General features: G+C 41.6%; 4 protein-coding genes and 1 pseudogene across 12 annotated transcripts; 1 reads left to right on the top strand and 4 right to left on the bottom strand.

Moving 5' to 3' along the window:
* The first annotated feature begins 54,882 nt into the window (after positions 1-54,882).
* On the top strand, positions 54,883-89,387 carry LOC137284277 (lysosomal alpha-mannosidase-like). Of its 2 annotated transcripts, none has more exons than XM_067816030.1 (26): positions 54,883-54,915; positions 55,239-55,474; positions 58,107-58,227; positions 67,411-67,587; positions 68,100-68,293; positions 71,542-71,650; positions 72,297-72,385; positions 72,963-73,007; positions 73,734-73,850; positions 75,151-75,351; positions 77,313-77,376; positions 78,480-78,519; positions 79,499-79,568; positions 80,356-80,589; positions 80,755-80,881; positions 82,723-82,781; positions 83,079-83,285; positions 83,958-84,079; positions 84,472-84,573; positions 85,838-85,925; positions 86,574-86,660; positions 87,035-87,125; positions 87,499-87,647; positions 88,116-88,274; positions 88,668-88,791; positions 89,172-89,387. In XM_067816030.1, the coding sequence occupies exons 2-26, from the start codon at positions 55,295-55,297 to the stop codon at positions 89,303-89,305; spliced, it is 3,090 nt and encodes a 1,029-aa protein (XP_067672131.1). In that variant the 5' UTR covers positions 54,883-54,915; positions 55,239-55,294; the 3' UTR covers positions 89,306-89,387. The 2 variants fall into 2 exon arrangements, with proteins under 2 accessions (XP_067672131.1, XP_067672130.1); XM_067816029.1 differs by having other exon boundaries at positions 54,885-54,930.
* Positions 89,388-90,755: 1,368 nt separating this feature from the next.
* LOC137285279 (lysosomal alpha-mannosidase-like) lies at positions 90,756-116,294 on the bottom strand. 3 transcript variants are annotated; one of them, XM_067817605.1, is made up of 27 exons: positions 116,199-116,294; positions 114,632-114,947; positions 114,181-114,298; positions 113,347-113,523; positions 112,684-112,877; positions 112,437-112,545; positions 111,837-111,922; positions 109,997-110,050; positions 107,144-107,260; positions 105,331-105,534; positions 104,827-104,890; positions 104,223-104,262; positions 103,898-103,967; positions 102,535-102,654; positions 101,981-102,097; positions 101,356-101,485; positions 101,072-101,133; positions 100,615-100,881; positions 100,090-100,208; positions 98,722-98,823; positions 98,412-98,499; positions 97,537-97,623; positions 93,728-93,818; positions 93,329-93,465; positions 92,739-92,894; positions 92,031-92,157; positions 90,756-90,935 (listed from the first exon to the last, which is right to left on the bottom strand). In XM_067817605.1, the coding sequence occupies exons 2-27, from the start codon at positions 114,902-114,904 to the stop codon at positions 90,811-90,813; spliced, it is 3,234 nt and encodes a 1,077-aa protein (XP_067673706.1). In that variant the 5' UTR covers positions 114,905-114,947; positions 116,199-116,294; the 3' UTR covers positions 90,756-90,810. The 3 variants fall into 3 exon arrangements, with proteins under 3 accessions (XP_067673706.1, XP_067673704.1, XP_067673705.1); XM_067817603.1 differs by having other exon boundaries at positions 114,632-114,929; positions 116,199-116,263; XM_067817604.1 differs by having other exon boundaries at positions 114,632-114,973; positions 116,199-116,258.
* A 3,209-nt stretch (positions 116,295-119,503) lies between these two features.
* LOC137285278 (lysosomal alpha-mannosidase-like) lies at positions 119,504-144,185 on the bottom strand. Of its 3 annotated transcripts, none has more exons than XM_067817600.1 (27): positions 144,116-144,185; positions 138,846-139,288; positions 138,319-138,436; positions 137,773-137,949; positions 137,190-137,383; positions 136,348-136,456; positions 136,078-136,154; positions 135,186-135,239; positions 131,296-131,412; positions 130,002-130,205; positions 129,414-129,477; positions 128,551-128,590; positions 127,977-128,046; positions 127,414-127,521; positions 126,913-127,029; positions 125,540-125,669; positions 125,274-125,338; positions 124,175-124,447; positions 123,575-123,693; positions 123,238-123,339; positions 122,909-122,996; positions 122,346-122,432; positions 121,885-121,975; positions 121,265-121,395; positions 120,939-121,085; positions 120,517-120,640; positions 119,504-120,178 (listed from the first exon to the last, which is right to left on the bottom strand). In XM_067817600.1, coding segments are annotated over exons 1-27 (3,345 nt in total). In that variant the 5' UTR covers positions 144,117-144,185; the 3' UTR covers positions 119,504-120,083. The 3 variants fall into 3 exon arrangements, with proteins under 3 accessions (XP_067673701.1, XP_067673703.1, XP_067673702.1); XM_067817602.1 differs by lacking the exon at positions 144,116-144,185 and adding an exon at positions 142,579-142,676; XM_067817601.1 differs by lacking the exon at positions 144,116-144,185 and adding an exon at positions 141,650-141,758.
* A 5,063-nt stretch (positions 144,186-149,248) lies between these two features.
* Positions 149,249-217,838, bottom strand: LOC137285281 (lysosomal alpha-mannosidase-like). Of its 4 annotated transcripts, none has more exons than XM_067817606.1 (27): positions 217,587-217,838; positions 188,322-188,517; positions 182,413-182,530; positions 180,527-180,703; positions 178,272-178,465; positions 177,018-177,126; positions 176,156-176,250; positions 173,583-173,636; positions 169,108-169,224; positions 168,312-168,515; positions 168,013-168,076; positions 167,612-167,651; positions 167,353-167,422; positions 163,859-163,972; positions 163,367-163,477; positions 159,935-160,064; positions 159,573-159,634; positions 156,759-157,025; positions 155,974-156,092; positions 155,700-155,801; positions 154,527-154,614; positions 153,437-153,523; positions 152,384-152,474; positions 151,660-151,796; positions 150,310-150,465; positions 149,804-149,930; positions 149,249-149,427 (listed from the first exon to the last, which is right to left on the bottom strand). In XM_067817606.1, exons 2-27 carry the CDS (start codon positions 188,484-188,486, stop codon positions 149,312-149,314), a joined length of 3,114 nt encoding a protein of 1,037 aa, XP_067673707.1. In that variant the 5' UTR covers positions 188,487-188,517; positions 217,587-217,838; the 3' UTR covers positions 149,249-149,311. The 4 variants fall into 4 exon arrangements, with proteins under 4 accessions (XP_067673707.1, XP_067673709.1, XP_067673708.1 ...); XM_067817608.1 differs by lacking the exon at positions 217,587-217,838 and adding an exon at positions 208,387-208,713; XM_067817607.1 differs by lacking the exon at positions 217,587-217,838 and adding an exon at positions 208,260-208,712.
* Positions 217,839-241,259: 23,421 nt separating this feature from the next.
* On the bottom strand, positions 241,260-264,793 carry LOC137284032 (uncharacterized; annotated as a pseudogene).
* Between the last annotated feature and the right edge of the window lie 4,621 nt (positions 264,794-269,414).

Genomic DNA, 269,414 nt, shown 5'->3' with positions numbered 1-269,414 from the left:
CTCACTCACTCACTCACTCACTCACTCACTCACTCACACACTCACTCACTCACTCACTCACTCACTCACTCACTCACTCACTCACTCACTCACTCACTCACTCACTCACTCACTCACTCACTCACTGTATAAGGCACGCACCCGCTCACTCAAATAGTAAAAGACATCCCATGCTTAACAATTAATTTGAAATCATGTATTCGCAAATCTATTTTTCTTTTTGCAAAGGCAGCATGTTTATTGTTTATTTATGTTTTGTTTGTATGAATATTGAAAGGAAGGGGAAGCGGGCTAAATGATAAGAAACAGAGGGAAGATATGCGCGTACATGAAACCCCCCGAAGCGATGGAGTAGCCTAGGTAGTGACGAAAACGTCTTATTGTCTGACTGATACCCGGGTCGACTCCTCTCATGGTTACTATATGTGAAGCCCATGTCTGGTGTCCCCTGTCTAACTCACTCACACTAACCTCAGAGAAACCAGCCTTGTGTAAGAGGTCCCACACTCACTGTGTTTGCTGGATCATACCACAAGTCGAAGAGTAGCTGTTTAACACCACCGCGTAAGGAACATTATGTAAACGTTATTCCATTACTCCTGTACTTCAAACAGCCCGATACTCCCGTAGTATTGATCTTAAATGGTCTGGAAATAGATACAAACAGACCAGGCACAGAACAATAACATTAGGCGACAGATCTCAGGCCATGGGCGATGATTCATTGAATCAATGGAGGTACCATCACTAGCATCATGGCACACGGAATGTGTCATACATAATACAAATAAACGTGCTAGAAAGACAGAGTGCCAAATGTCCATAATTAAATTAGTTTATGAAATATAAAATGCATGCATGTATATTGGTAACAACATTCTGTGATACGGCTATATAACTTTTCGGTGTCATAATTCATTATATCACGAGACAGTTGTTGATGCAGCTGGTCTGAGCCAGGTCTCTGACCATGATGAACGTACATTGTAAAGAGACAAGTCTGACATAGGTCATCGTGATCAAAGAAGTTGTATATCTCTCGAGCACGATTACTGATTCCAGTGAAACCAATGTTTCTATTTGTTTTCGTTGTACTTTTAAGCTTGCCACGCAGTGTTTGTAGCACAAGAAAACACTAAACATACGAGACTTATTACTCTCTTATTAACGTCGTCATTAGGTTGACATGCTGTTTCACGTGACCGGTACACTCACTAACACCGTAATGACAATCAAGTTCAACAACATCTGTACACTCGCCTGCCTGTTATCCCTCTAAGCCCGTCCCACCCTTGGTTGTGGGGACATCACTGGCCAGTGATACTCTCTGCCCAGTCAACTGGAAGGACATGAGAAAAATGACACCCAATACACCGGTTGCTACCGCTCCCAGTGAAGGAGTACACTGATGGCGGATGAACCATTTGTACACAAATATGTCTAGATAAAGAGTGAGTGAGTTTAGTTTTATGCCGTCTTTATCATTATTCCTGTAATATCGCGGAACACCAGAAATACACTATACCCATATGTGGAATGGAACCCGGGTCTTCTTCAAGAGCGAAAGTTTTTACCACTATTTTACCCCACAGGCCTTATAGATACATATTGTCTAGTGGACATTGCCACAGCCAGGTTAGCGTTTGGATCCTCGTCAAGTAGAATAACGTTATAGTAGATGGAACTTGTTGTTATCCTGCCTGATTTGGGCATTAAGGGGAAAACACAAGAACTGAATGCGCAGTGAGTATATTGTTTCTGTGCATCGATGTTAGACTTGAATATTGTATGTTAGTGGACTAACTCTATGAAAACTACAACTCTCCACCTATCCTCATGCGCGGCACTGTAATCATCAGGTGAAAACCTCATTCACATCAGCACCATTAAGAAGTGTTACAACATCCGGGAGACTTATGTTTCCAGTAAGTCCAGACAATCCCAGTCTGTATCACAGGTCAAAACACTGATTACAGAACATTCTTGTTTCCTGTTTACTGGGTCCCGTCCTTTTGCGCAACTTAGTGCGATAACCAGTCGTGGAAATGTTTAGACTTAATCATCTAACTGGATACATGAATATTAATCACTATGTTCTGATACGTCTGAGCCGTTATATACTGCAGTACATGTATTACGCTCCTTCTAATCCTTGAAAACACGTGGTACAGCGTGCTTTGTCGTAGACTGGTACTCTCGCTATGCTACGCTCAGCAAGCTGGCTACACAAAGGACAGGTCAGGGGTGCTGAGTTCACTCGTTCCATTGGACGCGGCGGTAGTCTAAATATAGCACCGGATGGTATATCCCAATGAGAAGGAACATATTAATATCACCATATCGCAGTAATAAAGCAGATATATTCTTATCCTTACCACGTGAAGAACCAACACGTCGTTTTTCCATAGGAAAGAGTCCGCAAGCGCAACACAGTTCTGAATATTTACGTGGAGTAACGGACTGGACAGCCGCCATTTATACACTGACGTCATAAAACTACCGGGAGGAATCTCCACCGAAAATGGCGGGCCTGACCTGTCCTTGTGCAGCGATAGCGCAGCGCGGAATAGGGCAGGGGAACCAGTCTAGCTTTGTCGTACAGCGAGCTCTGACAAACGGAAGCCCGAAAATAGTGGAAATCTGAAAACGAGGCTCTGACGCTAGAAAACTTTAGCGGTCTGGTACGGAACTCAACTAAATAAGCGCGAAAAAAGCAACAACAACAAAAAAAAAAAAAAAATAAATAAACAAAAAAAAACACTTAACAGGCGTTACCAGAGAGCCAAATGCATTGTGAATCATAAAAGAAGCAAAATCTGTGATTTCATAGCTATGATATGCTGCTTGAATCTCGACATAAAATATAGAAATGCGGTGTTATTAAAGTTACAATTATAAATCATATGTAAATATCACTTTCTTACAAGACAAGGCATTGGAATTCAGTGTACATGGAGTTGTTTGTGGTGTCTATTTTCACTTTCACACGAGAAAATTCGGATCGGCTGAAAAGTAGGTCATTGTCTGAATAGGTTAATGAGACTCCTGTTTCGGTATGGGTGTCCTGTATCACGATTCTAATACAGCAATGTAACTTTATATAGAGGTGGGTTCCTCCGTTGTCCGGATAGGGGGGTTCCGTCTAACGGAAGTTTTACTGTATGTATCAAGCTATGAAATTAGAACAAGATAAGGAAAATTGCATTCATCTGAAGAAGGAGCAAGAATTAGATCTAAGACGTCGTGTAAAGAATGAAAAGAAGTTCTTATGCATGAAACTTGTCACATGTTCATGCTCGTCCAACTTCTTAATGCCTGTCAAGAACTTTATGGAAAATGATGCATTTATAACTGTAAGCGCGGGAATTGTAATTGTAATTTAAATTCTTGCTTATTACACAGCTGTGAACCGTGACGCATGTTTGAGAGAAATTTGTCTGGGGTCCTGACTGTATCTGTGTGTGATACATACACGTGTCCGTAGTCCCCCTCCGTCCAGCCAACACGCATTTCATATTAATCATATGAAATATGATTCGTCTAGCAACAGTCACAAAGTTGTTCTGTGGGCAATCTTGGCAGTGAATATTTTGTCCTAATTCAATCCATGTGTTTTATTGAACACGCTCGAGAACCCGGCGAAGACGCCTAACTGCTTGAAGGCCAGAAATCAGACATTTGAAAATCGATGGAGTGATTTGATTGGTCAGTTTGTCAGTGTTGGGCCCTCATCGTTGTATTGAGTTTGCAACAACGGTTCTATCTCGTTTCATGTCAACTCTCACATTTCAAACTTTGCAATTTGGATGACTTACAGCCATATCGAGCAAATGTGTCATTCGTGGGCAAGAAATACTCATTGGGGCTGATTTAAACAACGTCTGTCACAACTTGTTGATTTTTTGTGTCAAATTACCCTTTCCTGGCTCCACAAACACAATCTGACTAAATATGATATCACCGAAATACAAAACACGAAAATCGCACAATTGGGGGACGTCTACAAGATGACTGTACATTGCAAGGTCACGTGACTCATCATATCATTAACTGATGAGGTTGTGGCCAGTCATAAGAAAAGAGCCATTTTTTAACTAGAGATAGTATCAGGAAATATGAAAACATCACGTCTTATATTGCAGCCGGCCAAAATCAATTCTGAATGTGCAAACAACGAACACCGACTGACGTTTTAATACGTTAGATATCCAGGCGAAGGGCAGAAGATGGCAGGAAATCTCGAAAATGTTAAATGAAATCCAAATGGCGCTACTAAAAGTAGTAATTGAATGGAAAAACGACTCCGACCAAATCCCTAGATCGCCACTTGTTTGAGGGAACAGTCTTTAAAGTCATTGTAAACCCGTTCGTTACCCTTGACGCAACCTCTGGGAAGTCCGTCAGCGAGTCTGTGCATGTGAGTCATTCTGGCTGAAAGACAATCAGTTTCCTGTGGTGTTGTATAATGTGTGTGTATAAGCAATTAATATATTTAATCTTTTATAGGATAAATTGAAATTAATTTGTTTCACATTTCATATGTTTTGCGCATTATGGTTGAAGTTGTAATTGAAAAACAGATTAGGAAACCTGCTTCGCCATTAAATACACTAGATGAAAGAGTATCGAACAGGCCACACCACAAAGGGACACGTTATTCACCATTTTGAGATGACGGTTATCATAAGAGGGATGTATATCAAATCATAACAATGATCAAAGTAGCGGACAGGGAAACATGTCGTATAAGCAGGGTGCACCAGGAAATTGAATAAATCTATCATGTTTAAGTTTTTCCTAGAACATAGACCTAGCGAGACACATGATACTGGAATGAATACTATAACTTGCTGCTGCCCATCCGTCACTAACTCAGTGGAGGACGGTAGTTTGAGGCCGGTCCACATCCACGTGCCTGTATAATGTAAAGTGGATAGCTGAAGTAAAAGTAAAAGGGTGGTGAGCTGCAGGACGGCCTGGCGTGTTCGGACTGATTCTGGTACCACGAAATGATAACATGCACAGCCTGGTTTCCCTGGGCGTTCCTCACACTCAGCTGGGTGAGCACAAAAGTTGCCAGAAAAAGTGTCATACCTACACACTGAACCATTCTAAACTTTCAGTGATACGAACTCTGCACAGCAGTGCCTCCTGGTGGCAGAACATGGAAGATGGTCACCTGGAAGTGATAATAACATCATTGTATAGTCCAGTTGAATGTTTATTCATTTACACTTCCGATTATACTTCATGCCTGGTGTCCCTCCCAGTGATATTGTTGGAATATTCCTAATCGAAGCGTAAAACTCACTCACTCCACTTGTACTGGTCAGTTATCGGGACATAATCTTCAAAAGATGTCCATTTCTACACTTTTTCGCAGTACTTACCATTTCTCAGTGCTTACTCTGTTAATCAACTGTTACATGCCTACAGAGACCAGATTCCAACCGAATTCATTCTTACAATGATCAGTGGATCATGGAAATGCTAAGCAATTGAACAAAGGTGAGTGTTGTGAAGAAACGTTCACGGCTGGCTGTAATGTATTTCTAATTCGTGTTTAATTCTACATACATCAGATTATCGTCTATGATGTATTTCTATGTATGGTATTTCTGTGAATCTCCTGCTGTTCAGTGTTCACGGCAACGTGTGGTTACCACGAGTACCTACTCACTGGAACCAACCAATACCTTCCACCAGACAGGAACTGAAGCACCCGTAACCACATAGTCTGATACACCTGAAAGCACACAATCTGGTGCACTTGAAAACACACAATCAGAAGCACCTGAAAATATATAATCTGATGCACCAGAAAGCACACAATCTGATGCATCTGAAAGCACACAATCAGAAGCACCTGAAAGCACACAATCTGTAGCTCTGTAAAGCACACAATCAGAAGCACATGAAAACACACATTCTGAAGTACCCTTGTGAGATCAGCAGAAGAGAGTGTTTGAATCATTAGATGTAAATATCGACATGTATCTTTAAGAAAGTTTCACTAATAATTTGATCTCATTAACCCAACACCTATACAGTGCAACTGTACACGCCTAATCTCCTCATTGGTCACTTGCACTAATATGACCCTCCTGAAATTAAACGCTCACTATTTTGTCATTGAAACAATCACAAATGCCTTGTGTTCCCAAGAGCTGACAGCCTGATGGGTACAGATGGACAAGTCTTAGTTGGAAGGCTATGCTTATATGCATCATCAGGTCACGCGGAAGCGATTATGCATACATGGAATGTTGGGAGGTTTCAGTAATATGGCACAGAAACTTCATTCTTCGGGTTGAAATAAAACGATCAGAAATTGGGCGTGTGTCATAAAGTAGCATTAAGTGAAGTATTAATAGAAATATTTCTTGAAGTAACTTGACTACTAATGCTGCAGGTGCTGCTGTTGCTGCTGCTACTACTACTGCTACTACTGCTACTGCTACTACTACTACTGCTACTACTGCTGCTACTGCTAATGCTACTGCTACTGCTACTGCTACTGCTGCTACTGCTACTGCTGCTACTGCTACTGCTACTGCTACTGCTACTGCTACTACTGCTACTGCTACTACTACTGCTACTACTGCTGCTACTGCTAATGCTACTGCTACTGCTACTGCTACTACTGCTACTTCTGCTACTGCTACTGCTACTGCTACTACTACTGCTACTACTGCTGCTGCTACTGCTACTACTGCTACTTCTGCTACTGCTACTACTACTGCTACTGCTAATGCTAATGCTACTGCTACTACTGCTGCTGCTCCTACCGCTACTACTGCTACTACTACTACTGCTGCTACTGCTAATGCTAATGCTACTGCTACTGCTACTGTTACTACTGCTACTACTGCTACTGCTGCTACTGCTAATGCTAATGCTACTGCTACTGCTGCTACTACTACTGCTACTACTGCTACTGCTGCTACTACTACTGCTACTACTACTACTACTGCTACTTCTGCTACTTCTGCTACTGCTACTGCTACTACTGCTACTACTGCTGCTACTGCTAATGCTACTGCTACTGCTACTGCTGCTACTACTTCTGCTACTGCTACTGCTACTACTGCTAATGCTAATGCTAATGCTAATGCTAATGCTAATGCTAATGCTACTGCTACTGCTACTACTGCTACTGCTACTACTGCTACTACTGCTACTACTGCTACTGCTACTACTGCTACTACTGCTACTACTGCTACTGCTACTACTGCTACTACTGCTGCTACTGCTACTACTACTGCTGCTACTACTGCTAATGCTACTGCTACTACTGCTACTGCTACTGCTACTGCTACCACTGTTACTACTACTACTACTGCTGCTACTGCTACTACTGCTACTTCTGCTACTGCTACTACTACTACTACTGCTAATGCTAATGCTACCGCTACTGCTGCTACTACTACTACAGCTGCTACTGCTACTACTACTGCTACTGCTACTACTACTACTACTGCTACTGCTACTTGAAGAGTCTATAGCTAGGTCCACAACAAGCACCTAACCCATCGCTTGCTATATATCGACCATTAAAAAAACACAACCTTCATACATAGATGGTCATGCACATATTATTCATATGCATAGAAGGAGGTTTATACATCTCAAACACGCTAAAGCGCAATGGCCAGTGCATATTTCATAAGCATCAATTGATGACTTCGTTTAGTATACAGCGAGAGTCCATGATTCGAACCAAGACATTTCTCAACAACAGCGAACGTCGCACAGTTCAGTGAGCAGGGTGAGTACTACGAACCTATCTATTTCCAATTTATTCACTTGAAACTTCCGGACCATGGAGTTGAATATGGGCGTTAAATCTGTGATTGCTGGTGCGCATTTGATTTAACCCCTCGAAGTCAAGTCCAAGAATTCTTTCTTTTGTCCTCTGAGAAGTTTGTTCTAGGTTAGCGAGTGCGAATGCATGCTAGCTTCTCTTACAACCGACTAGCAACATCGCCTGCGACGGTTTTCACACTCAATTCCCCAGACTAAATGTACCTGGTCTTCGCCTTGACGAGCAATCGCCAGGGCACCAGTATATTCTTGCTGTGGTGGACCCATCACCTCCTTCTACTTCCCCTTCCTTCAAAATCAAAACCGAGATACCTTTCTCTGAATTATTGGAGTTGTCAGGCCTTACAGGATCATTTTGCCTTCAACTGATCAGCTACCGTGAATTATTTAAGCTTGCTATTTCTTAAGTTGATTCAACATTTGCATGTTAACCATATCACCCGCAGTGAACTGTCATTTAGTTGCGGAAATTATCTACTGCAAAATTGGGTGGAAATAATGTAATCACACGACTGAATACAAAGCATTTAAAACACGCACGTAAGGCAGAGAGGAGAAACTAAGGCAGAAATAGTTATCTCCACATCAAGTGTTCCACTTAAAAAATCAATTATGAGTAACAGCAATTTTACCCCAAATGGAGACGCTGCCCAGCCATTCTATGGGTCGAACCAGTTCCGTGTGATAGGGATGGTAATGGGCTGGTCACTCGTCTGGGACTAGGCGTGAACGGGTCTGTGCATGTGCCCTAGGAAACCGATGATGCACCTGGTATCAGATCTAGTATATAAATGGGACACTGACAATAGATGGCAATAAAATCAGTGCCATCACCAACTAACGACAACACTGATACTACCAATAACAACCTCAACACCATTCAAAGTCAGCGCCAACAGCAACACACAGATAGTAATAAAAAAGGAGCAATGACGACCCCAATCACTAGTACGACAGTATTGTTTGATTGTATTAGTCTCAATGGTACCATGTGCAGTTTTTCAAATGTGAAGTTATTGCATATTCAGGCAATGTTTTCATAATATTGATTGACTAAACACAATAACCATCGTTTCGCTGCACTGTGACGGTATAGGTGATCCACTGACGTATCGATGAAATACAGAGATGGAATGACGTAGAGAAAAGATGCAACGCATGCGATGCGATAGACCAATGGCGCTCGGTAGTATATCGATAACTTTATGTGATAGATCGATAGTCCAATACACTTATGGATCAATAACCTTATGTGATAGATCGATAGTCCAATGCAGTTATGAATCAATATTTGCCTTGTATGACAGCAGGATAGTCCAATATAGCAATGATCTATGACGCTGTGTGATAGATCGATAGTGCGATATAGCGATAGATCGAGGAGGCTAAGACACTGCAGCAATGACCTGTAGCGATGCTGCGATGGCACAATGACATAGCACACCAGAGCTAATGTGTTGTTGCGATGACACTATGGCATAGCACACAAGAGCTAATGTGTTGTTGCGATGACACTATGAGCATAGCACACCAGAGCTAATGTATTGTTGCGATGACACTATGGCATAGCACACAAGAGCTAATGTATTGTTGCGATGACACTATGACATAGCACACCAGAGCTAATGTGTTGTTGCGATGACACTATGAGCATAGCACACCAGAGCTAATGTATTGTTGCGATGACACTATGTCATAGCACACAAGAGCTAATGTATTGTTGCGATGACACTATGACATAGCACACCAGAGCTAATGTGTTGTTGCGATGACACTACGGCATAGCACACCAGAGCTAATGTATTGTTGCGATGACACTATGACATAGCACACCAGAGCTAATGTGTTGTTGCGATGACACTACGGCATAGCACACCAGAGCTAATGTATTGTTGCGATGACACAATGACATAGCACACCAGAGCTAATGTATTGTTGCGATGACACAATGACATAGCACACAAGAGCTAATGTATTGTTGCGATGACACTATGACATAGCACACCAGAGCTAATGTGTTGTTGCGATGACACTACGGCATAGCACACCAGAGCTAATGTATTGTTGCGATGACACAATGACATAGCACACCAGAGCTAATGTGTTGTTGCGATGACACTGTAACGTAGCACACCAGAGCTAATGTATTGTTGCGATGACACAATGACATAGCACACCAGAGCTAATGTGTTGTTGCGATGACACTATGGCATAGCACACCAGAGCTATTGTATTGTCGCGATGACACTATGACATAGCACACCAGAGCTAATGTATTGTTGCGATGACGCTTCGGAGCAATTAAGCAGTCTAGCGGAATGAAGACTGCCCAAGCAGTTTATATACACGAAGTAAGTACTGCAAGTTAAAACTACTTCATTTGCCATCTGAGGTTTCCCCTCAAGATATTTGGAATCTTAATGAATGTTGTTTTGTTGGCAAACAGACATGGTCAAGTATCGTAAGACGCAATCGTTGTATACACCAAGACTGACACATCTGCAGCCACGAATGAACTTACACACCTTCATTTAGTTCTAGATATGACTAACAACGACTTCGTAATTGTTTAAATTCGGTACATACGTTTGTTCGCAATAGCCGTTCAGTTTGCTGTCGTACTGCATTAACGTAACTAAAATTGGTTTGACTGCAATGTATAACATTTGTCCAGCTGGACAGCTCATTTGGCCATGCTTCACCAACTTATCGATGGGGCCAGTTGTTTAAACTTACTCATCAGATGTTATTAACAAAACAAAACAGAAAAATGCAAAACTTTTCTCGTAAATCAATATACAACCATATATATATATATCAGTCTCGGTATACGTTTTCAAAAGTGAACAGATTGGGTTTCACAGACCGTTGTACTGTTACATGAGTTAAAGATGGTATATATCATACGCTTTTTGTTGCTTTTTCGTTCTTTTTCGTGTTTGTTTAACTCCTCACTATTTGACTGCTGCCTGGAAACCATCGTTTCTGCATCAGACAATCCAGTGATTGACATGAGCATCAGTCTACATACTTGGTAATTATGCAGTGCGTCAACCACTTGTGCAGGATCACTCGATCTCTTGGTGGACACTTACGACGAGGGAACTATTGTTGAAGATTTGTTTTAAGTCGGGCGCGCACATGCAAAGTGATACTTTATCAGCATTCAGCAATGAGAGTAGAGATAATGACCAAATTGAGAATGAGAATGTTAAGATTATTATATTTTACGCCATAAGTCAACATAAAGCAAGTAGTGATGAAGAACATTCGCTAAATCTGACAAGAGTAGTTGTGCACTGCATGTACCCGTAATCAAGTCACACTGTGAACTGTGACGTTGACAATGCAGCAAATCTCACTCGTCTGTCACTGTAACAAGAATTATAATAAATGCAAATTTTATAGCCCTTATTAAGCCCTTATTAGGATTTCCATTAGGTCTCATGTCGTTAACGCGTGACGGACAATGATAACTTGGGAAATACAACTAAAATATATATGCGTTGAAGCGCAGTTGATACTTGTAACCTGAATTACTTACAAATATTTAATAATGCCCAAGTATCATCTTTCGGCAGGTCAGTTGTTTGGAACCACGGGTAGTTAATGTGATTTGCGTGAATAATTCGAGTCTGGTTTTCATTTTCACTCTTTAAACACACTAGTTAATCTATCATAAAATGTCAACAATTTCAACGTTAACAATTTACACTTTTAATATTCAATTAATTTTGTATCTCCAAAACTGGAGAACTTAAATAAACTTACCTACTGTCCGTTACTTCTAAGTAAGTATAACTAAGTAACCTGATAGAATAATAACTGAGGTGGAATATTAGTCCTACAGCCAGCAGTTGTCTAGGTTCACAACAACAACAACTGGGTTCATACGTGAGTCTATCAGTACATCCAACCGACCACCTGGCTCTTTCAGTTTAACCCCTGACCATCTTCTACGTGAGTCTACCAGTACATCCAACTGACCACCTCCTATTGCTAACCCGAGCCTGGAGACCTTCACTGTGTGTAATTGCTGTTATCAGTAACCAATACCCAACTATGGTCACATTCTTTCCAACATGTTGTATACATGCACTACATGCTACGACACCAAGAAAAGGCACTGCACTATACAACGTCGCTACAACTCCAATAGCATATAATTCCCATCTAACTGATGATATGGGTATTTGTCTGCTCTATCTACAACACTACACATCGCATTCCGCCGGCTGCCTTCAAAAAACGTCATGTGGATGCAATATACACAGTTATTCAACATTTAAACATGAGTTACCTGTTTATGTAAAACTAAACTACGCAATACAGGCATATAATATGCAGAATAATTAAGTATAAAATGTACTATATAAGTAAGTATACAATATACACTGTAATCAAGTATGAACTATATATTACTATTACTTATAAATATACAATAAAATCAAATATAAACTATACAATATAATTAGCTTAACTCCAAACACCAGCTGTGTCTACTAAACTTGGCGTACATGGAAACTTACACGAAGCATAGCCGTTGTTTACGTTACATGTTCTTTCTGTGTACACTCTGCGGATTGGGCTATAATATATGTTCCTTTTTCAGGTGCCCCAGATCTATGTTGTATTACATGTTGATTCCCAAGCTAAATCTAAAAAGTCAGTCTGTAAAAGAACTAAATGTGAAACTGACATGCAACAAAGAAAATATAACGACTTTATTCTACAACTAAGAAAACAGAAAAATACAATGTGTAGCATTTACTGCCGATACACCCCAATCTACCCGCAGCCAAGAACCGATCACAGCATACTATCGCACAACTTGGCATAGATTTATCAATGCATACCGAGAATGGTCTTAATGCTGCCTGTACGCAAACTCATGGCCTATTGGACTTTGCTGTCTTACGTGGCATGGCAGTAAAATCTTAATGATGCAACTGGTAGCCTAAGACAGCTGTACTTACTAGCACTAGCACAAATCTATACTTCCAACACTTGGGTTTCTAAAATGGATAAGTTCAGATGTTTTCTTTAGTGACTGGAAGCAGAAATATGTCCGTTTAGGTCACAAATGGTGCCTCTCTTCAAAATAGTCTCTTGTCATAATGGTCTCTCGTCAAAATGGTCTCTCGTCAAAATGGTGCCTCAAAGGAATCGTATGATGACAGTACGTCATGACAGACTGCACTTCATATCACATACCTCTGCAGTAAACATGACTACTCAGAGAGAGGTAGCAGATAAGTATCAATGTTATTTGTATACGTGTTATTTGTTGCTTTTATACTTGCATGCTCAGCAGAAAGGAATGACACAAACGAACAAAAGCTATTCAGTTTGAAAAACAAGGTGTATATATTTTTATACATCAACTGATCTCAACAGCTTGATAGCCACGATAAGGTACAAGGGTACCCACCCAATTGTAGCCATTAATCGTATATTCAGCTGTGATCGATGCAAGCATACATTGGAAACAACTGCCTCCTCTCAGACATATGTACGAAATTTGAGACGCTGACTTATTGGAATCTGACAGTGTGGTGTGATGAAAGAAATCACCTCAACCAGAGGACCCGCTGTTCATTCCAGGATCTGCATGGTGTCTCGGTAAATAATGGAACAATGGCAAGACGTGACACTATAATCATTGATTATTAACATATGCTCTTATGGCAAACTGATTGATGGCAACCCTGGCCGCAGGTGATATCATACGGTATTTAACTAACGTGATATCCTTCTAGATATGTGCAATTTACCTAATGATAAGCATATATAAATAGGACATTGACAGAGCCTCATCATGCACGATAATTACAGACAAGATGGATATTCTAAGGCTTCACGGTTTGTGCAGAGCTTTGTGTTTCCATCTCAAGTAAAAGCCTATCGGTGTAACTTTCCAACGGAATGAATGTAGTCGGCAAGCGTAAAAGTTTCGTTCCAGCACATTCGAAAACCATGTTTTTCTTTTTGTTATAAATGACGCAGGATGTAGGGGCACTTCTATCAAAAAGCTAGATGAGGTTTGAACAAGCACATTAAGGAAAACGCAAAATGTTTTGTAGTGCACTGGATTGAACGTGTCCCCTTATCATCATATGTATACGATCCTCAGCTGACACAGATTTCAACACCTCTTACTGCATCAGCGAGAGCTTCTTTTGGTGGACCAAACTGTACGAGCTTTAATGGATTCTTCTTATTTACCCACCACCTGTTCTCGGTGGACAAATCACTGGTGCGGAATAGTTATCTTGACGATAGATGTCTCTGAAATTTGTGAACCCGTAACTGACCTACTGCATCTAGTCTACTGCTCTTTATCACGTGACAATATCCGACAGAATGAGAGTCGATGGCAACAGGTCAACAACATACGTCAGTGATGGTCAGGACTTGGATGACACTTATACTATCGATCACATGTTGTTTCACAAGGCATCAGAGAAATGGCGTAACGAGTATGAGCGGTTCCCACAGTGACGAACTATATCAGATCCCTCGTGAAGAAAGTATACTAGTGGGCAAAAGAAAGTGAACACCCTTATTAATGATCGATAAAATCAAAGCAAAACATACAATTATTATGGAACATTGTGAATCGACTTCGTCCATAAAAACCACTCGCTGCCAATGTCGTACCACGGAGCACCGTAAGTTATTGCCCACTGTAACCAACAACGGCGATGTTCGTGGGTCACCACGATGTTCCTGGTTTCCACGCACGGGACATCGAACTCTGATACCTGCTGCATGTATACGTCGAGGAAGGATGCGTTGACTGATGACATATCATAGAGCTGTTGCCGTGATGACCCGGTTTCGCAGATGGAGAGTACGCAGGTGGCGGTCCTCCTGTGTTGTCGTCACACATGGTCTGCCTGAATGTGGCCTGTCTTGGGTGCTGCCAGTCTGCCTGTAATGTTGGAGCAGCCTGACGACGGTACCACGTTTAGTTTAGGACCCTTGCAATATGGCCCTTGTCATAACAAACATCCAGGCAACTTGTCTTCAAAAAATGGTGCCCGAATATAACAGTAAATGGTTCAATAAACAACAATGTATATCGAATAATCGATGTGAATGAGGCAAATTAGCTATTTTCCTCCTAAACATGATGACATTTGCATGACCTATTGATTGATCTTCATCACAGCACAACATAAAATTGCTGAGTACGGCGTAAAATTAAGCTCACTAACAATAAATGATGTTAAAGGACAATCAGTATATGGCATATTGTTAAACAAAATGCATTAACGTCATTGCAGAAGAATAACAAGTCTTGACATCCTCAGAAACAAAGTCCAAATGAAGAAACTGAGTGTACAAGAAAACATAACTGTGAAACATATACGGTTCGAAATAGCTTTTCGAAAAAGGGTAGCGTGCCAAAGTGTGTTACATATGACCGATAGAAGAAAGGTGTACCGTGTAGCTCAGAGCAGACATAACGAATTAACTGTTGACATCAATGTTAGCATTTGTAAATATTGTTTTAATGCATCCATATTTTCCAGGAATCAATGACATCCCTTCACTAATGTAGAGACATGTAGAGGGACGGGGATAAATATAGACATTGTTCGACACACTGCCATTGATAGGTTTAAAATAGACACCTTGGTATTATGGATCTGTTCAGTTTAGCTGTATCAATCTGGTGAATTATAAAGCAGTGAAATAAGTACATAGGTGCCATCTCTTTAATCTAAGACTCGTTATCGATTCCCATACACTTCCGTGCCTGCGGTATCTAGGTGACTCGGAGCACAGTAACCAGCCATCGCTTATGTCCTGGCTAATACTCACTTTCTGACGTCACAGAAGTACTATGTAAAGTCATGGAGGCATTCGCGTTATTCAGTGACACATGTGTCAGTTAGGGGCTTCTGGCAAAACACTAGGAACATGAAGGATGTATAAACACTATACAGCCAAGGATCGGTCGTTAGGGGGTACATTCGTATGTTCTTGAAATAAGCATTGGGAGTATAGGTATGAAACAGGTAGGTAAAACTATACTCAAAGGCGAAGGGTATTGTGGCACTGAAACATCATAACTGGCGCTAATGAAATGTTACGTGGAAGCGATGAGCGTTTGGCGCAGCTACACCTCGGTTGTCAGATATGTTACGGGTTGTAAGGGTTTGTGGCAGGAACCGGTGCGTGATTGGTTGAGGTGCGTGATTCGAATCCATCGGTATTGGCGTGAGATCGTGGCCACTACAGTGACGGTTTAATAGCTTGCCTGCTTTGCTGCAGACGTCGCAATGAGTGCTAAAACGGTGTTTCTGTAACACGTTACGCTGGGAAGTATCAAACAGAGGCATACCTGTAGTTCTTTAGTCGTCATTTTCCAGAGCCATATCGAACGTGTTCCAGAACGACGAATAGATCTGTTTTCCTGATTTCTCCACTTCCTTAGACTGCACTGAGTCTTGCTAGTCGTCTGGTCTTTTACAGTGAGCACTGCTAAACAGTCTTTCTAGAAAATGTAATGCTTCTTGCACATGTCGAGCAAGTGTGGCTGTGTCATGTATGATGATGGTCTATAACTGGACATAGTGTAGCTTCACATATTGTATCAATGAAACGGTTGGGGATACATTCGGTTCGAACTGCTTGGGTGAGCTGTTGCGATCATTCTAACGCAGTTCTGATGTTGTTGAGATCCAAACTATTCACACGACTGCCAATGAGGAAATTTTCTATCACAACTACTTTTGCCTTTGTGTATATTTCAAAGATGGCATAATGGTGACAAAGGTGGAGAGTCGAACCACGCTCCAACAGTTGACCGGTCGTTGAACACCGGGTATTTGATAAATTTGATAAGTTAAGCCAGACCTGAGTCTTAGTACATCTGTGATGGATGGATATCGTCTTGTCTCTCAACACCCGTCTTCATTCGATGAAAAGATGTAAACCTTTCCATTACATTCTCACACACAACCACCCGCGCACATTGCACCGATGGGTTATTATCAGTCTGATACAACCCCCCCCCCCTCCTCCCGCCCCCAGTTCACATAGAAATTGACCATATCAACAGTTTTCCAGATTAATTAACAGTAGCTATGAATATTGTTTCTTTTCCAAAGACAGCAGAGTACAAATGGGGTCCATTCTCGAGTGTTTACTTCCCATTCCCGTTTTCTCAATAGTTTTACGCATACTTCATATAGACTTGGATGTCTGCATGTAGGAATCCCCTATTGATCGATTGGACGTGTTGTCTTCCAACTGAACAGGTTTTGCTGTACAATGTAATTTATTTTGCAGTTGGACTTTAACAAGTACTGAGTCTAATATTCCAGATTGGCCTTGGCATTATGATACTTAATAAGCTGAAGAGCTTGTAATCAGACCCCCTCACAGACAGCGGTGTTGCCGTTATATTAACCAAAGTAAATATTGAGGCCATTAGTGAGCGTTAAGGTGTCTAACGGTCTTGAAGATATGGGTTGAGGATGGAGAGACCTCACTTGGAAACGGTTAGCCTACGTGTGTGCGATCAACTCCGGGTAATCACAGATGCATTGCTGACCCGAAATAGAACATAGTTATGATAGTTGGCATTTAGACTTAGGACGGAATAGTTCCAGGATTTCGCTCAACATAAACCTCACAAAGCACATGTGTATAAACTATGGGTTTCAGCATGTGTGGGCATCCAGTGCAATCTGCGGCTTCATCTCTTGAGGAGCTCATACACCCTGCCGTACCATGTTGTCGGGGGGAACCATGCTTTCGGGGTATTTCTTTACTCCGTAATTTCTTGCGTACAGTGAGATGGCAGCACCACCTGTTAACACCATCTCGTGTGCAGAAGCTTCCGTCGCTATCGGAACAGAATGTTTGAAATGCTCAGCTTTCATGGTACTGTGGCTTAATTTAAAAGTTCTACGCTATAACGTAATGCACTTTGAAAACCTTCGTCAATGTAATCATAACTTTTGAAATAACGCTCGCAACTTTTCAAGCTGACCATCGTCTGCTCAAGTGAAAATCGACACATAAACATCACGTGACTCGAATGGTCGAATGGAATGTTGCCGACATAACAAAAAAAACATTGAACATCGAATTGGTCATCTCTTACACATTTTGTTTTCGTACTGCAGAATTCGTACCAGGCCTGTGACCCATGGGTTCATTTAAAACACTACTGCGATGATACTATACTGCGCAGACATGACACCTTTCATGTCCCTGACATGGCGGGCCATGCAGATAAAAAGAATGAATGTGTAAATGATTGAATAACTTACCAGTAAATATGTTTACAACAAATTAACAAATTCCACACCGAAAAAACCATTCAAATAATAATAATAATAATAATAATAATAATAATAATAATAAGACGACGACTTTGACTCTGAGGTCCATCCATGGTACGACCCTGAACATGTTCAGGGCGTCCTGGAAAATGATGCTTTTAAACTTCTCTGGAATAGGCCAATATACAGCCTGAGACGAATTCCAGCCAACAAACCTGATCTTGTCCTTTTTGATAAAGCCAATGAAATTATTTATATCATAGAATTTTCTGTCCCTTTTGACAGCAATGTGATTGGCAAGATTCAGGAAAAGCATGATAAATATGCGGACCTCGCCTTTGAAATGTCTCGCTTGCATCCCAAGTACACTGTCGTCAGGCTCCCCATTGTTCTCGGTGCCCTTGGTTTGGTACCTCCTGATCTCTTGGCGCAGATCAGGAGAGTGCCCGGGTTCTCCACCGGGAGCACAGCCCTTCTGACAATCTGGGTAATGCAGAAGGCTGCAGTGTTGGGGAGCCTCCATATTCTCCGGAAAGTTCTTGGTGGGTTCGACTAGGCAGTGTTTCCTGGGAGAAGTCCCATTCGCTGTCTGGGCTGCGTGTAGAGGGGGTGAGGGCCCTGAGCTGATGATGAGCTTGACCAGTCTGACTGTGCCAGGATCACCCAAACCCTCTCTGCTGCATTTCTATCTCAATCTGTAAAAAAAATAAAATAATAATAAACCCAATTCGTCTGGCAATTAATTAAAATGATAATTGTATTTGTTGATTTCTATGGAGAAGACTGCACTTCCATACAAGGGCGTGACCCCGCGCAATAGCGAGTAATCTATAAACACGGTAGCTTCTAGCGCACGTGCTTGCTGACAGGCAAATGAATAAATAAACGATGCATTGGAAACCAGCGGACGACAGAACATTCTAAGAATACATTTATGAAAGGTGAGGTGATATTTATATACGGAATTACGGTTTTGATAATCTACTGATACGCAGTGATGTTCATAATCATCTTTTGCGTTATTACCCCGAAACCACGTGACACCATGGTAGTACAATAACCATGTACAAACCGACAGCGGTTAGTTTTGCCTGTGACAAAAAATGCATATCTATCAGCCTTGTTACATGATGACCAGTTGTACAGAGTGACGCCCCTTGGACATCTATGCGCGAGGGGTCGAAACCCTCTTCACACTGTCTCAGTTTCGAGCTTGCCAGACCCATACCCGCATTTGTGAGTTACATGAAAGTAGTTATCAATTGTCCCCCGAATCACCTGTCTCCTCACCTGGAGATAATTGTAATGCTGCTCAAGGTGGCGTTAGTCGCTTCAGCTCACTGTTTCGAGGAACGCTAAAGGGATTTTAGTTCTTCAACACTTTATATATAGAATGGCACAATGACTGACTGTTGTCAATATTACATGAGTGTACTGAACGCCCGTGTCATTACACTTGTCGTGGTGGATCACGTATCACAATATTTGCCTACTAATTACTTAGATTCGTTCAGTGAATGCACCAAAGCATACTTTTGCTGTACGGCATATAAAACACAAAGTCCCCAGTGACCCCTTAAACAAACTAAAACAGTGAAGGTAACGCATCAAAGCTTAAACAAAAACCTGAGTCCACAGCGCTAAGCTACGTTTGCTAGTCACAGGTCCGTGCAGGCTTAGTATGGGAATCCGGTTTGGAGACTTGTTCGGTGGTAATTAAGATGTTCTCTAGTGTGTGGACTGAACGGGTGTTGGTTGGTTGGTTGTTGTAACCAGTGGCTCCTCAAAGTGACCAAGTTCACAGGTGGTCGGAAAGTAACAAAAGAATAGATATTGTGGAGTCTGCAGCGTACATATCGTGAGGACCCTTGCCGTCCATTCCTACGGCTAACATAAATCGGTGTATGTGTTGAGGAGGACGAACCTGAAACATGTGATTATTCAGATGATAATTCCAGAGGTTGCAGGATCTTTAACACGGCTGAGACTAGTAAGATAGCATTAAGGGAGGAAAAGGGTCATGTTAACATGAGTTAGTCTGGCCATGTACTGAGGTGTGTACAGAATATTTGTTTAGAGCCTTCATGCAGTATCTTAGCGACAACATGGCTATTCCACCACTAGAATAAAAGGAGGTGATATTCTACCAATCATAGACTGATCACACTATGGGTGAACCCCAACCCTCATTAGTCCAATACCAATATGTCGATGACAATTATAATATGGATAGTAAACACAGGTACTATGGTAGCATTGACGGACTTGATATGATTCGTATTTACCAGTTGGACTGTTTCACCACACACCGTGCTTAAGAAATATTCTAGTACTAGGCGCTGATCTCCTACATCCCATCATGTCTTGTCGTCAGTTATCCAATACTTACTCAAGGGAGTGCGCACAGGTAGCAGGTTTGCCAATTCTGTCAGTGTTGGCAGACATTCAGTCATGTGCTGTTATCACCATGACGGGACTGCAATCATCGTGATGGAATTACAAGACAAACCCTAAAACGGATTTTTCTAGTAAGGTCAAAGGCTAAAAACCCATAAACATATCGGACGTATCATATACAAACAGTGGAATTAAACGGTTGTCAAGTGTATGACTCAAGTGACAGACTATGGGACGTGAAAAGTCTTTACCACAATGCCCAGCATTATTTCCCAAGGCACTTGGTAGTGATCACACCGTCACTCTAGCAGGTAATAGTTGTATAATGTATACTATATATCGGTCGTATCTATATAGTTCTTTAAAAGTGTTCCATTAGTTGAAGGGCCAATTCAGTATGTGGGCTGTAAGGCCACATAAAAATATTCTCGTTTCTTGCCACTTTTTTTTAAAAAGGAAAATATGGGTATGTCGGGAGGCTTTTACTTTCACGGTTTATTTTATGTTATGTCCAAAACCCCTTACTTTCTGTGGGAATGTACACCGTTTATCCGATAGAAAATCAAACGTTACATGTGTAAAAAGTCATGCACATTTTAAGATAGAGTGTTTCATTTTCTCCAGTGTAAACAAATTAAAAATCTCAGGATTGTTTTGGGAAGTTTTGGGTTGGGCAGTAATGAGAAGCAGGTACAACTCACTATCTCCCCACTATCTTCTCACTAATTATAACCAAGGGTCGGGTAGATTCTGCAGAGCCAGTGTTGACGAACTTGCTTTGAAGGTCGTAAAACACATGCACTTTTTTGTCTTTACTGGAAATAATCTCTTTCTACACTGAACGGATAATGTGTACGTCACCAGTCCTACTCGTAACATACACAACTGTTCTTTTCAAATAATCACTGCGACTGGCAGTTATCGAATGTTCCACGTATGCTATTGGTGTGTAATATCTATTAGTGCGGCCGTCCTAAATGTCTCCCTCAAGTTTCCAGCATACCTCGTCGTCGTCTCCCACACACGTTCACCACCACGGGCACGTCGTGCATTCCCACAAGTCATGACGGCGCTTGTCACGCACACACAGACTAACCTGTTGACATTAACACATGGGGTATCAGGACACCTTTACCTTTGATGCAGAAAACATGGACATGCCATGACGATCCTGTAGCGAAGGGTTAGGTCTTCATTTGTATCCCGCCGTTCTCATGGGCGTGTGAAAAATGAACTTTAGTTTGGATAATGGGCTTTCTCGTGTCTTTCACCATGCTTGGTGTTCCGTTATATGGGGTTTTGCAAAGTCCCACCATAAAACGTTCCAATTTGCAAACCAATCCTTTTCGTCTGAAATGTTGGTGTGGATTCGTATAGTTCTACAACCTTCACATGTTTCGAGTACACCTGATGTCAGTGAAAGTCACATAATTCTCTCTCTCCATGATCACCCATTGTCAGTCATGACCACATCCTTCTCGCACTTGATGATTACCTGGTGTCAGTCATGGCCACGTACTTCTCTCAATCCATGTTTACCTGGTGTCAGTCATGGCCACATCTTTCTCTCACTTCATGACCACCTGGTGTCAGTCATGGCCACATCTTTCTCACGCTCCATGACCCACAGGGGTTAGTCATGGCCAGATCCTTCTGTCTCTTCATGACCACCTGGTGTCAGTCACGGCTACATTCTTCTCTCACGTCATGTTCACCCGATGCCAGACATGCTCACATACCTTTCTCGCACCACCTGGTGTCAGTCCAAGCCACATCCACCTGTCTGTCCAAGAACAACTGGGTGACACATAGTCAAACATGTGGAAACCTGTAAACATGACACAACGTAAGACTCAAACGTGGAAAACTGAAAACATTAAACAATGTATCACGCAAACGTGTGTACACTTGTAAATATGAGATAACATGACATGTAGAGATGCTTTAAATGACGTTGACGAAAGATAATTTTTAATTGTGAATTTAATGTTATTAAAGTATTGACTACTGGTCGGAATTCCCGTACTAGATAATAATTGTATGGCTGTTTGGGTAAGCATACAAACGTGTCATTTTGATTTGAGTACACCTACCTTCATATTTGAAAGCCAAATATAAAACAAGAACAGAACTACTTCACGGTGGCATCTTTAAACAATATTAATTTTAATAAGTTAACAGTGCATGCACACTGTCCCTACCAGCAGACATCTGCAGGTATTTCTGGGCGTCTCAGGTGTTAAACGTTTGGCAAGCAATTTGTCATATACAATATACAGATGCAATTTATGATACACATAAGTTTCTCGTAACGTTAAATACCGCCTGGCGGGGCTAAGGTGTAAACTTATTAGTTATACTAGGTGGTGGGTCACAGGTCTAAGTTGTTAACATATCAACTATACAGGCTGGTGAGTCACAGATCTAAGGTGTTAACATATCAACTATACAAGCTGGTGGGTCACGGGACTAAGGTGTTAACATATCATCTATACAAGCTGGTGGGTCATAGGTCTAAGGTGTTAACATATCAACTATACAAGCTGGTGGGTCATAGGTCTAAGGTGTTAACATATCAACTATACAAGCTGGTGGGTCATAGGTCTAAGGTGTTAACGTATAAACTGTACTAGCTGGTGAGTCACGGGTCTAAGGCGTTACCATATCAACTATACAAGCTGGTAGGTCACGGGCGTAAGGTGTTAACGTGTTAACGACGAGGTGGTTAACGTATAACCCACGTATTACCCCCACTGTTTGACGGTTTTACCTACCATCGAGTGTGTCAAAGATTGCTCGACGAAACGAGTAGATGGATTATACTGTGATGACCGACCGTTTGTTTTCCACATTGACTGTGGAAAACACTTTAAACTTCTCCACTCCATTTACGGGATTGACACTTTCCTCGGCGTCCTCGTTTCCACCTACAATACGAATGTATAACAATATCCCCACAGAAATAAGACAAATAGATTCTTTAACACGTTTTAAATTAAAAATTCAAAGTAGAATAACTGTAGCCCCATCTTTCTTTTCGTCTGGCGCAAGGAAACTGAACATTCTCCACACAAAACTAAGGTACACTACAAGTTCGCTTAATTACGATTTTTTCAGAATTTATTTACGATCAGATGCTTCTTGTTCTTGTGGTTGCACTTGTGAAAACACATGGCACTGCCTTTTTGAATGTTCTTTATATACAACGCGGAGTAAAGATTTGTTTGTAAATGTAAATACTGTCGTTAAACATTGCATACCCATTAATTTAGATTTGATGTTGTTTGGTCACGCTACTCTGTCACTTCATGAAAACGAATTATTATTTGAACATGTAAATAGATATATCAAGCTAACTGAAGGATTTTTGTAGTTTATTCTTGTATATATTTTTGCCACAAATCCCTGTTGTCAATGTTTTTATATTGTAGATATGACATATGCAAATTCTTGGAGAGGGCGTTCCTAATTTGGATAACTTGTGCCCAATCCATTTCATTTCCGAATAAAATATGTTAAAAACAAACATTTACTGTGTGTCCACACTGGATTGACTTGCACCGTGAGGACCCGTTATGCACATTGGATTTACTTACCACGTGAAAGCATACGGTATAATGGGTTTTGCATGCAAAACGACATAGTTTACGTATTTCAATTGTTTTCTTTGAGACTATCAACTGCTACTCGTATCTATTTAACGTGTCGGTGAGCGCAAGCTGTACAAGGCCGGTCTTACTTACAGCTGATGTGTGCATATGTGGTTTCGTTATCTAAAGAGTGCTACATTTACATAACACGCAAAATAACATAAATCATGTTAAATTAAGGGTAAGCTGACAAAAAGTGACATTAATTTACTTAATTCAGTCAGTAGCCTGCGACAGTTAGTACAGATTAAGCGTCCTCATGCCTCACAACAGCCCTGCCCAAACATTCACCACCAGCTAATAATCCCGTGGAGATGTATTCGGCCTTGTCCCGGTGTTGTCTCATGTCCTAATTAAAGAATTAACAATGGACGTTTTAGTCAGTTTTCATATTTGGTCGGAAAACAAAAAGTAACAAACCCGATGTTAACACAATCACTTCAACAATCACCGCTGACAACAGCGGGGCGTCACTTATCGGATAACACTCTCACTGTTAAGACCGAGTTTCCCTCGCCAGCACATTGGCACGATGCGCTCTCTCATAGGACAGCAACTCGAGCGAATGAGATATGTCTGAGTCCGTGTCGACCTGACGTACTTGCATGTGGATCTATTGATCTGAGAAGGAACGAGTACAGTCATCTGTGACGTGATTGTCGATCAGCCAGGGATATCCCGCTGCGGCCACACACAGACATACATCATAACGCATAGTAGCGAGACTTTGACCAGGTAAGTTCCACAAGTCTTTTCGGAAAGTCAATAGGATGCCGTACTTTCATTGTCACTTTCTTTTTATTAACAGCTACATCTTTAAGTAGCGCTTTGTCAAAGACTGGTGTCTTAAAGGTATTGTCTACAATATGTGATGTGAAACATGTATCAGTGTCTAAAAAATGTGATGTGAAACATGTATCAATGAATGTGATGTCGATAATGTTATATTGTAATTAGTTGGTTCTTGTAACAAATACGGATTCGCTACTTGTAAATTACCTTTTAATGGTGGACTCTATTGATGAAGCGCTATGTTCCCCGCACTGAACGGTCTACAGTGAACTGGAAATTGAAATGTCAAATATGATTACGGCGCTATATAGCGCACGAAGTGTCGTGTTGACGTACTCGTGTCAATATTTTCTGTGTCAGGGCCTCATGGCTTACCCCACGCGCCCTTATTCAGTATGTTTAACCTGAGAAGACGTTTGAACATGATCATCATAACTAGAGCAGCATTATTAATAAGTACAGAACGATATCATGATCTACCTGAACATAAAAGTATAATATCAAATCTCGAGATGTCTGAAACAAGTAACTACCCAGGCGTTTTATGTCTCAACGTCACCGTAGGCGTGTTGTGGAAACGTCACGTGACTCACACTAAACAAACACCGTGATTATGACTGACGAGGGCATAAAACAGATATTGATAAAACGAATTTTGAATCATATAACCTCCATGGAGCTCAAATCCGTAGTTTCGTGAAATATAAGAGATCCGTAATTCTGTGAATCTTTGAGACAATTTCCGGGGTCCAGCACTTCTGTTGATTTCAAAAGTGTCTGTAATTGTACTGCTGCACCGCCTAATGAATCATATCTGTTGAGGTCATTGACATCGTCCGTCAGTACCCATTGATATGGCAGCAAAAACCAGTATCACTGGCTGCGATTTGTGAAGGAGGGCATAAAGAGATGACAAGCGCTTATTAGCTACATTATCTATTTCTTTGATGCTGCTTGTTTGAAGAATGTGAGAACATAGCTGCATGGTTGGTTGTCTAGAGGGATAACCCAAGACACTTGTATATTTGTGTTAACAAGAAGCCACCTGGCTACCACTATTCCCGCTGTTTAGTTCCTACTAGGGACACATTTCGCAACACAGATTTGGAGGGCTGACGTTCAGACTACCTCAATAATGTCAACGATCACAGTGACATCGTCCAAAGTCCCCGTATTCCTGATTACTGGCAGAGCGTAATATTTATGGTGCTTACCGTATGTGTATATGAACGGCCCTTACATTATGTGAATTTGGACGTTCCTTACATTATGTGTATGTGGATGGTGCTTACATTATGTGAATATTGGCAGTCCTTGCATTATATGTGTTCTGAATGAGGAGTGTCCGTGTTTCCCCGTATGGACATAGAAGTGTTTGTACGTGACGCACAGTGATGAAGGAACACGTCTCAGTAGCTGATGACGCCCTGTCTAACGTACAGCTGTATACTAAAACCCCGTTAATACGGACACTGCTACTCCGAACACGATGATTCACCCCACGGAAGTCGATATACCCCGTGACTGTACTCGTCAGAGCTGAATAACCAGGCTCACTTGATCGGTTGATGCCAGCCCATTGCACGATCTGTGGTCTATACGGTCTTGTGTTGTTCAGTCTCGATAACAAACAGAGCACCACTGAAAACATTGAGCCGAGGGAAGAGCTCGTGTACGTCCGGTTCGACATACAGTTAATGCTCGGACTAGCATATGTATACTATTTACGTATTTCCTGAACGGAAAACAGGACGTAATACATGTCCGGCTACATCAGTCAGACTGCAAGGTTAGATGGTAATAAAGAATGACTAAGTTATACTTTCCTCGTCGCTTGTCAAGACCGATAGATCGGTAAAGTTTAGCGTGAAGTGTTTTATAAAGGACAAATACAAGCAATATGAAGGCAAGAAATGTCTAAGATACATGAATACCTAGAGGTGTTTGTTGAGTGTCAATACATGGACGTGACTGACTGATAGAGCCCGGACTACAAGCTGGCGACACACTGAACTACGGAGTAATAGCAGTCATGGTGACAGTGGCAGATAGGTCGTTGTATGCATGCTAGTAATTTAAACTAATCATTTCCGGATTAGTGAACTATTGAACTATGCAACTACTGGAGAGCGCAATTGACATTATCAAAGCGGCATTAACTGAATAGAATTATTGTCGATCTCGGTTGTTCTACATAGTTTTTGCGTTAATGGTTGATATCGTGGAGTTATTGGCAGTATAAACCAGTCATAACCGTTAACATTTAACTGATGAGAGGGAGAGTTCGGCTGGGGAGACAGGGAATGGATTTGGCCGGAGCTCGTTGTCTCACTAGCCCATTCAAGATAGTGATGACCCGCGAAGGGATCAATTCCCCAATCTCATCATACAGAAAACGAAACTCCTTTGCAGGGAATCTTGCACGTACACGGATTGCTCTCGGAATGCAATTCAAGGACAGGACCTATCAATAAGCAGCGTCTCCCGGACTCGATTCACAGAGGAAATTGTACGATTTCAATTGTTTTGGTTAGTTTAATTCATTCCGACGGCACAATTAAACGTACGCCGCATTTACATGCAACCGCGTAATTCAGGCTATGGGTAACACGCCTCATGGGGTGTAGTCTGTAGGCGAAGACGAAGAGAGAATAGCATGTCATGAGTAGTTTGTGTCATGATAACGGGGCCGGGGGACAGGGTGTATTGGGCGGGACTGTGAGGTAGGGAGGGGCATAAATGGGGATGTTACTATCATCTTGGGATATAAACAATCTCAGGATTTCCCGAGACAATATTCGCTGATTCTCATCTTCGAAGAGTACTAACTGATGTTTCTTTTAGATGATGGCATCCTGACAATGTGTATGGTTATTGAAGAATATGGTAGACAAGTAGGTACACACACACACACACACACACACACAAACACACACACACATTCCTATTTAGATGAAATGCATTTACAGAAAGTATTACATTGTCCAATTTTCGATCACGAAGAAATGAACCGGTAACAGTGATTTGATATCAAACTAAAAAGGATTTTTAAAAATGCTGCTTTGAGACAAATATATACCATTTGTCAAGCACTAGAACAATAAACAAACTGTTGTGGAGTGTGTAAAACTGAAAGAATGATCCAATCTTATGATTTCAGTCTTGTAAAATATTATCTTGTGATTTTCGTTAGCGAAATCAAATACAACGTCTCTGAAAAAGTGTTTAGGAACAATAAAACATTAGTTTTGCTAACATTTTTCCTTGCAATGTACCATTTTTCTGTTTTCTGTTTACACACAGCAATCTCAATCGCCAAAATGTATCAATATCCAGGCAGCATTTGCATGAATTCCTCGTGTAGAATGTTTCTGTGAGGTATAAAGAGAGACTAGAATGACTGGTATGATACACAAGTACTAGAAATAGGCTACGATTAACTGCTAAAGTGAGAGAAGGAGCTATTCGTATGGTGCAGATGTTGTTGACGTACAATACTGTTGCCAACGACCTCGTGTGCCACCGTATCACGGTTATAAGACTTAAGCGACGCCATAGAGAGACTGGGGCCTCAGGAGACGGCCCAAGAATGGACGTCCACGCACCACAACGATGGTTGAAGATAACACAACATATGTCATGTTTGGGATGTCACTTTCTTAGTAATGCACAAATTCAACTACTGTTTGGTTGAGTTAAGTACCCCCGGTCATTATGGAAGGAGGTGTGCTGTACACACGCTGCTGTTCAAGGATACATATATGGCGATTCTGATTCAGTGATGAATCACAATTTCTTCTTTACCGGCGAGATGGAAGATAGCGTGTTTATCGTCGGAGAAATGAACATATTACCCCTAAGTGCGTTCGATATATGGACAGACTTAGTGTCATGATGTGGGGTGGGATATCCAGCACATAAAGACCTGATTTAGTGTCATGGTTTGGAGTGGGATATCCAATACATAAAGATCTGACTTAGTGTCATGGTGTTGAGTGGGATATCCAACACACAAAGATCTGATTTAGTGTCATGGTGTGGGGTGGGATATCCAATACATAAAGACCTGATTTAGTGTCATGGTGTGGGGTGGGATATCCAATACATAAAGACCTGATTTAGTGTCATGGTGTGAGGTGGGATATCCAACACACAAAGATCTGTTTTAGTGTCATGGTGTGGGGTGGGATATCCAGCACACAAAGATCTGATTTAGTGTCATGGTGTGGGGTGGGATATCCAATACATAAAGACCTGATTTAGTGTCATGGTGTGAGGTGGGATATCCACCACACAAAGATCTGATTTAGTGTCGTGGTGTGGAGTGGGATATCCAACACACAAAGATCTGATTTAGTGTCATGGTGTGGGGTGGGATATCCAACACACAAAGATCTGATTTAGTGTCATGGTGTGGGGTGGGATATCCAACACATAAAGACCTGATTTAGTATCATGGTGTGGAGTGGGATATCCAATACATAAAGATCTGACTTAGTGTTGTGGTGTGGAGTGGGATATCCAATACATAAAGATCTGATTTAGTGTCATGGTGTGGAGTGGGATATCCAACACACAAAGATCTGATTTAGTGTCATGGTGTGGGGTGGGATATCCAACACATAAAGACCTGATTTAGTGTCATGGTGTGGAGTGGGATATCCAACACACAAAAATCTGATTTAGTGTCGTGGTGTGGAGTGGGATATCCAATACATAAAGACCTGATTTAGTGTCATGGTGTGGAGTGGGATATCCAGTACATAAAGATCTGACTTAGTGTTGTGGTGTGGAGTGGGATATCCAATACATAAAGATCTCATTTAGTGTCATGGTGTGGAGTGGGATATCCAACACACAAAGATCTGATTTAGTGGCATGGTGTGGGGTGGGATATCCAACACATAAAGACCTGATTAAGTGTCATGGTTTGGAGTGGGATATCCAATACATAAAGATCTGACTTAGTGTTGTGGTGTGGAGTGGGATATCCACCACACAAAGATCTGATTTAGTGTCATGGTGTGGGGTGGGATATCCAACACATAAAGACCTGATTTAGTGTCATGGTGTGAGGTGGGATATCCAACACACAAAAATCTGATTTAGTGTCGTGGTGTGGAGTGGGATATCCAACACACAAAGATCTGATTTAGTGTCATGGTGTGGGGTGGGATATCCAATACATAAAGACCTGATTTAGTGTCATGGTGTGGAGTGGGATATCCAGCAGACAAAGATCTGACTTAGTGTCGTGGTGTGGGGAGGGATATCCAGCACACAAAGATCTGATTTAGTGTCGTGGTGTGTGATGGGATATATCCACCACACAAAGACCTGACTTAGTGTCCTGGTGTGGAGTGGGATATCCAACACACAAAGATCTGATTTAGTGTCATGATGTGAGATGAGATATCCACCACACAAAGATCTGATCTAGTGTCATGGTGTGGGGTGCGATATCCACCACACAAAGACATGACTTAGTGTCATGGTGTGGGGTGGGATATCCACCACACAAAGATCTGATTTAGTGTCATGGTGTGGGGTGAGAGATCCAGCACACAAAGACCTGATTTAGTGTCATGATGTGGGGTGAGATATCCAGCACACAAAGATCTGATCTAGTGTCATGGTGTGGGGTGAGATATCCACCACACAAAGACCTGACTTAGTGTCATGGTGTGGGGTGAGATATCCACCACACAAAGACCTGACTTAGTGTCATGGTGTGGGGTGAGATATCCACCACACAAAGACCTGACTTAGTGTCATGGTGTGGGGTGGGATATCCAACACACAAAGATCTGATTTAGTGTCATGGTGTGGGGTGGGATATCTACCACACAAAGACCTGACTTAGTGTCATGGTGTGGGGTGGGATATCCACCACACAAAGATCTGATTTAGTGTCATGGTGTGTGTGTGTGGGGGGGGAGATATCCACCACACAAAGACCTGACTTAGTGTCATGGTGTGGGGTGGGATATCCACCACACAAAGATCTGATTTCGTGTCATGGTGTGGGGTGAGATATCCACCACACAAAGACCTGACTTAGTGTCATGGTGTGGGGTGGGATATCCAACACACAAAGACCTGACTTAGTGTCATGGTGTGGGGTGGGATATCCACCACACAAAGATCTGATTTAGTGTCATGATGTGGGGTGAGATATCCACCACACAAAGACCTGACTTAGTGTCATGGTGTGGGGTGGGATATCCACCACACAAAGATCTGATTTTGTGTCATGGTGTGGGGTGAGATATCCACCACACAAAGATCTGATTTAGTGTCATGGTGTGGGGTGGGATATCCACCACACAAAGATCTGATTTAGTGTCATGATGTGGGGTGAGATATCCACCACACAAAGACCTGACTTAGTGTCATGGTGTGGGTTGAGATATCCACCACACAAAGACCTGACTTAGTGTCATGGTGTGGGGTGGGATATCCACCACACAAAGATCTGATTTAGTGTCATGGTGTGGGGTGGGATATCCACCACACAAAGATCTGATTTAGTGTCATGGTGTGGGGTGGGATATCCACCACACAAAGATCTGATTTAGTGTCATGGTGTGGGGTGAGATATCCACCACACAAAGACCTGACTTAGTGTCATGGTGTGGGGTGAGATATCCACCACACAAAGACCTGACTTAGTGTCATGGTGTGGGGTGGGATATCCACCACACAAAGATCTGATTTAGTGTCATGGTGTGGGGTGGGATATCCACCACAGAAAGATCTGATTTAGTGTCATGGTGTGGGGTGGGATATCCACCACACAAAGATCTGATTTAGTGTCATGGTGTGGGGTGGGATATCCACCACACAAAGATCTGATTTAGTGGTGGTTCAGGGAAATGTGGCAGTAAATCGTTCCATCAACGAAATCCTTTCACGTCACATACCCCCGAATATTGGCTGACAGAGGGAGTTGTTTCAGCGCGTCAGTGCTACTTTACATACAGCACGACTCAAGGCCCACCATCCTACCAATGCTAACAGCAAAGTCTTGGCATGGCCTTCTCGAACACCAGATCCAGAGCCAGCAGAACACCTGTGGGATGTGGGATGTGCGTCAACGTCAAAACACATCTTAGACACTTCCACAGCTACCCATGGCATTGCTGGAGGAGTAGGAAGAATTCCGCAAAAGCGACCCCGTCGACATATCCAGTCTGTGGCGAGACGATGCCGAACAGTGGGTTGTCTGCCAATGGTGGCCAGACAATGGTGGCCAGACAAAGTACACGTACTGACTTTGATGCCATCATGTGAATTCAACTAAACAAAACAAGAAAAGGACTGCAGTTGTCTTGAGGAACGTTTTACCAATGATATTACATGATATGGTTCCTCTTTACATTCTTCTAAAAATGGCTTCAGCAATTCTGTTTTGAAGAGGGGTATATGGCAGTAGGATACCAAAACATGATTCGTAGATTCGTGTTAAGGTTTGTTTATCCAACTAGAAACATTTCAAATGTTTTGAAGTAGGCAAGTCCCGTTGAATGATCATTTTTCTGTTTTCCATAATATGCCTAGTTTGTTCAGTCTATAAGTGAACATTTGCCTGACTTACACACGTTCAACGATCGTTACAATGAAGGTGCGTCGTATCTACACATGTGGTAGTTAGGTTGCGATTTAAGTAGCCGATATCCAGCCACAAATTTAGCCATTAGATTGCCAAAAAAAAGAGAAAGAACAAAACGACAAAGAAGAGAAAAAAGAATGTTTTACAAAATGCCCACTCTGTAAACAGGGAAGTCCCAATTTACACTGATGGCTGTCTCTGTCTAGGAAAGCCTCCTCCCGGGGTGGCCCTGTGCAACCACTTGTTTCTTTCTGTTCACCAACACGTCATGTAGAAGAACCCTCCCATCCCATTCACGCATAATCCCGCACCTGTCCTCTCATGTTGAGTTCACAAACTTCTATGTTGTATTACTCATTACGCAATTACGTCTTTGTTTAACACGGGTCAAGCTCAACTGCTTGGTGTAGGTTTAAGGATGCTTTGTGTGCCTTCTAAACGGGAGGAGAGACGATCGGGGGTAATGAAGATCAGTTCGTGTCACAGGTAATTATCAACTAACACCTGGACACATTGTACATAGACAGCGGGGTCTAGAATAGGTACGGGACGGTGGGATAGCCTAGTGGTTAAAGCGGTCGCTCGTCACGCCGAAGACCCGGGTCCGATTCCCCACATGGGTACAATGTGTGAAGTCCATTTTCCGGTGTCCCCGTGATATCACTGGAATATTGCCAAAAGCGGCGTAAAACCAAACTCACTCACTCACTCACTAGCATAGGTACAGCTTTCCTTTCATCAGATAAAGTTTTCTTTCTTACTTACTCACCTGCTGTCGCCTGTACACCAGTAGGGATTCTATCATTTTAGGTATAAACACAACAGAAGAAACAGCTTATATATTTTCCTGAATTGCTCAAGTGAGCAGTAGAGGCCGCTAAAAGACATGAACAATAGCAGTTGATGGTGTCTTCCTTATGGACTGACTATCAACGAACTGTTAACTCTCAACTAACCCATACTTCATCAATCAACTGTCAACTCTCAACTATCTCATGCCTCATCAACCAGCTGTCATCTCTTATCTATCCCATGCCTCATCAACCAACTGTCAACCTTCAACTATCAAATGCCTCATCAACCAACTGTCAACCTTCAACTATCAAATGCCTCATCAACCAACTGTCATCTCTTATCTATTCCATGCCTCATCAACCAACTGTCAACCCTCAACTATTCCATGCCTCATCAACCAACTGTCAACCCTCAACTATCAAATGCCTCATCAATCAACTGTCATCACTTATCTATCCCATGCCTCATCAACCAACTGTCAACCCTCAACTATTCCATGCATCATCAACCAACTGTCAACCCTTAACTATCAAATGCCTCATCAACCAACTGTCAACCCTCAACTATTCCATGCCTCATCAATCAACTGTCAACCCTCAACTATTCCATGCCTCATCAACCAACTGTCAACTCTCAACTATTCCATGCCTCATCAACCAACTGTCAACTCTCAACTATTCCATGCCTCATCAACCGTCAACACTCAACTATTCCATGCCTCATCAACCAACTGTCACCCCTCAACTATCAAATGCCTCATCAACCAACTGTCATCTTTCAACTATCAAATGCCTCATCAACCAACTGTCAACCCTCAACTATTCCATGCCTCATCAACCAACTGTCATCTCTCAACTATCAAATGTCTCATCAACCAACTGTCATCTTTCAACTATCAAATGCCTCATCTACCAACTGTCATCTCTTATCTATCCCATGCCTCATCAACCAACTGTCAACTCTCAACTATTCCATGCCTCATCAACCAACTGTCATCTTTCAACTATCAAATGCCTCATCAACCAACTGTCAACCCTCAACTATTCCATGCCTCATCAACCAACTGTCATCTCTCAACTATCAAGTGTCTCATCAACCAACTGTCATCTTTCAACTATCAAATGCCTCATCAACCAACTGTCATCTCTCATCTATCCCATGCCTCATCAACCAACTGTCAACTCTCAACTATTACATGCCTCATCAACCAACTGTCATCTTTCAACTATCAAATGCCTCATCAACCAACTGTCAACTCTCAACTATTCCATGCCTCATCAATCAACTGTCAACCCTCAACTATCAAATGCCTCATCAACCAACTGTCAACCCTCAACTATTCCATGCCTCATCAACCAACTGTCAACCCTCAACTACCAAATGCCCCATCAACCAACTGTCATCTTTCAATTATCAAATGCCTCATCAACCAACTGTCATCTCTCATCTACCCCATGCCTCATCAACCAACTGTCAACCCTCAACCATCTCATGCCTCATTAACCAACTGTCAACCCTCAGCTATCTCATGCCTCATTAATCAACTGTCAGACAGACTCTACTTACGATGTGTGAGTATTGAACATGCTCTTTGTAGTGTAATGTTATACAAATAGAGATATTTGTATTATAACCCAGCACACATGGACTTAATTTCACTTTAAGCACTATGTTACGATACCGCCGCACCCTTTTGCGAAGGTCAACAGCATTTGTTCAAAACACGTAATCCAGATCCTCTTTATACTGAGACTGACTCGGCAAACAGTTTCGTCCAGTGGGAACGCTCAGGACAAACACTTAAGTGTTCATGGAATTGTTGAAATTAATTATTCCGTGACACGCAGGTTGAAAGAAGAAGCCCGTGATGTGACGGCACGACACGTTTCACCAGATGCATGCAGTAATGGGGAACGTCGTCTTCAACAGCGTTCACATGAATTCCAGAACATCATTAGCAGATCACTTGTTGGAGTAGCATTTTAGAGGTTGAGACCTACGACATAGAGCAAATTTTGTTATTATTTTTTGAGTGCAATGTTTCGATACAGACTGTATGCTGGGGGTAAGTGACATCCCACTGATTTATACAGGTATAACGGGTTGGTTCCCGACAATATAATAATAAAATATTATGAAACGCAAACACAGAGACGTTATTCATACACTTGATTTACACATTGTAAACTTGCATTAGCTTTCTTGGATAAGTTTATGTCCCGGTCTACGTGACAGACTACATGTCCATGTAAACATTCATTAAACGCTCATAAAGTTGGTCAATTGTTGCATACTAATAAAAAATGTTGGTCAACTTTGTACTTTTCTTAACACTGTTATGTCCAGGTACATGTCATTTGGGAACGTGAGGCATAAAGTCACTTGAAATCGGTGATATGTATGTGAACAGATGCAAGTTCTCCGACTGAAAGGACTACGTACTACTGTTTATTATCTGTATGTTATTATTTAGACTACCAGCCCTGTCACCAAAATGTATATAATCATCTGATTATGCGTTGTCTTACTGCTTGAAAAGCAATAAAGTTCTTCTCCCCGATCTTCACTCAAATTTCAAACTGAGTTTGACAACTTGAAACCGCTGAAGTTTTAACTCCACTTTTTAAAATAGAAAATGCCGAAACATCTCAAACTGTCTACTATTTCTGAGTTTAGTACCGATTTCAGTACATTCTGAGAAATGTATTTTCCCAAATTTGAGTAAAATCTCGAACTTAAGTCAAAACTCAGACTTAGGTTTGTTTCGAGAAATCGGGGCCTGGTCTTTAAAGATTGTCTCTCAGTGGAAGTATCGGCTTTTACATTACTTTAAAACCATCATATTTTCTTCGACCATCGATCTCGGTGTGTAAGGTGTTTTTCCTTTACCGACATTGTTGCGAAGTATAAAGTGTTGCTACACTGTCATGTGCAATTATGTCACTCTTGATATGTACTATACTATTAAATAATCAATGTTTAGGTAAAAGTGACATCCCTGGTTCTAATAGCCGAGTACAAGATCGATAAGCGGACTCATCTGTGTCTTGGAAAACCATATTTCTTTAGCTGGGCCAACGTCTCCACTTATATGCTCTGAAAACCTTGCAGAGTTTTGGTGAGAGTGACAAAATCAGTTTTCACAGCCGTTCCTCAAGTTGGTAGTTAAGCATTAATTTTTTACCGTTGCTCGTCTAATCCCAAAACAAGCGCAAAAGTGTGAAAAAGGAAAAAACCCAAGAATGTCTGTCCGTGTGTATAAGAACACACTGACACCAAGCAGTGCATATTTTATTCCGTATATGTGGCACTTAAAAATGCACTTAAAAAGATGTCTTAATTCATCATAGTTAAACGTTATAAAAACGTGGGTTCACTTAAATAATTAAAAATGTGTGTTTTCATTGTCTCAGGGGGTATTGAGATTCACATTTCTGTCTCACGGTAAAGTGGGAAAATGTGCTTGCGACATTTTCAAAGACCACCACACCAGAATAATCACTGTAAACATCGATGACTCGTGGACTGAAGTATGTCCCAATAGCATACTCAAATACACTACCCCGTCAAGCCCAGGGTTAAAATTGGTTGTCAGCAACCCATGCTTGTCGGAAGAGGCGATTAAGGGGATCGGATGGTCAGGTTCGCTGACGTGGCTTATACATGTCAACCTATCTCATTTTTGTAGAACGATGTTGATACTGTTGATCACTGGATTGCCAGGTCCACAATAATTTATTTACAGGCCTCAGTCATGTAGCTAGACTATGACTGAGTGCGGCCTTAAACAATCAGCCAAACGTTACTCTCCATACAGTTTTAAAAGTAATATGAAGAACATCATTATATTCTCTTTAACTGTGGCAAGGAGCTGTGGCCTTGAGCTCAGGCTGTCTATAAATAAAAGTAAAGCAATACCAGAAAACAAGGTAAAGGTTGCCAGCTTTATGATGAACATCTAGCAGTCTAAGCAATCTAACTGATCAAAGCCCCAACCGTCCCTGCCATTGACCAACGATAAGAAAACCAAGAGAACATATACAAAGCTGTGAGCAACGTCATAACTGCTAATGGCAGACAGCTGATATCTCTCTCCAACAAGAGAGTTGACAATAGACAACCAGCTATCTCCTGGGAGTAAAATATAGTTTCGACTACAGTTATACTGTTGTTTCCTATACAAACAAAGCTCACCCAGGAGGCTTTTGATATCAAATGCGTCAAGAAGAGTTGATTTAGGTTACACATATATTTATGTTAATCAACTCGTCTTGATATATTTGATATCAGAAGACACGAAGACGGGATTCCATTTGTCATTCGTAATCATTATTCATCAGTTTTCAATAAAAGAATGAATTTATATGAACAACCTTAAAAAATGAAAATAGGTTTTTTGAACAGTGATCGCAGTGACGTCGGGAGTTTTATGACATCATAGCATTTTGATGTAATCAACTTTGTGACGTCATAACATTGCCAGCCTAGTGATGTCAAAGCACTGTGATGTCATTGACTGATGATGTAAGACATTTATGACAGTTCAAGAGGCAGTGTCATCTGCAGTATTTGAGGGACGGTAGGGTAGCCTAATGGTTATTAAACCTCCTGTTCGTTACGCTGAATACCTTGGTTGATTCCCAACATGAACACAGCGTATGAAACCTCTTTCCGGAGTCCCCCGCCCGGATATTGCTGGAATATTACCATATTCACTCACCTACTCACTCACCGGATTATTCCACGAAGCCTGAATCATATGAGTAAAAGCAAAGCACACAAATCACCATTGTTCATAACAATAATTGGCAAGATTCTTGAAAAGTATTCCAAGTATGCGGACTTTGAAATGTCTCGCTTTCATCCCAAGTACACTCTTATCAGACTCTCCATTGTTCTCGCTACCCTTGCTTTGGTACCTCCTGAACTCTTGGCACAGATCAGGAGTACATTTCATGTACAACACAACTGACTCAAATCGAAAGTAAATGGGTCACAAATATAACGTCAGCTCACCGAAGTCTTGGTGGGAGAGTGAGATACAGCCGTGCAGAATGTAACACAGAGGGTGGTCTGACAGCGATTATGCGGATCAAGCATTGATGGAGATTGGCAGATATCTACTCCAGTTAATCTGTATCCGTGTCGACAATACGGCAACTAGCCTTTATGTATAAAGTCATTCACTCTGGAACTTTCGAGCACTTACAACCATCGTCATCACGGTAGAATCTTCTCGGCTAGCCTCCCGGAAGTCAAAAGTTAATCAAAACACAAGGTCAAGGGAAGGTAACTCTAAAACACTTCCTGAAAGCTTGCTGCCAAAATACTAAAAGTAGCGACCGTTTATCATACGAAATGTAATTATTATTCAAAACAACAAACTTTGCGACCCAATAATAATTTTTACTTGATTTATGATACAATTTACAGACAATACAGTCTTGTAGCACTTTCAGACCTGATTGTGGTACGATCACCCGGATCTGCTACGTTTTCATTCTAATCAGTAAAACATAAGACTTGTAATAATACTGAAAAATCATATAGCGCTGAATCTAACCACTAAGTGGGTACTAACTGTACGTACAGTTATTCTGTACGTACGTATAGGTTACAGATGTGTACTTAGGAACTGATTGATTTATAAGATAAATTCACTGTTGTATATGATCCCTTATTGAAACAAACCGTTTTCATTGTGCAATGATTATTTCTTCATCCTAGAAATAATGGCGTTTCACTTTGGCCATTTACATTTGTAAAACCTCCAGGTGTGAAACCATTGGTAAGTGGCGATCTGTTGAAATCTGTGAAATTGATCAATACAACACCAATAAAAACACAAATAGACGCTACCATCAGATACCTGCACATCCACACTGCGTACACGTTGTTGTAAGTAGTATAACCACATTACCTTCACAGACTGGACAAATCCCAAGCCAATGATCAGATTCACATAATTAGTCTAGTAAAGCCGCCTTGTCCGAGATTGGCTGGTTGTTTGAAATGAGTAACTCGATTTCCCAATAGAACGGTCAGTCGTGTCCACTGTAAAAGAACTCCCATGGGTGTGTGTGGACGGCGTGGGTGACCTCATGGCATTAGTCGTGAAGACAAAAGTTTGTCGCGTATGCTCGCTTAAGTGCCCTTTCAACGCGTGAAGAAGTCTAGTTACCTTCATTGGAGTTACTGGTGAGTACTTTCATTACAGACAGACAGACAGACAGACAGACAGACAGATATTTTATTAATGTCTCTCCTCGTATTTAAGATATAAAACAATAGACAGGTTATTAAAAACATTAATCAGCCACCCACTGAGGGTTATGTGAGACTCTATGTACAATGTAAAATACACTTCAAACAAGTACATGGTACTAATAGCAATAATGATTAAATGTACAATGCACATTTTTAAAAAAAAACAAAAAACATCACGATATAAAGTACTGTGCCGTTTTCCAATAAACGTTTGCAGGTTTTGGCTGCTAAGAACAACATCTCGGCTTCGGACATGATAAAACTAGCACACTACAACAGCGCCATGCGAAATTGTTTGTACTTCGGCGTGTCCGCTGAAACCGTTTATCAGTTATCGTTATTACTTGTCCTTACTTGTCGAGTAGAGAGGTGGAAACATAAGATCCTAGTTTCCAATGTATGACATTCAAACACAAAGTTTCCTAACACGAAACTTGTCCATTTGACCCAAACGTTTACCTGTCTTTGATCTCCGTATAAGTCGTCCTTGTCCACCACAACAGACATGTTGACATGACAACAGATAATTTGCAGTTACTCAGAACAATCCTGGTTTTCTTTAACCTGTCCAACAAAATGATCGATAGCCTGAATATGAATTTATTTTTGTGTTTGTTTTTGTCTTATCCAAACCTCATAAATGGGCAACTTTGCCCCTTCGATCTATCAAAACTTCAACAGAAGGCTTTTCTCGTTTGTAAAATCATGAACAGGAGGGACGTATGGAAAAATGGATTTGAATTTGAATCTCATGGGTAAGGCCAAATTTGGATTCGGTGGATGAGGGGGAACAATCAGCCACAAGCATACCTCGGAGCAGAAATCTACAGGCTCTGCTAGCACCGGAACCTAGCACCAGCTTACAGAGGCAGAAAAACAGATGTGTTTAATGGCTTCAACAGAAATAGGAAAGTTTTTTCTTGAATGACGAAAATTCACGCAAATACCACGCATGTATCATTTGGTGTATTTCACACAAGTCAAGTGTTGTCAGTAAAACGGTGTATCATGCATTAACGGCATCTGCTATACCGTTTACATGTATATACGGGGAAATGTAATGAAGGAAAGTGTAAAGATATAAACATATAAACACTGGCGCTGTCGACATCTACGGGTTAAGTAGTCAGACACGCACAGCACACAAACTGTTTTCATTCACACTCCTCAGTCAATGGAAGTTTCAGAAGAACCTGCTCCCAGTCGGGCGATCATATTCTCAGCCACATGCTGAGCTTTACACACAGCATACGTATGTTGTATCTTATCTTACCTCATACATATTTTTTTCTGATTGGCTCTATAATTATTTCCAATGTACCCCGCTTAAAAGCGAGCCACATTTCTTTGTACCCGACTGGAAATGCCGAATTCATTTGGTACGTCGGGGTAGTGATTCTTTATCTCGAATAACATTCAATCACATCTGACATGAGGAAATTACCCATTTTTATGAATGATCGATGGAAGGGAGAAAACAAACTCGAACTCTGTGTTCTTGTCGTCTGCAAAATTTAGCGATGACTACAAAACGGTTTGTACTCGTGTTTCAAAAAGTTCAAAATTGACATTGAGGCGTTCGGTAGATAAATACTTTGTTCAATGATCCCTCGACTTCGGAGTCAATGGGTTGATGTATCCTCGGTGTTTATTTATGTTTCCCTCGCCCGACAACCCATGTCCTTCCTACCACACCCCATCCCTCACTCCCACCTCTCGTGATCAGTGATCAGTGAACACATAATAGTATTTCCCCCATGACGATCTATGTGTCTTGTTAGGAAAGAAAGAATGTGTCACTGTTGTAACAGTTTAATGTTTGGTGACGTTGCCTTTTTGGGCTGCTTGGACAGGTTTTGATGACAGGAGAATGAATAGCCTCCATTCTCTGCTGATGATACTAATATTACTGTTGATGCTAATAGTGTCAACAATACCACTTCTGTGTCCAATGTGCCCTGTTACAGTATATATCTGCCGCTCCAAATCTCTAGCAATCTTTGAAACTCGCAGAATTGGTCTTTGATGTTCCCGAGTTTCACGACCCTCTCATTAATAGTTGAGCACGTCCATTGGGTTACCATCTCCAACGGGACCGTTCGGTGTCAGTCTTTCCAGTTCTCATGAAAACTGAAATTACACGTATGTTTGAATGATCAACTGTCCGGCCATATTATATGCTTACAGGGCTCTCCCCTGTGGACGTTGGTTATATCACTTTATTTGAAGGCATAAGACACATATTTCCACTCAAATGTAGATACGCGGTCACACTGAGTGGACACCCCCTAGCCCTGCCAAATAAGGCTGATCCGCCCAGAACGCATGGGTTAGCAGCTCTAAATGGAATCGTTTAGGCTGACTGACTCACTCTTCAGTACCACCATATCTTCTCTGATCAATATTTGTAACACTCAGGGGGGCAGAAACTAGAAAAGGGAGACCAGTCCCGTTTTAACCCCTGTAAAATGTTTTACGGTAATTAAGAGATAAATATTTTATAAATTCATAGTCCCTAATGATTTTTAACACCAAACTATGAATATAATCCCGTAATGGATTGACCATATTTTTTTCTGGTAAACTTGGGATTTGGCATTTCTGTGATGGGTTTTTAATGGATTTCACAGTATCGATTGCTACCAGAACCACTGCGTCAGCGGACTAGGGATGCCGATTATACCATAATTGTTCGGCGACAGTTATGTTCTGCTTGAAAGATTCAATTGCGATAAATGATCACAGCGCAATCACCTCTATCGCGATGAGCTAAGACCTGCATAGACACTAGAAACACAAATTCTCCACACCGCCTGCACTGTTACACCATGCTATGTCTCACGTAACAGAAGTGTCTTTTTGTGCCCGACTCTCGTTAAGCATTTTAACGATGCGGTAATCTGTCACTAGGATTGACGTCAACTGTGAACGGGCAACATTATTTAGATTTCGTGTTCTACATGGGACGTGTTGAAGGAGGGACCTATCGAAAGGAAAACATTCTGACCTATGTAGAGACCATCGTGACATAACTGTACACATATACTAAACGACTTTCAACCATTCGCTACAAAATAAAAGCATGAGACGAAACAGAAAGTTTCTTTAAAAAATGACTTTAAAAAGAATTAAGCTGAAAATTATATAAGCTAGAGAACTAGGTCTCAATTTTTTCCAGACAATGTTTTTTTTTCGTAGAAATCCTATTCCCTGTTGCAAATGATGTAATTTAATTAAGAATTCGCTTCCACAAAACATAATTAGATTGCAGCTTATTTTGATGAAATGAAGAAAGTTTCAACTGGATGTGTTCATTCTTTTAGAAAGAAACTCAACGCATCTGGTAGCATTTGGCCATTTGCCAAACGACTTGTTTGGAGGCCAATTTCAATAATATTAACGCAAAAAACGAATCGTTATTGTCATTATCGGCATTTGCATCTTGATTAATCACATCAGTAGATTAACTAGGAGCATAATTACACATACATGGCATGTAGAGCCAGCACTATGGTATAATTAGAACCCACAGTGGAATGACATCTCTAATTTCATGTAAATATGCATCCCTGCAAACCCCACCATCTCGTTACATATCTATAACAGATTTCACCACAGAACCGCGTGCCCACGACATCTCCAGTATAGAACCACGTCCTCACTTTGGAGACAAACTGTTCAGGAAATACCACTATTGCTCCAAATTCCTCTACCAGCCTCACTATTGAACAGCAAGGCTGCATCTATGTCAGAAGGAAACATCCAATGCCCTTGTTATCCTCTAGACTGACTCAGTAGGATTGTGTCTGTCAGAAGGAAACGTCCAATGCCATTGTTATCCTCTAGACTGACTCAGTAGGATTGTGTCTGTCAGAAGGAAACATCCAATGCCATTGTTATCCTCTCGACTGACTCAGTAGGATTGTGTCTGTCAGAAGGAAACATCCAATGCCCTTGTTATCCTCTCGACTGACTCAGTAGGATTGTGTCTGTCAGAAGGAAACATCCAATGCCCTTGTTATCCTACTGACTCAGTAGGATTGTGTCTGTCAGAAGGAAACATCCAATGCCCTTGTTATCCTCTTGACTGACTCAGTAGGATTGTGTCTGTCAGAGGGAAACATCCAATGCCCTTGTTATCCTCTAGACTGACTCAGTAGGATTGTGTCTGTGAGAGGGAAACATCCAATGCCCTTGTTATCCTCTAGACTGACTCAGTAGGATTGTGTCTGTGAGAAGGAAAACATCCGATGTCCTTTTTATCCTGTAGACTGACTCAGTAGGATTGTGTCTGTCAGAAGGAACCACCCAATGCCCTTGTTATCCTCTAGACTGACTCAGTAGGATTATGTCTGTCAGAAGGAAACATCCAATGCCATTGTTATCCTCTCGACTGACTCAGTAGGATTGTGTCTGTCAGAAGGAAACATCCAATGCCATTGTTATCCTCTCGACTGACTCAGTAGGATTATGTCTGTCAGAAGGAAACATCCGATGTCCATGTCATCCTCTAGACTAACTCAGCGGTGACTTCTTTGAAAGGCATGTTAGAAGCTGTAGCGATGAACAAAAAACAAATTCTATGGATCGTCAACTTCTTTATTCACTTATCATCACTTGATTGATAACGGTGTTAGCACATATATCGAAACGTAGCCCTCATTGCAGTGCAAAAGTTGACCATCAGTAGAACTTGGTTTTCCTTTAACTCGGCAGTAGTGTAACTATGTCACAAGGAAACATCCAATGTCCTTGTTATCCTTTAGACTAACTCAGCAATAGTGTAACTATGGCATAAGGAAACATTCGATGTACATGTTATCCTCTCGGTTGACTCAGTTGGATTGTGTCTGTGTCACAAGGAAACATACAGCTGATGTCCTTGTTACTCTCATCTTTTGAATTCAGTATGACTTTATCTATGTCAGAAGGAAACATCCAATGTCCTTGTTATCCTCTAGACTAACTCAGTAGGATTGTATCTATGTCAGGAGGAGACGTCCGATGTCCTTGTTATCCACAAGAGTAAGGCAGTAGGAATGTATCTATATCATAAGGAAACATCCAATGCTCTTGTTATCCTCTAGACGGACCCAGTTGGATTGTGTCTGTGTCACAAGGAAACATACATCCGATGTCCTTGTTACCTTCATCTTTTGAACCCAATATGAAACTCGGTCTGAAGTGCGATGGACATACACCTTACCGACTAAGCTACACAGCTGGTCCGCGGTGGCATGTCATGGGTTTGTAAGTGAATAAACACGATTTGATGACATAACTAGCAGCTGATGAGAGTGTGCTTTATCGAACACTTCTATGTATGCATGTATGATGGGTGAATAAACTCGCAGTGCCGCTATGATATTCCCACGGTGGGAATACACGTCCACAATGAGTGAATTGATTCATGTGATTCACACTAGACGAGAAGCAGTTTCTCCAACAATCCATTTCCCTATACCATCTGTTTCCATTACGGTCTGATGACCTGTGGCAATGTATATATACATCAATATATAATGATAGTTGTTGTTTCGTGATGACGGAAAATTGGCAGTAATGTTCAGATCTACACTGATGTACATAACCACTCATGCTGATGGTAATCTGAAGACCGTAGGCTCCTTAAAGGTGCTGAACACGTCTCACTCCAAGGTCAGATAATGTATCTTTAAAAAAGACGATAGGAGATTTGTCTCTGCAGTCGTCAGTTAGTTAGCTCCATTAATATTCACTTGGCTGTGGGAAAGAATTTCATGTCTTCAGTCTCTCCATATGTATTCATCATTTTAGGGTGTTTTCTTAAATGTAATTCTAATGGAGTGAGTAGCAGATTATGTCAGTTGTGTCTGATGGAGTGAGTATCAGGTCATGCCATTTAGTTGTGTCTGATAGAGAGAGTACGTATCAGGTCATGTTACTTGTGTTCGATGAAGTGAGCATCAGGTCCCACAGGGAGTTGAGTCTGATTTAGTGAGTATCGGGTCATGTCAGTTAGTTGTACCCGATGGAGTATCAAGTCATGTCAGTTGTGTCTGGTGAAGAAAGTATCCAGTCATGTCAGTTGTGTCTGGTGGAGAGTATCGGGTCATGTCAGTCAGTTTTGTCTGGTGGCGAGAGCATCAGGCCATATCAGTTAGTTTTGTCTGGTGGAGAGAGCATCAGGTCCTATCAGTTTTGTCTGGTGGAGAGTATCAGGTCATATCAGTTTTGTCTGGTTGAGAGGGTATCAGGACATATACGTTAGTTGTCTCTGGTGGAGAGAGCATCAGGTCCTATCAGTTTTGTCTGGTGGAGAGAGCAACAGGATTACTTTTTACCAGTGTATTGTGTCTGAAGGAGTATGCAATAGTGAGAACAAAGTACCTCAAAGTGTTTGACGTGTTTGTTCGTCATGAAATATGTAACCGCCTGCCTGCACCCGTCAGAGATGAAGGAATCCCATCCCCGTCCTACACGTGGCACGTCACGCATGGCAGTCGGTCCATTAGCAGCAACAATCAATGCATTCCGTGGCGTGGGAAAGTCGATACGGATGAACAATTAGCACTCTTTGTCCTCTCGAATGCTATATCCTTGCCCTTGCTTTTCTTGTTTCAATCGTGCATGGCAGTTGCAAATCAAAACGAAAAAAAAAAGAAAAAAAGTGCAACACGTTACTGTGAAACGCCGCTACCACGCACCGGGTATATCCTTGCACTCCACGTGGTCCTTAATCATGGTGGTCCAGTCCATGGATTTTCATCATACCAATGTGGTTTAAACAATATTTATGTTTATGGTATGAAGGTCAGCAGGCATTTACAAACCTACGTTAAGACCTCTCCCTTACACAATCCAAATGATGAAGAAGTTTGGGTTTTTTTCCGAATGGAGATAATGTTCAATATGTTTCCAGCTATACCTCATTCGACACACACAAGCGGAGCAACTAATGTTGTTATAGAAAATCTTCAGTTTCTTTACTGGAACAGGTGCAGGAAACCATAAAGGTGGCACGTGATAGCCAAGTTGTTAATGCTTTGGTCGGTCCCGGCACAGACCCTGGATTGAATCCGTGCATGGACGTGTCCTGATGTCACGCCGTATTACGTCTATGCTCGTGTGTAGGAAAAACCCCATTTCACACAAACTCAGTGATCTATCGCGCATCTCTGAATGGGAATGAATTTCGACAGACAACCATATCAACAGTTGAATGATATTTCTTTACATTCGATTGTTTTGGACAGAATATTACCAGGGTAAGTGGAAAATAGTCACGAGGAATTCTGGCTATCAGCATTGTGTAACATGCTAGGTTTATGGCAGTTTGGACGCAGATGAGGTTTTTGTATTCGTATTGACAGGAGAGCGTCTGACTGGCTGTGCGGTGTGGAGGCGGTGCGTCAACCGTAGTGATGTCGCACTGATGCCACGTTCACTTGCGGCCCAGCGTTTCTTACTTCACTGAAATACACAGACGTCTCCGTGGATGACAAGCTGTTTCCGCAGCCTACTTCCACATAAAGAACGAGGTTCCATTCCGAGCAAAACTGACGGTCATCATCTTTCAAAGCTTAAAAATACTGAATCACAATTAAACTTTTCTGACAAATACCAATTTCATTGCGCTACCTAAGTTTCACCCTTTGTCTTTTACCCGCTGTGAAGGGAGAGTGTTTTCTTTTAGATTTAATGTCAACAACTATTTAATGAACCATATTGAAATTAGTTTCAGCTCTTATCGGATTGAATTTGTGATGTTGCATGAACGAAGTTGGACGTGAGGTATACGGTTCTCCTTGATGTAAACCAGATCGTGAGTATATAAGAGGGACTGGATGTGTAGAAACCTATGTCATAATCCGATGTCAGTGTGTACAGTGGCGGAATTCAACACCTCCCTGAACACAGTCGCACGTAGTATGGTGATGAGTGAGGAAAAGCCGAATAAATGCTGAGGTTTAGATGTTCCCTACGCCGGTGACACCCACAAGACGGGAAAATGGTGCTGATAAGTGTTGACACTTATTCAGGCCAAACAGGGATTAGAACCATTAGTCTTGGAACAAACCCATGGGGCACTTTTGCTGATGCCAATGGGCTGCTGGGTCGTTGGAAACGGTTTAGACGTTGTTCAACCACTTATGAAGGGTGTCACATGACCGAATCTGTCTATATTCTTGAGTATGTTTGGTGCAGTATTATTCTCCCTATCTTCATGGAAAGGTCTGTGTGCATCTAATCAACTATCGATTCCATGATTCCCATATATGTTGGTGAAGGATATCACGGATGGCCATTCATTCACCAGATTCTTTGAATTCTTTGAATGTAGAATGCAAGAAATGCTCTTGGTATTGAGACGTTTACGTCACAGAAACTGCAATTCAGGAGTCAAATGCTTGAAATTTAGTTACACATAACGGACGTCGACCTCCCGCACAGAGGACGTATTGATGAGTCATTCACTATTCATAGTGCATTCATGCTTTTCAAATGATTAGTTAAAATCGTCGTGGGTGAAAAGAAAACTAAGGCATATCACGCATGAATAGTTTACAGACTGGTGTGGTTTGTGTTGTGGAGTTGGTTTCGAGACGGGTTATTGATGTGGCGTCTACTGATGTCCATACTCAAAGGGACTCTGGATATTCCCAAAGTGTGTTACAGAATATCAGGGTCACATACAACACATCCCTCGACCATGATGCCACTGAAGGAGAATAACTGAAAAAAAAATGGTCGCCGTGAAGCTTTGGTATTTGAATGTTGATGTTGAAATATTTCTTTTCAGAACGTTGTTCTTTGCGAAGTCGCTACAGATTGAAGATATCCTGGTAACCCATGCTTCATCCAAACTATGATAGTCATCATGTTGAGTCGATTCTACAGCTGCGTGCCCTAAAGATGCTTGTTGATGTTTCTGCTATGAACCATGTGTTTCCTCCTGCACGTGTATTGGTACATAGCTGTGATACAGTGCCACTATAGATGTGATACAGCTGTGATATGGCTGTGATATAGCTGTAAAATAGCTGCATGCTGGCCACGGTGGTTTAAACAAAATCCATTCATATATCTCCCGAGTCGATATCCGACTAAGCTAAGATTCACAGTAATCTGTGCGTAAGCTTTTCAAAAGAGGAACATTCCGTTCGAGCTATGAAACACTGATTATGCATTTCATTCAATCATTTCACTTCACCGTCATATAATAGAAAAGTTGCAGACACACAACAAGGAACTGTTAACAAACGTCAATGTCTAGGTGTTCTGAATGCCGGTATCATGGAGAGAACAGCTGTGAACAGACCCAATAGACGCTGTAGGCGACTGGCTGAACACGTCGTCAAACGTTGGTCCATGGCCTGCATTATTCACACAGTCACTACGTGGCATATATATCAGCTGTAGTCCATGGAGACGTGTGTATCGGTGATGTTGCTGATCTTGCTGTGGGTTTGCTGGTTGTGGCTGCATATCCCAGATTCGGTTGATGAACATCCTTGGCTTGTCTGAAGTTCTATGACCGGTGTGGCATTTTACCTACATCAAGCAACTTTGAATATGTCAATCATACAGATGATTAACGTCATTATCTTGGCCATAACACAGCAGCATGGATGTCAGGCTGAAACAGAAAATCAGTAAAATAATGAGCATCTATCTACGGATGTACTATGGTATGCACCAACCAGTTCACACAGACGCAATATCCAGTCTCGTTTGCCGCCCTTACAACAAGCAGGGACCCCCGGGTTGTCAGTGAAGCTTGACAGTGAGATGAATGAGTGTGACATCATGGGATACCCCACTGCCTGCATGCAGAGATATGTCATTATACAACAGATAAATGCGCACTAGTAAAGTAAAAGATAAACAGTTCCGATACTAACATCACATGGCGTTATATATTCGTGTTATAATGAAATATGCACGATACAGTACACACCAGTCTGCTACTGCAGTCCCTTACAGTTCTGAATGAGCAAGCCAACTACCGTCAACCATTATAGCAGAAGAAATACGTCCAGATGGAGCAAGGCCGAAATGGTCCAGTTGTCAGCCTGAAGCAACTTACCCCAGCACGCTGAGCAGGATACTGGTTGACTCCAAAGCAGTGAACCGATGCAACTTTGACATTGTTACTGATCTCTGATCAGACGTATAACGACATCAAAACGGACATGTCTAGTGGTGTAAGGTTTAAGGGGCTACACGGGACGAGGAGTAAGACGATTTTCTGATCCTGGAAAATGTCAATTATTTGTGAAGTTTGTGGGGGCCTATTCGACAAAACTCGTCTTTGGTGTCAGCGGGGACAGCCCTGTTGCTTGATGAGAGTGTTCATGCGATACTTCAGCCTGCTTTTCTGGATGTGTGAGACATGTTGCGCGAACACCCACCCGCCTCCAGTCAGATAAGCCATTGGATGCACACACACGGCTTTCATCATGCATTGGGCGCGCGACCACACATACTCGTACACACACATACACTATTCATTAGATCGATGAGACGCAAGCCTCATGATGCTAAATGTGCTGCTCCAGAGTTTCAGTACATGACAGTTGTATTAGCAATGATTAGTGTCCGTCTACACAGAGGTACGAGTGACAGACAGTTAAAATGGGGAGTCACGAAATGAGGTTCTGTTATTTAAGTCACGATGTTGATGTACAGGAAGGTATTCGGTGATGCAATGGCCTAACGTAGCCCCTACTTCCGCACCCCCTACCCCCACACACCCCACCCCCGTCACACACAAAACCACACATCATTCACTACACACACTATTCCTTCGATATGCCGAAACTCTGCCATCGTTTAATTCCGACTTGGCGGAACAATTAGTGCCACTGTTGGTAATCATTTTGATATTTCAGCCGAAAATGCCGTTTCGTGTCACAACAATTTATGTAATTTATTAATATGATTTTAATGCTATTTCCCCGCTGTGTACGGAATCCTGCTACAGGACATTGTCGCATTCTCATGATTTTTTACTTTAAGGCTGATTACTTTAACAAATCGATGTCCACGATATCCAGATGTGGAAATCTCGTGAGAATACCGGAGGGTATTTTGTTTCATACAGTATCCTATAGCTGTGGCCAGGGCTCTCACTCGTGTGTTCCATTTCGGAAAATACTGAAACTCTCATAAGTTTTATTTACAGGCCAAGGTCGCTGTGACATCTTCAGTTTCAAAAGCCAAAACACTGAGTTACCGAACGGAACCGCTTTGATCTCGACATCATTGAATCCATCCGAGTCGATCACGATGACGTGCCTCCAGAAGCAAGATAACAGACTAAATAATTTTGTTCACAAAATGCATGTCAGGAAGGTGTGAGTAACTTTTCTTTTGAGAAAAAGATAGAGCCGTGGCACCCGTTGAGTGACCTCGAGTTTGACATCACTCAGCTAGTACTGAACAAAGGCCTGGTGCGTGTAAAGCTAGCAATGTAACCATGGGGCACGGCCGGGGGTGTGGTCGATGGGTGGATGTGTTGTGTTGTGTAATGTGTTCTTTACGCTACGCGCAATGACAATAATAGGACACCATAGTTGTGTGTCGCATATGCCCGACCTCAGTACTTCCAACCACTATCAGGAGAGGATGGAGGACACAACAGTCACGAACTATGTGGTGTAGACACATCATTCACCGCCATGCGGAAGTCTCACAGGGTAAAGATGAAGAAGGTTTGAAATGCACTTTTGTGAAAACAAAACCCACTGCAACAAAACAAAGGAAAGTGAAGTGAACTGAAGTGCCCTCAGTGAAATTAAGAGACGTGAAGTATTCGGAGCAAAACGAATAAAACAGTAAGAAGTATACAGTAAGCTAAGGTCATGTCGGCAGATGTTTGTTATCAAATCTGTACTAAAGATAAATCCAAACATTGTTGCATGAATAAGCTCATACTCACATATGAATTCAACTTATATCTTAAGATATCACAGACTCATGTACACAAATAACGGAACATTATTTCACAGCATCTTGTTTTACTAGATCATCAGAATATGCGGCATTATTGTAATAAATAATGGCTTCACAATGTTGCCGAATTATCGCATTGCCTTCCACGTGTATGTAGTACAATGATTCCCAATTCACAAGTAACCTGTACACTAAACACGGATATAACAACCCTTTACCAGCGCGTAATTACTCAGTGCACCTGTGCATATTTCTTAAACCACTTCTATGAAAACCAAACGCCATCGTATGTTATTTTTTGTAATATTTCGTCAGACCGAAATTAATGTGTAGTGTGATCTCTATCCGGGAAACGAGACGCCTTGTGCAATCACTCATCTGATGAAACAAGCATCGATCGACATGTAATAATCGTAAAGTTTCGTCTCAATCATGTGACAATGGTTTAAACTAATTATGAAAGTTGATATGATTTAATACCAGAGAGACCACTATCCGCCTTCCTCATTATGCTTGAAATGGTTTGGCAGCGGAAGTAATCAGATACAACAGGATATAGACACATGATTCGGATGTTTGGTGTCGTAGTGCTCGATACATCAGTCTCGGCTTTACTGAACTAGATGGTAGTCTATCCAGCGTCATGAACCAGTTTAAGGGAAGCTGCCGTGCATTGCCACATGAACAGAAACACATATGAAATTGTTTATTGTGTAGTGTATGAGTGTCGCATGCGTCATTGTTTCGTCGTCAGAGCAAATTGTTTACATATGTCGCATCTCATTGAGCCGTGAATGACGACTGTCATCTCGTGATCAGAACCTAGAGAAAAATGAATTCAATATGTCGGATACAAATGAGATGCAGTTGTTAAACCCTGTTCAAAGATGACTTAAAAGTTTGAAGAGCAAATGATGTTGTAATGTGTTGTGATTGGCGTTGCCGTTGCTAAAGTAACATTCCTCCACCTACCATCTGTCGTCACAACTACCTTGCAGGCAATAATTCCAGAAAACACATCGTTTGAGCAAATATAGTTTTTCGTATATTCGCCTGTCATTAAAACAATATTGCTTCTATCCTATTAGTGAACGCTGCCTTCACCGACACAGTCCTCATCATGGGAAGGAGCATATCGAGGAATACTCTGTTCTAGTGGTTGTCAGATCTGTGGTGGTAGTGGTCGACATCACTGACATTTGATGCAATCAGACTAATATCATGTTGTTGCATTCCCCACAGAGAAAAACAAATGTTATATTCCCTCCGTCTTCCTTCCCAGTGGGAATAGAACATACAGCCGTCAAACAGCGACCAGGCTGCGTGCATAACACGTGCAGACATGAATGCATAAAAGCCGCACATTTCCCAGAGTAGGTGAGTTTGACAAATAATATGCCAAGTCTAGACAGTATTGATATGTTTGTTAACATGTATGTGTTATTTCGTCTGCACTGTGGGTCATGGAGGGACAGAATGCACTTGTTTTTGTTTTCAAATAATAGAACACATCGTAAGTTTTTTGGCAAATTTTGCAACAAATGATTGGCATTTTGAGTCCCTTGTATCCAGACAAGCTCCTCCACTAACGAACTTACCGAAGCTTCTGTATGGGTTAACGGTTCTGAGACGTCTTCATTAAAGACGATTTCTTATGTCATGTGGCAAGGCTTGTGATATCCCAACTGAAGGTTACTTTGTGGACACCATACGAGGGGTCACTACATGTCCGAATTTCCGGCTGTAACCTAGGTCACCGTGTGCTGTTGCCAATCTGGCCAGATATACAAACGCACGATTGAAACATGACGACAGGTCGCTGTATGATCTACGTTTGTATTCGTCATTTGTAAAACAATTCCTCGCCATTCATCTTTTAGTAAACCGTATTTTCAATAGCCCAGTAAATAGAGTTGTCAAACTGTTTCAACTCCTTAAAGGGAGTCCGTAATTGCCAAGGCAGTTCCCAGAACCCTCCTAAGGAGGGATGCGGTTACAATATGTAAATACTACTACCCGAGACAGAAGCCTGACATATGAGTGACGTTGTAAATAGCAATGTGAGGAGAACTGTCAATTTCACTGTTTCGTATTGCATGCGATCCGCAGTCTGTTATGTAGTCTTGCTAATCACGACAACCCACACAGTGTATCCTATCTCCATAATCATAGCTTCGGTCACTTTGAGTTTAGTTTCTCTTCTGTTCATAGCGCCGAATATGTCCTGAGTTCGTTTTGTATTCCGGTGTCATATGCACCAAGTTCCGCACTGCCAATACAAATAAATATTCAATTCGTTCGCCCTAAGCACAGTCCTTCAAACTCACAGCTTTCAAGTTCATCTTTACGAATAAAACTCATTGGATTATGTGTAACCTATCATTAAAACTGTGACTCAGAATGATGCGAAATTTGATAAAATGAAATATATGCAAGCAAGGATATTCTAAATGTAAAAAATCGAATAATACATACAGACAGTCAAACTTCAAAGACCGTTATTGGCTTTAAAAATAGTCGTGGTGATTCTAGAAAGTTTGTTACCGTATCTTTCATCGTGAATTCATGAATAATAATAAATGCATTGAACACAGGAACACCCGTTCCGAGAGATCAGCTCACTAGACACAGGAACAGCGTTCTTGGGGGTTATGAAGTTACGTACATACGAATAACTGGTGGTTCGTCAATTACACACGGCTATCCCCGCCGTGTCGCGACGGCCCTCATTTACGAGTCGACTTCAAAAAGCTCAACAAATTCCCAAATTTCTTCAACTTTCATACATTCCTGCTGTTAGACTTCTGTTGAAAATATTTGCATGGAGTGGCTATGACTCTGTGTAATGTTTATACAGCCCGGTTCTTCACCGGGTCACACATCAGGTATATTATATAAGCAGTTGTTGCACAAGCATCATACACAGTCGCTAGCTGATTTTTTTCCAAACTTTCACAGAAATCTTTACGACTTTGTTCGAGGTCTGCTAGCGACACATCTTTTCCCGCTAACTTGAAATAATTCACTCGAGTTAGAAACATTTCAGTCAATTCCAATGACACAGCTGTGCATTAATTGAAATGTGCGGCCAGATACTAGAGGCATGCATAATTGTCCACCAAAGTGTCCATTTGTGGATATTAATGAATCGTTTACACAATAGAGTGTGGCATGACAGCTGTGTTTTTATTAGCGAGAAAAAGAGAACGTTCCCATCTAATGAACTTGATATAATAAGGTACGAGAATATAGTTCCATCGATACTCACCATATTCAAATATTATTCTGCACATAGAGCAGGCTTGTCGAGCTGAGGGTATTTCTGGATGTCGTATTGGTATAATTTTGAATGGTTATTATCTTATTAGCAGGTATTGAATTGTCGAATCATTATACTAGATTAACACACAGTACACCAGGCAGGGGAAAGATTACTGCTGGATGACTAGTGGATCGTAGTTGTAACCGGTTCAATGTAGGCCAATTAAGCGGGCAATAGGTTTTATGTGATGGGGCTATATAACCAGCAGTCGGGGAGAATTAGGGCGGTAAGCTGCAAGGGAAAGCTGTATTGTGCTGTTGACAAAACCCCCTCGCCAACATGCAGCTTAACCAAGCACCATCCACGTTGTGTTTAAGCTTATAGGCGGTTGTTGGTAGTTTCAGTGTGGAGTCAAGGAACAACTGAAGAGCTGGGTGTCGATGGCGAGTGCAGGATGCGTCTACACATACGTCGATGTTTGTGGGCAGCGGTATTGGTCGTCGCTTTACAAGTTGTCATCATGTACTGGGGTGCCAGAGGGCGATCTGGACGGAAATCCTATATTCTTCTGAAACATTTACAAAGTCGAGATTTGCGGGAAAAACAAGAGTTAACCGGAACGTGCAATCCTGATGTAAGTATATGCTTATCGATCGATGATGTTGACATTCCTTAACCGATTGAAGATAGCCCTGTCGTCGGATAATGTGTTACTGAAGCGTTAATGGTTTTATAATGACATTATGTTAGACAACTACTTTACATGGTGGAATGTGCAATATACACACACCAGAGGCTCGCGTGGCCCTGGGGTCATTAGTGTCCCTCACAAACCCCCTAAATTTCCTTGTGACAGAAGATCTCAGGCGGTACGGTGAAAAAGTTCAATTTATGAGGCTTGGTATAGGCCAGATAATACTGAAAAAAAGATTCAAAGCCAGAAACTACTAAGAGTCATCATAGATTTGATGTATAAATACAGCCTTTGTCATGAATGCCTGCATGCTAGGTCGTCAGTGTTCGCGTGCTTTTATGTGATGGATATCTATTCTGTCGCCGATTGTTATGCCGTCTGCATGAGTTTGGAATATATGTAGCGATACAGCAAACTGAATGCTGTCTGTATGATCTATTTAGGAATCCTGTAAGAATTGTGCACGAAAATATCTCCGCTACACTGCAGAATACGTAGAACAAGTTCATATAGTTCTTGCACTGTCACATGCCATTAAACTTTTGCAAAGTACGTGACTATTTCTACAATATCCAAATGTTAACACACTTTTGTAAAGTAATGGCATATGACAATGCAGGAACTATCAGAAAGTTATTTATTCTGCTTGGGAAGTGTCAGGAGTTTCATCAGTAAATTATATAAGCGCTGATTTAAATTGTTGTTCTGCCAAGTTGATACAACATAGCTCATACCCCTATCGTACTCCCCACCCCTCCCCAACACCCCACACACCACCAAATATTACAACACTCCTCCACGCGTCCCTATCCCCGGAGATGGTGTTAATGTAAGCTGTAACTGTATCGTCCGCAGCGATTTCCGCTCGCAGTACTTTCAGCGCCTATAATGGTATAATTGTTCCTCATTGGTGGATCATTAAGGAAATGGCTTCTCCAGTAGCTGTCTCTCACGGGGTGATATGATTAATCTTTATTAATCATATGACGTTCACATTATTTCAGTTATGACTATTAGCGTTGCTTTATGAATGCGACAGTTTTAATAATATGAAGTCGTAATTGTATTGATTGAGGGAAAGGGAAAACTGAGCTTTATTCAAACATTGTTTGTTGAAGATTAACTGTACATGTCGACAGTCACGACATGCCAGCATGTTAAAAGCCTAGCCACAGAAACAACCGTGGGGTGAAAAGCCGCTGTGCTTATGGTGCGGCAAATACTCATACCTTCTAGACGCGTATTTACTCATTCATGCAGTTTCAGAGCTGATTTCATCAAGCAGAAAAAAAAAATACATGTATAGAAAACAAACGTGCATGAAAATAAGGAAGTTTCGGTAACTATTTAAAAAGAATGCAGTATGAAATTGGACATTTCTTAAACTGCCCGCTATAAATACAACAGTATCGCCTTTTGGACGGCATATGTATCTGTGGCGTATTGACGTGTCACATACGGCAAGTAAAATGACACGTTTCGACTAGTATGTGCGGATCATACTTTTTCGTAGTGGTCGCCAAGAAAAGATAACTCACTTTTTGAGGGCAGCACCACCCACAAGTAGTAACCATTACTGTTTCTAATATTCGAAGAAAACTTGTCCCCGAAGTGCCAAATATAATATATATGGTGTCCTTGAACTGCCAAATATAGTATATAGTGGCAATGAATAACCAAGTGTAGTATATAGGGTGTCCGTGAATTGCCACACATAGTAAATAAGGTGTCCATGAATTGCCAAATAATGTTGTATAAGGTGTCCGTGAATTGCCAAATATAGTATATAATGTGTCCATGAACATAATAGATATAGTATTTACTGAGGCCCTGAATTTTCACATGTAGTTATACACGCTGTCCTGAATTTTACATATAGTAAATAGTGAGCCCATGAATGTTCAAATGTAGTGTATCGGGCGTACTTGTGGCTTGATTATTTGGTACTACAGAACTGTATACGGTAGCAGTCTTTTTTATCTTGATGTAATGTGACGATGTGACATGAACAAACAAGCACATAATACAGTTTGAATCACCGCTAAATTCAGTTAGCGCACTCACACCTGCCGATTACATATTTTCATAAGATCAATCACTTTGGTTCCAATGCATTTTACCTGAATATAGACTTAACGTGACAAGCGGGGCAATTAAGACGTACAGGAGTCACGTTCTAATCTGCAGAAGGGTCGTCTCAAATGGCTCTAGATGTTCCTTGCTGTGCTCACTCCATTAACAATATAACGTTTCATTTATATGCCAGACATCTTGATGAGAAAGCTAAAATTGTTTTAGTTGAACTGAATATAGACATTAAGCCTAAATGGCAGCCATGTGTCTCGGTGCCAACTAAGTGTTCCCTGGTGTCTGCGACTGTCTTCTGTGTCCATATCACACCAGTCTCGGGGGATGCTGCTGTGTAGACAACGCTTCAAGTGACCAGCGAATAGGACCACTGAAAATATATACATATATATATGAGTGATTGTGTACTACAATCCTAATAATGCGAATAAATAATTATGTATCAGCATGTGTCATCATTAGTCCTGCACCTGTCTACTTCCAGTTGTGTAATCCAGTACGCGAGGACATGCTGAACGTGCATATCGTCGCCCACTCCCACGACGATGTCGGCTGGTTGAAGACAATGGATCAATACTACACAGGGGAGAAGAGTGTAGGGTCGGGTAGGTGGTTTTGTCAATGCGTCACGTAAAACAATGATGAGAGAGTACATTCACTGAGCTGTATCGCGTTATCATTAAGCATACAGGTGTGCCATACCTTTTAGAAAATACAATTATATACAGTTCACCACTATTACCTAGTAACTTATACTCACTAATACAGCTATTTTCTAATTACCCAATGACTCATTACGTATATTGTCTTCCGTACATCACTGACAAGGCGTGACCACTAGTAATTCCTAAGAAACCCCAGTAGGTACTCGCTGAAACGACGGAGCGGTGGGGTAGCCTTGTGGTTAAACCATTCGTTCGTCACGTCGAAGATAGGGTTTGATTCTCCACGTGGGTACAATGTGTGAAGCGAATGTTCTGGTGTTCCCCGCTGTGCTACTGTTGGAATATTGCGGAAAGCGGCTCACTCATTCACTCACTCATTCACTCACTCACTCACTCACTCACTCACTCTGAATCAACGGTATCATTGATCACAGTGAAAAGACATTGTATGGCTAAGAGACACTTTTAAATGGTTATTTATACCGTCTGCAAGTGCTATATGCCAGCCCCACTCATGGGCAACAAGAATATATAATATGCTAGTTATAATCATGCAGATCATCTGGCTCCTGCCCAGACATAAACATGTAAGTTACAACACAAGTATGTAAGACGATGTCAACCAGTAGATGGACCTAATCAAGTCTCATGAGTTTAGAAACCGACTGATCATCTATCGGGATAGTAATGATAATATCTTGTAGACAGGGTTCTCTTATCATAGCGAATAGTTATTAGTTTAACTATAATATCTTATCATGCATCGTAATCTCTAGTTACCTGTTCCTACTGTATTACCAATTATTATAGTCTCTTAACCCTTAACGTGATGAACACTTTGTTGTTTGGCACATTATTCCCTTGCCTTATCCGTTTACGTAATGAAATCTTATCAGCACAGCCTTGGGTTAATGAAAGTAAATCTTTTTGCTGGTGCCTTTTATCTCTTAATGTAACTAACCAGTTAACCAGAATAGTTGTGGTCTCTAATACCTTAATCACATTTTTAATGGTAAGATACTAGTATTGCTTTAGTCTCTGATCCTTTAATCACATTTTCAGTGTCAAGATGCTAGTATTGATGTAGTCTCTAGTCCTTTAATCACATTTTCAATGTCAAGATGCTAGTATTGATGTAGTCTCTGATCCTTTAATCACATTTTCAATGTCAAGATGTTAGTATTGATGTAGTCTCTAGTCCTTTAATCACATTTTCAATGTCAAGATGCTAGTATTGATGTAGTCTCTGATCCTTTAATCACATTTTCAATGTCAAGATGTTAGTATTGATGTAGTCTCTGATCCTTTAATCACATTTTCAATGTCAAGATGCTAGTATTGATGTAGTCTCTGATCCTTTAATCACATTTTCAATGTCAATATGCTAGTATTGATGTAGTCTCTAGTCCTTTAATCACATTTTCAATGTCAATATGCTAGTATTGATGTAGTCTCTAGTCCTTTAATCACATTTTCAATGTCAAGATGTTAGTATTGATGTAGTCTCTAGTCCTTTAATCACATTTTCAATGTCAAGATGCTAGTATTGATGTAGTCTCTGATCCTTTAATCACATTTTCAGTGTCAAGATACTAGTATTGATGTAATCTATAATCCCTTAATCACTTTGCCAATGATCAGTTACTAGCATAATTGTAGTCTCTGATCCTTTAATCACACTGTCAATGACCAGATGCTACTATTGCTAAAGCCTCTAATCCTTAAATGTAAATACGAGTAATTCCACCGTATCTGTAATCTCTAATTGTCCATTCACAATGCCCAGAAGCTAATATTAGTATCTTTGCTATTACCGCATCTTCATCAAAGCCCATCTGTCGATTTCACGTCACTGTGCAAAATTTGAGTTTGTTGAGATTAGATGAGAACTTCATCGCTTTCAAATGAAATCAACTGGGCTGTAGAATGTTACGTTCTTCACCCTTATGTGGATATGCTGAATAGTGTTTCAAATATCCCCTGAGTAACACTGCCCGATCGGAGGACATCGTAAATATCCCCTGAGTAACACTGCCCGATCGGAAGACATCGTAAATATCCCCTGAGTAACACACTGCGATCAGAGGCCTTGTTAAAAATGTAATGATTCACAGTGCCCGTTCTGCGGACATCGAATACGTCTCGAGTAAAACTGCTCGAACACGTAGGATATCGTAAATATCCTCTGAGTTACACTCTCGGATCAGAGGGAATTTTACACATACAGTGAGTAACACTGTGCTATCTAAGGACATCGAGATTAGAACTCTCGGATCTGCATCCCCGTGAAATCCTCTCTCTTTGGGTGCCGTTTGGCCCGTCTCACAGTCCCTGGGCCACATTATTTTCCCAACCTTCACAACTTGCTGGGTACCACTTTAGAAACTGAATGCGTGAGTAAGTGAGTGAGTTTAATTGTACGCCACCTGTAGTAATCTTCCAGCCCATATCACAACGGAAGATACCACCAATGCTTCACACATCGTACCCACAAGGCGAATCGAACCCGGCACCCGACATGACTAACGAACACTTTAACACCAAAGCTACCGATCCACCAATCTTCAGCACTGGAATACCCACTGGGCCATCTTATTGGAAGATGATAGGCAGTGACAAAACGGAAACTATGTGGCGTTAATTCCACGCTGTTGGTGTTGTGATCAATCACCACACATGCAAACATTAGAACAGTTCATGGAAATGTAGAACGATGGATGCCCCGTGCAGATCGTAATATAAAAAAGTACCGAAGTGGATGAAGCACTTAAGCGAAAGACCTGACAAAAACATCCTCACGCGAATACGTCTTGGTCACGCCGAACAAAACCATCAAAGACTGTGCCTCAAAAACGTCGTCAACATGCAGCGTTGTTTTCCCAAGACTGTGAGGTGTTATTTAATTAAATGCTAGAAACACAACATATTTCTTAAAACTTTCCAGTTTCTCTTTTATTTGCCATTGATTTTAACCAGGGCCGAACCATTGTTGAAATGGGGTTTCCTGAAACGTATGTCAAGTGTCATTTGTTTGTTAAATGATTAACGCCAAAGTTCAGAGAGAAGACTCGGCCACGGCTGGCAAGGTTGTAAAGCAGGGTCGGCTTGGTACGGCCATGATCATGAAGCAATCGCCTTTTGGTAAAACTGTTCAGTAAATAGTCATTCGTAAATTATATTTTGACTCATATTATGACATCCTACATTCTGTGACAAAATGGTTTATTAATTTGATATATTCAATTTACTTTCCGAAACCACAAATATTACTGTCAGTTTAGGGAGCGTGGCGCTGAACTCCAAAGTTAATACAAACAGGCTTTGTATCTTCCTGACTGACCAGTGACTTCCTTTCCAATGTTAATCTTAATGGGGTTTTCACTCCTCGTCTTGAGAGTGTGAGGCTAATGTGAGTGAGGTAGGAATAAATTCATCATACGTGTAATTGGCAACGTTTACCCTCGGGCTATGTGCAGTTAACACTTCATCGCACTCCTTGAAACATGAAGCAAATGGGTTTATACCCTGTTTAGTGGGAAACGACCATTACTGCGTCATGTACTTGTATTGTAAGGGATACAGGATGCCATACTGCATCTGTGAGCGATGTTCTCACACTACCACTACCATTCGTTTCTTCTCCTTCGACTTAGCCTTCTGTCACTGCTAGTTCTGCTACTACTTGCTTGTCGCAAGAGGCTGCTAATGGGATCGGGTGATCAGGATTGCTCTCTTGGTTGACACCTCGTCGGTTCCCATTCGGGCAGACCGATGCCCATACTGTTGATCACTGCATTCATAGACCGCCGCCATATTACTGGAACATTGCTGAGTGCGACGTAAACCTACAATCACTCACTACTACTACTACTACTACTACTACTACTACTACTACTACTACTACTACTACTACTACTACTACTACTACTACTACTACTACTACTACTACTACTACTACTACTACTACTAACTACTGCTGCTGCTACTGCTATTGCTGCTGCCTCTACTAGTGCTGTTTTACGTTCCATCTAACGTGTGTGCCTATATTGATACCAGTATTTCAGGTACCGTAAACATTTCCTGTTAGGTTCGCGCTACCACTATCACAAGTCTCAGTACACCTCCTTTTGTACTACTTCTAAACACAAACACAGTACCAGCTACACCTTCCACCTCTACCACAGTACCAGCTACACCTTCCACCTCTACCTCAGTACCAGTTACACCTTCCACCTCTACCACAGTACCAGCTACACCTTCCACCTCTACCACAGTATCAGCTACACCTTCCACCTCTACCACAGTACCAGCTACACCTTCCACCTCCACCACAGTACCAGCTACACCTTCCACCTCTACCACAGTACCAGCTACACCTTCCACCTCTACCACAGTACCAGCTACACCTTCCACCTCTACCACAGTACCAGCTACACCTTCCACCTTTACCACAGTACCAGCTACACCTTCTACCTCTACCACAGTACCAGTTGCACCTTCCACCTTTACCACAGTACCAGCTACACCTTCCACCTCTACCACAGTACCAGCTACACCTTCCACCTCTACCACAGTACCAGTTACACCTTCCACCTCTACCCCAGTACCAGCTACACCTTCCACCTCTACCACAGTACCAGTTACACCTTCCACCTCTACCACAGTACCAGTTACACCTTCCACCTCTACCACAGTACCAGTTACACCTTCCACCTTTACCACAGTACCAGTTACACCTTCCACCTCTACCACAGTACCAGCTACACCTTACACCTTTACCACAGTACCAGCTACACCTTCCACCTCTACCACAGTACCAGTTACACCTTCCACCTCTACCTCAGTACCAGCTACACCTTCCACCTTTACCACAGTACCAGCTACACCTTCAACCTCTACCACAGTACCAGCTACACCTTCCACCTTTACCACAGTACCAGCTACACCTTCCACCTCTACCACAGTACCAGCTACACCTTCCACCTCTACCACAGTATCAGCTACATCTTCCACCTCTACCACAGTATCAGCTACACCTTCCACCTCTACCACAGTACCAGTTACACGTTCCACCTTTACCACAGTATCAGCTACACCTTCCACCTCTACCACAGTACCAGTTACACCTTCCACCTTTACCACAGTATCAGCTACACCTTCCACCTTTACCACAGTATCAGCTACACCTTCCACCTCTACCACAGTACCAGTTACACCTTCCACCTCTACCACAGTACCAGTTACACCTTCCACCTCTACCACAGTACCAGCTACACCTTCCACCTCTACCACAGTACCAGCTACACCTTCCACCTCTACCACAGTACCAGCTACACCTTCCACCTTTACCACAGTACCAGTTACACCTTCCACCTCTACCACAGTACCAGCTACACCTTCCACCTCTACCACAGTACCAGCTACACCTTCCACCTTTACCACAGTATCAGCTACACCTTCCACCTCTACCACAGTATCAGCTACACCTTCCACCTCTACCACAGTACCAGTTACACCTTCCACCTCTACCACAGTACCAGCTACACCTTCCACCTCTACCACAGTACCAGCTACACCTTTCACCTCTACCACAGTACCAGTTACACCTTCCACCTCTACCACAGTATCAGCTACACCTTCCACCTCTACCTCAGTACCAGCTACACCTTCCACCTTTACCACAGTATCAGCTACACCTTCCACCTCTACCACAGTACCAGCTACACCTTCCACCTTTACCACAGTACCAGCTACACCTTCCACCTTTACCACAGTACCAGCTACACCTTCCACCTCTACCACAGTACCAGTTACACCTTCCACCTCTACCACAGTACCAGCTACACCTTCCACCTTTACCACAGTATCAGCTACACCTTCCACCTCTACCTCAGTACCAGCTACACCTTCCACCTTTACCACAGTACCAGCTACACCTTCCACCTTTACCACAGTACCAGCTACACCTTCTACCTCTACCACAGTACCAGTTACACCTTCCACCTCTACCACAGTACCAGCTACACCTTCCACCTTTACCACAGTATCAGCTACACCTTCCACCTCTACCTCAGTACCAGCTACACCTTCCACCTCTACCACAGTACCAGTTACACCTTCCACCTCTACCACAGTACCAGCTACACCTTCCACCTTTACCACAGTATCAGCTACACCTTCCACCTCTACCTCAGTACCAGTTACACCTTCCACCTCTACCACAGTACCAGTTACACCTTCCACCTCTACAACAGTATCAGCTACACCTTCCACCTCTACCACAGTATCAGCTACACCTTCCACCTCTACCACAGTACCAGTTACACCTTCCACCTCTACCACAGTATCAGCTACACCTTCCACCTCTACCACAGTACCAGCTACACCTTCCACCTCTACCACAGTACCAGTTACACCTTCCACCTCTACCACAGTATCAGTTACACCTTCCACCTCTACCACAGTACCAGCTACACCTTCCACCTCTACCACAGTACCAGCTACACATTCCACCTCTACCACAGTACCAGCTACACCTTCTACCTCTACCACAGTACCAGTTACACCTTCCACCTCTACCACAGTATCAGCTACACCTTCCACCTCTACCACAGTATCAGCTACACCTTCCACCTCTACCACAGTACCAGCTACATCTTCCACCTCTACCACAGTACCAGTTACACCTTCCACCTCTACCACAGTACCAGCTACACCTTCCACCTCTACCACAGTACCAGCTACACCTTCCACCTTTACCACAGTACCAGTTACACCTTCCACCTCTACCACAGTACCAGCTACACCTTCCACCTCTACCACAGTACCAGCTACACCTTCCACCTTTACCACAGTATCAGCTACACCTTCCACCTCTACCACAGTATCAGCTACACCTTCCACCTCTACCACAGTACCAGTTACACCTTCCACCTCTACCACAGTACCAGCTACACCTTCCACCTTTACCACAGTATCAGCTACACCTTCCACCTCTACCACAGTACCAGCTACACCTTCCACCTCTACCACAGTACCAGTTACACCTTCCACCTCTACCACAGTACCAGCTACACCTTCCACCTCTACCACAGTATCAGCTACACCTTCCACCTCTACCTCAGTACCAGTTACACCTTCCACCTCTACCACAGTACCAGCTACACCTTCCACCTCTACCAGAGTATCAGTTACACCTTCCACCTCTACCACAGTACCAGTTACATCTTCCACCTCTACCACAGTATCAGCTACACCTTCCACCTCTACCACAGTACCAGCTACACCTTCCACCTCTACCACAGTACCAGTTGCACCTTCCACCTCTACCACAGTATCAGCTACACCTTCCACCTCTACCACAGTACCAGCTACACCTTCCACCTCTACCACAGTATCAGCTACACCTTCCACCTCTACCACAGTATCAGCTACACCTTCCACCTCTACCACAGTACCAGTTACACCTTCCACCTCTACCACAGTACCAGCTACACCTTCCACCTCTACCACAGTACCAGCTACACCTTTCACCTCTACCACAGTACCAGTTACACCTTCCACCTCTACCACAGTATCAGCTACACCTTCCACCTCTACCTCAGTACCAGTTGCACCTTCCACCTCTACCACAATACCAGCTACACCTTCCACCTCTACCACAGTACCAGCTACACCTTCCACCTTTACCACAGTACCAGCTACACCTTCCACCTTTACCACAGTACCAGCTACACCTTCCACCTCTACCACAGTACCAGTTACACCTTCCACCTCTACCACAGTACCAGCTACACCTTCCACCTTTACCACAGTATCAGCTACACCTTCCACCTCTACCTCAGTACCAGCTACACCTTCCACCTCTACCACAGTACCAGCTACACCTTCCACCTCTACCACAGTACCAGCTACACCTTCCACCTTTACCACAGTATCAGCTACACCTTCCACCTCTACCTCAGTACCAGTTACACCTTCCACCTCTACCACAGTACCAGCTACACCTTCCACCTCTACCCCAGTACCAGCTACACCTTCCACCTCTACCACAGTACCAGTTACGCCTTCCACCTCTACCACAGTATCAGCTACACCTTCCACCTCTACCACAGTATCAGCTACACCTTCCACCTCTACCACAGTACCAGTTACACCTTCCACCTTTACCACAGTATCAGCTACACCTTCCACCTCTACCACAGTACCAGCTACACCTTCCACCTCTACCACAGTACCAGTTACACCTTCCACCTCTACCACAGTATCAGTTACACCTTCCACCTCTACCACAGTACCAGCTACACCTTCCACCTCTACCACAGTACCAGCTACACATTCCACCTCTACCACAGTACCAGCTACACCTTCTACCTCTACCACAGTACCAGTTACACCTTCCACCTCTACCACAGTATCAGCTACACCTTCCACCTCTACCACAGTACCAGTTACACCTTCCACCTCTACCACAGTACCAGCTACATCTTCCACCTCTACCACAGTACCAGTTACACCTTCCACCTTTACCACAGTACCAGCTACACCTTCCACCTCTACCACAGTACCAGTTACACCTTCCACCTCTACCACAGTACCAGCTACACCTTCCACCTCTACCACAGTATCAGCTACACCTTCCACCTTTACCACAGTACCAGTTACACCTTCCACCTCTACCACAGTATCAGCTACACCTTCCACCTCTACCACAGTATCAGCTACACCTTCCACCTCTACCACAGTATCAGCTACACCTTCCACCTCTACCACAGTACCAGCTACATCTTCCACCTTTACCACAGTGTCAGTTACACCTTCCACCTCTACCTCAGTACCAGTTACACCTTCCACCTCTACCACAGTACCAGTTACAACTTCCACCTCTACCTCAGTACCAGCTACATCTTCCACCTTTACCACAGTATCAGCTACACCTTCCACCTCTACCTCAGTACCAGTTACACCTTCCACCTCTACCACAGTACCAGTTACAACTTCCACCTCTACCTCAGTACCAGCTACACCTTCCACCTTTACCACAGTATCAGGTATTCGGGGTTCATTTCAGTTTGCCCTTTTATAACCAGTAATATTTGTATACCGATGTTTGTTTTCTTCCAGGGTATTCCCACCACTTTGGCCATGAGTGTGTTCGCTGTGTCCTCAATAGTACCATTCCTGAACTTTTGGAAAACCCCAAACGAAAGTTCATTTTTATCGAGATGGCCTTCTTTTCCATGTGGTGGAATGAAATTGATCAGCAGACTCAAGCCACTGTCAAGGAACTCATCAAACAAAGTAGGTCAACTTCACGTTGTAATAAAAAGTGGGGTGTTTGGTTTCAGGCTATTGCAGAATCGAGAGTTATGTCCCTTAGATGGTTTTTGAACCATTGTGGATTCAAATCCCAGCCTGAACCTTGCTTATACTCGCTGAATGCCTGAAAGCAGAGTCCCAAGAACTGGTGGTCCCATGATGTACTAGTAATTGTAATGGCTCTCACAGTCGACTTCAGTTTGTGTTCGGTCCCGCTTTATGCTAATTGTGTTTTATTGACGCACATACAAGAGAAAACCGTCCTCACTGTAGACAGTCAGTACTTGCACATGATTAGGTGGGCAATCAAAGCCCAAGTCGGTCATAACTACTGACTTACTAGATCATACTTATGTTATCAAGGTATTGACCCATCGATGGCCTGTGGACAACGCCAACTACCTCTAGAGACTGATTAGATACTAGTGTGTTAGTGTAGGCCTTTCCTGTCATTGGTATCACAGATCATTAGCAGCTTGTTAATCTCTCCCAAGGGCGCCTGGAAATTGTCATAGGAGGATGGTGTATGAGCGACGCAGCGACAACATTCTACAACGACATCATCGACCAACACACGTTGGGTTTTGATTTTATTGACAATAATTTTGGACCCTGCGCCCAGTCGAAGGTAGCCTGGCATGTCGACCAGTTCGGACATTCTAGAGAACATTCGTCAATATTTGCACAGGTAGGTCATTACATAGAACACCACCTTGACAACCTTTCCTGAAGATTACAACAACCTGTTACTCATGCTATTGTTTGGTATACTGCAACAGTATTGGTAAATTGAGGTGATGTTTTGTCAAAATAGTTGACATTTCACAACATATGATGCTGATGAACGGGGTGTTAATGGAAGGGACACCGGGAACATGTTTTCAAACATTGCATAGGATATTTATATAGCGCACATATCCATGCACTAGTGCATGCTCAAGGCGCTGATATTTTCCCCTCGATCACAGGATGTCAATCTCAACAGCACATCGTATTTCAATCTTAACTCCCTGGGGAGTATACAACTCTTGCTGCCACTAGGCGCACCGAGTTTATTGCGTCTCTCTCATCCTAACGAGGTACCCAATTCACAGCTGGGTGGACTGGGACACGTAGTCACAGTACTTTGTCCACGTGTACTGCGCGTTGCTGTACCGGCAACTAGGTGTATGCACGTGTTCATGTGGCCACCATCTGGTCAAATACCAACGGATTCGTGGGTTCTTTTAAGTGCACAGGGTTGTGTACTGTACACTCAGATCCTTGAGCATGCACTAGTCCGTGGATATGTGCGCTATCTATCTATCTATCTTTCTATCTATCTATCTATCTATCTATCCATCTATCTATCTATCAGAAGGATGCAATTTCCTCTTTTCTTACAAGCATTGCCCAAATAAATCAAAATTCTTTTACAGTACCACGTACACTGTCATGGAACCGTGTCTATGCGTATTTAGGTGGATATATAGATATATATATATATGGATCACTATTATGTTTACAGGTATTTGCACAATTGTAAGTAATGGTATATTAACAGGTATGTGTACAGGTATATGAACTGATAAATTAACGGGTCGATGCATGGATGTACGCAAAGGTAAGTCAACAAGTTAATGTACTGGTGTATGCACAGGTAAATTAACAGGTCCATGTACAAGTGTACGTACAGGTAAATTAGCAGATCGATGTACAGGTGTATGTATAGGTAAGATAACAGGTCGATGTACAGGTGTGTGTACTGGTAAATTAACAGGCCGATGGACAGGTATATGTACAGGTAAATTATCAGGCCGATGGACATGTGTACGTACAGGTAAAGTAACAGATCGATGCTCAGGTATATGTACAGGTAAATTAACACTTCGATGTACGGTTGTTCGTACAGATAAATTAATAGGTCGACGTACAGGTGTGTGTCCTGGTAATTTAACAGATGGAAGTGGCTTCACTCTCACTTAGCCAGAGTCTCACCAAAAAGGTCTCTTTAAAACAACATTGCACTATGGCAAGGTGAGAGATGCGAGCCAGCTAATTAGCATTAGCCACTGAAGCGTGAGCCTTTGTTTAAGGGCTATAGTCTATATCTACATTGCGACACGATTGAAGATGTACGCCAGTGTGTGCACGTTTGTTTGTAATATTAATATTCGGTTTAAACATATTTGTTTCTGATTTATTGTTCACAAACTGGATCGGCAAGAAGCTTATTTGAGTGCCTATCCAGACAAAATAACATTTAAAGGACCTCATTCAAAACATGATTACAAAAGTACAGAACATCATAAATAACACGACGGATGCAGTATACATGAATAAAAACATTCACTCAGCAAACAAACATGCTGCAAAACGCCAGATGAAAACGAAAGATTTATTACCTCTTCTTGAAGTGGTAATAAAGTTATGCACTGATTTGATAATATCATGATTTATAGATCTGGGTAATTCTAGGTTACCATACAGAACAACATATATGTTACACCCATGTTTGAAATAAAATAAAATCTTTGTGCAGGGAATAATAATTATTTTGGCATAAATAATCTTGTCATTGATATCACTAATTTTGATTTCCTGAGATCCTCAAAATGAGAGACCATATAATCTATTATATGGTCTCTGACCCTATTAATTCAAATAGTATTATATCAATGTTACACACTTTGATACACATGCCACTAATGGCACCATTTGAGCATTTCCTCAAACCCTCCCCAAAAATTCAAATCATAACATATCAATGTACATGTATCCCACTTCAATACAAATTTGACCAATCTCACTTACTGAGGACTGTTGGTACAGACTATAGCTCATCTGGACTAAGTGTTATGAAAATACGAACCCTAGTCAACCCAAACCCTATCTGGCTATGTGAGCGACTTGGTTTAACAGAATCTGGCTAAGTGAGAGGACGTCGGTGTGTGTCCAGGAAAATCTACCGCAAGTAAAGCTAGTTAAAGGTGTATGTACTTGAAATCTAATGAATTTATGTAGGTAAATGTGCGGGTACGGAAGCATACGCAAGTATGGGTGAACGTTCACGTGTTTGAAAACGTACACCTGCATACATGTGCACATGCAAATCTAGGTAGAAAAAAACCTCAGAGAATTATAGAGCCCTGCCAATCCCTGAACAGCGAGCTCTAGATATTAGCTGAAAATAGAACGAAAGTTGAAATGCCGTCTAGAGCTCTCTTTAACGTCTTTGCTACTTTTGTTCTCAAATTACAAAAACCAAAACTTATATCGTCACATTTGTGAGATGTTGAAGATGACCAGCCGCTCTAATGTCTTGTGTCGTCAAAGGCTAGGTTGATAGTATTGTTGCCATAACAGGTAATTACTATAGAAACATATATGTACTCGAGACCAGCAGCATCTGTACAAAATGTGGAAGGTTTGCAAGGGATGACGGTCTAGCATTTTCCATCGAGACTTCTTAAAAATGTATTTCCTCTCAAGCTATGCTGGATTAAAAGTAAAGGTCACGCTACATGTGGTCTACCTTGCTGTACCAAGGAGTACTAATCTCCAACGCTGGCCATGGAGATTGTGTGTAAGCCGCATCCAGCAAGGGCGACTGGGTTTGTTGTCTCGAGACAGGTTTTGCCGATGCTTAACTCCGCTTTGAAAGTAAATGCAGTGATCGTGCCTCACTGACCAGCCAGAACAAGAAAAGCATCTGTAATTTTGAAAACAAGTACATATTTAGTTCTTTATAGTCAGATCAGAATAATATAGTGCATTTGCTGCAATTCTGAAATGTAAACCAAATGCGCCTGGCGTCTCCTCGCACGTGGACAAGCAACCCACAGCTTTTGAGATAAATTTTGAGATAACAGTATACTTACTTTTATACCCATTTATGAAGAGCGTCCAGAAGATACAGTTTATCTTGACTGACTCGTGAGTGCTCATGTGTTACAGATGGGTTTCGACGCTATTGTACTTGGTCGCATTGACTATCAGGACATTGCTGCAAGGACGAAAAGTAAAACACGAGAATTGGTTTGGCAAAGCAGTCCTGATAACCTCGGTAAGATGCCACGTCCACCGCCTTCTGTGATCCACATTTCCCTACCTTTATGTTTTGAATGTGATACGCCTTAAACCTTCTGACGTCGCCCCCTGCCCAGAAACCACTGAAGATTATACTGAACGTGTTTGTTGTCCCCACCATTGATAACACCCAATGTGTTCCCGAACTTATCCATAGTATGAACTACTATAGGATGGAATGCACACGGAATAAAAGACGGAATAAAAGGTTTATAGTTTATTTAGGGAAAAGATACAAAACTATATTTTAGGATATTTTTGTGTGTATATGATATCCGTGTATATATATAAATAGAAAATCAGTTACCTCAGACAGCTTTTATGAACAAAATCTGTATAAACAAACTCTTTTTTAGTGGGATCAATTATTCTGCTGTTTTAACATGAACGAAATAATATAACTGAATATTCATGTCATCAGGTGATATCATCTCATCAGGTGATATCATGTCATCAGGTGAGTGGATGTTCATGATATCAGCCACTGAAATGTTTGGCCTAGAAGGGGGTTCCGGCATCTTCCTGTCAAACAGTACCAGTAGAAACCTTAAGCTACTTCTGTAGTGCATAGACGATGGTTCTGTGTTGTGTATTGTGATGTAATGTTGGCTTGTCAAATTCAGGTGACAAAGCGTCTCTCTTCACGCACATCTCAGGGGGATACTATGCGCCTAAAGGTTACGTCATGGACGACTGGAAGGAAGACAGAATGGTGAGGTGGAAATGTTTTTGAGCAAGTTGTTGTTGCTGCTGCTGTTACGTGGGTCGACAGAAGACCTGTTTGCATCGAATTCATTGTCGTTTCCTAAGACTAATCGCAAATGAGCAACAACAAAAACACCAAAACAAACAACAACAACAACTACAACCACACCAACATGAGATCTTATAAATAAGATAAAAGAAACGTCCTAAGATTATGCTAAATGATCTGTGATCTCGTTCCTATGTGTACCAATATATCCTATAACACAAATAACATGGCATGCAATGTTAAGATATGTATCAAATTTCGTCATCACATCTGCGCATCAGGCTACAAGGGCGTCTACAGATTCAGTTTGCTGCTATGGACTCTGCAAATATATTTTGTGGTTGTGCTCCTCTACTACTTCTGGATATTACGAACCAACATGGTTTATGACGATTAAAGGGCTTCCAGATGCCACTAGATATGCTTCTACTAAAGACATGTTACGTGGAATACTCTGTGAGATGTGTGTCACATCTCCTGCACTCACTCACTCCTCACATGACCTACATTCACTCATTATTGTGCTCCATTCCAGGACAATATGGATCTGCAAAAATTCCTCGACGAGATAGAAAATCAGGTAACTCTGACAGCTTTTATAAACAAAATCTGTATAAACAAACTCTTTTTTAGTGGGATCAGTTATTCTGCTGCTTTAACACGAACGAAATAATATAACTGGATATTCTCTGACAAATTATCAACAGAAATGTTCCCGTCCCACGCGCGAGGCTTTAGGCTATACTGTAGCTTGTGTTCATTGTGGTTTCATTCTAAAAACCAAGTTGATTACCATTAATTTATCAGTCGGCATCGGGATATTAATGAGAGAGGAATTCCAAGCATTGATGACACCACTGGATGATACTATGCATTGTGGCTAAATACCAGCATTAACATACAGTAACTGTTACTTAACGACAAAGCTAACTGAAGATTAAGTTGCTCGGATTACTTCCTTCTGCTAGCGGTAGTTCATGGTCAATGACATTGTTATATGACCATGTGGCAGCGTACAAAGGCGAGTACATAGATGGTAGCCTATTCTTCATAAACCTTGTGTGTGTTGTACGAGAAATGAGATACCATCCATATACTCGGCTTATACATTCACCGACTCCTTAATGAGTCTCAAGACTCTCATCTGATAGAGCTTAGACTTGTTGCTATAGTCGTGTCCTACTGTCTGGTGAAGTCTTTGTCTGCCAACCTCCCAAGATCGTAAACTAATCTTTGTCTTTGTAATAATAGTGCTGATTCTCCAATGATTGATGCATTATGAAAAATCTTTCATCTTCTGTTGCAGAGAATTTCGTTTAAAACAAACCACGTGATGATCCCCATGGGTAGCGACTTTGGTTTCAGGAAAGCTGGCCAATGGTTTGAGAATTTGGACAAACTGATTGAAAGGATAAATGCCAGGGTAAATATCCGCTAATGATGTGCTTAGTTCACGAACACGGACTCTTTCAGTACGAGTGCATACGAGGTATATATGCACAACTGGAAATCATTCAATGACCAGGGTTTGTTTAAACGCAAATCTGTTAATTTCACAAGTTCTGCACAAGTGTAATGGATTTCTGGTTAGATTACATTTACATGAGTAATTGTTACATTACATTTACATGAGTAATTGTTACATTACATTTACATGGGTAATTGTTACATTACATTTACATGGGTAATTGTTACATTACATTTACATGGGTAATTGTTACATTACATTTACATGGGTAATTATGTTTCACGGTCTTACATCGTCTTACAAAGCGAAATGACCTTTACTGTACTTATACTAACATGGGAACCGGATTTACAGTTGTAGAATAGAATGCTAAACGTAAGAGGATAGCATGGTTATACAGTTTATTCCAGGAGGGTAACATGATTTACTGTTATACAATTGGTTACTTATTCTAGGAGGGTAACATGATTTACTGTTACACAATTGGTTACTTGTTCTAGGAGGGTGACATGGTTTACTGTTATACAATTGTTTACCTATTCTAGGAGGGTAACGTGTTTTACTGCTATAGAATTGGTTGCTTATTCTAGGAGGGTGACATGGTTTACTGTTATACAATTGTTTACCTATTCTAGGAGGGTAACATGGTTTACAGGTAGACAGTATGTTACGTAATCTAACAGAGCAACGTGAGTTACTACAGATTACACATTCTCACAGGGTGACTGGGCTTTACCGTGGATAGCAAAGTTTAAGGAGGTGAGAGGTTCAACTTGTCACTGTACAATACAGCAAGGCAAACTGAGTTGCACCCCAAGCCGCCATACTGTTTAGACGCCGGCCTGGGATTAAAATGATGTCGTGTTGGGTTTTATCTTTGTTCTTAAACTCTGGTGGTAAATTACAAGGAAAGTAAATGAAAAAAAGAACATCATGATCGTCAGTGTCAAATTCAACAGCAAAGATGTGTCATTAGTCTGAAAGCACTGTTGATTTCCGGACAGTTAATGGGATGAATTAACGTGTTTTCAGTAATTGCAGCTACGACCCAAAACGCTTCATTGAGTTAGCCAGTGACCTGGGTGGCAGAGCTCTGTCACTACGACCGAGTTCACTTATGAAGTGAATCTGTTTTCTAAGATTCAGAGCACCACTTTATAGCTTTAACCGAACGCCCATCCCAGTTAATGACTTCATGAAGCACAATAAACCAATCATCTTACTGGATACTAAATGGAACTGTAACCTGTTCCAGCAACAACAAGGAAGTAAAATCAACCTGCTCTACTCCACACCATCTTGCTACATCAACAGCGTCAACAAGGCGAAGGTAACGTGGACCAATAAGACAGATGATTTCTTTCCTTACGCCATTGACAACGGCTACTGGACGGGCTACTTCACGAGCAAGGCGGGCCTGAAACTACACGTGAAGAAGGCAGGGGCATTACTGCAGGTACTACTACTACTACTACTACTACTGCTGCTGCTGCTGCTGCTGCTGCTTATACTCCTACTTTGGTTACTACTATTACTACTACAACGTTTACTTGTAATACTATTGTAACTACTGTTACTATTGGTATTAGTATTAGTAGCAGGACCAGTAATAGCATGACACGTAATAACCCCAAGCTATTCAGTATGGTTTGCGTTTATTTCCACTGTCAGAAAAAGAATTGTGACAACTGAGAACAGTTGAGCCTTGTGAAAGTTCACACTGAGAATGTCTTTGAGAATTGGTATCATGAGACGCTGTGGAAAAAGGTTGTAAAGGTTTAGCAAATTGAGTTGAAATGTGTAAGCATTTGACAGAGAACTGAGAACGTTTGATATGATTATAATTTGGGACTGAGAGGTGAAGTTATGAAGACCAGTTCAACACTTGAGTTGTATTGAGTTGTTGTGGGTTACATCGCAAAGTAGATTAAGATTTGTTGATTATCATTTGGGTTTTAAATGTAAGCAAATTGAAATCCTTCCTTTGATTATATGTAAATATAGGACGATAACAGAGGTATAGCCTTTCTTCACAAATAATGGAACAACGTCCATGACTTCATCAACCGACCCGACCGAATACTTCGCCTGAACCTCCTGGTGGAAAAGAAATATCAAGCTGCCAGTGCCAGCCAATTTGTTATACCCAGTCACTAGTTTGAAATGTGTAGTAATTATGTGCTTTGAGACTTTTCGTGGACAGTGTTATGTCAGCACAAAATCCCCCAAACAGCACTAGACACAACCTCATTTATATGTGATGTCAATATTTTATGCATGGGGTGTCACAATGGTGACTGCCATTATGTTGCTGAATAATTTAACTGCAACATAATAACTAACGAATAGAGACGAATAGAGAGGTATCACGTAATGCTTGCTACTCCACACAGGTGAATAGTTGATGGACGTGGAACGATCTCATCTCGCATCGATGATTGACAATGGCCTAGTTTAAATAAGCCACTATGTTCTACTGCGACTGGAGGTGAATGCAGAGTGTGCACGGTACTGTCTGTCTTTGAAAGAGTCTACATTAGTGTCGAGTTATTTCAAAACTGAAGGCATGATATGCGCGCTGGGCATGTTCAGCATGTCTGCCGAAGCAACATGGTCACCTGAATGTATCATGCCATATTAACAGTGAGTGAGTTCAGTTTTACACCGCACTCAGCAATGTTGACATCAATGATAACCCCATTATAAAGCAAAATCACCGATATACGTAATATGTTCAAAATATTTCAAATCTGTCCGAGGACCGAAGCTATCCATATTTCATGTCGTGTAGTGTGTTACCCTCTAATGCCAGTATGGTTATAACTGCTTCTTCCACAATCCGAGTATGTTGACAGGATACGGTCTTGAATGTCGCTGTATGGACATGAGGTAACGGCGATTTAGTATGACTAGAACATTTGTTCTGTGAATTCAAGAATGTACAAGCCATACACAGACACGCCTGACGTCATGTGACAACAATATCACGGTTGTGTTGGCGTGGCTGTTTATCCTCAGTCCTACTCCGAAACTGAAACCTTGTTAATATAGTGAGATGGAGGACATATTGGGTCTACTTAATTTCTTGTGTGTACGGCATGAATGCCATCTGTGACACTTTATTAGTTATCTGATATCTGGCCAGAGACCCTGATCCTGACTGATGACGACTGAGGCCAGAATTTCCAATCTCATTGTCCTGACCATATACTGGACACTGGGGTGGCCGCGGAACTGAAACATGTATTTCTTTTGTGTATTTTAGCATCATAGTTTACTGGTTGTAATTATATATCATCTACATTGCTTGGTTTGAAATTCGAGCGTTGACGTGAAATGAGGGAGACTCATTAGAACTCATTCAGTGCACGCCTGTAAGTCACATCCATCAGTTTTCATATTGTGTTTTTATTTCAGGCATGCAAACAGTTAAGCGTCTTTTCCGGTTTGTCGGACGTATTCCGAAGAGTGCATGTTTTAAGTAAGTTGGTAACAATTGCATGCGCAGAAAGTGTTCATAGAATACCTTGATAGGACGAACGTTGTCCAGTAGTCCAGTTTTTCTCTCATGCACATGTCAGTAGCCCATATGTTCAAAGCCATGTCCTTTTGGCGCGTGAGGAACCTTCGCTGTGTTTGTTACTTCATCATCGTTCTTCACGTGCTCAGAGAACTTTTACGTAGATTCGAAAGAGTACCGAGTAGCAACGTCTACGGGAAACAAACTAGTGGGCCAAAGAAAGTGAACACCCTTATTAATGATCAGTCAGATCAAAACAAAACGTACAGTCATTATGGAAGATTGTGAGTCGACTCTGTAAAAACCACTCGCTACCAATGTCGTAACCCTCAGTAACGTACAATCTATGCCCAATGTAACCTACGACGACTACCGACGACGTCCCTGGGTCACCACGATGTCCCTGGTTTCCACGAAGGGGGAGATCTGATAGCTGCTGCAAGTAGACGTCGTAGCACGGTACATCGCCGTTACCGTGATGAACCGTTTGCGCTTCGTTGGTTTTCTGTGAGCTGGGATGTGTGGCCACCGATTCCTTGCATCATTTCGGCGATTTCTTTAGGCCAAATAATTTTGCAAAATCTCCGAGATGCACGTTTTGTAGTTTTTCGCAACTTCACGTGTTTCATCACAACCAATATGCTGCGTTTGGGAGAGTGATTAGTGTATAGGCGGTCTGTTTGGGCCTAAAAGTATTTTACTAACTAGGACAACTTTGCCAAAAGTACAACATAAAAAGTGTTCACATTCTATTGCCGATGAGTTTAGTACTACATATACATATTCCGTATCTTGTAGTCATTCGTTTACCTGTTACCTTCTGACCATTTTGTATGTTGTTTCGTGTAAAGTAGCACAAGGTTATATGATCTACCATATTAATTAGTGTAACATCTACACAGTCACTCTGTATATAGGAGTACGAGGATTTGACAGGAAATAATAATTAGCACAAAGTTAAACGGCAGTAGCTGAAATGCAAAGCTACAAACCAATTCAGAAAATGAACAAACAAATAATTTGAGCCAGTATTTCCCAACCGTATTTTTGCACTCATTTCACAGAGGCGGCCATGGGCGTGCTTCAACATCACGATGCCATCACGTAAGTATACCCAGTATATCATATCTAGTGTCATATCTATCTATAGGCTAACGTTTTAGCAGAACATAAACAAAACGCTGAAATGAGAAAAAGATCGGCAAAGTATGAGGCATGTGTCAGGCATACCCCTGGTGACTTACAGTGTAGTTGTAGATTCATTCCCGCGGTGATGCCTACTCTGTGTTAGTACGAATAGAAAGCTTCGGAAAACGGGACACAGATTCTAGAATAACAGATCTAGACAAACGCGCTGTATAAATTGACAGGAAGCAATTGTAATGCCAAGGACTAAAGGTGATGGTGACAGGAAGACTACCCAAGGAGATATATTGATCACCTTATTGACTGACCTGGTTTTGGAGCTTCCATTAAGTGTACATTTTACTTGTTTTAGCATTTCCTTACAGAATGTATAGTCTGATTGAAATCAGTTCCACGCGACCACAGGTAGTGATGGAAAGTGGATAAGAGCAGGATTTATCTGTCTATGTTGCTGGTGATTCATCATTCTCCTGGTCGTGCCGTCCAGTCCATATGTCGGTAACAAGCCGTGCCCAAGAGAACATGCGGTGTGCACTTTCACTCTCACCCGGGTCTGTGGAAGCCGCATGTCTACGCTGTCCAGTCTATGGTTTTAACACGGAGAAGCTTTGTGTCATCGGCACTTGCATACACGTGTGCATTAAGATGAGGACAATTTGATAGTCAGGGAGAGGTGTACGCCCACAAGGGTCAATTACCATGGTCTCAGACTGTTGCAATGTAATGGGTACAGCGTTTGCAATAATATCACAGTCTAAGCACCGATAATTACCATCTTCCTACTGTCTACATGACTAACGGATAAATACCCATCCTTTGAGGTAGGACAGGGAATATCAAGGATCACTGAGGATTCGTCAGAAAAATACTGGGTAGTCAAACTAAGCTTCCTGGGGCATATTTGAAAAAATGTACAACGTTTGTTATTTACTTCCAGGGGTACAGAGAAACACCACGTTGTACAGGACTACAACAGGATGCTAAGTGAGGGCATCCATCAGTGCCAGGTACATACCAGCGACAATAGTCTGAAAGTGTATAGCATACACCGACATTATAGTGTTACCATTCAGTGATGTTGGAGACTCAGTTTGCCTATGGCGTCGCTGTCTATAACAGCTAATGACTGCGAGCACTGGGTAATTCAATGAGAAAAACTCTCAATATCCTAATAGTTGATGTTTGAGGCACAGGAAAAGTGGTAATCTGTCACAAGATTTGTTAAGGACACCCATTCATCGTGTCACAATATCTGTGTGATATTCTTACACATCTGTGAGCTAGCTCAACATTGGAATTATGTAGACAGTTTAGTGGGTGCACAGAGTAGTGGATAGACAGGATAGTTGGGGCCACGTTTGCGGTTAGACAGTCTCATGTATGCACAGGTTAGTGGGTACGTTTAGAGCAATTTTTAGCGGGTGCACAGATTATTGGTTAGACAGATTATAAGGTTTAACTGATCATAAGCACCTGGGCGTTTTTAGTGTCTCATTGAAACCTAGACTATGGTCCATCCAATAGACGGGCACCCGACAGGATGAGATGTCAGTGTTGGTTTACAATTTCTACTCACGCAAAATATTCAGCTAGGGTTTTTCACACCTCATGGCGTTGAGAGTTCTAAACATCGGGATGGTGCGTGATATAATACCATGGACCAAGTGCACATTCCATTAGCATAAAGCATTCCGTTAGCGTTCACATTATATAGCATGACTTGATAATTGACATATATTGACAACCATTAGTATCAACCTTCTATACTAATGCGTGGCTGTTTGCTTGGTTCAGACCGTAATCGACGAGTCCTACCAGTATTTGACCAGCGATCACCCAGACCATTCCATGCACCAGCACTTCTGCCCGGAGATGAATATCACGATGTGCCCAGTGATCGAGTCAAGTCACCAACTGGCCCTCTTCATCTACAATCCCCTGTCACGATCGATCACATCCTGGGTTAGACTCCCGGTCACACATGCGCGTTACGTTATCACTGGTCCCAATGGAGAAGTACCCGTTCAGGTGAAACAAGAGTACTTTTGTAAATGGAAAACAAAAAAACAAAACAAATGCGACAAAATAAAAAGTATGAAGTAAAACGTCTTACATTCGAGTGATAATTTTTCAGTCATGACCTGTTCGCAGTCGTGTTGACCACAGTGTGTATTTGATGGTCCTTTGTTCCAGATGACTCCCATTTCAGAGTCAACTTCCGCTATCTCAGACCGGAGGTCCGATGCGCAAATCGAGGCTGTGTTCAAGGCGGAGCTTCCAGCAATGGGGATGGCAAGCTTTGTTCTCCAAGGGGAACCAGGTAGGTTCTCAAACACGTCAACATGGCTCCTAACATAACGCTCTGAGTTTGTGTGCGTAGAGGATGTTTTTTTCTATTCACCGTAAACAATATTCACTCTGTTTCACACACCAGCACGTTGTTTGTGATGATGGTTCGTATTCCACTGTAAGCAATGTTCGCTCTATTTCCCCACTATTATAACACCAGCACCCTGTTTCTGAAACTGTGTAACGATGCTGGTGGTGTTAAGAATAGTTCCAACAGACTGTTCCATGGTGATGTATGTGTTTTATTTGTCAACTGGCTGGCTACCCATGCACGTAGTTGTCTGTATGTTTTCACTCCGGTTGGATATATTGCAATGTTATAGGGAAGGGATAGCCCACTGACCGGTCACAGCTGTTTAGAGACGCCGATCCGTTAACGACTCAAATCCCTTCAAGACCCTTATTGGTTGACACCCAAATTCACAGGTTTTCTGTAATCATTACCAGTTTAAATAGGGTTTTGTAAGGAGGGGCCGAAATTTCTGATTTCTTCACATGTGTACATCAGAACCTCGTCCTTGTCGATATTATTACCGGATAAAGCAATCAAAATGCCTATTGGGTAATTTGGTATATGTCTTCGTTGTCCAACGTTCTTGAGAACCTCTGTACGTGTAATCTCGGGGTCAGATCTTACTGCCTTCTTCTCGATTGTGACGGGACAGACAGTAGCTGTCATTGTCCAAGTGTGTATGTCAAGGCCAAACGCCTGCATGGTGTTTAGCGTCTGTCCAGGGCACAGATGGTCGGGAGTTCGATCCTCAGGTACATGTTGATACTTAACCTAACGCCCTAGTGGTCTGCGCGGAGTCTGCATACTCCTATCCACAGACTTATGCACTCGTGTTACGGATGGGGTGGCTGCTGGTCCCAAAGAACGTATGCATGGGATCAGTGAAACAAGAACGGCACATTGTTTGTAATGCATCTCAAAGTGTGTTTCACACAATAAACTGCAAAAAAGACATGTATTTTATTGTTGGCTCTACGCTGTGCCGCTATGCGCTGTGCCGCTCTGCGCTGTCAGCAGCACGCGACTTATTACTGCGCAATTGTCAGGCCGTTACACAAAAGAACAGTCGTGTCCATGATGAATGCTTGATAGACGCCGAACGACAGTTTATTTCTATTCCCTAATGGACAAAAACAAACAAAATATTTGCTGTCACTTATGAGTAAGAAACAGCCTTTCATTTCGAGCTGTGATAGCGTGATATTGCATTTGTCCACAGAGAACATTACGACCAATAGAGTAAGTGATCTGTGAATGTCGTAGAACTAGGAGGTTTTTTTCAAAAAGAAAAAAAACAAAAACAAACCCAGAGCCCCGGGGAGTATAACAGAAGTAACATCTACTTTGTTCAGAAATAATAACGCTACACAACGACAATGTATATATAGGCCGAGGCAATGACGCCATGAAGTTCCATTAGGTTCTTTACAGTTGCAGTTGTTTGATGGAATGGAGCCTGTTTAAATTGGCGACGTTTCTAACCAATTTCAATCTGTTGTTACATCTACAACTGGTTCTGTGTCAACTTTGTCTTAACACCGTCACCTCGCTCAAAATGGCTTAAGCAAATCACCCACCCACTCGTGTCAGTGCTCCAGGGATAATCTGACGTTCCACAGAATAAATAAAGTTTGTAAGTTTATTCATAAATTTAATGAATTGGATGAAATTTAATACGTAAGCAAAAAGCCTTGTAAACGAAACTGTCAAATGTCTCAGACCATCGTTCCGATGTTACGCGAGTATGTATATCAAGGTCTTTCAAACATGTCTGAGAAATGTTGACTATGTGTTTCTAGGTGACACTGGTCGGGTCGTTGCCACCAGTCCGCAGCTGCCTATGGTTATTGACAATAAGGTCAGTATGTCTTTTGACTTAATTCTATGTTTAATACGACCTTGATAGTTTATTCAAGAAGGGTCAGAATAAATGATGTAGGTAGACAAACCGTGGTTTATAATCGGCGTCATATAAAAACAACTATAGATTTTATATAATTCCAGCCAAGCCCAGATAATAAAGTCACTCGTAAATGTAAAATTATGCGAACGCTGTAATCGCGAGATTTGTTGACCTTTGGTTTTACTGTGTATATCTGTTATATTGAATGTAACGTTTTCAAACATGCTTTTTCCACATCATTTCCTCTTACAGCACCTCAAAGTGACCATCGATCATGACGGCCTCATATCACAGATAAAAAACCTTGATCTTGACATTGATCTCGAACTCAAACAGGAATATGGTTATTATGAGAGTCGAGTTGCTCCACGTGCTTCCGGGGCCTATATTTTTGCTCCAAGGTCTAATGACGTCAAACCCATTGTGACGGAGCAGCCAGTTGTCGTAAAGATTTTCAAGGTAGGTGCAAACACTGTGTACAAGACCGGGCACGTACAGAGATAAGTAGGATGGGAACGGGGATCAAATCATAAGCGTGGGAGAGAACACATAGAGGTGGAGTGGGTCCCAAAAGACACACGTCCTCGTTCATAGACAGTGTTTGACACTTGTTCATAACGATTGTCGTCTGTGAATCTCGTAACTTAAACACATCTTGACATAGATCCGATAGTCGGTAATCAGCATCGATTTACTCCCCCCAATGCCACACCTACCCACCCATCTACCTCCCACTCACCCCTTTTTCCTTTTCCCTATATATTCCGGCCCCACACAGATTACTCAAAGGTGTCAGTGCATAAAAGTTGGTGTGTGAATGGTGTTGGTAGAATACAACACAGGGATACATGTGAACAATGCCGCTGTTTGCATAGAATTCACAGCACAGTTGTAAATCTATAGATTGAAGTTATTGGACATTTCACAACACTAAAGGTTCGATTACATGATGCATTTATGAGGAAAAGGATATTTCGGCTTTCAAAGTGGTATGATGTGAATCTCTCTGTGATATCGATTCTTGCACGAAAACCAATGTTTGACCAATTATCATGATTAGCGTTTGACTCTGCCATGCGCATTGCTTATATGTTAACATTAAACCCTTTATGGTGTACCTTCTGACCCCAGGGTTCCGAGTCGGTAGAGGTTCACCAAAGGTTCAACGAGTATGTGTCACAAGTGGTCCGACTTTACAACGATGCGGACTACTTGACGTTGGAGTGGACTGTCGGCCCTATCCCCGTTGAGATGTACGTCAGATGTGGGGCACTCATTCAGGTGTTACCCAGTACTAGTAACACAGCTGCAGCCATTAATCTTTGTAAATGCTAAGAACAGAAGTTATACTGATGGCAAAAATTAGATCATTTCACATTTGTTGAACAAACCTTTCTGTTTGAATAGTATCATGTCTTTTATGAAATCGTTCGAAAATTTTGATGTAGTTTCTAGTTTTTACACTTACATGAACAGAATGAGCGAAATGATGTCTATTTCGAGTAGTAACACAAAACGTCATTTACACATCCATAAACAAATCGTGTAGCCAACCATCTCAGACAGTATTCTTTTTACGTCCAGTGTACAGTAGTACAGATTGGGTTAATTACAAACCAGAATGATTTCATCTGTTTGATTCCAGGGACCATGTGGGGAAAGAAGTAGTATCTCTCTTCAAGACAAATTTACAAACAAATGGAGAATTCTACACCGACTCGAATGGTCGCGAAAACCTCAAGAGAAAGTAAGTTTGGGTGTGTTGCTGTATAAACACTTTCAGGTCATTGATTGAGGCTGCTTTGTTATTGTGTCGCACTCGCTTGTTTCATTGTCAGATAAGCCGTGCTCATACTGCAGGACTGGGACGCACATTTTACATTGACCTGAATCACTGTTAGAGTGAGTGAGTGAGTTAATATTTAACGTCACATCGGCAATATCTCAGCCATATTGTGACGAGAACATTTAACAAAGAAAAGGAAAATCACTGTTAGAATCTGGTGCAATCAGTATAGTACAATATCTATGTTAAAGAAAATAATCCTGCACGGTTTACTGTAATTATTTTCAGGGATACTAGCATTTAAAGCCTTATAACAGATAACCACGGTGCATACTAAAGGTTATAGGGCTTCATTCTTCAGTCTTCTTCAAATTGACATACTTCTGCAGATGGCTCTACACATGGTGAAATAGCAATATTACATAGACGACGTGCGTATTGTGGCACACCAGGCCCGGTCGCTGACGCATCACAATCCGGCCTTAGGCAGCCAGAAATCTCTGATCCTGGGAGCGACTGCCGGTGTGCCCTGGGCATGTTTCTAGGTGTACACACATCATTCCCTTGCTCGTGTGTTTCCCACGATGAGATTATACCTAGAATACTGCTCACTTGTTTTTAGTTATTCACATCTGTTTGAAAGTACTTCCTTACACGAAATCGGGATACGACAACGCTACATTACATTTGATAGTCACATCATTTTGCTGTCTTCAAATGCCGTCTAACTAAACGCGGTACAGTGACATGGATTGACTTAATTGACGCACTGAATGTGCGTGTGTGGTGTGCGGGAAAGGTTTGGGATTTAAATGACAATTCTGTCTCTTACGACCTTGTCATACGACACATCAGGGTTTGAAGAAATCACTTAACGTGTCAATTCACAAATGAGGGGAGGTAACTGCTACCTTCAGCAAGCTATAATTTTCCTGTGCATGAACGGTCGTGGGAAGTGGCAGAAATTGTGGTGTAAAAATACATTTCTTTTACTGCGTTTTGACAACCTGACAACCACAATAGCATCCTTATGCTATTACACACATACTACTTTCCTGATGAACTGAATAAAGAGTATGGGGAGAGGAAGGGGTTGATGATCTCCCGTCATCTTCGGGGTATGCAATACGTGTTGAGTTTAATGCAAGCAGCTGTAAGTTCAACCCCATCCGTATACAGTGTATACGTAGCTCTAAGACTAATATACTACTTTCCTGTTGCCTAGACGTGACTACCGGGAAACATGGAACCTGGACGTGAAGGACCGAGTAGCTGGGAACTACTACCCAGTAACAAGCAGGATGTTTATAAAGGTACACCCTGTTCTGCCTGTAGATGATTTCTGGCCAGATAGAATGGACTATAGTTCGACTTTTCAATCTCAAATTGACTTATGGGACTGAGACAAAACTGTTCACACTGTGTATCCATGTCGGAGCAGGAGCCGATGGCCGTGGGTTCCAGTATACTGGGGCCTACTTCATCACCAAGCAGCCAGTGAATACTTTCGCGGATGGGACAGGTTAAAGCGATAAACTTGGTGTCACCATTCAGACGACTCTCCAACACGGGCGTTATTGCCCCAGACTCTGGTGTCTAACGTGCCTGCCATATTACCTGTTTGAACGGAACGTGGTATAATTCAGTCAGCTACTGGGTCAGAATTTGGTCCGCAGATGTCATTAGGCACCTTCGATATCGGACGACTGGACTCGACGACTGTGGAATAGTCTTGACGGCCACACAAGTTAAAAGTTTTGCTTTATGGAACTATCCAACTACTGGCCAATGGAAATGGATTAGATCCAACAAGATCGCTTTGGTATTGTTGTGCTTCAAGCCTAGAGACATATTGTAGATGGTGTACTTATGTTGGCCTTAATAGGGCCTTAGTGTTACCTTAGTAGTAGTGTCCTTAGCAGTGCACGTGGAGAGCTGCAATATATTCCTTTCTGCCGCAGGACGCTGACCATGACATCCAGGTGACGTTGCTGACAGACCGGTGTCAAGGCGGTGGCAGCATCCACGACGGGGAGATGGAGTTGATGGTGAGTGTTGTCACTGTACAATTGAGACAACGTGTCAAGAGGGCTCTGGTAGTTACAGTATTGCTGTGCAGAGCAGAGTTACGCCTCTTTGGGTCGGCTCATCGTCGTTTCCCAGATCCGTTATAATGTGTAATGTGACAGACCCTTCAAAGCCGTGTAAAACTACCTCACCGAAATGCTGGTACTGCATGGGAGATATGTTTATGCTATTTTACTTTCCTGATCACATAATCGACATTTGAAGGTGTACGCAAAGCTAGTGTAGGTAAACACACTAGAGACTATGGCTACATGCGTATTCACCCTTCAGGAGGTATGAAGATATGGGATTCATCTGAAAGAATCTTTATTCAAATTGGTTGGTCATGTTGTAGGTACATCGCCGGACGCTGTTTGACGACGGCCTTGGGGTCGGGGAGCCCCTAAATGAGAGAGGGAGGAATCGTCAGGGGCTCATATACAGGGGTGAGTTTAAACAGTTGACAAGAGTCCAATGTAGTTCAGTATTACCACTGACGAAATAAAGAGTGAGTTTCGTGTCTGAAGTGTAAGCCACCAGGCAACAATGCACTTTCCACGCATTCCCTTTGTCACCACATGTTATGGGTCATGACTGGTTCCTTTTCGACCAGTATGTATTTTACCATTGTATTTTCCGAACATGTAACCACTCACGTAGTTGTTACACTGCACATTGCATAATAATTATTAATATCCACGCCCCATGACTTATACTACAGGTCGTGTAGTGAGTGCTATTACCCTGATAGGGAGATATCGCTTGTTGCGATAAGTATGACCATTTTCTTAACATTAACATAACTTGTGACTTTTTCAGGGACTCATTATTTGTATGTTGGCACGAAGACAAGTTCTGCTAAATTCCAAAGAGAAAAAGCTCAAGAAATCCACTTCAAACCGACACTGTCTTTTATACCGCTAGATTCTAATAACCAAAACAGATGGGATACGGCACAGACTACGGCCGTAAGTGTTTCCATGGATTGTTCGTGCGATTGTATGATCTCAAAGACAATTTCAATTTGTAAAAGCAATATTTTCAGAAGAGTGAGTGAGTGAGTGAGTTGAGTTTTACGAGGCACTCAGCAATATTACAGCTATATGGCGGCGGTCTGTAAATAATCGAGTCTGGACCAGACAATCCAGTGATCAACAACATGAGCATCGATCTGCGCAATTGGGAACCGATGACATGCGTCAACCAAGTCAGCGAGCCTGCCCACCCGATCCCGTTAGTCGCCTCTTACGACAAGCTGAGTCGCCTTTTAATTTTTAGAAGAAACAGTCGAAACAGGTTTGTAGTGACGGGGCGTCTTCCAGAAAGTGACTGTCAGAGAATCACAAATAGGACTTAGTTGCCGTCTCAATTTACATGATCATGGAACCTGCTTACAAACGTGAAAATTAAAATAATAGCGTCCTTTTCCCGTCCAGTGGTCAGGACTGAAGTCCAGTCTCCCCGCCAACGTGCACGTGCTAACTCTGGACTATGTAGAAGATAACAACACAGACGTACTTCTACTGAGACTGGAACACTTCTATGAGAAGGGGGAACATCCTGAGCTGTCCCGCCCCGCCACAGTTGACCTAGAGGTAGGTGGATCTACAGATACTGGTGACCCGGAGTTGGGTGCATCTTTGCGGTCAGTCCCATAGTGTTGACGAGGAGGTGGTAGGAGCTTTGCGGTCAGTCCCATAGTGTTGATGACCTGGATGTGGGTGGATCTTTGCGGTCAGTGTCATAGTGTTGACCTGGAGGTTGGTGAATCTTTGCGGTCATCCCCGTACTGATTTTCGCAGCGAGTCATATACTGTAGACCGATAAGTAGGTGGACTTGTATATGCTACGAACACATATGCATTCTGTGAATGAGGACCTAGAGCAGTTTTGTATCAGTTACGTGAATGAATTCGTTACTCTGACCTTTGTGTAGACGATGAAACAGTGATACTGTGCATGTATAACTGTCCTCATGTTTGTTACAGAATCTCTTTGGTGCCTTTCAAGTAGTAGCGATAGAGGAACTAAGTCTTGGTGCTAACTTTATGGCTTCACACGTGAAGAGGCTGAGGTGGAGAACAGAATCTGGACTCACGCCAGAGAAAATAGGTAAAAGTGAGACGGGTCGGTATTTGTCACCATGGTTACTGTCGTATCAGTCCCTGATAACAGTGAATTTATGTAATAAATCCTTCAGCGGATACCGAGAGAAAATTCCCATACGTCCCATACTTGACAGTAGTGGCACGGTTTATACTCCTATTTGTCAAAGACATAGTTATAGTCTGCTTAGGAAATGTTAAATATTTATCTAGATGTTAATATACGTCATCCATATACATCATCCAGATACGTCATCCACTTTCTGTCTGTCGTCTAATGGTTTTGTGTGTGGGTGTGCGTGTGCGTGTGCGTGTGCGTGTGCGTGTGCGTGTGCGTGTGCGTGTGCGTTTGTGCAGATTTTATTTGTGAATAATTCGTACTTGCAGGTGCTGCTGTTAAACTGCAATGGGCCTTCCCCTTCCACGTGACGCTGAACCCGATGGAGATCAGAACATTTCACATAGAAGTTGATGATCAAATGAAACATTCCAAGTCATTTTTCAAAAGTATTTTCAGGTAGCAAATGTTGCTCAATGTGTAATATTTATTTTTTATTTACTGTGATATAATATACATACATAAATAAATATATTTATTTTATACCTACTTATTCTTCATCAGTTTTTGTAAGGGGTACACTGATTTACCGCCGCCTTGGAGAGTATTTCAGACAGGACCCCTGGAATCAGTCTAGTGTAGAACCAATAGTGCCGAAGATGCAGTAGACATGTATCTAGTATAGAAAGACGGAATGTGATAGTTTTACGCCGCTGGTGGAAATACTCCATCCAAAGCAAGTGTACATATAAGAAAGGGGTTTTGCATACATTGGACACACATGTTGGAATTGAGGATAGACTTCCGGGTGACACTCGACCGCCTTTCACGCCAGACAAACCCACCTCAACCCCGCACATCTTATATATTTATAGGTTGGTGTTTTAACGCACCTTGAACAGCACTCCAGGTAAACAAAACCTTAACCTTGAGTGGCGAGTGAAAGATGACTATCAGAAAAGTAAATGATGCATGCCTAAGACACTCCTCGGCCTGGTGGTGAGCCTAGTAACATCATGGAGGACATGGGCCTAAGAAAGTGACGCTCTGGCCTCCCAAGGAAATGTAACCATGTACAGGAAATTGCAGCTCCTTCTCATGCTCCTTCTCATGCTCCATGTCGTGACCGATTTTAAGGGTCCCTTGTTCATCACGTGAGCAGAGTGGTTAAGCGTCAAGTGGGACGAGCACATCCAAGATTTATGGCAACAACGTTTGTAAAGACTCATTGCTTGTGTTTTACATTGGGGAACTTGGTGGGTCGTTTTACTGATTTCGATAGCGTTGCTCTGCAAACGGTGATGGTGGGGTCAAGCGTTGTTATGATAATGTGACTAAGGATATAAGTGACTGGCAGCATGGGCACCGATCAACAGTTATGCACAAGGTCACTCATTTAGTCCGAGAGAACATACATGGTAATTACCCTGCCAATGTGCCCCCTGGAATATCACAAATGGGATAATAGGACATACTATTTGAAAGCAGTGCCGTAATATCCGACGTTTGGAAACTTGATGTTCGTTTAGGAGCAAGCTCTCTGATTGGATGCTACATTTACCGCTATAGAAACCCCCATTGTCCTGTCTATCGGTGCCAAGAATGGCTATGTCGGGGGTACTGTCGCGCAGCTTCAAACATCTCACCCCTGCTGGTCAGCAACTGTAATAATACAGGTCATCAGAGTGTAAAATAAAACAATTAAAATGAAACTTTAGTCTGGATCTACCGTGCAGAGGTCGGTGGCACTAGATACGCCGCTCTACGTTCCTTCTCGCACTAAACTACATCCCTATCCAGTCACTCGGTTATTATTGCAATCGACTGTCTGTGGGTGAAAGGGGACCTGTTCCACGACGGTATCGTCACAAAGAGACGCACACTACACCCAGTGTGAATTGATGAACCAGAGGTTTTCTCGGTAAAGTTTATTTACAAAATACATCGTTAACACCTGCACACAAACAGTTATACGTCGTTGTCGGAGTATGGTTTCGCACTGGGGCCCGTGGTCACTCTGAATGTCCGTATCTCCATTGGTCGGAGAAGGATGGAAAACGGAGGGGAATGGACGTCACGGGAATCGGCTGATGCTACAATATAACGTAATGTAGTTGTCTTGGAGACAGAGACACAAGTTTTCTTTACATAACGGATGTTATACGGCAGTCTTATAGATTGTACAACAATGTTTCACTTGTTATACGTAGTACCCGTACCTGAGGCAGTGTTGTATTACAACCTTGAAGGGATATCTACTGACTGTTGAGAACAATGTAGAATGATTTGTAACGGTTCAGAAAGAACTTACTCCACCATCTGCCCGAGAGGGGTGTATAAGGGGAGTTAACTCAGCATTGCTCTATTTACAAGTTGGGTTACTTTTACGGAGAGGCGAATATTATAACCGCTGAAGTTCTTATTGGTATAATGACTGCTCATCTATATGACTGTATCTGACTAAATACTGGCACAAAATATTGTACTGTCATACTCAGACCTTTGTATGTATTTGTGACCTTAATAAATTTTAAAATACAATACAATTGTTTTTGACAGTAGATGTGTTTGTTGTCTTCACATCGGGTTCTTTCACCGACTGTTTCCCGGTCAACGTTTAATTGTCAGCTTAATAATGCATCCGTCACACCAGTTACACTTGCTGCAGGGTGACGAAGTTGACATTTTCTTCATCTCCAGCGACACGGAGTTTAATATACGGATTGTCCTTAGAATGTATAAAGAACCGCGAGCCTTCCAGCGATACCGGCGATTATTGATTCGAGTACAGTGAGTGTTTTTATGTGCACATTACACTTCTTTTTAACGCTTATATCAGCATTGACATGTTTGCCGAGGGTGTTTTCAGTGGTGGTAATGACAGTTGTCTCTAGCCCAAACCGCCTCGCTCAGATTATATGATACCTGAAACCCGAAACATCGCACCCTATCCCTACCTCTAATCGTACTTAGTCGGCGTATTCACTCTGCACCCTACCCACAACCTTCAAGTTATAGTATCATCAGTTTTGATCCACACATCTCACCCTGGCGATGCCACCTATCCACCCGGGCAAGCCCATTGCCTTAATCCACACAGACCGACGTATCCGGGTGATGTGTCATATCAAATGGACCAACATACTACACAACCTAAAACCAAACAAGCCTTGAACTGTGTGGCTCACCGAGAGTGCCTCTTGTGGTGGTACCGTCAGTCGTGTTCCACATAAGCCGCCTCACCCTCGTTATGTTGTGGTTGCCACCTAGACTTAGTTCTCGCACTGTAGTGATGTCAAACTTGCTGAACAGGAACTGAAATCAAGCAGATCACCACACGTCTGTTGTGTTTCCCTTATAAAGCCGAAAAACCGAACACTTCTAAAATCAAAATCCGGTCTTCCTACAAGAACTGGTTGATTTATTCTAGCAGGTCGGATGCAGAATTACTGTTAACTCTTCCCAGCCTCGGCTCCTTACAGCCACGAGTACTCCTGGTAGATAGTACGGCATGCTAGACTATCACATCACACTGAACATAGTGCATGACAGCTCCTTACAACACGAGTACTCATGGTAGATAGTAGGGCATGCTAGACTATCACATCACACTGAACATAGTGCATGACAGCTCCTTACAACACGAGTCCCCTAATGTATGTACGGTGTAAATCCGTCCTTTAATTCACGATGGCACATTTGCTGGATACGTTCTGAAAGTGTGACATAGTCTAGGCATATAGGCTGGATGAATGCTGGCCGGCATACAGGTGCAGTCTGCCTCCGACGGTGGCAGACTGGGTCAATCATAGGTTCCAATATGAAACGTAAAATTTATGTCATAATAACAAAACAGTGTCTGCAGCAATCCAATCGTGGGTATTTTCTTCACCGACCTGTAGAGTTACGGTCGCCTCTTCCTCATCTTCACCTGCTTCACCGACCTCCATGAAGTTTTCCAATCTCAGTATGAGGGTGTCGGGGTCGCCTGGGGTTTGGTCAAGGGTCAGTAGGTGAACGTTGAAAGGCAGAGGGTTACGGAGGCCTGAAAACTGACAACACAGACAATCCAGTGATCAATAGTATGAGCATCTATAATCGCACTTGAAAACCGATGACATGTGTCAACCAAGTCATCCAGCCTGACCACCCGATCCCGTGTGTCACCTCTTACGACGAGCATAGTCGTCTTTTATGGCAAGCATGGATGGGTTGCTGAAGACCTATTCGACGTCTGATCTTCAAGAAACACAATGGAAGGAGATATGACGTTTCTGGGTATGGTCAGTTGAACACCACAGTAAGTATTTCAGGTATTGCAACAGCTTTGGGATGGCCCAAAGAAATGCATAGCACTACTAAATATCATTATAATGATATACGTATCTACTTTCAAACGTCCGAATGCAGGATCCAGGTACATAAGGACTCGCCAAGAACTAAGGTCCGTGATCTGTGAAGTGTTTGTTAATCGTGAGATGTTTACCGAGGTGACGAGATGGTTGGTGGTGGGTGGGTCCGGCTGCATGAAGGACACAGTGGGAGGGTGGTGGATTTGGAGACCAAGGGCACGGTACTCTCGGGCAGCCTTGTCTATTGTGCTGAGGAACACGTAGTGCTTACCTGGGGTGAGAATTGGGGAGCAGTAACGGTGAGGTGACATTCGGTTCAGCATATATTTCAGCAATATTTCAAGTATATTTGAAGGATACAGAGAAATGCATCAATAGCATGGGCCTTTCTTATGTACACTTCACTGTGGCGGGGTGGGTGATTTTAGCATTTTAATACGTGATGCAGATGACAAATGTACGCCGGGGCGATCAGAGTATAAACTGAAATGGACAGTTTGATTTTGAGTTTCCAGCACCATAACCTCTCTGACCTCGTAATACAAGTCCCCTTCCGTCCTCCCCGCGTTCATTCAGGGGCTCCTCTACGCCAAGGTCATCATCTTTGAACGTCCGCCGATGAACCTTGTCCAAAGGAAGAAAAAGCACCTCATTAGGCAATGGTCTATAGCACATCGGCTGAGTGCTTCCGAATCAAACCCTGGTAAATGGACTAATATTGAAAACTTAAGACGTTTGAAAATGAAGCTACATATGTTCACATGTTGCTACAGTGCACCATGTTCCTGGACACAGGACTTGATGTGCTTGACAGAGAAAGTTCAGTATTACACCATGGCGGGCAATAAACACAGACTGGTCTGCTCTCAGGTTCTCAGATCTAAGGTTGTACATAATGTCCTTGTCACGTATTGACTACAATACCGTCCATGCTTTCAGGATTGTTAGAACCAAATACACAAGCAGGCAAATTTCTTCGACGAACATCACATCAACGAGGTATTCTCTATTGATGCAAAAGGACATCTGACCAAAGCACTGTCACCAAGCACCCAACGAACTCCAATTGCCATCCAGGTGAACATACTGGTAGCTTCAAGGGATGATGTTTTGATCAAAGATAAGGAAGACTTGCAGCTGTCACCACAAAGGAAATGTAGGACACAAAGTCTGACACTCTAAAAGTCACCTAACTACTACAGCTACTGTAGGTAGTTGCGGCAAACGATAACAGTGAACTAGGCATAACAAAGAATACAGAGCACTAGCTAGGTTCCCCGTTGCCTCACCTTACTTCATTCTAAAACAACTGATTGCGTGGAGGGATTTGTGACCATGGCTAGTTTCATTGGTTTACCCCTCTCAGTCAGAGACTGATCAGTCACAGGACTGGGCAAATAGTAGCCCACACTCCTTGGAAGAGCTGACAAGGATCCTACAGGATTCCAACAGAAAGACTACTGAATAATCATATCATCAGTATTCACTACGACACTATCCTGCAACATAGCTGCATGGGGACATCAAGACCAAACGTCGTGACATATTTACTGTAGGTGTGTTGTTCCACCAGTACAGTGCATTCATTTACAAGTCCACCCTCGATAACATCCAGGGTATACTTTCCGGTAAATCGTCACTAGTATCCTGATGCATCTACGGCTCGCCCCGATAACTGTATTACCTCCATTTGCTGTTTTTTTTTATCCAACTTGGTGTCTTCGGTTGGAAGTCGAGCCTACCAATCACATGGCGTCTACCATAATTCATTTTCGCTTCTACTGCCTAATCGAATACACTTGGCGAAACAATTGTTGCAGAGGTACTCTGAAAGATGTAGAAGACGTTCTTGCAGATATATCTTTTTGAGGTTGCAGACCTAGCGATTCGGATGTATCATTTTGTCCCTAAATTTGAGAGGCACAGTGTGCAAACCTTCGCGGCCGTTATTTTCGTTGACTCTGGAAAACTCTGTTGTAACGGCTTATCTGATTGGATAATCTGAGAAGGTGGCTCCAGTAATGGGAATTGATGCAGTTATAGGGTCGAGCCGTAGATGCATCCAAGGTATTTAGTGGAGAGTTATCGCGAAACGCATACCTTGGAGATTACCCAGTATGGAATAAGTTTGTCGTAATGGCTTTCACTGAAACATTCCATATTTGTCACCGTCAGATTGCCACCTGTCGTGACACTTGAAGAAAGTGCTCCTGTTATCATGTACTACGGAGACTGATTTATTATGGTAGTGAGTGTCAGCAACCTAGATGTGAACAGATTGTTTAGAAATGATGAATACCTACAGTTGTAAAGTAATCGGTGTTCCTTCATGTATTCCGTCATGATATAATCTTCCGCAATTAGTCCAGCTTTCTAATTAACACCTTCCCTGGGAATTAATGGTTGAAGCATATTTGAGTGGCATTATAGAAGTTGGGAATCACAATACAGACAACACGTATGGTCATGACAGACCAGTCTATCGCATCAAATCTAACCCCAATCACCAAATAGACTGGTCTGATATAACTATCAATCACACGGACCCAACGCGAACTCACTGAAGGCATTCACGTCAAATGCCTATAGCTCACCATCAACCGAGACAGAGGATACTGCATTCCACCCGCTTATTATGTACTCTTCAACCACTCTCAAACCTCTGTACAAACAGTCATATTATTTGTCTACTGTATAAAACATAGCTAAAGACCTCAAGCATACTATCGTACTTGCATTCAACGTGGGTTTAATACGTCACACACAAGTTAGATGACTGGGCGCGAGGTGTGTGGTTGCTGATGAATGTATGCTGTTGGTGAACATCTAGTGTCATTCGCTTTTTGGGTCGCTCTGGTTGACTTTACGACGTGTGCGAACAACAGCTACGTCATTACAAGCAATGGGATTCCTCTATCGGTTTGGATAATGCCACCCAAATGTCAGATGGTCAAGTTACTAAGAGCAATAAAATTCCTGGGTCCGTTTGAATGAGGTCTGTCATATATGAGACATTAGCTGTAAAATAATCCACATAATTACCCAGTTTATAGGTCTAAACAACTTTCGCTTGTCACGTACTGAATAGTCACATAATCACTACATCTGGTATGCTGACAGTACTGGTAATGTCCACCCACCCATCGAAGTCAATCCATGCTGAACACACAAGCTGAAAAGATCAGAAACGGGTTCGTGGAAATTCAAACATCGGAAAGTTCTGAACGAACATGCCATTGCTAACAATAAGCATGCCAAGCTTCGACTGTGACACATACAACCCACGAACCACAACCCACATGTGCCTACCACACGTTAGTGTATGTGAGGTGAGCTAAAAACCAGTCTACTTGGACTCAGTGGAAGACGCAGTAGGGGGAAAGCACTTGCAGACACTGATTAACGTTAGCTCTGAAATAGGAGACAAAGCGATAGATGACAGTTATTTTCAGAAGAAAATGATATCATTTGCTGACGACAGTCTCGTTGGTCACGACAAACGAAGGGGGATAACTCTTTTTGGCATGATGCGTGACAGCAGTTGGAATCATGCATGTTGGCTTGTGGTACGGTTTAGAACGGGCACCGTCACGTTTGCACATACACTTGCTGGAACGAAAGGCATTTATAGACATAATTGTCACGTTAGAAGATGTTTGATTTGTTTTGTTTTCACAGGGTCTCAACAGCAGCCTTGTGTCCCACGGTGTAATGGCTGTACCGTTTCCCTCCCATATAACTAATAATTGTCTATTTTCCGTCACCATTTGGGAACGTCCTACGGTCGTCAGTTTTAAAAGCCTATATCCATTGTCAGAGAATTTCTAACCAGTAAATCCACTTCTCTAGATGTATGACCGTATACTTGTTTCATGTATATGTAATTGACGTATGTTTGCTCCCTTTTTCACGTTTTGTTGACCATATTTTTGTGACCTTGATTTTCACATATTAGTAAATCTAGGTAGTGTCCATGTAGTTATGGTTATGTTTGTATCAATAACTGTAACATCAGTAATACACGGTGGTGCTACTGGCTCACAGCTTATAGTCAGCGTTTGATGCTTACAGCTTCCGAACGCGTGTGACAGTCATTTTGCTAGACGGGTTTTCCTAATATTAAGAAAAGATTTCATTACCAGACCGTTGCGCTCCACGGGTGTCTTCTACAAAGTTGTCGCACACAAACTAAAACCCTTGTCAAAAGCCTTAAGCCACCGCGAAGACGATTGTAAGCCTTCGAGCCAAATTTACTGATATTATTCGAAACTCGGGATTTGTTAGCAAGTGTTTTGGGGCGCTTTCTGTCTGAAACCGACCTCAACCTACAGAATGTACTCACCATCAACTCCATCTGCCCGTCAGACAGACTAGACCCACCCTGACATCTGTCTGTTAGCACCGTCAGTTGAATATTCCTTTCTTCGTCCTGTGGGAAAAAAAACAAACCTTGAAACAGCGGGTATGTCCATCATTTAGGAGTACATACAAAGTATGGCTAATCATACAGCAATGGTGAGGTCGTATATCAATGAGGATGTCGCAACGTCGTGCAACAATGGGTTAGACCGTATATCAATGAGGTCGTACATCAGTGGTAAAGTTATACGTCAGTGGGAAAGTCATACGTCAGACGTCAAAGGGAAAGACATACGTCAGTGGGAAGATCATACGTCAGTGGTGAGGTCGTACGTCAGTGGGAAAGTCGTACGTCCGTGGGGAGGTAGTACGTCCGTGGAAAAGTCATACATCAGTGGGAAAGTATTAGGTCAGCGGGGAGGTCGTACATCAGTGGGAAAGTCATACATAAGTGGAGAGGTAGTACATCAGAGGGAAAGTCATACGTAAGTGGAGAGGTAGTACATCAGCGGGGTAGGTCGCAGCAGTGGGAAGGTAGTACGTGAGTGGGGAGGTCTTACATCAGTGGGAAAGTCATACGGTTGTTAGCAGTACTACAATCTAGCGGTTGTTAGCAGTACTGTAGACTAGAAATGTTAGCAGTACTATATGCTAAGGGGTGTTACCGTCTGGGAATTGTCTCCCTGCCTTTAGCGTTAGTGTAAAACATTCCATTCGTACTGAGATCGGTTGTGAATCTTGATATGGATAATTAGGGAGAAAATACCGTTTTACTCCATTTTAGCGAACGGTAACAGAGTCTTTGTCTGTAGGTGTTGCGTATACCACTTGTACATACTACAAGTTCTCTAATCTTACCCGAAGGAACATCCTCGCTGTGACAGGGTAGTAGTTACCAGACACGGGACTCGTGACGTTCAGTGACCACGTCTCTCGGTAGTTCCTCCTGTTATGCATACACAGCGTGTGGTTATCCTACAGTGTGTGGTTATCCTACAGTGTGTGGTTATCCTAAACTACCACCACCATCACATGTTAGCAGTACTATAACCTAGCGGTTGTCAGCAGTATTATAATCTAGCGGTTGTTAGCAGTAGTGCAATCTAGCGGTTGTTAGCAGGACTATAGACTAGAAATGTTAGCAGTACTATAGGCTAGTGGATGTTACCGTCTGGGAATTGTCTCCCTGCCGTTAGAGTCAGTGTAAAACATTCCATTCGTACTGAGATCGGTTGTGAATCTTGATATGACCTCCTTCGTTCCTTGCATGCTGTTACAAAGAAATTGATCAAAAGGATTACAAAGGCAGACGTATGTGTGTCACATCACTTTGCTAAATGAAACCTCTTTAATGTTGCCGGCTACACATTTGACATATGACAATGACACATAAAAATGATATATATGACAATGACACATATAACAATGCCGCAAAACAATGACACACAAGACAATGGCACAGAAAATAATTGCAATGACAATATATCAATAACAATATAATAATCGCATTCACACATAAAAACAACACATATGAAACAATATCAATGACATGTACACATATAACAATAGCAATGATACATACACGTATGTCACACAATCACACGTATTACAATGACACACACAGCAATCACACGTGTTACAATGACGCGTACAACAAGAACAATGACAATTTTAACAACGACACATATAACAGTAACAATGACAGTATAACAGTGTTAATGACACATAACAATGACAACGACACATATAGAAATAACAATGACATGTACAACAATGAAAATACAACTATGACACATATAATTTTGACATCATATTGCAATAGTAATGACACGCACACAAATGACACGTGTAACAATGACAAATTAACAATAAAAATGACACGTATAACAATGACACATGTAACATTAATGACAGTACAACAATGACGCATATTATATTTACACATATAACAATAACAATGACATACCTATGACACATAAAACAATGACTTCTGTAGCAAGAAAGTTTAGTTTTACGCCACACTCAGTAATATTTCATTTACATGGCGGCGGTCTGTAAAATAATCGAGTCTGGACCAGACAATCCAGTGATCAACAGTATGAGCATCCATCTCCACAAGTGGGAACCGATGGCATGTGTCAGCCAAGTCAGCGAACTTGACCACCCGATCCCATTAGCCGCCTCTTACAACAAGCATGGGTTACTCAAGGCCAATACTCTAACCGGACCTTCACAATGACTTTTATAACAATGGCTTTTATAACAATGACACATTATAACGATGACGCATATAACTATGACACATATAATGATAGACATAACAATGACATATGTAACAATGACAAACATAACGTTGACAGATATAACATTAATAACAACGACACATTAACCAGGAATCAAGGAAACAGATACTTGTTGGACAACGAGTGGAACAGTTCTACCATAACCCTGATAAGTGATATGGGAGCCTTGAACCTACATCTTTTTGTCTCTGTCGGACAGCTTGTTATCACGAGGATATAACAGTACGATTTACTTTTCTGGTATAGGTCCAACAGTCCACTCCAATTCCAGATACGGTGCGCCATTATACAATCTGATCACCTGACTGATCCATGGGCTGAACTCCTGGCGTATCTCCTGGACATTGGGGCCCTGGAAAGGTAAACCCAGGCCATGATACTGCGAGGTGTTCCTGTTCGCTTATGCGACGACCGTGTCGTGTTTCAGTTTTGTGAAAGATGACTGTTCATTGGAAAATTGTGGGCATGTGCGTGCCTGTATTTGGGTGCTGAGCTAAATGTGGCCTGATGTAACCTGTTTGCATTTAAATGACATGGAGTAAGTAATCTAAATGAGTGAGCAGATCTTCTTGAACGGCACCAAACATGTACTTTTGTACACATTCGGAGAAACATTCATATAACACAAGGATGGTTTAACACAGTACAGTATTCAAAATGCGAACTGATTTTGACCGGCATCACATGACAAGTAGCATGTGGTCTTTCGCTCGGCTCCAAGGACAGTAGCCACGTTCCTAGTTTGAGGAAGAACTTACCTTATACGCATGAATTTTAACACCTGTGGAATTAGGCCCCTTGAGCGGGACTGGCCTTGAAAACTCTTTGGGCACAAATGCATATGCTCCTGAGGTCCTCTTGTGGGATCCCAGTACTCCACCAGTGCGGCCTTCGGGGTCCCTCGTCTGGCCCACACTGGACAGGTAATACAGGTACCTTTGTTCCATTTTGATGTCCACGCCGATCTCTTTATTCCTCAGTGTCTGCGTCACACCCGTGCGGGGGTCAACAGTCAGGGACAAATACTGGAAGGATGAGATCGGACGTTGATGACTACTTATGACTTCTAACCAACGTTACACCCGCTGGGGAATCGAAGCTAGGATTGTTTGAGATTTGTAGCGACTTTGTTACCCTACTTAAGGCAGATATGAGTCTTTCATTTGAAAGAATATGACTTCGTGATTTGAATGGAGACAATCCAAATACGTTTACCTGGTTAGTGACGTAGTAACGGCCAGTGCCAATCTCCTCCTTCGGTGGTATCAGGGTAGCGTCTGTGGGCAGATCAAATACAACATGAAGTAGACGTCCGAAATTACTTTTACACCGTTGAACCATACGCGCACGTTTAATGGTATATCAGTCATATGATTTGTTGACATGATTACGTTCAAATATGTTGTAAATGTTAAGGACTGTTTAAAACATGAATCCTTCCAAGATCTTTTCTTTCAGAATCATAGTGTTTTATGTTGGCATTGATAAACACGTCATACCATCATCAGTTTCAAGCGTGTACACTGCGAATCCAAAAGGTGGAAGTTTGGCTTCAAAAACAACGTCGACACGGGGTTTCTTTATACCTCGTTCTGGGATTCTGAGAGTGGATTCCGTTAACGGCACAATCTGTAGACGATGGGATATACAACTAGATGGCATGTAGAACTTTGTGAGTGTAGTTTCTACCGCAGTCAGTGATATTCTAACCATATGATAGAGACCTGTAAGAGGCCGAGACACAACGACCATCCGCAAACTCTCACCAAGCAGTATCCATCTCTTTGGCCCATTTAACAGGATTAGACATAGAAGAAACATACACAATTCTGTTCCAGATCACTTTCCTGAGCCGGATAGCGAATTTCCATTACCAACAGCACACTATACAAACTACCCAACAGCGAACACGCTAAACAGCAATTGTTTTCCAGTTAATGACCAAGCAACTAACTTCATAATGCGGATATCACGTGTGGCCGTTCTCAATATGTACGTGTCCATGATTGGTTCGTGGTAGTGAAGAGAATGGAGACAATGGCAGTTGAATCAACATATACACATACAGTGCATACTTAGGCAATGTGATGGAACACACAAGTTAATAGTCCCCCATGTGTGTACCTGCGCCTCTGTAGCCTGTGATTTGGGCCCTGTGATGATGAAGTGATGCACTGTCACGGGAAGACGTATCCATTGGGAAGCAGACTGCCCCAGAGGATTGAACACGGTGACAAACACCTGTAACAGGCAGCAACCTTCCATACCAGCGTTGTCAAAGCAATAAGGAATAACTTTGGACGACCATCGTTAATCACAGGTTTAGAGTAATGTGCAACATTGAGTGAATGATGTTTAAAGTCCACAATATTCCAGATATATACGACTGGCCTGTAATTAGCTTGGACCAGGCCGGTTAACAGGGAAACGAGCAGAAATAGGCGCTGTCGGGACTCTGACCCTTTCTCAGTCAGGCAGGTGTGTTTCCAACACGATATCCACTCGTAGACATTTTCCAGACCTTCTCCTGGGGTTCCAGACTTACTTATCAGAAATTCGCATCGTCTGAACACCAGTCTACCGTACATTCATCAACCATATACTCATCTACCGTACACCCATCTACAGTACACCAATGTACAGTACACCTATCTACTGGAGATCTGCCGCACACATACCTTGTCGGCCGTCTCCGTCATGTGGCAAACGCTGATGTTGAGGTGGTTGCAGAAATGCTGCGTTGGAAGATTTCTGGTTTTCTGTGTGAGTAGCTTCCGGTAGGCTGTGCTAATAACGTACTGCAACAAAGACTGGCTGGCTAACTAACCATGTGCAGTATCCATGTGCAGCATGGTATGCAGGTGATGTGAAACGGGGTTTAACGTCGTACTAATGGATATTTGGCTCATATGGCGACGTCCATGTGTAGCTGCTGCTACTAGCCCATGCCTAAGTTTGTTTTATTGTGCTAACTCACCCAAATACTTGGACACAGTTAAGCATGAATACCCCATTCAGAAACATTACACTCCGAGCCGCCCAGTTCTTGATGTACTTACTAATGCCGACCGTTAGGCAAGGACCATATTTTAACGTCTTGAAGTATGACGCGGCCGTAGATCGAACCCTCTACCTTATCCCTGTCGACCACATACACATAGGCGTACAGTAACGTATACACATAGGCGTACAGTAACGTATACACATAGGCGTACAGTAACGTATACACATAGGCGTACAGTAACGTATACACATAGGCGTACAGTAACGTATACACATAGGCGTACAGTAACGTATACACATAGGCGTACAGTAACGTATACACATAGGCGTACAGTAACGTATACACATAGGCGCACAGTAACGTATACACATAGGCGTACAGTAACGTATACACATAGGCGTACAGTAACGTATACACATATGTGCCATGCACGTTCATAGGAATGCGGTCATTGGTTAATATACAGTAACGTACGTTTAGATACTGTTAGCATAATGCTGAGATGGTGTGGCCATTAGAAGGTTTTTCAGATATACAGTGTCAGGAACGAAATGAGAATTACCACTTGTTCAGGATTAATGCACTAGGACAACGATAGCGTAGGTGCTCATTTCTGTGTCTGGATATACTGGTCCGAACTGATAATTATGTCTGGGAAGTCCGGATGCAGTTTAATATACACATGCTGACAAACGCAGTATACTAACTCCCCGATGGAGAGTTAGGATACCGAGTGTCAACCTTTAACATTTCCAGATCGTGTACAGTATATGGGGACAAACTGTTGATGATACACACCGTAACCCTAACATCCCCCCACCCCACAAAAAAAGCTTAGAGGACAGACAGACATATATCACCTATTGCGTGTAGTGCATTGTTGTGGATACACACTGTGATCCCCAAAACTAAGACACAGACTGCCATATATCGCCCGGTCTTCCGATGGCGTGCAGTACATTGTAGTGGTGACTTGTTGCACATCAAGGGTGCAAGGCTGAAACGAATCGTGGGATGAGGACCGACACAGGACTGACCTGACAGGCTCTCTCCCCCTCGCTCAGCATCCTGTTGTAGTCATCAGTGACGTGCTGCTTCTCCGTGCCCCTGAAACACACAAGGACAAAATCACCTGTAAACCACGAACTGTTCATTTTCTGCTGTGAAATCAGTAAAATAATGCAGCAATGTATTCATTCGCACCGACTCTTTCAAAATCTACATATACATCTTTTTCAGCTACGTCGCACGCAGTGTATATCCATGGAACATATCAACTTCTAACTGTGGTGTACAGAGGGTGCACGTGTGTTAAGGAGGCAATATGTACGATATGGCGTAATGGTGCCTCAGGATACGTACGTAATGGCGTCATGGTGCTGCAACAGGGAAACAGCTTTCTCTGAAAGGAAATAAACTGCCATGCGTAAGACGAGTAACTGTCTTCATCATGCCTTTATATTTTGATTTAACAAAATAAATAGGATGGAAGATTGTGGATCGCAAACAATCTGAGGCTGATAGCACTAGAGACAGACTTATGGTGATATGTACTGGAGTGTACATATAAATAGCTCCGGATTCTTGTTTTGAGGAAACTGTCTGACTCGTTGATTGAAAAGTCGCGACGAGAAACAAATAAAAGTGATCGAGTATTGTTAATGGTTTCAATATTACAGGTCGTTATCCCAGAAGTAGTTCCAATATACCTATGCCAATGCAAAATATCGAATCCTGAGAATCGACTTGATGAGCGACACGCATCGTCGCCTTTTATGGCAAGCTTGGGCTGCTGAAGGCCTGTTCTACCTTGGGACCTTCACGGGTGAGTAAAATGAAAGACTAACGGCAACATTGCAATGAACGGACAATGTTGAGTTTCCATTTTGGTTCAAACAACGAAAAAATAGGACAGGTGTTTTTTCTACACTATGGACAAACATGTCCTGCCAATACAGATACCTACTCAACAGTGTAACGTCCCGACCTACTCGAGTCAGCCGTGCAAGTACAGCCAGCATTTCGCACGTCTGGAATGAGAAATTGTGCTCTTGACTTTGATTACGGGTAATCGGATATTGTCTTGAACCTAAAGAAATATTCTACATTCATCATATTCTCACAGCTATTACCTCACGTAACTCAGAAATTACATTTACTACTCTTATCACCAAGCCGTTACACACAGTGTACACACTACTTGTACACTAGATTGTGAACAGAGAAACTACATTTACTCCTGTAAGTATATTTGAAGTAAACATATTCTTACTTTGTCTCTGGAGTATGTGTAAATGTCCCCAGGACAACAAACAGTTACATGAGTTCATTCGCTTTGTGACGTTTATATGGTCAATTTACTTATCATTAGTTTTACTTAAATAAGCAATATATTCCTTAAGAATGTGTGCATGCAAAACCGGCTTTAGGAGAGTGTCATAATTTCGTCAATTAAAATATTTTCACCCACCTGTAGTAAGCTGCTGGCCACTTTCACATGGCGCTTGAGTCCGGGTCTGCTGGTGAAGAAGCCGGTCCAGAAGGTGTTGGGGATGGTGGAGTAGGGGAGGAAGTCGGTCGACATCGTACTGAACTTGACGCTCTCCTTGTTCACGCTGTTGATATAGCAGCTAGGGGTGGAGTACAGAGCGTGCACAACGCTGCCAAACTTTTGCTGGAGTTAATATAGCAAAATAAATAATATAGTGAGCTTGGTCGTGTATGTGTGTTCGTGTATGTGTACGTGTGAGTTCCTGTGTACCGTGTATATAGTGGTTAGGTAGTACAGTGCCAGCCGAACTAAGTCGTCATGCCGCACTATAACACGAATATCCCACTAAGGAAAGTATACTGACTCAGAGGCAATCAACACGTTTTATTTCCCAAGTGCTGAGCCCCAGGCACGGCAGGACAAACACCATGTTGTCAGTTTATTCAGGTGGAAATGACGTGCCATTGCCTATCGTGCCAATAAACTGATTGTCGAGTACGTGAACTTAGATCAATGTATTGTGTGACAATACAGTCATCAGTAGTCACACATTCCAACCTCCAGATTTAATTTATTCAAACAGAAAACGATGCAATGTGTAACTGTACAACCCTGTAGTGAGTCGAGGTGAGGTGACGTGACTGAGTGAGCTTTTAGCAATAATCCAGCAATATCACGGTGGATGACACCAGAAATGGGCTTCACAAATTGTACCCATGTAGGGAATCGAACCCTGGCCTTCGGCGTGAGGTGCAAACGCTTCAAGTATTTTGGTGAGGTGAGTTTGGATTGAATATTTTTGGTGAAGTGCGTGCTTGTGTCTTCTTATATGTGCTTAAGGCTGCTACAGTAAACCCTTCATCAAGTCGAGTCCTAGTCAATGCCGAGCACCAGACAGGGCAAGAACAAACTCTTCCCTGTGTCCATTTTTAGGTGTGACAGACGCCCTGTGCAGAAGGCGGGGGTAATTGCCACAAATTTATATGACGCCATTAGGCGTATAACGTTGTGCCATCTTTCAGTATCTTGTCTCAAACATAAATGTCGTTTTCTGACTGGCTGAGCTCTGTTATTTTCAATGTACCCAGTTTACACGCGAGGTACAGTGCACCATACCCAGCGGCCAAGAGCAATTCATTCGGTACTTCGTGGTAGTTACTTTTTGTATCTCGAATAACATCAAATGACGCATGATGCACGGAAATTACCGATGTTTTGCGACTGGAAATCGATGGAAGGGAGATAGCCCTAAATGTGTTTTTCTTGTTTCCACCGAAAAACCTAGCGATGACTACAAAGACATTTGACTCTCTTTCCAATAAATAAATTTTGACAAAACGTTCAAATGTAGTCCGTGTTAATATTAAGCAGGGGAATTACATCGTGGTGAATTTACTGGGACAATACATGCAGGAAAGAAACCCCAGCAAGATGCAAGATTTGAATCGTTTGATTAACACAGGTTGGCTGAAGTGTACGGTCCGATAACCATGCTTCAAACAGTTCAAAATTAACATTGAGGTGTTCGGTAAGATAAATGCTTTGTGTATTGGTCCCTCGGGGACCATGAGTTGAGGTACCCTCGAACATAAACAAACATCAAGGATACCTCACAACCCATGCCCCGGCCTGACCGGTGAACAACTTATAATATCATGCTTGTGCTGCCGTAAGCTGACAGGCATCTGGCTTTCTGACAACATCCCTAAACAGTGTGCGAGGCAACACGTTCGCCAGCTGATCCCAACTCAAATAATAAAGACTATGTTTTAGCCTGTTGACCTGGACTTACCTCGGCGTTGACCGTGGCTATCAGTCGGTCCAGGGCCTCGTACCAGTAGCGGGCAGAGCGGAAGGCGAAGTCCCCACCCACGGGAATCAGGACGTGACTAGACTTGTATGACTCTGCCTGCAGAACACCACACAAAACACAGGTTTCAAACTGCCATAGCAGCGAAAGTCTTTACAAAATGTCACTGTGCGTGTTGGAGTTTGATTTCAATCCATTTTAGCACTCACCTAAATGTTTACCACCTCATGACCCAGGATATGAACATATCGGTCCCACTGAGAGTCTGGGTCAGTATCATAGTTACCATTGAGTCATAATTGAATTCTAAATTGGTCGTTGATCGAACACTCATTTCAACGCGGTACGTAATAAAAACATAAGACCAACCCTGCCCAAAAAGTTTTTTTAATCCCATGGATGCCGAGCTTTGTTCAGACGCACATTTATATGAGGGTTGAAAAGTGAACGTTTTGAGAGAATTGCGCTCGCGAGGTCCTGGATCTGCGTACGGCTACATAATTATACAGAAATGTAGAATATTAAATTTCCTATCCGTTGGTGTAAATATAAGTGCAAATACCTCAGCGGTTTGAGAAATAGACGCTGCTAAATGTTGTTCAAAATTTTCTATGCGTAAAAAAATGTCAGTTATTCAGTTATTCCGTTTTATATGGTGCACCAATAAAAACTCTCTGCTCCGATTTTTTTTTTTTTTTGGGTGGGGGGGGGGGGGGGGGGGGAGAAAATACAGCTTGATATCTGAACAACATAAGTGTATATGAAATGGTTTTATGTGCTAATACATGGCGTCATACGCACAAAACCAACAATGACCCGCAATAAATGTCAAAAATCTATTTTCTTCCATGACATCAAACGTCGACAGAAGCCATGCTCGTACAAGGGGGCATAACTCGAGGCCAATGTAACTCAGATCCCATGGAGAGAATTGGTTTTGTATAGGGACACTATATTTTCGTTGAAGATGAACCAAACTATTCCAGTGCCAAGTTCCCCAATGTGAGCCGATACGTTTTGGTAGTTTCGCAATTTATCAGAAAAGATGTCAAGGTATTACATGATAAAGTAGGTAATGGGGATTTGGATGGCCCTATCCGATACATGAATGAGTTCTTAGATTTTCATATTCTCCTGTTAGTGTAGATGTATTTTGACTAATTATTGAACGTCATTATTAACGGAGTAACAGTCACATCTCCAAATGTAATGACATTACTGAAAATAAAACATTTTAGTTCACGTCATGGCATGTTTTGTGCATTTTGTGAATTATTTTGACGATAGTTGTAAAACTATCAACTTTGTTTTGATTTTCTAAGTGAGGTATTACGAGGATAAAGTAGAAGACAAGAGTAGTATTCCTGTAGAAACACCTTCAACGGTGGGAAGCACGTGCAGCCTTGGATGTCCACAATTAGGGGTTGTATCAAAACTATTGCTGACCGGAATCATTTTTTGTTACTTGGTTCTGTAGCGGAGCCATCTACTAACTGTGTGCTTGCAGTGTGATTGGTGTTCGCACGTTTCATCCACAAAACACTGTTTAGAATCCTTCTTGGCGATTTTGTCTGATAATGCGTTAGTACATGTTGCGTAATCGCACGTCATCAGCTCTTTCACATAACACCCGCCTGTTTTTCTCATTTACATTTTTGTAACGAAACTCAAATATAATAATATTATGCAAAAGTTTCTGTAACTAATAGTTGGATATAGTCAACGAATAAACGAATCTTCTGTATCCATGTACAAGGAAAGGAATTTAATTTTCAAATTTGACGATTTTCAAAGATGGAGATTTTGATATCACCCCTCAGTCGTGCCTGACTCGATGTCATGTTGTAAGTATAGTTTTCAGTTGTCGTTGAGAGAGCACAACAGTACATGCACTGCGCTTAACACATTTAGACTGGGCCTGTTTAAGACAACACCTTCTACGTTCGCCTTTGAAAATTCTTCATTTTGAAAATAATGGAATTCATGCCTTTGATGAATTTCATTGTATCATGCACCGTGTCAATAAATCGATTGGCTATGCTTGATGTGACGTCACATCGTCCTTGGGGCTTCTCGTCCTTCGGGCTGTTCCTGCCACAGTACTGCGGATACTTTCCCCTCGTAAAACTTTAATCGGAAAATGAAAATAAAAAGGTGATAGTTTGTTAAGCAACCTTTTTACCAGAGGTGGTCTGATTATTTTACTACACTCCGCACTGAAATGAATGTTGGCTCATAGACCGATTTGGAGTTAGATAATGATTCATTGGTATCATTTTGATCCAGGAAGACTGTAATACCTGCGTGCATCCACTGTGTCCAAAGGTCAGTCGGTCCAGTATCTGGTCAGTTATTGATTCACTGAGGGAATATATTCATAGGGGGCACAGTTATATAGAGTGCGTGAGTGAGTGAGTTGAGTTTTACGCCACACTCAGCAATATTCTAGCTATATGCCGGAGGTCTGTAAAGAATCGAGTCTGGACCAGACAATCCAGTGATCACCAGCATGAGCATCGATCTGCGCAGTTGGGAACCGAATGACATGTGTCAACCAAGTCAGCGAGCCTGACCACTCGATCCCGTTAGTCGCCTCTTACGACAAGCTGAGTCGCCTTTTACGGCAAGCATGGGTTGCTGAAGGCCTATTCTAACCCGGACCTTCACGGGTCCAGTTATACAGAAGCGAATTTGGACACTTCATATATTATCATATTAGTATACTCTTTACTTGTCATTCTAGACAGGCTAAGAATACGGTAGAAGGCCCAGCTGCTGCTAACTCTCTTTACACGACCGAGGACAAAGCGATGCTGCCCACACAATCGTACATACCCACTTCACTGCAAGGTTAATCAAAGCTTTAGCCTCAATCTTTTGTATCCGTTTCTGAAACACAAATACGTTGCATCACACAGCAAAAACACATAATACAATAATAGTATTGTACGCGTATGTTCTATCATGGACCACATGGGTTCTTTAAGAAGATTCGAAATAAATAAACGCTCAATAATTCATAAACTGACGGGCACAAACTCTTCTGATCTTGTGGTAAAATGGGCCTCTGGCCTCACACAAAGTACCATGTGTCAACGTATTATAGTGTTGAAGAGCCCAGGGATCCGACCTTCCACTTCGTGGTCATTCGCTGTATCGAACATAGCTCAAGTCTAGCTCAAGAACATAGCTCCGTCCGTCATTTATTAACACAAAAACTTATGTAATTGTATGAGTAAAACTGATATTTTATACTTATCCTGACTCATGCTTATATTGCTTGCCTCCTCCTTCTATACGAATGACAGTGGAATACTTGATATCTCACGTAGTTCCCTTGAAGGGGACATAAAAGTACACTTACCCACGAGTTGCCTCCCTTGCATACTTTCCCGCCCAAACAATTACATGACCAACCATGCTTGTCACCGTCTCTAAATGTACCCTACACTTGAATCTACGGTGAAATCCGAAGCGCCGTCTAGTGGGAGGGTGGGAGGGCTTGACGTCAGGATAAGTAAATCTATGAAATCGAGCAGTTTCCATGTACAGCCATTGTAGCCGCCAAGGTTTTGACTTCATGTGGATTGGATTGGATGCTCGTGGAGGTGGTAGTCCGGATACTTTGTAAACCCTCAGTATAACGGCTCTCATCAATACTGATATTGTCGTTCTGGAGACTTCTGTCGATACAGGTAAATCTTCAATGCTCTGACTGGTCACAAGAATAAGTCTTGAGAATCCTCTGGGGATAGGATCGTGAAAGAGCTGGGACGTGGAATTGTTTATTTGGTTGACTAGGTGGTTGATTCTTTGCAACAAAATCCCATGTAAGTCTTGGACGTGCTGCTGCATAATGCCACGTGTCGAACCGTATTCGTCCGTAATCCAGAGCATGTATCTCTGATATCCGGGCTGCCGTGGCTAGTGCGAGAAGAAACAACGTCTGTGTAAGTAGCCCGAAGGTCGCTGATGGACGAGCAGGTTCGGCCAGTCTGGTAGTCTGTTGCCCACGCTTGTGGATCCAGTACCAGTGAGACGAAAGTCTGTATCTGTTTATTGAATCTTCTGGCAATCAGGTCCACGAGTTGAAATCCTTGCGTCTGAAGGATGAGTCGAAATGCCTCTGGATGTAGCATCCATTCTGTCACGGACGGTTGCTGTGGATGTAACTGTTGTAGTGTTTGCAACTGTAGTCTCCCTCCGTTAGTCAAATCCCGATGCGAGTAGACCCAGTAGACACTGCCATGTTCGTAGCTTTAGCGGAAAGATGGCTGATTGCGGGATCATAGATTGTATCTTGACCCAGCAATCTTCTGGGACCATAATGCGATTCTCTGTACTGATGAATCTTATCCCCAGGAATAATTCGTTTGCGAACGCTCTATCTTCGAGAACGGCTCTCTGTAGGACGGTGATGCTGGTCTACGCCTGTGAGATCTGCGGGGCTCTGATGTGGAGCAACTGTGCCTTCACGGTGATCCCCTTCTGTCATGTAACTGTTTTGGCGGGAAAGTATGCAAGGCAGGCCGGTGTAATTTTACGTCCTCTTCCAGTGTGCTGCAAGGGATTTCAAATGTTCCATTGTCATTCACATCGGAGGCGGCGGCAAACATTACAAGCATGAAAATTCGTTTCAGTTATGATGAGATCAGTCTGTGGAATGACGACGTACTGATGCAGATGGTGACCGCCTCTCCCAGGCGAGGTTGGCTGGACTGAAGTATCCATCATACAGAATACTGGTAAACAGGCTGTTTCCTGAAACATCAATTAGATGCTCGAATCCAAATAATCATTTCCAGTAAAACACCTCGAGTCTAAAGAAATGTACAAAATATCCGAATCGTGAGTGAGAGTGTAATATGTAAGAGTGGAGTTTTACATTGCTTTTTAGGGATGGGATTTATCATGTACAAGAACAATCAACCGGCGAGTAACCTCTCATATTGGTAGCTATACATTTTGCTCTATATGTATCTGACGGAACCTTTGACCGGGACATGGGTCAAACTAACACGGATAACAGGCAGATAACGAGAAACCGTTGTGCCACGGAACTACATGTGCACATCGGTCCGGTACATCAAATACTGCCATCTTGAGCATCGAACCACGCAATGTGTGCTGACGTTATACCTAGCATATTTTGGTTTGGAGACCAATGGTAAAGTCCGAGGTAAAGACATGGGACGACACAGGATCACAACAAAACGCATTCACACCTTCAAGCATTCAGGAAAATACCACCAAATAGTTCTGAAGCATAACGTACCAAGATTTCGTGGACTGGTCATCCACACTGTCTCCATGTCCCGAGACTGGATCCTTCTTGCGTGGTCCTGGAAGTCTATTCGCCCAAGAAAGATGGCGTCAAACCCCATCTACAGAAATACGAGTGAACTGAGCCTATATGTACGACACATATCCAGATCCATACTTATATTCTTCGCTTCTATTAATACGTGTGTGGTCGTCGAGACAAGGACAAGGACACTGATGAATTCAAGACAGTCCAGTACCTGAGCGAACAAAGACGAATGTTCCCGAGAATGACCGAACTGGTCTATGTGCCAGCCGATGTTGGACATGGCACATTCTCCTAACTCCTTTTGTATCCATTGGAAACCAAGAGTGTGTTGGTTGATGATGTCGTCATAGTAGGTTGTGGCAGAGTCGCTCACGCTCCAGCCACCAGTCACAAACTGGAGACGCCCTACAAACAAATTGGTTAACGCAATAGGCAATCCTAACCAAGCATAAAGTCATCTATGTTTAGGCTGAGCTAAGCACCCATCTGCACCTTACAGCTAAGTGATGTGCATCAGTAATCTTGCTGAGGAACAGCGTAGGGGATATTCGCCTGGAGTTGTGTTCAAGAAGAACTCCTTAATATGGCAATGTTTGTCGTTTTTAAATAACCATGATCAATGTCGGTTAATACTGACAGCAGCTAGACCTCTCAGGTACCATGCTCAAGCTGACATGCATACCTCTCTCAGAAGAATGTATATTGACTCCAAGTAAAGCAGTTGTTTTGCTTATCTTCTAACTTAACAAGTTCCATCTTCCATAAACATTAGATATGACGCGATTGGGGATCGAACCGCCAACCTGGTGCTCTCGATACAGGCGCTCTGTCAACTAAAGTGTAATTAATAAAACCTGAATGTGTTCGTACCTACCCTGTGCCACAAGTTTCCTCACGGCTCTTCGTGTTGTCAGGTCTTGTTCGTTAAACCAACGGGAGAAGAAAGCCATCTCCACGTAGATGAAGCGCCTGGCAGGATCCTTCAGCAGCTGCGGGATAACGTTGTCAAGGATGCAGTGGCTGCACTCAGCCCCGTCATAGAACGATGCAGCTGCAGTATAGCAGTGAATGAATGTTGTTTAGGCTCAGTTAACATTATACAACTCAGACCAGAAGAAACAATGGTGAGCATCATGAGTATTAATCCACAGCGGGGGAGTTTACATATTAGTATCATGCATTGCATACCATACTGTTGTGTGATAGCATGGTTAACAAGAAGACATGGTCATGTCATTAATATTATATGTCCTTTTCTTATTTTCACAACTTTTCATTCTTCCTACAAATTATATATAACTCTTCAAAGAGAACATCTGTCCCCTTTGGAAATACCGTGAACTACGTCAAGAAACGCATGACAAGGGCAACTCTATAACAAATTGCAATACGTCTTCTGTTTTCGATCTAGACATTCATGTCCTGAAAACAAGTACCAAATTTTGTTTCTCTGTATGTGACAGATTTTGAGAAAATCTGTCCCCATAATGTCGGACGTCCAAACCTATATCCTCCTACCACGTCGTGGCTGGGTGTGATACCTGAAACATAATGACATTGGCACACGAACTGGACACTCGGTTCCTCTGCCGGTAATAACAGTTGCCTGTATGTGTGTTTCACTGGAATGGGGTACATCTCGTCTTATGAAAACAGTACAAAATGCTTTGAAACAAGTCACTATAGTTCAGAATGAAGATGTTGTTACCGTTGCCGCCACCTCTTCCAGTGTAATACTGGTCTGCCGTCTTCTTCCAACCAACATCATTGTGTGAATGAGGGACTATGTGTACGTTGAACATCCCCGATCTTGTGGGATTACATTTCTAGAACATTGAAGATATATTCGACCATACTGTCCAAAGCAACTATTTGAAGAACGTCTACACTACCAAATGTACACTTAGAAAGACATAGCAATACATCATGCGGTTCTGAAAGCTGTTGTCTCGTGTTAGGGCATGTGATGATCAATATTATATAACCATCTTATATTGAGGCTTCAACAGTAGCTACAAAAACACATACGCCCACATGTACGTACGCACACTCGAGCGATGAGGTTAATTAAAAATTTAATGCGATAGGAAACCGACAGGAATGAGACAACACAATACTTAAAATATAACATTTTATGATTTCAGAGTATCTGAACTCACTCTGTCATTGCGGCAGGTAACTGATAGTGGTTCCGGCTCCATCATGTCGGGTTCTGCTTTCTCATCTTCCACACGTTTTTCCTCAAGGATAGATTCATCAACGCCAACAGGACGGTCGTCGCCGACTATCATCACTTTTGGACTTAATTCAGAGTGATCTCCCTTGAGGAAGTTCAAGCCAACGTTGAGAGAATCCAGAAAGAAAATGGCGAATGGAATGGCCGTTATCACAGCTACTGAGCAGACTAGGCGCTTCGTCCGGGCTCGGAACATGGCTCAGCGGGTAAGTTGATGCACACTGTGAGACGCATATACACTGGAGAGGAACTATCAATGAGGCAACTGTCAAAGGAATGTTAGGCTAACTTTTACACTAGATTTAAACAGCTGAATATAATCAAAGCATTTGCTTCTGATTTCCAAAATCCCATTGTTGTTAATCGAGAGCAGCCGCCATATTATCTAAATATACCGTACCTCTTAACTACCTACTATCCCACCGAGGGTTGCTATATAGCCTTGTGGTTAAAGCGTTTAGGCTGAAACATCATTCGTTTCCTGTCAAGTAATAAATGTATGAGTCACTTGCTATTGTGTTTGTGAGGTCTAATATTGCTGGAATATGGCCAAGAGCAGCGTAAAGCCATGCTTATTCACTTACTGGCTCCTGTATGCCTTTTTCAAATCCCTCCCTTAAGTCAGTAACGTTTCAGGCTCTCATGGCAAGAGATAAAACGTGGGTGTTAAAATGGAAGAACGTAGAGGATGATACTATGAGCAAATGTCTCCGGGGTTACGATGGAACACATCCACGGCTGTTATCAGGGTGACTGATCAAGTGATGAAGATACATGCTGGTCTAGAATATAGGACCAGTTTATACTTTTGCATTTTCCAATGGAACTACTATACTTTTATTTCTTGAGCAGGTAATACACAAGTACGCTAACCCCAGACAGAAAAAGTTCCTTACTCAGAAGAAAATCACTGCCAAATGATGCATACAGACCAACGGGTGTGATTTTGGGTCAAAATGTGCACTTTAAAGAAAATATCTAAACATACATTAGCAAACAGGATTCGAGAAGGGGCGTTGTATTTATTCGTATGAACCCAGTGTGGCGTGAGATCTATCTGTTTTGTCGTGAGAGCGTGACACGAGTATTAAAAACGCGCTTCTCAAACCAAAGACGTTAGAGTTGACAGGTGTGTGTATAACTACAATGACGTCGCAAGTCTACAATACTACCGTAACGTTATTCATGACCACGCAGATGGTGGTTTCGCGTCCATGAATGTATGGACAGTTTGAGTCCCTTCCAATCTTTCGAGCATCTGACACTCAAGAGCATAATTTCTTAACAAAGCTTGGAAATATGATCTTGGGCGGGGGCAGATTTTGAGGTAAATAGATCTACATTATATGTCGTTGTGCTTGATGTGACTATGAGCTTCACTTGTACGTTATTAAAAACAGCAATATCATGCAATCATTATTCTAACTGTATTATGTTCAACAGTATTTTGAACACACGACTTATCCATAAATGCACCTAACTTTTCTCACCTGACCAACTCCAGTGAATCCAGTAAATTATTGTCACCCAACGTGGCGCGGGCGGAGAGCACGTGCAAAATGAGAGCGTCGACTTTATGCGGAGGTAACACATGTCTTGTAACTTCAGGTAACAGAACACCCCCAGCTGGGGAAGTGGCGGGCAGTACATATATTGAACTGAAGATAGTCACTGCAAATCAGCTGATAGCATGAAGCAGAAGATCGTCTGAACACACCGGTTTGACCTGCTACCTTGTAGGGCGAGTAAACCGAAAGGGGATTGAAGAACGTGAAGGTGTGTCATTTGGATAGGGTCCGTCAGGGCTGGCCCTTTCAGTTACTGACAGTTCAGTGAGCTATGTCTTTACTAACTGATAAATACCTGTTAGAGGATACATTTACACGCGTGACGTTCCTCAGAGCTGAAAGGTTCGTGATCTAGTGACCACGTGACCACGTTAGATCCATTAACAAGCCAAAGGCGACGTACAAGCCACAAGCTACGATCATGACGGAACGTAAGATAAACTCTGCACAAGCGGAGGGCTTTTTCGCACTGTGATTCTGCTGATCCCTACTTCAAATTGTTGCTCACTAATAGATGTCAAGATATAGGATGCAATCATCTTCCAACACCGATACTTGGGTATTCATAAAAGGTCCACATGCTTGAAGAAGAGTCGACTTGTTTGCAGGGGTGGAGGGACTTAGTTGACTACGTTCCATCACATTCCTGTGGCAAGGGATGTAGAAAATCAGTAAAATTCGTGTTTCGTTCAGATTGAACATTTTACTCTACTAAAATTGAACTGTCATGTTTCCATATCTTCCTCCAGACGCCGTGAAAAGTGATGGTTACTTTAAGGAGCGGATAACAAAAATATTGAATGAGGACGGTTCACCTAAAGTGACACTAAAACATATTCTAATATTCCAGGTATATGCCGGCAACCAACCAATACGACTGGCGTATTGCGAATCCCCCTTGGTCGGAGACGGAGTTTTCCTTTGTTGGTTCTGGGACCATGTCCACTTACACTCCACGACAAACAATATCTATGATATGTTTTTTACTTTTACCTTTCAGAGATACTAGAAATGATTCATGATAATTATGTCAGGTGAGGTTGTTACATAGAGGATATATTATGAGTCTAATGAAACATGACGTCATTCTTAACCAGAGTCACGACATGACGGATTTCACCATACACATACTATATAACTCTTCACATCTGCAAAAGTATCGCGCTGACACTTTTGAGTGAGTGAGTGAGTATGGTTTTACGCTGGTTTTGCAATATTCCAGCATGGCGGGGCAACTACAGAAACGGGTTTAGCACATTGTACCCACGTGTGGTATCGAACCCGAGCATTCGGTGTGACGAGGGAACACTTAAACCACTAAGCTACCCCACCACCCCTTGCTGTAAACGATTAGTCAAGACACGTAAAACCTGAATTCTCTCTATCATGCATCCTGCCTTTTTCACACATTGCTTCCTGCAGGCAAACAAGATATTACGATCTTAACAAATACTGTAAATTCCACAGACAGGAATGAAAATACTTGAATTACTTTTTATCTGCTCTGTCTAGAACTTTTTCTCAGTTTCCAGATCAGTTATCAGAGGAATTCCTTTTTTACTTACATGGACGTTAGTATATAGTATATTACAACAAATCTTGAGCCGAGCGATAACGAAAGGCTCGATATCCATTCCGCTGATGTACGTGTATAGCTATCAAACAAGGAGAGAGCGTGAGAGTAAAAAATACTTCGCCATGAATATTACTCCCCGAACAGCTACTCGATGTAAGTTTCTTCTCCACAGACTGTTCATCGGATCCTGCTGTGTCGAAATCTGACTGCATATGGCGAAGTGATGATGATGACATTAGGGAAACAGGAACGTGCAAATTAATTCCAGCAAAGTGTTACTATCATTGCAGACAGCATATCAGTTTTCCGTCATTACTATACAAAATTCACTTTTCGAAATATTGCAAGTCTCGTGTCTTTGATATTTGTGTACTAAATGGTTATTTCTGCCTAGCGTCGTGTAGTTTGTGGCTGTCGTAAGTGAAACAAGACCGGTCCTGGAAATAGCTTACCTGAAAAACATGATTTTGGGGTACAATGATTATAGTTTCTAGTTTCTAAAGAAAACAAAAGAGTGCTTGGGACCTATGCTATTCCCAGTTTCACACTACAGTGGGTGGGTGAGTGTAGTTTTAAGCAACTGTTATTAAGATTGTAGCAATACTATGCCGGGAGACACCACAAAATGGGCTTCATACATTGTAACCAAGTGGAGAGTGAGTGACGAGCGAACGCTTCAACAACTAATCTACCCTACTGCCCCTTGTTGAAGGATGTACAAAATATAAAACGACATGGCGACAAGATGAGCCATAACGCCAAGCCTACCCGCTCTGATATAGCTGACATACTGTTTAGAAATACCCTTAAGCCACTGTCATCTCCGCCTATTCACACACCCGCATCCTTCTCCTTGAATGTTCCTTCACAGATGTGAGCCTCGGGCACTTCCTCCTCCAGCACAGGGATAACGTGCCGGAATATTGAGTGCAGATTGATACTGCCTGAGTACAAGTACCTGCCTTTGCGCTCACTACACTGATACATGATCACAAGAATTCCTTTTGATATGTACCTGGGCTTTATATGGACAATTTCTCTGTGTTCACGCCAGAATGTTGATGAGACCACTCGTATGTGTGTTATTTGCACGTGTACATAGTCACATCTGCATGTGTGCAGCGCTATATCTCCACATGTTGAGGATCCCACCTGCAAGTGTATCTTTTCTTGATCCCCTTAACGGCACTCAGCATTAACACATACTTGGCCACATCTGCATGTGTTCAGGGTACACGTGCATATGTCCAGGATCACATCTGTGTGTGTTCAGGGTTGCACTTGTAGGTGTACAGGGTCATAGCTGTATGTGTTCAGGGGTGCACCTGAATGTGTTCAAGGTCACATCTGCACGTGTTCAAAGCCACTTCCGCACGTGTTCATGGTCACACCTGCATGTGTTCAGGGTCACACGTGCATGTGCACAGTGCTATATCTGCGAGTGTTCAGGGTTCCATCTGCATGTGTTTCTGGTCGCTTCTGAGCGTGTTCAGGGTCACGCCTGCATGTGTTCATGGTCACGCACGCATATGCGTCTTATTTTGATCCCCTTAATGACACTTGGCACAAACATGCGAGCAAACCGATTTGTACATATTCAACCAACTGCCATAAGTAATCAATGTCTTACAAACAGGAACAATATTGTTCATATGTATGACCGGTGTTTATTTACAAAATGGTATCAGAGTACAAATTCATCATTTCTTAAGTGATAAGGTAAGAAATCCTCTTGACAACACACAAAACGACATACCCCTCACACTATTATGTTGTGCACTTTGAAAATAAAGTAAGACTAGGCCCAAATATGTTTCCGGCAAACAACGACAACCTACCCATCACTTCATTTGCGAACCTTAATCTATTATCACACCTGTAACTAGCTTTAAACTCCCAAACTCAATCCACTGAAAAACGTACATGAACTAATTCAACCGAGATACATACCCTGGATATATCTATGGAAAATAAGCCAAGATAACATGCACAACGTGTTTTGCAAGTCTTCTTTCCAATTTGTATGTCAAGAATATTGCCAAAAAAAACGACTCAAGCAGTTGTCACAATTGACTTAATTTCATCTCGAGTCAACCCGTCAGTGTTTCAACACGACGTGTGCCTCAGTCTGTACAACAGTCTGTACAAAATACTTACATTATTGCAACATTTACATGAGATTTATCAGTTATCCATAATACATATATTTATGTTTATATGTACACACTACGTCAAACTGAGTGCTCTATATATATATGAAATGTCCTGATTTCCATCGGTTTTAATGTTATGATGTACGGAGGAAGATGTACGTCTGTAACCGCATCTGTAACGACGAAATAGTAGTAATGAGTAATTAAGAGGGCTGTCAGCAGTTATAGTGAATAAATTCTTGAATAAATCAAAGACTGGCGTACATGTACCCTACCACTCCACTGATCTCTACAGTTGGGCTATTTACAAATATTTAAAAAATACGCTGAATGGACTGCACTGCACAGACTCAGGAAAATCAGCGAACAAAGAAGTGAACAAAAGGTAGTTATTCATTGATGTGCTGTGGGTACAACTTTTCACAGAGAGGTAACGCTTTCTAAGAGCCAGCGATATATACACTAAACAACAAGCGTTTGAAAAGAAACGACCATGCACTGGCTCAGTTACCGCTTATCTCAGCTGGCGTTGTTTGACCTTCAGCAGTTATCCAGCGGAGCCGCTTGACGCTTGTGATGTTGTGGTTGTCGCCGAGACTGCGTTCCAGTACCGACTTGATACCGTCGATGTAATCCTGCAAATACATACATGGTATTTGGTACTCACCTGGACCCTTAATGTAACCGTTAACCCTTAAAACAAAGGTACACCTTATATATAATATACTATTTACATTAATTAAAATGAATAACTTGCACTGAAAGTTGAATTTGACATTTGACTGAATTAGTTCAGCGAACAGGTATATAGTTGGTAGGCCTATATTACGTTCATGGCATATTCTGTTTCTTTGGGATACTTTTCACTTCGACTATATCGGCAAAACGTATACCTTTACACCTCCCTAAACCACCCTTATAATGAATACGAACAAGCAAAGCCAGTTTTGCAGTTTGTGGGTTTTCCTTCTTCTCATAACAGTTCTCTAGCCGCAGCAGAAGCAAGTTGGGGTCGCCATGGATCTGGTCAAGTGTCAAAAGATGGACATTGTCCGGTAGACTCTTCTTCAGCCAACTCGCCTAAAATATGTCCAGACGAGAACATCATTGTTCATTATGCATTTCATGAATTCACAAAAGTAATGTAAGTCTAATGGATGATGTTATATATTCTTTTAATTATTTGCCATGAGCAATAGTTATTGAAGGCGTTTGTTAGCAGGGTAGCACCGATAGGAGGCGTGAAGTAGTCAACCCACCTTTGTCTTGCTCGCCTTGATATCCACTCCCGACATGAAGGACAGTGTAGGGAAGTGGTGCACCTGCAGTCCAAGATGTCGGTAGTCCTCCGGTGACTGGTCAATCGTGTTCAGTACAACGTAATGCTTACCTGCCCAGGCACATAGTATACATTCACAGTTCTATTCGTTCGAAACATTAAATATTACATATGAAAGATATATCTGGTCTTGTGACTCCCATTTCATAAGGTCTCTTAATATTGACCCGCATAAAATTTGTCAAAACGGTTATTTGAAAGTGTAACATTTTCAGACTGTGTTGACAAAACATGTCCCATGTAATGCATTATAACATTAACGCAGAGTGCTAAAGGGTCGATTACAGCTATGTGCATGTTGTGTAAAGCATATTTCCACTTCCCCCTGTTCAACATAACGGAACTTTCAGGTCGTCGTCCACATCATTAGACGTCGACACACGTGATTGGTGGACGTCTGTTGGTGCAGTTGCGTCAGATGATACATCCTCACTGTGAGGGCTGGCGCACTTTACCTTGGTGCGGGGTTTTATTCATACAGGAATAATGGCAACATCTGTAGCAAGTAATATCGTCAGAGAATAAATAATAATCAATGACCTCTTACGATTAGGCCCTTTCCATCTACTCCCTTTTCATCGAGCGGTTCCTCCACACCAAAATCATCGTCCTTGAAAGTTCGGCGGTGAACCTATATGAGGGCAGATAATTCAAATGTAAACTAAATACGTTCAATACATTTTCAATATGTTTACACACTGGGAACTAGTCTGTTACTAATGTTCTAAGTATTAAACAAACCGCTTGTTGACATTAAGGGGTTAACCTATTGAATCGTTTCAAAATGACATAAAAAGAACCATACTAACTTCACGTTTCCACTTTCAACCATAACACGTAATCATTCCTTGTGTGCAAAATCTGAATCTGATATCACTACTTTAGAAAGCATATGGGGTTATTTGTAACCATGAATAACCAAGTGTGAAGTCTGGCTGTGTACAGAAAGGAGGCTGGACGACACTTATTGTCCGAGTCAGAACACTACAAACGGCACACACCATGAGTTCCATCTGTCCATCCTGGAGACTGGCCCCAGCCTGGGAGCGGTCAGTGAGAACTGTCAGCTGGACATTCCTCTCATCATCCTGGTCAAAACAGAACAAACCATAGCACTGCTTAAAAGGTGGCATGTACACGAAATATTACACCTGCATTGTTCAACGGTGTCAACTCAGCATCCAAGTATTTTAGTCTTCCCTTCTTATTGTTACGCAAAAGTCCGTTTTTAGAAAATGATAACCGCTTTATTTTCGAGATATTCAGTGGTGTTCTGGGGAAACCACCGCGTCACTTCTGTAACCATGTTACACGCATACACACTCACTGTCAGTCGTATATGTCAACACGGTGGGGTAGACCAGTTCAAGCTTGTTACATACTACTTGAAATTATTCAAACAAGAGAGTCAATGCGCTATAGCTTTCGTAATCTGTGTTTCAAAATGTGAAACAGTTTCTATCAGTCGATAAACCGGTGGCTCATTCTGTCTTTGTTATACAAAATGTACAACTCATTGTTAATATCCCATGTACATGTTATCAAGGGACATGGTTATGCTTACTGTGATGAATATTCGTCCAGTTACTGGGTAGTAGTTGCCCGATATTGGGCACGTCACGTTGAAGGGGAACGGTTCCCGGACATTCAATCTGTAATAACATGTAAGTGTCTTCTGAACAAACAAGCATCAAATAAGTGATAGATATTCCACTGACTTTAGTTTTACAGCGGCACTTGTAGTTAACATATATAGTCAACTGAATCACCTGCGTTTGTGTTGGTGGTAGTTATACAGACAACACACATAATAGACTGATCATGACATGTGGCACTTATGTTAATTATCAACGTAAAGACATCAACAGTACTCATACACCATCTCATGTGTACCTTCTTGTTACCATCTCCCGGCCATTAGAGTCTGTGTAAAAGGTCTTCTTTGTGTGCATGTTAGTTTGTAGCCGGGATATCACCTCCTTGGTCTGCCGGTCACTGAAACAAGCAACTCAGTTGTCGACTAAAAGAAAATAACGAGCACAAGTTTGGCTGAAGTTAATGCCACTGAATGCTTTTATTACAATAGACATTGTTCTAAACATGCTTGTCCTCCAACACATCTTGAGTAAGATAAAATCAGATGTATTTTTGAAATGTCATGACACGGTGTTGAAAGGTTATCAGGGGGTGATGCAATGATGTTCCAGTTATGATGCAATGAAATATCTACCGTTCTGGTATAGGCCCAACAGTCCACTCCAGTTCCAGATACGGTGCGTCATTATACAATCTGATCACCTGACTGACCCATGGGCTGAACTCCTGGTGTATCTCCTGGACATTGGGGCCCTGATAACAAGGATAGCAAAGGCTAAACTTCAGGACTTACAGATATATTCTGGTGTTTGAATCTAACATAGTACTGGGTTTGTCAGCACAATACCTGCATTCGTTTGCTTCACCCATCCACAATGAGGTTCATCGTACTAAACTGGAATACAAATGACAGGTCAACCTTCTTGAAGGCTTCGCCCATTCCTGTTTTAGATCAACAAGTATCTATACAATCCTTATTTTTCATAACCGAAACAAAGAGCATGATGTAAAATCAAACTGGAAGAACCCGATCCATAGTAAAGAGGATTTTTGAACAGCAGAGTCTAGGGACGACATCCACTGTATCACAAGTAAATGTTTAGAGATTGTAATGAAAAAGTGATACTCAGGTTTTCGCTGAAATAGTTAGGGTCTCCTGTACCAGGACAGATTCAGTTCATGACCTGGATAAACGCGTTTGTTTCAATGAATTCCATTTTGTGCGGCATCTCACCTTGACCACCCTGACCTTGACCTTCCCGTCAGGTCCCACCAAAGGAACTGGTGGAGTATTTTCCTTGGGTACAAATGCATACGCCCCGGACGCTCTCTTGTGACCCCCAAAGAAGCCCCCCATTCCTCCCCTTCTGTCCCCCGGGATTCTGGTTCCACCCTCACTCCCGATATAATACAGGAAAGACTGCACGAAGTCTATGGTGACGTCGGTTGCAACGTTCTTTAACGTCTGTGTAAGACCTGTTGTGCCGCTGACCACAAGAGATAAATGCTGAAAAGATAGAATGACGAGTTCTATAGGGTTGTACAAGATACGAGAACTCTTGGGAATCATAATGTAGCTACACCATACCACCGAACACTACAGAAACGAGTTAAGAATCCTGCATTGGAAATATCGGGTTGTAGCGATCAGCATGCACGTGTGAGTGTGAGCATACATATGTAGCTGTATAACCCACACATATTAACTACTGGTATAAGTTCGGGTGTTATGTGAAAAGCCGCTTGTCTCATTTCAACCCTTGAACGAAGAATAAGTGTACTCATATTAATCTGCAGTCAGTGAGGGACATGCTTTCCGAGTCGTTCGGCGCGAATGTCAATATTAAATATTAGGGGTGAAATTGATAGAAACTCGAACGGACAAGAGATGGACGGTTTTACCGGATAACCACTTTGGCCATAAGCCTGCACGTACAACGAAAGGTCACAGAAACCCGTTTTTTCGTTCACATAAAACACTATTTCCGATCTCACTAGTTTTTCTTCATATGGTTTCTTTAAAATGCCACTATCCAATTTAGATTGTTTGAAGGAAAGTACTCAAACGAAAGGTACTGGCAATGTTTTAACTGCTTGTGCATGACCAAAAAGCTAAATCAACTAGACGATGATTTCTAATATGTGAATGGTTTAGCGAAGCACGTCGCTTCAACTTCGTTCAAAAATGGCGAAGACTGACTACGAACTTGTCCCAAATAAAAAGGTGATCTAAAAGATCTAAAGCACACAGATAGGCATGTATAATACACGATGGTTCGTGCATTAGTCACGTGTATACACAGTTTGATGATGTAAATGGACATGGCGCAAACCTGGTTCCCGAAGGTAATGTCGCCCTGACCTGCCGCATCTTCTGACTGGGGCCGGGAATTCAAACCTAGTGAACAACATTCTTATGATATAGTAGTGCCCCCTCATAAATGTCGACATATAGTTCAGTGTGAAATCTGACTTTATCAAAACATTGGCTATTACTGAACTACACTTGCAGGTTTTACTGGATTGGATAAAACGCTGTGATTCTGTATTCGTGACCATGTTGAATGTTTTCGGGAACTTTGTGACTACTCCAACATACCGCCGGTCTTCCTGACGTAGTAGACGCTGTACCCGAGAGGGGGAAGTGCGGCCTTGAATACCAGCTCCGCCACACTGCTGGACGAACCTCGTTCTGGAATGTGGTTTGTGGACTCCGGCATGGGCACAAGCTGCATCACGACAGCAGATGGTCACAAACACCACCAGAATGTCTGAATATGTTACAATGGCTTACCAATATGGGGTTCATCAGAGATCCTAATGCGAACAGGCGTACATTTGAGAAGGTTACGTTTCATTTAACGTTTGGAATTTCGTAAAGTCTCAACTTTCGTAAATTCCAGGATATCGCAACACATCATAAAACGAAAATAAATTAACTAGGGTCGTCAACGTCTTGATTTTCTATTTCCAGGCTTCAGTGAAATGCAAAGCAGAACCATTTTTTCACAAAAAACAGGACTTAGAAAATCTTAAGGCTATTTTAGGAATTGGTACTGACATGTGTTTAACAAATATGACATTCAAGTTATATTATTGTATTGTGTGGAATCGATGAAATGACTTGAATACATAAACAATTTAGCTACCCCTTATATTTGTGAAAAACATTGACTGAATTGATAAGCTGATATAAACTAAACTGGACATACTACCTAGAGCTAGTGCCGTAAATTATTGCAACGTGTCATGCATTTAATATTACAGGCGCATAGCGCAGTATACTTGCTGAAGGAGCTGCTAGTTTTCCCTCGATCATTGGATGACAATCTCAATCTCCCCGGGATCATACACACTTGCAACCGTAGGAGCCAGAAGGCCCATCATGCTATTGCGGTTGTCCCGTCCTTACAAGGCACCCCTTTGCAGCTGGGTGGACCGGGACGCATAATTACATTGTTTTGTCCAAGTTTACTGCACATTGCTGAACCCGCAACTATGTGTTTGCACGTATTCATGTGGACACCACCTGGTCATAAACCAATGGATTCGTGAATTCGTTAGAATCAACAGTAGCGTGTACTGTACACTTGGGTGTTGTGACGACAATGAATGAGTCTGAACATGATCTTGTGTTTCAATAGTGTCACGATACGATGACATTGTGTGGGGTTATACAATGCACTGAGATGCAGTTATATAACCTCATTACTGTCCGAGCTTAAGTATGAGCCTAATTCACTTACTTACAAATGTCCAACGTGCGATCCGCGACATGATCAATTATAATAAGCCGCGACAGAAATTCGTTCTATCTGTTGTTCCAATTACTTACAAGTACGGAGTAACATACCACGAGAAGGGAGCAGATCAGTTAAGTAAAAACGCACAAAATGTTTCATGAGGTATAACTGTTTCTCACACTACCACTTACTGGATGGCGAATGAAATCTATAACAACAAATGAATAACCTGATTTTTCACGCTTCCCCCATCAGGAGAGGTCACAGTGTAGACCGCCACAGGAACCGGAAGTCGAACCCAGTGTGTGACGTTCCATCCGAGAGGGTTGAAAACCTGTACTGTAAACTAGATGAGACGTTGTCAGTAAGTAAACAGCTATATAGTTATAGTGGAACACACATTCTGTATATGTGATGTGGAGATGGCGAAGTCATATACAGTATTACGAGTTCTTGTTTGACCGCTGGTACAGATAGCAAATCGTTGCCTTGGTATAATCCGACTCTAACAACTGAGCATCGACACGAGGACATGTTTGGCAGTGTAGATATTACAGTACGGTTACTTTATTTTGTTAGGTTTGTTTGTTTTTAATTTAAGCATTTCTAAGCGTCATTATGTTAGTGTTTGCTGACGTATCGTAATACTTGCACACAGCGTCCTCGTCACTATATAACGGACATATGACGTATAAAAGTATGTCCTGTACGCCCACAGATGACACCTCACCTCTGTATGGTTTTCTGTCAACCCGCACACGCTGATATTGAGCAGTGGACAGAAGTGGACAGGGTTGGACACTTTCAGCAGTGATTGGTAGGCCCTCGTTACCACGGTCTGAAGTCACACAGGCAGACAGTGTATTAATCATGGCATTTAACACCTGTCCGACAACATTTACAATTATTCTAACTGCTATCGTGTAATCGTAACAATTATTCCTATTGAAAAAAGTTTTAATGATGATCAATTGAGGAACAGAGTTATTCCACTGAATTCGATTATAATGCCGCTCGTTCTTTTGGCAACGTCCTGACTGACACCTCGGGTAGCCTACATGACACCTGACACCCCGGATACTCCTTCTTGAAACGTGACACCCGGGTACTCCTGCCTAACTCCCCCTGACATCCTATCTGACCCCCTGACATCCCGGGTACTCCTAACACCTCACAGCCAGGGCATTCCTAGCTGACATGACTGTTCACCAGAACACTCCTTCCTGATACCTGACACCCAACCTGACACCCTGGGTACTCCTCCCTGACACCTCACACCCTGGGTACTCCTACCTGACAGGACTGTTCACCAGCACTCAGCATCAGGCTGTAGTCGTTTGTTACATGCTGCTGCTCGGTCCCTCTATAATAGAAAGAGATTTTGTGGGAGTGAACGTTATTTGTTTATACCATTACCCCTGAAGTTTCGAACAGAAAAGAGTCATTGTTGTAGTATGGACAATGAAAGTTCATCTACTACCACGACGGAGCTCTCCAGAAAGTTCAAGGCAGACTAACACAAGACAATCTCCAGTGTCTCCCTCAGCTGATGTGTCCTCATGGCTGGACACAAATACACAGCTCGGGACAACGGATCCGGAGTTCATTCGTTGGCACTTGATTCTGTACCCTTCAGCAAGTGACAGTGTCTTCATACAAGCAGTGAACGTCATAGACATGAGTCTGTGCCGACTTTATCTCATATATCTGACGTGATATAATCAAACACCGGTCAGTGAAACGACAAACCTAGCTAACGACCTCTTCACTGTGACGTAGAGAATTCAAGGTTATCATGGGTGGTACGGTATGAAATTTACAATTTATTTGCTTTTAGTTAAAATATTTCCTAGGATTAACAACTTACGTTATGGCGTCATGGTGCTGGAGGATCCCTACAGCCTCCTCTGAAAGGTCGTAAAGTTTCCATTTAAATGCACATGAACAATGTAATGTATATGAGATTGATTACCTTGAATTATAAAGTATGTTTTGAAAACATGATCATAGCGAAATATGAAATAGCATCTCCTCAGGTTTTGCAACACCAATACTGTCTGGTTCACTGGGCATGCGGAACACTATGTCCCTGGAGTCTTGTGTCCAAAATATAGGACATTAATGTACATATTGAGGAGAAATATCACACGTTGATCTCTCGGAAAACAGCTCGTTCTCACGGGCCACGAGTATAGTTTAGGATCTTAAAGTATTGTCCGTGCACTATATGTCAGTGACGTAATGCCACCACATGTCGACAACATACGTATATTTATATACACAAAGAACTTAGTCAATATTAAGATGGCTATTTATGAATTACTCCAACAAAACTATGTCTGTAGAAGACTAGCATGGCCTTTAAAGTTTAATGTTGAACTTATTTATTTAGTGAATGTGAACATTCAAAATGCCGTTTCGTGTGTCTTACGTGATTCAAGGTCAATACCGAGATAACCTCCATGTGACTGACTGACAGCCAACACTCTCCTCCTCATACCCTCCTTATTCTGTGAAGGGGCAGACTACACCATTCCTTGTGTAAAGCAGCTTCTAGCGGGGCCAGGTTCTGTACAGGAAAATCCATTTGTTGCATACAACGACCAATCAGCTATGCTCCAACAGGCTCAAGATCTGGGCTTATTCAGTCGTGCTTGACTTACGTTCTTTGTGTATATGTGAAGTAGTGGCTTGATTCCATGGGAGACCTTGTTAACGTATCATACTTACTGAGATCAGAAACACCACGAACTGCATCCTTCAGCTCGGCAATAACAGCCAGCATTTTGCAGGTCTGAAAGTAGAGGCAGTAACTTCAGTATTCTGGAAAGATGAATGTCAGAGCTCCATAACAGACAGACAACGGTTGGAGACACATGAAATGTTCTACTCCCTACAGTATCGGGTAAGCCTGATACAAATAAGAAGTCTGAACAGTCCGCGTTAACGAGTACTTGGTGTTGAAATTATTTTTTTATGGTAGAAAGGTTCTGTATTTGTTAATTGATATTCGTGAAGAAACATTCACTTTGCATTCATTTAAATCGCTGGTCGACGCGTAGTTAATAAATAGCTTCAATACCAGCTGTTGCAGTATCTCTTTGTTCTGAATAAACGTTATTCATTGGCATAGTTTTATTGTTCATCTTGTTGTAGCTGTTAGCATGCAGGCAGATGTATGTCCCATGCAGTGCATGTCTGTGAGATGTTATAGCATGTGTTCTACGTAGGCGAGAAATACTTCCTCCTGGGCTCACGATAAAAAAGTTGTGCCACACAACACTCCAGTATAGACAAAGTACTCAGGTTATTGAATACCTGCAACAAACTACTGGCCACTTTCACATGGCGCTTGAGTCCGGGTCTGCTGGTGAAGAAGCCGGTCCAGTAGGTGTTGGGGATGATACCGTAGGGGAAAAAGTCGGTCGACATCGTCTCAAATGTTGCGGCTTCTCTGTTGACGCTGTTGATGTAGCAAGTCGGTGTGGAGTAGAGGACGTTCACCTTTCTGCCGGTATCTTGCTAATGACAAATGAGGCCATACCATGTTAATTATAAGGGACTATCTACGGTGTATGTGTGAGATCACTCAAAATCGCAACTACTGTTACTGTAGTTTGTGTTACATGCACATATTCTTGTGTTAATGAGTTGTCATGGAGACACAATACCTTCAACTTCAAACGTGATGACGTCCTGACAACAGTACCTAAAGTACTGTGGGAAATAGTAAAAACTGTCTTTAGGCTTTTACTCTGCATCCCTAAACTATAAACAATTGCAAAAATAGATTATATCCAAATAACCCAGATCGGGCCAATTGGCGTTCAGTAGGGTGAGTAACAGAATATCCAGAAAAGTATGTTTACTCGTAAAATCGGGCAAAAACGTACGAATAGCTGCTAAAAACAATAGACTAGGCTATAGATGGCAGTTATGACGACGGGCCGTTGGCCCACCTGAGATGGAATATTATATAACATATATTATACAAGGGATCATCTATTCTTAAATTTTAAATGTCATTTTATGCTTTTTAATGTGTGTTGCCTATGTCTCATTTATTGATTAACATCTTACGTGCCTTTCCTGCCTACGGTTTATGTTGAGATATATACCATAACATTATACCCACAGAAAAACTTAAATCAGCCCTCGTATGAAATGTCTGAAACTGTATGGGTGGCGTGGTCACCCGATCGACAGGACTAGATATTTTGGTAAATAGTAATGACACGGCCTTGCATCCCCAGTTAAAATTCCCCTAAAGGATTATTTCATCTCAGCTGATATATCTATCACCAGCCCGACCGCAACCACCATCTGCAACACCCGTTTGAGGCGACCCTCCTACCCGTTTCCTTTTGTTGTGATAGAGAGGCTCCATGGTAGCTACACTTTCGTTAGTTTCAGTATTAAAGCTAAGTGTAATTTTACAATGCGCATTTACAAATCATCCTTTGTAATACACTATCATCACACTCCAGTTTGCATTGTCTGCATTGGTCTCCTCCAAATATGTCACATAGACGGACCGCGTCATACACCTGCAGCATTGCTGATTATAACAACTAACAAGCATGGCTACAATGGACAGATATCCAGGAATTACCTTTCCATTGATATGTTTGATCAGATTGTCGATGACGTCGTAAAGCGAGGAAGCACTGTTGAAGGCAAAGTCTCCGCCGAAAGGTACCAGCACATGCTGTGTCTTGAAAGCTTTGGCCTGAGGATAATAACGAGCACATCATTTAGTACATATGGCAAAAGCTTATAGCCTAATTCAAAGACGATTTCAACTCATCCTGTCTTCACGTAAATCACTGTATCTAGAGGGCGGCAGTTCATGTCGCTGGTAACAATTCACCGTAGGTCAGGATACTCAACGTACCGACTTAGTACTATGTGGGCCTTTACCATAGGCACAAACAGACATTTGTAACACGCGGTGTTAGTCAGGCCAATTTCATGGGTAACGATATCCCAGGAAGCAGGGAAGCATTTATTTGCCCTTAGATACGACATCTAACGTGCTAAGACGTACCAGAATGGTACTGTTAAAGGTGTGTACTGCGTGCGTGCGTGCGTGCGTGCGTGCGTGCGTGCTAAATAAAACTCTGGATGAGCCTCTTTAGGGGGCGAGCTGGCTAAACCGCCAGGCTAGTGATTCAGCGAGATTGAGGTGTCGGGATCAAGTCCACCAGTGACCCGGTGTGAAAGCCTTGGAGTCAGCTTTGTGTGTTGTCACAACACAACTTAAAAGAACCAAAGAATCCGGTAGTCTATAACCAGATTCTGGCCACATGAAAACGTGCATACATCCTGCTGCTGGTACAGCAACGTGCAGTGAACTTAGACAAAGTACTGTGACTGTCCCAGTCCACCCAGCTGTGAATAGGTACCTAGTTAGGATGAAAGAGCCACAAAATCTCGGTGCGTCTAGTGGTAGCAAGAGATGTATACTCCCTCGGGAGTTGAGATTGAAAATGCCATGTGACACTGACATTGACACCCATACCCAAGAGTAAGAATAATAATTTACATCCACTGGCCTCGCACCATGTACACCATTAGCCTGATCTGTTAATGTACACCATTTAGTCTGACCAGATCAAACCTACCTTCGATCTCTGTTAGGAACGAGCTTACAACAAAATACCTTGTACCATCATGCCATACACATGAAAACTGAATGCTTGATATAATATTATATCTAAACAAATCAGCGCTGGTGATACAAGAGCCGTGCTAGACACAATTAACATACAGCAAATGACAAGATTGCTGTAATCTCTTATATCTTATTTCTGATAATGCAAACAGATTTCGTTTCTTCAATTTGGATCCACAGGATAGACATTGGGTGGTGTTTTTAGCCAAAAGAGGTAGTTTCTAGATATCTACATATCTGAGACCCGTAAAGGTCCGGGGTAGAATTGACCTTCAGCAACAAATAAGACGCGACAAACGGGATCGGGTGGTCAAGCTCGCTGACTTGGTTGGCACATGTCATCGGTTTCCAATTGCGCAGATCGATGCTCATGCTGTTTGATCACTGGATTGTCTGGTCCACACTCGAGTATATACAGACCGCCGCCATATAGCTGAAATATTGCTGAGAGATGTGTCAAACTAAACTCACTCACTCGCTCACACATCTGAATGGTGGTAAAGGCAAAATGAAGTGGAATTTGTCGATAGTTGGTGATTTAAATGTGAACAAGGTCCCGGGACCATGCCCCATGTTCTGGGAAATGATCTTTGTCTTCTGTTTTCAAAGACGCGGTATTCCTTGCAAGGACGCTGTTACCGGTCAGTGACGCCATGATTGACGAGTGCCCTTGCTGCGTTAGACGCGGCCATGTTCATGTTTGGTCTTCTCAACGCTGCCAAAATGCTGTCAATTTCATCAGCAGTAAGTAGATCCTAATGGTTTCATTTGTTATCGATGACAAAATAGCTGTTCTATAGCTTGATCGATAGGTCACTACCTATGTTTGTAAAATACGGGTGTATGGATACATTCAGTTTTGGTGAATATTATCGTGACATTATATGCTGATAATGCAGTTGCGCATTTAAAGCAATAATCAGTCAGAACTCGTATTACACACTAATCCTAATTGGAATAAGCGACTGAAGAGAGCTTGGGGAATGTTGCTACATGTCTGAATCAACGTTTGCCCCAATTCAGCTAAAGTCCATGGATTATTCTGGGCTTGGCGTAAACGCATCTTCCTTTCAACACAATTTTTCTCAAAAGGAAACATGTCGGAGAAACAGCTGGTCTGGGGAGTAGCGGGACAAAGTGAGGCAAGTATGAGGAACTTTAGATGTGCTCTGTCTTTGACTATGGAATATCCAAATCCCGCATTTCAGACCTGTACACTAGAATACGTGCAATCGTCACAACAGACATGGAGATCAACAATGTTAGTAATTTTTGAGAAGACATAATGAAGCCCTTTTAGCACATGCTGAACTAAAATTTTATTTTTGTGAAATTCGATGCCGAGATTAACGTAAGAGTCCATCCTCTTTGATTGGCTATTGTTGTCCTTGAAGGACGGTTTATTTTGCTTCTCGCTTCCTCAAATACATACTACAGCCTAGATCTCAACATTTTTTATCAAATGCTTTCACAAAGTCTAAAAAGTACAATGGACTGCTCATTATATATTATCCAGGTTCCAAGTGTTCTTGAAAAGCCCCTAGAGGTTAAGAAACAGGTGTCAACTTCTTTGTCGTGAATAACACGACAATAATTATAATAAAGAAGTTGACATCCATAAATCTCGCTTTTCTGAATATGCATTCCATTTCTAAATGCCCTTCAAAGATTTCATTTAGAAGTTAATTGCATGATAACAACTTCTTTTTATTTTGTATATGATGTTTCAGACCTACTTCTTGCCCCTTCACCAGGTGATCATTCTACTACGCTGTAGAGGTAACAAGGTAATTCGAAAAATCCATCGCTTGGAGTCAACTGTCCAACCATGCAGCAGCGAGATAACTCAAGTGCTACATCAGGAAAGCAAAAGAGTGATTAATATCACGCTACAGCAAACTCGGAGTCACAAAGTTCATGTACAGCACACAAAAACACCCAGTTGAAGGATACCCTGGTATACTTAAGATCAAAGACTTAGCCGAGAGCAACACCTCATATGTCCACCAAATGTTCACAGCAACAGGTTTCAAAAAAGGAAGGTTACTACTGGTCATTCTGACAAGCAAGAAACTTCAAGCTAAAGATCTTAAGTTATACCAACATAGACCGCGAGGAGAACGTATGAATATGTTACTGAAGTAGAAGGCAGCCATGAACCGGACCCAAGGCATCGCCAATCCCAGTGAGTACTCAGCTGTGCTGCAATCATTGTTGTCATCTTACCGTTACCCGTAATGGCACTGGGTTCGTCTTTACATCTTTATATTTGGACATTATTGCCATTTAACTGGCTTCGTGATTCTGTTCATATCTTTTGTCCTTCTCCAAACTCCCATTATGCTAACACGTTCCCTATATATACATTTCAAACTCAGCACTGACTCAACGGTCACCTGTTGAAGGAGCAAGAATAAGCTCTGAAACGTAGTGTAAAGAAAATATAGAAGCTGTCATCCACAAAACGTGTCATCTTAGTGTCAGTGGATTCTACCCATTGCAGAGAATTGCCGGTGGGATGTTGGCTGAACTGGCGATAATGGTATACGTATTTCCAAAAGGTCACACGTATTTAGTGTTGTAGTGAAATAATACCAAACCAGGTTAACAGGCGTGGATAATGGCCTGTAGGAGTCTAAATCCACAGAATGTCTATAGATAGGTTGGATGACCATGAATCAGGCAGTATTCCAGTAGAGAGTGCACGATTAAAGGGATCATCATAAACTGAACCAAACGGATTCAAAAGGATCATGTCAACTTGCACACTGTTTCCCTCCTGGGTTTCAGTGCACGCGTATTTGGTTAATAATGAAAAGTTCACATACCCGCTCTGATGCCATGGCAACAAACTCTTCAGCTGTCCTGTCCTTTCGTCTGTCCTGCAACGGGAAACACATAATGTCATGCAATGGGAAACACAATAATGTCATGCAACCCATTCATCTTACCAGAGGCAGCAATGATGTATTCACAAGGAGACAATTATTTCCTTGGGGGTTGATGGAGAAAAATCATACGGAACCTTTTTTTATAAGTTACGAGCAGCCCTCCTCAATCCTTTTCCTTCCTCTTTAAGGAAAATCAAATGATCTGAACTGATGCACAAACATATACATCTAATCAAATGAGGCGAAGTCAGAAGTCGTAGAAGTAACCACTGTGGAATTTGGAGTAGTAACCTTAGTTGTAGTAACATCTGTACAACAGACTGCTGCAGTAGCATTATTGGTTGGAGGTATTTTTGTAGCTGAAGAAGTAGTGGCTGTAGGTGTAGTATTTGTACAAAAAGATGAGGAACACTTCATAGGGATAGCTTTAGCTTTTGGCAGCTTTTGGCATGTTTTTGGGGGGATAGGGGAGCGACTGTAGTAGTAGTAGTAGTAATAGTAGTTGTAGTTGCAGTAGCTGTAGCAATAGTTGTAGTAATAGCAGCTGTACTGGCACTAGATGTAGCAATTGGTGTAGTGGGTATTGTGAGGTTGTGATTGTAGAGGCGGTGGCTCTACATGGTGATGGCGACACCAGCAGTGTTCAGTGACAATACTAGTAACAACGAATTGGTGTCATAATCAGTATTCCATGTGCAATATAAACAATATCGCACCGACATTCAAACTTTCTTCCCCCTAGAGAACAGCCGCACTGGTTATTATTATTCACATAACATTTACATAAGTGTCCAACTAACTTGTCTACTGTCAGGAATACAGTACGTACGTCCATTATACCGTAGTAGGCGCCGGGGCTGAAGTAGCCGTCGTAAAGGACGCTGGTAAAGAGGTCCGTCTTGTCACCTGGACACAAATGGAGACTCATGTTACACCTGGAAACACAGGTAAGCAGTTATATCGTATTCTGTCACACGCACGTCAGTACATGTGTGAGCTTCACGATTGGTAGTTGATGTTTGCCGTACGGGCCTCTTACGGGCCTCTGAAATGAGAATAAACTGACGTGTCACAATGCTCAATACAAAAGCGAACAAACCGAGATTATCCGGACTTGTCTTCCAGATGGTTTCCATATTCTGTGTCTTTGTCCTCCGGGTGTGGTCCAGGACGTCAATCCTCCCCACCAGCAGACCATCAAAGCCAAACTGTGAAGGACATGATGATGACAATGTCGGCGCGTCAGAGATACATTCCTTACGCTGTTGTACTTAGGATTCTCCCTTAGTAGATGGCCATAAATTCATGAGATGTATGGTAAGCTAATGCCATAGATAGATGAAAGATAAACTTTACTCGAGTCACCTGTATTACAACTTTAGCGATAACTTGTGTAACAATTTTCATGAATAATCTCATGTTTGCAAACGTAATTCCACCTTTATAATATTTAAGTAATGGGGTGAGCACTCAATGAAGAGAGTATATCTCTCTGTAAATCAATCCGTTGTTTCAATCAGTTCTCTTCCACGGTATATATCAATGGACATGAATATGTTGAGTGGTAATTCTTTTAAGGGTAAACATATTTAGTCCATCTCGTATTCCAAGAACCGCATCATTTTGCTTTCCACTAACACTGTACTGTTATTCTATACATTTAAATGTTTCCAGTCCAGATTGTCAAAGTGTTCATGTTCCGATTCTCCGATCTCATAACAGCGGTTTCATTTCAATGTAGTCCAGTCGTACGTTTCTATCAAGATGATATTATAATATTTTCAGGGAATAAGCCGAGGAACAGCAAGTACATCGCATGTATGGGATTTCATGGGTGATGTGATATGAGAACAGCAAGGAAAGAGATGATTGTTGTAGACTGGAAAGATGAAATGTATATTTCGCAAATTTCCTCGGGTTATAATCCGATCCTTCTACTACCTGTGCAAATAATGCCGAGTGTTCCCTCGAGTGGCCAAACTGGTCAACGTGCCATGCACTTTTCGGCACAGCGCACTCGCCGAACTGTCGTTCTATCCACTGGAACCCATGGGTGTGTTGGTCGATGACGTCGTCGTAGTATGTGGTGGCGGAGTCGCTCATGCACCATCCGCCAATTATGAGCTCCAATCTCCCTTGAGTAACAAACAAATATAGTGCTGCTAATGACACAGGTGCAATCAGACAGGACAATTATTATTTGACTCGAACTCGAATCACCCAGTTACCCACTGCTGGCAAAACCTTCTTTTATCCACATTGCTAAAGTTAAATCCTCTAAACAGAAAACAGAACATAACTATAACGCTTCCAGCCAAGGGGTTACTACAATCAATTACTTCAACAAACCCGACCATTTAATCCATCTTTGGCCCTCGTCCAGTTCATCCAGCTGGGAAACTATACTCTTCCCCTCAACGGCCAACGTATATTGTTACAAGACAGAGTGACAGAGATAGCCATGCATGTGGCCACCGTTTCCTGTTGCATGCAAAACGATGGCGCTTTCACCGGTAGTGCTTACGTTCCCTGATAAGCTTCCTGACCTCCTCCTGTCGGTTCTTGTCTTGCTCGTGGAACCACAGAGAAAAGAACGCCATCTCCACAAAGATGAAGCGGCGATTTGGGTTCTTCAGAAGCTCGGGGATGACAGAGTTGAGGATACAGCGCGTACACTCTCCGCCATGATACTGGGTCTCCTCTGGAATTACAGCAGATGATTTGTTTCGGTAAGTACATACCGAAAGGTATCAGAATTTGCAAAGTTGTGTTTTACGTTGCATGTGACCTTTAATTAAGTATTTGGTCTGAGGAATACACTTCAATAGAAAACTGTGCAACTCCACTCTACTTAAATTTACTGTATTACTGGCCACGTAAAAACCTGCCTTGTGTATGCAAAGTACAGGCTTGAATAACACGTATATTTGTGATTTACAACATCCAAACGTCGAAAAGAATTAGCCCTAAACAAGATACGTCTGACCATCATGACATAAGAGATACATTGTTAGCAGTTTTATCAACATCTGTATGACTGACATTAACAGACGTATCAGGATGCACATACCAAAGGCACCAGACTTCCCGTTGTAATACTGCATGTACGTCTTCTTCCACCCGACGTCGTCGTGTGAGTGGGCGACGATGTGGACGTTGAGCATGCCGTCCTTCGTAGGGTTACATTTCTGTGCATAGAAATTAAAACTGTGGTTAGGCTGACTGAAGACTGGTTCTTGGAGGAGTAGCTCTGATATATTCCCATTCAAATATCAGTTTGCAGTAGCTGCTCAGTACGGTCGTATCTTGTTGTGTCTCAGTAGCTGTACATATGGCATTTTAAGCTATCAGATACATCGATACGGGATAGTTTTATGATAATAGCTGCATACGTATTCGCTTTATCAGTGGTGTGACAAATCTTGTTATTATGTAACTTCAACGTACATGAAATGGCCCATGTGAATAAGGATTTCTTTCTATTTACAAACTGACCATATGGATATAAGTCATTGTGAACTGCAAATAAAACTAGTTTCGTGCCACATGCCAGTTATATGCAGGTGTTGTTTGTGGATGTAGTCTACGGTCACTTACCGAACTATCGCACGTGCCGGACCGCTGTTGGGGGTGCCCAGGACTTTCCCTTGCATTCCGTGTTCTCCCTTGTGATTCTGAACGTTTGGGGGAGGCTTTCTCTTCTTGTTTCTGCACTTTTATTCTTTTTTGCACTTCGTGCGTCTTCAGGTTGTACTGCATGTCGTGTTGAACTGCATGTAAGGAGATGTTCTCCACCATCTCGTAGTGTCCTGCCGCTAAGCCATGACCTGGCCGGGGACGCGCCTTCTTCTCCCCAGTCATCATCGATTCGACCCCAAGACCGGCTTTTCCTAGTGCCTGTTGCTGTAGATGTTGTACTGAGGTATAGCTGTCGTTGCCAAAGTAGATGTAGGATATGAGCAACGACACGGGAATCAGGATGAGAATCATATGTAGACATTTCCGTCTGCGGTAGAACACCAGCCTCATGAGTCCCATCACTGTGTTAAAATAGGAGCAGTAAGCTTAAGAGTGGTGATGGTGGTGTTAGAAATAGTAGCCTTAGCAGGCATAAAAGTAGCAGCAGCAATATCAACAACAATATAATTATAGCAATAGATCATAAGCATGCATTGTAACGCCTGTCCAGTATGTCTTGAGACATTATAACTCCGGTTCACATGTCTTCAGATAAAAAAAAAACACCCTGGCTCAGTGTGCCTTCTAAGATTACAAACCCCGGTTAAATATGCCTTCAGACATTATACTCAAGACATTATACTTGAGACATTGAAACACCGGTTCAGTATGCCTACAGATATTTTAATCCCGGTTTGATTGCCTTCAGAGATTATGGCGCGGTTCAGTATGCCTTCAGACATTATAATGCCGGTTCAATATGCCTTCAGATATAATAATCTCATTTCAGTATGCCTTCAGGTATTGTAATCCTGGTTCAGTATGCGTTCAGACACTATAACGCCGGTTCAGCATGCCTTCAGACATTCTAATCCTGGTTCAGTATGCCTTCAGATTGAAGTCCCTTCTCCTGTGGGTTTTTCTACCAACCTGGTTACCGAGTCACAACACGTCCGTAGCGCTGGCACCGACAAGCCCGTGGTGAACTATAGACTTACGACAGGTCGTAACGTTACGAAGGTTTTACGGATCAGGACTAGATCATGAGGTTGTTAAAATGACAGTTATACACTGTATCATTACACCGTATCCATATGGGCTCCTAACCGCTGTTTGCTGAAACAAGTCTATATATTTCAATAACCACTTCAATGAGCTTGCCATCTATTCTTGAAAGACCAGTACCGCCATATAGCTGGAATATTGCTGAGTGCGGCGTAAAACTCAACTCACTCAACTCACTGAAAGACCAGTGATATTTGTAAGATAGGCCGATCGCAACTAACACGTTATAGCTGGGATTACATTTACAAGTAAAGTACGGATTCTAGTGCTTTTGTTGAGTCCCATCCGGGACTCGAACCCACACACTCAGAGTCAGGTATCTAATCACCAACACACAAAGGCAGTCGCTTAACTGACTCAGCCACCTCTACCTCCACATAAATGGAAGTTGGACAACTGTGCACATGAATCCCGGATCGACCTCAACTCAACAAGGGCACCAGAATCTGTACTTTACTGAGAAAGTGTAATCCCAAATATATCATTTGTTACATTTGACCACTTTCTAAAGTCGGAAGTGTTTCTTTCGTTGTGGTGGATAACAACATCAGCAGACGTCGAATGTGTTAACCAGCCTTGTCATAAAACAAAATAAGCATGTGTTTTAACGCATCGATAACCGTTGTGAAGAATGCAGTGCCTACCTTTCTTCACCGCGACAATCATGGAGGGATATATCGTCGACATGAAATGCCTCTGGTCTACGCCGTGGCCATATCGTCTCGAGCCACACGAAATACTTTAACGGATTCTATTAGCTCTGTATCATCGTACGTGGAACAAGTTGTTTGGTTTGACATTTAGCTTGCCGGTGGACGGTCATGTTATACGCGGGTCCTCGAGGAGAACTCCCATTACTGCTGCGGCTGACAAAAGTTCGAGGCAATATACAAGAGAAAACATCAGACGTGACGAACATTGCAAGTCGCCTTGTCAAAGCCACGGAGCGTGCGCGTGCAAAAATTAAAAAAACACACACAAAAATATCCTTCGGTTGTCCTTATCATATATACTATTGAAAAGAAGTTAGACAATTATAGGGAACTCATAGTTGTAACATACAATCGATTTAGATGAACTTCTTCAGAAAGGTATATATAAGTATCTTGTTTCTTTGACATTTTAATCGGTCTCTTAATGGGTTACTTGTCCTTCATGTTATCACAGACAGTTAAAAGTTATTTGAGGACAGCAGGTTTCAGTGTACATAGAAGACATCTATGCCTGTTATGCAATCATGCCAGTCCAGTTATAATTGTTACTGATGCAGGGTGACCTGTAAACGGGTGATGGCAGAGAAGTGATTCACTGTGACTATCATGTCTTGGTAAATGATGATACAAATTAATACATACACAAGAGCCATGATGTACCATAATTATGTTGTATGTGGGATTACATATTTAGAGCGTCATGGTGTACAAACAGCACGGAGACATGCGTGGGCAGACCTAACATTGCTGTCAAACAATGGCCTTTCTGGGCTCTCTCAATACCAGCCCAGTCTCATCGACCTGAACCACGAATGACTTCGTTACTGAAATTATGTATTTTCCCAGTAATTTGTTCATTAACCTGATGGTCTGTCCTGAACCGACAGCCGTTTACAGCGCCATCATTGTTTCAAGTCACCATACCTATTTCATTCTCATATTTACCTGTCTGTGATCCCAAAGCCCAACCGTGTTTCTGGTTTGCTGCACACTGCTGTGAAACCTACCCACCAAGGCACAACTGCGATCGATCAACATCCTTCGTTATGGTGCTCTGCATACAAGATCGATAATTGATCCCCACACTTTGTAAAGCACTACGATTAGATTTTACGTCCTCTCACAAATTACTAATTATTTAATCAAATCTTGGCAAAACAGTGCGCGTTAGACCTGTAATATACACGGCAGACTCATGTCTACAGCATAAGGGCGTGGCATATTCAACGCCCTATCGGCCTGTACCCACGTAAGGAACACACAAGGTAACCCGATATACCCATATATCCAGACAAAGGGATTGACACTCAGTTGAAATATTTACCTTATCGATTTAGGCTATGCATGTTTGCTTCCTCACTGGTATGTGTTCTAAAGTTGCTCTCTCTTTTATTACCTGTGTTTGTCAACGTCACAGCGTATTTGTTGTCAAGGTGACCTGTTACACTTACTGGGGGGTTAGAAATCATGGTGCAGGAAATATAATATGAGTGTTGGTATCTCGTAAATGTAATAACCCCTTGGCGTGCAACACACTAGCACTTTTTACTCATCAATAAAACATAACTTTTATGGATGAAGTGTACATAACATACAGGTTCTTATCTACGCCACTATTGCCGTGTCAGTAGCGCCTGAGTATACAAGTCCATTGTAGAAACTGTCCTACCAAAATAATTTACAGCATACTGACTTGATAACAATTATCTTAAATATCAACTGGAAAACTCTGCTACTCCGGACAGGTTGTTCGATGTGCTGTGTCTGGTCTGGCGGGTAGCATAGCCCAGAAAATAATCCTTATCTATCATACAAGCTCGAGGCATCTGAATACAACAGACAGCCTGACATGTTGAGTATACTTTTGGTCCTACCTGCGGTATGTGTCGCCGGGATATAGGGTAAGATAACCCACAAGCCGACTCGTGACGCCCAGATGTTACCCGTATGTAGGACTGTGCAGGTATGTTGTCGCCCAGTGTGAGCGATGAACAAGGAAAAGCTTCCCGTCCAGAATAAACCAACCGTGACACTGCCTGCAGACAATGCTTGGTAGTTAAGCTTTATTGTTGCACATATCGATCTGTGCCAGGTATCCCACAGTTACTTCAGAGTCTTGGTTACTGTGATACTCATGTAAATAGCCGATATACATAAATTACAAGGAACATTATTAGCTTATCTTAAGCCATCTGGTAAAGGAAGGTTTATGTGATATTGGTTTTAATATCTGAAAAGCACGTTTTGTTGCGTGGTTAGAATACAATACGTGACACAAGTTATATTTCGTTCCACAATAAATGCAATTATTAATATTAGATTTATTGATGTTCAAGCACCTTGCTCAAATACGTCGTATTATGACCATGTGTTCCAAGCACTGGGCACATAAAGGCACACTGCACGTGCCAGAGACGTTATCAATTGGTTATGTCGCCTTATTACTAACATGAGGGAATATATCAAAATGAACCATTTCATGCAATATCAGTGAGTGAGTCTATTTTTACGCCGCACTCAGCAATATCCAAGCTATACGGCGGCGGTTTGTAAATAATCGAGTATGGACCAGACAATTCAGTGATCAACAACATGAGGATCGATCTGCACAATTCTGAACCGATGACATGTGTCAACCAAGGCAGCGAGCCTGACCACCCAATCCCGTTAGTCGCCTCTTACGACAAGTATAGTCTCCATTTATGGCAAGCATGGGTTGCTGAAGGATTATTCTACCCCGGAACCGTCATGGGTCTCATGCAGTATCCGTCTGCAGCATGTACTATGTATGTGGGATGGAACAGTAACAACAGTAATACATGACACTTGTACGGCGCCAATTACCCCCAGCACTTAGTGCCTGCTCATAGCGTTACACAAAATTAGAACACGTTGCAGCGGAAATGCTACATATTCACTGGTAATATAATCATTATAGAAACTTTGAAACAGATATGGTCTTAGGTAGCTGTCTGATTGTCTGTGATTTGGATTTCTATATTCCCAAGAAAAGATCGGCGCAAAGAGTCGGGTCCATTAAACCAAATGATCTCTGGCCATACTTTTTGAGGCGGGATTTGAGTACCTGAGGTTACTGATCAGCAAATCCCAAGTGCCCGAGAAGGTTTATATTTCTCAATCAGTTCTGTCAGATTCAGGTAGGAACAGTATGTAGATGTCAAAGTAAGAATCTTCGAATCTGTCGAATATTTCATTTTCTGTGTATGCTTTCTGCGGAAATGGAAACTGGATTGCTTGTTTGTAAACAAAGGTCACGTGAATAAACATCGCAGGCTGTTTTTTTACATTTCTGTTTTCTCACCAGTTTTTACCGTGTTATTGCATATTTTAAACATTCGGCGTTTTAATATCCCTTCATGAAGCACAATGCACATATACAAATTTACTCACTTTCTGGTTTATCTCCGAGAGCCTGGCGTTCGAGTGTGCTTCATGGCACGCCACTGTTCTGAACATAAAGGTGGAAAGTGTGTAGTCCGTGCATGTCGCCTTCAGCGTGTAACGCAAGTGACTACTCTTTTAATGCGTAACTGATACACCCTTGGCACATTTTTGTCTTAAATTTTATCTACGTTTGAACTTTCATTTGGATAAATTATGCATGTATGACTGGTATAGACATGCATTAATGCAGACACCTTGGTTTGATTGTTTTCGTCGAATTTGATATACATGAAATAGATTTACTGTCCTTTACCTTGCGTTGTGTGAATATTTTTGTATATTTGTGTTTCACATCAGACATACATCTACAGGGTCATTGTTCACTGTACCAGATAGACATGTTGTTAGTGTTTGCCTTCATTAAAATGCTCCTTTTGGACTTACTTAATAGTTTTTTTCATCTCGTGTTTAGGAATGACATGTGATTTAACGCATTGTACACATGCAGTGGTATTTGTGCAGCTTGGCTTCGTGCAAAATATTCAGTGAAATACTTATTTGCTTTGTGTTTTGTTTCACACTAAACCTGCCTCGGAGGTTACGACGCATGTTGCGTTGATGTCCACAGTAATCCATCACAACAATGTAATGTTTCTCCACCTAAACGTTTCTAGCCTTAAGCACAAAAGTGACACCGTAAAAGCAGAATTGGGGTCTTATGATGCAATTTTCATCACGGAAACTTGGCTAAATGCGGATATAAATAGATAGTACTGAGCACTAGTTTTAAAGCACCATTTAGAAAATCGTAGTGTTGGTGTGGCAGTCAATGTACAAGATCACCTCTGTGCAACAGTAACGGCGTATTTAGATATGGTTGAGCCTGAGGCGACATGGATACAGGCTAAATACATATCTCTAAATAATTAAACATTTAAACTGACTGACTAAACACCAGCACACTATTGGAATGTTAATAGGTTAAACAACAGGCAAAGCAGTTAATATTAATGAATTAATTAACTTTTCTTGCGACTTTAACATATACTTCATGATAAACTTCATGATTCCAATAAAACGGTGGAAAATTTTCATTCTGTCTATTGTCTCAAACTAATAATAATTACTGAAGCTACCAGAATAACCACTTACGCTAAAGCATGGTATGAAGTGTAACGGATGTTAGGGATTCTAGAGTTCTTGAATCGCTGTCTTGTCTTCCTTTACATACGAGAACATGCCTCGTAATGCTCATACTTTTGAAAGGCAAGTATATTCACGCTTTGTCAGATATTGATGGCATAAATAATAATCGATGGTACACAAGAGATTAATTAAGATTTTGCATGCACAAGAAAAGTAAAGAAACCTCGGTAGTGAGGATCCGACGGTTTCATTAATATAGCTTTTTCATTTGGAGGTACCAAACTATCACTGAATGAACCCGTTATGAATAATATTATATTCATTTCTTCGCAGATCACGTCAGAAGCCCCGATTCAGATTTTCCAATAATTGATCCGTAGATATTCAATATTCCCTTAGTCATCCATGAACACTACTAATGAAGGAGTTGATGCTATCCCTGTGCTTGCTGAATGCATCTACATCAACCAATGTACTGCAACAAGGAACGGCCACGCTAGCTTCGATATTCGCAAAACTGTTTATGTTTAACATGAAGTGAGTGAGTTTAGTTACAGCAATATTCTAGCACTATTGCGGTGGAGGACAATAGAAATGGTCCTCACACGTTGTATCCATCGGGGAATTCGAACCAAGGTATTCGCGGTGACGAGCGAAAGCTTTAACCACTAGGCTACCCCACCGCCCCTTCAAAATGAAGATTGTCACAGATTTTAATACAATACGTTTTGGGCTTCACACATTGTACACATGTGGGGATTCGAGTCCGGGTATTCGGCGTGACGAGCGAACGCTTTTACCACTAAGCTACCCTACGGCCCCTTTGAAATGAAGATGGTCACTGACTTCAAAACAACACGTTTTCTTACTGTTGAAATCAGCATCAATTATTTCCTCTCCATAAAAATGTGATACACGTGATTGTTCAAACTACAGACCAATAACAATATAATGTCATCTGTCAGTCAGTAGTGTATGGGTTCAAACCATCTGACATGCAATTCAAGAGGTTGGAGCAGACGAACGACAACAGGATTACATGTCTGAATGGAACATTTCTTTAATAAATGACCTGTACTACATTTTCCAACAGAAAGTATGAAAGTTACCATCTGGGAAGTAGAGGAAAGCTTCTGCTTGCCCATGCGTTTGTTTACTGATAAACCACGGCAGCTACATACAGTTGCACTCTCCAGTCTTTGTTCTAACCAAATATTACTGTTGTCTCATAATGTTTCAGTAATAATGTACTGCAACAAGCCTTATGTTGAACGTGTAAAAACACGACACAATAGATGTGTTGGGAGTTGAAGGACTTGATCATTGCTTGCTGATTATACATTTTATCTGTACATATGATTGTATCCACACCTTGAGAAGTGAGTAGTCAGCAGTCGGCAGTATTGAAGTCATTTACCTACTTTACACCATCGTAAAAATGCCGGTTATTTTCCTTTATAGAAATATCCTGGAATACTGTAATTGACAAATAATTTTGTTTTTCATGATGACATTCATTTGGATTCTCCGCTTCTTTTTGTTTCATGTTCACATATTTTTCCAGCGAACACCTGTTACCATGGATATTTTGCATCCATTAATATGTAAGCAATATTGTACAAAAGCCAGCACTACCATCTGCGAATACACAACATGATCAGTGAAGACATTTCACAGTCCTCCTTTGTGTACAGTGACGTGTAAATCATAAAAAACAGCCGTGTAAGAAGTCGCGACTATGATCACATTTTTAGTGAGTAACATGAAGGTGAATACCCTATTATGTTGCAAATTGTTCTCTTTATTTTCGTGACATGTCACACGCTCTAAAACAGTCCATTTAATCATGGCTACATTTTGATAATTGTTGCACTGTACGTTAATCAACATTTATTTATGATACTATTTAGCAGTTTGTGAACACAAATATGGCTACAAATGTTTAGCTATTGGCTGAATGCAGGAATCATGTATTCAAGAACTACACGGTTGCGAACCAGTCGCTTGCCATGTTGTAGTTGGTTAAAAACCTCCAATGCCTTTTGTTATTATCTTGTTTTAGCACTGGCCGTACGATCAAATAAAACGTTTCAAATATACACCGGGGATATCGGAACTTAAACAAATGATAAACGTTTCCCAACTTTTAGATGATGCTTGGAGATGACTGCAAATCCGTTCATAGCGTATATAAAAATGTGCTTTGTGCATACGGTATGAACGTATGATTCATAGGTGCAGTTTCGTGAAGGTGGAGTGAGTGAGTGACTTTGCCTTTACCCCGCATGTTCCAGCTATATGGCGGCGGTCTGGAAATAATCGGAAGGTCCGGGGTAGAATAGGCCTTCGGCAACCCATGCTTGTCATAAAAGGAGACTATGCTTGTCGTAAGAGGCCACTAACGGGATTGGGTGGTCAGGCTCGCTGCCTTGGTTGACACATGTCATCGGTTCAGAATTGTGCAGATCGATCCTCATGTTGTTGATCATTGGATTGTCTGGTCCATACTCGATTATTTACAGACCGCCGGCATATGGCTGGAATATTGCTGAGCGTAAAACTAAACTCACTGGCGCAATTGGGAACCAAAGACATATGTCAACCAAATCAGCGAGTCTTTCAACTCGATCCCGTTAGTCGCCTCTTACAACAACCATAGTCGCCTTTCATGGCAAGTATGGATTGCTGAAGGCCTGTTCTGCCCCGGATCTTCACGGGTATACAGCGTGAAGTTTAAAAACATAATATCGAGATACGTACACAAATCCGGCCCTGGTATATATTTCAAGCTGTACTTAAGTATTATTCATGGTATACTGACTTTTGGTCCCTTGTTCATAATTCGGTCATAAATAACAGTACTACAATGGTCACTGTGTGTTTCTGTTGGGCGGGCGGTTGAATGAATTCTTGGATTTGCATGGTGGTAGTTGTTTACAGTGTACAGACGAATTGTCCTGAATATTTTATCAAGGCGAAATGTCGTTGAGGCTACGTGCCTTCCACTTCATTGATTATTATATATTGTCTGAATACATGTGATATGTATGTGCATATGTGAATTAATCACGTTCCTTTGACGAAGAAGAGATAATTGCGTGAGAACCTGTACACCTATCTACGTGTTTGCTTCTCAATCAGTCAGTTATATAATAGCTCAAATATCAGTCCTTCGAAAGGATGCTCAAAAGCGCTGTTGGGTGTGGTAGGCTGTCGAGAATAAATGAGTCTTTGCTTTTGTTTCGAAAGTAGTAAGTTGCTCTGCTGGTCTTAGAGACAGTGGTAGCTTGTTCCATAAAGGTGGACCACCAGATTGAAAGGACCAGTGGAGTAAGAATACATTCCGAAACGTCGTGTTCCTGGAAGAACATCCATAAATTCGGATCTTCCATGTGTTTCTAAACATCTGAATCAATTTGCTTACTAAATCGGGGTAGGATGTTTCATAATATACCATCGACAAAACTGGTTTGAATGTACCTGTAATATAGGCGAATATTTTGAGCCGGGCTATAGGGAAACTCATAATCCCTCATGCAACCGAGTTTCAGCACATGTTTAAAATTGGTTCAGAGACAGTATCTCAATGAACACACAAAGTAGCGAATTAGTCACTAACGATTTTAGTAGTGACTCAATAAGTTGCCTGAGCCTTTGTTAAAAGGACTATGGGCTGCGGGAAGGAGAAAAAGATGACACCTATAACATATGGTGTAACTACATGGATGGCACCTAGCAACGATTGCATTGTACGTTGTCCGTTATCCACTGACACGTCAGCTATATAATGTCAAAGGAATGTCATCGTATACAATTAAAACCCGACACTGTGGGGTAGAACGAGATATAAACAAGGCCATGGCGTTTCTCTGCGCAGTGAGAGATCTGGCTGATTGAATAGGTGTTATAACTAGAATATATAAAACTGACAGTGGCATATAAATAGATTCATTCATCTATTCACAGTTATAACTACAGATATGAGACACAGTGTTAGAAAAAAATAGAATATTTAATAAAATATACGATATACAAATAAATATGGTGTAAAAATGTTCATGTCCCCGATTGGTAATTTTTCTGGATGATGTCGATGTGGAATGTTCGTATCTCCATGGGCGTGAGGGTTATGGTGAACGGAGCCTCGTGTTTGTACCGCCCTTCCGTGGAACCTGGTTAAACACAAATACACATTAGACTGACAATCTTTTCCTTGTAGCCGTACCTTTGGTTTGATGAACCTCATGACAGCATATTAGGTTCGAAGAAACAGCTCAGTCTTAAGTCCGGTATTGTTTGAAGGTTTATGCTCACAACTTCCACTTTGACAATGACCACTTCATTTCTATGTTGTAATATACTAGTATGGCATGATATATCAGAGCATTAACAATTGCTTAACCACCAAAACACAAAAGAATTTGACAAAAAGAGTTGTTGGTTTCAAAGAACACAAAACATCGAATACATAAAGTCTTTTGAGTCATAAAAGAACTAGCAATGTAAAGCCTAACACGTGAGTGACTAGAAGAGTGCCGAAGACCGTACCGACTTGTGAAGGTGTTAGGCTCCCATCAGGTTTCTTCCACCTCAGTCGACGTACACTGCTCACGTTGTGGTTAGCACCAAGAGTTAACTCCCTTACTCCAGTCACTCGAAACTTGGAAAATAGATCCTGAAATATGAAAACGTTCTGGAATAAAATAACCATAGCAACCACACTGTACCATATTACTACTACTGCTGCTGCTGCTGCTACTACTACTACTACTAGTAGTACTATCCCATCATAACTTGTCTATGGATCTATGTATTATGTTTTAGCAGTATTTATTTGTGGGGGGAGACTTGTAAAGTAGTTTGTGAGCTTGGTGTTGCTCGGCTGTGTTTCAGCGATATACCGGTGGTGGGGGTGGGGGTGGGGGTGGTGGTGGGGGGGGGGAGGATACACCAGACAGGGGCTTCACACTAACTGTAAATTAATATTCAGTCAAACAATGGATGCCACAACTATACACAAATATATGTGTCTGTCATTACAACGATCGACTCACCTCTAAATCTAACTCTGCAATTCGTTCCGATTCGGCGAGCTCCCGTCTTTCAAAAATATTTTCTAATCTCAGCAACAGTTTATTGACCTTGCCAGGCACTTGATCCAAGGTCAGCAGGTGGACATTACTCGGGAGAGGGGCAGACAAACCTGACCACTGAAATGCAAAACATGCCTTATCATGAGTGATGATTAACTGATTGACTGTTGTTGCTGATGTATGACCAGCTTGACCATATGCGTGAACCATTGAGTTTTTGGCTAGAGTGGTGCACTGTCTGACTCTGTATACCTATGTTCTCACACTCTGAAATTATTATCCTTTTATTGCCGAGGTACAACTGGTTTGAAAATGTGTGAAATCCATGGGGTTTGTTGCTCCCTGACTTTATACACATGTTTTCACCTTTTAAAATTAACGCTTGGTCGCTGATGTGTAATCAGCTCGAACTTGCGTGTAACCCATGGATTTTATCGCTGGAACTGTGCACCCACTGAATTTGGGTACCGTTTTATATCTTTGATATTATTTAGTAACTTTTTGATGCAGTTGTACAACCAACTCTTATCTCGCTTTTATCCGATGACGTGTGTTGCTAGCGGTGTGCACACATTGACCTTGTGTGTTTGTGTTTTCATCTTTCGTAATTAAATCAATCCCGTGATGTATGACTATCCCGAACACGTTGACAATTCTCAGAAGTTGTCCCTGGAGTTTTGCACTCACTGACTTTGTATACCAATTTCTTACTTTTGCAAATCATCAGTAACTCTTTGTTGTAACTGTACAACCAGCTTTAAATTTTGCTAGTAACCCATGCAGTCAGCTGTACACACCCAGACTCTGTTTATGTAGTAGTTTGGAAACTGTTTTAACACGGAAATGGTCTCTCACTGTCTTTGTACACCTGACTGACATGAATGAAATGATTGTTGTTTTTTGGTGTTTTTTTTTCTTTTTTTGAAAAAAGGGGAAAAATGTAGATGTTGTAGCGCGTTTGGTACTCTGAAAAAGGAAAGAAACAAAAAAAAAAAACTTTACGGGAGCTTCACATCAAATCGACATAACCGGCAAAGGAGTGGTAGAGTTGTCTCCCGTTATGGATCGTATTCCTAATATGCGCTGTTGCTATTGACTATCACACACGACCGTTTTTAGTATTTCCTTGGGTTTGAAATAGTGGAATGAATCATCAATTGTGTGCTTACAGATGCTACATTTTCTTTTACGAATGTTTTTTTAACAACGTTGATTGACTTCAATCTTCTTCAGTTCGCCCTGGGCAACAAACTTTATTCTGTTTCGTAAATGATGGGAAAACTGTCAGCTGAACAAAGTGGTTTTTTTCACCTGTGTATGTAAAGAATCTGTCACATCTTGCTGAGGGGCAGAGAACGACACTGTCGGCGGGTGATGGAACTGCAGCCCCAAAGGTCGGAAATCCTGAGCTGTCTTCTCTATCGTGTTCAGAAATACGTAGTGTTTGCCTGCAATATAAAAAGGCCGAAATCTGTGATCCCTTGTAAAATTACACACGATAAAAAACCAAACGAAGGCCGTTTTATTATACAGCTGTTCAATGCAATGACATGTCAGCTTCAAGTCTCCACGACAGGTGGGAGTGCAAGTATCACATTAGATTAAACCATGGTTAATGAAATTTCGTACATGTAAACTACCGGTTGCGCACCTATTTGTGAATGACCTTTACTTGAAGCTTCGTTTCATAAGACACCATTCCCTTGAAGTGCATCACCCTTGTGTTACTGCAGCTCTATAGCATCGCTTTAAAGGTAAAATCTAAACAATTAAATTGGTTTACAGTTACACACCTTACGTTCCAAAGCATGTTTTAAAAGGCAATGAAAATGAGTGAGGCAACTATAGAATCAATCGGCCCATTCAGTCGCATGTCAAGAAAGATTTTATGTATAAGTGTATCATATAGGACACCGAACCTCTCTACAAATGTTTATGTGCCAAATATTTTTCTATTCCATCACTGGCAATGATTCACCCTTCATTGTATGTCCGAAACTCTCCGGTCACAGATGGAGCCGTATCGTATTTGTACCTCTGATTATGAGACCTCTGCCGTCTACCCCTTTCTCATTCAGTGGTTCCTGTACTCCAAGGTCATCGTCCTTGAAAGTACGTCGGTGTACCTGGAAATGGGAGGCAACTCATGAATACTTATCCTACCAGCAGCCAACATGGTCGCTTTTCCTTGTGGTTGCAAAAAAGCGCTACAGATTTCAAACAAACTCTCCCTATGTGTCGGTCAACTAAGTCCACGAGCCCGGGCAATCAATCTCGCTAGTCGCCTCTTACGAGAAGCATGGGTTGTTGAAGATCAATGTTTACCAGGATATTCACGGATCATTACATATGCACCACGTCTATGTCTGTTTAGTTTAGTAAATGTTACACCTCGAAGTGTCATAGGAATTCTTTCAATAAGATGCTGGCAAATCGTGATGAATCGAAGATTCCGACCGAGTCAGAGGGTCTGGGAATGTCTAAAGGTGATCGTTGCGGTATTATAGCAAGAGTCCAATGCTGGACTAGCAGAGCGGTGTCGCTGCTTCAAATGAACAAACGCTCAGATAATATGTTCGTTTGCATCTGCACAGACGATAGAACTGGGTATCGTATAGGGCCATACAGTAACATGAAATGCTTTTTGAAATCCTAGAGCTGCAAAGGAAAGTCGATAATTGCGTAAATATTTCATCCAAACGATAGGTCTGTACACCATGTGTTCCTGCCGCCATGTGTGTGTGAGAGTGCGTCCATATCAGCATGCACGTGTGTGTCTGGGGTTCTGCGCATGAGTGCGCGCGTGCGCGTGTATGCATGTGTATGGCTTAGTGCCCGTGATTACGCCAGGGGAAGATATACTTGGAAGCTCTACGAAATCAGGTAACTGTATCTCACACCAGCCACATGAACGTGAACACACAACAGACGTCTGAAGGGTTAGCATGTGAATGTAGTTTTCAAACGCATTAATATTTTCAAGCTGCATCAGGTTGGCACGTATGAATTCGATTGCGAGTTACAAAACAGATCAAGCCTGGTCAGTGTATGAGATTTGTTTATAAATAATATTGACAGAATAGGTTACCAGCAGCTCAATTTCCCCATCTTTGATGCTGGCTCCCCCCTGGCAGCGATCTGTCAGAACCGTCAGCTGGGCCTGCTTGTCTTGGTCCTGGATCAAACAGCAATTAGGTCAAGTACACCGAAACACTTAAAGCAGGGAACGGTCACCTGTATGCATTGAAAGTGATTTATGGCAGAAGATAGGTCGAGGTTTTTCTCTTGTTCTCTTGGGTTTCAATATACCTCAACCAGTGTAGGTTACACAGACTAATCGACATCTGCTTCCTAGCCTACTGACAACAGAATCGGCGATGTTTGCTGCACAGTTTTGGTGAATTTCACCACTGTTCTACAGTTAGTGAAGTTAAAATTATGTATCATATATTATTAATAACAATTACCTCAACATGGCATATCCTTCATGGAGAGATGGACGCATAACCCGATGCGCATATGGGATTTCGCGTTTCTGATGTCAGCAACTGTTGCAGTCAGTTGTAAATCAACATAAATTATACTAATCTAAGCTAAATTACAGGTTGCCGAAATAGTTTCGAATGCTTCATAGACTATATGTTTTTTTCTTGGCAGTTTGGCTCCAAGCTCCACAGACAAACAGGAGCGGAAACACTAAACAAGTTTACACCTTTCAACATACAGATATTATTTAGTACCGCGGACACACAGGCAGGCGTCACATTTAGCGATGTGGGGCATTGCTCGTGGCGAGTGGTAACCGTTACCCACTCGGATGTCTCCAGTATCCCTCATATGAACAACCATTCCCTTATAAACCTGATGATGTGGGATTATCATGAAGTGTGTTTGGTTTTGGGTGCAGCAGCCACCGCCATCATTTAGTTACTGCCAATTAATCTTTCAAATATCAGCATAATTATTTTTGATGTTTACTCTTTAAAGTTTTGTTAATGTTTTCCTCGTAATCAAAAGAGCTACTCCAGTGGAAAAATGAAACTGAAATTAGAATTTCATTTTGAGAGGAAAATCTCATTAGATTAGTGCCAGTCAGTGAGTATGGTACGGCTGGCGGATTCAAACGCCCACTTCGGCGAAACTACATGTAGGTCGATTATTGTAAATGTTTCCCTTACTTGTAGAGCGATTCTGCCAGTGACGGGATAGTAATTGCCTGAAATAGGGCTTGTCACAGTCAGGTTCCAGGTCTCGCGTTTATCTAGTCTGAAAAAAAGAAACGAGTTTGCTTTTCTAATGAGAGTGTGATTAATTGAGTGATGGATAGTCCGCAACAGATGCGAAACCGATAAAGTGTAGTTACGAGACACTGATTCCTACGCAGCATAGGCGACCACGGTGAGACACGGCATTTGGAGGGACTTTGGTAGGCCTTTACTTGAGAGCAAGCTGATATGTAGACACTTTGTAAGAGGACAGTCATATAAAATAACAGCTGGTCCATGGCAATTACAACATAACCTCAAGCGTGACATATTGCAGGGAATAACCGGGAATCATGTGACACATGTCAGGACTTACGGGACATATTATATGGGAATAACCAGGACTCACGGGGCATATTATAGGGAAATAACCAAAACTCACGGGGCATATTACATGGGAATAAACATATTATATGGGAATATATGGGAATAAACAAAACAGAACATAATATAGGGGAATAACCAGGACTCACCACAGGACATATTATATGAGAATAACCAGGACTCATGGGACATATATTACAGGGAATAACAGGGACTTGTGGTACATAATACAGGGAATAACCAGGACTCATGGGACATATTATATGTGAATAACAAGGACTCACGGGACATATTACAGGGAGTAACCGGGACTCATGTGGCATATTACTTGCAATAAACGGGACTTGGGGACATATTAGAGCGAATAACAGGGACTTGCGGGACATGTTACAGGGTATGACTGGCACTTGTCTAGCATATTGAAGGTGAAATACTTGAGATTTGCGGCACATATTACAGGGAGTATCCGGGACGTGTGAGACATATTACAGGGAATAACCAGGAGATATGTAACAGGGAATATCTGTGACTTGAGGGACATATCACTGGTGAATAAGGCTGACTCGCGGAACATGTTAAAGGGGAATAACCGGGACCCGTGTGACATATTACAGGAGGTCTGCACTCGTGTGACATCTAAGAACAACGGTAACCTGGATTCCGTTGCCCTCTGGACTAACACCTTCTTTCAAGTCATTACTTCTGTTTTAATTCATTCATATCAGTGAATGTACTGTTATCTTTCACCTGATTGACTATTACCTTCTCTGGATCATTTCCCGCCCATTAGAGTCTGTATACACTACCCCCCGAGTCTGCAAGTCGGTAGTGAAGTGGGAGATCACCTCCTTGGTTTCCCTGTTTCTGCAACATAGCCAATGAACAACTCACCCATTGGTGGATAACAACAACTATTCCAATCTTGACATGTTGTTAAATGTGAATCCGGGAGAGGAGCGATCGCTGCATGGTTTTACCTGGCTGTCATCTGTCACGAGAATTAAAATGTCTGTGTGCAGAATATACCTGTACTTACTCGTCAGGTAAAGGCCCCACAGTCCACTCTAGTTCCAGGTACGGAGCTCCGTCATACAGTCTGATGACTTGTGTCATCCAGCTCGAAAACTCCTGATGGATCTCCAGAGCGTTCACACCCTGCAATACGCAATCGGAAAGGTAAGTACTACCAATCATGACCCAGTAGCAAGACTAAGTGAGTGAGTTATTTATGCCCCTACAACAATATAGTAGCAATACCGATGAGGGTCACCAGAAAATACATATAGCATATATGATTGAAATTTACACAACAGTCCTTTCAGATCCACATTGTGTATGCTTTTCACACAATCAGGATTGTTCTAACAATATTACGATGTCTACTGATATCAAATATATCAACACGAGTTGATAAAGTAACGAATATCCTAGGTTTGCCGATGATATTTTTATCTTTATCAACAAGTGAAGACAGAAGACACGTGGGTGAGATTCTATTTATCATCCAAATCATTTTTTAGTTTTCAGTGAAAAATGTACATCTCTGAACACAGCACTGCCATTAGGTTTGCATTGCAGCGATGTCATAGCATTGTGACACCATCAACTTCATGACGTCATAGCATTGCCAGAGCATTGTGCAAAATCTACTGTCTGATCTCCCACATGCAATATCTCTTGTGGAACAGTTTTGGATTATAAAATGCGTTTGACCTGATATACACAAAGGCTGCAAAGTGATAATTAAATGATGAGGAGGATGATGAGGCCCCATGCTGTGGGTTCCTGGAGCAAATCATGATCATCTTGTTGGCGGCCTACCTTAAATGTCTTGACATTGACGCCTTTGGCGTCACGGCCGTTCAGTCTAACAGGGCCTTGTCCTTCCTTCGGGACGAAAGCGTATGCTCCCGACGCCCGTTTGTGTGAGCCCAGGAAGCCCCCTGTGCGGTCATTAGGGTCCCGCTGTTGACCTTCACTGGACAGGTAATACCTGTAGCTCTGCTCGAATTCTATCTTAATCTGCGTGACTTTGTTTGTCAGCGTCTTAGTCAAACCACTCTCAGCATCAACAGTTAGCAATAAAAACTGAAAAAGACGATGTTTTCCCATAATAATACACACAATATCACACAAAATTCACCTTTTGAGAGTCGTCAGATGACAACCTGAATATACATGCCTATAATCGAATAAACACGTGCAGTGTACGCAATCACTAATTTGTTCGGCGGGGATATTGAAAATCGTATTCGAACATATTTAAGGAAAATGGGGTTCCATAATCAGTGGAACAGGTAAGTGCATGGCCTGCTATATTGGTATCTAGGGCTATAGCGGAAGTCAACTATTGATCTCGACGGGCAAAGTTGGTTTCAACCCATTTGACTTTCTGTCAGATGAGCTAGAAAAGACTGTTCATTAAAGTATCAATGGCAGACATCAAATGTCAGTTGAGGGTTTTATGATGATATTTAAACGTTTTAGGAAACAAATCTGATATGCTGGTCTTCAGAATTATATATGATATCATGTAGATATATACTGATATATAATCTGAGCTGGACAATTAGAACACCTATATACACACAAATCACAGTTCACTGTGATGAAGTGACACAAATCTTGATAGCAGACCGTTAGAAACAGGTGGTTTCCTGATGGAGACTTGTGAAGTGCGTGTGTGTGTGTGTGTGTGAGAGAGAGAGAGAGAGAGAGAGAGAGACAGAGAGACAGAAAGGGAGAGAGTATGTGTGTGTGAGAGAGAGACTGAGTGAGTGAGTGTGGAAGAGAGACTGACTGTGTGTATGTGTGTGATGGTCGCCCAGAAAGATCTAAATGCATATAATCCCCACGTGTTAGATTTACTTCACATCGATGTATTTTATATGTGAGCGATTCTACTAATATTCACTTCGACAACTAGAACATACAAACGGAGGATTGAAACCGAAGCGCAAAGCACGTCCATCACATTTTACCTTGGTTCAAAATAAACCTTAACCCTAACACAATATAAATGAAACATTAACACAGTTACTCAGGTGTAACGATTTTTTTTTTGCAAATCGAGGCAGAATTTACTGGTTTCCTAAACTGCGTTAAAGTCCAAATGACAATCAGGTCACAGTTTCTGCCCTCCTCAATCACTAAGGACACACAAAAACGTATCCACAACGCCCAACCCACTTCTATGATATCAACATATTAAGCCGCTAAAACCCCATACCGCCCAACCCACTGACAGACATTGTACTAGCCATGTGAATATCGATATAATGCTCACCACCCACTGACAGACATTGGACTAGCCATGTGAATATCGATATAATGCTCACCAACCCACTGACAGACATTGTACTAGCCATGTGAATATCGATATAATGCTCACCACCCACTGACAGACATTGTACTAGCCATGTGAATATCGATATAATGCTCACCAACCCACTGACAGACATTGTACTAGCCATGTGAATATCGATATAATGCTCACCAACCCACTGACAGACATTGGACTAGCCATGTGAATATCGATATAATGCTCACCATCCACTGACAAACATTGTACTAGCCATGTGAATATCGATATAATGCTCACCAACCCACTGACAGACATTGTACTAGCCATGTGAATATCGATATAATGCTCACCAACCCACTGACAGACATTGAACTAGCCATGTGAATATCGATATAATGCTCACCAACCCACTGACAGACATTGGACTAGCCATGTGAATATCGATATAATGCTCACCATCCACTGACAAACATTGTACTAGCCATGTGAATATCGATATAATGCTCACCATCCACTGACAAACATTGTACTAGCCATGTGAATATCGATATAATGCTCACCAACCCACTGACAGACATTGGACTAGCCATGTAAATATCGATATAATGCTCACCAACCCACTGACAGACATTGGACTAGCCATGTGAATATCGATATAATGCTCACCATCCACTGACAAACATTGTACTAGCCATGTGAATATCGATATAATGCTCACCATCCACTGACAAACATTGTACTAGCCATGTGAATATCGATATAATGCTCACCAACCCACTGACAAACATTGTACTAGCCATGTGAATATCGATATAATGCTCACCAACCCACTGACAGACATTGGACTAGCCATGTGAATATCGATATAATGCTCACCAACCCACTGACAGACATTGTACTAGCCATGTGAATATCGATATAATGCTCACCATCCACTGACAAACATTGTACTAGCCATGTGAATATCGATATAATGCTCACAAACCCACTGACAGACATTGGACTAGCCATGTGAATATCGATATAATGCTCACCAACCCACTGACAGACATTGTACTAACTATGTGAATATCGATATAATGTCCACTGGACACTTATGCTGACGTGGAAACTAAGGTAACACATTACTGTTGAACAAGTTTTACTGATGACGAAACTCAACATTGTTTAACTAGGTGACTGGGGGATGCATGTAGCACTCAGAGTCTAGGTAATCTGTGCTTACCCTCTGAGTACATTGTAATTCTACTAAAAATAGATGGTTCATTTTTCTGTCCATCTGTATAAAATACCTTTACATGTGAAAAGAAATTGGGTTGTTGATTTCTTACCTCATTTTCTATGACAATGTCATCCCTTGTGTTATCTTGTAGTGGCGGGACATCATTCGAACCTACAAGTCCCATCATGCGAAGAGTTACATGATACTTGCTATTAAAACCCGTTAAAGAGACATTAAACCAACAGGAAAACATATTACGTTGACATATCAGTGCACAAGAACCATGTCTAGACGATCCCGATGTAGACTCGTGTTCAACGTTACAAATATTAATAAGGTTTTCTGGTAACTTCTGTGTTTATGTGAAATATCAGATATGTCAGTCTATTTCGGTTCTTCCAGACAATCAGTCGGATCGTTTACTTCTATTGGCAACATCCAAATCACGACTTGTATAGCTGTGGTACTTACTAGTCTCTTTGCTCACTTTATAGGAAGCGAACCCTAATGGTGGAACGTCAGCTCTGAACACCAGCTCTGCTTTAGCTTTGGAATGGCTTCGTTCAGGTATAGCAGCAGTTGATGACGACAAAGGCACTGTCTGGAATATCCACAATATACCAACATTATGATATATGGTACACTCAAAGCTATGACAATAAAGTGAATGAATGTTGTGTATCGCCGCTATCACCACTATTCCCGTACATAACGGCTTGGGTCTGATCACGTTTTATTCTCTTACTCGGCTACTGCGCATTACAGCATTTTAATACCTATTGTAGAAAGAAAGGGGGATGGGGTTGAGGGTGGGTTGAGCTGACTTTTCGGTAAACAACTGCAGGTGCTTACTGGATCAGTGATGGAACAACGTAACTTTGTAGGTCTTTTCCAATGAATTTCCTCCAATCCAAGTTCAGCTGCATCTTCTGCGTGTAAACTATGAATGCACCCAAAGTCAGTGTAATGTTTTTACCACAGGCGGCGTATCCCATTTATATCGTCAACCTGTATTAAATTACATTTGTGACGTCATTCCATTCTCTACTCTACTGTACCAGTTTCAAATTTAAAGACTCCATTTTGTAATTTTACATTTAACGTTGATAACTGAAATACTCCCAATACTTTGAATGTAATTTAAGTAGTGTAATATCCTCGGAACTCTCCATTTCTTGAAAATAATGTGGCTCCATTACTTTTAAGGAACGGGGAGTTACTTGGACATAACCCTCTACGACATGACACTTTTACGAAGCCATAAGGGATGGTTTATTGTTCTTACAATGACTAAATGTTTTTCACGGACATGCATGAAAAGTATCGTTCAGCTGAAAACAGACACATTAAATTATCAAAAAGAAATCCCGATATGTAATACAACGTCCAACTCAATCTGTTGAGATGAGGATGTGTCGGTCCCGCAGATCAGCCAGCTTCGCAAGTCGGATGCCTCGACCTAAAGGACTTGATCTGGCCGCAAAAACGAGCTGTGGTGTTGTTGTATGAGGGAACTTTTGTAAAGAGTTGAAGACTTTGTACATCTCCCCCAAGTGTCACAATCTGGTTGTTTTTATGTCAGGTCTGAAGTTAAGGTGAATAATATTTCCCCTGACAATTCACACCGTCGAGTTTACAACATAGTATGTGGCCGTGACGAGGCTGTCACAAGAGGAGCTATAGTCGGGGGATAGGTAACTTCATCATGTATATTAACGTGTCTAGGAGCAACGATTTAAGACACTCTAGCGCCAAATTGACAAAAGTTCAATTAATTTGAATGAAAAAAGCAAATGGACCTTTTTGGTATCGTATCTAATTCTCTATAGAGATCGACACAAGTAATCTTTTACTAGCAAATAATATACATGACCATCACTATACATACCGCCTCTAGATGTAACCATCACTTTATGTAACCATTGCTACATAACACCATTACGTAAACATAACGTCATGTAACCATCGCCGTACATGAGAGCATTATGTACTGTCTGTAACCATCTGTACATTGCATGTGAGCACCATGACATAGTACAGGTAACAATAATGTATTATAAATACAAAGCACAATCACTGTATATAACATCACCCTACATATTGTTAACACTGATGACAAAAAAAGGCTCTGAAATTACAAGTATGACCCTTTGTCTTTACCGGCTTTTCTAGAAACCCTTTTACTTTCATTTTTCTCTGCATCCCCAGGCCCAAACTACTTCAAAGCGATCATTTGAAGAATATCTGCTTAATCTCTGCTGTTGGACTACAACGCAAACATGAAGTCGGAGCAGTCATTGTCGATCGTTACAGCCGGCATGGCACGATATTAATACTGACAGCAGCATTCAACTATGCATTATGTGAATTCATGATCATGAATAATGTTTCAATTTCAATTGTCTGTTGCTGCAGTTATTAGAAGCAATCAATTGACCTAAAACGACACAATTACCTGATAACATATCGCGTGGCCCACTTCAATCGATCGAGCATCAATCATTCATGCTTTGACTGTAAGGACGTTGACCTTTTTAAGGAGAGATAACACTCACTGAAAAAGCCTCATTTTACTTTGAGTGGCGTGGTCGATTTTATTCAGGGATTTGGCAACGACTGTCCATATTACTCCGCTGTACAATACTAATGTAACGTTATGTATTATTCATTCAGCTTCCTCGTGCAATATTGAAATTGAACACATTGCACATGCGCTCGGACCAGCTGATTCACGTTCTCCAAAAAACATTACAGAAATTAATAGCAAAACATGAACGCGTAATGCAGATGGGAAGTACAGCATTTTATGAAAAAAAGCTTAAAAAATATAACGACTACAATTTGGAGAAAATAATCCGCAAAGCCAAATTTATGTTAAATGAGAAACGAGTAAAAAGTCAGTCCCGGAAAGGTTGTCGCCAACAATAGTTCGGAGCAGCGATACGGTGGAAGTGAGTGCGCACGTATTTGTGCTCTGTACAAGCATTGATCGTGAAAATACCTACATTACACACAGGCTAATTAACGTTACTGACAAACATGCTGACTGCCAGGACACACACAAAAGACAAAACACTATATGAGTGTTGTGTCGTTAACGGCGAGCAAATCAAACATACGCTCCATGTAGACTTAAATCTAACATATTGAAACATGGGAACTTCACCGAAAGACAGAGTAGTTATCAATATTTGATTTACTAGCTAACTGCACAGTTAAATTGCATGATTATGCTTTATCGTCAAACTAACGGTGGCTACAGGAAATCACATGATACCTCCAATGTGCAAGCCACTGTTTACATACACTCACACAGGAAGGTGCATCATGGACCGTTTGACGTTAAGGGTATGATGATCTGTGATGAGGTTTGTTTCTTTACATGTATTAATTTTCCTAGCTTACTCGGAATAAATCAGGGACTGATGTCCGAGAATGGTGTGGCGGGGTGTGTAGTGTGTGTACTGATTGCTGGGAGGAGGGTTGGAAGACAAAAATAATTTGAGCGGTTGACTTAAATGCTTGAGAAAACAATTATTGTCCAGTTTGGAAAAGGACAATAACTATCATCTACATAGTAAACAAACAAACAAAAACAAAAACAAAAAAAACAACCCTAAACAAAAAATGGCAACCGTCAGCTGCATACTTTTCATTTTATAAAAATACATCTGTTTTTTTCAACTGCAACTGACAAGAACGTAGTCCACTTCCTCATCCTATCCGTGCAGTATTGCTGACCCAGATATAATACTGTGGGCTGTATCGGCACGACCTTTAGCTATTAACAGTTGCACCGAAAATCAGTCAGAACTTTCAGGTGGAAGATAATCCCACAAAGACGAAAACATACATGGTGACAACATAGTTGCAGTAAAGTTTCTGTCCGGTAATGTGTCTTACCTCAGCCGTGACCTTGCCCTCTCCGATCACCTTGTAGGTCCCGCCAGGGATCGGCAGTCTGACGAAATGAGTGACTGGCCAGCCAAGAGGGTTGAATAAGTTAACGAAAAACTGTTGAACAAAATCAGAGAAAAAACATAACCCAACTGTCTACATATATGTTCACAGGTGAAGGTTACCGTACGATAAATTATCATGAATAGTTATCATTGTCTGTCTGTTCGTGAGTCACGCATGACGGAAGCCTGTATGTGGTGAGGAAACTGTTTCACTTCGTATCACTAAGACGGTATGAAAGTGTGGGTGTGGCGTCAAGATCTAAACACGTTGACTACATTCATACAACTGCTCATCGTCTTGCATAGCCTCACACTTGGTTCCATGTGTCCTCAACGTGCACTGGTCCACAGACTGAAAACTCTAGGTATGAATGGTATGAATGGAACCGTATAAAAGCAGCAAGATACTAGACCAAATGTACATTGCACACACCGTTTTAGGAGTTTCTGTTTCTGGACAAAAACTGATGTTGAGTAAAGGACAGAACTCTTGCTTGGGAGCTGCTGCTTGAGGTAGCAGGATCCTGTAGGCCTCATCGATCACCGACTGAAATAAACACAATAAAACGTACGTATTAGTCAAACAAGAGAACGTACTGTAAAGTGATAAGTGCATTTAGATAAAGTGACCTGGTGATTCAGAACCAAAGTTAGTGTTCTACAGACTACTGAATGTATAGTGGACCGTTCTTTCATCGTGACTGCTTTATGGAGCTGTAGCAGAGGCAGTGTTGTTGAAGTTCACAGGTTGCGTGGACTCTCGTTTGCCCAACTCAACTCTACATTCCAGCGCTTGACCCCAGCATCAACCTACGGGCCATGATCTGTTTGGCATAGTCTTGGCAGCGGCTTTGTAAACCAAACCACAACAGAACAAGGAATCCTTAAAGTATATCAATATCAGGAATATTTGATTTGTTTGTCAAACTGGGATTCAGTCCGTTAGTAAAGTGACATATCACACTTTTAACTTCCTTGATAAATGTGTGATGTTGCACGCATGCGTTTAGCTTGCGCCTAAAACATGACTGTGATGTAAATTAGGCTCCGTGAATGTTTTTCACCACCTTTTTTACACTACTGACGCCCGTTTTGTGCTTCATTATCTGTGTAAATATTATCATTGCCACTAGCAACTATTCCTTACGTATATAAAGTATATTTGGCCAGACCGTCGTTTGCTAGCACTACAAGGACAACGACGGACGTTTATTTGAGTTCTTGGCAGACAAACATTCTCAGCGTTAATGTATATGCGGGGTCATCATTTGCAATTAAGATGTGTAAAAGCTTTTAAGCACAAATATACCCCACACCAGACGACACGAAACGGGAAATTCGGCCGGTTGAAATGAATGTAAATGCATTCTACATGTCTCAGACAGTAAGCGATGCTCATAAAAGCACTTAGAAGTTCCACTTAGATTGGCCATAATGGTAAGCGAAAACGGGTCATTTTGGAGGAATGGTTCTATTGTCTCGTGAGACAACATAACGAGATAAGACTTCTGGGCCAGGTTTGAAATTCATACATGTTACTGTTCTAATGGCATAACGAATAGAGTGAATAGATCACAGTCCGAAGCTAATGCTTTGGCCAATGTTTGGTATGTGGCGGTATTCCACACAAAATGGCCTCTCGAATTACTGTTAGAATTCAGTGTTTGGTCAAACGGCGTACTATGAATATGTTATTCTGATGGAAAAAAAACACACTTGCAATTCACGTATGTACAACTGTTTACTATATGTAAAAGTCAGTGGCAGCTGATCGAAGATCCATTTCTACATTATTCAGAGTGAAGCCTACATCTACAATACCACAATTCTTCCATGGAATATCAATCAATTACGACTTTAGAACCAGGGACCCGGAGTGTTATTTTTAAGTGCAACGTCTACAAGTATTGTCTTCATTACAATCACACTGTATTCAGAGTGTTCTTTGGTAGACAGAGTACGGCACCATCGTCACAAACTGAAACCTGTGTTCTTCGGTGTGTAGGTCACTATCAACCAGTATATAACTGAACTACTACGTGTTTAGTACATTGCATACAACCAGTGACAGTGCATACATCCAGTGACAGTGCATACAACCAGTGACAGTGCATACATCCAGTGACAGTGCATACAACCAGTGACAGTGCATACATCCAGTGACAGTGCATACAACTAGTGACAGTGCATACATCCAGTGACAGTGCATACATCCAGTGACAGTGCATACATCCAGTGACAGTGCATACAACCAGTGACAGTGACTCAATTTCTGTACAACACTGAATATAAACAAGGAGACAATGGACACTGCGAAAACACCACCCCGCGTCTGTGTATTGATATACGACTAGTCCCAAGGTGATTATGTCCATAATGTGGACATACACCGTCATTGGGCACAAGGTCTTCAGGAACTGATCTTTGTCTCCCATAACTGACTCCCTGCATGTAAACTGAGCGACAAAAGAAAGTAAACAAGGGTTTCAAGAGGTCATCATTACTGACCAAGACTACCTAGGTACACAAACGCATACATTGGTGTTAACAACACCACTCAACCTGAACTAAAAATCACCACATAAACACGTGGCGTCAGACAAGTTAACTAAGGGTCTTGAAATTGTAAAACAGTTTTCAGTCACATGGAGGTAAGCTGGTACTGAGTTACACCCAATAAATGTTCACTACCATCACTTTAACATCCTGCATGCCCACCCCTTGCATTAATACATCACGCAACCTCCTTCTAGTCGAAAACAACAGACGTCTCACAAGTTCAGCCGGTATGCGAGGATACTTGTCCTGGAGGGCAAGTTGTGCAAGTTGCTGTTTACTCTGTGCTGGGTTAAGGTGTTTCCGCACACGCCTGTCTAGTGCACCCCACATGTGCTCGATCGCGGACATTTCTGAGGAACGTGCTGGCCACTGTAAAACGTTTTCGTTATTCCATCTTGTCGCTGCCAACGACGAACAACTCAATCTGGGTCCAACGCAATCTGTGACGTCTGTTCAGGGGTCAACACCTGTCCTTTGAAAGGTCTGTAGGCCCTGATACCTGCTGCCCGAGGGCGTCTAGCCATCGTGTATCGACTGACAGGGTGATCAAGGGAACTCGCCGCTGACGACGTTACCGTCAGGAAACGGTTTCTCGGGTGTAACGTCCTCAAATACCGGTCTTCACGTGTTGCTACCCGCGGTCTCCCACTTCCTGGTCTGCCCTGTGTCTGGCCCGTCTGCTTGGAACGTTGCATGAGTGTAGAGACAGCTAAGTGGTGCAGCCGAAGGTTTTTGTTGGCATGTGTCGACCAGGTCTGGAAGGTACCTGTGGTCCTCTCACGTTCAACTGCTGATAGTCGTAGCATATCTGTGGAGATCTTTTTCAAACTGTACATGTAACTTGTCCGTACGCTAACGTTTACAACCTTTGTGCACGCGAAATTCTGACAGAGGTTCAAAAGCATAGTTTATACAATTGACCACTTCGACGTTTTTTCACGATGTGCACATAAAGTCTACTGCACGTATTAAACAGCTAAGTTGGATGGACAAGTTTCAGCGTATAACTTTCCTTCAAAAATATTTCGTTAACATTTGTGAAATGATAACTTCTGCAAAACTTTCTTTTGCCGGTCAGTTTAGTATCAGGCAAAACGTCACCAACGTCTTTTGCGTCGTTTTGTTTGTTTTATTCATTGACCTTTGGAAGACCTCAGGTGTATGTGATCCTGGGGAGCAGTATCCAACGCTCGGCGTAGAAAAACATGTTGTTTATGATGTAGTTAGCCGGGATACATCGGTGAGTTGAACTGGTGATTTACCTCAGACTCGAGTCTGTGTATGAGATTTAATATCTAGATTCCATTAGCGCAGAACTACAGAAGCTGGGGCCTGTATGGCAGACCAGTATACACAGCAATCCCTCACCTGACACGCTAGTTCCCCCTCGCTCAGCATCTTGTTATAGTCGTCAGTGACGTGCTGCATCTCCGTGCCCCTGAAAAACACGTAGATACAGCTGTGACCGAGAGAGGCATGGGTCCGAGGTGCTAGTCACCGGCTTCATGGTCAAGAATATCGCTGTTAAAACAGTTGTGGAGTTTAGCTGTAAAACGTCGGATGGCTTGATGAACACGTTTAGAAACCGACATCCCTTCATCTCCCCAAGTTCCGTTAATCTACTCACGTGATAGCGTCGTGATGCTGCAGTACCCCCACGGCACTCTCTGAGGGGAGGAGACACGCACATGTTACATGAATACACGGACTGAGGGTGGGGGTCTTCATACATTAAAACATGTAGGTTTACAACTGACTGCATGGAAAGATTGTGGTTTTCATATCAAAGCGCAAAGGGACCTCAAATCCTACTGAACACCGGCACATTTACCTCCTTTGTTTGGTGGGCAGATACCCTCTCATGTAAGGTACCTTCACCACATATTTAAACATATTTTTGACAGTCACATTAATGAACAAACACCATCTTTGCTGTGCATACTCTCTCTCTTTCTCACTCCTTCTTTCTCTATCACTCTTTCTCTCTCTCTCCACACACTGACAACCAAACAAAACACCGATACTTACTTAACTTGTCAACGTTTGTTTTTGCATGTTCGAGCTGTGCTAGTACCGCCATTTCTTTACACGTCTGAAAAAACGATGGACATACAGTGGATCATGTGGTAAGTTAAGTAGCTTCTGTCTGACATAGGAACCAGCTACTAGCATCCAATAAAGTACGTTTGCATTTAGTAGAGGCTGTTGACCAGGAATGGAGCGACATGTTTCCTAAACTGTAGCAAGCCTCATGCTGGGAAGGGAATGGGATGCCTTCCTTACTTGAAATAACCTACGTTCATCAAAGGAGTGATGTTATCACCCACCTGTAGTAAGCTGCTGGCCACTTTCACATGGCGCTTGAGTCCGGGTCTGCTGGTGAAGAAGCCGGTCCAGAAGGTGTTGGGGATGGTGGAGTAGGGAAAGAAGTCGGTCGACATCGTCTCAAGCGTTACCGCTTCTCTGTTGACGCTGTTGATGTAGCAGGTTGGGGTGGAGTAGAGGACGTTCACCTTACTGCCAGTCGCTTGCTGTGGAAAATGATAGAGAGAACACATTGACCATATCCTGACCATGCGAACACCATGACAACAGTTAAGGAAAGTGGAACTTGTACCTTTATTAGTTTGAAACCTATCCTTTACATATACAAGGCTTTGACGTAGCTGGGAGCAATGTCTGCATTTGTATTACTTTGTACCGTCAGTATATTTTCAAAAGTACAAAAGGATATATGCGTTTGTGTTATGGAGGACTAAAATTCGTTTATGAGTATAGACAGGTTTTACTCTTACTTAAGTCTTTTACACGAGAAAAAACACTAGGTCCGCAAAATGCAGTATGTGCTGAACACAGCTGGTTTTATGAAACCATTTTTTAAGACAACCAAGAGTAATCGATGACTTCAACATCAACCGGAACGTACTTATGCGCGCTCAAATGGAAACAGCATAAAAGTGCAATCACGTTCTCAAATATATCACACGTCTTGAATAAAAGCCATCTGCCTCAAGATGGAGAACATATAAGCTATAGTCCCGGCCAATGTGAAAGTTGGTGTGTCCAGTTGACCTCCAACAGAGGATGGTTTCATGGTAGTACAAGACACAAGGAACTGTTTACCTTGGCGTTGACGTATTTGATGAGGTTATCGATTCCATCGAACCAGCCGGCGGCAGTGTTGAAAGCAAAGTCACCTCCAAAAGGAATTAACACGTGTTTCGTCTTGTATGCCTTAGCCTAGAACACAAAGGTAGGCCGAATCGTCAGTAGGCTTATGTAAATTAGCTGGCATGCACTCGCTGTTATCAGTACTGTTTGAAGTCGTGGGGCAATCATATGAACTCATACGAAGAAGGTAATACATATGTAACGATTCAGGTTAAAGTGACAATATATATGAGCACTTCATGTGATAAAGTCCTCTCTGAAACAGATCTAGCGTATTATCAAGTTATATTTTCAAAATATATATCACGCATTTGAAATTGTTAATTAGTTAATGAGATGTTTATTTTGATAACCATAAACACATATTTGATTCTAGTAAATGGACTACATCGAACCCTTATAAATCCTGACTTTGGCTAGACAAATGAAGCAAGCTACTTTCGGTTGAACAAATTAAATATCTTCGGCCAGTATCTTGTACTTTTTTTCTAGACGCTGGGATTGCGATGTTTCTGGATTATATGGTCATGTGTTTTTGAACATAGACAACATTAAATATATGACAAATCGTTAACATCATTAATGTGTGACAATCAACTGACATGCACCAGTAAATAGATGACAGTCAACTAAGGTCAACCTAAAATGATGACCCGTCAGTTTCTAGGAACTGTTTTGTTTGATGTTAGTAAAACTACACAAATATCAGCCAGGAATGTGTGGACCACATATGCTGTTCGACCAAACTGTTCCTGGATGTTTAAGTGTCTGTCTCAGACAGTAGGGTTCTGAATGAAACCTAGGTGGAAGATGTCGATATATTACTCTTGGTTGAAACGTAGTCAACCCTGTACTCCATGTGTCTGCTCACTAGTGTAGAGAGAGACTTTATCCTAATGTGTACATGAGTAAAGACTCGGTGGTTGGAAAGCCGACGTGATAATCTCCAACCGCTGTGAATCATGATAGTTACAGAACATAATTACACGATCATGTCATGGTGATGGATCAGCCACTGTGTCTTATTGTTTTGGCAACATACGTGCTGGTAGTTCCGTCACTGTATATTGAAAGAAAACACAGCCGGCATGACGTCGGTACTATCCAGCAGGTTCTACCAGTTAAAAAAGAAACCCCAGATATTACCTTGTTTTAAGCTGGAAGGGGACCACAAAAGACGTTGATATGGCATTTACATTACATTACATTACATTACATTACATTACATTACATTACATAGTTTACGCAACATCTGTTTGTACCCTAGCAACAGAATTCAACGGAACATATACAAAACTGAAAGGAAATGAACAGTTATGAAGGGAATACTATTCCCTGAATGTCCTTGTGACTATAAACATGTTCCATGTACTTTCTGGTACACCTTCTGAAAACCATCGTATAATATTAGAACATGTGGGACTGAAAATTTTGCCATTGACAAGTATTGCCGTTTCACAAAACTGTCGTAAACCTAAGATCTCGTAAGTTTTCTCGTACCATTGTACCTCCTATACTGTAACAAGGGAACTACGGATACTACGAGAAGAGTTACGAGATCTTAGGCTTACGAGAGCTTTATGAAACGGGGCCCAGACCCGTGGGGCCAGATATCGAGATAATCAGATGAGGCTTGCAAACCAACGGGAGAGAATATCTCAGACTTGTAATGACACACTAGTTCTATATCAATTTATGTTTTCCACATGCAATAAAAGAAGAGTGTAAGACTTAAAGCAAGAAACAAGAAACCAGGGAAGAAAAAATCAATTTAACAACGCGAAGAGTGTTCAGTATCCTGTTAGAATTTGTGGTGAAAGACATGCATACATCAGCTAACTGCAGCGAATCATTCTTTTTTCAACAAGCCACTGGTTATACGCGAGACTAAGTGCCTTCGATTCGACAGGAGAACAGTCGTGCTTTTTATATGTTTTTTTTCTGTTTCAAGTTGTGTTTCATCACTCGCGGTTATATTTTACTCGGATAAAGGATAAAATATCTAACCTACTCAATCGCAACAGCATGACCGCAGGATCGCAATAGCCGTCCCTGATCACAATCATAGATGGCATTGTGTAATCATCGCTAAATACCGATTCTAATCCTGCTTGAGCATCCCATCACTTGCTTCATACCCTGATTGAGCATCTCATCACTTGCTTCATACCCCGATTGAGCATCCCATCACTTGCTTCATACCCGGATTGAGCATCCCATCACTTTCTTCATACCCTGATTGAGCATCCCATCACTTGCTTCATACCCTGATTGAGCATCCCATCACTTGCTTCATACCCTGATTGAGCATCCCATCACTTGCTTCATACCCCGATTGAGCATCCCATCACTTTCTTCATACCCCGATTGAGCATCCCATCACTTGCTTCATACCCCGATTGAGCATCCCATCACTTGCTTCATACCCCGATTGAGCATCCCATCACTTGCTTCATACCCCGATTGAGCATCCCATCACTTGCTTCATACCCCGATTGAGCATCCCATCACTTGCTTTATACCCCGATTGAGCATCCCATCACTTGCTTCATACTCTGATTGAGCATCCCATCACTTGCTTCATACCCTGATTGAGCATCCCATCACTTGCTTCATACCCCGATTGAGCATCCCATCACTTGCTTCATACCCCGATTGAGCATCCCATCACTTGCTTCATACCCTGATTGAGCATCCCATCACTTGCTTCATACCCTGATTGAGCATCTCATCACTTGCTTCATACCCTGATTGAGCATCCCATCACTTGCTTCATACCCTGATTGAGCATCCCATCACCTGCTTCATACCCTGATTGAGCATCTCATCACGTGCTTCATACCCCGAAGCTCCACATCATTAATCCGCATCTAGGCTTATCCTTCCATGCTGACTGTCAAGGGACGTCAGCATATCATGAAGTAGTTTAACTATTCGGAGGAAAGTTGATGTGATACAACTGGAAATTGTTTAACGCAATCAGGGCAAACTCGGGTATTTACTGATAGTCCAGGAATGGCGTATAGAAGAAGGAAGGTAGAGGATGAAGATTGGCATCTCAAAAATTCTAGATGGCCACACTGAATATCACCCATCAACACAGACATAAGTCCATTCAGACTGGATGATAATTGGATCTAACTGACAAGTTCGGGTAACGGTTCGTCTGGTGACCCGTGGCAGAGCTGGTCTTCAGCAACCCATGATTTAGAGGCGAGTACCTGTATTGAGTGATCAGGCTTGCTGACCCGTAGGGTGCATTTCATCTAATCCCATCTGCAAGACAGATGCTTTTGGCATCAATCGCTGGTATTTAGGTCAAAACGACCTTCATATGTCTGGAATAATGCTGCGTGTAGCCTTAAATAACAAACAGCAAAGTGAAACGGGAAACGTTTTCAATGCATAATGGTATTGGTAGCATCAGCTGTGGAGCTTTGAAAAGAGCACTTTTTCCAGACCAGGGATTTTGATGACATTAATTATATAATTACATGGCAGGAAATATCACATCTTGACTGATTGACCATATTCAAGTGTTTTTATCATTTTCCACTGGGGCTGCATGGGGAAGACAATCAATTATATTGCAGCATGGCCGACTGACCATTAATACAGATATGTTCTATGTGGAGACTGCCATCTATCTATTACCACCGCCATCAAGCACAACACTGAGCAGAAACACATTACTACACATTGTAGTAATACTGTCATGCATCAATGCATTGTGTCAACTAGTTACACTATCGTAGTTACACAGTCATGCATCAGTACTTTGAGTCAGCTACAGAGTGTAGTTGCATTGTCTCACATGCAATTGTGAATTGTGTCAGTTTATGAACCGAAGATAGGCGGTGCCCTGAGTCAGAAAAGGGGGTTCGGGCTATCCTAACAGTCAGGCTGGTTTGGCTCATTATCAGGGAACTTGCCCTGCTGCGTGCAGCACAGAACCTTAAACAAAATCAACACTGACAGAATGTCCCGTATTAGGAAATTGTGGAGTTCCTTGATTTGCCATGCGCTGCCTGAAAAGAAATGGTATTCTTATATATATTTAAAATGTGAATGCACACAATCAGTGGGACTTCTCTAAGCAAGTGTGGCTTTGTCGAACTCAGCATGAAGGCATCTGCATTTTTGTGCACTACTTAGAGTGTCAGAAGAGCTGTGCTCATTGGAGAGAATCCGGACACTCTCCTGATAGTGTGAAGGGATGAGGATTAACCAAGTCACGACACCAAGAACAATCTGCGAACGGTGTAGTAGTGGTAGTGATTCACAAAAACTCGAGGAATGCCACTCGAAGCACTAGCAACAGCAACAGTAGCAGCAGCAGTAGTATTAGCAGTAGTAGTAGTAGTAGTAGCAGCAGTAGTATATCTTAAGCATGGGACATCGGCTGCCTCTTATGGGTGTATACTTACTCTCTCAACAGCGATATCGATGAATGCATTCACGTAATTTTCGCTGTTTCGGGCCTGAAATATGAAAGCGTAAGAAAATTGTATGTTTAGGTAATAATTGACATATTACATGCATAATCAGTTCATAATATAATGTTAGACGTATCGGATTCGCCGAGAGGTTGAAAATACTACCATACTAACATATAGCACCTCTTCTGACAGCGAGTTAAATCTGACAAAAGAGATCAATCTTCAAATGTACACCAGATAAAACCCAATCAGTTGGACAAACACTTTTTTTTAAATTCCAGTTGCAGGATATTAATACCTGTCTGGCCTGGTGCCGAGTAATCGGCAACATTTTGTTTCCCGGGACCTTCTGCGGTTAATAAGACTTTAAAGAGCACACATCAAACGGCAATCTGTTAATTACAAAGTAATTATTGTAGCTGTGATTTATCGTTATGTGCGGGAATCATTAGTTATCGTGACAGTAAATAACTGTTGACTGATAGGAATAGGATAGCTATCACTCTACAGGGGAGGCTCGCGTCCTTCAATGGCTGTAATCATCCCTCTGTCTGCGTCAAGCTGACTGGAACTCCCTGATTTATCATTCATCTGTCGGGTGAAGAACGGCAACGTCTTGGTTAAGGGGAAATACCGTGTCAATATTCTATGTATATATCAGCACTTAATCCTGTTATCAACGGATATTTAATGCAAAATCTAAACGCTTGATACATTTTTAATCTTGAAACCTACTTATCACGGATAGCAAACCTTGGTAAAACTCATCATCTCGCTAAAGGTCAAGCATATTGATCTGCATGACTAAACCTGTCATATTGCACATCTAAAGACAATTATACACTTTCCTACACAGTCAGATGATTAGCTGTTGTCCCCCGGGGGGTGTTGGTGCCGTGTTATCACAGCATGCCTGCCTGCTTCCTACCTACACATAATTACCACAGTCGTGACGAGCGGAGGAGATTTCTTTATTTCCGTTAGGTGTCGACAGACTCGAAACCTGAATGAGAGTATACACGGCTAAACATCAATGTTTGGTATTTATGTAATTATCTATGACACAGCAGACTAGCGACGTCAGATCAACCACTCACTCACTCATCATTATTGGAACATCAGATTTGTCGAGGTGATATGGTTAAAGTACTAAAAACAGAACGTTGCGTTGCACCACTAAATCTCCTTTGACTCAACATGGACTGTTTGGGAGTTACATTGCAGTCTACACAGTGGTGCATTCTCTACGACTAAGGGAGCATTAATGTAGCTTAATTGTTAAAGTGCAAGCTTGTCAAACATAAAACCTGGGTTTAAATTACATCAGGAGTACAATATTAGAACCTCAACCCCTGTCATTTTAAGGCAGTTGGTTCCCTTTGCGACCTTAACGCCACACCAATACATAACAAAACATAGTCGCAAGTTAGACGTAGCACTACACATGGTTTTGAGTAAGTGGACGCTGGATTTTTGACGCAGGCAGACACTAGTCTCTGACACACTGACATGACGGTACCTCGACATCCCACAAATCCCCATAATCACTCTTACGTTGGCATCTCCCATATGTTTCCACAATAGTGGCCATAATAGCGTGCGTGTGCTAAATGGCACTGACATATATAAAGCTTGCCAACACCGTCAGCATCGTTATACAATTCTGTTAATGTCGTGTCAATGTGATTATGCATTGAAAGGTTCAGCCTACTCGTGAGCGTCTAGGGGATTTCATATCTTCCCACTTCGTCTATTACTTGAAGTTCTAAATGCAGATACTGCCCAAGGAGTCACGCCCCTATACTTCGGTCACCCAGCGTCTCAGTGTTTCTTCAGCACATATTAACGTCTTTGAACCGTTTACCCTGCACAGACCCACATTTCCTGTAGTTAAGTAGTCTCGAGGCATGAGGTCCTACAGCACTGTCCCTAATGTGCACGTTGAGCCAATAACCCGTATTCTGCGTGTGCTACATGGCACTATTAAACTAGGTAATACGATATGGGTATCGAGAATGTATCAAAGCGGACGCTCTTCTTGGTCATATTAAATTTCAAATGCATTACCTGTCTGGAGAGTGTAATATTATTTCTCTCGAAGTAATATGTTCCAGTTGCTCTTAAAAAAACGTTTTAACTTCCTCGTCTCATAAATGTCCATACAGAAGTATTTTTGCAATGCGTTTCATTTTCATCATCTGGAGGAGTCGGATTATCGAAAAATCAAGCCGGTTTACCACCCATACGGAATTGATAACAAACAAAATTCATCCTGTTTTCTCTTCCTTTAATCTTCCAGTCAATATTCTATCTTCCACATGTAAAGGAGAAGTAATATCGACCGTTATAACTAGACACAGGACACGACAAAGGGCCAGAGAACCACACAGATTTCCCAGTCTGACTTGAAACGTTTGACAAGCTAGTACTTCCAGACAACGCACACCAGATTGTGAAGGTTTAATTTGGCACGTGTGGGAATGATCACTGCTGATACAGTACAAATAGGACTGCGGCTACATGTCGGCCAGAGAGGCTTGTCAAGTAGGCAGTCCACTTACCGACAACATACCGGGACCCCAGCCCTCCCATCGGAACCTTTCTGGTGAGAAATAGCCATCATAGAGAACGCTTGTGAAGAGACTCGTCTTGTCACCTGAAACACGCAAAGAGGCATAGTATTGTTCCTCGAAGAAGGAAACACCGTATTCAAAATCTCGACTCGAGTCATGTCGATTTCCGGACAACTACATTGATTTACTTGCTGCATCAACTTGATGGTGTGCTGGTTTGGTATTATGTCGACTAAATAATGTGTCTGATATATCGCGGCAGTACGAGGAATCAAACATAATCTTCCCTGGCTTCAAGTGAGTTTGGTCTTATGCCAGTTCAAGCAACCTTCTAGCAATATCATGGGAGAGACCAACAGACATGGGATTCATACCTTGTTCCCACGGGGAGGATCGAACCCGGAACTGCTGTGAGCTTAGTGTAGGCTGCCCTACCCTCGCGGAGACAAGTAGAGGTATTGACAAATGAAATGATTCTTGTATTTTGTGTTTTGAAGACAGAGTAAGACGTTATTGTGCAGTTAGACAACCGATGTAAGTATTACGCGTTTGTCTCTGTTGCTGTCCGAATATATTTCTGAAAGATCAGGTTAGGCATTCTCGAAACCTTCGTTGCCACACGAACTTCTTATGCCCATTCCTAACACATTGGCTCCACATTAATAATTCCTACGGCTACGAACGTTTCGAGAATAAGGGCCCAGCGCTATTCCGAGAATGTTAAATATAACATCGTGATTTTAGCACGTGTTAAGGTATTACAGGTTGACATACGGCCCCATCAGATGACCGGCAGATTTAGGAAGACACATGTATGTTCACAGTGCATATCTGAACAAACTAAGATCACCTAAGTTATCAGGACTCGTCCTCCACAATGTTTCCATGTTCGATGTTTTAGTCCGCCTCTCTTGATCCTGGAAGTCGATACGACCGAGGAACAATCCATCAAAGCCAAACTGAAAACAAATACCAAAACCAGGAGGATTTATATTAGTCAAACGGGAGCAGACAGCGCTTGCTGTGGACATAGGTGTACGACATGTAGGTTTGGTTTGTGTTTGTGTATGTAGTGGACATAAGTGTAAGACATGTGGGGTTTATTTGTGTTTGTACTGGACATAGTTGTAAGACATGTAGGTTTAGTTTGTGATTGTAGAGGGCAGTGTGTCGTGATCACCATGAAGGAAATTTCAATTTTGATTGGATAGTCAACTTCTTTATTGTAATGGGTGCGATGTTTCGCTGTGGTTACTAAAACCATTATCAAGCATGTACCTACACCGACATTACCTACACCGACATTACCTACACCGCTCTCGTTGCAGTAAAGAAACTGACTAACCATAGAACTTGGTTTTCCTTCATGACTAGTGTTGCTGACGTGAAAGTGGGTGTTACTAGGGTTACAGCAACATGCATGTGGTCTTGTCACACACACAGTCCACATGGAGGAGTAATGGTAAGGGAGTGTGACTTGACTTGAATCTCAGCTGAATATTACCTAAGTTCCTTCAACCCACTGAAGTGCGTAGGAGCTGAGAGTATGGTGCTCACAACATGCCACTGATTATACGATGTACATTCCTCAGTAAAACACAGTAATGCGTGTTGAAACCTGTTGCTTACAGAGCTGATCTTGCAAAATACAATACAATGCTTTATAATAAACAGACATATGAAACATGTTTTCCACGTCTGATAGCACTTTTTAGGAACTCCGACGACACTGTCCTGTTGGGTGTGAACAGACTCCAGGGAAACCGATACAGTGTTTGAAACAAATGTTTGATACAGTGTTTGAAACAAATGTTTGATACAGTGTTTGAAACAATTGTTTGAAACAGTGTTTGAAACCATCAGTCACATGGTACCAATCATCACCACGGCCGGAAAACGTGCTGACAAACCTGGTCCTCGAGAAAACGATTGAAGACTCTATAACTCAAGCGTAATGTCGATTCATATATTTGTCACATTACAGGCGAGGTTTGGTCCCGACTGATCGGGTGTTCTTGAAAGTCGTTTGAGGTTTATAACATGTTAACTAGGTGCGGGTAAAGTGCCAAGCAACACGTACATCTACTCAATAATCCACTGATACCTGGGCAAATATAGAAGAGTGTTCCCTTGAGTGTCCAAACTGGTCTACATGCCATCCAGATTTGGGCATGGCGCACTCGCCCAACTCCTTCTGGATCCATTGGAAGCCGTATGTGTGTTGGTCGATGACGTCGTCGTAGTATGTCGTCGCAGAGTCGCTCATGCTCCAGCCACCGATTATCAGTTCAAGGCGTCCTGAGTAAACCAATGAAGCTATGTGTTACTGAACCTGATCGTCCTAATAACTCAATCGTTAGTGCTGAAACGGTTTGTGTGTATGCCTGATTTAGGAGTATTCCAGAACACCAGACCATCGTAAACAGTCACGCTAGGACTCATCTCTTGGCAGTTCTTCACTTTATCTGTATTAGCAAAACGTCCGTGAGGGGCATCACACTCTGACGCTCATATCCACACACGCACAGACATCGACAGGCGGACACGCAGACACACGGGGTGATATATCATATAGTTCAGTCGGAGGGACAAGGGAAACTGGTAATGTCATAAATCTCTGCTTATCAAGCATTCATTCAATCAGGCATGCTTGTCGTCCCAAATGATTTGTTTTTTGTTTGGTAAATCTCATTTACCTTCAATAGTAAGACAACGTGTCTACAAATGAACACAAACGACGAGGACATATCCGTAAGAACGCAAGTGTCACGGTTCCTGCAGCGACAACTCGACCGCAGACGAAGGCGCGATAAGAAGACCATCCACCTTCAAATTACTAGGATTCGTCCTTGAACTAGGCAGTAGTTAGATAATACACGTGTGGGGGTTCTTGCACGCCTCGGCGGCCTATAATTTTAATGTGTGTCTAGGATAAAAGTGGAACGATGCCCATCCTCTGGTTACGATGGGGTATCAGCCCGTTACTAAGCCCTGACCACTCGATACATTTCTCAATCCACAAACTGTCCAGTGTCCAATATATACCACAGCCTTGTAGTGCATAGGGAAGGCAACTGAGTAAGTCAAAAGCGAGATAGTATAGACTCCCTGCAAATATGTTTTGACTTGTTTGTTTATTGTGTGAGCTGTAAGTCGCAGCGCAAATTCCAGACATTCCCCAGTTTAGACACAGTTTAGACACAGTAAGATGATCTGCGTCATGAGCCTCGACATGCGTAACGAGGATACGGTGACATCACCGGGTCACCGAGTCTGACCACTTGGTCCTGTTAGACACCTCTTGCGTGTTTTGCTGATTGCTTATTTTTTCGTTGGTTGTTTACGCTGGATTCAACAATATTCTATCAACGTGACAGAGGTCTGTTCAACAAGAGTCATCAGAAGATGCCAAATCCCACCGGCCCCCACATTTTTGAAAGAACAAATTATCTGACATTTACTGTGAATGCTTTTAGACCAAATCCACTGAAATCATGATAAATATAAATGTCAAAAACCAGCGACTAGCAAAGGCACCACTTTGGGATATGCCTCATATCTCATATCTGCCACGTTCTGTTGAAAGATTTGCAAGGTTTCCTAGTTGTGCTCCAGACACGAAGGCCACCCTCCTGTTTGGGACCAAACCGTCAAAAAATGATAAAAATCAGTAAATAGCAAAAGATACCACTGAAAGTTCTGTATGACATATCTACCAAGTCCTGAAGAAAGATATTGAAATGGTTTTATAGTTGTCCCCCAGAAACGATTTCAATTCCTCCTTTCTAAGACTAAATCTTAACCGTTCTCCTGGATACTGGGAAAAATAGAAATGCCAAAATCTGCAGATACCAAATAAATAAATAAATAAATAAATAAATAGCAAAAGGAGGGACCACTTTAGGCTTAGTCTGATATATCTACCAATTGTTTTACGGACGGACGGACAGACGGGCGAGGCGTCGACTATATCCCCTCGCATTACATGCCGGGGCTATAAAACGAGTCTGGACCAGACAATCCATCTATCACAATCTGCTCATTGATCTACGCAATTGTTAATCAAGTCAGCGAGTCTGATCCCTTTAGTCGCCTCTTACGACTATTATTGGTTGCTGAGGGCCAATTCGAACTCTGATCCTCGCGGGGGTAAAGATGATGGGTAGGGGTGCCCCCTGTGATGTGCACCATCAACACCGAACCACAATGACATCAGAAGACCAGTGACACTCGACGTAACCCGATCCTTCTGACGTTCTGACATGACGATCCTTCTGAACGACTCACGTGATTTTGAACTGAACCCAAGAGGCTACAGTCTACATTAAAATCAGCCTAAAATATCGAGGCCATACTTACGTTCGTCGATTAATCTCTTTACTTGTTTTTTCATGTCCTCCGTCTGCTCGTTATACCAGACAGAGAGAAAGGCCATCTCGACGAATATAAACCTCCGGAGGGGGTTTCCTATTAGTTCTCTAACAGCGTTATCCAAAATACACTTTGTGCACTCGCCTCCGTGGTAGAAAGACTCCGCTGAAAGTAAGTAAGCATTCAGTAATCATTCAATGCAATAATGCTTTTATCATGAGGTTTATTCATCAGTTGTTCATATGATACAGGTATAAAATGTACGTAAGACTCATTGCTTAAAGCTCCCAACGAGGTTATAAGAATGGGTTTATTCATGTGATGGTTGTAAAAGCCATGTTTGCACACACTAGGATGACACATGCAAGTGTAAGGAGTTCGCAAGGAGATTAACAAATGCAGATTCAGAACTGTGATTTTATTTTTGTGCGATCTCTCTCCTGATCTATTCATGTTTCTGAATGGTAATATATTGTACGCACGTACGCACGCACGCACACATACATGTGTTCTGTTCCAGTCAAGAATCACTTTATTAGCGTCGACGCGTCTCATGTCTGTATCCAACACAGTGTGCGAAATGTTTTCAAGTTTCACTCGTTCGTCAGTCAGGCTTGAGATAGCTGCTTTGGCCCCAAATCGTCGGCATGACTCGGGTTTCATCACTAAGGTGCTAATTTGCAATTGATTAACATTTTTATCAGGCCATAATCGTGCATGATTTAAAAGTGTACTACGTCTATAACTTAACACGTCGGAGAGAGTGATATATTAACAAAATAATACCATGAAAATTCACTAGCCAGTCGGGCTGTGGCTGTGGATATTTACTGTCCCGACTAGATGTTACTATCCACGGCCTAGCGGGTCAGTGGCTATTGCGCACCGTGGCCCTGCATATAGAGGTTGGGTATAGCGATGTTACATATTCATAACATACCATCATGACATATACAGGTCAACTGTTATAATGCGGTCATTATACACAAATACAGTCTCTATCGATTCCGTCATTCTGTCATTAGACTCTTGTCATCAAAGAAGCCTAATTGGGGTTGTACGTTAGGACATTAATGCACTATTGCACCAATATGAGACAGGCGCCAGCCCTTTCATCCCCGAATCAACATTAGTTTCCTTTGATGTAAAAAAAACTGTTCTCTCTCACAGGAGCTCAGCTTAATGATGACCGACCTTATCTGTTGCTGCATTCATGACTGGTTTGTTTGTGACAATTCAAACATGACTGACTCAACGTGATGTATTGCGACCTGCCAGGTCAACATTGCAAAATTAATGTAGTGCCTCTTTCCTTACATGCTGGGAACAGGGCCTTTCAGATGACACACTCAGAACAGTGTCTTTCAGGTGACGCACTCAGAATAGTGTCTTTCAGGTGACACACTCAGAATAGCGTCTTTTAGATGACAAACTTGGAATAGTGTCTTTCCGTTGGCTCACTCGAAACAGTGTCTCAAAATACAAAGAGGTATTAAGGTTAGATATATCTGTGAACAGAGCGTCGTAAAAGCTTTAGGTAATTCCCACCATCCTGCAAAATTGCAGGTGTTCTGCTTAACTCTGCATAACAACAGCACATACTCCATGACACTGACATATGTAGGTTCAAATGAATCTGTAGTGAAACTTGTGGCGACTATTCTTTAAATCATCTATGTTGCCAATCACTATTACCTCGATGTCGCTATCTACATACAGGATTGGACATGTTTGTCCGCGTCGGCAACAATTATGTTCTGACCCTGTCTGTGAAGTGCAGAATCTTTTCTGTCTAATCAGGCCTTTGCCACGGCAACATTTAATACAAGACACCGTGTTATGTAATTATCTGTGACGGTCATGATATAACATACCGTTCCCTCCTCCTTGTCCTGTGTAATACTGATCCATAGTCTTCTTCCAGCCGACGTCGTCGTGTGAGTGGGCGACGATGTGGACGTTCAGCATGCCGTCCATTGTAGGGTTACATTTCTGCATACAAAAATAATGTGCATTGTAACAAGGTGCCATTCGTTGAAAGCAGTAATGGTAAAAATATCGGAATGAGGAGAGCTGATTTGTGCATTCAAACTATTATTAGAGACCAAATGGTATAGTTTGCGATCAAAGCATAGGTATTGGATATCGGTGCTCTTTTGAATGTGTTGAGTTTTTATTATTTGAAAGTTTTTTTCAACCAGATTGCTAGATGCTAATGCTAACTTTGATATTGCAAATAGCCTTCGGACATTTCACATCCGTTGTGATAGTAAAAGCTGAATTTGTCAGCGTCCATTCCTTGTAACATCGGTTGAAGTACAGAGAACATTTCCTCCTTTCTCATCTAGCTAACCGTACATTGATCATATTCCTCTAGCCTGTAGGCAAGTCATGTTATAGTTGCACTGCGCTCTCTAAATCAAACAGATTGGTAATTAGTAATCAGTACGTAGCTCTCATGGAAACTGACCAGCTGTCCAGTTCCTGATTGACTCGCCTTTCATAATCAAGACTGACCAATTTGCTATAAGCCTCATTAATATTGATGTTGGTGTCCAACCGCTCTGCCTTACGGGACGATGGCCAGACCAGTCACTGCAGGATCAGGGCAAACACGAAGTTGATCATACATGTTAGGGGCCTGAAACTATAACCCATGGCCCCTATAGAGCAGAAGTCTTCAAACTGCCACGGCGGTATTTTAGGAAGTCACAACCCTTTGACTTTGAAGTGAATACTTTTGTTCTTTTTCCAGCGATCAAAGAAATAAAATAGGACATGAAGACCTATCTGAAAGTAACATAATCACATATGTAAATTATGCATGAACACGGTAGTATATTTAATCACCAGAAAAAGTAGCGTCTTCAGTGTTTCCAGCGTTCTTAGAGACGAATAGTGATTACAAAGATACAAGCTCTAGACGCCACAAAAACTAGTGGGTTCAGGTTTAACTTCATCACGTGGTCCATACAGGTGGGGCTGAGATTGCCTGCGTAAGTATCTGAATGCATCGGATTTCGACGTGATCATTTGCAGTTATATCTAAATATGTATTTACCCTTTAGGAATAGTTCATATTGTTCATATGGTTCGATATATGTGAGCTTCAAAACAAAGAAATCAATTCAATAGGATATGACTTCGACAGCATTTCATCCACACCACACGACACCTACGCGATCGTCTGTTGGGGAACATCTGGTTTCAGTCTATCCATTTTTTTCAGAATTCCACTCACTGATGACATTTTGAAAGAGTGGCCGAATGAAGCTTTAAGCTGAAGTAAGCTCTATTTCAACTAGGGCCAATCTGCATGTAACCTTTCATACAAACCCAGTTTGGCTTCAGACGTAGCAGTTGTGTCGTCAACGTTTGACATCATAATTAAATGCTCGAGTTGGCAGCAGACATTTGGTACACATGTCGTATTACCTTACACATGCCTTAAGAACATACAAGAAGGAATATTTTCCTAATATGCCATACTATAAACTGGAAAGACGCTTCTTTACAGGAACGGAATCTTCGGAATCCATTCCGTTTGCTTTGTGAGTTAAGTCTTCAGTGATACCTATTCCTGATGTGTACTTTAGGCTGATGTCCTAATATGTCAAACGCGCAAATCTGATTTCCTCAGGGAAATTCATTACCTCGGTTGGTTCTCTGAGAGATTACTGATGTTGAATACTTGCATGCGGGTATCTGTCCTTCCTTGACACTCTATCTCAAGAAGACAGACCTTCTACTGCTGTTATTAAGGATTTCCTACACTGACAAAACCGCATTGCACGTCCATCGACTCACAGGACAGTATGTACAGTGTAGATATTTACGCTGTGCACAATGTTACATGCGATTGTCTATTCCTCATGGAAGGTAGAAGGAAGATGTGAATAAAAAGTGCTCAGTGGATGTGAATGCAGTGCACATGGTTGTATGTGATTGTGAATGCTGAATGTGGATAAGAATGTTCTATGCAATGTTGTATGTGAATGTGAATGTAGATCACAAGCATGCGTGTGGATATGAATGTAGAGTACAAGAATGCGTGTGGGTGTGAATGTAGAGCACAAGGATGGGTGTGGATGTGAATGTAGAGTACAAGAATGCGTGTGGGTGTGAATGTAGTGTTCAAGGATGAGTGTGGATGTGAATGTAGAGGAAAAGGATACGTGTGGATATGAATGTAGAGTACAAGAATGCGTGTGGGTGTGAATGTAGAGGACAAGGATGGGTGTGGATGTGAATGTAGAGTACAAGGAAGGGTGAGGATGTGAATGTAGAGGAAAGGGATACGCGTGGATGTGAATGTAGAGTACAAGGAAGGGTGAGGATGTGAATGTAGAGGAAAGGGATACGCGTGGATGTGAATGTAGAGTACAAGAATGCGTGTGGATGTGAATGTAGAGGAAAAGGATGGGTGTGGATGTGAATGTAGAGGACAAGGAAGGGTGTGGATGTGAATGTAGAGGAAAGGGATACGCGTGGATGTGAATGTAGAGTAAAAGTATGAGTATGGATGTGAATGTAGTGTTCAAGGATGAGTGTGGATGTGAATGTAGAGGAAAAGGATACGTGTGGATGTGAATGTAGAGTACAAGAATGCGTGTGGGTGTGAATGTAGAGGACAAGGATGGGTGTGGATGTGAATGTACAGTACAGGGATACGTGTGGGTGGAAATGTAGAGTACAATGATGAGTGTGGATGTGAATGTAGAGGACAAGGATGGGTGTGGATGTGAATGTAGTGTTCAAGGATGAGTGTGGATGTGAATGTAGAGGACAAGGATGGGTGTGGATGTGAATGTAGAGGAAAAGGATACGCGTGGATGTGAATGTAGAGTAAAAGTATGAGTGTGGATGTGAATGTAGTGTTCAAGGATGAGTGTGGATGTGAATGTAGAGGACAAGGATACGCGTGGATGTGAATGTAGAGGAAAAGGATGGGTGTGGATGTGAATGTACAGGACAAGAATACCAGTAGATGTGAATGTAGAGGACAAGGATACGCGTGGATGTGAATTTAGAGGACAAGGATGGGTGTGGATGTGAATGTACAGGACAAGAATACCAGTAAATGTGAAATGTAGAGGACATGAATACGCGTGGATGTGAATGTAGAGGACAAGGATGGGTGTGGATGTGAATGTACATGACAAGAATACCAGTAGATGTGAATGTAGAGGACAAGGATGGGTGTGGATGTGAATGTACAGGACAAGAATACCAGTAGATGTGAATGTAGAGGACAAGGATATGTGTGGATGTGAATGTAGAGGACAAGGAAGGCTGTGAATGTGAACGTAGAGTACAAACATGCCTGTGGGTGTGAATGTAGAGTACGAGGATGGGTGTGGATGTGTATGTAGAGTGCAAGGATGGGTGTGTATGTGTATGTAGAGAACAATGATGGGTGTGGAATTGAATGTAGAGTACAAGGATGCGTGTGGATGTGAATGTAGAGAACAAGGGTGGATGTGGATATGGATGTGGATGTAGAGTACAACGATGCGTGTGGATGTGAATGTAGAGAACAAAGATGCGTGTGGATGTGAATGTAGAGAACAAGGGTGGATGTGGATGTGGATGTGGATGTAGAGTACAACGATGCGTGTGGATGTGAATGTAGAGAACAAGGGTGGATGTGGATGTGTATGTAGAGTACAAGGACGGCTGTGGATGTGAATGTAGAGTACAAGGATGGGTGTGGATTTGTATGTAGAGTACAAGGATGGCTGTGGATCTCTATGTAGGGTGTATGAGTGCGTGTGGATGTGAATGTAGAGTACAAAGATGGGTGTGGATGTGAATGTAGAGAACAATGATGGGTGTGGATGTGAATGTAGAGAACAAGGGTGGATGTGGATGTGGATGTGGATGTAGAGTACAACGATGCGTGTGCATGTGAATGTAGAGGAGAAGAGTGCGTGTGGATGTGAATGTAGAGTACGAGGATGGGTGTGGATGTGAATGTAGAGGACAAGGATGGCTGTGGATCTCTATGTAGGGTGTATGAGTGCGTGTGGATGTGAATGTAGAGTACAAAGATGGGTGTGGATGTGAATGTAGAGAACAATGATGGGTGTGGATGTGAATGTAGAGAACAATTATGGGTGTGGATGTGAATGTAGAGCACAAGGATGGGTGTGGATGTGAATGTAGAGTACAAGGATGAGTGTAGATTGGAATGTATTGTACATGGATATGTGTGTGTGTGAATGAAGAGTAAAAGGATCCATGTGGATGTGAATGTAGTGAATAAGGATGGGTGTGGATGTGAATGCTGAGTAGAAAGAAACGTGTGGATGTGAATGTATAGTACAAGGAAACGTGTGGATGTGAATGTAGTGTAAAATCATGGGTGTGGATATTAATGTAGAGTACAAGGATGCGTGTGGATGTGAAAGGAGTGAAATGAAATGCATAATTCAAAGCTTTATGTAGATGTGGAGTGAGAATGCAAGGTTGCATGTGTAACTGAATACAGTGTACAAATTGTGTGTGGATGTGAATAGAGAGAACAAAGATGTATGCTATGTGAGTGCAGTGTATAAGGTTGTATGTGGATGTTGTGAGTTGAGAGAACAAGGTTGTGAGTGACAGATGTGTAGCTCTGCACTGCCACCTAGATACACATGCTCTGCAGAAGATACATAAGTGTAGATGTATTGGTCTTGTACTTATGTGTGTACATTTTCACAGCTGCACGGTGGTTTTATTCAGTGTTCACAGGTGTATGTGTATCTATATACTGGGTTCACCTATGGATATAAGTGTATATGCTGTATTCACACCTGTTTGAGAGTCTATATACTGTATTCACATCTCTATGCAAGTCTATATACCGTATTCACATATGTATGCAAGTCTATATACTGTATTTACATCTGTATACAAGTCTATATACTGTATTCACATCTGTATGGAAGTCTATATACTCTATTCACATCTATATGCAAGTCTATATACTGTATTCACATATGTATGCAAGTCTATATACTCTATTCACATCTGTCTATATACTCTGTTCACAACTGTATTTATGTCTATATACTGTGTTCACGGGTGCATGTAAGTTTTTTTACTGTATTCATAGCTGTATGTAAGTTTATATACTGTATTCAGCGCTGTATGGAAGTCTATACTGTGTTCACAGCTGTACGCAAATCTATATACTTTGTTCAGAGATGCATGCAAATCTATATAACGTGTTCACAGCTGTGTGCAAATCTAAATGATGTGTTCACAGCTGTATGCAAGTCTATATACTGTATTCCCTACTGTCTCTCTTCACGGCTGTATGCAGATCTGTATACTGTGTTCAGTATAGTCTATATACTGAATTTGCAGCTGTATGTAAGCATATATACTGTGTCCACAGATGTAAATCTACATACTAATTTCACAGTTGTGTGTGAGTTTATGTACTGATTTCACAGCTGAATGTAAGTCTATCTACGCTGTTCACAGCTGCATGCAAGTCTACTCAAGCCATGGCTGCATGTAAGTCCATATACTGAGTTCACAACTTTATGTGAGTTTATTTACTGTGTTAACAGCTGCATGTAAGCTTGTCGGTTTTGAAGAAAGAAACTATCACAGAAGCTCTGTGTATATGTACTGTTGTTTGCCAAGCACCAGGTTGTATGAGACCCCGACAGAATGAGCTCGACACATGGGACTTATGCGATTACATTTCATTCATAGAAACTCTGGATTGCTGAGACAACTGGAAGGTGAATCCACACAACAGTTCGTTAAATTGATGTAATGTATTTACCGATTTGTCGCAGGTTCCTGTGTTCGAAGGTGGGTCCAGATGTAGCTCGATCTTAGGTCGTCGTGACCTTGGTTTGAATTTTAATAGGTCCATGATATGTATGATAAACGAGATGCAGGCAAAGAAGGCAAGAATCAACGCGAACCTCTTCAGCTTGAACCTCATCTTGGAATGTGCCAGGAAACACAGCCTTCACCTGAAAACAGAAGGTAGCCGTGCTGACATCTCTAGGTTACACTAGTGGAAGCCCTAGCTAGACCAGAACTTAAGGTTACACGAGTTGTAGAATCTGATTCGAGTAAGCTTATTACACGTCTGTTTGTTTACGACGTCATCTGATAATGTAACTGTAAACGCAGGACCCGGTCTCAGGCTCTGTGCCCAACTGTGGACAACAGTTAGACTTGTACACTGTTGCGCAGTTCGCTGTACAGAGTAACAGTATAATCTGAGCAATAGGAAAGCTGGTTCCACTGACAGAGGACATGCATCAGACTACATGAGGATCATATGAGAGGTAAACAGAGTGGTTTCCAATCCCAATAATGCATATCAGGTCCAAGTGAAACCTCATCCATTTGGACCATACAGGGCGACTAACGAGTTCATATGTTTGAGTAAACTATCGTTTATTGGTTTGAGTATCTACTTGTGCGACTCATGCTTTTCAGCCAAGAATAACTGCAAAATCACACTGAAATGTATGGATATTATCTGTTGGACGTGAGCTGGTCACGGTACAGGAAAATGCACTTTTGAGGTTACCCTTCTCAAGTAGGCGTATTTAAGTGTTGGAATACTTCCGCCCTTCCGACGCTCCCCTTGAAACTACAAATAATGAATAGACACAAAACGCGTTTAGATGTAAACCCCGTTCACGAGTACAAACAACAAAAACTGTCAACCCTGAACGAAACCCCTCGCTACGACAAATCCTTTACGCACATATACCCTCGCAATGACAAATACATTACGTCGTGCAACCTTGCTCTGACACGTACTTCTAGTCCATTCGGGGTAGAGTAAAAGTCGGGTCGGGGAGGGCCATCGGGTAATACTAAAAGTGGATTTCAGAATATCAAAACGAAATCTGTACATTTGGGTAGACACACTTACTGTTTTCACAAATGCATCGTTTGATTGCATAGCTGTATAGCTAACGATGAAAAAAGCAAACAACGACAAGGACTGAATACCGAGATTCCGGTAGAAAATACACCGTCCGTGGACAAATACCCTCGCTATGACACATACTTTATGCCAGTGGACAAATACCCTCGTTATGACACATACTTCATGCCCGTGCACCAATACCTTCGCTATGACACATACTTCATGTCCGTGCACCAATACCCTCGCCATGACACATACTTCATACCCGTGCAAAAAAATACCATCGTTGTGACACATACTTCATGTGCAGCCTGAGTGAAATAGTGAGAATATGTATATGAACTTGATGTCGTTTGAGTGTCACATGATATTAACAATACTTCAAATATTAGATGAATAAAGTTGAGTTGTTAGAGCTTGATACAACATGGATAGAGTCCCCATTTACGATGACAGGTGATATCTAAAGTATCGTATCTGACAGTGACTTCCTTGTTCGGCCTCCGAGCATTACGGCTCTGTGTTGGGGTTTGAACGGAAACTCTTCATCGCCGTATCCGCTATAGTTGAGGAAATATATAAAACTGAAGGATAATAGATTCGTAGAGGCATAAAGCACGCATTTCCTTGTCGACCGGCACAGCAACATTGGTAAACACGAGAACACGCAGCCAGGTCGTAGCGCTCAGAATACTATCACAGATCGTAATACACATGGCGGCCACATAATTGCGATAACACTATACATATTTGACGTATGGATTAAAATATGGTCCATAATCAGGTTATAATCCCCCAGGGGATTTCGAGTCATAGACCTGACAGCGATAGATCAGAGCCTCATGTTTTATACACCAGCTACATCAAGCATAGCTGCCATTGTGTACTATGCGCCGAATGTATACAACCATTTAAAAAATAAAATAAATAGATAAGACATAAATCATCTTGTGAGTTTTAGTACTTGTGATTTTCTCCATAAACTATGCAATGTATTTCAAGGGATATGAATAAACGACATTTATATTCGTGTTTTATTTCTGTCTAATGGTTACAAGTTGAGTTTAGTGTCTCAGGAATCCACTATTTGGACAAATGAATACCGATAAGAAGCGCATTCACGTTGACTGTGTTACAAGGATGAACCGAATACAGATAGCTGTGAGTTTACGGAGATCCATCTCGCTGAAGTACTCTGATATTTGAAGGCAGACAGAGGCATTGTGCATATATCACGTTTTGATATTTTAACAAAACCACCAGTAATGTTATACAATCAATACAGTCTCTATCATAAAACATTCTTAAAATGAAGATGCATACATTAATTACTCGAAATGTGGCTGACTATTATCTTATCAATGTCTGTTATGCTTACATTAAAGCAAATCCAACTGCCTAATACATTCGTAGATCTGGAGTATAGTGAAAGGTTCTACACGTATTAATATATAGAAGTTAATGTTTTACGCCTAACTTTTTTTTAATTATTATTATAAGTGTTCTTGTATAGCGCACAAATCAAACTGCAAGGCAATTTCTCTAGGCGCTAGGTATTTTCCCTCGATCACCGGATGTCAATCTCAACAGCACATCGTATTTCAATCTCAACTCCCTGGGGAGTATACAACTCTTGCTGCCACTAGGCGCACCGAGTTTATTGTGGCTCTCTCATCCTAACGAGGTACCCATTTGACAGCTGGGTGGACTGGGACACATAGTCACAGCACTTTGTCCAAGTTTACTGCACGTTGCTGTACCCGCAACTAGGTGTATGCACGTGTTCATGTGGCCACCATCTGGTCATATACCAACGGATTCGTGGGTTCTTTTAAGTGCACAGGGTTGCGTACTGTACACTAGGGGTTGTGACAACACTGAAAGAGTCTGCACACAAAGTTGACTCCAAGGTTTTAACACCCGGTCACAGGTGGGCTCGATCCCGAAACCGAAACCTCGCTGGATCACTAGCCTGGCGCCTTAGCCAGCTCGCCCACCATGCCCCCTTAACTTTCGTTTATAGATGAAGTCACTCACTCCTTTATAGGACATTACAGGGTAAAAACGATGTCCCGCCCTAAAGATCCAGTCCGCAGTTTTTCTTGATCATATTTACCCTTGCTATTAAGGTTGAAGTTGAGATTCGTATGTCAGATACGGACTCGTAACCCAAATAATGGGTTCATGTTCAAGACTCATTGTACTTACGTTTCGCGAGGACTTGACCTTATTGTTGAGTTCAGGAATCGATTCATATACTTTTCAAAAATAGTTTGGACTTTGTCATGTGGACTCGTCAGGAAAGTCGGCTATTCTCTGTCACTCTGGTTCTTACTTACAGGTGAACTCACATACAGACAGGGGATAACACGAACCCGTTGTACCGTGAATAGTTGGACCAGACTAACAGATAAATAACGTCAAACGCCTTATGTGCGCATGTGTAGACGGGAGAGGTATTATGGGATGGTGTATGTTGGTTTTAGTAGAAGGTCAAGGTCACAAGGCCATACAGTCAACATCTCCCACGTATACAGTGCCACATACGAATTTACAGATGTCATTTAACATCATACATCATACAGTTAGCCTTGAAATCAATTTCCTATCGATATTTTACAAATATACGATGCAATGATAGTTCCGCAAAATGTTTTGTATTGTTTGCAAATGGGCCATGAGTCCTTTAACAAAAGAGCGGAAGAATATTTCATTATCAGCGTGTTTGAAAGAATCACATAAATAGTGCATTTATTCATAATTACGTTTGCCCACGGGAACGTCATCTTGACACCTTTATTCTTTTCTAAACGGAAGTTGACGTGATAATATATATATTGATCAATATATTTTCTTGCTCATATATCCATTAGAAAAGAGATCATTTTAACACTTACCATGATCTGCTTGCAATGGTCCTGGTATTATCTCAGATTTTACATTGTATAAGCTCAAAAGCACTTATTCCTGAATTCCTGAACTGTAACTGCGTTTATGGATGAAATGTCAAAGATTACGTGAATTCCCCTAGAAACGTGGAGCACACACGTTCTGATCTGGGGATCTGGGACGGAATCGAGGCCAACTGACTCGCGCCATCGCCATAGAATGAAAAGAACACCACTCCCCGTCAATCAAGTCTGCTTAATGGGAGCTGACATTTATATAACTAGTCAAGTCTATTTCCTGTGGAAGAATCCCACGCAGGACCACTAAGTGGGGTATTGCTAGCATCGACGGCCGGCCGTAATCAGGTGGGCAGTGACTGCAGCATGCCACTTGCCGTCTCTCCCTAGTCTGGACACTTACGATGAGGGATATACTGCCCACGATATATGTTCTTTATCAAACTTTTGATGAAGATGGCACCTTTATGCTATAATATTTTCCAGTGTCAATATCAAATATTGCCTTGGCAGCCGCTACTCATATCAAAAGCTTTCAACAAGTGACCATACGCAGAGTAACAAAAAACGAGTGAGTGAGCTTAGTTTTATGCCGCAATCAGCAATAGTCCAGCTATACAGAGGCAGTCTGTAAATAACCGGATCTGGACCAGACAATTCAGTGATCAACAGTATGAGCATCGATCTGAGCAACTGGGAACAAAGACATGAGTCAAACAAGTCAGTGAGTCTGACAACGCCATCCCGTTAGTTGCCTCTGATGACAAGCATGGGTTCAGCAGAAGACCAATATTCCTACCAGGACGGGGTTAAAATGTTTTGTCAAGTGGACAAAGTGTCCGGGCTATAGTGTTCATGTATCGGTCCCCATCAAGGTACAGGGAATTGTTACAGCCGTCAGACACAGGCAAGGTGACTGATTGTGGGTCAGGGAACCCAGAATGAGTGTCTTGTTAGCCATGATATCAATCACTGGTTTTCGATGATCTAAAATGAACGCCAGAGTTACAGAACGTCAAGCGCATCACGTGAGACAGTTTCGGACATACTTATGTTCAATATGTGCCAAAAGTGACAGCATATTCTGCTCTGTGGACGTGACACGGGTGGACGGCTAGCTGCAATTTCGAAATGATAATGTGCGAAAAATCGTTAAAAATCGTTGTTGTTGTTATTATTATCATTATAGGATGTTTATATGGCGCACATGTCCAGGCAACCAGTGCTTGGCCAGGGCGCTGGCATATATTTCCCTCGATCGTTGGATGTCAATTTCAACGGCCCATCATATTATCATTCTCAGCTCCCTGGGGAGTATACGACTCTTTTGCTGCCTCTTGGTGCACCGAGTTATCTGTAGCTGTCTCATCCTATCGAGGAACCCATTCACAGCTGGGTGGACTGGGACACATAGTCACAGTACTTTGTCCAAACTTGTTGCAACTAGGTGCTTGCACATATTCATATGGCCACCGTCCGGTCATATACCAGCGGATTCGTATGTTGTTTTAAGTGCACATCGTTGTGTACTGTATACTAGGGATTGTTACAACACGGAAATGGTCTTCATGCCAAGCTAATTCCAAGACTTTTACACCCGGTCACAGCTGGGCTCGACCCCGACGTCTCAACCTCGCTGGATGACTAACCTGGCGCTTTAGCCAGCTCGCCCACCACGCACCCGTTGATATATTTACATCTCAAAATTGAAATATCAAAACTGTTGCTTCTCCAAGGACGGTGTGTCATAAGCCCCTACAGTTTTTACAATAGCTTTATTCATACCATGAAAACCTGGCGTTACTGCCTGTTACTTTCTGTACATACAGTAGTATGGAAATCACTGCGTCTACATATCAACATTTATGGAGATTTCAAGGACACTTTACAATCCTTCGGTAAATGGAAAATAAAGTTGATTCTGCCAAGTGACTCTAATTTAAAGAAGTACAAACGAAGGAATCTGCTTACCATTTTGTACATGAATGTGTACATTTGTACATGAATGTGTACATTTGTACATGAATGCGTACATTTGTACATGCAAGTATAATTAGTTAATAAGTAGCTTGTTTAGTTCATACAAATCGTTCATCGCATACAAATACAACTTTACCAGACTTGTAAGAAACAAAAGTTCGAGATATTAGATATATATTATTAAACCATCAGAATGTGAACTTTAATCTTAATGACAATTGCTCGCCACTTGACATTTCTAATCCGAAGTCATTATTTTGTCATTACGCGACACTGCGCTGTTGCTGTAAAGGTTCTTGGCACAATTATGGTGTGAAGACTGGCAATTTGCACACACGGGTTTTATATTGTGCTAACTTAGTCCACTGTTCTAGTGTAATGTCTGTCTGTCTGTCAACTCTAGATTTTGTGAAAATGACTCTCGTCTTACTATCATTAACGTGATGACATCAATACTATAGAACAATTCGAGACATGAAGCGTTGGGTGTCAGCTTTACTTAAACACACATCGTTCCTTCTTTAACTACATAGATATTATTTCACAGAACGACATTATTAAAACATACGCCATTGGAGTTAGAGAATAGCTAACGGACCTTACGGGGCAAACGCGCTATCCTTTAATCTGCAGCTGACATACAACTGTCATTCAGTGGGCAATGACCTTCATATGTTCGCAAAAATAGCCAGGGTAAATTATTCTACACTTTGACTCTTGTGGATGTTACTGAAAACGGACAGTATTAGTCTCTGTGTGAGAGAGTGCTCTTTGTAACAACAAGTACTACTCTGTAGTCACCTTAATATCAGTGTCGATAACTATCCTTAAGTTACATCTTACAATAACTCTGTTACATTGACAGAACGATTATACATCTGATAAAAGAAAGAAACTGTAACAATCACAATGTTGGAATATTGCTGCGTAGAAACAGTCTACTGTGGCGTCTGTTCATACCTATACTATATCACAAGGCTTTCATATGATCTGTTGACGTACATAAAGCTTACTGCCAAGACTATAGGAAGAGACAGCGAACTGCACTGCAAGTGAAATAATTTCCTTCACAGGACGGAGTAAGGATCTACTCCGAGACGTTGTGTTCCTCATGATAAAGAACAGATAAAGACATCCATAAAATCACTCTCCTTTAAGTATATCACTGATAAATGTCATTCAAAGGAGGACACAGGAGCGTCAACAGCTCTAATCATAATATAGCCTAATTCATCTACTGGGAATTAAAACAACCCCAAATATATACATCTATATAACGGACTACCTATGCTGATGAGTGCGATCGAATCTGTCCTGTCGTACAATATGTTCCTTGTTCTGCTGGTAGAAATACCTGCCACTTGGTGTTGATATCAACATGCATCATGTGTTTTAAGTCGGGCAATTACGTATGAATTGACCATCCGCTGACTCCTTGAATCGACACGAGCATCTATCAAAAACGTCACAAACAATACAATTGTATCCAGTTAACATATCCGGTTTCTTGGTTAGAGGATGATTGATATGACTCATTTGTTGGTGTGAATTTCATGTCTAGTAATCGTCGTTGGGGACGATACTTTCAGGTATCACGGCATTACACGAGACCTCAAATGTTGCATCTTTCACAGATTTGCCGGTGTCCATGAACTTTCATCTACGACACTATGTCAGTGTCATATGTAACTGACATCGACCTTCTGGACATTGACATCTGTGTATTTCTACAGGTATGATCTCTGTTCGCTTGACTTGACGAATATATTATCGTGGGGTGTAATATTAAATGCGCCACGACTTGATGATAGTGGTACAAGTGCGCGAGTGACTTTGTTAAACGCCGCGTTGACGACCAGCTAACAATGGGCCGGCCCGTTGGTGAGGATACATGATCAACATCGTGCGGTCCACAGTACTAAGATTCATAGTGAGTGAGGCGGATTCCTTGATGCCGGTAACAGTACACCGATTCTAACGGTCAGCATCACACGGGAGAAAGCCAGATGTGATGCACGACGCTGACCACAAGTGTGATGTGAAACCCAAGGACATGGTGTAAGACGCTGACCACTCTAGTCAAACCAACAGGTGTGGTACTGACAAACCTGGACACACCAGCAGAACGATCATAGATTTCTTCTGTTCCGAAGGAAGGCAACTTTCTACGATTGTACGTATATGCCAATTTATTCTATGGATATAAAACTAACTGAAAGAAGAAGTTATTACAGACAATCATAAACTTTGACGGCTAAGATGGATACTTTTCAGCGATTGATGCAAACAAATGATAGGAGTGAATCCACATATACAGACTCACAAGCAGACATAGCCAAGTATACAGGAGACATTCATATGTTTGTCCGGAACGGTAGAAACTGGTGATCATGCCCCTGGCCAAGTGGGGACTGACCGCTGATTACTGTCATGAAAGTTCATCACGTGGCAAGAATTGGTAAACGGGACGCAGACCTAAGGCAGATTCGGTAGTGAGTGACTACAATCTATCTACTTTATATCGTGTGACCTTATTGCCATGGTGTGTGGCTAACACATAACGACTGACCGATAGTGAGAGCGCATTGCCCAGCCAGGCGGTATAATCTGTAGTCGCAATGCCCCATTAACTATAAAACACGTGCGTTAGGCAAACACGCCAGTCATAATCTATATAGCATCGATCGCTATGTCTTTCAACAAGCACCCCCAGCTGAATCTATGACTGAAATCATCAAATCTCTGCAAACTACCATGGGCATTTGTTATCGACATGATAAATATGTCAAATCAACAATTAACATGTGTTAAGTGTGATGTATGTAACTCACCTCCAGGCTGAAATCGATGAGACAGTGCTACAGCACAATCTGAAAGATCAATCCCAGCAGCAGCAACTGACTGATGCCCGGCCACATACATCAATCAATGTTCATATCACAGACAGCCGAAATTGACATGGGTTTTTAAATGCCATGTAAGTGTGCCAAAGCGCTGCTGTCTGAGCTTCGGGAATTGTTACACCATGCGTCCGGCTACCGTCCGACTGAGGTCCGATGAGCGAGAGCAGCTAGTTCCCATGGTTCGTCATTAAGACAGCAGCATAAGGCTGTATCGAATGAAGCGCTACATGTACAGACACGGTGCATTGTCGATGTACAAAGACATTGCAGGGATCAATAGAGTTGCCAACAGTGACAATCCCGGGCTACGCGGTGGACGCGCTACCTTCCTGGGCATCGCTCCCCTGAACGAGGAAGTGAAATTATGTCACGGTCGAACGGTCAAGCTCATAGTGGACACATATAGTCCCTTCCTCAAGCACTGCGTCACTTGAGTATCATATCGTGGCCATGTAGTCATCGTTGTGTCTACAACCAGTTGTGTTCAGTGTTGCCACGCTACAGTTATGTAAACTTTACAGAGAAGAAGGTAAACCCTGGAAAGAAGCATGCGTCCATCTAAAAACCATCACATGTTAATTATTGATACTGATTGATCTAAAGGGAGTATACGGAACGCTAATATTAAATGATGTATGAGTACTACATGTGCTCCTCTAAGATGTCAGTGGGTGCTGTCATGCACATTTCACATTGTAATACATTTCAGATTGGTATATGGTTTGCAGTCGCTATGTAGGCTCAGACGGAAGAAGATACACACTGACTTATCTCGAAACTGTGTCTTACCTGACGACAAAGATTTCACTGTGATACTTCCAGTAACACTTCCTGGCTATGTTTAGACTTATGATGCCGCGTCGGTTATGGCACTGCATTTCCTGTGCTAGAACCAATGATATTGGATTGGAATCTTTGTTTGACCGGATAATGTGTCTGTGACTGTCAGGATCAATCCAGTGCTAGCTGTTGTTTTAAAGTGGTGAAGATCAGAGTAGCAGCATTACCTACTGACACGTGATATTACTGGAGTTCAGAGAGATCTTGCAACCACACAGTCCCACCATTTCATCAGTTTAAGGTGTGTGAGTTATGCGGAACCACTTAAACTTCGAAAGTGATGATAGATGACCGTTACGAGATGGCAGAGAGCCATGAGCATAAGAAAAGCGAGTGTGCATGTAAACCTACATTTAGCGAACCCTGCTGTTCCAAGGGGACGAAACTATGGGCGTCGTTACGTATGTGAACAATATTAATGAACCAGCCATTACAGAAAGCATCCATAAGAGGGGAAAAGTAATTATATTCCTCACAAAATACATTACAGTATATCTCCACACAGACTTACAGATACCTGTCCCTGTTTACATGTAGGACTGAGGATACAGATTTAACAAACTGGCGAGGACAAAGATAGATGAAGCTAAAGGGTGATCAATAAGTTAAATCCTTATCTTTGACTGCAGTGGACGTACTGACGTCACACAACATACGGTTTGTTACAATAGGGGGGAAGCAGTTTGACCAGCACTTCCTTTGTGGCACTGTCCGTCATTTGTTACTAAAGGATTGTTGGTTGACACCGGAGTCCAATGTGAGCAGGGTCATAGATTAGTTAAACATAAAATAAGTTTAAGACGTTCCCCTATGTTCAGTCTGTGACCGTGGTATGGCTAAGAGTAAATTCACATTCATGGATAAAAGCACAAAAGACTGCACATAAACAGTACTATGTATAGTTAGAATTTTAGGATATTGAGGCACACAAAATATTTTCACTTTGAACATGCTCAGATGATTAATACTATGGTGTCTTTTCTGGCTGCTGCCTTAGCTCTGGAATGGTCATCAATGCATCGAGGGAAAGTGTTAACGCAAAATGTAATACCCCACAAATTTTGGCCACAAGTGATCACCTCACAAGATTTGGATTCTTGTTGAGGTGCCGTCCATTAGGGAACATACTGACGTCTTTCCTCATGTATCCAGCTCCACTCAGTTAACGACTGCAGCTTGTGGTAGATGTCACTGGCAGAGTTAGGGTCCTTGTGACTGGCAGAGTTAGGGTCTTTCTGAAATGCTATACAAGAGCTGCTAGTGTTTGTGGGATAGCAAGTATTGAGCTTCACCACAAGCATTGCAATATCTGCCGCAACTGATGGGCTATGACTCTCACCTGTAGACTGCTTCTGTCATTTATCACACTCAAACGTGTAACATTCCATATAGTGCCTGGATGTGCGTTGTGAAAACATCACTAGCATATCCATCAAACGTTTTGATGGCACCTCCATCGATAACCGAACTGGAAGCAGCGGGAGCTTTTGAATCAGCTACAGACGCATCTTTACACGCCAAGTGCTTGACGTGCTTCATGCACCACCGAATGGTGTCTGATTCCATGACGGAATAAAGCATCTTTTCGAGCACGTATCCCAATGTACATACCGTTTTCAGTTCTGCTATATCCACTTTAACTACGGTCTCTTATTTCTTTTTGTTTGTTGGTTGGTTGTTTTTGAGTTGCCAATCAGCATTAAATGACTGTCAATGGACTTTGTTGTTTCCCCAAGACGTTCGTTTCTGAAGGCCCCAAACTGCTCATGTCCAAAGAGGCATACGTCGACATGCCGGGAAGGTGCAGAGCAAAGAGGAATTTACATTTGGGCATAGCTGACTGTACACTCATAGTCCATATGAGTTCTGAACAGCTTTAAACGACGGATATACTTACACATAAGTGTTCTTGACATGAGAAGACACGAGGAACCGGTAAAGTAGAGGATCACCCAAGTCTTGGAGGAATCAAGAGTAATTGCTATGGTGACCGAGTCTAGATTCGTCTGGCAAGACATAAGTATGGTGGGTGACCCATGCTGCAGCTGGACAAGTTGAATGGAGAGTGGGAGTCTCTTAGACTCTCAATCAGTGCCACCTGATGCAGGCTGCTGGACGGAGGAACGTCAGTCAGACGTCCCTCCTTCACAGACAGGCACAGGCAGAAACCTTGGACGTGGTACAAACTCCGTGAAAACGGTGTACGGCTATGATCAATGTTAACAACAGTAGGAACTGGGTAGGTAGGTACAATTAGATAGCCATGTCAATCGTACTATGTTCATGCATGGCAGCGCTAGGACGTCTCTAGATGTCATCGCCTCTTTTGAAAACAACTCCGTCGAAACATTAGCATGACACTCACGCAGCCTCGACAAAAACGCTACTGAACATCTTGGACGCAAAGTTTTGATGGTCTGCAAGAGTGCATGTAATGTGTTATCTTATATAGTTTCAATTGTTTTGCTTAGATCAGAGTCAGCTACAATCTTAATCCGAGGAATTTGGTTTTCAAAGCATATATAACAACATGTCATGTTCGAACTACTCTTAAAGGGTTACCCCGTATAATTCATCATGATATGAATTTGAAGTCCAAATTCAATATCATAATATGTCATTTCTGTCATGACTGCCATGAAACGTGTAAGTGTAGAACGATCACTCTGCTAATATTTCATGAATATAAATTTAGTGTGTCATCCACTTCTGGAAACGTAAAACTCACAACTTATTCATGTTGCAGCGTGATAGAATACTTTAAAGAATGCCGTTTAAAAATCGAAATAGACAAAACGGACACCGAATTTGAATACCTTAGTTATTCGGTTCTACTGTTTAACAATGACAGCAAGGTACGTTGAGCGACGTTCACTGGAATAGGGCAGTTGAATACTGCCATGTGAAATGTGAAGTGGCGATATATTCTACTTGCTGGAGGTCTGCCTTAATGGTGATCAAAAACAGCAGCAAACGCGTTATACATTTGTTTTATTAATTATATATGAAACAGTAAAGCTGAGTAGGTAAATTAATTTCTCTTTCAAATGATCACGAAGTTACCTACACAAAGTGTTTTCTTTAACGATATTTACCTGACTAGGTTAATTATTTCATCTTTTAAAGTGTACGTTACCTCCACAAGATTCAGTTGCTGGTTTGCATACTAGCAAATACCCAATTAGCCAGGGTGATTCATACGATCAGATGAGGGAATATGGTGTGCATTTATTGTTAATTACCTGCTCCACAATCTCACAACTGAGACTCTCGATCACAGTTTGGAGTACTCACAGATGAGAGTAGACCAGAATGACTGCTTCCTTGTGACAGACAAATCTGGATTGTCTCACTTGCTTGCCCTTGAGTCGGGAAGCAGGGGAAAAAGTACTTATGTCACAGTTTAATAGTCAGAGATATCCATAACTCTTATCTGTTATTGTGGATAAAGGGGTCTATTCTTGGGGTGTTTTCTGTTGTGCTAAATTAGGTATTTGTGTGTCTTTTCGTGTATCTGAAAATCATCCATTATGAAATTTTTGGTGTGTAATGATTTCTGTATAAGAGGAAACATTGCAGATAGTAGGGCTTTTCTTTTCTGTCCTCTGCACACGAATGAAAATTGATTTGTCTCAATATCTGAAATTATGTCAGACATGTGATTTATATGATATGTTGGCGCTATTGTCATTGAATGCACTTGTTTAATGGAAACGTGATCTCAGTCGCTTCACGATACTACCTTACGTATACTAGACCTTGTACTGGAATATGAAACAGTAGGTTCAACATGTTTGCCTTTAACGACACAGACATCAGCACTGCCAGCTATATCGCGGGTACCCGTAAGTATAAATCTGAACCGGTGCTGGCGTGAGCAGCGACAAACTCCATCGCAGTTCCATAGCAGTTATTTAGGAAACAAGCTGACCAACCAATAACCAGTTGTAGCATGTGCCCTGTACAACACACAATGAAACAAAGGATGTACAAACAAAGATTTAGAGACAAAACCAACACACGTACTGGCCAGCTCTTGACAGTTATCTTAAACCCGATATTAATCCACGTTTCACTCAAACAGGGCGTAGCCACGGGCAACTATGCCACCATTCACTTACACATACCTCAATACTACCATAAACAGGGCGTAACCACGGGCAACTATGTCACCATTCAAGGGGACAGGTCATGTGATCGTCACTGAACGATATCAGATCCTCAACACACCTGTAGCCTAAGGTTAACATCCTGGCTATATTCCTTAGTACATATTTTCGAATGTGAGTAGAAAGTCTAATTCATATACTAGTATACAAGGAAACGGCCATCAACAATGAGAACACACCTGGTAGCCGCGGGCTGTGTTGCCATTACGTCGACACATAAATATCCATGATGATCAGAAACTTTAGATTGCGCACTGGTGGCATTTATCTTTACAGGAACAAGTAAGTATTGTGATTGTGGATTGTGCTGTGACGCCGCGGAGCATTGTTAGTTTGAGAATAGAGATATGAGAACTTGGAGGAAAACATCATACAGGTCTCCTTGGCGGCTGGGTACAGCGACCCCTGCGAGAAGTGAGCATATATTGCCCTTATCAGGGAAGACGCTCTATGTTTACCCCGAGGAGTCGGTATGATCCAGTCTATGGCCCACCGTCCACAATATAGTAATTCCAATGACAAATATAACATTTATACATTGTACACAGAAATAACCAAATAGTTCTAAAAGGGGAGTTATACTTAACAAAAAAATGCATAGTTAAGTGTTAATTGCGGCGGTACCTATCTGCCAATTCGGTGGGTCTGAAAGAAATCCTGTGTGAAGATACTGAGCCCGGCACTACACGACAGAACTGGACACTGAAATATCTATTGATGACAGAAACACTTACCCTGACCTGAAGATTGGTCGGCCTCACAGACTGTCAACGAACGTGTCGACGGGCAGCTATGCTCACAATAGAGGGACAATACCTGGTTTTTGGGGTGGGGTGGCGAGGCGAGGCGAGGAGCTCCAAGCTGACATTATGCAACGTCATCACATATATAAGCCGGTAAGGCATGGTCTGTTGGATTAAGTGAATAGTAAACAATTACGCCATAACTTGAATGAATTCATTGGCTTTGGCACAAGCATTGTCAAATCGTGCTACCTAAAACTGCACTATACATGTACATAACCTTGCCGGTAAGGAGTGAGCGGGTCAGTATGGTTTTACTCCACATTTAGCAATTTTAGAGCAACATCATGGATTGGGACACAAAATGGTGTTCGTACATTGCACCCACGTGGGGAATCAATCGTCTTGACGTGACGACTCAACGCTTTAACCACCAGGCTACCCATCCGCCTCTGTTATGGCCATGTCTAAGTGGTAGCGAATACAACGAGCCCGATCCCTTCTCTACTCGGGTAGAGTGATCCTCTCCGCATGACAGACCATATTGAATTTGAGACGCTAGCCCACTGGATTGCTTTGTTCAGTCAGGTCTGAAGATGTATGTGAATAGTGACAGCTAAATATGACCTCCAAATAGTGTTGATTCAGTTCTCTTCACGTGTGTGAGGACGACAATATACGAAGACATGTGTTCTCATTCAATGATCATGTTAGTATGCCAAGGCGTTTCTCCTGTCGGTTTCGTGTCACTTGCAGCGACGTTTTCTAAAGATAGACCTAGTTCGTTGCTTACATCGTATTTATCACAAACGACTTATCATGATGTCCATTTCTTTCAGACGGACGACTTAGTGCTCCGTGGACAGGGAAGCGCGTTAACTGGAGAGGCGTTTCCAGGGACTTAGTCTAGTAAACAACACATTGATAGATACGGATACGATCTTTACATCAGCGTTGCATCACATTTCAACTTTTAAATGTTTCTTTAACATTCAACATCAAATCCAGAATAGGCTACGTAATTTATGGTTGCATAAAAGAGTTTGCATCACAATATCGAACGTTACAGATGGTGATAACAACACACAAATATGAATCCTTTTATTGAAGAACCACTGGTGTGGAACTTGACCTTGACATGGCAGGATGACGAGTCCACCCTGGAGCGACCCTGGACTGACCCTACCATGGTGCGTCACCCGTGAAACCCAGCTCTTGCCATCTGACCTAGATTCACAGAGCTGCCGAAATAAATCTCTTTAAAATAAAGACGTCGAACCTTATGGATTGAGTGTGGGGTAATGGATAGTGATGTATGATATGTGGATTGTCATGTATGTATGATGTATGGATAGTGGATAGTCATGTATAATGATGCATGGATAGGGGTGTATGATATGTGGATTGTCATGTATGTATGATGTATGGATAGTGGATAGTCATGTATGATGATGTATGGGTAGTGATATATGATATGTGGATGTGTGTATGTCGTGTATAATGATGATATATGATGTGTGGATTGTCATGTATGATGATGTATGGATAGTGGATAGTCATGTATGATGATGTATGGGTAGTGATATATGATATGTGGATGTGTGTATGTCGTGTATAATGATGATATATGATGTGTGGATTGTCATGTATGATGATGTATGGATAGTGATGCATGATATGGGGATAGTCAGGTATGATGATGTATGGATAGTGATGTATGATATATGGATATATGGATTGTGATGTATGATATATGGATTGTGATGTATGGACATATGGATTGTGATATTTACCGATGTATGGGTTGTGATGGATGATGATATATGGATTGTGATGTAAGATATATGGATTGTAAAGTATGATAGGTTGATTGTGATACATTATATGTTGAATGTGAAAGCCGTGACAAATCATTTTATATGTGCGGGTGGCAACGAGCGATGCATTTCTCCGGCTGTGCGTTGGTGTGCAAGAGTTAGCTGCCCTCATATGCAATGTCATTCTCAGTGGAGCAACGCAAACACCGTGAACGGTAATTGGACATATTGGATTCTGATTCCTCCATTGAACGGGTGTCAGGTCGGCAGTCCTCACGAATGACGGCACAATCCTGGCTGTATTCCATTCATTTGTTTCTGACGCAGATTGTTATACAAACACATCAACAAATTTCCGGATCAGCTTAGTAACTTGATCTAGTCATTATTTGGAATCTACGTGTTGCCATAGTAACGTATAGTGCATACACTCGCGATGATCCACATCCGTGGTCGACGACATGGGAAAGAAGTAAATTTGGAAAAAGTAATTTTATATTAATAAAATATCAATTGATATCATTCATGGTACTATTTTGCCTTACGCGTCCAAAGGAGTCTCTGTCGGAGTATAATCGGTATCAGTTAGTCACTGGGTTTGACGTTCTATATATATACGACCTGTCTATGTTAATACCTAATGACAATGTTGCTCTAACACACCACGGCCCATACAAATGATCAGTGGTACTCCTGGAATGCACCACTCTAGGAGTCGGGTACTATATACTGTATGTACTCTTTAATGCCTTGTGACTTCTCTGTGTAGAAAAACAAACAAAACCAAACAAAACAGTCATACAGCCACCATCAGTTTTAGAATTTCCCTCGCATCACACTTGAATGAGAATGTTTTACGCCGCGCAATATTCCAGAAAAATCACAACGGGAGGACACCCGAAATGGGCTTTACAAACTGTACCCACATAGAGCATGGAACTCAAGTCTTTAGCGTGAACGGACGCTTTAACCATTAGGCTACCTCATTCCCGCCTACATCACATCCATGAATAGGATACAGTCTTACATAAGCAGGCGGCGTGAAAGGAAAGATAAATACATTCACAACATATTCACTATTCAGTCTGAGAAATGCGGAATAACGTTAATCCGTTCAGCCTACAGCTATGGAAAATAAATTCAAACTGGACATTAGTCACTGACAATATTTTCTGTAATTCTCGAAGTGTCAGCTGGAACTTCGTTTTTTCTTGTGAGCCTTGTTGGCATTTCTCTGATGTTTCATGTAGGTATGGACGTCTAGATCGTCTGAGAGAACGTGTAATTATGTTAGAAGTCGGCTGTCACGGTGAGTCAGCTGGCTACCCTCTGTACTAAACTGTAAAACATGAGGATGTATACGGTCTTCATACATTGTTGATTGTAACAGCCATTTTCTGTCACCCACAATTGTGTATAAGTTAACACTGCTCTAAATATCGCCAACACGTATTATTTCATGTCTGCGGTCAATTGGTGTCCAAACTACCCGGTTATATTGATGTACGGTCAACATTTTCTTATAAGTTCTACAGATGCAAAGATCTTGGAAAAGGAAAGTAAAAACAAACATAATTCTCAGTTTAATTTTTTTTCATAGCCAAGCAAGACCATTTTCAACAAGATGCATTATTCACAACTTGTTTTCATGCATGCCCTAGTGTAAGATATTAAGTCACTATGGTAATAAATTTCTGAAAAAGTTTAAAATCTTATACACCATTACACTGACTACTGTACATAAACATCACCGACAACATGTTTGTACCACACTTAATATTGATTTGTTTTATTTTCCTTGCAACCACCGATTTCGAATTTATTTTTGAGAGAAAACAACCCAGCGTCAAAAACAGTAATGTCAAAATTGAAAGCTCCGTGCCATATTCAGGAAGACAGTTACTGAGTGAGACGGATATAACGCCACAGAAGTCCTATATGATAACATGAGATAAGCTAAGGTATGCTAACACGCTTACAGGACTCAACGCTTCACAGAAGACTGTGTCGCCTGTATCCGATGCTCGAGACGCGCTCCAATAACCTTCCCTAAGGATGTATCTCCTTCACGAATACACTGAATATAGAAAATGATTCCCACCACCAGAGTATCAAAGTGAGTGAGTTAGTTTTAAGCCTCACTCAGCAATATTCCAGCTATATGGCGGCGGTCTGTAAATAATCGAATCTGGACCAGACAATCTAGTAATCAACTGCATGAGCATCGATCTGCGCAACTGGGAACCGATGACGCGTATCAACCAAGTCAGTGAGTCTGACCACTCGAACTCGTTAGTCGCCTCTTACGACAAGCATAGTCACTGTCACGCCGCATGTCACAGTCGTACCATGGGGGGTGTATCACGGGCTACTAGTGTATCGTCACACATGTATGGGACTAGCACTAGTCTCAGTTCAAGCCCGAAGATCGTGTTTCACCTTGTTGCAGCCCCCCGCGTCCACATAGAATGATAGAAAGATAAAAATAATAAAAAAACTAAACTGCAACCGAACTCCCCTGATGATGAATTACACAGACCACCTATACCCCCCCCCCCCCCCCCCACCACCACCACCACCCCTTTCTGATACATCACTGTTGTCAATTACACAGACAATTATAGATTTTCCGAATTTGTTGTTGCCTATCTGTCGGCCACGTCAGTGGAAAAACACAGCGTTCATTGTTAGCCATAAACATATTTCAAGCAGAGCATAAATTACAAAAGTCGCTTGTATAACTGTCACAGATAAGTAAAAGGCAACCTTCACATGTACCTGCACAGGTGGTTCAAGTAAACGAGCTAAGACTGCTGATAGGAACGAACATATTCCCATGCTCACCATAAACATACTGAACATAAAGCTTTGATGGGGCACTTTAATTTGGGGCGGGATTTAAATAAAAAAACACACATTGAAGAAAACGGGATGCGTGCTTGAAACATTTTTTCTTTCCCAACACAATATTTCCTTCTTTCGCTTGTCAGCCCCCGCATTCGGCTTTGAAGAGTGACACCGATGTCACAAGCGGAACAACACAAACAGCTAGGGCGGATCCAAGATTTGGGAGAAAGGGGTGCACATAAATCACCAAGTTCACAGGGTAGGGGAAATGCTCCACAGGGAGATGGGGTGGGGTGCACTCCCACACCCTCTAGTTCCGCCCCTGACGAACAGCATTTGTAACTTTACAAGCCAGTTGTCAGCTACCACACACTAGCACATGGTGTTCTGCAACTGACATATACAACCGTTCTACAGGTGTCTTCTACAACTACCGGACGTTAAACATACAAACACATCGGCACAAATCAGGCGAATAACTATACAAAACTTTACATCATCTTCTCTATCAGCCAACGTCCATTCACGCTCGACGGTCTTCATTCGTGATTTAGACAGATAATTAGTTCTGCCTGTGATGTGATAAGTATATAAATAGGATCGTGAAACTTGCTACTTACTTGCCAAATGATATCTGTTCGCCCAACGCTAGACCTAGTTATCCATGACAGAAAGTGAGTGCATGTAGCCTTTCACATGATAGGAACAACGTCTGCTGTGAAACAACAGCCGTGAGGATACTCACACCCTTTACCGTAAGCACAGGATGGTAACCACAGCCAGTAGAATCAACTTTAACCTCTCAATCCAAAAACACTTCCTCTCCGGTTGCAGTCGTAATGTTTCGTAGGCCCCGAATCGACGAGAAGGCAGCGCCGAGATATAATCGTACACGTCGAGTTAACTCTCACAGAAACCGTGGACGGTCATGCCTGAGTTAGCATGGCCCGTCACCCTGGGAGTTGCGATGCAGCTATGTAGTCTTTTGACAATGAATACTGGTTTTACTTGAATCTCTTTCGCTGTGCGTCGCCTGCAGCAGCCAGGGCTGTGCTACAGTGCTTGCTGTGTATGACAGGTTGTGGTTAGATGCGCAGATATATTTACATATGGTTTCCTAGGGCTTGTGCGGCGTGTTGTGATGACTGGTAAAGTTAAGTGGTGACACAGGCAATACGGGTTAAGTGTGTTATCTGCCATATTCGGAAACTGGTAGTCTGGAAATCTCATCCTTTACACGCATTGCGAATAATGAAAATGTTAGTGTTTTAATTTCTCATTCATCTGAATATCGAAGTGCCGGGTCGAGTTTGCTATGCTTTGTTTTACAGCAAGTTTAATGTTATCTTTTCACATATCACACACATAATAACAACGCGCAGATGTTAGTTTACGTCACAGCTCTGAGAAAGAGAACTGGCAATGAAACCTAATCGCGTGATATGTATGTAAAGATGAACACTTTCAAGTACCTGGTATGATCAATACAATACCGACCCACACCTTGTTGACGTTACACTAGAGTTTCACGTCACACATCACAGCTAGGGTAAAGCTGATTTTTGTACCATACACAGTTACCTCCCTTCAACAAGTCATTCCAAAGGGTATGAATCCATGAGTCCCTGAGACCTCTAGTTGAAGCAAACCAGGAAGTGTGCTGACAGTTTTCCAATGTCTCTATCTCACTTTATCTCCACGTGGGTCATTTATTTCACATTTAATGTCTTTGAAAATAAAGCTGCCCGTGCAAACTCCCTGTTCATTGTTGTCAATGCTGGCGAACGGTTTCCTTATTTCGATCCAACTGACTCAATCGGCTTTAGAATTTGAAAGTCCACTCAAACAGCCTCCGATGAAGAAATGGTGGAGGTGGACTTCTGTCTGATCTTAATTTCATCTTAAAATAATAATGTCTGAGGGATGTTTGTTGTCCAAACACGATCATTCTTGAAGAAATTTGTATTTATAGAATATGTTTCATAGTTCAAGTTCAGCTGAACAGAGCTTGTTAACGAATATAGTCTCTAAGAGATATTTCGGTAAGAGGAACAGTCAACCTGGTTAGCCTCATCATCACAGCCCCTGACATATTTACTTAAGCCACACAGCTTTACGAACGAACGAACGAACGAATTAATGACAGCAGGATTGGTGTAGAAACTTCATCTGACATTGCGGCAAATGTAATTGATAACAGACCTCCCCTTTGTAAATACGGTCTGCTAATGTCATGGTCTAAAAACATATATATGTAATCAGTTGTTTGGGAGTTAGACCAGGGACCGTGTAACAGACGGTCTGTTAGACCGTCGATTACAAGGGTCTCTGGTAAGACAGGTTAGAAATTAGATATTGCATGTTTGAAACCTAGTTTTCACGTCAGCTTCCTCTACTCTCGTGGTATTTACAATAGTGATCCCTATTGATTATTAGCTTGACATCTTAAAAGTGTTCACTGTGACATGTTAAGTCTGGAAGTGATCATTGATTATCAGTGATATGCCTTTGAATGCCTCTCACCGACAGTGTAATCACCTGTCATCGGGTTGAGAATGTGAGTGATGGTGTTCCCAGACTCCGTTACCACAACGAATGAACAGCATAGGGTTTTCACAGCTTTGTGATATATTCTTGTATTACTGAGTGAGCAAATGTTAAGAGCCTTTGAGATATTGGATCAACATTGCAATTCGACAATAGTCGCAATCATATCTTACTCATTGCTGATCTTATTATCTGGTGTTTTCGAAGGATAGAAGGTTTGATACCCAGTGGATCAAGCAGCTGAGTATTGTCTCCAGATACTCATCTTGATCCACTCATACAAGCACAACAAACAACGAAGTGAGCATGATCCCTCACCGACCTCCAGCGTAAGAGAGGAAGGCATATGGCTCATCTCAAGACTAGAACCCAGCTTTAGATTTGACCATCATGCAACTCGTGTCAACATATTTTCGAAACGCAAGCAATGGGTCACAATACACCGTGATTTTCTCTAGCATGAGTTGTAGCAGTCTCTCTCGATCTAGCGTTACTTGTAGCAGTCTATCTAGCCAGTCTCTCTAGCATTAGTTGTAGCAGTCTATCTAGCGTTAGTTATAACAGTCTATCTAGCGTTACTTGTAGCAGTCTCTCTAGCGTTACTTGTAGCAGTCTATCTAGCGTTACTTGTAGCAGTCTCTCTAGTGTTACTTGTAGTAGTCTATCTAGCGTTACTTGTAGCAGTCTATCTAGCGTTACTTGTAGCAGTCTCTCTAGCGTTACTTGTAGCAGTCTCTCTAGCGTTACTTGTAGCAGTCTATCTAGCGTTACTTGTAGCAGTCTCTCTAGCGTTACTTGTAGTAGTCTATCTAGCGTTACTTGTAGCAGTCTATCTAGCGTTGCATGTAGCAGTCTCTCTAGCGTTACTTGTAGTAGTCTCTCTAGCGTTACTTGTAGCAGTCTATCTAGCGTTGCATGTAGCAGTCTCTCTAGCGTTACTTGTAGCAGTCTATCTAGCGTTACTTGTAGCAGTCTATCTAGCGTTACTTGTAGTAGTCTCTCTAGCGTTAGTTATAACAGTCTATCTACCGTTGGTTGTAGCAGCCTCTCTAACATTAGTTGTAGCAGTCTCTCTAGCGTTACTTGTAGCAGTCTCTCTAGCGTTAGTTATAACTGTCCCTCTAGCGTAAACTGTATTAGTGGCTCTAGCGTGTGCAAGGTGAAGCAGTCTCTCTAGCGTTTAGAGAGCTTAGCCGTCTCTCTAGCGTTTAGAGAGCGTAGCCGTCTCTCTAACGTGTAGACGTGTAGCAGTCTCTCTAGCGTATACAAAGTGTAGTAGTCTCTCTAGCGTTAGTTGTAACAGTCTGTCTTACGTAAACTGTAGCAGTCGCTCCACGTAAACTGCAGTAGTAGCTCTAGCTTGAACAAGGTGTAGCAGTCTCTCTTGCGTGTAGAGAGTGTGGCAGTCTCTCTTGCGTGTAGAGAGTGTAGCGGTCTCTCTAGCGTGTACAAAGTGTAACAGTCTATCCTGCGTTAGTTGTAACAGTCTGTCTTGTGTAAACTGTAGCAGTTGCTATTAAACTAATGGTAGCTCTCGCTTGAACAACGTGTAGCAGTCTATCTGGCGTGTAGAAAGTGTAGCAGTCTCTCTAGCGTGTAGAAAGTGTAGCAGTCTCTCTAGCGTTAGTTGTAACAGTCTGTCTTGGGTAAACTGTAGCAGTCGTTCCAGCGAAAACTGCAATAATAGCTCTCGCTTGAACAAGGTGTAGCGATCTCTCTAACGTGTACAAAGTGTAGCAGTCTCTCTAACGTGTAGAAAGCGTGGCAGTTTCACTAGCGTGTAGAAGTGTAGCAGATCACAGAGGTTGTATGGTGCGAACGTTTGTAATAGTTAACATTGCTTCACCCGTCAGTCGCGCATATATTTAGGGTAAGGTCAGCAGTGTGATGAAATGTACTACCTTTACTTTCAAACCACTTTGCATTTGTTTCCTATAAGATCATGCTCTGTCAGAAATGTACACGTTGTATAATTCTGTGAATCCTACAACAGTTCAACTGTCGTTGACCCACTAATCTCCACTATAATGGATAGTGGTGTGCTTGTCTGGGAGACCGTTGGGCCCGTCCGATCTGTCAGGATTCAAGGACAGTGAGGTGGAATGCATTGCTCCCATGTCTTGCATGACATGTACATTATCGGTGCTGATGATTTAATGTAAAGTGCTGTCAACACTCAAGGGTCAGTCCCACAGCACGCTGACACCCCCTGACATAACACATGGAATGCACCACCCATCATGACCACATTCAGCAAAACAATGCCAGCAATGTCGTTTGAAACCAGGCCTGAAACAAGTCAGAATGGTCAGTGTTCGAGGTAAAATCTGACAGCCGTCATTGCGGCAGACCTATTCCGATCCCCACACAGATGTCAACAACAAGTCACACGTATACATTGTACAAACACAATTTGATACCATTGGACGAATAATTATTATACAAGTATACAGTGTGTAAACTGAAGCATTGTACATTCACTATACTAAGTAACAGACTCCACAATCAAGTCAGGATATTTTAGCATCACCAACAACATATTCACAGAATGGCGATACCGGACTCATCGCACTCATCTTGGGAACTGAACCCGGGTGTGTGACGATATTATTGTTTTTGTTTGTTTGGGTTTTTTTTTGTTTTTTGTTGGTTTTTTTACAGCATTTCTAGTAACTCACACTGAATACACAACTGGTGTTTCTTATTTGAACAGGAATACAAAAAAGAAAACAAGCGATTCGGTCTTACAAGACAAATAATATTTATATGTACATACGTAAATAAGAAAAACCCAAAACACTCTTATGTAAGACGCGTTGAACATAAGCTCGATTAAATATAATCGAAGACAAATTAACAGTAAAGATATAACTTCGCTGAATATCTGCGAGCTTTTTCACGACGTAACTGATCGTACGGGGTTTGTTGCTCCTCAGTCCATTGCAGCCTAAGAGTAGCCAAGCTTTTCGCCACGTACAATCTCAACTTAAAGTACAGGAGTCCCTTACTATCTCAAACTACAGTAGGCTCTTCCATGAAAAGGATATCAAAGATGCTTACTTTCATAAAATAAGAAAAAATAAGAAAAAATAAAAATCTTTAAAAAATGAAAATATAACATAAAAAATTAAATTAAATCAAATTAAATTAATAAAATAAGAAAAGAAAAAGAACAACCATCGACAGAGTACTTTGTGCCTCAATGTTTCCAAGTATGGATTTATTTGATGCGATTTTTTCGGATAGATTTTGTGGGAAAATGTAAGACAGTGTTATCAATTGGTAAGACTTTGAACTGTTTTCACCTATAGCTACCTATGGATAGTATGCGTCGTGTAAGATATAGATGGTAAGATATAGTTGAATTGTTGTGAGATTTCACTTAATTAGTCATGTATGGAGACCGTCCTGTGGATCCCCGCAACACCTGTCTCTATCACAAAACTTGCATGAATGTAGGTTTATGTCACACGTACATATCCCCTCTGCATGTGATGCCGTCGCGCCATGGACGCTGTACGTATTGGCAGCGAGCCCCAGCTGGCAGGGAGACGACATTGAACGTAACACGAGAGGGAACTGTACCTTGCTCTGACGTATATGGTGAATGCAGTAGAGGCACCGTGGTATTTGGTCGAGTGTGTGTATGTTGGTGGTAGATGTACCACCTTACGTAGCTCGTAATGTTTGTTGTTACTAATTGTGTTACAGTAGGCATGGTCCCCTGCCTGCTGGGGTATGGTGGGAGGGTAGAATGTGTGTCTACACTCGCGTTTCCAATAAATGTGAGGGACTGAATGTTATATTACAACATACATTCAGCATTCACATTATAGTTGGTGCTACTTTCTGTTGTTGTTACTATGGTTCGTGCTAAGTCTTGTACCATCCCCTGTTGTTACTATGGTTCGTGCTAAGTCTTGTACCATCCCCTGTTGTTACTATGGTTCGTGCTAAGTCTTGTACCATCCCCTGTTGTTATTATGGTTCGTGCTACTTGTTATACCTTCCCCCGTTGTTGTTATTATGATTTGTGCTACTTGTTATGTCGTCCCCTGTTGTTATTATGGTCCATGCTACTTGTTATACCATCCCCCGTTGTTGTTATTATGATTTGTGCTACTTGTTATGTCGTCCCCTGTTGTTATTAAGGTCCATGCTACTTGTTATACCATCCCCTGTTGTTCTTGTTATTATGGTATGTGCTACTTGTTATACCGTCCGCTGTCGTTGTTCCTATGATGCGTGCTACTTGTTATACCGTGTTGTTATTATGGTCCATGCTACTTATTATACCGTCCTTGAATGACTACACAATGTCATTTAGAAAGTGTTCGAATGTACTATATGCTATATTTGGGAATACACTGACACACTAGCTAGGCATCGGTTGCCGCACTCGCCATAATATCTGCAGGCATATTGATATGTCCTCCACACCGACACAGCTGGATGGTTAGACACGAATGTATCTGTTTTATCATAAGATAGATAATTCAAACCAGATACTAAGATATAAGGCATCGCTTCAATGGGCACTTTAGCATCAAGTCAGATTGATCTTAACAGCTGATTCTAGGCGTACACTGTAAGCTATATTTTATGTCCGCTTCTACTCTATAACACCGTTTCTAACACATACTGAATTATGTAACGAGGGGATGAGGTGGGTTTTTTTCAACGTTCGGGCTTAAAACTATTTAATTTTAGAGATGAAACTGAAACTGTAACCCAGAAGTAACATTATAAACATGGCCACTTTAACACTTCAACCTGGCAAGGAAATGAAACGGGCGTTAAAAAAAGTCAGGTATCGGCCGGCGCTCTTACAACGGAACAGTACACCAACACACTCGTGTCTACATGAATCGACACCCAGCTGCCATGGTCATGGTGTCTATAAAGACATATACTGATGTCCTGATCCATATGTGATATCCTGATGCTGAAATGGTCCGTATTGCATAGAGGGAAGCATAAGGTGAATGCTGTAAAGACAAATTCTAAACACCTTGTGTTGATATACATTGTACTGTATGCCTTGGACCATGAAGGAAATGTTGCAAAGACATACACCTAACACCTTGTGTTGATATACATTGTACTGTATGCCTTGGACCATGAAGGAAATGTTGCAAAGACATACACCTAACACCTTGGTGTTGATATACATTGTACTGTATGCCTTGGACCATGAAGGAAATGTTGCAAAGACATACACCTAACACCTTGGTGTTGATATACATTGTACTGTATGCCTTGGACCATGAAGGAAATGTTGCAAAGACATACACCTAACACCTTGTGTTGATATACATTGTACTGTATGCCTTGGACCATGAAGGAAATGTTTCAAAGACATACACCTAACACCTTGTGTTGATATACATTGTACTGTATGCCTTGGACCATGAAGGAAATGTTGCAAAGACATACACCTAACACCTTGTGTTGATATACTTTGTACTGTGTATCTGGAACCATTTCACTGCATTGAACGACGAACGCATTACATGGAGTCGTGTAAAGAAACATGTCCTCTACAGGAGAGTCATGATGAAAACCGCCCGTTCTCAAATCGGATTGTTACTAACACCAGAAATTCATATTCTTCGCTGCTCGTGATACAAAGTGTGTTATACTTATATTCAACACGAGGATAAATGGTACGAATATGTTAGAAAGAATGTTTCCGTGCAAACCGCCCCAAAGGGTGAGTACACTTAGTTTACACAGCTTTTAGTATCTAAAAGGCCTGCCAGAAAGTGATACAAGGATCATATATATACTACAGTGGTGCAGCATCTACGGAAATTTTCCGTTTTCCGGAAATCGAACACCTAGTGTGATGCTCCATTTAACTGGCAGAAGTAATGCATGTTATCAGTGTAGTAGCGGACGAGGTTCCAGTTGTATAAATAACACGGAACAGCCACTTGATGGTGAGCTGACAGCACGCACTTTCCTATGCAAACCCAGGTTTTCCAGTCAGTGTTTTCCAGCTCACTGTGTGGCAATGAGCGGGCAGTTCATAGCGTGGCCAGTGTCCAATCAGGATATCCTTATATATATAAGCAGCTCTAGGTGAAGCCCTCGCCCACTCGGTCCACAAAGAAAGCCAATCTGTTTGCTGAGCAATGCATTGGACCTCTGACTTGTAACACTATTATCTGACCACTGCTTGATCAAAAAAGTTTAACTGTGGGCAACATGACTTACATAATGGAGAGATAGGGAAAAAGGCAGACAATGCAGTGCGCTTGGCATTAGATTGAAGCTGGCTGTTGAGGAGTTAATAGTTATGTAAGTGCTGGGTTGAACCTATTGTAAACTATTCTAACTATGCTACTTGTGTTATCTAGCTTGTACATGTACTTGATGAAAGAGAAACAAAATAGATTAAAACACATTTCTAAAACATTTATACAGAAGTAATAAAATCATCTCGGCCACATCAGTGCGTATGAAATTAACACAATGTGGGTGTTGGCTTCGACAGCATATTTCGGAAGAAAAACGCAGATTCGGCTTTGTGCAGTCAGATTTTCTCACTCTGATATTTTTTCGCAAATACAAATTATTGATACAAATCGCACTTTCCTAGGCTACACTACACTGATGAGTGAATATCACTCTACGCCGCAAAGAACCAACCATAGTACGACAAGAAATAATCTCCTGCCAGTTTTTCCATGTCGGAAATCAACCCGGGGCATTTGGCGTGACGGGCCAACGATTTATACACAGGGGTAATTCAGCATTCCTCCACTACTAACGGAACATTCTGAGATCTCATGTTGTAACTTTCTCTCTACAAGGAAGTTGAATATATATATGTTCTAATATGTACGGATGATAGCGAAAGTTTTGATACACACTGCACGATTGCATATTGCATACAGTATGTCATGTGGTCCAGCTTCGTTATCAGCCAGAAAGTACTCACCATAAACCGTGATAATTAACACGACCGGCGATCGAGGCCGTGTGATCATGTGTTATCAGCTGCAATACCACACAAGTTGCCACTGCAGAAACTAATGCAAACAAAATTGCGTTGTACAAGGAGAAATGTCAACCCGTCCTGATCAGGGATGAAATATGATATGAAAGTCAAGTGTTCACTCTACAGTGCGAACATGTTTACACGGACTCTGCATGCAGGGATATCATATATAGAGAAGGTGATGGGACATTTTGTAGGTTAATGAAATACTCCACAAATATACAGTGTGAAGCACTATGATATTGTTAACTCTAGAGTCAGTTTTCTCCGTTCGCTGACAGTTCTTCAACAATTCTGGCGTTGAAATGAGCGTGGCACAAGTATATGCATGCCAAAGGGCTGTGCGCGTTTAACGTACTCGTGTACATCTCAACTATGCAATTAATGTACTCACCAGTTCCTGGGTGACTGTACGTTCGCGGTTAGCTCAAACACCGCACGTTTCCCTGAGCTGTTCGTCAGGACTGACAAAACAATACGACATTTTAACTAGGTCTCTGTCAGATCGTGACACGGACAGACGGCCGGGCGTGTCAAGCACTTGGTAACGTCGCACGTACAGTATATGGCGCTCTTGTTCCTAGTTGTAATGTCAGATAGTGTTTGAAATAGGCAGTAGCAGTCACGTGTACTACCGGGACTATCCGGCGTTTTGTCAAGTGGTCCTTTATTGAGATATATTTACGGACCGTTATCAGTCACAAGCAACTTGCCATACACCTTCACCCTTTCAATATATCTGCCCCACGCCCCTCACCAGATCCACCTGCCTTAAAGAACGCATAAACTCATATTCTATGTACTCTTTTAACCATTACATATGACAGACTTGGGGTTAGTTTTAAGAACTCATTCTTAAGAAAAACTTATTAAAAGCGATTAAAAGTTGCCAGAAAGCCGTCTGCTTGACGAAACCACACACAGGTTACGTAACTCTGTTGTCAGAGCACTGCTGTGATGTCTGCGAGGAACGATTTTCAGTTAGTTGTACAGAAAATGTGTAGGAAGCTCGTCAATTTGCTGATTTCAACAAAGACATGCCGAATCATTGTCATTTGCTCCTTGGGGTCGGGTGATGGTGTCACCAGACCGGACCCCGTATAGTTTGTGCGAAATGGGTTGTTTGTATGTGAGAAGCGACCATTGTTGAAGCATGTGGTATATACTAAATCGGGTTGTTCGCCCCTACAGAAAATACCAAGGAGATTTGTTTTCATCGAGTTATAATTAAAAAAATATTCGGATTCTGGATTCGAATCCCCAATCCCCAATCCCCAATCCGTTTCTAACTTCATGTTGCTTGTTTAGGTTGATTTAGGTTGAAAAAATTAACCGTAATCGTGATGAGCGAGACTCATCATCGTCTTCCCGATAGCCTGACAAAAGCCAAACAAGACAGGAGCCCCATTGGACAAAAGCCCCAGACATCTAAGATAAAGGCCTCGGATAATGTATACGACAAACAGGTCAGGTTTAGCAAGGTTTATTTATATCTTAACATCAAAAATCAACATAGCATTTGTACACATATTTTCTGAGCAGTAGTACTTGTCAGATCAAACCTGAACCGATACTTGTACTATCATATTTTCTTAATACAGCCCTTGTTGCATCTTCCCTAATCTTACAGTGTGTTTGTCATGGTTGTTCTCCTTGTGCACTGTGATAAGTCCCAATTTTTGTATTTTGTATGCTCTGGGACCATCCCTGAAAAAACCAAACAACACTTAGTGTTTTAATTAATCCCCATTTTCTCCAGACCATCCTCCTCAAGCCCCACTTCCGACTCAGACCACCTTCAGAAAACATAATGTGGGGCTTCTGTCTCATTTGGGTTTTTTTTATGCGATTAAAGGTAATCAAAGATCGAAATGAGTTACTGTAGTTTTAATGACGGGGTTTCATATATAACAATGCCAATGAGTGATTTATATATTTTACACCCCTTAGAGCATATGTGATCTTTAAGGCAAAATAAGGTTTACAGTGTCAGACTGACTGTGTTCATTCACTTAATTCTAGCTCTTGTTGAATAATATAGTCAAGATGGTTTACTGGTCAAAATACTGGACCCCTAGGCAGTAGTGACTGATGGCGGTGTTTGTCTTCCTGAGATGTCATGCCGTAGTTTCACATAGTTACCCGTCTCAGTAGCAGTCCAGGTAATCCGGTGTCGTCCTTTTTACTAAAACACAGCCATATACAAGGTGACTCATTTCGTCTTTTAACCGTTACGTCTTTTGGTTATGACATGGTCGATATCGAACAACTAGTCTCAGTTTTGCTCGATAGAGGATCCAGTCCCCAGACCACAGAAGCGGGCCTGGATCTTACATATGACATGGTCGGTATCGAACAACTAGTCTCAGTCTTCCTCGATAGAGGATCCAGTCCCCAGACCACAGAGGCGGGCCTGGATCTTACATATGACATGGTCGGTATCGAACAACTAGTCTCAGTCTTCCTCGACAGAGGATCCAGTTCCCAGACCACAGAGGCGGGCCTGGATCTTACATATGACATTGACAGAGGCGGACCTAGGACTTGTTCATAATGTGGAAATGGACAGTGGCGAAATGTGACTCAGTTTGATACGGACCACTGAGGATGGATAGGAACTGTGCATGGGACGTGCCATGGTAAATCAGCTAGTGCCCGTGCTGTTTGACAAAGATGTTTCATATGACGTAAGATCATATCGCTAAATTGTTTAAGCCATATCTTAAGCGAATAGAGCCATGTTTGGATGCAAAGGTTGTGGATCCATTACTACTGCAATGGCACTTTACAACATGTGAAGTTTATGAGAGCAAAAGTGACCAATACATTTCAACATAAATGAAAAGATGACACGGTCAAGACTCGAAAGTAGGGACACCAAAACTCGATGAAGCGGCTGAGAAATATACCACATGGCGACTGGTGTTCCCTATGGTGTATGTTCATTTTGGACATTGAGACCAACACTCCGAGATTTGTACTGGATTCTGCCGTGTGACTGCACCGACCTTATTGCCGTTCACTCAATGTAAATAAATAAGTCTGTAAATAACAAACCTCGATTTAAGTAACGTCTGTCGCAGGCACACAAACAGCTACAGCCCTACCGTGACATCAGGTGAGAGGCCTGACATCACAACAGCACATGGTGGATCAAGTCATGAACAGTGACCAAACTGGAAGTATTTTCAGAATGTTTATTAGAATGAGTGAGTGAGTTTAGCTTTACGCCGCACTCAGCAATATTCCAGCTATATGGCGGCGGTCTGTAAATAATCGAGTCTGGTACAATTGTTGTGGTTGGCACTGGCAGGAAAGTGCATAATGGCACAGGCACATGTGACGAATGTGAGCCAGATATAGGGTCAATAATGAACCCAAGTTCATTCAAGAGCGTAGGTGATTAAACTTAAACAGCTGAGCTACAGCATACAGCAATGAAAATATCCGCTTGAAGTCTAACATTGCTGAAAACAATGGCGGCTGGTAGTATGAGCAAAGGTCAAGGTCGAATGTCGTCACTCTCAATAGTGACGTCATCTGTGTTGTTCTATGACGTGTCTATATTTTGTAAAATGTGTGTCAGTGACCTCCGGTAACGCTATTTTTCAGGGCATTATCATTTGCAGGAGGCCTCGGTCTTTTCAACTGTCCTCCTTCGTCGGACAGTTAATGACAGACCTCGGGCTTCTGCAAATGATAATGCCCTGGAAAATAGCGTTACCCTTATACCAGTAGGAGATATTCAAGTTTACATAATGAAGTAGTTCAAATGTGATCGGTATAGATGTCTTAATAAGCTGACACTTTACAAAAGCAACGACTAACTGGAGCCAATGGTCAGGCTCTATGGTTGGATTCACTTTTCGGCACATGTCTTGGAATCGCAGTGGCGGAGATCGTGGCAGTCACTAGCTAGTCAGGCCTCGCCTTGTTGACAGACCACCGTCATACAGCTGGAATACAAACAATCAAACATGAATTGTGTTGCGTGAAAATAATAATACATTCATGATTCATGACATACACTGTTGATGTCTCCACATCCTGATTCCTGATCTATGTGTTGTCTGGCGTCGTTATTCAGATCACGTAAGGACGAAATCAAAAGGATCCCATTTAACTTCAGACTTTTTTCATGATGAACAGCTGGCTGCATTGCTTTCATGTACCATAGTTAACAAACCTCGAAATAAAATCAGGGTAAATGTGTATGCCAGATGCACATCTATCTGCGAGGTGACCCTTCCTTTAACTATAAATTGCAAATTAAATGTTTCGGTTGCGGCGAAACATTTATCCCGTCAACTTCTTCACATGTAACTGTGAATACTTGCAGATTGCTGTGTCTGAACTATAGGGCCACTAACTAGATAAACTAAACCACGCATAAAGCTAATGAATTGGATATTTCTCTATATAATTAAATCCCTGTGAATATGGCTCCTGTTGATTACACGGCTGCACAACCGCCTCTTTCAACAATATTATCGAGATATAGACGGAAACCCGACGCTCTCACATTTCTGCGTATCCTGTTTTAATTTAAGCACGTTGCATATTTAGATAGGACTGCAGCGAGCAGAGATCAATCGTTTATAAACTAAACATTAGAGTCTAAAAGCCTATTTCGTCACGATAATGGCTTCAACAAAACAAGACACATCGCTAAACATACAGTACGATTTCTATAATCTCCAAATAAAAAAAACATATTCGAAAAGGCACATTACGTTTGTTACGTAAAAAGCCCCGAGACATGTTTTTAGCAATTATCACATTTCACATGAAAGCTAAAATAATGTAATGTTGGAAGGAGTAGACAAAATCATGTCGTTTTTGTCTCCATCCCCTCTGTTAGGAAATATTGATATACGTGGTGAGTCTCTGACTTCATTGTCTGTCGTTTCAGCCAATCAGGAGAAATGATCGATCAAATCTGAAAACTATAACTATTTATCTGCATCTGTGATAAGGCACGTGTCCACCTGTCTGTGTACATAACTGCCGTTACTTGATGATGGCTTGCTGTGATAAATAACTGCGTGGAGATATAGGACCGGTTGCGTCAAGCCAAACTGGACCTCGCCTGTTCATTCTGTCTGTTTCAGTCCGATATCTTTCAATCTGAAACTCTCCCATTACTTTCAAATAGTACATGTTACAGATAAAACTTAAGGCTTGTGGGTTAAAATGGAGTGCCGTGATTTTCGTGATTGTAGCTTACCTTCACCTTGACTCTATTATCCGTAGGAGCTGAGACTGTTGGGAAACTTACCTTTATTGACATCGTTGCTGTTGAATTGTCCAGAGTTTGCCTTCTTTCTAGTTAGATTTATGGGATAGGTGAATGAGTGAGTGAGTCAACATTTATCGTCACATCGGCAATATTTCAGCCATAAACTGGCGAGTGAGTGAGTGAGTTAATATTTAACGTCACACCGGCAATATTGCAGCCATATCGTGACGAGAACATACGTGACATTATATATATATATGCATATTATGAAGAACCTGTGGACGAAGGACAGTAAAACCACTAGATTATCACAGTGAGTACTTACAACTAGCGTGGACACTTAAAAAAATAATAGTATCACCATTTGGACAGTACAATATAAAAACAGGCCATAGATCGCTAACAACCGAAGGTAGATCACTATACTAGGGACCAGCCATAAACTGACGAGAACAATAAATTGCATACACATTAATTAATGGTACACTGTAAAACCCTGTCAACGAAGGACATTTACAGTACTAGAATACAAACGATTTCAAACTAGCACGCAAATATATGTAAAAATTGAAAACTATCTTTGGACAATACAATGTAAAAATGGACTATTTATCGCCAACAACTGAAGGTAGATCGCCATACTAGAGGTCATTAGTATGGGATAGGAAGTTTCATTGGTAGAATCGACTGACCATCATAATGATACACAGTTAATGAACATCTTTGACCCTGAATCATCTAGGTCAACATCAGCAGCTACCAGGACAACATAATTTTGCCTGGATATCAAGACATGGATGCTCCAAAACAGACTAAGCTCAATGACAACAAAACTGAATGTATGCTTGTGGGTTCAAAGCTCAACCCGTCACGACGCACGTCGCTATCATCATCAGTGAAAGACTTATGAGTCATCCTTGATCCTGAGCCTGAGCTGGATCTTGAAGATCAGTGACACGTCAATCATCCTGTGCTAGTCTGTTCCCTTCAACTTAGAAATATAGGAGCAATATGAAATTATCTGACAACAGAATCAACACTAATCCTTGTTTAGTCTCTTGTAAAGTCTCGCCATGTCACACCTGTACTTCAGAAATTGCACTAGTTACCTGTCCGTCAAAGAATCTCTTTAAAGTGCTCGGCATCAACAATAAGTGGGTAACAGGGACTGCTCCCACTGTCCCTGTGAACTACTTTAGCGTTACATACCAGCAAGATCTCTCAGATCTGCTTCACAGACCCTCCTATGTGTACCCAAAGTCAGAACCGCCAGATACTTTGTATTTTCTGTAGCCACGGAGTGGAACAGCCTTCCCTACACCATCGTGTTCAGCATTCCGATGATATCTGTTCGGATAAGCCTAGTATTCTTCATGTTGATGTGTATCAAATAAACCTATTTTAATCCTGTGCTGTGTGACTTTCACCAATGGGCGCTTCGAGCATGCATTATGTGTGGAGAAATGCGCATTATTACCCACGCGGTACTTAGCAAAGGTGTTTCTTAACCTTCGAGTGATTTGATTGGCTAATACGTGAACTTTGACATTACTTTGACACGCTAAAGCTCGTGACAAACCAAAATTATTTCACTCGGGAAATAAACTTGATATGAAAGGGGAAGCTCGTTTAATATCCTATAATTACAAATGGACTGTTGTTATTATGTTATTATTAATATATTTATGCACGTGTTACCTTCTGAAGAGGGCTTGTATATACTCTCACATCAGAGAATGCAATGGACGAATATAACTAGCTCTCAACCTTGGAAATCGCCTTCTGAGGAAATCTGGTTCTTATGGAAGTGATAAGGAGTATTGATACATTATTGATAAAGTTGTGATTGCAACTGACCTCAGGTCACAATCAGGTGACCTTAAGCGACGATGGACACGGAGAGTGCTTGGATGGGTGACCGGCAGTTCGACTCCTGAGAGTTTCTAGGACTTCAGTCGTGCCCCACAGCGAAACACGTGACACATGTGATCTCACTTTAGCCAGTGAGTTTGTTCAAACGTGCCTCTGTTCACCCCGCAGAAAATGAGTACCCAGTGGGATAAGTCTTGTGGCTCTAACCTTCCAGTGCCAAACAGGGAGCTTGGACTATCCGTGCTATTAATATGCTAGCTTTGACTCTTAGGGCTATGAACATTCGCCTCCTGAATGGAGTTTGGTGCAATATAAACGACCATGTAACTACGTTGTTGGAATACTCCTCGACACAAGCTGAACATTGTACAATGTGCATCTGAGATAGACATTATCGGCGCCGTTTGTCAATAAGGTATTGGAAGTCTTCAGTTCCAAAATAGTTCTCACAAAGACGTCGAAAATATTATTCACATACGTCAACTAACGGTGAATGAGCATTGAATCATTCGATCTCCAACCTACAAACCCCGGGCACATAAACACTCATCAAAATATTAACAACCACATATTGACAGAGGATTAACCTGCTGTAATCTTCTTGATGGACCTTTCTACATGTTTTGTCTACACATTTTCATTATGTAGGAAATCCGGTAACAATGAATAGCACAAGTAATTCATACGAGCAGGAAGCATTTCCGGATTTGACTAGTCCACCATTTACATAAGCATTTACAAAAATGAACAATATTTGCTCGCTCAGTTAGCTCCACACAACTGAGTGATGAATCTCTGCGTGATTCATTTACCAAGAGCGCCTCTTGCGTTACACTCACCTTGGAATGTCTCACTGTAGGTATCGCGTGGTAATAAAGAACTATGAAACTGTCTTGTGTCCAACAGGCACACACTATGCTTCATAATAAAACATGCGTGACGTTTATGACCGGTGAGTAGGAAGCGCCCAGTTTTTATTCCCATTAAAATATTTTCATGTGTTGTTGTCCTTACTTCTCGTCAAAGATTATGAGCAACAACATATGAACAAGGATAATGGAAGCCATAAAAGTGAAGGTTGAATGTGATGGAGTCCAACACAAGCACATGCCACCAGATTACCACGTTAAGTCACGTGGAGTTTGTGTACACTGGTCAATAACTGACAACGAACCTTACGTTCCACACACTGCAAGCAAATGGGTAGTCAGCCGCAACATGCCTATCCTAACTGTAGAGGTGCCCGTCTTCAGCAAAGTAGAGTCAGCATAGAAACCTCACAGGTTCAGGAATTAGTCCTTTGAAATAAATGATAATGTCACAGATAATTACCTTATATTCTTATGACATTACATATTAAATATTTGAGTGAATGAAATGACACCACATCCAATATGTTGCAGTATGCAATGTTACATTTGACATATTACAATGGACGCATATCATAACACTAATACTTAATCTGACCTGAATGGTCGTGTTCCGTGTTTATTGCAGGCTCTTAATACGTATGATGGCTTTTAGCTATACATGTTAACAACAAGCATTTGAACAAAGTTACGTTGTCAATATACATACCTATGGCGTATAGCCCGCACGTGGCCCTTAATGTGTGTGGACAATGGTTCTTTGAAAATCGTTTTGATTCTGTAATTGATAGATTTGTTTATAATTTCATTCAAGGCGGTAGGGTAGCCTAGTGGTTAAAGCGTTCGCTCGTCAAGTCCCGTGTTCGATTCCCCACATGGATACGGTGTGTGGCACCCATTTCTGGTTTCCCCGCCGTGATAATACTTGAATAGTGCTAAAAGCGGCGTGAAATCAAACCTTCACTTATAATTTCAGACATTGTTTGTGTATGAGCAAGCGATGCGGAGTGTGCAACGTGACGAGCACCTATGGCTGTTGACATGGGGGCAGAGGCAGAGGTCAACATGCTGTGACCAATGCGATCAATGTTTACTGCCTGTGATTAGCAAGAGACCCCAGGTTAACGACAAGCTTAAGAGTATTAGATCGATAAATGAATATATTGGCTGTGAGAAACTGAGTTCAAATGCTAAAAGCATTCGTCAGGCACGAGTCAGTCGATTAGATATTGTCGACACACAGAACATATGCATGCACGATGGATATGTGTTATGGCGAACCTTACAAATTGTCGTATTACCAACGTATTATAAGGGGAGTACACTAGTCAAAACTGGGGTAATCGTAACTGGTCACGTGTCACGTTTTCAGATTGTGATTGACCAGATTTGTTTTGCCACTTCATGTCCCCAATTCAGTCATCACCATCACAAAACTACCACTGAAGCAAACATCACGAAAAGTTTACTTATTTCAGAGAATCCCACATTTCGGCGAGTACTCTATATAATATACTACATGTGTGTGTTTGTGAGACTCGGCTCCTTGGCCGACTGTGTTGAAGTGTACTCCCACAGCGGTATACGCTGTGCACGAGATCACAACCTGATTTGTCTTTTTCAAATTGGATTATTGCAGTTCACTAGCACACAGATAAAACAATGCTGGGTGCAGAGTTAAAACAGAATAAATATCACCAAAGAACAAACCTGTTCAGTCCAACACATAATGGAACCACGGCCAGGTTTGCCAGGATGCCTTCAGGTACAACAGATCCTGGACTCGGGCTATGATCAGTCAGCGTGACCAAGACTAATTCTCCTAGTGTCTGTAACATTGGGCACAGGGATGCTTGAGATAATTCTAACCAAATGAATATTTATGGCTTACCCATGTACCTATTTCAGCTGCCAACTGTAAGTAGGGTTTGACTTGGGATGACAAAATGAGAGCACGGGAAATTGGCCGGGAAGTTTAAGCATCAGGTACACCGATCATAGGATCTTGTACTTGTTTACTAATGGTGAAACAGCCATTCCTCTGTCACTGATTTCCTCAACTCACCTAGAACTGAAAGAGGCTACTACTCTGCCACCTGGATACATGTACTGATTTCTGCTTCGAAAAACGCTTTGCAAGGACAAGGGGATTACTTCAGCGTTCCATTTAATATGTTCAACAATACTCCTGCAGCTCAACCACGAGTCGAAAACAGATCTTTACAGATGCATTCGAGCATACTCTGTCTACGAAGGTGTCACATGACGTCATGTGACGCTTTGTCGGAAGCTGGTTGAATCCACGGCCAGCACGAACGACATGTAGAAGATATACGCATAACAGATGAGAAGTCATGAATGTCAACGTATTTATTGTGAGGAGCAGTGTTGACATGCAATAATAATTATTATCACCTTTTATCAACAACTAGGTAAAATCAGAGCATGTTCGAAGTCAATTGCTGCTGTCACTTTCATCTTGGTCAGAGGTACGGTTGATAGATAGCTGACGATAACTCTGTGTGGTCAGGCCCGGTGATACAACAGTGGAGACCTCGTCTAACGACTCCTGTTACTTTCGGTTATGCAACATTGTCAAAGTGACTGGACCCGTAGTTGGACATCCTACACCGCCAGTGCTGTGGTCATACGCAGATGTACTATCCCAGATTAACGCCTTGAAAGTAATAGTGTGTGATTGCCCAAGGCACCTCAAGGGACATGCCCATTGCGTAAATCTCGTCATTACATGAAAGCGTTGGGTTGTGACTTTGACTGTATCATTTTCAAATGGAAATTGTTCAGCTTTGAAATATTTTACGATTTCCCTGAAGATGCAGATACAGTTGTAGTTCCCAAGGATATAACTCTTTGTGTGTTTCCATAAATCGCGAGGATCTACAAATATACTTTGAAAACACATACTTCACACGAAAAAGTATAATATGTGATTGTTTTCAGTGATCCCCTATGCTACTCGAGTATCGTTATTGTTTTGTATAAATGAAGGAGAAGGGCATGGTGTAGACAACAAAGTCATCACTCAGTATCTGCATATTGGCCTGTATCCCAAACAATCAACAAACACCTTAATCCACGCTTTAAATAATCACATAAATGCCATGTTCAAATGTTGATAAACGAGAGTGCAGCCTCTGCCATTTCACCACCTCTATTATATAATAATTACAACGCATTAACACCTGGCACACAGTCACAACTAAAAAGCTAAAGTATATCCCTCAGGCAGTCGAGTTAACGTTGTTCAGACAAAATCTGTTTGAAAAACAAAACACGGGCAATTATTGTTGGAATTATGAATGAAAGTGTTATTTTTACACGTTTCGCCGGAAGAGCGAGAATCCTCTTTGCACAATTACGTCGTTGGTAACGTCATCTTCAAAGTATCATTCAAATTGATCGTCATCCCCTGGCGTCTACTCTTGGGTAATTATCTCCCCTGGACGCAAATGGCGCTGAGCTGTGACCGCCGGTGCACTATTGTGTTACATGTGTCAGACGGGAGTCTGATCAGGTAATGGCGAGAGATAAACAGACCTTCAATAAGTCATTCTTATGTCTGATCAGTGCCCGATGAAGGCACAATTAAATTGCCCACGTACATCTGCACGTGTGACATGGTGCATGTGCAATGCAAATCTATTATACCAGGAAGTGATTGTGTCTACTGATTAGATGATCATGAAACCAGTTAACTGGCTCATCTCCAGTAACCAAGATTATATATTTTAAATTTGTTGATACAACAGACAAAAATCAATATTCTGTTTGGCAAACGTTGATGGTTGGTTTGTTTCCACTTTTACACAGACACTGCTGCCTTTTGCATACTGTTCAGTTTCCCCAACCTCTGACAGGGGTGTAGGGCTGGTTAAAGTGATCGTTGTTTTACCGTGGTGTGCTCGCGATATGAAGTGAAATTTTAGATCACTACACCTTCAGGATTATTGCAGTTATGCATGCACACATGCACACACACACGCGCGCGCGCGCACACACACATGAATGTGTTTGAGACGAGTTTCACCTTCTCGCGATAACATCAACACAATTAAGTTATACACACGCTTGTTTATATAGCCTCAGCGGTACTATGTGGATTCTGTGTCTATCGTAAATTCAAAAGAACATTACATGGTTGGATGGATCTTTTCGTTATACTATCGGACCGGACGTATTGAGAATTGCCGTTGTCAGAACACAAGTGCCAGCAGGAGATGTTTCTGTGGTCACCTGTCAATGTCATTCAACATAAGCTTTTCACTTGCTTGGAAATTAATTTGCTTTCCTGATTTGGACCAGATAAACAGCTGAAGTGGCTGGCTGACAATCTATTTTGTGTGTTCCCTCTCAATGTTTACACACAGATTCTCCGTAGAGAAGTACGACATTGTTTCTGGTGTATTGCCAGCATATGTCATACTGGTGTGCAATAAAGTTTGCCCCAAATGTACGATGTCCATTTGTACTGATTACTACATTAACTGGCAAAGAAAGGATGCAGCAGGAATATCTGTGTTGGTTACTTTTCCTCGATGTGTCAGTAGTTTATACACGATAATGAAGAAAAACATTGAACTCCAGAATTATTGATAACCAGATGGCGACCAGTAGTAATCCATATGTTAAGGCGCATATTTGTCACGAGGTAGTATCTGGTTTTATGAAACAACCCACTGTGAGTAGACATAGCAACTGGAACACGTCGCTTTCAAATGATGATGTACAATAAGTAACAGACAGCATCTTCACATATAACAGGCAACCCCTGCCGTTTTTCTGAACTATTAAGCGTAATACCAGCATCACCTAAATGCTAGTACTGGTGCTGGCATGGCACGAGCCATGCTCCTGATCTGGTCTGAATGCTAAGCCCATGGATGCATACTAACTCTATCTTTTGAAGAAGCGAGTCTATACTTTTTTCAGACATTTTCATTTAAACTATTAATTAATACCTTAGAGACTTGTGCGAGTCAATCGTGGCTTGTTCACGCACCTTTTAAGAACATGGTCAAAGTTATACTAACCCTTGTATTCTAAAGCGAGAGTCCATTCCCTTCATCTACATTATTTCCATGTTTTACATAAAGTTTACTCTGGCCATTTTCCAATCACAGCATCTATACCTGTCAAATGTGTGTTTCAAACATATATAAGAAGCGGATGCCCCACACATCCTAAATACTGAAACTAGACTTACTAATAGTTGGGTTAATCAATCAGAGCATACCTTTTCCAGTGAGTTACTATCATGTGTTAACAATGCAGACGAGATGGAGTGGCACTCTTTCTGAACATAATGACAACTTGTACAACAACCCTCCAGAAAACCGGTGAACTAGGGGACCATGAAAACTCATAAAGGGAGGTAACTTGTATCAACCTGAACACCATACACAGAGAACATAACATTACTGAACTGTAGGTATCATCTATATGTCTGATATAGAATAACGATAATAAATTAGTTTGGTCATGTGTTGATCCCACAAAGAATGTTGAAGATATCTGTGCCAGGAAGCTATAACGCACGTGTCATCACAAAGGCAAAGGTCTGGAATATCGGTTGAGTTTTAAGAATATATTTGTCGCAGCACATTACAGTTTTATGGAGCAATCTTATTAAGTGGTATGCATGCCACCAGTTTATGGCATAAGAACCATAGGTCTAGTATTCCTCAATATGTGACATGTAGACTTCAAAATGATAAAAAGCATCCAAATAAGAAATAGAAAACAAGACAGGCATATACACTTTTGTGCCTTCTTAACGGCTTTACTGGGCATATGGACATGGTTGTATCATCAAATTGTGCAATGGTGGTTTGAACGACGCATATTTACAATGATAATAATAATAATATTCCAGCCAACAAACCTGATCTTGTCCTTATTTGATAAAAAGAATGAAATTATGTATATCATTGAATTTTCTGTCACTTTTGACAACAATGTGATTGCCGAGATTCAGGAAAAGCATGATAAATATGCGGACCTCGTCTTTGAAATGTCTCGCTTGCATCCCAAGTACACTGTCGTCAGGCTCCCCACAGTTCTCGTTGCCCTTGGTTTGGTACCTCCTGAACTCTTGGCGCAGATCAGGAGAGTGCCCGGGCTCTCAACCGGGAGCACAGCCCTTCTGACAATCTGGGCAATGCAGAAGGCTACAGTGTTGGGAAGCCTTCATATTCTCCTGAAAGTTCTTGGTGGGTTCGACTAGGCAGTGTTTCCTGGGAGAAGTCCCATTCGCTGCCTGGGCTGCGTGTAGAGGGGAGAGGGCCTGAGCTGATGATGAGCCTTACCGGCCTGACTGTGCCATGATCACCTGATCCCCCTCTGCTGCATTTTAATCTTAATCTGTAAAATAATAATAATTAATTTATAAAGCGCCTAGTTTCCAGGCATAGCCTGTTCAACGGCGCTGGGAATAGCTGCATAATAAAGTTGTTGGAGGAAGATATTGAGAGTTAGTAACTGAAAAGGTAGGTCTTGAGGACTCGTTTGAATGATGAGATGGAGTCGGCAGACTTTATGTTGACTGTGAGGATATTCCATAGTTTCGGAGCGAACACAGGGAACGTATTTTCGGCAAGCCTAGTTCTTGTGGATGGCACGTGAAGCAGACAATGGTTGGATGAACGAAGAGTTCGTTGAGGCTTGTATGTGGTGAGGAGATCCTTCAGATAGCGGGGAGAGGTGTGGACAAAGAGTGCAGAGTACGTGAGGAGGAGCTGCTTGAAGATAATCCTTTGCTGAACCGGAAGCCAGTGGAGCTGTTTGATGACTGAGTGATATGATCAGTTGGTTTGGTGAGGGAGATAATTTGATTTCTGCATGCTGCCAACTCCAGTTTAAAAATCAGGCTACATGTTCCCCAGGTGCTTTTGTGTCCATCGCATCTAAGTCTTTCTTTCCAGGTGGTTCTGAGGAGAGTTTTGTTTGTGACAGTAAGGGTCTGTGTCACTTATGGGAGATAATTCTACCCCACGACCCGTTATTATTTTGAGGGATACTGGAGCTCTTCAATCTCTGATTTTAATTTACCTTTTTTACCTTTTTCTGATGAGTCCAGCTAACTCAGATGTTTTGCTTCAAGGTATAGGTGGCAATTCTTCTGCTCCTCTCCATTTTGTGAATTTGACTTCGGATCCGATTTCGGGTGAGGTGAAAGTTGGACTCTCACTTCCGGGTGTTGATTTGTTCATCGGTAATGATCTTATGGAGGACAAAGTTGGCGCTGATCCAATTGCCACTGTTTTGCCGAAGAGTTCAGGTAGTACAGAAAAGTTGGAGGATGAATTTCCGAGTATTTTTCCCTCTTGTGCAGTGACTCGGTCAATTTCAATTTTTACACCTTTTGACACGGCAAATTTTTAACCGTAACAATATATATAAGGCTGGTTGTTGTGGTCACACACACACACACACACACACACACACACACACACACACACACACACACACACACACACACACACACACACACACACACACACACACACACACACACACACACACACACACACAGACTTATACAAGGGTTGTACAGAAGTTGTGTCATTATTTGGTCTATCTACATCTGTGTGCCTCTTTCAACCAACATTCAACACCAAGAGTTTGGTGAGTTTATATTATATGTGTGACCCATTACTTTAGATTTGACTCATTTGCACTGTACTAGAAACTTCAATTGTCAATCGTTCTATATTAGTCTTTGGTCAATACATTTTATTGAATGTTTTGTACTTGTCTGTGTTATATCTTGCTGGTTCATAGGGAATTTCTTATACCTTTTGTCACGGCAAATTATTACAAAATACAAATGAGTGTTTTGCGATGTCATCAAGCCATTCGGTACCGTTTGATACCCATAGCAGATAAATTGATTGGACCAATCTTAGACAGGTTTAAAGGCCATCGAACCAACAGAAAAGCGTGTACTGTAGTAAGTCGAATACCAACTGTACGCACAGGTGTCAAGTGTCAGTATTCGGTCAACCAATATTTTTAATCAAGTTATAATGATATAATTGAAGACATACTCTTTAAATGTGTATTATTTGCTGATGGCACTTGTTGCTGATGACCCAGTACCATCAGGCTTTTGCATAGATAGGAATATGAACACTGTATCATGATGGACAAAGGTTTGAAAACAGAAGTTTAATCCATACTACTTACCAGCAGGACATACCCCTATTTCCGATCTGTTTATGAATGGGACAATGGGTAGGACTCGCTTACCACTGCGCTGGTTACTTCGCGTGTCCATACCAGCAAACCATCTCGATTAATCTTAGTCAGTCGCACTTATAGGACAGGCACGTCTTGTGTCATGTCAACTGAGCCCTTACGTACATGTGCACCAACGATGTCAAGATCAGTCTCAACATAAATCTCAGCAAAGATAGACAATGTATAGTAAGATCATTTCTTACCTGTCATGGATTTGTCGTAATCGAACATTCCCTTGAAAATCATAGAGGCCTGTCTAATGTCATTAATCATACACTGACAACCCATTTCCATCAAGGCGCCTCGTCACGCCGTTGATATTCACAAGATAAGCAAGTTCTATCTCTACCACTGACTAAACACATCTGTCTGATTTCCTATCAAGTTTCTTTCTCCCAATAACATTGCCTCCTTTACACTAATATGCATGTGTTAGTAACACTGCCTCAAATGGATTCCCACCTCCCTACCTACGTAAGCAACTCATCGGCCCGATACGGTGTTCTTTCGCAAACCAGTGTTCTATACAACTGAATCTTCCTGTGTTAGCTGTTCTCTACATTTGAGTAACTTTATTTCTTACTGTATGCTTTCCCATAACACTCCTGGCGAAATGCTGACATGAATGTTTGATAGTGATGAATCCATGACCCCTATTAATGCTCACAAAGCAATAAATCGCAGAGTTGTTGTTTTAACAGATTCAAAGCAAAGCAAACACCCAAGTCAGTTCTGTTCTAGTGGATCACACATAACGAAATAAAACAGGAAATAACCCAGAAAGGTTTTATCAGACGACACAAACGACTTTGTTTTATCACATCATCGGCAAAGCATTTGCACAACGCAATGTTGTTTAAATAGTTCCAATGAACAGCAATAGATCACAGAGTAACCAGGTCCAATGCAAACCTTTAGTTAGGAGACTATGTTGAAACAGACTGGGTTAATACAAGGAAACGTTCTTATCATAGTTCACACACAAAGCTATAGACCATGGAAGCATTTATAACAGATCACCGACAAATTTATATATCAAGGGAATATGGATTAAAAAGATTACATGTATTATTGATTTTCCGAGGTAGCACCAATGCTAAAATGTCAATAACGCAGGACAATAGCTTCCCTCGATGAATAATTTCATCTAGGGGTCTACTCACAAAACAATTCCAGATTCCATCTTTGCTGAGCTAGTCTAAAATTTCATGTCTCGACAGAAAGAGGAATCGCATTTGTTACTAGGACGTATGGTTCGACCTCCGTTATCTTTGTACTGAACAAAACATAAGCAACATTGTAAGTATTTATTTAAAACAACTGACCAATTCTACTGAATAACAAACTAAACAGCTAACTGAAAAACAAAACAAGCAACCTAAAAACAACAAACAACCTTATTAACTAAAAAGACAACAACCCCCCAAATAAAACCAACGATCTCAAAGTCCCTCTCTTCCGCCCGTCCATCATTCATACTTTATACAACAGAAAAGTTAACAAAACAAAAGTCAAATATGCAGTCGTAACGCCCACTTCGAGTTGTTCTATTTCTCTGTCATTACCAACATTCTTTCCATCAAACAGTGCCTGGAGATGCGTGTAGGAAACTCGTATGATGTCGGAAAGCGCACGTTAAATCTCCTGCTCATCATCTGAGGATACCTCACTGATACGTTACACCGAGCACAATCTGGCCACACACACATGCCTCTTTTGATTACGTTATCACTTCATACGTTCATACTCTGTATGGTCACGACTTATATCCCTGTTTTCTTTTATTTATTGCTAGTTGATTTAGTTTACATAGCATTAATGATTATGATTTCACACAAATGAATATGTTAATGTGTTTCGGTTAGCCCACGGGGCATTCGAAATAATATGACATTATAATGTAAGTCATAGGAGCTTAAAATCTAATAAAACAACGGTTAATGTATGTCCAGCAAAGAGATATTGGGGCTCGTGGAAATAAATAAATTCGTGTGCACGTGTTCATTTTATGTTCTGTTTTCAAAGAAGGTGTATGGAAATGAATTTATCTTTACCTCGTGTCTCTGTGTGTTCCGTTCAAAAGATTCATGTTATTAATATAGACACATTGTATTAACAACGAGGTATAAATATACTGTACACGCGAAACCTGTCAGCACACAACACTTGTGTCATTCATATGCCCATTTGCTGCTACCTTCTCAGTACACTCAAAACCTGTCAGAACACAACACTTGTGTCATTCATGTGCCCATTTACTGCTACCTTCTCAGTAGTGTTAAGCTCCGTTATTGTATAGGTTGTACACATTCAGTTGCACTGCTACCTTCTCAGTACACACAAAACCTGTCAGAACACAACGTTTGTGTCATTCATGTGCCCATTTACTGTTACCTTCTCAGTAGTGTTAAGCTCCGTTATTGTATAGGTTGTACACATTCAGTTGCACTGCTACCTTCTCAGTACACACAAAACCTGTCAGCACACAACACTTGTGTCATTCATATACCCATTTACTGCTACCTTCTCAGTAGTGTTAAGCTCCGTTATTGTATAGGTTGTACACATTCAGTTGCATGCGATTCGGTATATGATTCTTGGTAATTCACGACAATTTAGATGTAAATATCATTCAACCGGCAGATTGAAATTTCTTTCTTGATTTTAGTTGTATCCTGTGAATATATAATAAAGTAAAATGTAACATATCATCTACATGGACATCAACACATGAGTATTCTTATAATTCTGTAAAACTCACCATTACGTGCATGTTAAATACAGACGATCATGTCAGAATATTGTAGCATTTGGCAACACTAAGTGGTACGTGTCATACTCTCACATATTCATAATATTTTTTTTATCAACTGCAATATCGCGTGCAATCTATTTCAAACAAATGTAAAGTGCCTTCATTCGTTCAAAATAAATTGTCTTTTGTATTATAGACAGTCAGTATCATCTGCCTTGACCAAACATACAATTTAAAATGCCATTGTATGTAAAAGTTTTTCTAATATTAAGTATTAATACCACGCTAACTGTATCATATTTTTCGAAAAGTTCCTTGTCTTCATTGTCTCCTTTCATTTATCCATTGGTGAACCTAAAACGCCAAAAGCGAGCAGTCTTGGTGATCCCCAAAAATGGATTCTACTGATTGCGAAAGGAAACGAAAGAATGGTTGGCTATAAATCAGTGATGACACCAGGTCAGAATGTCCTGTCTAACTGGAAACAAGGTTTTAATTACTGTTTATCAGCCTATCATGACCTAGATACGCCTGTCGAATCTTTGTCGACTCAAATACAGATTTTGCATGCTCCTTCGGAACTAGTCAGTCCTCGTTGCTTTCTGTGTGTAGAAATGATTCCTCCCTGAACCTTCATTTGCTCTATGTTACTTTCACTTTTACTGAGCTTCCTTTGTTCGTTTTATCTTTTGACTTGATATATTTTTTGTTAATCTGTTGTGTCAGAATCACAGTTTTAAGGAGTTCATGGTGTCAACTGTACTCATAGTGAGTGAGCGAGCGCAGTTTTAAGCCGCTTTCAGCAATATTCCAGCAATATCACTGCAGGAGACACCAGGAATGGACTTCATACATTGTATCAGTGAGGGAACCTGTACTCACAGACGTTAAATATATCTTGCATCTTTCACTGTGTACAAACATGGAAACTTTTAGTTAGGGCTTCTATAATGTTTGCAGCGTCTAGTTATTGATGATAAAATTACTGATGCCTGACCAGTCTTATTCACTACTTACCTTGCTCAGTTGGTAGAGGCATGCATGCCACGGTGTCCCTAGCAGGGTAGGTCAATGGACATGACGTCAATCACTGGAATGTCCAATCAAGACCCGACTGTTTACTGACTCATGTTATATTGCTCTGATATATCGTATATCAACACTGGTGATTTACTGCTTCATATCGCAGGTTAATCAGCCTTTACACCACATTTAATTAATTGCTGAAGATCTTCAATTCCTTGAGCCGCGGTAGGTATTTTTTTTTCTGAGTCCTATCGATTTTGGAATTACGTGTATTGTAATAGTTATTACAGCCTCTTGACTATGAAAAAAACATTTTCTAAAATTAGACACTGCCTAGTTGAATGTGGCTTCTTCTATGTCAGCATACAGCATCCTGGCGATGAATGAAATGAATTTAATTAAACTTAGCGGGATGTAAAATGGCTCGCAGATGTTCCTGCCCAAAACCTAATGGCGTTTAATGCATCTGACTTTGAATGTCGATTACCAATCTTTTCTGCAAATCATGTAATTAAAATTACTCGTCCAAAAGTTATTTGTATTATATTCGTTTTCAAACTTTCACGAGTACACCAAACTAGCCAATCATTTTTTCCCGTAGCACAACCATATCATTGTAATTAATGTAATGTGTTATTTCTATAAAACGCAATTGACTGGTTACATACAGTAGTTGGGATATTATTTGGGGTAATTGAAAAAAAACCCATTAATTTAATTAACATTTTAACAGAGCAGAAACGTCTTGTTTGGTGGAAAGGGGCATAGAAACATGATATGTTATCATTACAAATACGCCACCAGTTGCAATGTCAGTTTTTGCGAGAAATTCGTGATCATGACACGTGCCAATGGAACTTCATGGTGTCCGGGATGAACGTGCACTACTGCTGGCAGTGTTACGTCTTGACACAGCACCTGTGGTGGGATAATTGAACCTACCCCCTCCGATGGGTTATAACGCATAGGTGCATCCTGAAGCTATCCTGGGACTATCCTGATTCTATCGCTAAACGTTGAGTTTAAAGGTCAGTTTATTTACAACAGTAGTCATTCCCACGTAGATATAACTTGGAAACAACAGACATAACATTCAGTCAACCTCAGTATTCCACCCATCACTTCCACATTTCACATATTCGTCAGTGCGGGTTCGGCAGCTGAGTTTATGTGCTGTTCATAAGGTGCCTGACTCCGATGGTGTGGGTTCGAATCCCGGATGGGACGCAACAGTACAAATGTACAGGAATCAATGCTTTACTAAGAAGGTGTAATCCCATTTAAAATGTATATTGCATTTGACCACTTTCCAAATGACATTGTGTAATCGTTGTTAGTGTGCATGGTTTCTTGTGATATGTGCTCCCCATCCTTCAGCCGTTACATGTATTCAAGTGGAATAAACCTTCAGCTGTACCCCTCTCCCCCTACCCCTCTGACGAGTCAGTGAAAGCCATGTGTCATATTAATTAGTACCAATTGAACTTACATTTGTGTGACTGATGGTTTCCACTGGAGAGATCTTCGCATCTCATTCACGTCAATCGGCAGGAGTGACTATTGTGACAAGATCCATCACTATACGGAATAGTGAGAGGGAGTGAGTTATAATTTAACGGCACATCGGCAATATTTCAGCCATGAATGTGGTTTCCTAGCACATAAATACAAAAGCGTTGGCTTAATCGTTGTGAGTCAGTTTCTTATAAAGAACAAAACAGAAAAAATGCCGTTGTACCTATGTGTAAACATGTCAAGATTTCATTTTGTTCGTGATATCTAAGGTGACTGCAGTAAATGTACAAAAACATGTTTACGTAGTAAACATCTCTAAGTGCTATTGTGACTGTACAGGAATGTCGCTACAATACATTGTCTCGAGTAGTATTAGAATCTATACATTAAGTGTTTGAACATGCACAGTTTGACTTGATGTATAATCTTGAGGAAATGGCTAATCTGTACAAAGAAAGTAATATTGTTTGGTCCACAAAATCCGTGTTTCAGAGAAACTACTCTGCCAGTGAATAGCATGAAGAATATGGCAAGTTCCACGTACCTAGTCTGTCTCGTATAAGTATTAAAAGTATGCCTACCACGTGCACATTTGCTTAAAGTCTGCCTACCGCGTGTACAAGTATCAAAAGTGTGGCTACTGTTTCAATACACATACTCGCATGCTCATGAATAAAGATAAAGAGGATTGAAAGCTGCGCGTGATTGGCATTGACGTTGATGATACCAGAGAATCGGTGATTTTGATCAGTGGAAAAAAGACAGCGTTTACCTAAATGAATTTACTCTGTCAGGGTAGATTTATTAAGTATCTCGCATGCTGTTTGAATATCAACCGTCCCTTATTTGCACATGCGATTGCCAGCACCGGATCATGCTAAGAGGATGTTGTCGCTAAAGCCCAAAGTAGAAAATGTGTGACCGACCTTTGATATGCTACCGCTGAAATCTTCTGTTCATTGTCTTTGCAGATGTATACAGTATATGTTTAAGCCTCCGTTTGCGTATGTCCGTGCTTGCAAAACGTTGTTTGTTGTTTGAGAATATCTTAAGTCCTTACGTACAAAGAAAGCCCGCAAGACCAACATAAACACTCACTACGCGTTCAATTATCTATTTAGAGAAATAGAGTTTGTGTACTGTTTGTGATGAACGACGAAAGTAGACGATATTTTCACTCGCATTCAATGGGGTGAAAACCATGTGTAAGCCGTGTTACTGGGTTGTACCTTGATCTGATACATCTTTATACAATAGGTAGCCAGTCAGAGAACTGACGTAAAACTATATGTCTGTTAATTAAATACTACTGTGTGCAGATACTGAATGCTCCTACACAGCATCAAGGCATCGGCCACCAGATGGTACGATCTCTGGCCGTTTCTTGACAAACCCACAATCATCGAAACTAGCATTCGTTATTTCTGAACACGCTGCATATATTTGTAAAGTTGATGTAAGTATTCGGAGTGTGTTTTTTTAAATAATGTTGAATCTGTGTGCAGATAATGCTGCCCTTTCTAGTACTGACCCCAGTCTTGCAACTAACGATCATACAGACGATGTGCCAACTGACCAGGTGCGCAAGAATTGTAAGCCTTGCATCACCTAGATGAAAATGACTACGGTTGTTGTCGTCATGTAAAGCAAACAGTGTACGGAATTTCAGTGTCTGAAGGCAAAGTCTTCTTTTGCAGAGGGGTTGGTGGAAAGCCTTGCGGTTAACCCCCTGGATGCCACGTAGAAATAACCCCTGCGTTATCGCTGTGCCGAGTTTATCTGAGCGTGGCACTGTAAAACCTGCACACATTAGTCTAAATTGTACGTCAAATAGCAACAGTGTTACCCACTATGTTCACAGTCCACACTGTAAATACTTTATATTATTTGACTTGAAAATGTGATTTTTAGAGAATTTTCCACGTCTGCCATTTTTTGTGCATGACGCATCGGGTTAATCGATGTCTCGTTAAATCTTAAATTTAAAGTAATAAACGAAACTTCTTTGAGAAGACAGTTTAATTCACAACTACCATGTTGAAAATGAAATATCTAGCGAAAATGAAGCCAGCGTTAAAATTTGTGAGACGCCATTTTTCGCAAAAACTGGTTACACTGCAATGTTTTCCCATAGTTGTGGTGTCGGAAAACAGTTAAGAACGAAAAAAAAACTGTTCGTGCTATATTAATGCAATCTTACACCTAAAATCTGTAGATAACTGCCATCGTTCCCATATGAATTTTGACGTAAAACATACACTGTAATATAAGCATTGACGTGTTTCAAGAAAGAAGAAAATGAATCAACAATTCAAAATATACAGTAGGCAGTGCAGGGTATTTGTCAGTGCAGTGAACCTAAATTATTCGCGGCTATTTTTTCACGTTAATTTTCAAAAACCTTCTGTGATAAAATTCTGAAAGAAACATGCACCATGAGCATTTTTTCTTTTACTTCCCAGCCACCCAAAAGCATTTAATATGGTTGCTGTAAAGTCGTTCGCTCAAAACATTTCTACCGTGCGATGGCGGTCACTTCGACGAAATTGTCTTTATTTGGTCCCGCAGCTTAAAATTCTGTTCGACAGCAGCTGAGAAGGTAACTGCCAGACCCTTGGATAAATGTGAATGATTTGGCTTGGTAATACATGGAATCTGAAATACCGTCACAATTTGTACATCATGAACGCAGTGACCTCAACGTACTAGACGTTATATGCTAGCTAGGTCATGTTTTCCGTCCCGTTCGGTTGCTGTCATGCTGTAAGTAAGGCATACATGGCAATGTCAGTGTATTACCTGTTATACATGCAGTCAATTGGATTTCATAGAGATGTTTTATTACGTGAATGTTGGAAATTTGGCCGAAATGAAGATCTGAGTCTGAACCGTGTGAAGCTTTCCGTAGATATGTCTATTTCAATCCATGGCGGTAATGTGACCTGTGTATATCCATGTCACACTGTATTGACATGGTGACATAATTTGAGCGGAAAACGGCAATTTAAATGATTGTTTTGCCATGCAAACGTGTTAATGTTAGACGATTTAGGTGTAAATTACAAGAGTTAAAAAAATACGCGTATGAAAATAGTTCGCCACGAATATTAGATGTCTTCTCTGAAGTCCGCGTCTGCTCCTGACATTTGCCGCTCAAATTGTTTTTGGTTACAATTAAGTTTTTCCAACTTCAAAAGTGAACTTTATCGAGGAACGCAATTCTGAAACTGATGAAAACCAATAACTTTCACTGAGTGTTTTCTTTAAAATAAATCCCAATGATTAATGATTTACCAAAACTTCACCTTTGTTACCCTTGGAAGCAATGTGTATTACCACATATGTACTATGGGAACAGTTCTATGGCAACAAAAACCTATTTCATATTTCATAATTGGTATAGGTTTCTGCTACATTGGTTAGAAAATTCTTTTCATCCTTGTCAGAGGTTACAAATGCTCGTATCTTAGACACTCTGTGAAATAGGACTGAAATTCTGTTAATACTCATTAAGCCAATATCTATTTTAAAAGCACAATCTCCTTCCACGCATTTAGTAAATGATTCAGCCTCATTACTTCCAAATCATTATCATTCAGCTTATGGTTTTGCAATGAGTATGTATAGCCACCCAAACTGTATGTATTCCTACTATTCCTGTATGCAAATTATGTCCTATTCTTGTCCACACTGGTAACATAAAGCATACATGAATGATATGATAATTTTGAATACTTGATATTGTAGACTTGTTGTGCTTCATAAAGGTATGTGTTTCATTTATGACATGTACTTATGGTAGTTGCATTACAGATAGATTAAATTACAGATATTCACAACATTTCATTACAGTGAAGAGGGGCATGTGGAAGTCCAGACGAGGGGTCGTTCCACCATGAGCTATCAAGAACGTCTGATAAGCCTTAACTGTAAAGTAAAGAGAAGAAACGTGGTGTAATTATATGGAACAATCACCAGAAAACCCCATTCTTGAAGAACCACTATAATCAAAATATACGGTAATTTGTACTAATTAATATTAAATTACTCCATACTTTAGAAAGTGAGACATCAGGAAGTACACTTTGATAGCAATAATGATATTAAACGATCGATAACTATATCTAGTTGCTGATTTCCAATCACTACACCATGATATCAATGAGTCATGATTATGAGTTCCAATGGAAAACAACTCCTTACCTGATGCCGTGAGAAGAAAGTTGATTAAGATTTTCTTCCACAGTTTCACGGAGCGTAGTTGGGGATTATAAAGTGCAATGAGTTGATCCCCAAGGTCAGCTCCCCCCATGAAGGTGTTGTAGAGTGTCGTACGACTGGGGGGGGGGGGGAGAGTTACAGACCTGCCCCGTGAGTTCAGCCCATCTTCCATTCTGTAAACGAAACATTACATGTTAAGCATTCAATAATCATGGTATTAAATTTCATATCTTCAACACATAATTAAGATATTTCACTCTCATAAATCTGTATCGTGACATTATGTGTTTGAAAGATGAGAGCCCAAAGTAAACGAAATCATAATGTCTAATCTACCAATCAGGACACACACAAATTTTAAAAATCAAAACAAAACTATTAACCTTGGGCTACCCATGCTAGATAAAATTGTGAAGAACTTCCTGTCTGAAAAGAGCACTGTCAGCAGTGGACCCTGTCTGTCACAAATGTCGAGCCCCTTTGTGGTCTTTTCCAAACAAAAGAGCTCAACATTCCCTTCCTTCGGATGCAATATCAGGTTCATATTATCGTTAGGATTCATTTAATCATTTACTAAAATGGGATTAATGGATTTACTGATTACATCTAGATAGCATTTCATACCATTCATCCTGGAAATGTGTGTATTTAACCAGGCTAATTTGAAATAGTTTACGGGTGAGTGTTTGCGAAGGATCCATTCGCAAGATCAAGGACTGGCCTGACCCTGTGGAGGGGCTCATGACATGGCTGCCCTCGGGGCACTGCAAGAGAATTGTCGCTGCAGCGGAGGAACCGTATGATGATTTGGCATCGGTTCCTCGACATGGTTTGACCGAATGATGGTGTTGCTGTCAACCTGTCTTGTCCCCCTCACACCAGTGTTATCCAATGAGTGGCTTCCTGACGACACCCATGCCCAACAAGAGTCCCAAGAAATGTCCGCATTTCCTCCCAGTCAACGGGTCTCCATGCCCGAGCACTGCTCTGCGGCGATAAGGTGCCGCCCTGCAGGTACTGTTTGCCCTGCATACCTGTTTGTCTTCCTGACCAGCAGATCGAACAAATCAACACCCTCATGCCTTCCTCCAAGTTGCTGGTCAAAGTATTCAATAGGATGGGCTTCATCACCTGAAAAATATATCATTGTCTGTATCTATACATGTACATGTATAAGTTTTGCACTCAAACACTGATCACATCTTCACATTTCGCCAGTTAATTCCCAGTCAATATGCAATAGATATTTGGACAAAACTTTCTGAATGGATTGAAGCTTACATAGAAATTTAATATCATTTAAGTAAAGAACACATATTATTTGGATGTAAAGGTAAACATAAAATCCTCTTCATGTAATGATAATAAAAATCAAATATATTCAGCCAAAAGTGTCTTCAATATTGGGAGTTATGAAAGTCTATGCTGAAGTCAAGATTTGACATAATTGACTTTGTCAACATCATAAATGGTCCGTGCATGGCAAAAAAACAGTACCTGAATACAAAGTTCTAGATATTTATGAAATGATTCAGTTTCAGTAGGATTACCTTTATAAACCAATTTCACATGCCTATCAGTACCTTGAAATAAATGACTTGATCAGACAGAAGGGAGCAATTAATCCTGCTAACCATATTTCAACTGTTTACTTTTCACTAACTGAAGGAATTTCATTATACAGTCAACAATGTAAACATAGATTTTGAAGTTTCAGTCAATGTTCTCTTTAATAGAATCGGCACCATTGACACCACTGACACCTGCAGAGCCGCACTTTTATAATCTACTCCATACTTACAGAGCAATTATTCCCAATCTGCTCCTATGACTGAGGGGTGCAAACTGGCATATACCAAACATAAATCTTGATAATTGTAAGGGTTTAATGTGTAAGACTGATCTTGAAGATGAACTGCATTTTATACTATGTTCCATCATAAAATGTAATTAGTAACTTAGATTATTGTATATTAGTATTATTATGAAACTGTATTGCTATAAAGATCCATCAGTTACAAAACTACATGTATATAAAGCTGGTGTATTCAGAATCTAATTAATTAGTATGCAATATATGTACATTCTCCTTTCAGTCCCTCCTGGATTCCGTGGCAAAGTTTTCAGAATTCCGCGACAACGTTAAGCAAATGCTGCACTCTGCACTCTTTCAATATTCTGCAAAACATTCTGCGGTTACAACACTTAGAAAAAACAACAAAAACATTATACAGACCTTCATGTTTTAATTCTCAAGCTCAAACGCAGATATAAAGTTAAGTCGACAGTACACATCACGTCTTGAGTTTGATGACAAAGCACCCACACCATTTTCTGTGCTTGAGAATTAAACACTCGCTGAAAGTTATTTTTCTCCTCTCGATGCAGACGACCTACTTCCGGTGTCTTGCAATCAACAATTTTATACCTAAAAGAAATGATAAATAATTTCAATTTACAAATTGATCGATTTTTGAGAAAGTAATTGCAGTGTCAAATTCATCAAATATGAGTAGAAAGATGGTTGAAAATTGCTGTATAAATTTAGTATCTTTAATCATGATTATTTTGAAAATGTTATCACAATAAATATGTCAGTCCTTTTTACGTGTAACCAATCCTACGTTTGACATTAACTCCACTTTTCGTTTCGGCTGAGTCAGTTTTCACACAGTTTTTAAAATAAGCAAATTCCGCGGCACAAAAGTGGCAAATTCGGCACGGATTCTGCACGAAAATGTGTTTTCCGCGGACCAGACGTTTTTCTGCATGGCAAGGTAAATTCCACGAGTTTTTTCTGCAACCGCGGGACTGTCCTTTAGTAGTCCATTGTCACCATCTTTTCAGAAACAAACCTGTAGCCACACTTTGGTCGAATTCACATAGTATGTGTGTTATTTTTATGTTAGGGTGGTCTCTTTTTTCCCCCAATATCTTACTTACCAATATTGCTGTAACCTTTACTGGTGAAAGTAATATTGTTTTTACTTTTTGTGTATTAGATCTATCTGCATCCTGAACCTTTACACTAATGTCGGTTTTTTTACATTTACTATGTATATTGAATAATATTTCAGGCACAATCTCCTTGTTACTGTGTGAATAGTGCTGCACTATATGACAAGTAAGTGTTGACCACCTGTGTACATCTTGAAATTTTCAAGATACATTTACTGGTATCATTTTCCTTTCAGTTCAGGCTCAACTAAACATTCAATAACGAATGTACTGTTTCTGCATCATCGATATTTTTATGGTATAATATATGTCAAATTAATATTGCAAATCAGTCACAATACTCATTCTACTTCACCACTTCATTTGGTACTGTCTGACAGTAATCATTTCAGGTTAGTCTACCGAAGTTGAAAAATAAAGATAACTTTACTTACCTCACCTTTCTTCAACCTCTTCTACATTGGAGTTAAACTTTGAGTCTGAATCGAGCGAATCGACAGATATGTCCGACTCAAAGTCCGACTCCCCCAAATCACTACCGCTGCAGCCATGATCACGGATGATTTGTTGTCGTCTGCCACATTGGGCTATTTTTATATTCATGAATATTCATACTCTCGGCGGGAAGGCACCTTTTTATATATTTCCTTAAGTATTATTCATCGCGCTGATTGCTTACTCAAAACAAGCATTTACTATTCTAACTTCAGCCGTGCCTTTAATTGCATTTCTTTTGTCTACTTTTCAACGTCAGCGATTGACACCTGGAAGTTTATTGTTTTGACTCGGCCACTGGTAACCCTTGTGACGAGGCAAGTCAAAGGTCACGGTATTTTGTTCCAGACAAACATTCGCAAATGAACCGCTCCCATGCTATAGCCGATATGGGAAAACGATATGGTGGAAGCTACAGAGAGTCGATAGAAACAGATACACATATATTCTTAAAAATAAAAAGTAGGACTTTAAGTAACACCTGAGTACTTATTAAATACTTACAGCCACTTAGAAGTGTAATTGTTTGGCAATGGAACAAAACAAACCCCCAAAACACAATATGTTAAGCTTGTAATAGTCAGTGGCTCAACAACTGTGCGACAGCCTACGATGTATGCATCATCATGGAAAAAAATATTTACTCAATGCAAAATCAGGCACAAAGCTGGAGATGAAATGATAAAAAAGGTATGACATAATCGTAATCATTAATTTATTGGTATTTATTGCATATAAGCCTGCAATATCGTTACCAGTGGCTACTTTTTAAGATCTTTTCAGAAAATTATACATCTTAACAATACAGAAATTTTACTAACACACGATCCTTCCGAAGACATACAATACACAGCCCTCGTTAGAGGTTGTCACAGGCAATCTTTCCTGCATTTCCGTGGTCAGCTGAGGACCATTGGTGCAGTTTTCTCGTGGAAAGTAGTGTTAGCGACTTCTTTAACTTCGATCGCCATTTTATGTGAACTCCCGACGAAGAAGATCGGTACCTTTTCTGTGTTTTCACTAAATATTATATTTTACAGAACATAATGGAATATCTGAGTATACACAACATTATGAAAAGTGACAGCGTTCCACAAAGATCTTTTTAAAATATGTCAATGGGTATGCATTACTGTATGAATGCTTTTACATATACGTTGAGTGGCGAAGTGGAAAACGATGCTTTGCATGAAAACACTGAAGAAAAACAACACGCACACTGCTACATCGATATACAAGCCTTAGGTATTAGTTGGTTCCAGAAGCTTATTCGTACATTGAACCGTTGATATTTTGGTCAGGGTTTCAACTGTATCACAATATTATTTTTTCAATTAAATGGTGCTATATGCTCTAACTCCCAAAATATTGCAATGGCGTCAAGTTTGATCGTTAGTGAAGGCGAGGTGATTTTGACTACGTCGATATGAAATTTGTACGTACGGTAGAGATATATCAGTGATGCATACCTGTTGGAAAATGACTCTACGTTCAAATGTGACATGTATTGGATTTGGGGTTGTCTATTTTTGGAGTAATTTCATTTCCCTTCCCACCTTGTTACCAAAGGACATATGTGTCCCTCTGGCACATCAGCTGCGTTTTGTGTAGGGACATATATGTCCCTGTGGCATCCAGGGGGTTAGAGCTCGTCATGCCGAAGACCCAGGTTCGATTTCCCATATCGGTAAATGTGTGAAGCCCATTTCTATTGTCTCCGCCGGGATATTGCTGGAATACTGCTAAAAGCGGTGTAAACCCAAACCAAACTCATTCGCTCTCATGAATAGTTCGTGGGTAAACGTCAGAAAGTGATCGTGGTAAGCAATAGCCATATGGCGACGGTCTGTGAACTGACGTGTCTGGACCAGTCAAAGCTCCACTGGAAGCTTACTTCGAACTTTGCCTTGGTGTCTTCAGGACAAGCACACGGTGCTGGCGAACTGTTCTTCCGCGGACATACATATGCATTTTACATTTCAACAGTGTTTCCAATACCTCAATTTGCCAGTTGGCCACCAGGGCCTGCTGCCACCTGCAAGCTTTAAAATCTCTAGGCCTTGAATGAAATATGCAGGCCCAATATCAATAAAAACAAACCAGACCACGCTGTACGCAGGTTCACACATTTCTACAAAATGAGTGATGATATGATATATGTGTGTGGTGTGATATACATGGTATGATATGATGTGATGTAATGTGGGAAGTTATATATATTGGTGTGACTATGTTTTTCCTTTCTATGATACTGTGTACTATGTTGTTGTATACTATGGATATGTGGCCCTCAATAAAGACTGGGTCATATATAACGCAAAATCAGTTAGCGATGCCTGTGGCGCAGCATCCTCGATATCTCCAGGGTATACGTTCCGATAAGTCTCCACTATACCATGGACGCATCTACGGATCAGCCCGATAATTTTATTACCTCCCTTTTCTGGCTCCGCATTCTCACAGCAGCCAATCAGCTAGGCCGCCGTTATAACCGAGCTTGCCAGTGTCACCAAAGGAAGTGGTCGCAACTGCGAAGGTTTGCTCGCAGTGCGACTCAGATTTTAGGGAAATCATACAAGCAAACTGACAGGTCCGAAACTTTAAATCAACATATGCAAGAACTCCTTCTACCTCTTCCAGAGAACCTCTGCATGGTTTCTGTTGCCAGCTTTAAACGGTTAGATAATTGGAGAAACGAATGTGAGTTGTGACCCAATTGCTCACCTTCTTCCCAGCGAAGACACCTGATTGGATAACAAGACAGCCAAGGGAGGTAATAAATTTATCTGGCAGGGCCGTAGTTGCATCCAGGGTATAGTGGAGACATATCGGAACGTATACCCTGGAGATATCGAGGATGAGCTATTTTTTATTTGTTAAAGACTGTGATTACACGATGCCATTTAGAAAGTGGTCAAATGCAACATATGTCATATTTGGGATTTCAATTTCTTAGTTCGAATCCCGGATGGGACTCAACCGAAAAAAGTACTAGAATTTGTACTTTACTAAGAAAGTGAAATCCCAAATATGACATATGTTGTTAAAGACTGGTGTTGACATTCTTATAAACAAAGCGTTGAAATACCAGGAAGGGAAAGTGTCAGTTATCGTGACACGATGGATCATGGATGATTCTCGAACGTTAAAAAAGAAAAATGAAGGGAAAGATTCCGGTTGACGAAAAAGGACAGAAAAAGTTGTGATGTTTGAAACTGCCGGCCTGATACAATAACAACAGACGCTGGGCTTCTGGGCCGGCGATTATTTCGAACGCTACTTTCCAACTGCTCTATTGAGCCAAGTTGAGCGAGTGCGCACATGGCATTGCTTTCCTTCGTCAGATGACAGCAGTACATGTGAAAGTTTGCTAAACGTTTCCCCATAGTGATCAGCGGTGTATTGTCCTTCCGTCGATTATCGACGCTACTCTTCACGGTACACACTTTGTGTTCGAACATATCTGAAATTTACGTTTCTACGACAAGGAAACAGCGACACCCATAACGGGACGAGACCATATTGCCCTCCGCTGCAGAATTATGCACCGTCAGTAAGATCCATGCTAAGACGAAATGGCAACAGAAATAGACCTTATTCTTACAAGGACATCGCTCCTTTCTGTAACTATGGAAAAACATCCAGAAGCAGTCGCAGAGAAGACGTTCTTTTCACCAGACTTCGTCTTGGGCATATCTAAATATTCTTAATAACGATGTGTCTGCAAAACTCATTATATACTGCATTGCCCAAAATATGTAAATCAACGTACGACGATGGAGAAATTTCATATCTCTCTCTATATCCATATATATATTTATATATCAGTATTATGAATGCATAGAAGCTACTAGTAGTTATATTTCTAAATGTTGGTTAGTATGCACCCAGTGAGGCAATATTGGGTGAGTGTGGTGGACTACACGGTATACATCACGTAAGGCAATCCTGGGTGAGTGTGGTGGACTACACGGTATGCATCACGTAAGGCAATCCTGGGTGAGTGTGGTGGACTACACGGTATGCATCACGTAAGGCAATCCTGGGTGAGTGTGGTGGACTACAAGGTATGCATCACGTAAGGCAATCCTGGGTGAGTGTGGTGGACTACACGGTATGCATCACGTAAGGCAATCCTGGGTGAGTGTGGTGGACTACAAGGTATGCATCACGTAAGGCAATCCTGGGTGAGTGTGGTGGACTACACGGTATGCATCACGTAAGGCAATCCTGGGTGAGTGTGGTGGACTACAAGGTATGCATCACGTAAGGCAATCCTGGGTGAGTGTGGTGGACTACACGGTATGCATCACGTAAGGCAATCCTGGGTGAGTGTGGTGGGCTACAAGGTATGCATCACGTAAGGCAATCCTGGGTGAGTGTGGTGGACTACAAGGTATGCATCACGTAAGTCAATCCTGGGTGAGTGTGGTGGACTACACGGTGCACTACGCTGGTTTTTCATATGTTTTGATAAGACCTTGAGCCACAAATCTATTGAGAAAAAGTGTACACATGGAAACAATCCTGTATGCACTATGTATGTGTGTTCTGATCTAGGCATTCTCAAAGATGAGAACCATAATTGTTTGCATGTGAAAGTGAGTGAGTTTAATTTTACGCCGCAATCATCATTATTGCAGCTATATATGGCGGCGGTCTGTAAACAATGGACTCTGGACTAGACATTCCAATGGTCAACGGCATGAGCATCGATCTGCGCAAATTGGGAGCCTATGAAATGTGCCCACCAAGTCAGCAAGCCTGGCCACCTAAAACCTATTCTAACCCGGACATTCACGGGTCTACATGTGAAGGGTATGCGGATCTCTTAATACCAAAATATCCAAACCATAACGTCTGTGGCAAATTTTCTTGAAACGTGTGTCCCTTATGTACCTATGTTCTCCGAATCATGTGTCCCTTATGTACCTATGTTCTCTCAATCATGTGTCCCTTATGTACCTATGTTCTCTCAATCATGTGTCCCTTATGTACCTATGTTCTCTCAATCATGTGTCCCTTATGTACCTATGTTCTCCGAATCATGTGTCCCTTATGTACCTATGTTCTCTCAATCATGTGTCCCTTATGTACCTATGTTCTCTCAATCATGTGTCCCTTATGTACCTATGTTCTCTCAATCATGTGTCCCTTATGTACCTATGTTCTCTCAATCATGTGTCCCTTATGTACCTATGTTCTCTCAATCATGTGTCCCTTATGTACCTATGTTCTCTCAATCATGTGTCCCTTATGTACCTATGTTCTCTCAATCATGTGTTACGGCTATGTCGTCACAGTCAATTGTACTTTTACCCACATTGCCAAAATACGGAATAAATTAATTGAACTGAATTGTGTCAAGTGGTGCCTCTGTTTCAATGGATTCCAAATGATAGCAGTGGGCACGAAGAAACTATTAAACACACATAGTTGTTTCAACTGGAGTGTTTTCCTCCTCGCAATCGCTTCCATCCAATTTTGGCCGGTTGGCCGGCCCAACAACATAAATGATATTGTTACCATTCAGGCGTTGAACATTATACCTTCTGAATCACAAGCACAAGGGGATGGCTGCGTATTTTTAAGAGCCTTTGACGGGAACCAGATCAAGCTTAAATAAGCAAATAACAAGCGTGCCTTTGAACAACAGTACATGAGTAGATGGGAGCAAGGAACGCGAAAGTGAGAGAAATGCGAACTTGGTCGATGTTAGTACCTGGCATTTTGCGGTATATGGATATTTTCATCATAACTGAGCATGTTAGTACCACTTGACGTCAAACCCATCAGTCAACTTATGGGATCAAACAATTACAATGAAATGAAGAAACAACTGTGTCCAAAATGGCCTGAACTTTTTGCCTAAGGTTACAAAACGTTATATATAGCTAAACACATATAGACAATCGAGGTTTACAATGCTGACCTGAAACGCAGCAACTGACATTTTAGTACTCATACTTCATCGGTGGAATTACGATTATTTGTGCAAAACACGTAGAAACAGACAAAACTGACGTGGGGTTGTAACCTTGGCAAGAACAGGTAATCGTTTCTCTGTTAACTTAATTATGTCCACCTTGATGTTCAGCATTCACCGGCCAATCTTATGGTTAGTGGACACACAAAACATATTGTGCGTCATGGATGCTGTGCTGGAAATCACGTGAAACTATATACTCCAATAGTGGTATTGGCACTTACATGCCACTCAATTTCTCATTTATGCGCATTTAGCATGCAAAATAAATCACTTTTGATTAATAGACATGACATCACAAGTAACTGAGAGGATATTAGTATGACAAATTATGCGTAACTTACACGCTTAAAATGTATGCCGTAAACAGCGTAGATGCTTAAAACAAAGATTTTAGAACAGATTAAATTCTAAGCCAAATCTCACATTTCCGGACATTTCGGTTGCGAGAGAGATTAATGGACATGACATCTAAGCACGTATTATCACATTTCAAAGCGGCATGACAGAATATACATATGCACTCATGTTAGCTATGTTGTTAGCAGGGTAGATACCCATTGTTTTAGTACACATTCAGTTCATCTGTATCAACTTAACCAATCACTGAACACCTACGTGTTTTCTTCTTTCATTTGTTGATAAGTACGTACCTCGCGACTGAAATGCTTGGAAATAGGAATTGGGATTTGAATGTAAAAACAGGTCACAGTTTTCCAACAACTGAAGTAGATCACCACAGAAGGGACCATGAGGACTCATATACTACAATTATAAAGTGGAGAATGTGAATTTACTTTGAATGTTTTGGGACTTGCGTACCCTCTCTGAACAGCTTACCAGGAGCTTTATGGTAGAGACTTGGGGAACATTCCCAGCTAAACACGTCAGTAACCAAAAGGTTCAGGCACCACAAGCTGAGTCTCCACCGCAGGACTCTCTCAAATGAATGAGGTCACTTCAAACGAGAACTTAAAAAAAGAGACGACAGCGCGGATAAACACGTTTAACATGAAGTACAAACAACCGCCCTATACGCATTAAAGATGAAATCTATTTTGTTGGTCAGTTTAGGATTCTTTCGAAGTACTTGTACGCACATACATTCAGAAAGGAGTGAGTGAGTGAGTTTAGTTTTACGCCGCACTCAGCAATATTCCAGCTATATGGATGCGGTCTGTAAACATTCGAGTCTGGACCAGACAATCCAGTGATCAACAACATGAGCATCGATCTGCACAATTGGGAACCGATGACATGTCCCAACCAACTCAGCGAGCCTGACCACCCGACCCCGTTAGTCGCCTCTTACGACAAGCATAGTCGCCTTTAATGGCAAGCATGGGTTGCTGAAGGCCCATTCTACCCAGGGACCTTCACGGGTCCATTGAGAAAGGACGCTTTAATAACTTATATGTGTTTATCTGGACGAAATACATCTGCAAAATCAACCATAAACACATTTTTTACTTGAAATGATTACACCATTACGTGTATTTTGTTTTACTGACTATATGAGTTAAATCATACATTTCAACCAAAACAGAACAGCGGAAGATGTAAATGAAGACGACACAAAGAGAGGAGACTGGTATGACATCAGATGAACATACTGATGATATGAAATGACATACCTATTCGTACGTTTCTCGAGGAAGGCTGTAGTTACGCTTAACTTAAATTTAACTCCCATCCGATTTACACAGTCGAGTTCTAATTATTTCTAAATTCTCGTATTACAATTCATTAATATTTATAAAGATCAAAGTACCATAGACAATTCTTTATTGGAAATGTTGGATATAACGTTTATATTAGGTTTGCAATGGTAGATGTTATTGCTTTGTTTGAAGGAGAGATCTAAATTGCAGTACATTCCACATTCTCAATGTTATCCAGTCGATTTCACAGCTGGAAACCACCGCCAAATGGCTCGGATATTGCTGAGTGCGGCTTTCAACAACAAACCAGACAAAGTCACGTCAGCACAATAGGAAACGATCATCACCCGAAAAGTTAAACCAACACACAGCAAATGTACGAATTTACAATGGTGCTATAGAATTAAGGAGGTTTACCATGAGATGCCAGTTGCAGCAAAGTAGTTTAAACTGCATTGGTCTTCGGTTACTCATCCCAAATGTGTATATCGTTGATCATGCTCTTGATCACTGGATTGTCTGGTTCAGACTCGATTACTTACAGACCGCCGCCATAGAGCTGGACTAGTGCGGCGTGAAACAACCATCAGTCAATCAGTATGTAGCTGTTCCAGAGGATTCCAATTAGACTTTCTGAGAACTGAAAACTGTTAAAACACAATGCAATGAACTTCAACAACAAAGTCAATAAACTATGCAGGACAATGACAATATTGTTTGATAATAAATTACACTGCTATTGAACACAGTGTTCTCTGCTGTTATTTATTGATTTTGCTATCGGTACAACATTGTGGTATGTTTCGTCTCTGTTTTGCCTTTTACGTTGAAAGGATTCCGTTTGGATTTCAAAGATTCAAATGTACATTTAAGTAATAAAAACTGCCCCTCTGTACCGCAAGAATACCACTTTCAAAGAAAATAGAAGAAAATATCTGCAATTCAGTACCTTTTCAAAAGACGTTCTGCTATTTAGAGAACCTGTGAATAATGTAACAGTAGTGGGGAGACGTCGGGAAGCAGATCCTGTGGGAGGAACGTGTGTGCAGATGTCGGTTGTACACTGCTGACGTCACGGCTACCGTTACCTGGTATTGTTGACACCTGAGGTGGAGGTGTCAGCGGGAAATGAAATATCCCCCGAACACCTGCACCGGTCTACGCTGCCCAGCCTGACCATGCAGTTCCGGAATTGTTTAATTAGTTGTGAGGAATGGAGTATTTGCTGTCTCTGCTGCTGACATTGTTCTAAGGAACAGAGTCAATGTTAGGGAGATCTACCACTTCATTTACAGACTTTATGGTTACTCGAACACTTAAGTGAGTGAGTTAAAATTTAAAGTCACTTTGGCAATATTTCAGGAATATCGTGACTAAAACAACATATAGATTAAAAATAATGAAAGATAGATTATACAATCATGTCAAGAAAGGACAGTAAAGTGACTAGAACATCACAGATATACATGTAAAACTAGTAATTAATTCTAAAATATTTAGCTGTAGGGGACAACACAGTATAAAAATAGACTATAGATCGCCAACAACTGAAGGTAGATCACCATACTAGGGACCATGGGGACTTACAGTACCTTTACTACCTGCATGGACCGTAGTTGGATTTACACCATCCTTTCAGCTGCTGGCGATTGTATAAATTAAAATAACAAGAATGCTACGTTTAAAACTCCTGGTATATTTACATTGACTTTGAACGTTTAGGGACGTACGTACCCTCTCAGGAGGACAATACTTTTAGAATACTTCAACACCCTTTGAGGGTATAGCCACTAACAGCTCAAGTTCCTAATCGAAACTACCGATTGATAAAATACATCTATCTACACAACATATTATTCATAATTCAACTATTAATCAATATCCTTTAAAAACCAATAATTGAATGAGAACTAGCTGTGTTAAAAAGATCCTTAACTGTTTTAACAGTGAAATATTTGTCCGTGTACACGATCAGTACAGCTCACTGTACAATGAAGAACGAGTATTCTTTGGTTAGGTCAAGTTCGGCTTTTGGTGGACATACATAATAAAACATACTTTGAGAACCTATAACCACGAATCGCTAAATACATCACTACTTTTCAGTTGATAACGAACCATAGTGCACCAGCGTCCATAATACAACATGAAGTTAGGATATCATCTTTCCCCGAACTTTTTTGCACTTTGCCCTACCTGCCTCCTATCTGCCTGGTTGCACCGACTCGCCACCGACCACGCTTAGCTTCAGATGGGCTATCTGTTCTATGCCCTCTCGGCCTTTCATGGGGCGAGATTGTAACCATTGCTGTGATAGATGTTTATGCACGGCCCAATACAAACTGACATGTTAATGCCCACTAACCCTCATTCGATTAAGGTGTTATGAAAAACTGGTCATGTTTGATAGCTAAATGGGTATTTTTTCAGATTGTGGTTTATGTTGAGCTTCTTTACGTACATGGGAAATTATTAGATAATATCTTGGTTATCTGTGAGTCATATATTTATTGATGAGGGCAATTCACACACCCTCCCAAATCTTTATGATATGCTATGTCTGTGCAATCAGCTGTTGCCAGACCCTCGGTGTCCAGGCGGGACCTGTTTTCAGCTTTCAGTGTTACACTTCAAGTCAAATGTAAACAAGTACAATGTTCATGGTTATCTTTAGACTTGTTTACCTTTATGTATAATAAGTGGCACCATATCTATAGAAGCATGTTTTTGTGGAGCTGAAACGGGTTCACTGGGTGAAATTATCATTGAGACTCTTACTGTTGTAACAGTGTACATCAAGTCACCATACAATCAGAGGAGGCTAGTTTTCAAATTCAATTTTTCCTGTTGTATGCTTGTCTGTGTTCGTGTTTGTTCTGATGAATATCCCCTTGCTACAACGTTAAATGGATCTTGCGTTTGTTTACTGAAACGTGGTTCGTGTTTATAGCTGTCCAGAAATTGTTAAACGCCCACAGTGAATATTTAATATTGCATGTTTGCAGATGAAGGTTCGGTTTATTGGCGATTGTATCTACTCCCACTGTATCAGATAGGAAGGTAAGTTATAAACAAGTGAAACACAACCACTCACCATTTTCACTACGATGTCCGTTCGCCTGTCCGTTCAACTGTATGTTGGAAGAATGCTAGTGAGCAGGTCAGACCGAGAGAATCAGTGACAAGCCATCCTAGTTATGGGGTATTTACCTGCAGGGTTTCTGTCATCTTATGTGAGTGAGTGTCAGAGCCGCTTTATGTCAACGCTGATGTACTGCCTACGGCAAACCGCAGACAGCACTGAAATGGTTCATACTAACGCTGGCAACGGAATAGGTCAGCGTTCTCTCGTCATGTCGAAGACCCGGGTTCGATCCCCAATATGGTAGCATTGTGGTGTCCCCCGCCTCCATATTGCTGGGATATTGCTAAAGTCCACGTAAAACCTAACGCACTCACTCACTCATATGGAAGCGAGAATGGTAAGCGCGTCACCCATCACTACAATAGTGTTACTAATCACTATGCGCGTCTAAACTACATCACACAACACAATCTCCAGTACTTGCGTCTACATCCTCAGGTTACAGACTGACAGGGAGACTAGCAGGGAAGGGCATGTTGTCAGAGTAAAGTAACGGCGTGTGTGGCGTTAGTGAGGGAATAAACATGCAATGTAAATTCAAGGTATCATCATTTCCTGGTACAGACAGTGGCGTTAGTGAGGAATAAACATGCAATGTAAATTCAAGGTATCATCATTTCCTGGTACAGACAGTGGCGTTAGTGAGGAATAAACATGCAATGTAAATTCAAGGTATCATCATTTCCTGGTACAGACAGTGGCGTTAGTGAGGGAATAAACATGCAATGTAAATTCAAGGTATCATCATTTCCTGGTACAGACAGTGGCGTTAAGAGCATCAGTACCTAGTCCTGTGATCACTAAGGTTTCGTAATCACAGTTCCATGCCAAAGATTTGAGTCTTCCCAGTCTGGGAAACCATTTCGTTTGCGTCGGCCATGTCAAAAGCTATTTTTTCAGTGCAGTTCATATCAGATAAGTAGCTTTACATAACACAGTACACCGATATTGTCTCATGTCAGTCTGGAGCAGAGTCTTCAAACCACTGAATAACATTCATGTGTTTGTTCAGAAATGTAGTGTCAGTTGTATACCGCAACATGCTTGGTCTAAGCATGTTAGGCCTAGTTAACACATCTGGGATCAGATGAGAGCGTTTTATGCAATTGTGTCTATGTGACGTAGAGGCACCAATATTAAGGTGGCACCATATTAAGGTGGCACTAAAATGGATCAGTTGAAAATTATCTTGAGCAAGGATTGAAACAAGTTAAAACAGTTTAATTGTAATCTAGGTTTGAAAATAATGTACACAATATAAGTTGAAGTTATGTGGGAGTTTATTTTTCTAAATGTACAGGTGCTCACAGATCCAGACATACACGCAAGCTGATCATGGCACGAAACATTGTGCTCGCAACTGTATAGGAAACGGTTTCAATGTGTTTCTGCCCCTTAATTGATAAGGATGTGGAGAGGCTAGAATACTCCATGGTAATGGGCTCTACCGCAGAACTGCAACAACACATGAACAACTCAACGGTTCATAAGTGTTCTTATTCAAAAGATGGTACATAGCAGTTGCTCATAACATGCTCCTTAAACTGCACGCGATAGCCAGGCTTTACATTTGACAGACAAATGTGGCTCTATTCACTGCCCTCGGTGAGAAATGATCTGGTCATCTGGCAGTACTTACATAGCAGGTCAGATTTAAGTATTAGTCTTAATTAGGTATTACCCTGCCTTTTTGTTGTCAGATTGGATGATGGTTTGACTTTGGGTTGTAGACGCTGTCAGTGGAGACTGTATGAGATGTGATAGGGTGACGAAGTCTCGACGGTCCCGCCTCAGCGTCAGAAGCTGTATCTGTAGTGCGGTAGTTGAAGCCTATTGGTGGTGCTTCCAGGGACATGCCATGATAAAAATAGCGTCTGTGTTATGATATCAGTGTCATAGACAAGCACAAAGCAATACGCTCTCTGATGTTCCATGACTCCATGGTAACAACAGAAAAAGAAAAATATCAATCTAGAAGCAAAATCTTTTCGGCATGTATGCGTGCTAAAATTTGTTGGGGTCGCAAAGGTTGAAAGTTTGTTTGTTGTTTAACCCCACACACAGCCATATTCCAACTGTGTGGAGATGATCGGTAAATATACGAGTATGGACCAGACAATTCAGTGATCAGCAGCGTCGATATACGGAGTTGGGGCGTGATGACAAGTGGCGACAGGTCAGACACGTGTTGCCTTTTACGCATACGTTGCTGAAGACAAGTTCACATGTCACATGTTAAGGAAAAGATCTTAACATAAATATTATCCAGTATACCCTTACATACTTAATAACACTTGTTGGTATTTGTTGTATGGTAAACCGACAGTCAAGTGTGGTTTGCTATATTTAATGCATGTATGTGTATCATATAACCGTGTACTTGAAGGACACATCACAAACTGGTAAAGTGGTTAGAAATACAACAAGTGGAAACTTCTTTTGTCAGTCTCTAAATGCACTTATAATTTACGTTTCAATCTTTCATGTGATATTCGTGTAACCTGTGCTAGTTATTGGATAACATACGTTATGTATAGGATTCTACATTCTTTGTAAACAGTTAATCTCAGTACGTTTGTTGGATTGAGGCCTATTCGTGATTCGAACCCACATTCTCAAAGTCAGACAATTAATCGACAGCACACTAAGTTCGGAGTTGCTGGTCATGTTTCGTAGGCAGTATTGGATAACATAGCTTGTGAGACGAGGATATGGCTATTCTACCGTTAGAAGTGTGGCCAAAGCACGACGAATTTCTGGAGATGATCTTTACAGACCTCCACGTGGCCGGTTAAACTTGATGAGAAGAACTGCCATTGAAAACTTGGTCGGGTCTGTTCCGAGTGAAATCTCCAAGGTTACCCTATCGTACAGATCAACTTTGATCTGGTGGTAAAGTTTGCTGACTGTGGAGATCGCGCGTCGTCACACCCTGACAGTGTGCGCGGTTCAACAACTCGGGGTGTCTGTAGTACTACCCCAACGCAATCGACTACATAACTGCTTGTTACGAAAGTTTATGAGAAAAACAAACAGAACAACGTCAGCTTTAAAAACCGCAATCATTGTTCCAATAAATGACAGTCATGTGCATGGATCCTGAAAGCATTACGTGATGTCAGAAAAGATCCTATCTGTTGGAAACCAGACAACGATGCACATTGATGAAAAAAGGAAACCAATATCTTTTTAACCGGAATGTACCAGTTGATGTTTGGGGTTCGTGTGCACATTGACCCTCCTACAACATCGCCATCAATCACAGTGATTCGTGCACCTTTTGATATCCTGTAACCTAGATACCTAGATATCTGATTTCGGACTTTTCATTCCATCATGACTGAACATTTGCTTTTCTCTTACCTACACAGATTATCTTAGTGTATCATGCTGCTCCCATCTTAAACAGAGTATGAACTGATCCCTCTTTCTGACACACCACGACCATGCTTCTACTTCATGCTGCTGACTGAGTGACGGGTGATGACAGTCCCCATGATGTTACTCGTCATCATCTGCCCTGATGACGTCTCCCAGTGGTTGTCGAGGCAACCTGAAGGGCGTAAGCTGTCTGGCGATGATAGCGTGTTGGGGAGCAGGTAAACAACATCAGTAAATTCCTTGTCTGTGTGATAAGAGAATATTGACCTGCTTCTATGACACGGTATGTTATATCCAGAGTCCCCGATAGGCATGCAACTGCATGACGGAGCTGGTTAATATCACTGAACAAAGTAATGCCTGGGTGAGTTTAATAATATTTCAATTTCTCCACGGCCTGAGAACTTGATGTAGGCGTGTTTGATGTTTTCTAGCTTGTATATTGTAGAAACCATACGCAAAACTAGGTATATTTCAGAGAGCCAGAAGAAGGACAAAGCTGGGTTTTGACCCAGAATCAAATCGCAACTGAAATATTCACTCCAGCGACTACCTAAATACATTGGCCCGACAAAAAAAAAAACTGTAACATTACGTCCAAATGTTATTCATGTATATGTGTGGAGACCCCTTGAGTTTTGGAGCAATGTTTATGATCCACTACAGGAGTGAGTGAGTGAGTTTAGTTTTACGCCGCTCTCAGCAATATTCCAGCTATATGGCGCCGGTCTGTAAATAATCGAGTCTGGACCAGGCAATCCAGTGATCAACAACATGACCATCGATCTGCATAACTGGGAACCGATGACCTGTGTCAACCAACTCAGCCAGCCTGACCACCCGATCCCGTTAGTCGCCTCGTTGGTCGTGAGAGTGATTACATGAAAGCATACGCGTTCCCTTATTTCCTTTCAGGTTTCGTCACAAGCTGTTACAAAGCTTGTGAAGATACCTTGAGTAATAATAAAGGAACGCTTATCATTTCATGTGATGCCTTATTTCTGCCGTCAGTACATAACCATACCGGCGAGTATGACCTCTACAGCCAGTGATAAACGTGTTCCAAGTAGTTCAAATGTTCTGTATAGTTAACTAGTGCATGAAATCATTTGGGACTGAATCTGGAACAATAAAGTTAAAGCCTATACAGCAGAAGGATTATCGTACACATTACTGACCCAATAAATTCTGGTATTATAACCACATATGGTAGCTGGCGTTTGTTGGGTAGTTCCACCGGGAGACGTGTATCACGGAAACTTAACATAGTGAACACTCATGACAGTGTAACACATGTGCTACAGCCTTACATGAACTCTTAAACGAGCCTTAATGACTTTTTAATTTGTTTGTGGCAAGGAGCTTCCGACGTGTTGCACTTCACCTCAGTAATGTTATGTTTAATCTTTCACAACAGTTATTGATTGTGTTATTTACAATGCCTTTAAAAGGCAGTTGTGTACCCTACATGGACCATATTGTATGTTGGAATGCCGTATTTGTTGCAAGGAGAAACAAGTCTATGAATGTGTGTTACCTGGATGTGTCGCTGTCATTTTCTGATCTTGAAAACGTTTCAGAGCTTGATGCAGACTAATGATATCACTACGTGCTTGTTTCTTCCATGTGAGGCTCTGAACGAATCAATCATTTCCAAGTAGATACCTCTCAGAAGGAACGACTCCTGCACTAACGATTACCGCTCGTGTGAAGCATTACTTCAGGCAACATATGCTTCAACAATTGGGAAACAAGGATAGATTGCTGAGGCATGTCTGTCTGTTCTCTGTAATTTGTCATGGAACAATGCCTCTTTCCGGTTCTAATCCGAGACGTGTTATTTAGAGCACAGCATGCATGGTAAATGATGAAACGATGCAACGTGGCAGTCTTGGTGAGCAGGAGATCTTCACCTCCGCAGATGGGACATGCACAACACTGACGTCATCGGCTCTTTAATCTTACATAATTGGCATCAATGGAATATTAGAGTCTCTCCATCACAGATATCAATCAATACTTATTGCTGACTGTGTGGCTCGGGCGTTCCTGTGGAAGTGTTGGCTCCCTGGGTCCCATATACATGTGATACGCAGTCCAGCGTTCAAAGCAGCTGTGTCGCATATCTTTCATAAGTCCGTTCCTCCCGCATGCCGACTGTGAGTCTTAAAACAGTGACTCTATTTATGACAGGTTTAACGATATATGAAACAGGGCACTTCGGTATTTACAACCAGATCCTTGTCCTGGACAGAGTGCACACAAACTCTAGTAGGTAAAGCCAGCAAGGCACTTTTCTCTTTGAAGGCATTATTTGATAGATATCCTAACATGCCTGTAAAGTTAATGTTCAAATTATTTGATAGCAAAATTAAACCAGTGTTATTATACGGTTCTGAAATCTGGGGATTTCAGGAAAGGAAATCGATCGAAATATTTCATCCAAATTTCTGTAAATATGTTGTTGGCGTTGGAAAACATGTCTCCGGTAATGGTATTTTAGCAGAATGTGGAGATAAAATATTTATGTGGATTACTACCAAAGATGCATCATGTATTGGTGTAAATTGTTAAGGATGTCTGAGGAACGTTACCCCAAACAGTGTTATTTGCTTATGAAGAAATTAGATTCAGCTGGTCGAGTGACTTGGGTGACATCGGTTAAATATATTTTAAACGCTCATGGCTTCGGATATGTATGGTATAGTCAGGATGTTGGCGATATTCCCCATTTCATTTCCCTTTTTAGGTAAAGACTTCTTGATTGTGATAAGCAAAATATTCTCGGGAATATCAGAAAATCTGTCCATTTAAGGTACCTTAAAGAAGTTAAGTCATTGTTAAATACTGAATATTATGTCTCTTCCATCAATCAAACAGTTATTAGAAGAAATGTATGTTTGCTCAGACTACATGCATTTCCTTTGAGATGTAATATTCGAGATAATAATTTTGATAACATATATAAAATGTGTGACAGTGGCTCGAAAGAAGATGAAATCCACTTCATGTTTGAATGCAAAGCATATGATTTTATTAGAGATAGGTATTTTCCATTTTCTAGAATGGATAGCATACAGACAAAATATTTTCGTTTCATAAGTAGCACTTGTATCCACACACTTTCTAACGGTTCTTTATATATTAAAGACGCCCTTACTTTTAGAAATTCCATTTCATCCTCTGCTGCAAGTTAACTAATTCCGTCTATGTAATTTGCAACTCTTTCAGTTGTAGATTGTATTCCTTATTGTACATGGGCCAACGGCCTGCAAAACCGAAACAAAGAAACTATAAACCAGATCCCGCTAACTTTCTATGAGGATTATCTTTGAGGATCCACATGAAATAAGGACAACACAGTTGAGGGCGTCACTTACTCGGATCGATGCCTATAGCGAAACCATCCACAGTTTATTCATCACTGGTATCACATGTATTTGATATCCAACATCCCCCACAATCACCCCCTGTCCATCAGTCATCAATGATGATGGACGATAGTACAAACGTAATTGATGTTTTTCATTTGAGGGCATGCAAGCTGATGATAAAAACTAACGATTCTCTGGCGTTGAAGTTTGGATAATTGCTCAATTAATTTCGAGTTTGGTTATTTACACAATTGGGTTGGTTGTTGTCTAACGGTTGTTGTCTCAACTGTATTCCACCTACACTGAGTCAAAAAGGAAACTTCACAAAATGTAATTTTAAGAATAATGAATATTTTTTTCTTTCATGATGCATCTATGTATCTGGAATGGGATCCCTATCTTTCGACTCTAGAAAAACGTGAGCAAAACCCACTCAAACCCATCCATTTGTCGTGCAAATGACGTTGGTGCCAAATCATCGCATCGAAGTTTTCTTTATGTGCAAGTGTTTGTATTGACCTCAAGAATTGAAAAATCACTTTTAAACCACACTTCTAACGGTACGTTATATGCCACGATTGTCAAATGTGTCGTTGACATGTTGCAAGCGGGGAGATTATTGACGTCGCAAGAGCAATGGGATGCAGCCGTCGCAGTGTGTATGACGTGCGAGGTCGTCTACAACAAACTGGCATCACTCCTGACCGCCCAAGGTCGGGTCGTCCACGTGTGACGTCACGATGAGAAGACGGTCAAATCGTCATACGTCACTTACGTGACAGATTTCTGCTGGCTACATGAACCAGGGCCGAGATGTTTAAAGGCCGACTGTCCTCACAGACCATTAATTCGAAATCGGTTGCGGTCTGCCAACTACCTTCGAGACGTCCATATCATGGGCCAATATTGACGCCGTTTCATCAACGTCACCGTCTCATGTGGACCCAACGTCACCAGAGAGACTGGAATCGAGCCGTCTTTAGCGATGAATAAAGGTTTACCCTCATATTCGCGCACGGCAGGCATAGAGTCTGGAGACGACATCGTGAACGGTATGCCCAATATTGTCTACAGGAAGTCGAAAGATGCTGAAGTTGCATGGGGTGGTTTCTGTGGGAACAACCATTCCCGACTTCTGGTCATCCGTGGAAACCTCACAGCTGCTGCTTACCGTGACCAGGTGCTCACCCCTGAGTTCGTTCTTTTCATGGCGGCTTATGGCCCAGGTCTACAGTTCCAGCATGATAATGCTCGGTCGTATACCGCGATGTTGACACGAAATGTCCTTCAGGACGCTGGAATCAACGTCATGGCCATGGACTGGTCATCGAGGTCTCCTGGCCTTAATCCAATGGAGCATGTTTGGGATGCACTAGGAAGAAGGCTTCGTGGTCTAAGGAACCAACCTCAGGATTTGCAGGAATTTGGTGCTGCCTTGCAAGAGGAATGGCACAGAATCCCCAACCACATGCATATGTTCACAAGCATCAGGCAGTCGATGAGAAGACGGTGTTTGGCAGTGGTGAATTCGCGGGGTGGCCATACACAATACTGAACTGAGAAATTTCGAATTGTTTTTCTTGTGACTTGACATTCTGTACACCCATGTTTTGGAACGGCGGTGTAGCCTAATGGAACTGATTGTGGCACTGTCAGTGTATCGAGTACATCACACAGATCTCAGCAACGAAGTAATAACAATTTAACCATCTTACCATCTCTTGTTCTTTTATAGTGCCCTGAAGAAAGAATGTGAAGTCAGCAAGCAAAACTGTAACCATTGCTAATACCATTCGTAGTGTCTTGTAAGAGTATACCGAGTGGCAGCACGTGTCTGGAAGAGTCGTAACCTCTCGCGTGTAATGACCACACCCATCACTGGTTGATTCTGTGTAACAGTTGCGTGTTTTTGAAATGTACAGCAATCTAGTACCCATATGGGTACGATGTGTGCAGGACATTTCTGGTGTCCCTCGCGGTTATATTACTGAAATATTGATTTAGCGTCTTAAGACTAAACTTGATCGCATTCATAAGCATTAACTATTTAACAGTCTGTCCAGTAACAGTCTGGTACTGGATTGATAGAGTAAGGTTGTCTGTACCTACATAAGAGAGACACAAAGGCGATTCAAGGTCTTCTGTGACCTGACCTGCATCTCATCTCATAGCCATGTGGATTACCAGTCTGAATTCCTGTCAGCTTTCAACCTTCTTTCGGCTTCACCTACAGATCCTGGATGTATTTGAGCATTTTTGATACATCATGGGCAGTCTTTAGTGCAGTCACATAAGAAATAATTGTTAATAATTGCTGTTGGGACATAGTTGATTTATTGTATTGTCTGTTGTGATTGTAAGCGTAAAACCGTGTGAAATAATATTGAGTATCGATTGACTGCATTTGTGTCATATTTATTGAGTTCACCATTATACATTTAGAAAGGGAGCATCAAACGCATCATTTAGATGTGTACCATAGTATTACTATTTTTATGGGTTTCGTTTCAATTTGTTCACTTTTCAAAATGCATTCGTCATACTATGTTTCATTTGGTGACGGTGATCCCGAGGTTCAAAAGAAATTACACGACGTCGTGCATATAGTGCATTCACGTGTATCTGATAAATAAGGCGTAGGTCTTAAACTAAGTAAACGTTCACGCATAAAACACTAAAGCCATGTCCCATTTTTGGAGGGATGGAGGTCCTATATACTGATTCTTTTTTTCTGGTACAAATCTATAGAGCACATTCGTCGTGTCTGGGGCTACAATGGACAATTTTGTTCTGGCATATACTACATGCGGATAAAGTAAGGGAGTGTGATATGTTTGCTGAAGCTTTACTTCATCGCCCCTGTGTATGCAACGTTCATGTTCACAACAAAGTCCATGAATTCGTACACAATGATTTCTGGAGTTCATCAAGTGTACTACTACATGCACATTGCGTGCGTGAGGCTGAAAGGGGTCGCGACTTTAATTTTGAAAAATGACACAAGGAAATTACAACATAGGTAATGCTAAGGCTATAACTTTTGTAAACGTTTTATGTCGTTTTTAAATATTATTTAGATGAGGTAAATGTTCCCTAAAGGTTCCGTGTCATGTTGATTTTATATGTGATAATAGTTGTGTAATCAATGTCCGTAAATATTGTCTGAGTCAGACAGACACCAACCAAATCTACACGATTTCAACAGGCATATGCTGCAAAATGCTTATCTCTTGTGAAAGTATGCAGAATAAATTAAGTCCCTGTCGTTTCGTTATCATACGTTAGTGACTTTCAGATAATTGCATGAAGGTCATATCTTCCCATAGTTTATTCCCACTCTAGTCGTTGTCTGTTATTCCATGTTTCTTAGGATTTATTTCTCGACGTACATGTCTTGTAAGCTAAGTGCATCAGCTATAATTGAAAATTCAATTCACCATTAAACATTTCGAAATAGCTACAAGTCTTTCAAAACCATGCCAGCCACACTGGGTGGCGTTCCTTTGGCGTGAGAAGTCTTCATTACCCATACCTCATCTCTGCCAACCAGCAGTGCGCGGCCGTCACACATAATAACAATTATGCCGGTCTCCTTAAATCTGATATTAAGTAAGTGATAAAGAGACGTAGAGCTTGATGTGTTACCAGCAGGAATTCGAACCGGACAACGAACGTTGAGATGAACCATCTCGTGTTTATGTTTTGGGTTTTTTTTTTTTACTATTTTGGGTTGTGATTATGTTCTGTGCATCTAAATAGTCCTACTCCAGTTTCAGGAGCTGAATGGGATAGCCTACCACAGTGTATCACTGATACCCTCTTTACTCACGGAATACTAACTCCGCGTCGTCTATACCTAGCCCTTGCGTTACAACAGGCAAAGTACTCTACGTAAAATTTATCTGGAACCTGTCCCTTTGAACTCTTTTCTCTTTTTTCTATTTCTTTGTTTTTCAAGAGAAAGAACCCCTTAAAATTGAACATAATTTTCACTCTCGAGCAGACACAGGTCTCGTGCACGGTGGCGTCGTGGGACATCGTGATCGTGGGGCATGTCTCACGTTATAGAACACCTCACATATTAATTTATTATTATCCCTGCAGTATGGAGTTTGATGAAGGTATTAAGGATATGCATCAGATTTCAGCAATACGTCATAGAGATTCACATGATGGCGTTAAAGGTCACATATACTCTAATAGGGTACAAATGCAAAATCACTTGCTGACATCGTTATAAATGAAACCCCGTCATCAAAACTGCTCATTTCGATCTTTAATTACCTTAAACCGACCTTTTTGTCAACAGTGCACAATTTTCAGCCGCAAACGAAATTTCAACCAATCAGAGCGGCGCGTCTCCGTGACGTAATAGTGGGTATAGAAATGAGGGTCTGTACAGTATTCATCTACATTTCAGGGGTTAAACTATTTCGTTTACAGGTTTATACAAACCTGAAATCGCGAAAGCTGTTGAGAAAAATGAAAGCCATATGTTCTCACAATCTACTATCATTTTAAGAATGAAGATTTTATGGATATCAAGTCTTTGAATGTCATTTAGAAGTGTAAATACATAAGAATGAAGATTTTATGGATATCATTTTGTTTTGTGTCCTGCTTTGCCTACTTTTCGAGTTACAGCCCTAAGCTTGTTTTCATAGACGATTCTTTCACAATCACTCGGTGTCGCAAGGTTGTAATCCGTGTTAGGTGGTATAAACCTACACTTTGTTTGTCATCATTCACTTGATGCTCAGTTAATGAATTTATAACAGGTATAATTAGTGGTAACGCCACTTAGATTACCCGACAAAGGCCCCCATTTGGCATTTCTTTTATCTGGATCGATCAAAGGTTGAACCGATAACACGCTGATTGATTAATTAGTTTTATGGGGATTTAAATGGGGGATTTGTCAAAAGGTAGTGTTTATGTATATACATTTACTAATCTATACTGAATACACTCTGTCCTGTCTGTGTCTATGTAAAACCACACCCTTCTTTCAAAGGATTAACCGCCAATATATTGATTGATTACTCATTATTGGCTAACTAAATAACTTTTTAAAAAGAATGACGCACATTATGCAATTAGTTGCCAGGTGTGCTATCTTGGGTGACCAATGATACTATACAGCAATGTGAAAAACCTGAAACGATACATCACGTTTTCGTATATTAGACTGTTAAAAGACACATCACTTGGGAAATCTGCAGATGAATTACATATCATGGATATTGATGGATACATTCCTCGAAGAAGGTAATAGCCTGACATTGCTCCTATAACTTTAATTATAATATTCGCAATTTTTTTTAATAAGTTGTCGTAGCTTTCAACAGAATCGTTGTTTTCGTCGTTAACTTTAATGATGCAGACGGCATACACTAGGGCGTGCGTGCGAATTATGATTCATATGGGAAAACTATGAAATGTCTACATATTACATTCCTGTTAAAC

Source organism: Haliotis asinina, chromosome 5, assembly GCF_037392515.1.
Source record: "Haliotis asinina isolate JCU_RB_2024 chromosome 5, JCU_Hal_asi_v2, whole genome shotgun sequence".
NCBI classification, from domain to species: domain Eukaryota; kingdom Metazoa; phylum Mollusca; class Gastropoda; order Lepetellida; family Haliotidae; genus Haliotis; species Haliotis asinina.
This window is presented reverse-complemented; position numbering and strand designations above follow the sequence as displayed.

Excerpts from the sequence above, each read along its gene's own strand:
- LOC137284277 (XM_067816030.1), top strand. The coding sequence starts at position 55,295 with ATGCGTCTACACATACGTCGATGTTTGTGGGCAGCGGTATTGGTCGTC. Across the intron at positions 78,520-79,498 it reads CAACATCACGATGCCATCAC|GGGTACAGAGAAACACCACG; the intron begins GTAAGTATACCC and ends ATTTACTTCCAG. Across the intron at positions 88,792-89,171 it reads ACTCACGCCAGAGAAAATAG|GTGCTGCTGTTAAACTGCAA; the intron begins GTAAAAGTGAGA and ends TCGTACTTGCAG.
- LOC137285279 (XM_067817605.1), bottom strand. The coding sequence starts at position 114,904 with ATGTTCCGAGCCCGGACGAAGCGCCTAGTCTGCTCAGTAGCTGTGATA. Across the intron at positions 104,891-105,330 it reads TGGCCAGCAGCTTACTACAG|ACGTGCGAAATGCTGGCTGT; the intron begins GTGGGTGAAAAT and ends TTCTCATTCCAG. Across the intron at positions 98,824-100,089 it reads GTTGGACCTATACCAGAAAA|CATGCAAGGAACGAAGGAGG; the intron begins GTAAATCGTACT and ends TCTTTGTAACAG.
- LOC137285278 (XM_067817600.1), bottom strand. Across the intron at positions 135,240-136,077 it reads CCTACTACGGTATAATGGAC|GACAGACGAAAGGACAGGAC; the intron begins GTACGTACTGTA and ends TTCCCGTTGCAG. Across the intron at positions 125,670-126,912 it reads GGGGAAGCGTGAAAAATCAG|CTTGTGCCCATGCCGGAGTC; the intron begins GTTATTCATTTG and ends GTCGTGATGCAG.
- LOC137285281 (XM_067817606.1), bottom strand. The coding sequence starts at position 188,486 with ATGAGGTTCAAGCTGAAGAGGTTCGCGTTGATTCTTGCCTTCTTTGCC. Across the intron at positions 178,466-180,526 it reads AAAGAGATTAATCGACGAAC|GACGCCTTGAACTGATAATC; the intron begins GTAAGTATGGCC and ends TGGTTTACTCAG. Across the intron at positions 154,615-155,699 it reads CGGGAAATGATCCAGAGAAG|ACTAGATAAACGCGAGACCT; the intron begins GTAATAGTCAAT and ends TCTTTTTTTCAG.